Below are 288,358 nucleotides of genomic sequence, written 5' to 3'. Positions count from 1 at the left end.
TGTCGCCCTCTCGCCGGATAGAAGAAATACTGGACATTTTTATTCCATGTGCGATATTGAATTGAGGATGCCCCGTGGTGTATGTTACGAATCCCAGCATTAAGGAGATCAAGCTGCCACAAGGTACACATCTTGGGGATGCTGAAGATTTTGAGGAGGACCCTGAGGAGATGAGTTTTTCGTCGGTAGAAGAAATCGTATAGTCCCAAGAGAAGATGGAGCTGTCCAGGCGGCTTTGTGATCCTAGTCGTGTCGATGTCAATCCCGAGCTATCTTCAGAAGACAAAAAAAAAAAAAAAAAAAAAATTACAGACTCATACGAGAATTTCCTGGTGTTTGGAGTTGGTCTGAGGAGGAAATAGGACTCGCATGAGGCTACCTTCATGAAATTCGTCTATCCGATCCTACACCCGTCAATAAGACTCCCTACTCAGTGCATTATCATCTCCGTGGGGTACTCAAGCAGCAGTTAGACACGATGCTTCGTCAAGGGGTTCTGAGGGAAAAAATCTCGCGGGGGAACAACCCCGTCCTGCTGATTAGGAAGCGTAATAATCAGTTTCGATTTGTAAGTGATTTACGGGGATTAAATCTGCAATTATATCCTTCGAATTTTGCAACACCGTCGGTGGACGAATTAATCTATCGTATGGCAGGACATCTCCTTCATACCTCGAGCGATTTGACCAAAGGGTTCATCCAAATTCCGATTACAGAGGAGTCGAAAGAGTGTACAGGCTTCTCGATACCAGGCATGTCAAGTTATCAATATTGTCCTATTTATGGGACATATCTCTTCCGCAGCAGCGCTTAATACACTGGTCAAATTGACGTTAGCAGGTGTTCCGAGTACAAATATTATGCATTATGTGGACGACTTCTACATTATCGCGTCATCTGTAGACGAGATAGTGCATTGGTGCAAGGTCCTTTTTAAAAAACTTGGAGAACGTGGACTAAAATTGTCTCCCGAGAAGACAAAGATCGCACATTATTCTTTGATAGTGTTGGGATATCGTTTATCAAAATTTGGAGTGCAAGTGTCGGATCGAATTTTAGCCACGATTCAGAATTTCCAACATCCACTCACGAAGACGAATTTAAAAAAGTATTTTTAGGGATGTGCTTCTTTTTGCGAAGGTATGTTAAGAATTTCTCGGAAATCGCTTATTCTCTTCAAACTCTGCTTCGAAAAGACCAATACTTTAAGTGGGGAACCCAGCAACAAGAATCTTTTGAAGCTCCGAAGAATGCAATTTGGAAGCTCCAACATTGATGGTATACAAACCAGAGAGGGATCTACATATCTACACCGATGCGTGGAAGAAGGCCTTCGCAGCTGTAGTAAACCAATCTATTTCAGACGACCCTGAAGCTGAATTAGTGCCGATCGCATATGCCAGTCGAGCAGTTGGACTTTCAGAAAAAAATTGTCTGTGTACCACTTGGAACTCTTGGCTCTGCTGTATGCCCTGCGATCTTTCAGATATTTCGTGGTGGGTCGACATTTCTATCTCCATGCGGACTTCGAAGTTATTACGTTCCTTCGCCACAGTAATAACCTAACAGGTAAATTAGCGCGCTGTATGTGAGATGGATACGTACGATTTTACCATCGCTTACGTGAATGGTACTGACAACATAGAAGGTCACAGTTTGAGTCGCTTTGTTAAACATAGTCGCGACAAGGAAGATGAAAAAGAGAGTGCCTTGACCCGAGAATTTCATTAATCGAAGACATGGATCTCATTGATATCGCAAAAGAACAGCAAGAAGTCAGTACTGAAGAAAATTATTGATCACTTGGAGGATCTAGCAGAAAAGGATCCAGCCTATGAAAGAGGCATCGTATTTTGTTTTGAAGAATAATGTAGCATACAAAGCGAATAAGACACCATTCGGTAAAGTTTATTTGTTAGCAGTACCATCGAAATTGCGAGACATTGTATTTTAGAAACTGCATTGCGGGAAACTGGGTGCGTGCCATGGTGGATTTTCAAAAACATACAACCTCTTAGTAAAGTCTGTCTATTTCACTTATATGAAAAAAAAATGTGTATGATAAGTGCCAATCTAACGTGTAACGTGTAACCAATCGCGAGTGACGTGTGCTATGTTGCTCTGGAAGAATATATCGAAAAAAGAGGTTGTAGGGGAAGCAGGCTATTGTCCGCTGATCTACATGCTCGTGGACATCAAGTGACCATTTACGTGTAGTGAAATCTAGAGAAAAAACATTGTTTTTAAAATATTAACAAGAACAATAACAATTTCTAAAAGTTACAGTGCAATATTGAAGACATTTTCTGTCGATAAGTTGTCAGGAAATTCCTTCCTCTAGAAAGTAAAAACTGCAATCTTGCTGAAAAGAAGAGCAAAGACTATTATCGTTCAAGAAACGCAGAATCATCTTTCTTCAAGAAAACTTTTTTCTTTTTTAGTTTGTGTATGAAGTGTAAATGGAAGAAAATACTACGTGTGCAGTTTATAGTACTACATAGTATCTTGTGAATGAGTGAGTAAAAACACGTGCTTTTGTATACATGCCAAAGCACGAGGTGTAATCAGTAGTTCCTGAGAAACAATAGTGAGTGTTTGTGTGAGTTGAAGTTTTAGTTTTGGTGCAGCGTGGTGCAATAGTGCGTAATACCTTTAACCGTATAACCCCTTTTGCTTTTATTGGGGGGGGGGAATTGGCAGGAAAACTAGTACACATACAGGAGATGCGGCCACTACGTTCTTAAGGACATAATAGTAAGGTGTTATTTTCCACACTAACTAAACTAAATATAAACATAGAGAAACAAAGATACAATCTAAAATTCCAATGGATAGGAGACCAAAATTTTCGGGCATTTCTTATGAGCATATGCTAGATAAGTACTAACAGGAACAAAGACAAACAACCAACTCTAACGCACAAGTGAACAGAACCAGATCAAACACAACTCAAAGAGATAATCCAGAAGACAAAGGAAAGACATTTAGTGAAAAACCAAAGGTGGATTCACCAGCTGAGAAGGAAAAGAGTGGAAAAGGGAAAAAAGAAGTTTCACCAACCAAACTCAATGTCAGCATGAGTTTAAATGAGCAAGAAGGAAATATCTCTGGAGATGAGGTCGAAGGAGAAAAGGATCAAGAAGAAGACAACGATATTGAAATTAGTAAGGACTACGAAACGGCCATGGATTTTGTTGACCAAGCAGTCAGAAGAAGCAAAGCCAGTTCAACGATAGCTAAAAGCATCAAGAAGCATTTAGCCAAATGGTTAATGAAACAATCAAAAACAGAAGGTGTCAACCAATACCTAAGGACCGAAATAAATAAGCTCAGAGAGGAAAATGAAAAATTAAAGATCGAAATCACCAAATTACAAATCGACAAGGGAAAAACCGCGGAAGAGAGGCCACTGTATTCCGCAATCCATACAAGATCAAAGGAAAAAGTACAAACAAATAAAAGAACTCAGGAAATTGAACAAGGACGAACGAAACAAAAGCCAACCATATTTCTAAAAGCGAATGGAAATGAGGAAATAAAGGAGGTAAAGAGAAAATTGTTTCAAGCTGTCAATCCAGCTAAAGAGAAAATCAAAATTTCATCTTTAAAACAGTGAAAAAAACAATCATTGTAGAAACAGGCACTGAAAAAGACATGAGAAGCTTAGTAAATAACAAGAAACTAAACTAACCGTTGTAGTAGAAAAACCGAAGAAGAAGAAACTCTTATTGATTATATACAATATTCCAGCTGATTTCAAAGATGAAGAAATCGTCGAAACTTTAGTGGAGCAAAACTTTGACGACCAAGAAATAACAGAAGCAATCAAAGAAATTAAACCTAGATTTAGAACCGGACAAAAAAAAAAAAAAATAAATGTCATTTAGCTATTGAAGCAACTTCCCAAATTAGAAGAAAACTTTTGAAAGAAGGACGAGTATATCTAATGTTCGAAGCTCATGGAATAAAAGACTTTATTACTGTCTCAAAATGCAATATTTGTCTTGATTATGGTCACATTAGTAAACACTGCAAAGAAGAGAAAGTCTGCTTTTTCTGTGGACAGGGATGGGTGCACGATAAGTCGGGATGTGTGAATAAAGACAAAACCAAGGTTTGTATCCCATGCACTAAGAGAAAGAAAACGTGCAATGCTAAAACCGAACAAGAGTGTGCAACATATAAAATGCTATACGAACGCACAATCGCAAAAATCGACTTTTAAATACAGAAAAAAACAATTTTAAGATAAATTACGAGAAACTCAAAAGCATTTTATGACAAATTTCTTAAAGGAAGAAAAATTAATAATCATTCAAATCAACGCTATGGGAGCAAAGACGGCTATGGATGAAATTAAAGAACTTGCAAATAAAGTAGAAGCAGACATGATAGTTGTACAAGAGCCTTACACAAGAAATGACAAGTTGATTAACATGGAAGACTGTGAAACAATTATTGCGAAAAACCACACAAAAGAGATCCAGATTCCTCAAAACGTAGGTGAGAAACCGAAAGCTGCAATCATAAACAGAAATAAAAACATCAAAAGATTAAATATAATACAACTTGGAAATAATTGGACGGTATGTGTGGAATTGAGAATGAATCTAGGAAACATTAAATTAATCAACTGTTATTGTCAATATTGCATGCACATGCAACCTTTTTTGGATAATATAAAAGATTTTGTCAAATGTATAAAGAAGAAAGCATCTTAATATGCATGGATTCAAATGCCAGATCAACACTATGGCACGGCAACAAAACGGACAATAGAGGGGAAAGGGTTGAAAAATTGGTCATGAATAATAACCTAATAATAATAAATGAGGAAGGGAATCCATCAATATTTAAGAACAGTCAGGGGGAATCAAACATTGATCAGACAATAGCTTCTACAAGATTGAGTAATAAAATAAAAAATTGGAAAGTACTCGATTCAGCAACAATAAGCGATCATAATATAATAATATTTGATATCATAAAACCAACCAAACAAGGAGAAACAAATTGTTTTCAATCTTCAGACGAAACATTAACATATAACCCAGAGAAGATAAATTGGACAAAGTTCTAGCAAACGATAAATCTATCACAGATAGAAGAAGAGAGCAACTTAGATTAATTAGCCCAGAAAATAGAAGATACAATAAAATTAGCAATTAAAAACTCAAAAAAGACAACTAAAGGATTACGCAATAAAACAAATACCTTCTGGACCAATCAACTACAAGACCTGAAAAGAAAAACACGTAAAGCTAGGAGACTTTATCAACATACAACAGAAAATAATCTAAGACAAAACATTAAACAAATATAAAGAGTTAAAACAAAAAATATGAAAACAAAATAATAGAATCAAAGAAAAATAGCTGGAAAACATACATTGAAACTAATTTAAATCTAGATCCCTAGGGTGAACCCTACAAAATTATAAGTAATAAAGTTAAAACACCTACCACCCTCTCAACTCTAAAAAGAAAAAAATGGTACATATACAAATAATTGGGAAGAAACAATAGACTATCTAATAAAACCTCTATTACCACAGGATATACCTGAAGAAGATAATAACTCACAAAGTTTCATAAGAAGAGAAATGCAATTACCACCTTTAGAAGACAGAATAGAAGTAGTAGAAAACCTAGAAATAATAAATCCCATAAAACAACTTAAAAACAAAAAAGCTCCTGGACCGGATGGAATAAAGTCGGAAATTTTTAAACATAATGTTGACAGATGGACACCATACCTAGCAAAACTTTTCAACTTGGGTTTTGAAAACGGACGAATTCCAAAAAGATGGAAACAAGCAAATTTAATCATATTCAAAAAGTCAGATGACAAGAAAAATTACGATCCAAAATCTTATCGACCTATCTGCTTATTAAATGTGATAAGTAAACTTTTCGAACGAACCATTGTGGAAAGAATAAACAAAAACAGAATTTTAAATATTGACAAACTGCAATATGGTTTCAGGAAAGGAAAAAGAACCGAAACAGCTGTAAAAAGACTAATTGACCTCATAGAAGAAGGTAAACTGGAAAAGTAACAAGTTGTTATCTATGCTGACATTAGTGGTGCTTTTGACAATCTATGGTGGGCCGCACTTTTTAAAGAACTCAAAAAACTAAAAATTAGTAAAGCTCTTTACAACATCATGCTGGATTACTGTACCGACAGAACGATTTTAACGCAGTTTGTACAGTTTCTACAAATTTTTAAATATGATCTGACAATTCAGATGTGTACAGATGCAAGGCTGAACCTTAATATAATTTCTTATAAAGTGTTGCACGCACATTTGTCTGAATTTGAGAATATCATTTTGAAAAATAGATATAAGTTAGCCATAGATAAGTCGTTATTGGAGATGTATTATTCAATTAATGTTTTGAGTTGTTCAATCACCGACACGTACATTTACCTACAGATGAAAATTCCGATCGTTGAAATACAGCCTTCGTTTGAGTTATATGATGTGCAGCCACTTCCGTTTGTTGTATATAACCAAACTTGTACCGTGGATGGGGTCCCGGGTTCGATCCCAGCCCCCGCCAAGTGAACTTTGTGGTAGACAAACACCGTGCTCGTGGGTTTTCTCGGGGTACTCCCGTTTCCTCCCACTTTCTTCATTCCCCCGTTTCACTCATCTCTCATCATCACCGTCTCCTTTAGCCTAACCGGCATAACTGTGGGACGTAAAACTTAAAGATTTCATTTCATTTCATTTTTGTACCGTGGATATCCAGCCTTTAGTTTTGGTAGTTCAAGATAAAAAAGATCTTATACCAATAACAGGAACAAGCCTACTTGCTTGTCATTATAGCCAATCAAAGTTATGTAGGATACCTACACACACTGTGACACGATCTCGTTAAATAAATTGTGCTCACGCAGCTTTCGTTGCCAGTACAGTCAGGGAAATATTACACAATTGTGACCATACATGCTATGATTCGAAAGAGGCACAGTTTATAGACATTGGATTGCATGAGTTTGTTTTAACACACCCGCCAGATTTTCTAACTTTGAAGACTAGAGAAAATGTGTCTACTATTCGAGTTCCAGAAGAAGCCAGATTATGCGTAGCCCTTAAAATTCGAATACCATGCAATACTAAGTTAATTGTGGCGAGAAATCTTTTCGTCAGATCGGATTTTCCGTGTCTTGACAATGATCTTACAGAACCTGTATTTTTACATCTTTTTTCGTGCCAGCTAGTCTCTAATGATCTGATGCTATTACGATTTATGTACAAAGGGAATGAATTTTTTAATGGTTCGTCTTTACTTAACGATATTTGGAGTTCTTCGATCCGACATATGAATATATCAGCATTTGCTATAATTGACCAGACGCCCATTAAAATGACTATCTATAAGCAGGAATATTTTATACCAGGAATTATTATTATTTGGAATATCATCATCACCCTTCTACTTATTTATTTGCTAAGAGAATATGGAATTTTCAATTTTATATGGTTTTGTAGAAAATGTAGTGCGTCTACGAAATTTTCATTGCAAAAATTGAGGTACTTCTTAGACATAGTGCAAACCGTTATTGCAATTGTAAGTTTAATTTTGCTCTATAGAGTAATGAAAAGTTTATTGAAAAAAATTGATGATGATACGCCACTGCAGATGAAGAGTTTTGAGAATAAATGTAACGAGAGGATTGAAGAAAGAGATCAAGAACCTGAAGTGACCCCAGAAAAGTTCACTACTTCAAACAGAAATGAGGATGCACATTCAGTGTCAGAATTGAGTTTACCTCCTCCTCCAGCAGAATTGATAGTTAGTGACGGAAGTGTTGGTACAGATATTATAGTGCCGATTCTATCGTCTTGGAATAAAGGAATTCTAACGTAAAATCTTCGTACATTTCCAACTATATAGTGTATTCATAAAAGTGGATACGGAAACAGAGATGTCGAGCAATTCACGCATTTTGTGAAACAGCATCTAGAAGAAGATATTAGAACGTATATACGCACGACCATATAAAATTGAGAATCATTACCGGACATACCTATTTTTATGAATTTAAAGACCTTTTTTTCTTCCCCTCCACTATTTTATTTCCAACATAATTTTACTAACACAATCGAGTATTGGGCGATAAAACCCAATCCAAGCTCTGGTTACCTTAAATTCCCAACCTAATCAGAAAATAGATTAGGTTTATGTTGGAAATAATGAGCCCCCGGCCCCTTTAGATTATGATATTAAGGAAATTGTATTTAAGATATTAATAGGAAATTGTTTAGACATTTTGGGCATTTGGTCAGATCATGACTATGAAGTACTTATAATATTACTAATTCTTTCTTTTTCTTCTTTCTTTATGTTTTTCTATTGGCCCAATTTTACTGATGCCTCCTACCCACATCTACTTAAATGTATGATCACCCTCACACTTTCATAGAAACCACCCTCCCAAACCACAAATAACGACACTTCCTTTATTTATCTTCCCTGAGTTTTTTTACGATACCTTGATATTCTTACCTGATTTGCCAACCCTGTTTCTCATCGGAAGTAAGTATTCGCATAATAACTTTACAGCATTTCACTCTAATTTTCCTTATTTTCAAATCTTCTCCACAATTTCACTATTTTGTAAAACCAACCCCCCGAGACGCCATTGGATCCATGCTTAGGTACCTTGACTTTGAAATCGCCTTTCAAAAGCCTAATAATAGTTATTTTAATCAAATGTTACTTTCCCCATATATTTATCTTTGTTTTTGAACTCTTCTGCCCCCCCAAAAAAACTGCTATTATAACTTGTCATTCGTTTTGCTCCTATCCTTCTGTTTATAAACAAACATCGGCCATTACTATACCGACAGTTTTTGCGAAAACTCCCATCACTCCCTCATAGGGTCATGGCAGCCATCTTGGAAATTTTCATGTTTATATTTTCCTACGGCTCAGAAACTGTGTTCCTTTACCAAATTTTCGTTACAATTCCTATTTGTTTATATTATAACATCTATATTTTTCACTTTTTGCCCCTTCTGATACATACCCTTTCTTAATATTCATCCTAGATACACATGTTTGTGATAACTTCAACCATTATTCCTTTTTTCCCTTTATTATTTTTTTTTAATTTTATCTCCCCACAACACCCTTCCGTACCTCAATGCAGCATAACACAACTAAGAAAAAGAGGATCTATGAACATCAAGAGATATCAGCGCTCAGATTTGAACATCACAATTTGCGCACCAACCAACGCAAGGAATGATACGTTGCTGAACGTTATTTCTTCCTTGTTCACACTTTTTTATATGCACGTAATACTCACCTTATCACACGTCAAATAAGTTTTTCTTCACATAAAATATCTACTATAAATATATTAATTCAAGAACTTCAAACATCTTCCAGCTCTTTTACAGTTGATGTATTTCGTCACGCCCAGCGACATCCATGCAGCCTAGCCGATAACATCTGCCATCTGGTGACAGCTATTTCAACTTCACTACGTCCTTTGCATATGGTCAACGACCAAGTTGGCCTAGATTATCTCGCAGCTGAGGCTCTGCTGATTCAGCATTCTACAGTTTCAAGTTCAATGTTATAAACAAGACAATATGCTTCAGTTTATTTTGGTATGTATCTTAACGATTACGTCAATAATTTATACGGGAGAAAAGACAGGAACTATTAAAGACATTGAAAGATGATGGTTTCAAGATATATATTGACATATTGACAAATTAACTCTTCCTTGAGTGTTTATTCTTCGTCTATTGGTGAAATATTGATTAATAGATTGGTATAGTGCTACATTTTATTATCTGTTAACGCTAGTGATTTAAGTGTTTTTTAGTGATGTGTGATTAATTATTTTTTATATATATAACATACATAAAGTTGATATAGTACAAAATATACAGTGCGTTCAATAAGTAATTGGACCTGAAAGGACAGCGTTCCTCTTCTCGTCGTTCAGTAAGATTTATTGGCGGGAATGTAGAGATATTAGATTTCCCTCATATTCTTAGTATTCAGTATATAAACAAATCCAGATATAATTACGATCTTTTATAATTTTTTTCTCTCTTTATTTTCTGTAGATGATGAGAATCAGTCATAACTTGGAATAATAAGACAGTCAGCGAACATTTCAAAATTCTCTTTACCAGACGATTCCTCATTCTTCATTCTTGGTAAATTTATATAACTTACGTAACCTGATGTAACGGTGTTCTGTAGCTGTTGACAAATTATTAAATAAGTCGAGAATTCCATTTACCTTGCACTTTCCTGAATCCTTACACGTGCGTACTTTGGAATTTTTTCCGTAATTTTGACGACCATCTTCCTACTTTGGTTGATATAAAAACGTCCCAGGACCCGGAAGATGGAAGTAGCACACGAGAAGCGGTGAAGTACACGAAGAGCGAGTGTGAGCAATGGCAGGAGAGATTTATACCAAACCCCACGCCAATTCGATACATAGAGCGAGACATGGAGATGATCAGTCCACGCCCAGGAATTGAGGTACGGAATACTCATCCAAGATCCTAAACGCCCTAACAACCTTCATTTCCTTTCTTCCTAAACAGACTCTCGACTCTCTCTCTCTCTCTTTTTTAAATATTTGTTCTTATTTATTTCTACCCGCATGCCCTACAAACTAAAAAGGCTCGTCGTCTTCTCAGATACCTCTCAATTCTACCAGTGAGCTATATTTCCCAAATTAACGATTGTAGTTTCTTTTCTTTCTTCAAAACGACGACGAAAGTATTCCAACCGAATGCACAAGCGTAAGAATAGGTACAATAAGAATGTTTCGTAAAAGGTCAAGCGTTTATCGCCCCTCTCAGTAACTACTATGTAATGTTGTATGTCAATTGGTCTAAATACGTTTCGGTGAATAGACTATATTTTCTTAGCCTTGTTAAAAGCCTCTTACCAGCCACAGAGTATTCACTGGGAGAATAACTACTGATACTAAATCCGGGAACACAGTGTTCAATGTGAACGAGCTGTTCTTGACTGCTTGGTTGTGTTGTGTCGTCAAGTTCCAGCACCCAACAGTAAACAAAAACACCTTTGTTTCTGTGGCGTATATATTACAAGAATATTTTGCACTAAATATGTTCGCTAAAGGTACACTGAAAGCTTATATTAAAGTTTGTATGTAAGCCTAAGTAAGTACATCATGCACGAAAAAAGATGAAGCTTTTGACCAGGCGTAAATTTTGCCGGTCTTACTTTAGCAGTATAACCGGGACACTTATTGCCAGAGAAAATATCAGAGCTATCACATTTCGTACAGGATGTATATTATTTATGAATACCAGATACTGTTTTAACAAGAAACCTATTTCGTGTTACACTTCTTAGTTACTTTTGTGCTTTCTAGTATGCGATAATAAGCCAAGATTGTGCCTAGGGTGAATACCAAAACCATGTAGTACCACTGCAAAAAGAAATCTGGGTTTGCAAAATAACAGTTTTCACGTCTTAAGGAAACAAAGTAACTTTTAGGATTGATCTAGAAGAAATAAGTTAGATTTTGAGAACTTTAATTCGATCAGCAAAATTCTTACAAGTGAACATTTATTTATCTGTTTTTGTTATTTATGACACAGAAATATAATTAAATGCATTTTTCAGTTACACGACAAAAAAAAAAAAAAAAAAAAAAAATGGTATGGAGTAGCAGCCGTACTGATTGAAAAGAAGTTTCTTTCCTACAGAAAGAACATTGCATTACTCGAAATCAATTTGGATTTTATTTGTGTTAACACCACATACACGCACACGAGAAAAGGAGATATGTGACCGGTTCCATTTCAAATCGTCCAGGCAAACGAAAATTGGTCCCCATCATAGTCTCAGATTTCATTTATTTTTTTTATATGGGATCTACATGCAATATTATTAGACCCATATTTTTTCTTTTTGCTGAAAAAAATTTTTTCTTCGATATACAGCCTTCCAAAATGGCTGCCCTCCTCTCAGATTGCTCTAAAAACTGAAAAACATGTCAAATTAAAAGTTTTGTTGTAAAGAAACGAGTGTACTTAATAACATAATCGCAATAGCAGGAAGAGTATAAAGTTGTATGTTTCGGTGGAGGGCCAAAATTCGTCTATTGGTCCAATAGGAATCACGCAATTCACTCGCAATGTTGCCAACTTTGGTGAAATTTTTGCTAACTTCAAACATATTTTTTTCTGTCCTCACGAGCAATATCAACCATCTGCTTCTAGCATCGAAATCTACTCCATAAGGTCTCTTGAAAATGTAAAGGACTTACGTTTCTTATTATTACATCCCACGTTATAGCATGATGAAAAGCTGAAAATTTCATTAAGACGCCATGTTTGGACGCCATTTTCTCAAAAAACCCACCTTTTAAAAATCTGAATTTTTTACATGTATTGGAGAAGTACCTAAGTATTTAATATCCGTTAACCGTTCATGCGGCTGAAGCCCCTAATATTCGCAATTAATTATTGAAATTTCGATTTTTGTACTTGGAATGTAAATATTTCCTATAGGCATTTAGGTCCTATACACAAGGCGATTTGAAAGGGATTTGAAAATTTTGAGAGATGAATCCTGACATCAAATCCAGTAGAAAAGTTCCTATAAACATGAGTCGAATTCCGCTTTGTTTTCGAGTTACAGGGTTTCCAACTCGGGACCCAAAATCGGCTTGGGACAATGGAAAATAAAATATATATTTCGCGTTAAATCAGAAACTGTGTGTTAAAGCTTTGATGGAGTTCAGAAAGTTGATTTGTATCAATATGATGATTTTTACGTGCGTTGCGATTCGGTTGGCAGTGTTGCCAACTTGGTAGAAGTTTGTTTCCAAATGACACTCCGTGGATTTTATTTGATATTTGGTATTCATTAATGATTGTAAACATCACGTGAAGCACAATTTCCCATCGCAACAGTTTTCGAAAACTTACATGTATTTCAGTGAAAGGTTTTATCTTGTGCGTTATTGATAGTTTGTGTGATTCGGTGTCGTGACCATCGTCCTAGTGTTCTCTGGAACCATGAAAATTGTTTTCACTGGTAGCATGATATTATAGTGCACTATTTAAGTGTTTGTGTGAATAACAATGGGGAAGTCCTATTACAGTAAGGACCGTATTAAATGTGTTGATTATGCTAAAAGCTTTAAGAGGATTGTACACAGAAAGAATTCTGGACAAAATTTTTTATCTTGCGGTAAAATATATGGATTGCGTACAGCGTGTCTGCCCAAACGTACTATTAGGGGAGGATGATTATTTGTGTCCTGTGCACAAGTTGATTTGAAAGGCAGTATGAAAAATTTTGAGAGGTGAATCCTTCACCGTAGTCTAGGTTTCACCGATAACGGCCGTTTTAATGGCGACACATCCATGTTTAGCATGTTAACTGTCTGGTTAATGGTTTCCAAAACTACATTCAGAAGAACAAATTTTTTATCTTGCTGATGCATAATTTCATATTTACACCTTTCGTGGTCACCAATATCTCACACACAGTCACGTTATTCACGGTAAATATTCAAAGCATCCTTTACAGAAATAATCATCCTCTCCTAATACTACGTTTTGGCAGACGCGATGTACGCAATCCATATATTTTACCGCAAGATAAAAAATTTTGTCTAGAATTCTTTCTGTGCACAATCCTCTTAAAGCTTTTAGCATAATCAACACATTTAATACGGTCCTTACTGTAATAGGACTTCTCCATTGTTATTCACACAAACACTTAAATAGTGCACTATAATGTCATGCTACCAGTGAAAACAATTTTCATGGTTCCAGAGAACACTAGGACGATGGTCACGACACCGAATCACACAAACTATCAATAACGCACAAGATAAAACCTTTCACTGAAATACATGTAAGTTTTCGAAAACTGTTGCGATGGGAAATTGTGCTTCACGTGATGTTTACAATCATTAATGAATACCAAATATCAAATAAAATCCACGGAGTGTCATTTGGAAACAAACTTCTACCAAGTTGGCAACACTGCCAACCGAATCGCAACGCACGTAAAAATCATCATATTGATACAAATCAACTTTCTGAACTCCATCAAAGCTTTAACACACAGTTTCTGATTTAACGCGAAATATATATTTTATTTTCCATTGTCCCAAGCCGATTTTGGGTCCCGAGTTGGAAACCCTGTAACTCGAAAACAAAGCGGAATTCGACTCATGTTTATAGGAACTTTTCTACTGGATTTGATGTCAGGATTCATCTCTCAAAATTTTCAAATCCCTTTCAAATCGCCTTGTGTATAGGACCTAAATGCCTATAGGAAATATTTACATTCCAAGTACAAAAATCGAAATTTCAATAATTAATTGCGAATGTTAGGGGCTTCAGCCGCATGAACGGTTAACGGATATTAAATACTTAGGTACTTCTCCAATACATGTAAAAAATTCAGATTTTTAAAAGATGGGTTTTTTGAGAAAATGGCGTCCAAACATGGCGTCTTAATGAAATTTTCAGCTTTTCATCATGCTATAACGTGGGATGTAATAATAAGAAACGTAAGTCCTTTACATTTTCAAGAGACCTTATGGAGTAGATTTCGATGCTAGAAGCAGATGGTTGATATTGCTCGTGAGGACAGAAAAAAATATGTTTGAAGTTAGCAAAAATTTCACCAAAGTTGGCAACATTGCGAGTGAATTGCGTGATTCCTATTGGACCAATAGACGAATTTTGGCCCTCCACCGAAACATACAACTTTATACTCTTCCTGCTATTGCGATTATGTTATTAAGTACACTCGTTTCTTTACAACAAAACTTTTAATTTGACATGTTTTTCAGTTTTTAGAGCAATCCGAGAGGAGGGCAGCCATTTTGGAAGGCTGTATATCGAAGAAAAAATTTTTTCAGCAAAAAGAAAAAATATGGGTCTAATAATTTTGTATGTAGTTTCTTATTTTAAAAAATAAACTAAATCTGAGACAGTCGTCTAGACCACCCTGGACGATTTGAAATGGAATCACTCATGTATAAAAATTAAATGGATATGCAATAAAATTAAATGGATTGAGGCATCACTCACACTATTGTCGTCACGTATGCCAACATAACACACCTATCTAATACAATCTGTTGATTATTCATGTTATAGCTAATCCTTCTTATGTTATGACAAATCTTAGCTCCATATATTTTCTACTTTTCGTATATCTGTCGAACACGCTATCTGTAGCATACCTATGGACAAACACACAATTATATATTTTTGTTCCGAATTCCGACTTGATTCTCTACGCTAAGGTAAATATGTACTACAGGTTATTACTGACACAGTTGCTAGAATCGTAACTTTTTACAAAATTACTCCTACACAAGTAAACAAGTGATGGGTGAGTTACTGACTTTAAAAATATATAACAAGGCCTTTTAAAAAAAATCCTCACTTAAGAATAGAGATATGCTACTTAGGAGGTACATAGTTTTTTTTTACTTCATTCACTATTTATAATGTAGTTTATGATGTTATTTATTTAATTTCATTATACCTTTTTTTGTATAAATTTCGTTCCATTTTCGTCATTCTTATTTTGGTTAAATGTGGCTAATATTTAATAAACTTCAAATCCAATTAATCTCTACTTCTTATGTCCCTTTATATAAGCTCTAACGAGTAGAGATCAATTATTTTTTCTTTGAATCATTTACAGTCGAATAAAAAAGTCTGACTCACAAAAATCGTAGGATTGTTCGGAGCGTGAATATATGTGAATATTTGATTCTCGTCTTCTGACTGATGAAGTATCGCAGGCCCGTGCTGGGATACTAACAAGGGCGGTGGACAGGTTATCAAAAGGGCGCCCTTACAAACGTGAATAAGTATTATATATAATATATATATATATATATATATATATATATATATATATATATATATATATATATATATATATATATATATAGATAGATAGATAGATAGATAGATAGATAGATAGATAGATAGATAGATAGGGCGTCTATAAAGTCGGAAACGGTTGGGTAGATGGAAAAATCAGCGACACGTATCCCATTATTTTTTAGGTTCACACGACTTGAGTGAAAAATTGTTGCTCCAGGGCCCCCTGGGGGGTCCCAGTGGGGCCCAACCCAAAATTTTCAAATGACAAGGGGGTCAGGTAGTATATCGTTTGAAAGAGATTGTTAAAAGAAAGAAGATTATACCAGTCAAGAGTCCCTACACGAATCCTGTGCAAAATGGCAGCGGTCAAAATGTCAACACATTTTCCATTGAAATGTCTGTAGCCACCTATAGAAATCTACAACATGAAATCAGATGTGAAACGAGACAAACACATTTCTCATCGTTTCGAAAGTACAATTCTTATCGTGGTAAAGAAAATCAGCCTTATCGTGCCTTAGAGTCCCAAATCGTGTTCAACTCAATTTATTTTTAAATAGAAAGGTATGTGAAATGGTGTGTCGTTCGAAATATCTGAATCAGGTACGTAAAATCTTCGTCTGTGTTTGTATCGTTTGAGCACGTGTAGATGCAGAGGCCATTCTACACATCTTCCTAGCAACACTATGATCAAATTCCGAATACAATATTACATGGTGTAATACTGGATTGAACTTTAGCTTAATAAATGCTGAAATTGCGCACCTTCACCTCCTGACAATAATATAAACGATCTTCAAATTTCTGACGTTCGTCCTGAAAAGTAAGTGGTGGTATCTCCCGACAAGCTGTAGTAATTCGGGTCTCTAATTCCAGTAATGAAGTTGGTTGCGTTCTGTAGATTACAGTTTTCATGTGTCCCCATGATCTAGATACTGACGCACAGTGCGATCAAAATGTGCAGAACAACCATCCTGTTGAAATATAATTCCTTCTGCATCAAATTCTGGCTCGAGTTCTTCAGTCGTAGCAGATTGAATAACCATTGTAATGAAAGGGTCTACTAGATTTACGAGCAGATCTAAATATCTTTCCCCGATTAAAGTGCCAACAATGAACAGAGGCCCTATGATATGGTTTCCTAAAATTCCTGCTCAAACATTTACTTTTAGTGGTTCTTGAATTTGACCTTCTCTGAAAACATTGGGATTTGCATAACTCCAGTAACGCACATTTTGGGTGTTAACACGTCCATTAAGAAAGAATGTGCTTTCGTCGCTGAAACAAATGTGTACAAACTGATTTTTTGCAGCGATTCGTGTAGTCATTACTTCACAAAACTCAAGAAGACGATCAAAATCATTCTCGCTGAGCTCGTGAGTAATGTGTATTTTATATGGATGAAACGAATGTTTTCTCGGGATTTTGTCGATTGTGAGTTTGGGAATGCCCAAGGAGGCACTTATTTCACTCAAGGATTGTTGGGGTGATATAACAGCGCCCCCTACAACTTCCAGCACTGTGCTCTCATCCATTTGAGGTCGACCAGAGTGGCCCGATGTTTTACACTTTGTGTTTCGCGAAATTTCTGTATTAAATCGGATACGTACTTGTGATCTATTGGTCAGTCAGGATATAATTCATTAAACCTTGTATAGGTTGTTCTGCAGTTTCGACCACATTCCAATAAAGGAAAATTATTTCCAATTTGTCTTCCGCTGAGCGTACCATCGTATGGCCGGTACTCCATCGGCCTCCAGTTTCTTTTGGAGTCTCCGTTGCGCCGCCACTGCACTATATCCGATTGTACACTATTGAAATATACAACTAAAAATAATGGGCATTCTCTTTTAGCCGTCCAACTTTGATCCGACGTTTTCCCCTTGAGTTATGGCTGTTTTATCATTTTCTTCTACAAATTTTCGGGTGATCAAGGCGAAGAAAGGAGGCATTTTTATATTCAGATTGGTGGTTACTTTTCGTTTTATCTCGGTGTCAGGAATCACATCCCGACGTTTGTTATATTAATTAAGTTACACCCTGTATATATACGAGAGCCATTTTATGTATTAAAACCACGAAATTTGTCTAGTAATGTAAATAGCTAAACTGTCTTTACTAGCCCCTCAATCAATATAGCTACAAAAAACAATAAATCACTATAGCTATATTTTAGAAACACAATAGGCACTGATTATAAAAAATGTTCTGAAACACACAGGAACAATCAGATTTGTAAATAAAGAACTTTAAAAAAAAACTTGAATTGTTTAAACTGTGCTGAAGCAATTGCACTTAGCTTCTGAAAGCTTTTTGGCAATAAATGAGTAGCAGCATGAAAAACTCCTATATTATCGTATCAACAAGACCTACATGATAATTGCCTTACTGGCTTTATACATATCTTTTGAAAAGCGCTTGTACCCTGTACCTGTTCTCTGCCAATAGCAACTGTATGTATGTATGGTACAAAACTGGTATACAGAAGAATTTAAAGATTATTTGCAATGCCATATTTCGTAGGGCGCCTTTTATAAGGGCGCACTGTACCCTTCACGAGTTCTTTACCAACAGCCACCATATGAATTTAGTATACAGAACTGGTACGGTATACAGAAGAACAACTAAAAGCACTTAATAATAATAATATCTATAACACTACTATACAAAATTTTGCTTATTATGATTTCTTGATGAATTTTTATGTATTTTGACCCCCTGAGCACGAATCCGGCACTTATTTTTATGTAGTGTCAATATTTTCAATGATATAAGCATGTTTAATTTTTCTACCTATATTCGGAGTAGCAGACAGAATATAGATTCTAAAGATTGCAAGAATTGTAAATTGATTAAATAGAGTCTAAGCAATAACTAAGCTGTAGCCAATTCTGGTAGTAATGAAATGGTGTAATGAAATGCACATTTTACACAGTTACTTTATATTATCGTACAAGTCTATCTGAGTGTACGTGCGTGTAGTTAAATGTCAGCGTGTAAGTGTCAGTGTGTAGCTAACGTATTTGAGCAACATGTCGTCGGGTCGGAAGTGCAAATTACGTGCAGATTCTTTTTGTGATATGTGTTGACATATATTGGTCCGAAGCAGGTGAAGCATAGGATTGTGCCTGGGACAAAATTTTGTGCAGCCTATAAAGCTTACTTCGAAATGGTGGTTGGGGATCTTGACAAGCCATGGGCCCCACATGTGTCTTGTGGTAATAGCAGGTCGACGTTGGAACATTGATTGTGTGGGAATAGGAAAAGCATGCCGTTTCCCATTCCGCGAGTGTGGAAAGAACCTACCAACCATCATGATGATTGTTATTTTTCCATGATCGACTTGACGCACTACAAGAAAGGCAAGAACAGACGTCAGCTACAATACCCAAACATACCATCCTCCCGAGCACCTGTTCCGCATAGTGAAGAACTCCCTATTCCCTCACCTTCGCCCCAAACGGTTTTCAGTGAAGAAGCAGCTCATTCCGACAGTTCAGATAGTTCTTTTGTTTTGGAAGATAGTGAGAAACCTCATTTGCTGAAACAAAAAGAGCTAGATGATCTGATTAGAGATCTACAATTACCGAAAACTAAGTCCGAATTGCTAGCATCACGACTCAAACAGTGGAACTTTCTACTTCCTTCCTGCAAAATATCTAAGTACAGAAGCAAACACCAACATTTTTCCGTTTATTTTGCTGTTGATGATTCATTGTGCTACTGTACAGAAATCGGTGGTCTTTTTAAAGGCAATTGACTTTCAATGTGAACCAAAGCAATAATGACTGTTCATGGACAGTTCGAGTACTAGTCTGGAGGCTTTTATTTTGCACAACGGAAACCAGTATCCTTCAACCCCTGTTGCATATTCCATCCACATGAAGGGAAGTTATTCAAGTGTAAAGGTGATGTTGGAGAAAATTAAATATGAGGAACATCAATGGGACGTGTGTGGGGATTTCAAAATTATTGGTTTTCTTCTTGGTTTGCAAAGTTGTTATACTAAATATTCCTGCTTTCTATGTCTGTGGAACAGTTGGGCAACTAACCAGCATTATGATCAAACCGTGTGGCCTGAAAGAACGGAGCTTATTCCTGGAACACATAATGTGATAAATGAAGCATTAGTGCCCAGGGAATAGATTTTCATACCAACATTACATATTAAGCTGGGATATGCAAAACAATTTGTGAAAGCTCTGAATCGCAATCCACCTGCCCTACAATGTATCAAACAAATGTTTCCAGCTTTATCAGAGACAAAAGTTCTGGCTGGCATTTTCACTGGGCCTCAGAGTCGTGTCATGCTTAATAGTGCTCCACTTAAACAAAAAATGGCGGAGTTGGAAAGAAACGCTTGGGAGGCCTTTCATAAGTTGGTGACGGAATTTCTTGTGCATAACCAAAGTGAAGCGTTTGATCACCAAGTTAAGACACTCATATATCAATATCGAGCATTGGGAAGTAGAATGTCTTTAAAATTGCTTATGCTTCAATTCACACTTGGATTTCTTAAGGGAGAATTTAGGAGATGTTAGCGAAGAGCACGGGGAACGTTTCCGTAAGGACATTTAGGTAATGGAAAGCAGATACCAAGAAAGATGGGATTGTGCAATGATGGGTAATTATATTTGGGGGTTAGTTCGTGACGAAGTGAAAGTTTCCCACAAAAGAAAGAGAACCACTAACCTTCACTTTTGACACTTGATGAACACTTTTTCCTCCAATCTCAAGTACTTTTGTATATTTTTTATAAGAAATGTAATATTCATATATTTTAGTATTTATGTATTGTTATGTACATTTTTGTTACCCAGAAAGTTGATGTCCAAAATGTGTGTGTTATGTTTGTAGTTCAATGTTCCTATAAGATACAATTGTATAATATATTACTGTTCATAAAATCTGATATGCTTATATCATCATAAATTTTGACATTACGGGAAAATAACTGCCATACTCGTGTTCAACGGGTGCAAATCATTAAGTAACCGAAGAAAAAACAACATAAGCACGACCTTGATCAAAATTTGTATACCAGTGTAATGTGATGTTTCACACGGCGCACTGTACTCTTCAAGAGTTCTTTGTCAATAGTAACAGTATGTATTTATCGTACAGAACTGTGCTATACAGAAGAATAAATAAAACTGTTTATCTTTGATGTGGTTTCGCAAGAACGCACTGTATTCTTCACGTGTTCTTTAGCAATAACAGCCTTAAGAATTTATTATTAAAAAAACTTGTACTTTATTTATAACGTGATGTTTCGGAGGGCGGTGGGCCAGCACGGGCCTGAAGTATCGATTTACTTTTGCCAGTAATCACTACTTGGTGCACTATTATGAGAAAAGTGCTTATTTCTTTTTTTTTTGATTTGCGTATGCATATATATCGTCATATAAGAAAAGGAGAAACGTAACTCCATTTTCGTAGCTTCACAGAAGAGAGGAAAAAGTTTCTTTTTTCAAACAAATGCTATTTTAATAAGATAGTAAACACATTATTTCACATCAGGCAAGGTATGACAAATTCAGGTTCAATAACAGGCAAAAGACATCAAGTTGGGCTTTCAGAATTATGTTCATATTTCAAGCAAACAAAAATTACATTCTTGGGGTTATGTTCCTTTGGTTCTCTTATGACGTTATGGATTATGGTTAATCTTAAATGAATATTTCCTTTCTGGTCAAAGGTTATAATTTAAATACATATTTGTGTAAAACTTGTCTTTATTATACCAGATACCAAAAACCTCAGTTCGTTTCAGAGATATAATGATTCAAACAATGCAAAAATGAGCAGGTTACATAAAGCAACAAAACAAGTGTTTTGAAGTGACGTAATTTTTAGGCATAATTTTAGTCATTGAAAGCCGCAGAGAATACGTTCATATTACAGTTTTGTACTGGGAACTACATATAAAGTTTCCAGTGGAATAGTGAAAGAAAGAGTAACAAAATAAGTAATGTACTTACTGTATATAAAAATAACGTGTTATTAACCCTTAAGTACTTTGGACGAAAATAATCACATAACTACTATGGAGTGGTCTGTCAGACCGCATTGTTGTTTTACATTTTCTGAGAAGTAGTTTTATTGTATAAATTTTAAAAATGCTATCCTACATATTTTAGTAGTTTATAGAAAAATAAAACATAATAATTTCACTATGTAAAAAAGTTTTATATTTTTAAAACAATGAGAAAGAAAAGACAGTCAAAAGTTGCAAGAATGCTTTCACCGTTATTGTAAAATTTTAATTGTTGAAATATTCAGTTTATTTCTCTGTTTCTATATGATCAAAATAACACTAATCCAAAATATATTGTTCTTATAGATGCACTGAGAATAAAAAATACAGTAAAAATGGAGAAAAGAACATAGAATTCTAGCTCTTTCAAAGCTACATGAAAATATTTATATATTTTCGTTTAGTGAAAAGGTATTGAATGAAACTAATTTTTCGTTCTTATACGATGGCGAAAGTGAAGAACATGCATTTTACCGGTAAAGAAATCCCTGTACTAACTTTTCTGACTTCATGCACTTTCTACGGTTAGTCACTTGGAACTTTTTTTGTTACACTGAAAGTACATCTGCACCCCATACCGCTGACATAATTATCTTGCTTCCGCTTAGGACACAGTGGACAGAAGACCACGATTTCCTCTTCTCGAACTCCTCAATTTGCAGTCTGCTCTTGATTGAAAAATTCAGCCTCTCTGGCAGATGTCCGATGAACAAACTACATACCATGTGATGCCTAAGAAGTGCTTTTGCCAACATTTTCATGAAATCAAGTTTTGTCGTTACTGTGGACTTAGCGTAGGCTTGTAGCAAGACACACGCTTTGAAATCATACGCAACATCCAGCATACGCAGAATAAAGAAAATTGTGAAAGGCCATCGTCTTTTGCGAAGACTTGACGTGTAATTTGTACATTTTTAGTCTATAGTATCCACTCCGACTTTAATCATATTATAAGATATGATTATTTCAGGTTTTCGAGTCTGTAGCTCATTATTTGACGTGTGGTGCCACACGAGCCACACGGAAAGACACAACCTGCTAATAATTGGCAAATAACAAAAGACTGTCAAACCGTAAAATACTCACGTAACTACTATAGTACGTGGTGTCCCCTCCAGAGCCGCGCACAGGGGATCAACTATAACACAAACTTCACAATATGTAACTATTTGCTAGACAGGAAGGTAGACGGGAAGATCCACTTGTAGTGGTACGGGTGTAGAAAATACAATGATACAAAAAGTCGTAGCGGTCTGAGAGACGGTCCATAGTACTTACGGGTTAAGACGTATTCTATTAGTTTCAAATACATTAAAGGTCATTTCAAATGTTTTATCGTTACAAATACTTGAGATACATATACGCAAGATTACTTTATTATTGTATTACACCAAATATTAAGTGTCTTTGTACTATATCATTTCAAATTAAATCACGCGCAGTATGAGAATATCTAAGCAACCATATTATAGCTTTTATTTATTTTAAAAAATTGTCGTGATCCTTATGATATTATAGTACGGCTACAAATAATAACTTTTTGCACCAAAAAGCTTTTAATGCCTTTTAAAAAAATACGTATCGCACTACATCCTTACATTGTTTCTATTATTTACTCTACATATTAACAATTAGTCACCCCACACTATTGCTATAATTATTATCTTAATACTGTAAGAATCGTATTATAAATATATAGGCTTTACTTTCTTACTATATTTCTACAAGGGACACGCTCTTGTGGTCACCGCAACGGTTCGGAACTGAAGAAATCTGTGGCGAAGAGGCAGACATACCGAAAGGCTATCGAAAGAGCATCATAACAAGAGAAGTGTTAGGAAACTTTTATTCTGATCCAGGTGCCAACACTGTACGCTAGGCATCATAAAGATATAATGTCATTCATGGTCCTACATAAATTTATTTTGGACTTAAATTATTTAGCGAGCAGACTCATAGTTACAATCGCCACGACTAAGTGACGACGGAAGATTTTCGAGTCTTAACAAGAGGACTATTGACAGAAATTCACTATGTATTATGTGTGTTGTTACTTTCAAACTTCGACTTTTTCTTTTCAATAACCCCACATGAACTATTGTTAAAACGCGTACGAGCTAAATTCTCTCGTTAACTCTGAGGTGAATAATGTTTGGTATATGAGTTTTGTGTTTTGTATGTTTTCCGTAGGTCCATAAAGGAAAATGTCATGAAAGCAAACCTTTGAAGATTTCAGCCTTTTGTGAATCAATCACGGTGTAGATAGACTTCTTTTGTATTGATTCACTCGCTGGAACAGAATATTGTGTTTATTCATCGTCATGACACACTACAAACATTAATTTCAAAGGATATTGTGGGTAAATAGTAGAATGCTCTCTCTAGTGCGAGGGTCCCTGGTTCGAACGCAGATCATATAAATTTGTGGTGGTCAGCATAGTATTAGTGGGTGTTCTCCCGTTCCAACCTTTTTCTCCCACATGGTCATCATCCCCGATTCTTTTATAATAATTTACTTCCTTTCATGATCCGTCTCCCTTTCCCTGCAGGCATATTCGTGTAAAATAAAGTAGAAATTTCATTTCATTTTATTCAGTAATCATTCGATTGTAACTAGTTTTTTAAATCACTACTGGGTACCATATCTTTTACTTCCTTAATTTAAGTCTTAACTCGTATGTTAGAAACACATCAGTCGATCTGTAAATGTTCACATGGACTATTATAGACAATTTAAGAGTATGTTCAATGGGCTAAAGAGAATGACGGTAAGCGCGAAGATATTATGGTGTAATATTATTAACGTGTACGGTACTTCGATAATACCACTGTTGAATTCTCAGAGGTCATAGACATGATTATCATCTTAAGTTTGTGCGTCCTTGAGTTGAACTCAGTAATGATTCAGTATAATTTTCCAATTCATTTTCTTCACTTAGTGCTTCAGAAATGACTACCTTTTGAAATTTAGAAAGAAGGGACACACTTTCTAGAGTACTCAATACAATCATTAAGCCTAAACCATTATATATATTTCATTAATGGAGTATATTAATAGATTCCTTTTGAGATGTGAAAAGTTTGCTGGCAAAAATGGGTGAACTGATACAATACGGAAATAAATCTCAACTTGGGTTCTTAGGGAGTAATGCCAATTTAGCATATTTTTGGCTAAATTTAGCCTATTTGGACAGACATGTAGGCAGACAAATCTAGAAAATGCTTATAGTGTTAAATATAGCTTATTTTATGAAACTATTTTGCCATTTTTGGCTTCCATAATTAGCCGCTAAATTACTTCTAAAAATAATTTTTCTTTGGAAATAAAGTGTATTTTTTTAAAAAATAGCCTATTTGTTATTATACATTATCGTATTAATTGATTTCTCTAGACAGGGGGTGTTTTATTACGAAAGAAACACTTGTTTCTCATTCTTCGTCTCTCTCTCCATCCACAGATTTACTACTACTTAATAATACTTATCGACTCAGAAAGAATTTTAATGTCGTTTTCGTAACAGCCCCGTTTGCTACTTTTTTTTTTTTTTTTAGCTATTTGAATTTTCACATTTCGTTGCAAGAGTAAAAGTTATCTAATAAAAATTTATTAAACTGTTTGGTTCTTTAAGCCACAGAGATTGTTTATTAAAGAAAACAAAGAGGAAATCTTATTTGCTTGAAAACTTTCAATACAATCATGATTATTCATATGGATGTACGTTGAAATAAGAAGTGTTTATAAGGACTATTACCTGCCGAAAGAATACTACTGAAAATTGGGACAATGGCAACCTACACAAACAACCAATCTACAATTCAACAATAGTGCATCTAGCTCCAGCGTCTCGGCTAGCTGCGACATAATCGATGATGACTTATTTCATTTCAACAGATAATATAGCTGTTAACTTTCACTGACCAGATGAGTTGCTAATGGACTTTATTGAAATTTAAAGCCGCGTACGTTTCGTGCTAGTGTTCAGCGAATAACATTCAACAGAAAAATCAGATCAGGAAAATTTTCAAGAATAACATGGTTTCATAATCAACCAAACCATAAGTGAGGTTTGGAGAACAAGGTCCTAACTAAAATATAGCTTTTTTTATCTTTATGCGAAATAAAATTTAATGTTGAGTTCAATCGCTGACATCCCTAAACAGAAACAGGTTCAGTTCATTATAGACAGTCTTCTACCAGATTATTTCCTTGTGGTTGGTAAGAAGAATTATACTTTAGTACTTCTACAGACGATCACTCTCGAACACGACCTACTACAGTATCCTCAAAAATTACTCTAAATGGTCTTATTACGTGTTTTCGATGTTAAAATACAACCCATATGTTACGTTGATATAAAGTTAAGATGAACATCAAGTACTCACGAGGGACAGTGTTAGTCTTTGTTGGTTGGTTAACATACCTTCTTTTCCAACAAAGAGTTAACTAACATAATAGTCTTTATTGGAGAGAGAGTCAACAATGATATTTGAATCTGGCAGTACGACTAATTATTTCCTTGCTAATTTGGTCAATAATAATTGATAAAGTATCGCATCAATGTACGACTGGAAAAGGTGATTGGGAATTGCATACACATTTCTGAGATAGAGGGAATGAAGACTAATAAACCTTAAATCCATTTATCAGAGTTCCAGATTAACAAAGTTGCTAGAATATTTTTCGATTATTATAGAGAATGTAGTGGTACCATCTCGTTCCGATACATTGGTGCACTTACTACCATGTTGAGACACTATCGGAAATAAGCTTTTGCTATCACCGTCTCCGCATTTTGATGATTTATTGAGAATTTTGATCACACAAACATCATTGCAATGTAGTCTCCAGTGCTGTACGTTACAAACTCTAATAGCTGCATTGTGATGCGGCAAATTTATACTGTACTAAGGAAAACTGAAGATTTAGCAAAAAATGTTATTTAACGGCCAGAAGAAGTACAGGATAGTACATTTGACGGTACCTCAGCACAAGAAGAGTTGGAAGAGTTCCGAAATAAGAGAGTACCCATTAGAGTAGGAATTAACCCCGAGCTTGCTGCAGAAGATAACTACGGGTTCTATGAGCTCCTTCGTACGTTCCGAGTTGTATTCTCGTGGACCGGTTCTCATCTCGCTAGAGGATATGAGCATGAAATTAGGTTGATCGACAATACCCCAAGGAACAAATCCCTATTCGTTCCTATACCATATCTGGGATGATATCAAAGAGCAATTAGATCGGTTTAAATATTGGTAGATATCTCGATGAGATAATACCATTCTATTGTTGAAAAAGGCACTTGGGAGTTTATATATTCGTTTTAGATATAAGAGGTCTGAACACCTAACCGATGTCCTTGAAATTTCCTACTCGCCTCAACGAATTACAGTTTCCCTCGGATGGCACGGAAGTTTCATTTCTCTTCATATTTATGACATGTTTTGTTTCAACTTCACATTAAATAAAGCTGTAAGGAGTGCAAAGGACTTTCAGTTCTAGACATTGAAGGTAGTCTTTACATCACGCTTAATATGGCAAGCACTTCATTGACTGCCGCGCTAACAGTCTCGTGAAACTTAGGCTACCAGGCTTCCCGTTTTCTAGCATCATGTATAACGTTGATATTTTTTACATCTTATGTTCATGTGTGGGTGAAATGCTAGAACTGTGCAAGCTCTTTATCAAAAGACTCCGTTGTAGTGGATTCCATATGCGAAGGAGACTCGTTATTTGAAGGAATTCGCTCAAATCTTGGAACCCTCGCAATCGTGGTTACAAAAGGTGACAACTTCGCCTGCAATAAAGAACAACAACATTCAGAGCTCTGTTAATCGCTACCTCGGAGCCTAATTATGAGCATCATACCTTTACGTGTGCTTATCAAGAAAAGGGTTGGCTGCAGTTATAAAAAAATGTTACAGATGACTCCGAATCCAATCTCGTCAGTTGTTACTGAGTTGTTCGTCGTGATGTTCGTTAGCTCTTCAATAAACATTTTGGTATTTCCGGTATTTTACGTCGAATCAAGATTTCTACCGCCATACGGACTCCAAACTTCCTGAAACATTGCTAAAATCTTATGCAGAAGCTGTCAATATTCTGCCTGAGATAGAATCGAATCACTTTACTATCTTATACGTTTCAGCAGTACAGAACACAGTAGGAGATGCTTTGAGTTAATATATGAATCACAAGTCTGATATTGCGCTCGAAGCTTCCAGTGGATCTGATTCTAAAAACTTATCACTTGAAGGTTACCGAACTATTGCCTCGGAAATCTCATCGCAAGATTAATTATCTTAGTCACATCATCATTTATTTGAAAGATAAACAAAAAAGGATACAGTTTATAAAAAAATAACCTCACATCTTGCAATTCGAAAATCTATTTTCCACAAATTAAGTACTGCTGAGTATTGCTAAGTAATAAGATTACAGTCATGGAAATGAAGTTGCCTTGAGTAGCAATTGAAATATCATCGTAATTCTATGGATAATATCTTCCATTTCTGCTCGGTACTAGCTCGATATGCTGAAACCCGTCTGGACAAAAGTCTCGGTCGATAAGCTTACAATAAATACCAACTCATATGAACTAATTAAGCAAGACACAGTTGTAAGTATACATAAGAAAGGAGCGTTATACTTTCAAATGAAGTCAGATTAGTATTAAGTCACATAGGGCAAATAAATATCATGATCATTTCGTGAAAAAGATTAGTTGTATTTAATATATCTATCTATCTATCTATCTATCTATACAACAACATAAACAATTGCAGTTCTATCAGGGAGGTATGTGGATCCATAAATTAACCGTTTTCAATTTTATTATAAAAGGAGTAGATGACAAAGCAGACAATAATTTCGACATTCTTGGAGCATCAAGACAGGTCCATGACGACGAAGAATCAGGAAGTGATTCATCTTTTGAATGAGACGCCAGAGAGAAATATTTTTTTTGAATGAGGCAGACTATTTACAGAAATTGGTTAGAAATTACAATTATGTAGTAGGCCCTACTAGTATTATTGGTTTTAGAATAACATTTGGAGTACTGCTTGTAGAGCAGACTAGTGCTTGTAGAATAGTATTATTTATATTTATATTTTTCAAGTCTACAATAACGATTGAAATATGATCATCAGCTTCTGCTTGGCAAATCTTCACATTAGATTTCAAACAACAAGCTACCAAGGCATTAATTAAGGCAACTTTATTATTGAGATTACCCAAAAAATTCAGCTTGAGTACAGGTCGTAACTGAGTTCTCTTGAAAGTAAATTGTTGTCGACGCTGTTCTCTGTTGCTCGATTCCTTTAGTTGTTGGCTGTTCAGGATCTTCATCAAACACAACGATGCAATTTTTACCGTACTGGGGAAATATGTACAACATGTAACACTCAAGAATATCACCGTATGTCACTGGTCTTGGCCATACAACAGAATGTAGAATATGTCAATCTAAAACATGAATAGCATTCATTGGTACTTTGAAGCTGTTTTCTTCACATTTAAACCAGAAATTAAAGATAACGTAATGACCTTTTTCATTAAGATGTTAAATTTTATAAAGGTGATTTTGGTGAAAGCTCATATTGGAAGCTACCTCTCAACTGGTCAGTAACCTTTCTTTGACACATAAGTCTATGGAATAATTTTTGGTTCTTAATAACTACATTGCTGACCCGGATTTTATCCCTGCATTCGTTGAAGCCAGAGGTGTAATTTTGTTCTTTCTTTTCGGTATTGAGTATTGAAAGTATACGTCTCCAGTAGTTCAAAAGATCATCAGTATTTGTTGGCACTTATTTATGGACTATCCTCTCAAGCGTATCTTACAAGAGCTCGATGGGTAACAATTCGTTGACTGTGGTGACTATTCCAATTGCTGCTGATATAAGCGTCTTTGCGTTACAGATAAATATTCATACCTTGAAAGAGTGTTTTGGATAGAAGTGCTGTTTTAGCACAAATTTACTTTTCCAAATACACTTTCCTAATAGAATTCCATGACACATTTAGACGTTGTGCAACACGTTTTTATCCATTATTCCATTAATTCGAACTAACTTAACATGGTATTCTGTAGTGCATCCCCGAACCGTGCCTTGCTGTAGGTATTACACGGTTGAGAGAAAATCGCTGTACGGGACGATGAAGCACAAACTTTTAGCATTGGAATTTAGTTGGAGACTAAAAGTTGGAATTTAGATCCGTCGGTCCAAAGTACAATCTTCCGTTGTTCATAGTTTAAGTCGTTATTATTCTTATTCTTATTCTTATTCTTATTCTTATTCTTATTCTTATTCTTATTATTATACTTGAATAAGAGTATTGAAATAATTTCAATGCAAGATTTGTAATGAAATCTTTGAGCGATTATGCGGGCTAGGCTAGAGGAGACAGTGATGATAAGAAATGAATAAAATAGTGGAATGAAGAAAATGGGAGGAAACGAGTGAATCCCGAGGAAACCCACGCGCACGGTGTTTGTACACCACAAAGTTTACTAGGCGTGAACTGGGATCGAACCAGGGACCACAAGCACCAAGTTCTACCACTGAGCCACTGCGGCCACTCATGTACGATTTGAGTAAGTATACAATGTATAGTGATCGAATTTAGCCTCGGAAAACGTACTATTCTGCACAGGATAACAAAGTTCCCATAACTTAAATCTCCATATTTTCTTAACGAATAAAGCTAGAGAGAAGTATTATACACCAAAATGTTTCTTCATTTTCGAAATATAATGTCAGTTTATAGGTTACGTTATATCTGCTAGTTTTAGAATTTATCGGCGAAAAACTAAAATTTGGCGGCTATTTTCCAATATGGCGGTCGAAGCTCAAGGTCAATCTTATGGGAGTTTTAGTATGTTGATAAGGAGGTTAAGTAATACAACAGTGCAAAGTTTCTTCGTTGAATGTTTTTTATACAAAATTCCTGCATTATTTTGGAAGCAAAAATTTCGAAACCGCTAGGGCACTTGTTAAGATAACCTATGTTCTGTGTTTTATCTTCCAAATTTAATGCATTAATAAGATTTTCAATTTTCCTTTGCTTTTTATACTTTTTTCTCTCCCTAAGAATATTGAGTTTAATAATAGTAAAATTATAAAATGGCGAATTGAGAATTTGCTATGTTAATAAAATTATTTGAATTGGTGTGGCCGTTTCCCATGACGATATGAACAATGCTCATTTAAATGTGTAGGGAAGGTTATTTCACAGCACTTCTTTCCCCCGTAGTAATGTCTCCTGTAGTAATTTTACGGATGGAAAATCATTTAATATAAGCATTTGATCGATGTTATTTAAACTTTTAAACCTATGATTTTTAAAAGAATATTAACATAGGCTATATATAACGTCTGCAAATATAGTTTACGCAATACATAATACCACAGTATAACAAACACGACAAACAGAAAAATTACATATCAAGTTTCACACAGTAATAATATAAAATCATTTAAATATATAAAGTTTATGAGAGGAGTGCAGCATTTGAATATTTGGCATAGTGAGTATCGCTTTTACCTACAAATACTTTGTTTCATGTTCAATTCTTAACGAAGAACATTTTTTTTTTATTTTGATAGAAAGAATAGCTATAAGGTGTAATATCACGGTTTTGGGTCTGGATCTACTTAGTTAGTTTTTTCTTACGTCTTGCTAAAATAATAATACAAAGCTGCAAATATAATCCTAGATCAAAAATATTCTGGTATAAACATTCTCATTAATAAGCAATAGAAATACGTTCACATCAGAAATCAAATTTACACGTAATTGGAAAGAACGTAATGCATTATCTACAATTCGACTCAACAAGCATTCGTATCTGTCAGTCAGTCTGTCCGGCTGTAATTCTCGTAAACCTCATTCCATTTTAATGAATTTTGGTAGAAGTTTTCGAAAACATCCATATTGTTTAATGTTACAAGAATCTATCAAAAAAGAGAGTAAAAAGAATAAAAATCAATTTTTGGTAGAAATGCACAAATCAATTTTTGGTAGAAACTTTATAAAAGTTATTTGGTATTCTATAAAATGTAGCGCACACTTTCTTCGGGCTATCCCAATCATTCCAGTCCTTCCTGTTGAAATCAGACAGGGATAAGTTGGAAAAAAGCAGTACATTCACCACAATTTTATTATGGTAATAATATGATAAAAATATTTTTCTTTCATAACCTTCAAAATATATAAGTTGTATTCAATATGGTCTATCCTTTCATTAAGTCTTCTAAACTAACCCCTGGGAAGGGATTGAAGTCTGTACGTAATTTAAGATTGAATCCGAATAAAAAATAAATGAGTTAAAGTATATTTTTCGGCAAATATATAGTTTCATTCTTAGCGACCTAAAGTGTATATTCTTTGGGGTTTTCCTGATTGTCAATGGTTGCAGTTAAAGTCCGTAAAGGATGTTGTTGGACTTATGTTACTGGCAAAAACGTATCCTACGCTATGTTCCATAAACAAGTACTCGGTTTTGCGGAAAATAGGATATATGTATCCGAAGATTTTGTGTTACCTCCAAAGCCTGGATATTAAATAGGGGGTTTCGAAAAACGTTTTTTTTCGAAATCTTGTTACCCTTAGTGGCCATTCTTTCCAAATGTGGTTAATATAATTCAGATCGATACCTCATTGTTTTGAGGTGCCGCCATCGCCTCGATGTTTTAAAACAATAACGACGTCGTAGATTTTTAAAAGACAATAAGTGAGTTATAACTTTACAGTAGGTTCCATTTACGTAGCAATAATTGTTCTCCAGACAGTTCCAATATAATGTAAAAGACTTCAAGATTCTACTTCAATTTTGGGGGTTGCCGGCATTCCTTTGAACTTTGTTTGCGGGGTTTAAGAGAGTCAATGATCTTGTATATTAATATATATTTGTAAACATTCCGTAAAATATTTAAACGTTTTGGTGATTTTTCTCTTAGGTATCAGACACAATGGAGTCAAAAATCAATAAAATGAAATGTATTTAGGTTTTTATACATTTGAAAAACGTACGACATTTTGAACGTTGCAGAAAACTTACTGAGATACAGAATTATAGTTTCTGCAGCTCTTAGCTTGTTTCCAAGTAAATTTCTGACATTTTTAATAACCGAAAACTCACCACGAGGAGGTGGATGCAGTTCGAGTTCCGACCTCCGTCCTACTCCTGGATTTATTTCAATTTTGTATTTGCATATTACTTGTTCTCAAATGTTCTCTAATATTTATGTTACTTATTTTTAATTTGTATTCAGATTTCTTTGTAACCTGTGGTATCAGCTCCCAAGATTGTAAAGTTGCCAAAATAAGTCAATAGCGAGCGTCTGCACCACACACAGAACTTGACCGCTTCTGTCACTAATTTTACACGTGCTCTACTGCTTGAGTGTTGAGAAACTTGTTATTTCTTCTTCATTGCAATTGCGGCAATGTTTATGTTCTGTTGCAGCTCATCTTTGCTTAGGTATTGTGTTAGTGGTGGCTCCGTCAAGAAACACTCACACCAGTTTATCATGTCAATGTAGGTTCTTGCGGCTTATTTGACCTCAGGACTTTGAACTGTCTCACACAGTATTTGACAGATAGGGATAGTGTTCTTGTTTTCAACATTCTTCTCCAACCGAGCTTTCTTATGTTCGCATCGTGCCCGATAACATTGCCAGAAGTAAATTCTCTGGATCACTGAACCATGCATTTATTTCGCATTGCCACTGGATCTATGATTGCTATAGTATTTGAATCCATAGGTCTAGAAAATGACCTAAATTTCCATAAAAGTTCAGCTCCTTGTGTGCACGATGGTTCGCTTTTAAGGTGGATCACTACCCGTAAGTCAGTATAAGCATTAGTTTATTGCCTTAACCAACACGTAAAGAAATGGCACATATTATAAGTATTACACGATAAAATAGAGTTATGCGTCAGCTACAACATGAGATACTATTTTCTGTGCTTATGTATTCTGTTAGCTAAAAAAGTAAAATATAACAGGAAAACTTGATCAGTTTTAAGGTGAGTACTCAAGATGGCGCTTGCTGTTAGATTTTGCTACTCCTGTGCTCAGTTTTACGAAATTTTTACTTATAAGCATAAATTATTTTACAAGTAGTTGTCTCATTACGGAACATGAATATTATATTACCGTTTTTCGTGTTATGTTTTACATTTTATCCAAATATTATTTTGTGTTTACGGAAACAGTTTTAGCGGCTGAATCTCATGCTTACGCAGGACGCCATAATGCTTCGTTGCCAAACTTACATGTGTACTGTTGCAGTCACAGTAGTATGGCAATTCCTTGTTAGCGTTTGAAGTCCAGAGGTGGAACCTGTGAACTGTGACAAAACTATTACAAATAATGAAAGTGGAAAATGGGGAAACGGAAGGAATCATACACAGAAAAGAAGAATCCAACTCAAAGTAAAAGATCGAAGAGCCAAGGGAAGCGAAGAGAAATTGAGAATAATTCGAAGAAACAGCTTAGCGCTTTTCAATTTTTAACTGTTTGTTTCCACGTAAATATTATACACACGTGTAATACGAAGATACGACGATCATTTTGAACGTTAAATATGTAATATGTGTTCTTTCTTTTCTTCTTTTCTTTTCTCTCTTTTTTTCTTTCTTTATTTTTTCTGAAACTCATTTTCGTTAGGTAAAATATTATATCTTGTTGAAAATAATTTATATATATTTTTTTTTGAGCTTTCATACATACCCGTTAGTGTCTGAACCCGTTAGTGGAAAATAGTAATTAATTCCACTTACTAGGGAAGGTCGTGGGGTGTTACTCTGACTTCATTTTGATACTATGCTCAGTCGACTCCTTTTTACATATGAAACAATTAGGCAACCGGAGAAATCCTCGATCGCAAGTTTGTTCGAATTATGGACATTAAAATTTCAAAATTGAACAGATTTTGAAAAAAAGTTTGAATAAACCATTTTTTAAGATACACGCTTCATTTTTGGTACTGGGGTGTTTTCTTGGGTATTCGACGGAATGGTGAGGTCAAAACGTACACATTTTGCAAGATAAGGGAACTTATTGGGAAAGGGATGGAGGGTAATGGCGTCTTACAACTTGCAAATTGCATCCTATTTGGCACACCGGAAAATAGGAATAAAATTTATTTGAAACCAACTGTATTGTCATTCAGATGTCACTTTCTGTGTAGCCATCTAAACATTAAACAATGACATGTGTCTCCGAAACGCTTTGCCGTGGGACTAACTTCAACGCGACACTCAACTCAGCCGGCCTCTGTGCATTGTGGAAAAAATGAAACATTTCAGTTTAAATCCGATGATTATACCCTTTAAGCTAAGGAAGACGATGATTAAGGCAAGGGAATGATGATGGAAGATTTAATGGAATGAGAAGAAGGGAGGAAACAGGAATACCCCGAGAAAACCCATGGACATGATGGTATTCATTGTGGAAGACGGTGTTTTAATATTTCATCGCTAGCCAGTTTTTAAAATTTTCAACGGATTTCAATGGCGATTATTTGAAAATAGTGGCCAAACTTCAGACAATATTTTACGGTATTTCGCAAGAAATGTGACCAAAAAACAAACAATCGGCTAGAGGTGATGTATTGAAACAGCGGTTTTCTCGAGAATATTTCCTTTAGTTTGACCAATATTTCCCCATAATCTACATTCCAATTGCTGAAAACTAAGCACATGGCTAGCGATGATGTATTAGAACACCGTATTCTGCGATGCATAAGCATAGGCCGACATGATTCGGAGTACCGCGACAGGGCAAGCTGTCTGGCGCTGCTCGAGCTGTTTGGACATAGCTACAGAAGGGGAAGAACTAGGCCAGTAGTCAGTCCAAAAATGCGGGGGAGCGGTAGAAGTTAGGGGGGCCGATCCAACCATATTATAGTTCATCACCATATTATTGTTCATTTGCAAGCTTATCGTGAAAATTTTAGGGGAGCAGTAAGAATGTAGGGGAAGCCCGGCCCCCTAGACCCCTAGGGATACGGGCCTGGGAAGAACAACAATATAGATCATCACAAGTTTAATTATGAATATCATGTCGTTCTTCATTGAATTTTGCACGCCTGGCAAACCGTTCCCAAGACAAATGTGATTGTTCAATTTGAAGGTGGCCACACAGGAAAGTGATATTTGAATAATAATATAGTCGAATAGGAGTATCAAATACATTTTATTAGCCTATTGGCCCCAGGGGTAAAAGTGAAGAAGAATGCACGGACGCCCTACCCCCACCTCGAAAAAAGTTAAGGCGTTCCCCAGTTCCGTGAAAAAAACTATAATGGGTATAGATAGGCAGGGGAATGGCGTGGCGTCATGCGGCCGCTACCTACCGTCCTCCCATCCTTTCAGATCCACTTTTACCACTGGTTGGCCCAGTATGTCAAATGGGAGGCAATTTGCATGGTGGAAGACGCCATTACCCTTCACACCATTCCAAATAATTGCCCTTACCTTGCAAAATACATACGTTTTGAACTTACTACTGTGTTGGGTATCCAGGGGAACTCCCTGATATCAAAACTGAAGAGTCTATCTCAAGAAATGATTCTTCAAACTTTCTGCAAAATATGTTTAATTTTGAACTTTTAACGCTCATAATTCGAACACGCTTGCGTTCGAGGATTTCTCCGGTTGCCTAACTGTTTCATATGTAAAAAGGCGTCGACTGAGCATAATATCGAAACGAAGTGAGAGTAATATCCCGCGACCTTCTCTACTTAGTACTTAAAAATTCATAAAACCGTAAAGCTTGATTTTTTTTCTATAATGAAAAGAAAGTATTCACACCCTATAGCTTCACTTGAGAAACGCAACCACTCATGTAGAAATCCTTTTTCTACTTCGGAGCTGCAGTGACTCCGTGGTAGAGCATTGACATCTTGTATGCGGGGTCACTGGTTCGATCCCAGCTTATCCAGGTGACCTTTCAGGTGGACACACACCATGCGGGTGTGTGAATTTTCTCAGTTTCTCTTTGTGCTCCTACTTTCTCATTCTACCATTTAATTCATTCTTATCATCACCGTCTCGTTTAACCTATATGGCATAATCGAGAGACATGAATGTTTTTTCTGTAACGTCCTATCATTGTGCTTCGAAGGAAAGGTAGAAGATGATGATGACAACGAATGAAATGGTTGAATGAAAGAAAGGTAGGGACTCGGAAGAAACTCCCCTCATGGTCTGTTCAGCACAAAGCTCACTTGGCGCGAGCTGGGATCCAGCCAAAAACCTGACCCACCAGAAGTGAGTGATCTATGTCTAGCTCTTATTGATCCAATATTCTGACGAATATTGTCCGTGAATTCCGATTTGTAAGTGATACGTTTACCGCTTGCGGTTTCAACATAAGAATAAGGAGCCGAGATGGAACCCATCCTTGGGACGCTGAATCTATATCAACAAATAATTTCTTTTTATCGCTTACCGTTTTGCTCTATGTAAATTGGAAGTGTGAGAAGGAGCAATGCAGAATGACTGGATGAAGTAGCTACAATCATTGGCATAAGTCACTGTTCAATCTCTAATATTATCCACGCTGTACTCAGATTTCGGAATGTGTGTGCCAGGAGGGTATCACGCCAGTTGATAGACGAACTGAAGCAGCGATGTGTTGATGTGTCACGAGATTTTGCTACGCCGTAAACGAGAAGGTAGTGACGTTCAGAAGAGATTCGTTACTGGGTATGAAACATGGGTGCACTACTACATTCCGGAAGTAAGAAAGCGAGCATGCAATGGCAGTATCCATTATCGGACACAACCATCTACAGGAAAGTTATTACTTTCTTCTGGGACCAAAAGGGTGACATTTTGGAGTGTTACAGCATAGGGAACGCATAGTCAATAATATCTTGTATTCCGAACTCCAAAAAGGTCCTAAACTCACTATACGAAGTAATACGGACTTCTGAAAACAAATTTCCTCTATAACATAACAATACTCGCCCTTATACTACTGCCTGTGCAATGGCTGCGATCATTGAAAATCTTCATTTCATCCTCCTTTCGTACCGAATCTCGCGTCACTGGTGAAAGGCACTAAAGATAAAGAAGTAGCAATCTGATGAAGAGGTGCAGCGAATAGTGTACAACTGATTGCGTATCCAATCAAAAAAAATCTTTAGAGGCATTGCGACACTTTGGAAGTAATGGGAAACTTATATTGAGCATAGAGTGGATTATGTAGAAAAATGAAATTCATTTGTTCCATGGTCTCTCAATATTTTCCTACTTATATGGAAGTGGAGATACGATTTTAACAACCGGTTTCAAGAATTTGAGGAATTTTACTAACCGGTTCGGGCGAACTAGTTGAATGACACCATTGAGTAAAACAATAGACCTCAACGATCAAGCCATGAGCTTCCGCAGCGGAGGCAAGCGGACAATCGCTTTACCCTGTATTTTCGAAAGATGTTTGGTTGTTTCAAAACGCTTTTATCCAGAAATACACATGAAGGAACATTATATTTGGTTACACTTATTAGAATATTTATTATAGACCTATTTAATGTAGTCCACAAAGATATGCAATATGCCTGAATAATAACTGTTTTGCATCATGCGTTATGCGCATCAATGTATGTCGGGCTTTTCCCCTTCCCCGGCCTTGGGAAAATCCTGCGGGTGTTTCTGGATAAAAGTGTTCTTATTCGGAACTGTTATTATCTTCAGATGTGCGTAGTATCAAGTATGAACCAGTACTAAAAGATAGCGTGAAATTATTTTGAATATATGCCACTATAAACAAGAATCACAGAATTCATAATTGAGCTTATTATTGTTGAAGATCATGTGATATATGAAGTACAGCAATCAAGGTGCAAAAGCAAATACTTGCAAAACACGTGGAGAAATAAAGTAGGTTAAATATACTAGTAGATTTTAATAAAATTAGCTGTAAATAGCTTGGTAGGTAGATCACCTTTGGCACACGAGATCGCTGGTTCGATTCCATTTTTCGCCAGGAAGACTTTCTGTAGGATCCATAGTGTGCGTGGATTTTCTCGGTGTTTTCACATTTCCTTCAGTCCACCATTTCGATAATCATCATCACTGCTCCTTTTAGATTCAGACTATAATCGTGGAATATTAAACTAGAAAATTTCAAATAGCACCTTCGGCACCCTAACACCCGTGCTAATAACGTAGTTTTACTTGCTCTGGGAACTTATGCAGAGTCATTCTGACGCGTGATTACTAAAGAGTTCGACTAACATATGTTTCCTGTAGTAGTCAGGCTTTAGTATGACGCTAATCATACGTAAAAACGGTTCTGCATAAAGCCCTATCTCAGTTTCCTCGTTCCACCTGGATTGTGGAACAAATCTGTATGTAAGTAAGCAACCTAGTAAAAGTTGGTGATAGTTTCATTTAACGTAGCCCTGTTTGGTCCAGAAAACTCTGGAATTTTAGCCATGATGATTATCATCCCGGTAGCCACTCCAAAATTGTAGGCGGGCTCGGCTGAAGTTAGAGCGGGCTCGATCCAACAATATTATAGTTCATTTGCAAGCCTACGGTGAAAATTTTAAGGGGGCCCGGCCCACCTAGACCTCTCCGGATACGGGCTTGATGATTATGCCATCTAAAGTAAAGTTACACTAAAGCATTCAACTTACAAAATATATACACTGGGGAACACAACTTACAAAATACCTGCACGGGAATACAACTGACAAAACACCACGCTTGAAGGAACTTAGTCTGTTTTGTTGAAAAGATCGGATTTGTTTAATGGTTTTGTATTTGGATACTTATTATTGTATTTGGACATCTAGTTATAGATAAACGTATATCTTTGTAATTTGCAAAGAAAATTTTACCATGCAAGCAGTTTTCGTTACCTCTAAATGCAGTTTGAGTCGAATTTCCCCCCCCCCCCAAAAAAAAAACCACTGGAATGTTAGCCATGATATATAAGCCCCTAAAGTAAAGCTGCTCCAAGAATTGCAACTTCACCTATAAAATAACATTTTTGAATCTACTATGAATATGTTTTTTTCCTATCTACCTAGGTAATGATTTTGTATTTGTACACGTATCCTTAATCTGCACCGTAGTGGCATCTAATTATAAATAAATGTATATCGTTTAACTGCCGTTTTCTAAGAAACTATTACTATAGAAATGATATGATTTCCCCCTAAATGCAAATTGAGTTGCTCTTTGACCAAAAAACAAGAGGATATATTAAATCTCTAAAGTAGAGATAATTTTTGCACCAAGGATTACAACTAGGCTTATAAAACACCATTTTTGAGCGTACTGAGGGTCTGTTTTGTCCAAAAGATGAAATTTATGTAATGATTTTGTATTAGTATAGGCATTCTTAATCTGCACCGTAAAGTCATCTAGTTTGAGAGATCCACATAACGTTTCATAAGTTAAAAAACACTTTTGATCAAAGAATATAATTAATTCAAATTTTAAAGCAAGCAGTATTGAGTCAAATGGAAATAAAAGCTCTCATTTCTGTTTGTTGTAAATCATGTATAAAATGCGGCCGTGTCTAAACACTTTTCTATCCGTAACTCATGTGGCAACATCGCATATATCGCAATGAGCTCTGCCATCTAGTGAGAGTTTTACCCTAAAAGTGACTAACGATCCAGCTTAATACAGAACTTTACAAGAGCTAACATTCATTGTGTGGGGAATCATAATATTGAGCTCTGTTGATGGATTTTCCGTTCCGATGTAAAGGCGCAAAATTTTATTAGCAGTTGTTACCCATCTAGCCTGATGTAGCTTCCAGGATTTTGACTACCCAAACTTGCAGAACAATTGCCCAACGAAACAGGTTGACAAATATTAAGAAGTTATTTTTGATCCTTGCTTAAATTCAACGCACTGAAGTTCTGAATCCAGTGAACAGCTACAGGTTCAAAGTCAGCAGGTGGTAAGGACTCTCAATTTTGTAAATAACCAAGCCAACATCTAAAAGTGAAGATGTTAGGAGTGTAGCATGACGGACAGATACTTTTGATCTGCAAACCGCAGAAACGAATGTTTGTAATTTAACTCTCATTTGCTTGCATGGTGGACTCGTATCTTTTCCAATTCTTGGAGATGAATGAAATTCTTTTTCTGAACTGGAACATTCTAAATCGTGGTCACTATTGGAGAGATTTGCGACCCTGTTTAAAGTTCATTCAGCTTGTTTCAAATGTTCATTTCCATGTTTCTGGATCTTTTATACCGCTTCATAAGCCGTTTTAATTCACTTTTGTCTATTCTTTCTACAATCATATCCCTTTTTATTCTTTGGTCAAGAAGAAATGGGACTTCTAACTTTGACACTCGTCTTCCTTTTTCATTTTTACAATTCATTTGTGGATCAGCACATTTTCACCAAACAATATCAAGTAAGGTTTCACTGGCAAATTTTTGAAATTGTACTATTTTAGCATCACATATAGCATTTGATTTTTGCACTGACTTTAGGAGCTGACGAACGTTTTCGTGATATTGAAAAAATTAAGACAATTCGTTGTTGACTTAAAGTAGCTTTTCCACCTACAGATGACTTCTTCCAAACTTGAATTATTTTAGAAAGAACCATGTGAGCAATGCCTTTGGCGGATGTTTTCTATAATCTATTTTTTGTTTTCCTTTCCCACAGGAATTGTCCCAGCATACTTTCTATTGTAGGCCGGTGAACACAACTGAACATTTTGGAGACACAATAACATTGTCTATAATGTTTTCATGTCATCTGATCCTAATTGAGCCTTATTCTACAATTCCATGCTGATACAAGCAAAACAATAAATGTGTATATTGCTATCTCTCGTACTAACAGTCATTTGGAATCTTAACACTTGAAAATCATCCTCATTTCTTTACTGATCAGCGTGTGTGTCTGTAGTGCACATGATCCCGTATTCAATACCCGGGGAGAGCACAAAAGTTAATTTTACAATTAACTCACTTTCCGCATTCATCACTTTCCTTTAGCGTAAATGTTATAACCATGGGAAATTAAAATAAATGGTTTCATTTTATATCGTTTTAGGGAACTTATGAAATTTAAGATATTTTCTAGTTTTTGGAAGTTTTGAGAATATTTTATAACTTCTATAAGTGTTTAGTTGAAACTATTTCTTGCGCCCAATGGAATATAGGCATCAGAGATTGACAGGCCATCCCGATTCATATTCGTCCTGTTGTCGCATGTTAGCATTAAAACACATAAATTTTATTGGTATTTTTGTTGACACTAATTAAACCATGGACAAAGTATTGCACTAAATAAATAATTGAATTTGGATTCGTGTGAGCACAAAAGAATCGGATTAACGTTATATGTTGATTTGTTTTGTGACTCATATTGTGGGTGCTATGAATTTTATTTTTGTATCAAAGAAAATTACTGCTCTCACGTACAAATGCAATTATATTAATATTTTTTTCATTTTTAAGTTATGATAAGTCATAAAAGTTAGGATTTTTTTAGGTCTGATTCCACAGACTCAATGATCACTCTTTTACTTATTGTTCAGTGACTAACTACTTAACAGTGTTGCGCAAGGTAGCAAAATAATATTACCTAAGGCATTCTTTAAAGTGCGTTAAATTTGTTTTAACTACGAAGTGAATAAATTTTCAAATAAAATTATTATACGGATTACGGCAGTTGAATACTTGTGTGTGTTTTAAACGATAAAGAAAAGAGAAGAAAAATATTTGATATATTCTTTTTGTGTGTGACCAGACTATTGAGACCTCTAGCATGTTGGAAAAATAAACCCTGTCTACTATTTAATCAGAATATGATTAAAAAAGTCTAACGCTATTACTGACATGAAGACGATATGATTTGTGGACCTTTATATTCTATTTTGAAATATTAATATATGGTGCTAAGAAAAACAACGGGAAACATTTAATGAACCAAAATGATAGCTACAAAGATTATATGGAAAATATCGTAGTATATCTGTTTATCTTAAACGTCGTTGCAAGATAACTGGATTCAATTCCGGGTTTAAACTAATTTGGGTCGAGATCCTACGTTAATCTATAGATTTATATTTTATGTGAAGGGTAGAAGATGAAAACGATCCAGGTGCATTACTAGACTTTTATAGAAAAAGCGATTTAAATGTGTTAGGGCCATTTTCAGCTTGTTCTCGGCAATTATTACATCATGTTATTCTGTCCTTAAGTAATACACAGTGTTACTGAATTCTACCGTCATTTAAATACAATGATTTACAAGTGCAGTTACAAATAAAAAATTTAGTTACAGAAAAAATACAGTATCTTTCGTTAATAAACAATACATGCATAGAGAAAATATTTCACCCTTTGACTTTTGTCTTACAGAATGCGTTTTCATATCTTATTGAATTCTAGTGTCATGTAGGTTACAATGATTAACAGTTAAAAATAAAAAAATACAGTTGAGAAACAAAAATACAATTGCAGAACCTTATTGAATAAACAGTACATGCAGAGATAAACAGTGATTTAAATTTTCCGATTCATAAAAAAACATACTACACTTATACCTACATTGTTGTTTAGTCCTAACATTTATTTGCAATTAATATTATCTGAAAAAAGTTTCAAGAAGTGAAAATCTAAAGATGCTTCATTTCAGCAAAAATGATTGAAAAACGTCAATGTATATTTACATCAAAATTCACCTTTTACCTCAGAAAATCACATTTCGTTAATTTAATACGCGTTAAGGCTAGGTTTTCTCATGGCTTTAAACACAATTAAAAATCAAAGTATTTCTTTTTATTTTCTGTTACAAAAATAATCTTGATAAGGAACTGGAACTTCTATGTAGTTATTTCATTAGAAAGGCAGGCTTATATATGAAGAAATAGTGGAATTTTCTGTTTTTGAAATAATTGATGAATTCACAAAGGTTTGTCTTCGTCTTCTTGCATTTTAAACAATCGAAAATAAGTACTCTACGAACTCGATTTATGTTCCCTGCATTCTACACGCACAGTCAAGCACACACAAACAGCACACTCACTCAGCCCCATCACACACAGAGAAACAGTATGTAAGTTTTTACTTGCCAACTTCAAATATTACAAAATCTTCCGGTTAACCGAAAGCTAATTGAAAAATTATAATTTGTTGCCGTCTAACTTTCCTCTACAGGAACTCCATTTTATAGCTCAATGTGTTTTGAAATATAGTGGGAAAATTTTCCACCTAATATCACCTTATATGGTACTAGCTGAAAATATCAATTCTTTGCATGGTGGCTGTATTTGGAAGCAAACGCCTGTAAGAATATCTCCATTCATCTCAGCGACCGCGAAAACTATGGATTTGACACTAATATCGCTCATGTTGAATTATTTTTAAATGTTTCGCTAACCTCCTCCGGTGAACCCCAGCTCGCATACAATGATGGCTGAAGTTGAAAATCATCGCTAATGAAAGTGTCACCATTGATCTCTGCCACCGAGAAGACTATGGATTTACCACTAATATCGGTCATTTTGGATTATTTTTACATGTCTTGGTATACTCCCCGGTAACCCGCGGTCCACAACCTCATGGGGTGAATTTGGAAGTTAATGCGATCGGGGTTTTACTTTTGATTTTAGCGACCGCAAAAACTATAAAATTTGACACTAATATCGGTCATTTTCTACTACTTTACATGTCACGGCAAACGACCCTCCTGAGACCCCCTAGGTCGAATTAAAACAAGCGTTTCTTTGTGGTCTGGGGCCTGAATCAAGGTACCCGTGACCAAAAGGTGGTAGCTCTCGGTCAAGTCATCTGGTCCCCAGGCCGCACACACACACACACACACACACACACACACACACACACACACACATTTATTTTATTTATATTAGATTCAAAATTGTACGGGTTATGAAATGTTCTTTCACTTGTTTCCATATCATAATGAAAATTTTCCGATTCATAAAAATTCCTTTCAGTTGTTTCTGCAGAGAAATTAAACTTTCCAATTTTCAAAAAAGTTATTTTACTTTTTGCTTCAAAATTATGAAAGTTTTCAAACTTATAAAAAGTTTTTCAATTTTTCCATACACGAGAGAAAAATTTTCGATCCATGAAGAATTGTAATACTTGTTTACCGGAAATATAATACCGGAAAAGTAATACCACAAATTTTCTAAGCCATGAAAATTATCAGATACTGTAAATGATAATCCACTTTTTTAACATTTCTCTACATGAAATCAATCAATTTTGTGGTTAATTAAGAATTTTTACTTGATCACTGATATTTGTTTAGAACGGAAAAATTTCCGGAAAAATATAGGGGCAAAGTTTGCGGATTTTTTTTTTTAAATGGAAAAGTTTCCACTTCACATCACTAGAGGTAATATTCCACTTTGTCTCTAGTTTGTGTGAGATGTCCTTACTGAAACTTACTCCTTGTCTTTCTCCATCTAATTTTCGCGTATTCTCAATGAACTGAGTACTCTAGAGCATATGGTCCACAAAATTGCTTCAAGAGTTGCTAGTCATCAAATTTGTATGTTTCGTATGAATTAAAGTATGACTTTCAAAGGAGAATCTGCGTATCCATCTCCTTACAAGGAATTGTGAGGTTGTCATTTGTGCGAAACGACATTGTTTGTATCTCTTGCGAATAAATGTCCATTGCTGGAAAATTTCCGGCTTACAGTATTTTACAATGAAAAGTTCGGTATCTTTCCGTGCATGTTCAATAACCTCATGCGAGTCACTGGGTGTTTCATATTTTGATCGGTGTTTATTATGCCCATGATTGTGTCATATTCTAAGTATGAATTTCCCCTTACTGGAAATGTAATCAGAATGATCTGAAACTTTTCCTTTGTGTGGACCAGAAAGTAAAAGAAAATATGAATATTGCATAGTTTTTATTCTGTCCTGGGAAGGAATTGCAGAATATGTGCCCGTCACTATCAGTGTTTGATACACCTTGCGTGCTTTAATGCCACAATATGAAGGAAACTCATTCCGGACTTTTTTCGATATTGTTTCGTTATATGTGTTGAAAGCAGTCTTTTCGGTTGCAAGGTTGTGAAGATTTAATGAATAAAATGACGGCTGACGTCGGTAATATACTGCGCTTTTGGAAATACTGCGAAGAGTGTAAGGTCCCTAGTTGGCGTTACATACTTCCCCAAAGAGAATGTTTTTTTTCTGGTTCTTATCCACTTTTAAGGACTCAAAACGGATGACAGTCGGGCAAGCTTCGCTCAGATGTCTGTGTAAGCATTTCTTTCTTCTCCTGTGCGATGTTGTTCTTGTCGTTTATATTACAAACAATAATGTACATTTCTTATGTACTTTTAAAAATCATTTTTATTTACGGGAAAAATGAACAATTTAAAAGGCACAAGCTTTCGAGAAGAAGAAGAAGAAATTATATAAAGAAATAATTTAAATATTTTGTATTATATTAAGAATTTTCTTGTGGTCGTTGCTATGACGATTTGTGTATTTGTTTAATGTCGTTGGTATGGTAACTAAAAGAAATATAGATGTAACGAAGAGCCATCTTGTGTAATCGGATTGTAGAATATTTTAATGTGGCGAACGAGATATATGTTGAAGGATAATAATATATATTTGAAGTACATAATTGTGTTGAGTTATTCTAGATAATTTTGTGCATTGCATAAACATTTATAATCAGGGAATATGTAACGTAGATGACGAAGGAGTTACCGTTACATATTTTATGGTACTGAAACCATGGGCCTTGGAGATCAGTTTGAAGTATTAGTAAACTATCCTTGAAATTCACGGATTATCCGTTGCTTCGTAATAAATAAAAAAATACAGAAGACCTACAATGAATGTGAATACCAGAGTTGAAGAAGTTGATATTTCTGGAAGTGAGACTTCAACAGATGTAATTAAACTTTTACAACACCTAAGACAACAAATGAATTCCATGTCACAACAGATGGATACTAAGTTGGAACAAGCGATACGCAACTTTGATACTAGATTGAACAAGTTGCTCAAGAAATAGGACAACAAATGGATTCCAAATTGGACACCAGATTGGAAGAAATGGATTCCAAATTGGACACCAGATTGGAACAAATGGATTCCAAATTCGACACCAGATTGGAACCAGTGGCTCAACAAAAAGGACTACAAATGGATTCCAAATTGGCCACCAGATTGGAACAAGTAACACAACAAATAGGACACCAGTTGGATTCCAGATTTGAACAGATAAATACCAACTTGGAAGTAACTGACAATACAATGGAACAGATCATTCATAGCTTTGCGTTGGTGGAAAGAACTGTTGACGTAGGCGAAACCCAAGCCAAGTAACATGCCACTCAAATTCGAAGACTGCAGGAAGAGAACCATATTATTAAAAGAGGAAATTAATGCGGTCAACTGTAATCCTGATCCTGCCCTCAATGCTGTGCAAGATGAATATAGGAGACCTGAGTTAAGACACTGCGAAGAAGACAACAATTCATTAGAAATCTATTCTGAGGGGAAGACACTATCTCAAATACTGAGAATAAGGAAAGCAGGTATGACCAATTTCCTTAAACTCTTACCGTATATTTTGTTACCACCCTATTCTTTATGGACAAGGCAATTAGAGGTAGTTTGCGTAACTATTCGGATTTTAAAAATGTATTGTTAGCTAATATCGAGAATGACTTTATATTAGCAGACAGGGATGCTCAGATAAGGAATAAACGTTTTGATTCAAAAGTCGATAAAAGCCTTACTGATTTTGGAATTGCAGCATATAACGACTTGAAACAAATCAATCATTACCAGCAGGAGTCACGTATTATCGCATCAGTAAGAATATTACTACTGATATTAATAAGCTTCAGCAGGTATTAATTTCGTCGCAATGTATAAATTTCAATTATTTAATAATGATTGTTCAAAATTATGAAAACCAGATTAGATTGCAAAGTAAAAATAATAGAAATCAAACTAACCATATTCCTGTTCGAAATATATATGTTAGAGGGGATTGCAATCATAGTACGAGGGGTAATGTTAGATTTACTCGTCACTACAATACGACAGAACCTAATTTCAGAAGAAATATAAATAATAATAGTATCGTTTCTAGGAACAATGTAAACAATCGATCTAATTTTCCACGTACTCCCAGATTTCGTAGTAATTACATAGGTGGCAGAAATTTTCAAAATAGGAACCAATGATCTGGTGAAATAAATAACATACCGGACTGTAATCAAGATTGTGCTATTCAATGCAACCTAATCGAATCTCTTGATAATGTAACTTAACCTAAGGTTATGGCGTCCGTCAAAGCATATCAAAAATGGATGCAACTAGTTGAAAACTTAGTCCCTTAAGAAGTGTTATCCAATATTATTATTGATAATATCGTAGTTTCAAATTAATCATTAGCGTAACCAATTCTTTATTGTGTGATTTTTCTTTTTGTGATATTAATTGGTTTTTGTTTTGTTTCACTTTGAATATTGTTCTAATTTCATTGTAATTCTTACTTCGTTTGAATTCTATAAAATCATAGCTATGTATTAAATACAAATATTGTATATCAAGTTTATATTAAATATGTGCGAATAAATGAACATGTTATATCCCGACTTACATAAACTTTCGTGTTCACGAGTATAAATGGCATCGAATGAAAGAATCTATTTAGGACCTAAAATAATCAACAAATGTACCACATTTTGAATATCTCCTTATCGTCGATAATTTTATAAACTAAAAATAAAGTTGATTGTGGGATAAATATAAAAATGATATTGAGATAAAATGAAAATGGTACGTCATTTTATGAATTGTAACTTTTGTATATACGAGGGTTATACAAAAGCTAAGGTAACTATTCTTTACGAAATGTGCAACTTTTCAGGATTCCTACTTTAATTATGATCAATGTAAAGAAGTCTCATACTTCGGGAGAGATTATACAACGATAATGTATATTTCTTATGTACTTTTAAATATCATTTTTATTTACGAGAAAAATGAGCTATTTAAAGGGCACAAGCTATCAAGAAGAAGAAGAAGAAATTACATAAATAAATAATTTAAATATTTTGTATTATATTGAGATTTTTCTTGCAGTTGTTGCTATGACGATTTGTTTATCTGCTTAATGTCGTTGCTATGGTTAAGTAAAAAGAATATAGAGGTAACGAAGAACCGTCTTGTGTAATCTGAATGTATAATATTTGAATGTGGTGAACGAGATATAAGTTGAAGGATAATAATATATATTTGAAGTGCATAACTGTGTTGGGTTATTCTAGATAATCTTGTGCACTGCATAAACATTTAGAATCAGTAAATATGTAACGTAGCTCATGAACGAATTAACGTTACAATAATGTAATGGTCTTTCATAAATATTTCGTTTTCTTATGTACATAAAGAATAGTATATTAGCATCTTTAAATGATAATAGTTATTTTGTATTATATTGTCTACGAATGAATAGTATTTAGCTCATTTCCTTTGTTTATAGGTAATTGTTTCGAACCTGCCAATCAGAGAAGTAGAAAGGTAAGCCGTCCCAAAAGCATACTTCCAACACATGCTGGAAAGTATGGCGACTAATTATCTCATCTCTGTATTATGTAGTCTGTTCAAATTTCGACCTAACCCGTTTGGATAGTAATTTTAAAGCGACCTATTTGGACAGTTACCATTTGATGGAAGGTTGTGTTAGTTATAAAGACTATTTTTAACGTTTCAAGCACGTTAAGATAATAAAAATAATTTGGACGTGTACGGATATACAGCTATGCATTGTAGAGAAGAATGGAATCTGTAAGTCTTAGAATTAACGGACAATGTGAGTTAGTATCATTTACTCTAATTTCCTAGTTGAAATAGGATTCCCTTCATCGGTGGGAGTTATCTATGTCTGCGGAATCATAAACATTGGTTAAGAGACTAGTTAGTCCGGCGATACAAAGAAGTCATGGCTGCGTATTTGGTATTAGTGGGTATTAGTGGAATAGTTAGAAAAATTTAATTTGTATGTAATGAATCACTAACTGAGTGAAAGTGGATAATTATAGCAAAGGATTAATGACAAAGTACAGGCCAAGTAAGTATCTTAATTAGTAATTCGTGTATTAATAACTGGAACTTTGTCTCGTAATAATTGTTCTTTCTGTAGGTACTCCATATTCATAATGATGTTCTAAAGTTAACTAGCTCCGCTCTGCACCAGCATAGCAATTATGCATCCTATTGTTTTCCCCCCTGTTTATATAAACAGTCTCTAGTATAACTTTAAGTAACTATAACATCCGAAGGCACCCGATGCTTCGGTATTCATGTTGTCCAGGAGATGACACCTTTTCCCACTCTTTTCCTTCCAGACACTAATTCTTCCAAAGTATCTCTTATAAGGCAAATCATTCTTAAACAGGGTCCAAAAGAATTTATTTTCCTTTTTCCCATCAACTTTAGTATGCTTATTTGTAATGGAAAAGAATGTAATATTGAGGTCTTATTTGCTGGGTTAACTTTTAAAAAAATAGTAATATGTTCCGTTAGTTAGTCAATCTTTACTACTATTAAAGAGCTCTCTAATATTGGTCTTTTTCTATGATTTTTATATTTCTCTCCCTTCCTCTCCAGCACGTGACATGGTGGAATTTACATGTAAACGACATAAAAAATGGCACGTTTCTCCACAGCGATCTCACAAGCTATTTATTCGACACTGATATTGGTGATTTCTATCATTCATATATATATATATATAATTTCCCCTCCTATGTTGTGAGCCATTACATCGGAAGTGTCACTGTTCATCTCAGCAACCACGAAAAGTATGAATTCGACACTGATATTGGTCATTTTCGATCATTTTTATATATCTTGTTCCTCTCCCTCCTCAAGTTGCGGTGCTGAATTTCGATTTAATTGGCATCAGAAGAGCCACTTTGCATCTGTGCGACCCGAAAAAGCTATATATTTGACACTAATTACGGTCATTTTCGATTATGCATAAATGATCGTCTCGCTCCCCAAAATTGCACAGTCAATGTGAAACGACAAAACCACCTCAGGTCTAAACTTCACCTATGATGAAAATTTCATCGAGATTGGTTGGGTGGTTAAAGAGATATGAAGTCAGAAAGCTCCTCCCTCCTCTAAAATGCACAGTCAAAGTAAAATAATAAAAATCATCACATACATCTACATAGGTATAAGAAACATGACATTTTCCTTTTGAACATTTGTAACTTTTCATTATGATGAAGTTTGGACTTTAAATAGGGAGTGTTTGTAACAGAAATTCAGCAGTAAAATAGCATTCATTCATTTTTCTTTTTTTTTTTTTGTTTCGATTCTTTCTCTATTTTAGTTTGCTTTAGTAGTCCGTTATGGAAGGTATGACGTACACTACCTTCTGGGTTTATTAGAATGTATTTTGGATCATTATATCCAATGAACACTACCGAATTTGCAACCGAACTGTACGTAAACAAAATATGTGTTAAACTTTTGACATTATACTCGACGTGTCTCGGGGATCTACAGTTCTTCTGGAAGTTAAGTAATTTATTTGACTACCAAGTTTGGTATTTATTTTGAACGTGACTTAATGAACGTTTTTAGCATCCTTTATATTATTATTATTATTGATATAATTGCAGTGCAGTAGACAATAAAATCCTCTATGATCCTTCGTATTTTTGTGCCTGACGTCCTCATGTCTTCTTTCCAGAAAATTTATAATTGCATACAGAATTTGCTTCCTTTTGTGTGGACTCGACTACAGTAGGAGACTATTTGGTGAATCAAGTCAAGTTCCAAATAAAACGCTCGAAGTTGCCTATGTCCATCCCTAGGAAGCAGGATCAGTAATCACATGAACCACATATCTTCAAATTCTGCCACAAAAGAGTATTGGAGTATAAACACTTATGATTATCATTCAGCTTGTACGTCTCTACAAATAAGCAATATTTTCATTCCTTTCTTATTTTGATGTAACCACTACTGCATTCTACTGAACTATAGTGAACTTTTACGTTAAAAAATATTTATTCATTTTTAATAATTGTAAATAAATACGTTCAGTAATTCACCATGAAAAGAGTCAACCAGGAATGTTTTTGTGATAAATGATATGTGAAATTTTTGTTAACAAACTGAGATTTGATGGTCGACAAACTTTACAGTTTCGGTTACCGATTACCTCGAAACAAAGTGGACAGAAGTAGCCCCCAAAGGAAAGTTATATTTCAAACATGACAATCATCAAAATGCAGAAGTCTTTTAGTCTGAGAAAAAAAAAAAAGGAATGAAATCTCTAATTTCTAGTTCTATTGGTCTTTGTAGCTCTGAGTGTGTAGCAAAAGTACTAATAGAAATAAATACAATGAATTATGGTTATTCTGTAGAACTTCTAATTTATATCTCAGGAATCTTATGTTCCGGTTTGCCTTGTTTTGGACAATAATAGAGTATATTCCTACATTAAACCTTTGCTCTACCACTGAGCCACCGCGGTCCTTACTCTACTATGTAAAATATGTGTACTGTCGCTGATTTGTGATGACAAACAGAAGTTAAAGGAAAATTACAGTAATAGTTTTCTACTAAGGGGAAAATATAACTACTTTTGTTTTAACATTTCTTTGTTTTACAATTTTTTTCGGGTTCACCACTTGCCCATCAACCTTGGATACGAAAATGAAAAAACATATTTTGATTGTTGATTCCAGCATTTCAAGCTTCATTTCTACGATTTAGGCCTGTGAGATACGTCGATATATCGAAATCGTCGAGATCAATATTGAAATACATCAACATTCGATATCGCAAATATAACAACATCGATACATTAACAACCTAAATTTTCCATGTTGATATTTGAGGGGAAAAGAGTGATGTGTAAGGGGTCGCTAACACTTGCGATGGACGAAGAAATAAAACTTTAATTTTTACAACAATGTCTTATAACGACAATTTCTTTATTGCAACAAACTGCAATGTAAATAAATCTACTTGCACATTTGCAATATTATATACTGCAATTTCTTAGGCGCCAGAATTTTTCTGTTCCCGAAACAAAGAAACAAAATAGCACCTGTTAAAGGCAAGTGCTTCGGACTTTTATCCTAGAATTTATCGTACGAAAGTTTATTTTGTTAATCTCTCGGAGATTTCCATACCTTTTGCCCTTGGAAGCGCTCATTGGCAAAATGTGCCCACATGATCGCTATATGCAAACATGCTCTTAGGCAGAAATTTTGAAAAGGAAACGAGTTATTATTATTTTAACAATTGGTTTTACAACTAGGGCCCCATCTCTTTGCCTTGCATGGGGGACCCGCAAGTCTGCTACGCCACTGGTGTCCCTTTTGTGTGTCTTCTGTTTCGTATGGATGTTTCTTTCTGTGCTTTTAAGCTTTTATATTAAACGTTTACAGTATGTAACATTTATTTTTTTTTGCAAGATTTTTTTGAAAAAGGAAAAACTGCTTTCCTCTGATATCTATTTCTCACCATTTATGTTCTTGAACTGCTTAAATTGGATCATTTTGTAACTTTTTATGTCATTCATTGCTCTCACGATAATAAAATCGTCATTCTTAACAATTTATTTTATTCTCTTAATTACAGTTTGCCACACTATCATATTTGTAACAAAAGTGAAGTTTGGACCAACGCCTTTCTAATTCTCAACCACCCAAACGAACCTTTTGGGGGTTGCCTTATATTGTAGGAGAGACAGAATTGCAGATGGGAATGAACTTTGGAGTCGTGCATACGTAGGTAAAAGTTTTTTTGTGTGTGTTTTTAGACCAGAGATCCTGAATGAAATTTCCCTGATCTCTCCTTGTTCACACCAAGCAGATGCTAGGATAGTGTCAGATGGTATGAACCAGAAAAAGGCCGAAACTATTAGCAACGGCAGAGGTTACGGTTCGGAAGAGAGAATAAGCGGCCGCATTGCTGAACTTTCTAGCTATCTTGAATCTGAGAGATTAAGTGCAATTGTGGTAGACTCAGGAAGAATCTTCAAAGCAGATGAACCAAAATTCCTGTTCTACAGGGTTTCAGAAAAGTACCTTGGTGTGAGAGGAGAACAGCTTCAAATTACAGCAACATCTAAAGAAAAAGAGGAGATAACAGTACTCAGCAAATTCTGTGCTGACTTTTGTTGTGCCTGAACCATAATCGTCTAAAGCAACATACGACTTCACCAAATTGTCAAGAATAATATACTTTTGTCATGGATCTACGGACCAAATGGAGACTGGCAGGATGAGGGCATTTTTGAGGGCATTTTTGAGTTTCCTTCAACAGTTTAGGCCTTGGCTAGAACTCTCTATGGCCTATGGAACCCGGAGGTTCATTGCCGCGTTCACAAAAGCTCTCCACTGACTTCTATCCTTAGCTAATTGCATCCAGTTTCTACTTTGTATTCCTATCTCTGCGAGATCCATCTTAATATTATCCTCCCATCTGCGCCTAGGTCTTCCTAATGGTCGTTTTCCTATGGGTCTACCAGTTAAGACTTTGAAAGCGTTTCTACTTTCTTCCATTCTAGCTACATGACCTGCCCACCTAAGCCTCCTAGACTTGACGACCCTAACAATGTTGGGTAAACCGTATAAACTATGTAGTTCCTCGTTATGAAGCTTCCGCCATTCCCCATTCTCGTTCCTCTTGGGTCCGAATATTCTTCTCAGGATCCTGTTCTCAAATACTTTCAGTCTATGTTCTTCCCTCAGAGTAAGCGACCATGTTTCGCAACCATACAGAACAACAGGCATGATTATCGTTTTATATATTTTAAGCTTCAAATTCCTCGACAGAATTCGCGACGACAAGAGATTTTGAACCGAGTAGTAACACGAGTTCCCTGCTTTTAGTCGACATTTAATTTCTTCGTGAATATGATTTTCGTCTGTTAATATTGATCCTAAATATTTGAAAGTATCCACTTTATCAAAAGTATTATTTAATATTTTAACGCCTCCACAATTTGCCGTATTACGGTCCCGACGCACTTCCATGTATTTAGTTTTCTCTGCATTTACTTCTAAACCCATGTCCCTGCAAGCGTTTAATAAGATCTCTGCATTTATTTCTACTGTTCTTCTATCATCCCCTATTAAATTTACATCATCAGCATATGCCATAACCTGGTGAATACCGTTCAACTCTAGGCCCTGGTTGCTATCTTTGATTTTCCTTATGGCGTATTCCAGCACGAAGTTAAATAATAATGGCGACAACGCATCTCCTTGTTTCAGGCCATTTTCGACGTGAAAGCTCGTGGACAAAAATTTTCCTACCCGGACTTTACTTTGGGATTCACTTAAACATATCTTAATTAATCTAATTAACTTACTCGGTATTCCAAGTTCTGTAAGAACGTTGTATAATGTTTCTCTCCTAACCGAGTCGTAAGCCTTTCTAAAATCAATAAATAGTTGATGTACCGGGGTATTGTATTCCCACTTCTTTTCGAGTATTTGGCGAATGGTAAATATTTGGTCGATAGTTGATCGATTTCGTCTAAATCCGCACTGATAATCTCCAATAATTTCATCTGCGTATGGGGTCAATCTTGCTAACAGAATATTTGAAAGGATTTTATAGGATGTTGACAGAAGAGAAATGCCTCGATAATTATTACAGTCAGTTTTGTCACCTTTCTTGTGAATTGGAACAATGATTGACTCTTTCCACTCTTGTGGCAATTCTTCCTTGTTCCAGATAAGGAGAATGAGTTTGTGTATCTTGTTCCACAATTTTTCGCCTCCAGCTAAAATTAACTCAGCCGGAATTTCATCTACACCCGGAGATTTGTGTTTCTTTAATTTCTTTATAGCGGCTTCCACTTCTATTCGATTAGGTTCTGGAATATACGGTTCTGCGGTGTGTATCTCCTTTTCTCCACGCACATTAGTTTTTGGCTGCGTGTTCAGCAAATCGTTAAAGAAATCTTTCCATCTATTTAAGAGGCTATCCGTATCAGTGAGAACTGTTCCGTCAGATTTCTTTAATATATAAGCACGAGGTTGATAGCCTTTCTTAAATTCGCTGATCCCCTTATACATGTCCCGAATATTTTTATTTTTACTATTATCTTCAAGTTCCTTAATTTTAGCTTTCAAAAAATCCCGTTTCTTTGTTCTAAAAGTTTTGGAAGTTTCCCGCCTGATATCTGCGAAATTTTGTGTAGTTATTTCATTCGGATTTTGTAGCCACCGTAATTTTGCCTGTTTTCTCTTCTCTGCTAGTTTAATGCATTCTTGGTCGAACCATGGTTTGTTCCTACGTATTTCCGCGTGTCCCAATTTTTCTATTGCTGAACTTTTAATGCTATCTCTAATTTCAATCCAAGCATCCTCGACACTAGTGCACTCCGAGTCTTCTAAGACCGAGAATCTATTCGAAACCTCAATTTGGTATTCCTCTCTTACCTGGCTCTCTTCTAATTTCTTTAAATTAAATCTCTCCGTTTTCGGACATTGAATATTACCTTTATTCAACGATAATCTCTCCCGTATTATCGCTACTACCAGGTAGTGATCAGTGTCACAATCAGCCCCTCTAAACGACCGGACATCAATTATGCTAGATTGTCTTCTTCTATCTACTAAAACGTGATCAATTTGATTATGTGTTTTTCCGTCTGGTGATGTCCAAGTGTATTTATGAACGTCGCGATGTGGGAATTTTGTACTCTTCACGATTAGGTTTTTGGATGTTGCAAAGTTCACGAGTCTAACACCGTTGTCATTACTTTCCTTATGCAAACTTTCGTTCCCTATAATCGGTTTGAAAATATCCTCTCGTCCTACCTTCGCATTGAAATCCCCTAATAGAATCTTCATATGGTATCGCGGGAGTTGGTCAAATATCCGTTCCACTTCTTCGTAAAAACTATCTTTTATATCGTCACCCTTATCTTCAGTTGGAGCATGTACATTTAAAACAATAATATCACACCACCGTCCCTTAAGAGTAATAAAAGAAAGTCTGTCAGTAACAAATTCAACCCGTTTAATTGCTGGTAATATTCGTTTGTGAACGAAAAACCCTGTTCCTAACTGGTGATTTTTATTTCCTTCCCCGTAAAAGAACGTAAAATTTCCGGAATTCTCAGATCCATTTCCTTCCCACCTAACTTCCTGAACTCCTACTAAGTCCATCCTGTATTTCTCTAACTCACTCGTTACCGATTTTAACGCGCCTGCCCTATAGAGACTTCTAATATTCCATGTTCCAAATCTCATGTCCATTTTCTTTTGCTGATGTCGTGCCAAGTTATCAGTCCTTGTCCGAATCTTTTGTGAATGTTTCTGAACAAGTACCTTTTTTTACAGGATGAGGGTGTTAGCCTTACCCAAACCCCCAAGCTGGAGGACCACTCCTAGTCGTCTGTCCGCGACTGCTTATTCAGTATATTCGCAGCTAACCTCTATATCTAGAGGCCTTCTCCTCGATCCGCAACCTGAGGACGCGCCATGCCGTGGTGACAGGAACCCACGTTACACGGAGGCCTTGGCTAGAGACTGACAAAATCACACTTCCTCTTATTCTCTTCCTTGATGTCCACGTGTCAATTCAGGTCAGTGAATATTGTCACGATCAAGAACTGTCGTTTTTCCAACGTCACTCGTCTTCTTCAACCAGCCCGCAGCATAGAAGTATTTTCACAGTTGGAACGACCATGTGATAATGCTTTTCAGAACGAGAAAATTCGAACTCTTGGATCACCGTTAACGAAAGTAAATTTTGCACCAATATTGAAGAAAGTTTGGGATGATGCCGTCAAACAAGAAATTGTGAAAAGCACATTTCGTACGTGTGGTTTTTATCCATTGAATCATGCTGTGGACTACAGCAAGTGTGTTGGCGATAATCCGAAAACCCCATAGGGTTACCCACAACAAGAGAGTGACCAGAGTACCCCTTCATCTTCTTAACAACTGTTCCCTACTTCTCATCAGAAACTGAAGTTCGTGCTTGATGATATGTAAGAATTCCTGTCTCCTCGTGTTCTTAATATGTTCCGTGACACACTATGTGATGAAGATGAACAGAGTAGATGTGACCAAGAATTGTATGCTTATCGAAAAAGTGTTAAAACCGGGTACAGTGCGACACATAAAACGAAATTTGCTGATGAAAACGAAAGAAGTGGTTCAAGCTCAGCTAAAGAAAACGAAGAAGAAGAAGACGACGACGAAATTCACTAGGAATAATGAACATTTAGAATTGTACGCACATTCACCCAAGAAGGATTTTCTAGGGCCCGGCATTTTTCGAAAAGTGGGGTAAAAATTCATAAGCCAATATTACTGCATCAAAATGAGATCACTTCGGAATTTGCATGCTCGCCTTCCTGAAGTAGTAGTGATGATTCTTTCAAACAGTTTGTCAAATTTCTTGAAGATCCGGCGAAACCTCATCAATTTAGGATGAAGGGAACGTATCCAATATCTTTCGAAGAATACCAGGAAGAACTGAAGGAAGAAAGGAAACAAAAAGGACTAACGTAAGACGTGCTCCTCTCTGTGCTGAAGAGTGGCAATGGCAATCCGAAAACTAAAATCAAAGTGTTCGATAGATATCGATGATGTACCATCATATGTAATAAAAGGTTGTGAAGGGAGCTTCTTATTACCTTTACACATGCTATTTAACCTAATACTCCAAACCAGCAAGTTTCCAGTGAAATGGAAACTTACAAAACTTTGTCCTATTCCTAAAAATAATGACAGTAAAGAAACTCAAAATTATAGGCCGGTTTGTATTCTAAACTCATTTGCAAATATATTTGAAAGCATAATTTATAAGCGCATTGAAAATCACATTAAGCAAGTAATATCGGATTATCAACATGGATTCGTTCCTGGCAGATCAACCGTAACAAATCTCGCTGTCTTCACTGACCATCTAGTTGATACATTGGAGAGTAATAATCAAATAGATGCAGTTTATACAGATATTGCGAAAGCTTTTGATTAGGTAAACCACACGTTGTTAGTGAATAAACTTAAATTTCTCAACTTTTCTGATCAGTTAATTGCTTTTATGAAGTCATATTTGATGGACAAAAAAAAATATGTGGTTTATAAATCGTGTAGATCATTTGAATACATTCAATTTTCTGGAGTTCCACAAGGATCTAATTTAGGGCCGTTACTTTTTATAATATTCATTAATGACAGGCCCGTAGCCAGCCTGATTGCTTAGGGCGGGCAATGATGAATACTGAGGGGGCAGTGGCAGGAACCTCAAGAAACACAAATATATATATATATATATATATATATATATATATATATATATATATATATATATATATAGAGAGAGAGAGAGAGAGAGAGAGAGAGAGAGTTTTGGTTCCTTGAGGCGCTTGTCGTTTCAATGTGTATGTTCATTTATATATTTATTTATTTATGGAATCTATAAGAAAGTTGAAACACTTTATTATGCTGATAAATATTGCAGTGGCAAATCCACAACTATCAAATATCATCATTAACTTCTTTCTGTTAAAATGATGGTATATAATTCAATATATATTTTAATACACTAAGTAGTACTAAAAGTAAAAAAAAATAATTTATTTTAGGAACATTTATTAACTGTTATCTAAATTATAGTATTTTGGAACTACAATACTTTTATTACAAGTAGATTATGGAATGTTTTTATGTATAAAAATTAAGAAACAACCCTGACATAAGTAAAATAAATATTTTTTACAGTCCTTATGTTCAAAAGGAGTTTACGTGAACACTTTGAAAATTCAATTACAAGCTGGTCTAGATTTAGTGCACGCAGAATATCTTTGTTGTAAGCCAGAAGAACGAGGTTCGATTTTCTTTCATGTCCCATAGACAGACGTTGAGGTCGAAGGAGAGCTGTCAGGTGTGAGAAGCAGTTTTTGACCGTGGACTTAGAAGACGGAATAATTAGAGCAGCTTCTGTAAGCATCTTTAGGCCCGGGAAAGCATCGCCATATTTTCCAACTTGTGAGCTCTTCCAGAGATGATGTTTTGATCAGTCGATTTGTTAGATCTATTTCCTGCTTCAAATTCTGAAGCACTTTGCAATGTAGATATTTGTACTTTACAACATCACACAGAGGTTTCAAATTTTCTTCACTTCTTTTCTCGCTCAGTAAGTGGTGAATGGCACCAATCACAGCTGTCCTTGTCTCACTGAATCTGCTCCGAATTTCTTCGACGGAGATATCGAGAACTTCGCAGAATAATCTTTTCAGCTCCTTCTCGCCTTCCTTTCCCTTCTCCACATTTATGCCTCCCAAATCAACAACCGAATCAGCTAAGCGACTGGGGAGTGTGCATTTGCGTTTCAATGGTTGCTGAATCGAAGTGTTTAAGGCGTATGCCTTCATTGCATCGTGAAGGAAAAAAAAAATTTCAAATATTCCTTCGTCTTGCCGGCAAGACCTGAGCTGTACCGTTACCGATCCTATTAACTTCACAGCGACATCAATGTCCAAATCTCTTCTTTATAGCAGTGCGTTTTTCGGTTTTAGATATCCAAGAACCCTGAACATGAGCTCAGTAAGGAAACAGAAAGTCTTAGTGGAGATCTGATGTAGTAAACCGGTAGCTTCAACTTTCATTGAGGCGTGTTCTTCACGGGAAATTTGAATTGCCATCAGTACACTTAATATGTGAAACCTATGAATTACAGTCACTGTATCAAGATGTCCCAGTCCAACGTTCTTCCAACAATCGCTTTAAACTCCTTCCTGCGTAATCTGCTGCAACGCGTCCTTTTCTGAAAAAGTAATATAGTTGTTGACAAATATCAAAGAACTCTTTCAGTACAGGAATTGTGTCAATGGCTCTACAAATAACTAAATGTAATTGGTGATTCAAACAGTGAACAAACAAAATGTTCCTCTTCAAATCCTCAGACAAAAGAGCTTGCACTCCATTTTTCTGTCCAGTCATGACAGGTGCTCCATTGTAGCACTGTGGTATTATCGTGTCGGTTTTGAATTGTACTTTTCTTAAACAATCTAAAATGGCTTTCTTAATGCTAGCAGCGTCTTGTTTGTTCAACTTCAGTATAGCTACGCATCTTTCTTGCACTTTAAAATTCGCAAGGTACCTAATTCCGACAGACAAATCTTCGATTCGTTGCTTGTCTGCGATTGGTTTCATCTGCAAGTAATGAACAAAATGTACTTTCGTTTGCTTATTTACTATTTTCCTCTTAACAGATTCTGCCATGAAATGAATTATCTCATTCTGAATATCCGGACTAGTATATGTTGCATTGGCAGGGATAGTTTTGACAATTTCTGCTAATTTCGGATCTTTACGAATACTAAATTCAAACAAATTTAAGAGCAAACCACTTGATTGTTTTCCGAGTTGCTCACACCCAGAATCTCCCTTAAAGGACAACTGATTCACAGCCAAGAATTGAATAACTTCCATCACACTTTTCACATAGTACTTATTATTCATAATTACATCACTACACACCTTCTTCACGACCGTTTCGCCCGAGTCCTCACGTTTCCGTTGCTCCAAGTAGCAAGCCACAGCGTGCCTATGAGTTTCAGAATCGGCATGACGAGAAAATCCCTTATTTTTGTCGGTTTCATGCTTCCAGTCTCTGAAACCATTCTGCACAAATGAGGGATTACTTTCTTGACGGATATTTCCGGCATGGGAAGCAAAAGGCAGCATCTAACATAACAGAATACTCGAGCCAATCCCACGTTTTGTACCATATTGGAGGAAATCGACGAATTGAACCAGAAATGCTGGAACCTGAAACATTTGCAAGATGCGACTGAGCGGGATTTGTATCGTCAAGATCTGATACATGGTGGAAATCAACACCAACATGGTGGAAATCAGATGTTTGACGTTTAGTTTCTTCTTGACCTTCTACACATGTTGATACAGATTACCCTGCTTCTGAATTAGTTTCATTTTCGATAACTTTTGCACCAAAAAATGACTTGATGGATGCCTGTTTCATATTTATGGAGTTATAATAGTCAGTAGAGTAATTGGAAACGTCTGGCGAGGTACATTTGCCTGTAGTTCATTTTCTACTGTTTTTGTTTCCTTCTGGAAATTCGCTAAGCACCCTGCTACTTATTATTGCGCGCATTTATAATGGTGTGTGACAAAATCTTTTTAAAATAATAGGTTCGTGTTCTGCTGCCGTCTTGATTTTTTTTCTCTGAGTGCATATAAGGAATTAAAGTTCTCTTCATTCCGTATATTTGTAAACAAATCGTGAAACAAATGGTTCGGGGCCACTCAGAAAACACAAAGTGAGCCTATGCAAACTACTATTTAGAAACATTTTACAATCATTGATTTATTCTCGTGGGTGCTCCCCGTAAAGACTCAAATCACGTGAAAAACAGCACAATAAACAAAACTTCCGAATTCCCCACTGATTTTTTGTACCTGAATATTCTAGAGGCGTATGTACGTTTTCTCCAGACATCACAGTTTCGGTACCAGTTTCATATATGAGACATGCGTTTACTTTGCACTGTAAGGAACATGGACATGTTGCATGTTTTACACGTTAATTACTGGCACACGTGGGACATGTACTGTCAAGTCGGCAAAACAAATGTTTTTTTTAACCTGCAATGTTACACATGCACAAGCCAAGCACTAACATTCATGTAACATAGCCTGTTTTCGGGTCAATTTTTATATGGGTATTCTTTAAAAGGACATCTTGTCCAACGCCTTGAATGCTTGTCGTGGTTGTGATTCTTCAAACTCTTGGAATGAGAAAAAGTAATACATGGGGGATTATTGTGTATATCTAGCAATAAGAATAACTGTTGTTTTTCGTAGATATATACGCCACGTTCAATTTCATTTGTTAGTAGTAGTAAATGCGCGCTAAGTACAATTTTATTTAGTAAATAAAATCACAAGATTTTCCTATTTGGGATTTGCTGAAACAATTTGAAACTCTGTTTTTTTAGAGCGGGCAAAAAATATTTTAGAGCGGGCATTGCCCGCTCTAGCCCCTCCCTGGCCACGGGCCTGATTAATGACCTTCCTAATTGTATTAAAACATCACATAAACTACTCTATGCAGACGATCTAAAATTATATAGGAGAATTACAACAGCACAGGACTGTGTCAGTTTTCAGGGCGATCTAGACAGAGTAAATGAATGGTGCAAGAGCAACTTGTTAAACATAAATTCAGATAAATGCAAAACCGTGTCCCTCGCTAAGAAACGGAATGTTATTAAATTTCAATATAAGATAGATGGTAAACAATTAAAGGGGGAACAAACTGTCAATGATTTGGGTGTAATATATGATAACAAACTATCGTTTGAGCATCATGTAAATCAAATTGTAAATGACACAAACAGAAATCTTCGATTCATTTTGAGAATGGGAAGGGAATTTTTACTGAAATTATATTTTTCATTTGTTAGAACAAAATTAGAATATGCGTCTATTATATGGAACCCCTACGGGAAGAGAGACTCTATTAGAATAGAAAGAATTCAAAATAAATTTCTGCGGTTTCTGGTGTACAAGAGAACAGGCATCTTCCCCACGTATGAAAATAGTACTTCTCTTAATGAAAATTTTAACACGTCTCTCAATCACAGAAGAGTGTTAAATGACATGATATTCTTGTAGAAAATATTAAATAACAAATTAAATAGTAAAGATTTGGTCTCTGCCTTTCATCTCAGGGTACCCAATGGCAACATACGTGTGGGCAACGTAACTTTCTTTTATTGTAAGAAATCTCGAACAAATGCAACAAAACAGTCACCAACGTAGAGGATGGGTGCAGTGTACAACAAACTGAGTAAATGTAAAAACGTTCTGGATATATACAGTATGAGTCAGAATAAATTTCGCAAATATATTACAGATATTCTATGTAACTCTGATATGAACACTGTAATTGGGTGGGATAACTTGTTGTGTTCTTCTTCTTAAATAAATAAATAAATAAATAAAGTTTTTGTGTAGACCACCACTGACACACGGCAACTTTTCCGCAAACCGGCCAATTGAAATGAAAAAAAGAATTCGGCTCACCCTACTCTTCACTATATAAAACATCCTGTTCGATAATTAAAATCTCATTGATCGGTATATAGCACAACGCGTTCGGTACAGGAAGTAATACAACTTTGCTGTTTAAATGTGACTCGAACTTCAAAACTGTTAATTGTAATTGTCAGAATAAGCTGATTTCAAGCCATAAATAAAACTCTTAAAGTCTTATCGCTCAAAGAGGTGCCCGTTCCTCACTGATAGAAATTATTGATTAAATATTGATACGAATGCCCTTAAATGTTCGATATATCGTGTCATAACTTTATCTATTTATATCTACCCTATTCATATCTGTATCTATATATAGTTATATCAGGGATGCATACAAGCAACAAAATTTTACTAGCATAGGAAGAAAACTACTAGCCCACATCCAACAATAGAAATAATTTAGTTAGCTTCAATATGATATTAATCGCCGGCACCGATGGAGTGGTGATTTGCATACCTGATTTATACCGGAGAAACCTCATCAATTTAGGTTGAAGGAAACTTATCCAATATTTTTCGAAGAATACCGGGAAGAACTAAAGGAAGAAAGAAAACAAAGGGACTAACGTAAGACGTGCTCCTCTCTGTGCTGAAGAGTGGCAATATGAAACATATTTTGTAGCTTAGAACAATTTAATATATCTCTTCGTATCTGCTATCTTAGTTTATACTATTTATGATTATTGTAATATATTTACAATGTTACTATATCCATTTAAGCATTAATTTGAACTTAAATGTGAAATATTCTGTTCGATATTTAAACATTCCTATTCACTTAGGTGGGCCATTTTTTAAATTTCGATTTTCCGGGTTGCGGAAAAGTTGCCCCGTGTTAATGGTAGTCTACACACAAAATTTGGATTCTTTTGGTCAACCCCTTGCCTCATGGAACTTTAATATTTTTATATCTGCAGCGAAGGAACCCGCACGACACCAGAAGTTTATGCTGCACAGCTATATCCTTTAGTTTTTTCTCACACGGAACCATACTGAGGCTGAAAATAAGACGCAAGACAAAAGTCAGATGCAATATTGTTAAAAATCATGATCAGACGAAGAAATTTTGGAGTGGTTATTGGCACACCTGATTTACATATATATATATATATATATATATATATATATATATATATATATATATATATATATATATATATATATTTCAAATTGCAACATACTTTTATACATTTTTTACTGATAATGAAAATTGCTTCATTATTATAAAAATTGCAACATAGGCTACACAAATATATTTTATATATTATTAATTGGAAGAAATTGCGTGAGTTTGGTAAGAGGATGGTGGTTATAGAAGGAAGATTTCTTCCAGTGCCTTTCCCGGTGCAAGCGTTCCTAGCATCGCTGCTACGTTCCTTCTTTGCACAGCCATACTTAATCTCTGTATAAGAAAAGCGGGGGCTCGAATGTCCCCTGTTTTGAGAGTTGTTCGGCGCCCAACTTCTTTAATAAAGTTTAGTCCTTTATGACTCCAGGACCCACAAGTTTCGATGGCGATGGTGATGAATTGGTATTTGTCGAAGAGGTTGTTATATTTTCAACTCTTTTCAGATTCTCTACGAAGAAGTAGCAAGATTAGAGGGAGCTAGAGTACCGGCACAAGTGAAATCCCATATTAAAGCCTTCCCTCGTTTCCATGGCACCAAAAACATTCCATCAGGTCTCTTGCCGTGAGAACGACTACACCCCATTGGCTCTCTCACGGAAGGCGTTCCAGAAGAGATTAGGTCTCTCATGATGAGGTCATTAAGATCGGAGTGGCGAGTGTATCTTCCAGCACTGTGGAGACATGATAGGCCATGTATAACTTTCTCATCCACTAAACTTCCGCAAGCAAGGCAACGGTGTTGTTCGCAGACATCTTCTCCCAAACGTAACGCACAAGCGATTCGAAAACTTTCGTCGGGAAGATGCACCCCTAAGGATGGAGATGGAATAGCCTGTACCCAGGCACATGCTTGAGGGGATGAAGTAGCTAGAAGACGTGCCTTATCCTCAGGATTGGTGGAGGACTGAAGAAGAGAAGAAAATCTGGAGTTTATAAGAGAAGCGTCCCATGAAGTTGTAAACTTCTCTTATCAAGATCAGTTAGAGGAAGTCCACCGCACGATGTTCACTGGGAGATACAATCATTAATCTCAGCTTCAGAATTATGATGAATGTCCTGGCGAAGAAGAGAAGTAATCAATGGCATACAGCTATGAATTGAAGAAAGGAAAAATGGAGTGGCCAAATCAAGGGCTCGACGAATACCTAGACTTCCGTGATCCACTAGTAGAGATGCCTTTAGGCATGACCTATCCGTAAGAGAGCAGTTGAGAAGAGATTCTAGGCCAAGTTGGATGGAATTATCGTATTGATTCAGAAGATCTGTATAGCGCCATAATATAGAACTGTGAAGAAAATATAACAGTCTAGGTATTGCTAATGAGGCCCGTAAGAGATTGACAGCTGAGTGTGCAGAAATCTTAGATAGGCGAGTGAAAAAGAAATCTAATTTGGATATTTTGCCCAGTAACACGATGCGTCGAGTGTCAGTGTTTAGTGCTGCACCTAAAAGGGAGGATGTCTGGTGATATAAGTTGAATTCCAGGTGCGACTTCGTTGAGAAGGGTGTACAGTAGGGTGGAGTGAAATAGTGGTCAATTTTTTTAGGGGTATCAATTTTTCTAATAGGGCGGAAAAGTTGCCTTACCATTAGAGTACTGTGTCACAAAAATATTAGTCTCGTTAATTAATTCCTTTGGGTGCCACACGGAACTTGAAATTTGACTGAAATCCAATATTTTAAACCCTTTTGGTAAAAGGGATAAAATTATTTTTTTCTGTATTAATTTTTCTAATAGAGCGGAAAGTTGCCTTACCATTAGAGTACTGTACCACAGAAATATTAGTCTCCTGAGTCATTTCCTTTGGGTGCTATACAGACTTGAAATTTGGCTGAAATATGTATTCTTAACAGTATTGTGAAATCCGTACAGTACAGGCATCTTTTCTGTACGCAAAAGTTGTTATACAACAGTGTTGTATCAGAGAACCTCACTCCGCTGAGTCAGTTCCTTTTAGTGCTATAGATATAGAGGGCTCGAAAAGTTAGTTGTGACGTACTTACACTTTTACATTATATTTGAATGGAAAAATGAAACTAAAGTATCTTACATATATGCTATATTCGAATACAGCATCATTATAATTATTACAAATACTACAGAAGTTTCGTAACATCAACTTTTTTTGTTTCTTATCTTAGTTTGAAAATCAGATGGAAAATTTTTATAAGCATATATGAACAAACAAAAAAAGAACACTACTTTGTACATAAAATTGGACTAGATTTATGTGTAGTCTGTATTATCCTACGTATCTATTCGACAACGGGCATCATTGATAAATATATTAATAATACTAGAGAAGTTAATGAGGCGATTTTTCATTCTTGTCTGTTTGAATATAAGCTCAGAAAGCTTTATGATATGATATGTGAAAAAAAGATGACGAAAATACATCGCTCAGTACAAACATATGATTTAGGTTTGTGTGTAGTGTATGTTGCAATAGACATCTACAAACAATTTCTAGATGAATTACAAGTATAATAAAAGTTCTGTAATGACATGAACATTTCTGATCTCAGTTTGAAAATAACCTAGGAAATTTTAATATACAAATAATGTGAAAACATGACAAAACACACTACTTTCCATTCTTGAAAATGAGCTAGGAAAACTTCATATCAAAATCATATGTGGAGATACATGTCAGCATACATTACTCTGTAGGAAACTCTGACTTTGTGTTGAAGACAGGCATACGGCTTCTGGACTCGAGTCTTGCCCGTATGTATCCATCTCGTGCACTTACACCACAAACAGAAGACGATACTTCTGTCACCAATTTTACACATCGTTCTACACCTTGGCTATGGCTTGGAAGATTCGGAATATCAATATTTGTGGTATCACCTTGAATGACTCTATAAATATCCGCAGCAGTGACATCCATAATAAATCGGAGGAAAGTTATAACCAAATCTGTCCAGTTTATCAGTTCTGTGTAGTCTTCAGCTTCCAAATTGAGTAATGGAATGTCGTAATTTCTGATTCCTGGCATTTGCGAGGTTTTTGCCTTAAGGACTCGTCTTAAGTCCAGTTCACTGATATATTTCTTTTCATCTGTCATCATAGAGAGGAGAATGTTTTCAGGATGGGCAAAGTATCCATTTCTTTGAAGTACAGGATCAATGGTAGCCGTGTACTTTTCAGGAAGGAAGCGCGATAACTGAATCATTTTGAAGAAATGTCTTGATCCATCTGTGCAAAAAGGTTTCTGTTTTATGTTGAACCAGACTGGCGCATACACTTTTACAACATGCTAAGAGAACACTTTTAATTCTTCTGAAGGGTTTGGTGTGGCTACATATAACGAAGAATTGTTTGCTGTAGTAAACCACCTGGCGTGCGAAATGTTTCCTAGATAGCGTTTTGCCAAAAAATCAGGAAAATGTCCATTTGAAACACCCCTGCAAATCTCATACAAATACTTGTGATCCGCACTGAGATCATTATAATTCTCGAATTCTGAAAGGTGGCTCTCAATTACATCATATTCCACAACTGGTTGGTTTTCACAATTTGATAATGATTTTCCAATCTGTCCAGAAAATGCATGAGGACCTGTTGTCTTACCATCAAATGATTCCAGTGAATGTCTTAAAGGGAGCTCATTTACGTGTATCAGACAAACCAACCATTGCAAAGGTCTCTGAACAGACTCTTCTAAAATTCGTATTATTCCACCCTTTTTGCCACTATTTGTAGCAATCCCATCACATCCTGCAGCTCGAAGCCTTTCCAGACTAACATCTTTCTTTTGAAAATATTGTACAATTCTCTCAGTTTATGTAAGGTATGCAATTATTGTACACGGGAATTTGGACTTTCCCATCACCTTTTATTATAAAAGATCTTCTTAATACAGAAATATATTACAATAAGTAGTTCCTCTAATAATTTTAGGTAAGAAAGTGGAAGGAACCCAATGACCAGGCGTCGAAGGCCTTTGTAGGTGAGGTTCCTCTCTTTGACCGGGCGTCGTGAGAGGGGATAAGTTTTGTGTGATTAGGTGTCTCTCTCGGTGACCGGGCGTAGTGAGAGAGAAAGGCAACCCAATGGTCGGGCACCTTAGGGCTTTAGGTGGTTTGATCAACCTGGGTAGATTGATGCTTGTTGAGGTGTGCTCCTGCATTTTATCCTAAAATGTCGGCTACCTTCAGTGTTTTCCGTCCTGCCGACTGCTGGCGATTGTGGGCGACTCCTCTTCGGTACTTTCGTCTGCGTTGTATTTGTTTACTGTCAACATGTGTAGTACACACATGGTTATCGCATGATATGAAGACATGCGGAATCTTACAATATTCAGTCATTTCATTATGTCAGAGTAAACTGATTATATGCACTATAACTAGTTTATGGCTTTGTTGAAATTCCAGTTTAGAAAATGTAGTGAAATTGTTCACTTTCAACGAAAATTTTCATTCAACGTATTGTAAAGTGCTTTGGCAGAATAAAAACACATACTCTCCATTTTAATGCTTTTTAGTTCAAGTTTATAAGACAATTATTTGGCAGGTTATCAACCATTCATCTATCCTCCTTACTCGCCAACCTAAAATTCGGAAAATTTTGCGGAAAGAAAGGGTCAACCATTTTGGTGGCACCCAAAGATAATAGATTTCAACAAAAATAAATATTGATTTTTAAAATACTTACTAAGGAGCAACAATCCCGCACTATTAGAATACCGATGTGCAAACTTCAATTTTTCACTCCACCCTAGTGTGCAGGGTGTTAGCCTGTTCATTTGAGACTCCCAGGAAACCAACTTCACACTTGCTGAAATTGAGATTTAATCCAATCTCACGAGATTGATTATGAATCTTTGTCAAAGCTTCCAGGACATCTTCCTTGTCTCCAGCTATAGTTCCGTCGTCGAGATACCAAATGTTTAACTCAGTATTGATGTTGCTGACAATAGATTGAAGTGTCAACGCAAATAAAGCAGGTCCTAGGGGGTCGCCTTGTTGAACACCTCGCTGGGAGAGGATGATGTCTTTACTAAAGAATATGTGACTTGGCTGTGAATAGCACTGATGTATGAAAACGTATATATAAGGGAAGTGCGTTTTTACAGCTGTAAGCATAAAGTCTCTGTTGCTTTCGTTGAATGCATTCCGGAAGTCAAGTTTCAACGAAAATTTTTCTTGGTTGTGGGGATGAGAATAATATAATCGGGCTACATGCGCTGCAACCTCTGAGCCATGTGGAATGCACACTCCCAACTGATGTGGTGACAAAAAGTTAGATAACGGTTCCCTAATTCTTTGACATATTATTTTAGCTGATAACCGTCTCCAAACGTTACCGACAGAGATGGGGCGTATATCACCACATTTCTTCCTCAATGCTATAAGCGACGCTCCGAAAAATATTGGCCGATTTCTTTAGGTACGTTTCCAGTGGCGATTATTTGAAGAAAAGTGTTCAACAGAACTGATAGTGTTCAACAGACGGTCTCTAGAGTCAGTGTTCTGGTATAATATAAGATCCTTGATATTAGTGTTGTAAAAAACGTATTTTTTTCTGTGAAGTTTTTTTTTCAATAAAAAACATCGTTCTTTTTCATGTTTTTTTTTCAAATGTCTGTTTTTTTGGCAACTATTATTTATTGATTTATGTTGCAGATTATTGAAACAATCAACAGAACTTGAGTCGAAGCCCTCGTAACTTACAAATCGTTTGTTTCTTTGTACCTATACGAGCAAAATTGTGTCATTATTCCCTTCGGCCCCAGGTCATTTTTGGCGTTATCCTACATTTCCAGTTAGTGACTTATTGTTCAAAAACTATTCATTCGATTGATATGGTTAAGGCCTTGTTTTCTAGAAAATGAATGTGGCTATTTTTTGGTGTAAGTTGCATTGCAGTGTTGTCAACGGGTGGGAAATTATTGAGGGAAATGTAGGGGTGAAAATTCACAAAAAAATCCCTAACCGAATTTCAATTTTTTTTTATGTAGCACCACTGCTGCTATATGGGTTGAAGTAACCTAAACAAATCTTTGGTGTGTTGACAAGGCACAGTGAAATCCTGAAGTCGCTGGCTTCCATTCAAAGAGGGAAAGAAAAAATCCTGTAATACACATGAAATTTTGACACTTTTTACGCCTCAGAAGCAAAAATCAAATATGCCGAGGCTACAGCTTCTCTAATTATCCTATTAAAAATTTTTATGGTGCGTTCTATAGGGCAAATAGGAAGCTTCCAGGTACTGGTACGTTTGTTTCAATGTAGCCAGTAAGAGGGTAATAATAGAGGGGAAAAGGGATTTTTTTCGAATTTATCACCTAATAGCGGGAATTAATTGTTTTGGCTGAAAACGCTGCCATCAGACAGACGAAAACTATCTGAAAAGAAACCGTGGTACTCCAAGAATATATCCTACAATTATCATGGCGATATATAACAAAGTAAGCATGACATTAAAAAAATTTCATTCTACCTCAGAAATTCACCATTTTCTTACCATTTCCAGAACATGGTTTATTGTAAACCTCAACTGTACTTCTCCTAATTATTCTAGTGAAACATTTTATGGTGCGCTGTGTAGGATAAGGATGAGGCTGTTAGACACTGATACATTTCTTCGAATTTAGCCAACAAGAAGCAAATAATAGAAATAAAAAAGGGAATTTTTTTTCCAAAATTTGGCCCTAAAATCTGGAATTAAAATTTTCTGTAGCTAGCAACACTACTATCAGACACCCACAAACTATCTTAAAATAAACTTTGGTATCCCTCTAATATATCCTACAAGTATTGTGACAATATCTAATAAAGTAAGCATGTCAATAAAAAATATTTCATTCTACCTTTAAAAAAATCAGTTATCTTTCCAATTAGAGAACAAGGTCTACTGTAAACCTCAACTGTACTTCCCCTAATTATCCTACTGAAACTTTCCATAGTGCGTTGTGTAGAGCAAAGACGAGACTTCCAGATACTGGTACGTTTGTTTCGATATAGCCAACAAAAGGGAAATAATAGAGACAAAACATATAATTTTTCCAAAATTCTCCCCTAAAATCTCGAATTAAAATTTTCTGTAGCTGGCAACACTGCTACCAGACAGACACAAACTATCTTAAATTAAACATTGGTGCACCACTAATATATCCTACAAGTATTATGGCGATATTTAAGGAACAAAGCTTCTAATTACCAAAAATATATTCCGGTAAACAGAAAAGTAAGGAAAAACTAGAAACATGAAGGGTTAGAACCTAAATACGAATTTTACGTGCGCCCCCTAATTGCCCCATTGTAACGATCTGTACTTGCGTTTGTTAAGTAAGGACAAATGCTTGATTGGCATAAGTTGATTTGCACTCAGACACAGACTTGCACTCGGTACGGATTTATAAACAAAAATTTCTAATTTTTGCCCAAATATAGGAGAATTTTAATTTCCCTAATTGGCAACACTGCGCGCAGGCCCGTCCAGTTGATGTCAAAAGTTAGGTATCCATCCGAGGTATCCACCTGGCAAGTCTTCAGGATGTCTTTCTACAACGAAGGAAGCTACAGGGAAAAAATAAGTAAAGGAAATTCGAAATTAGAAAATTCTCGAATTTTTGACTGGGGTGAAATTTGAGAAGGAAATTCGACATCAGAAGAAAAAGAAATTAATATGATAAACTATAGTTCAACCATATTTTGCAGGAATAATATCCCTATATCATATTTCGTGTCCACACAGGAGCGGATTAAACAAGTAACACACCCTGTGTGTGCCAGTTTGACCACCTGGGCCACCGAGTATACATTTAATTACATTTGTTTGACTACTAACTCGTGATGTTGTTGTTGTTATAGTCTCGACTAATAATAATATCGTTGTAAACAATAACTTTATAAAGAAAATTTTCTCTCCTTTTTACATCTTAGTTCCAACACTGTTGGTGAGAAATGCAGGGTGTTTCAAAATAAATTTTGGGGTTTTAAGTCTTCGTAGTATTTATTACATTTTACGTACAATTATAAGCAACGCATCAAGTAAAAGAGCACCTCAAACAGTCTTTTCTACAAGTGTTCAATGTGAGATTCATTCGTCACACGGCACACATCTAGGCGATAGGCGAGTAAGGCCCATAAACTTTCCGCCATATGGCACAAAACACATTCAATTTAGGGGAGTCTCATTTCAACTATACCCTCTCCTGTGGATTTGCTGACGACCAGATGCAAACATTATGAGTGTTCACATTAGCTCTAAGGTAAAAGGTCGATTTATTACTGAAGACGACACGATCCAGAAAATCTTCATTGTTATGCGGGAATATTTCATTTGCGAAATTGGCACGTAAACTGTAGTCTGTAGGATTTAGATCTGTAACAACTGCAAACGATAAAGACGAAGTTGCAAGCGTCTCGTTAATATTCTTCACACAGAGGTTGCACTGTATAAATTCAGTCTTCATTAAAACACAAAAAGCTTTCTGCTCTCTAGTCTCCATCTTTGCTACTTGCTCTTTCTAATGGCAGACAGAAGAAACAATGCATGTACACGCGTGCATACAAAACTGTTTGAGTTGCTCTTTCATTTGATATAATATTTATAATTGTAAGTTAATTGTAATAGATACTATAGTTTCAAAACCCTAATATTAATTTTGAAACACCCTGCATTACTTCAAATTGAGTCATCTTATATTCATGTCTTTTATATACATATCATCAGGGCCGGTCCTAGTCAATTTGTCGCCTCGTGCAATGGCATAATTTGCCACCTCCCCCTTTCTCCAGAAAGAACAAATATTAAATGTTAATCATGATTTTAAGTGTGCTAATTCAGCATGAACAACAAAGGTGAGGATAAGTGCAGTCGCACTCAGAAAGGCTTAAATACTTATTAGAAATGCAATCCCGTTGTGTTTGTTTTTTTTCTTTAAATATTAATCTATTATGTTAGTGAAAGATAAAGCAAACACACCTGCAGAGGAAAGATGGTAATCCTTTTTATAGAATTCACTATCGAGCTTCAATCTCAATGTATCAGTTTTCAATTCCAGTGCAACTAGCTCTTTTATCTTTATTTCTTGATTTTTCTTCTACATCTTCTAACATTTAAAAAAAAAACTTGTTTCTATCTTCAATGATAAGGAACTTGTTTCTGACAGAAACAAGACTAGTTTCATATCAAAACTGTGATAACTTACTGAATGGAACAGATATACACTACTATTCGAGAATTGAATTCTTGCATTTGAAAGCAATCAAGCAATTTGTGCTCGGATTTATTCGACCATTTGCTTTGGCATTGCCCATGTGACCTTAAACTAATGCAACCTAAACATAATTTATGAATGTAGTATTCAAATAGGTCAGCTTATTAAATTTAACTACCATCATCATGAAGTCTGTTTCCAACAAGAAACGACAGATTTTGCCGGACTATCCAAGTTTGCCGCTCCACGCAAATGCACGTGTTGCATATATGGCAGAGCCGGCTCTGCATATCATATATATCTAGTCGACAAATTATTTATATATGACATTTAGAAAAATACTATTAGGCAAATTAGTATTAGTTTTTATCTTTAGACAAGTTATTGGAATTTTATACTGTTCGTGACATTATTTTCGTACTTATTAAAGGCCTGCTTTCACGAAGAAACAAAATTTCATTTCTACTTTTATTTCTTAGTTGATAATGATGAAGGCTGCTGTAACCCGAATTATTAATAGGTATGGTATTCATGTAAATTGTCAAATATTTGTAGCGTATCAGTATCTAGCGTTTAATTTATGTTGCATTTTACGGTGATTACACCTACATAAAAATATTTCATACTTAAATAGACGTTAGATGCATTATAATTGACTATCTAAAAAAACGAAATTTAGAAAAAAAAACCGAGAGGCAATGTTTTTTTAAAAAAACGTACATTTCTGAAAAAATACGAACCGTTTTTGTTCTATTTACAACAATATTTGATATATATACAGAGGGAGAGAGATGCGTGTCTGTGTGTGTGTGTGTGTGTGTGTGTGTGTGTATGGTTAAGCGTTACGAAAAACTTAGAGGATATTTGTAGGTTCATGAGTTGGGTTTTTGTACAGACACTGTGAAATTATTAAAATAATTCTTAGTCGCATTATCTGAAGGTGTGTATAGATTCATATATCATTGAGTGCTCTCATGGAAATGGTGTCCTTCAAGGAGATTTGCACAGTGAAGCTCTTTATATTGTTATCGTCAAAGACTTTATGTATCTTGTCGAGGTTCCTCTTCATAGCCAACGACGCTGGCTGTAATCCTACAAATTAAAATTTAAGTAATCTTGCTGTTGATGAAGCGAGACGTATCGTTGGTTTTCTAATGAAAAGGATTGAATGTGTGTTCTTATACCGAAAACGAAGTTATTTTCTTGATCCTCAGCTCTATATTAGTGTTACTTGTTTTTCATTGTTTTGACTTTCCCTATTTCATGGTTTTAGATTTGGTCATTTACACTAAATATTCGATATCTTACGTACTCTTGCCATTTTCGTTGCTTATTTTCTCACTACAAGTGTGTTATTATTATTATTTTAAATTATTCCATAATCTAATTTGCATTATTTAAATAATGAATATATGGTTAAATATTCGGTACTGTCTTCTCTGCTGAATCATCGTCACACCTTCTGTCACCTACGTATTCGATTAGCTATTTATTTTTGCTCAGTAACATTACCACTGTAATCTATGTAAATACAAACTACGCGTCTTATGACTATCTTCGCGAGAGTATTGTCATGGGTATACAATCTACTTGTCTTCCATTTCCGGCCGGTCATTTTGCAATCCTTCCTGTGGTGGGAGTATTTATGACCAGTATGATGTACAAATTTGCATTTCACGTCAATGGTACCTTCCTGCTTAAAAGTGTTTCCGTATAGAAGAATTTGTTTCGTCAGCTTTGTGCTTTCTACTGTTTCTAATTTTTTTATCATTGGTGTTGACTTCGCCAAAGCACGACTTTCGATTGTCGTCACGCTCAAAATGGTATACATACGAAGTTCCATAGCTCCAGCAAAAATTCAGAGCATTGTTAGAAGAGAATCCGGATTTCAATTTCGCGAGTTGAAAAATGTCGCATTGTATTATCACCAGACGTACACAATCCTCACTTGGATACGCTTCAGCAGATACCAGTTCAAGCATTTTCCCTTACTACTTGGATCTAAAATTCCCCATTCAGATGATTGCATCGCCTCACTGAGCGTTATATTTACTGTTGTAAAACAATCTAGATATTTAAACTCTTGAGAATATTTAGGGTTATTTTAATTTATTACATATTGGAACATAAGGTCGTTAAGGTGAGGTCATTCTGACTTCTACTCGTGAAATTGAAATATTTATAGTTTTTAAACGTTTCCCGAGTTACATGTTACGACTAAAACCAGGTTTTGATATATATTAACATTCTATACTGTTATCGATCGAAGTTTTAATTCGTAAGGATTACTTTCGTGCCTTGTTTAGATAGAGTAATAACCCTTTCGTGGGCAATGGAAAGAAGAGTTCCTGCCAAGGGAACATAGGTATGCTCTTATTTGCTCCATTGGGAAATGATATTCGCATTGGTTATGAGTCGTTTTCACCACGGAAATGGGAATAGCACTAGAAGAATCATTTCTTTTATTGCTTGGTTGTTTTGAGTGCGTGTTTGGTAACATGGAAGAGGTATCGTTGTATCACTTGCAGAAAAAATTGGCCCACGAAAGGGTATAATGATATGTCGTATATATGTTACATCGAATTTTTAATTGGCAAATTATTTAAAATATGTATTTTATACCGACACGAACAATTACATCGAAGCTGCCACTTCCATTAAGGTATAGCAATTCACTTACTTAATCATTTTTTTTATCTTTAAGAATTTCAAGGTAATCCGTAGGTTATTTATAACGACGCGATTTTTTAATCAATGGTAAATTGGTAGCTTTACTGAAATAAACATTATGGTGTAGAGAACGAAAACAACCAACACAGATATGTTCATTGTCTTTTCTGTAAGTTTTAGAAGAAAACTAATGTTATTTGTGTTTCAACTTCGTATAGTACTTCATCATTATGCGTATGACACGATTTGTTTACAACAGTTAGACATTTCGAAAACCCAAGTAAAAGTAGATAATACTTATGTATTAAATTTTTACAGTATGAATGTTCGCATTATTGAAAGAAGAAAATTTGTTATGACTAACGAGTGGTGATGACTTGAAGAACTATTATATTATTTGAACAACTTATTGATTAATTTTAACACTGAAATCTATTGGACTAAATTACCATTAGCCGTAGTATATATTTATCATTAGCAAAACAGATCTTACCTTTAACCCTCGACAGGGGTCTTATTGTGTCTCGATACACTCCGATAAAATAATATAGGTTTGGGTTAGTTGGCAGACCAGGAAGTTCCATATTCATGACTTTCTTGTTAGACCAATGTACTCTCATACCTTTGGAGTCGTGGACAATAACCACAGTTTGTTGAGTTTCTGTATTCCAACGAGCTGAAGTCTTAAAATAGAAGATTGTACGGTGAGTTTATGTGTGTGTTTTGACATAAGATGCTAAGTAATAAAACAAAAGAGAGTAATCAAGATTAAACTTATTATTTCCATTATTATTGGTAATAGTAATATAGTAGTAGCAGTAATAATAGCTTTGAATATAGTAATTGTGTCCCCTCTTAAGACTCTCATCTAGGCTTATCCTCATTTAAAAAATAATAGGAACAACTTGAAAAAAAAAGGATATGAAAATGTAGAAAGGAAGCCAGGTACCACCTGCTAAACGCTTTTGACATGAACGAATAATTGCTTTAAAATCTCCGTAAAGTGAATAAATTTGTGGGCCTAATAATTATGACTTTAGAAACTACGGACATTAATTTCTGGGCTACAATAATGTTTGCACACTGAACGTTCTACATTTTAAACATATTTCATTGTCTTTAAGTTATTCATTTTTTTCTTAAATGTTGATAAGCTTAACTTTGAGCTTAATGTTGAAACTGATATCGTTTTAATGACCGTTTGAATTGTTTGTATATTTATGGAAAGCTCGACTTTATAGCTAGTAGATAACTACTGGTTCTTAAGTAATAAACGAGACCAAAATATTTACAGATCTTAAAAATATTTTTTCATCTCTTGTCCCACAGTTGTTCAAACCAATAGCATTATCAAGAAGGATTGCATTATAATTCTTAGAAAATGACTTGTTACGAAATATATTTCTTGTGGAAACTGGAAATTGGAATGTTGTTCTGTGGGAAAAGAGACAAATCACAGTTGGTAGAGTTGCACCCTGTCTCGTACACTTATTTAGAATTAAAAGTAGAATATGGAAGCGCATGTATAGAAATCTACGTAACTGAAGACAGAACTCCGCTCGTAATATGTGTCGCAAACGACACAATCGCTGTTAGACCCTCTTCTTCAACCAGGAATAACAATGCACGTTGATCTCCCAAGTGTAGTGTAACGAAAAAAATGAAATGAAATCTTTAAGTTTTATGTCCCACGATTATGCCGGTTAGGCTAAAGGAGACGGTGATAATGAGTAATGAATGAAATGGTGGAATGAAGAAAGTGGGAGCAAACGGGAGAACCCCGAGAAAACTCACGCACACGGTGTTTGTCCACCACAAAGTTAACTTGGCGGGGGCTGGGATCGAACCCGGGACCCCAAGCACCAGAGGTGAACGCTCTACCACTGAGCCCCCGCGGCCCAACTGTAGTGTAACGAGTTATCATTTTTGAGCTGCCTGTACCTACGAAAAATGGACTCGTCCAAGGATTACATTAAAAAGAAAAAATAATAAGTGTCAATTATATTTGGTTATAGTTACTGTGAATGTTGTTATATTTAAAAATGATTAGTCATTAATTAATTTCATTGGGCGGTATTCAGAGAGAATTCGTTAACCGAGTGTTAGTCACAGACTAGTTAGTAGTATTCTAACACTTTACTAAGGAAGGTACACTTTTTGGTATTCAGAGTCTACTTTGAGTACAACTAAAAGATGATTTGGGTGTGATTAACTTATATAACCGCAATGCATTGGGATAGAAAAACAAATGTGGCAACTACGGAAAAGTAAATCAGCGCACGCGTAGTCTGTATAAATGAAAACACATGAAATACGAAATACGTAATGTGTCGGACGCTAAACCGTGGAGAAAAGATTAGCCTCTGCTCTAGATTAATTAGTCACACGTTATTGACTTCGTCAAATACTACGTCCTAATCAGAGACTCTAAACACAATTTTGATAACCATCCTTTAGTCAACCCCGTAGTATGACGTTAATCAGACGTCAAAATGACTCTGAATAAGTCCCATTATATTTATACTGGCCATTGTTTAGGACTGTTACTTTAAAAAAAACTTAAATGAAATGAATGAAAAAGAAAGATTTGGTTCGTAGAGTATTGCTGAGAGAGAGAGAAAAAGGTATGAAATTGCGTAGGAGGGGGCGTGGCTTGGTTACGCGATTTGGTCTTCGAGTCACCGTAACACTCCGTGTTACCTGACTTGTTCCCTAATTTTCCTTGCTCTTTACGTTCGTTTGGCTAGTTGTTGGAAGTGCTTCGTTATTCTATGTCAAAGTGGTTAGCATGGGGCAACTTGGAACATAGTGCCAAAGAAATGAAAGACATAGTTATTACTAAGTGTGCTATATTACTAGAAGTGAGATTTCAACATAAATGCCCAACTGTGGGTTTTATGATATTTTGTTAAAACGGCAATCTCTAAGAAAGAGATTGGAGCCAAGCCGAGGTGGCCTATTTCGGGGAAATTTAAATGCCCGCAGTAAAGTGATACTTTACTTATACAGTGCTGTTTAATATTGAGTTTAATTTATTTTGTGAATTTGTAATCACGGAAGTCTGTGGAATAGTGAATACTTCAAGTTTTTATGGTAACCTTGTGGAGAATCGTAGTTGTGTGGTGGAAAAATGTTGAAAGTTTAATTTGTGGCTGGATGATCGGTCTTGACTTTTACCAGCTAAAACCTGTATTTAATTCGATATGACTATTTCATTTTGAAAATGTTGTTGCCTTAGTAGCTTTGAAAACTCGGGTGAATGGCGACGGTAATTCATTCACTGGCACTCAATCTACCAAATTGTCGAATGCTAAGGTTCACGAAAATTTAGTCTGACAGGAGCCGGAGGTTACAACTTTGATTGCATTGAATGGAGGTAAAATATAGAACATCGAATAAGGTGAGTGTGAATTGCTTGTTAATAAAAGAAAAGTAGTTGTGTCACGTTTCATGTTTTTGTATTGTCAGGTTGTGACTCGAATATCCGCCTTGTTTAGGATAGAAATTTGGTATATATTCCCTAATAGTACTCTTTTCTTGGTAATCAATACCCCAGATTTGGCGAGAGAATTTTGAGCTGGATTTTGTAGAGGAAAATTACATGTATTATTGAATAGTGTTCCATTATTTCTTCCATTCTTGTTTTCCAGTTATTTAATGGTTATCTATTTCGATTTAGACGCATTTAAGCCTGAATAATCGATGAGAATTGATAATATTTCTTTTTCTCCAAAAACTAAATGTTTAAATGGAGAATAAATTTGGTAAATTAAGCTTTGATTTAATAAATGAATTGAGGAATTGAGTCAGTAGTAGTAAAAGATTTTTCAGGTTGAAATATTATTCATGCGCCGGCAATACATTTATATACAAAAGTTCATAGATAATTAAGAAAATTTGTTGTCAGATTAAATACTTAAAACGACCAAGTTTTTGAGAGAATTTATTGTTACTCAGAGTAAATACTAATTATATTATTCAATTAGTTGGTTGTTTAGCAAATATTTGTTCAGAATTAAGACTGGAGTTTTTCTTAAATAATTCGCAAGAATTGTCGTATAGGATAATATTTTTGCTGATTCGTGAATTTGACTAAATTAATTGAAAAGAATTTGATACATTTTTGAGAATTCGCTATTTCTCTGGATTGGAAATTATTAACTTTGAAACAACACGTTATATGAAACGACCAATTTTTATCAAAATTAAATAGCCAAAATTCATGTACTCCCATGCGCAAAAAAAAATTGCGCGTATACTGTAAATCACGATTTTTCTCAATTATTTCATTTTCCTTATGTTTATGGGTAAAATTCAGTTATTAGTATGTGGAGATAATAGAAAGCAATCCATCTAAGGAGATATTTCCAAAAAATATAATAAAATAATAAAAATATAAGCAAAAAACAAAATTATCTTCGGTTTTGTGTATACTGGCAATAATGTTTTTGAGGGAATTTTTGGAGCAGCACAGCACGATTGTAGAGGGAGTTACAGAATTGATAACAGAACAGGGGGACAGTTGAATCAAGGAACAGGAAAGTGGAATAAAATATTGCATTTATTGGCTTAAATCTAGGGTGTAAATTATCTGCCAAATATAAATTAGCTTCTGTAACCAAGATGTTGGACGGAAATATATAAACAAAGAAAAAAACTGTTGTCTTAAGTTTGGAAGTGACATGCTCTATAGCCATGAGCATTTATTTCTTAAGAAAAAGATAAACAACAAAAGAAAGTCTGTGTGGTCAAGTGGGTAGAGTGACGGACTAGTAATTCTTATACTGTTTTGACCCCAGGTCGAATCTCATCCGATCCTGTTCATTTTTTTTACGAAACATTATAGAAGTGTATAATTTGTATGTTAATAAAAACTGAAACAATACAATAAAGTAATAACTTTTTGTTTTCTCTGATGACGTATTTATTTAGAATTAGTGTACTATTAGTAATAGCCATTGCCTTCAGTTTATGCTGTTATATAGCTTCTTTTATCATCCTCCTTTCTTGAAAAAAAGCAAACAAAAAAACAAATTTGTCTCCAATAAAGTATGAAAAATATATATAGACAGAAACAGACATCCTAGTATCAAACGTGATTTATTCTGATGAAATAAACAAGTTTCCCGTTATTAAAAAAGAAAACTATAGAAAATCATTGAATTTGGTCTTTAGGTTTTTAGCATGCTATATATATTCTTTATAAGACTATACTTTATAAGGCAAGATGTGCGATAATACCCACAAATTTAGCTAGTGGGTGAAAGATGTTTTCGGCAGGCACACATATTTTACAGGTCTAGGTGCATGAAACACCAATACGCCATGGACTTGACCTCCGTTTATTTCACATTATTATCCGACATATCATAGCAGGTAAAAAGCAGCATCAATCGGCAAGAAAAACTGCAAGTTGTGGTCTTAGTCTGTTTTTGATGCTCCGGACTCGATCGCCTAGCACGCCCGTCCATACCTTGACTCATACGTCTATCATTCAGTGCAGGCACATATCCAGCTTTACTTTTCGGAGGGGGTCCGACACGAAAGCTCGTAAGCACGTAATTCTAATGTTTCAAAAACATCAATAATAATAATAATAATAATAATAATAATAATAATAATAATAATAATAATGCAACAATTCTGTATTTCTCTTAAACATTTCTTACTTTTCATTTATGAACCGGTCAAACTGCATTCTAACACAAACGAAATCAAAAAAAATATTTTCTAGGGACATGAAAGGAAAACTGTCTGCTACGTATATTCTATCACATAACAAAAATAGCAAATGGCAATGAGTGTATCGTTCTAATACAGTAATGTTATAAACAGAACGGAAACGAAATTGTAATCCCATTTAAAAGTGTTCTTTAGTTCCACCTGGTATCAATGGCATTACGGTATATTCTTAATGTAACAAGTGTAACACTCCGATTTTGATAAAATTTGACAGGCAGATACTACACATAAAATAAACGAATACATGTTTTTTTTAATTTTCTGCGGAAAAACGGTTTTAGGGGGCAAAAGCCCTCACCCAAAATTTTGAAAGTTGACGCCCGAAAGGTAAGAAGAAGTGAACCGAAATGAATGAAATTGTGCAAAGATATTGCAGACGAAAAATGAGGGAATACGGGTTCCGAATTTTCCTTAAAAAAAAAAAAAAAAGTTTGGGTGGGACACAGACCCCTCCAAAACTTTGATCGTGAAATATCAAAAGTGCTAATAATAGTATGTCAAAAGTGCTTAAAGGACATGAAGAATCTGAACGACACATTGTGTAGGGACAACACGCAAAAAACAAACGAAGACGGGTTTATTTTCTGCGAAAAAATGGTTTTAGGGGGCAGAATTCCCCACCCAAAATTTTGAAATCGTGCATAGATATTCTAGACGTAAATTGAGGTAATTGTGTTTCGAATTTTCCTGGAAAAAAAGCGGTTGAGTGGGGAACGGACCTTCTAAGCTGTTGATTACGAAATATTAAAAGTGCAAATAAGTATACGTCAGAAGTTCCTAAAGAGTATGGAGAATTGCAACTTAACTTCGTATAGGGACGATTTGCAAAACAATAAATGAAATGTGTTTTAATTTGTACGACAAAACAGTGTTGGGACCTAGAGCCCCTCCCCCCAAAAAAAAGTAAATATTACCTAATGGACCGAAGCAAATGAAAATGTGTGTAGATATTGTATAGACTATATGTAAAATAAGGACTTTCGTGTTTTTAAGATGTCCCTATCAATTTTGGCACATCAACAACAAACAGGAAATTAATCGGCACGTGTTTTTGTTTATGCGGAAAAACATTATAAGGGTTAAAGTTGCCTCGTGATATACTACAAAATACGCTAACTGTTTGTGCTTGTTGTTGATCTGAAGAAATCTGATGGAGACGCTTGTGAAACACGAGAGGCTTTATTTTTCATATCCAATATCTACAGACAATTTCATTCTCTTCGGTCCCCTCCTTCCGACACTCAACGCCTCGGTCCATTCAACAGTTTTTTTTTCTTTTCAGGAAAATACGAAGCACGTATTCCTCCATCTTACCTCTACAACATTTGTGAACAATTTCATTCAGTTCGGTCCATTTCTTCTTGCCTTTCTTGCGTCCAATTTCAAAATTCTGGGTTGGACCTTTTCCCCCTAAAACCGTTTTTTCGCAGGAAATAAAAAAGCTGTATTTGTTTATTTTTTGCTTATTGTACTAACTCAAAGATTTGTTCCAATTCTTCGTGTAAATTTAGGCACTTCTGGCATACTGTTATTAGCACTTTTGATATTTCATGATCAAAAGTTTGGAGGGGTCAGTGCCCCACCTAACCGTTTTTTCCAGGAAAATACAAAACACGTCTTTCCTAATTTTATGTCCGCAATATCTGTTCACAATTTCGTTCACTTTGGTCCACTTGTTTTTGCCTTTCGGGCGTCAACTTTCAAAATTTTGGGTGAGGGCTTTTGCCCCCTAAAACCGTTTTTCAGCAAAAAATAAAGAAGCACTTATTTGTTTATTTTATGTGTAGTATCTACCTGCCAAATTTTATCAAAATCGGAGTGTTACACTTGGAAATTGTTACTTGTTAGAATTATAACAACGCATTGTCCACAGTTTGGACACTGACTCAAAGTAATCTGACATAAAAGAACCTCAAAAGGGAAAAAGTAGGTTTATTAAAAAGTGCTTGAGGTTTGGTAAGGGACAGCTTCCAGGACCTCACGCTGGATACGTCACTGAGTCAATGCATTGTATTTGTTTCTTGCAAAACATGATAATTAGATGCGTAATATGTAAAATTATATCATAGTTTGACTTTTAATAGGTCTTTCCTTAATACATCCATATTATCCGGCGTTCTGCCTGCCTGTTTCATGTCGGATAAGCGAAACTCTACTGTATTTTCAAAGATAGCAAATACACAGGGGCTAGAGGTCTGCAAGGGCCGGAATTTTTAGAACGGACCCGGCCCGTCCCCTTTAATTTATAATCTATAGGCATTAGTGGATTTAGGGCGGAGCCAATGGAGCCCAGGCTTCGGGGCCCCAAGCTCAGGGAGCCCTTTAAAATCCTTCTGTTTAATACTAAAATATAGTAATCAACTTATTATATTATAGGCTTCAGACCGATGCTATTTTTTTCCCGCTCGTTACGCTCGCGGTATCGCTAGATTTAAGTCTTTCCATCAGCAGCATTTACTTGTTAATAATGAATGCAATTATTTAATTGTTAATAATGAATTTAACTAAACTAATTATTCTAAACTTGGAGCACATTCAAATATTACAGCATAGTTCTCGGTAGTTCCATAGGCCTATGAGGCTGTGGAAGGCAGAAAAGAAAATTTATGCACTGGAACTATTCTTAACATAGGGCCCCCTTAAAACAGTCGGTTCTAGGTCCCCAAAAGCCTTAATCCGCCCCTGTCTATAAGCAATATTTCACCCAAAGTTGGTATTTTTTAACAAATGTGTTCGTCATCAAGTTTTCATAAAGTAGTCCCTTTCTCCTTTAAGTAATTTCAGAGCCCACGGTGTTTCAGTGGTAGAGCGTTCACCTCTGGTGCATGGAGTCCTTGGTTCGATCTATGCTCGCGCCAAGTGAACCTTGTGCTGGACAAACACTGTGCGTGGGTTTTCTCGAGGTTCTCCCGTTTTATCCCACTTCTTCACTCGATCATTTCATTCATTTCTTATCATCACTGTCTCCTTTAGCCTATCCGGCATAATCGAGGGACGTAAAACTTAAAGATTTCATTTCAAATCATTTCAATCAAAAAACAGTTGCAGGAAGTATGTAATTTCGAATAAAACAAACTACTATATACAATTCTGAGTATATTATTCTTTTATGAAATTCTCGCGAACCTTATTTCTAAATCGAAGGGTAAGAAGACTAAATTCGCTCTCTTATTATTATAGATCCATTTCAATTGAAGCAGTTGGAATAGTTGAAAAAACAATAACATATATTCCAGTGTGCCACAATCGGTATAACGCGGCACACTGGTGTGTCCAGCAAAGTGAACTGTGTGACGCAAACTTTTTCCTATTATTTGCAAGACTATTTGTCGAGCTTGTGTTATTTATTATTATTATTATTATTATTATTATTATTATTATTATTATTATTATTATTATTATTATTATTATTATTATCAACGATTCTTCCATGGATCAGCTGTCTGTATACGGTTAAGCAATCACAAGTATCACATTGAGGGAATGAGTATAATTATTTACTTTAATAGTAATACAAAATCTATTTGCTTGTATATTCTACGTCACATCTCTTGGACGAATAACTGCATCCGTCTAGAAAGCTAGGACTAACAACAAAGGGATCCGAAGTTGTGACCACACACCGCCCCAAATCGTGAGTGCCACAAGTTCCCTTCTACGCCTTAACACAATAAGGGCTGTTGCGTTCAGGGAGAGAGAGAAACAAGTTAATTCCATTGCAGTTATATGCTTATTAAATGTTAACTTATAAATTATGTAAGTGATCGTATTGTTTTCTGTTTATTATTATTATTATTATTATTATTATTCTTAATTCTTATTATTATACATTTCTTATTACGTTGATTGCCATGTGTATGGAATTCCATACACACGGCTCTCCTGTGCAGTAGAGCGTGATTATTTTCCATACGCAAACAATGTAGATATTCCAAGTTCGTTGTGTTCGTTCTATAGCTGTGTATGTAATTAGATACATATGGCGTAGAAATCAAAATTTAATGTCCATGCCACGTATATGCAAAACCATACACAAAGACATTTATGAACAAAGACATTGAGTTTGAGTTTAACGTCTCGCTCAGCAACGAAGCTATATGAGACGTCGGCCTACTGATTAACGTGGACTTCGAAGCACGTGAGCTCTCGCCGGGAATCGAAGCCGGGTCTTCCACGCCAAAGGCGCGTTCGCTAACCGCTTAGCCACTAAGGAGCTCATGAACAGAGACATTTAAAACAAAGGCGAAAACAAAGATGTGTGATGTGATTTTGAGTTTAACGTCCCTTTCAGCAGCGAGGCTATATGAGACGTGGACCTACTGATTAACGTAGAATCCGAACCACATGAGCTCCCGCCGGACGAAAACAAAGGCCTTTGGAATTGACAATAATCGTTTGGACATTTCAGTCGCATCTACCTAATATTAACAACGTTTCTACGATAATTTCGTAACATTGTATTATTTCTTTTGTTGATTAGATTGGTTAGGCTTATTTAAACACTTTTTTCTTTGCACCAACGTGTCACATCTCTTGGATGAAAATACACTAGCTCTCACTGGAAATCAAATCCAGAACCAATGCACTTGAACCATTTGACCACAACAAGGCACATTTAAAAAGAAGTTTCGATTTTGTTCCGAAAATTGTGATTAGGTGTAACATTAAAAAATATATTTAAGAAAGGATACGGAGCAAACGCACTGTATTTTCTCACTCGAATTTTTTACACTGACTTATGCTAGGCTGTAACTATTATTGAAACATTTATTTGGGAAATTGCGAATAAAATAATGTTTTGGAAAACTTTGCTAGAAGAAACTTCAGGCCCAAAACTAAAGTACCCATTGGTCATATTTTCGTTAGAAATAACTCGATCCATATATTAGAATTATTAAGGATATAATTGTATGTGAACTATAAGCAAAAGCGTCTGAGTAATTTCTGAGACAATCATGAAAAAAGTCACCCCCAAGAATAAATTATCCCTTGTGGATCTTTTCAGGACAAACGAGCTATGCTATATTGTTAGTGTTTTCGTAAAACATTTATTTATGAAATACGAACACAATCGCCTGAGTCGTTCTTGAGAAAATCGCAGGGTAAAACTTACTGTCAAAAGTAATATACCATTTCTAGTTTTTCCGGATGAGGGAATTATACCATATAGCTAGGTTATTTATGTCACATGTATTTATAAAATATGAACAACAAACATCTCCTGAGTGTTTTTTAGGAAGGTCATCGGGAAAAGCTTACCCCCAAAGGTAAACTTTTCTATCTGTAATTTTGACAGTATATCGAATAATTTTTTAAGCAAATCGTCGGGAAAAAATCACTGTCAAAGTATCTCTTTTGGATTTTTCTTTTCGGAACAAGCGAGTTATACCATATTGTAAGATTGATTACAGAAAATATTTTACTGAAATTAGAACAAATTTGTCTCAGTTATTACTGAGAAAATTGTCCAAAAAAATTCAACCCTTGAGAAAACCACTTCTTCTGTATGTTATCGGAATAAACGATTTATGCTGTATGTTAGTTTATTAATGAAACATTTCTTTACGAATTATGAACAAAATTGCCTGAGGGGTAAAGCTCACCCTAAGATTAAGCTACTCCTTCGAACGAGTTGTTTGTTAGGTTATTAATGATACGTTTATTTATGAAATGTGGTTGAGAAAATTCTGCAAAAAGAACGCATACCATACAGTAAATTACACCATATATATTTTTTCAGAAAAATTATTCATATGCGGTGGAGATTCGTTAATAAAATATATATTTATAAAAAGTAAATAAAATCGTCACAGTTTTTTTACTTGAGAAAATTGAATTGTTTTAAATTTTAATTCTACAGTAAATTACCCTTACTTTTAGATGTCGAAGGACATAAAATTCGAAAGATAGTATGTTATTAAAACGTTATGTCTAGAATTCGGTCCAGATACGTTGAACAGTATGGCCTCTATTTGAGTGCGTGTAAAAGCGTGACAAACTGAGAGACGAATAGATGGACTGACATCGAAAAATAATTTTTTCGATATGTAGGAGCCATGTAACTTGAATTCATTGAAATATGGTATTCGGTTTTTATAACTATAACCACACTTTCTTCTTTCGTCGCTCGAATGTGAAAACGAATAGGCCTACACCGACACGTAATGTGATAATTTGTAATCCCAAAAATTTAATTTATCTTTAATGTGTTGTCATGCTAGAAAAAGAAGCTTATGCACGTTAGATAATTTTATTATCAGTTTTTCATGCTACTGTATAATTTGTCGGAAGCATTCGTGTTATTTACAAAGAGAGCTGTAAAATTTAGTTTTATTTAAAGAAAGCATTCTTGATATTTTTTTACACAGACTTGCATTTGTTGCACTTGTTGATATGAAACAAAAGGAGAGAGAGAGAGAGAGAGTCAATACTCTAAAAAGGAACACACATACACAGAAACACTAGAACAGACAACGAGCTATGGCTGTGATTGTGTTCGTCACGCTGTGTGTAAAGCTGCAGGTCGCGCTTGTTTTGTTTTTTACAGACACACTCGCAGTGAGTTGAAGTTTGAAGTTACTTCTGCTGTGTTAAAAAAAACACGGAGAGGGAATGATTAAGCATACCATACCATAAACTAAAAACAATCGCTATTAGTAATAAATAGTAATCTAATTCTGAATAAATACGTCATCAGAAAAACAAAAAGTTATTTCATTATTATATTGTTCCGGTTCTTATTAACATAAAAATTATACACTTTCTACAATGTTTTGTAAAGAAAAAAAATTGAACAGGATCGGATGGGATTCGATCTGGGGTCAAAACAGTACAAGAATTACTAATCCGTCACTCTACCCACTTGACCACACAGACTTTCTTTTGTTGTTTATCTTTTTCTTAAGAAATAAATGCTCATGGCTATAGAGCATGTCACTTCCAAACTTAAGACAACAGTTTTTCTCTTTGTTTATATATTTCCGTCCAACATCTTGGTTACAGAAGCTAATTTATATTTGGCAGACAATTTACACCATAGATTTAAGCCAATAAATGCAATATTTTATTCCACTTTCCTGTTCCTTGATTCAACTGTCCCCCTGTTCTGTTACCAATTCTGTAATTCCCTCTACAATCGTGCTGTGCTACTCCAAAAATTCCCTCGAAAACATTATTGCCAGTATACACAAAACCGAAGATAATTTTGTTTTTTGCTTATATTTTTATTATTTTATTATATTTTTTGGAAATATCTCCTTAGATGGATTGCTTTCTATTATCTCCACATACTAATAACTGAATTTTACCCATAAACATAAGGAAAATGAAATAATTGCGAAAAATCGTGAGTTACAGTATACGCGCAATTTTTTTTTTTTTTTTTTTGCGCATGGGAGTACATTCCATATTTTGGAATTTTATATTTTGTTATTCGTTTTGTGTTTATGGATTATTCTAACGGAATAACACATATACACAACCACTTTCTCTGGTTGAATAAAATTGTTATTGATAATTGAATCCTTGTGTTCATTTAGCTTATAAGTATATATGTCTATCCTGATTTGTTTCGAATTGCACTAGGAATATTGGAGTATGTTGTTAGCTTTACATTGATTTGGGATGAGGAGGAACCTATCCGCAAGCCCCATCGCCAAGGCTTTTTCTAAAATACTTCAAATCTACAGTTTTTGTTATTGTTATTATTTTTGAAACAGTCTCGATTTGGGTTCGAGCTGAAGAGGTTAGGTGCAGGTGGACGTTACAGTAGTGGGCTAAAGAGAGATCGAGAGAAAATTCGGAATGTTCAGTTTATTTCATTGAAACTATGAGCTTGGTTATGCATTTTATGGTATTGGGATATCTATTAGATACCTTTTTAAGGATGTTAAATTGATTTTATTTTAAGTTTCAACTTTTAAAGTCTGACACTCAGGCTGAAGAGGTACTGTAAATTGCATGAATCGAAAGAGAATGCATGCTTTAGAGAGAATATTTTGATAACATTTTGATTTTATTTGATTTTTCATGTAGTCCTCAGCTTAATTATCAGACTAATTTGCAGTTAACGTTGAAGTCATGCAAGATGATATCTTACATCAAATTTATGTTCAAAGTTTAATAGTATGGAAACAAGTGTCACTATTTTAACATTATATTATTTAATCTGGAACTAATGGAAGGAGGGGCCATTGACTACAATATCCCGGTACACAACATACTTGTATTTATTCCAGTAATACTAAAACAGGCTAACATTTAAATGTTATTACCTCAAGTTGGACAGTTTGTAGCTAACTTCTTGCCAGTTTCTCAATTCCGTGCATCTACCTGGTCTTGTCCTTAGTAGCAAAGAAATCAGACACTGCTGTTTCCACCACCTATTAGTTGGTGCAGTATCATGATTTGAGGAAGTACACCAAGGACTGATACAGGTACTAATACGAAGGAACATTTGAGAGAACTAAATGCGAACATGGCATAAGTTCAATCCCATCAAAGTCTTGAATATTTAGTTGCGTCTTTAGCGCCAAATGTGATTTTCCGTTATTCTGTTCCAACAAAGCGAGCTTTTGGTTTACCAATGTAAGATTAGTTTTGGCAGAGTGAAGCATATATCTGGTCCAACTGAACGGAATAAAGGTCGTAATTGATGATATGATATTTAGGCATGAATTCAAAGTGAATTATTACTCGTAGTTTAATCACTCACGGAGCAGAACTTTATGCTTGGAATGACCCTGTTTGACAATTAGTTCTGTAAGTTGGCCGTTGCTGTAATATTTATTTTCCACATTCAAATCTAGAAAAGAAACAACTTTTATGCGTATTTGACAATCTGCTTAAGATCTGCACATACAAGCGTTTTGCAGAAGTTCTTGACAAACAAACGTTCTTTTTAGACTTGAGCTGAAGTCAGATCATTTGACACAGTGTGGTTGCCTTGATAACTTGACCGGAAAATGACACACTACAGTGAAGTGGACATGCTGAATTGTTTCGACAAAAGTTGTGTACTGATTGATGGATTTTCCGCAATGACGTGTCATATGTCATACAAATATGTTAACCTGAGCCTGACCTTATAGCATCTTCGACATTTTTACAACCTACACGGAATTTCCAGAACCAACGAGTTGATGTGCTATGATTTGCTTCATCTTTCCATCTCGCAAATGTTTCCATCTTGTTACAACAGCATTATGTCTGAGTTAGAATTCACATAGTACCACTTCATGTATCAGACGTCATTCAGCACTCATCCTCACTAGTTAAAATTACAGGTGGAAAGGTGGCTTCCGTATTAAATGGTCAACTTGCCACACTACCACTTTAGCCAGTTTGAACTTTTGTAGTTAAGATTGATTATGGAGTATGCCACTCAGCCGTTTTAGTTGGAAGAATGTTGCAAGATGTATGACTATCCTTGTATTTATTTGGTTAAATATCTACCGTTGATACTATTGTGGTGGGGTAGACTAGGTTTGATTTTAGGTAGAAACTTTTTAGTACAAAATTGTTGCTATGATGTGTCTGAATCTGATGTAATTCTCGATCAAGTAAGATTGTAATGAACAACATCATGTTAGTGGGTTTCTTTCATTTTCTCCCACATTCTCATTCGATCATCATTCAGTTGCTTTCGTCTGTCTTCCTTAGCCTTGAGGGCATACTAGTGGGATGTTAAAATCATAATTTGCTCTAATTTCATTTTTTGTGTCTGACGTAGTCTTTGTATTGAATAAAGATTCTAAGAAAATCTCTATCGCATAGCAAGTGTCACTATTTTTGGGTGTGAAAAAACAAAGCGAAAGGAAAACACTTTAACCCTCGAGAAGTCGCGCTGAAAAAGTAACGCGAGTAGTCGCGCGCGGTCAAAAGGACCGCACGAACGTAATGTGTTGCAAATATCGTTTTAAACATTTTTCTTGTATTAGAAACTTAATTTTGTATATTTTCTGATTAAGAGGGAATAACATTTTTATTATTATAATAATTTTTACAGTAATAACTATTAGAGGAACCTACAATTAGACATGTACTGCTTTTTTATTTCTTATTTTTGACTAAAATGATTTTTTTCGTTACATATTTCTTTAGATAGATAGTTACGCACTGTTTTTTTTTTTTTGAAAATTCTAAATTTCTTTTCGTCAACTCTTTGGTTTGTCTAAAATTAGAAATGCAATAGTAAATTAGTAAAATAAATACTATATAAACATAACACTAAAACAAAGCTTCACAGCGCATTTTACATTCAATTAGATCTCACTCGTAGCTAAGCGGTTAGCATACACACCTTTGCATGGGACCTCCGATTTCGATTCCCGGTGTTAGCTCATGTGGGTCGGATCCCACGTTAAGCAGTACATCCACGACTTACATAGATCGCAGTAGATCCTTGATGCTGAAATGGGCGCTAAATTGAAATCAAATCAAATTTACATTGAATTATTTTACGTCCTGTTATTTTGAAACTTCACCTATATAGCACTACATTGAATTATTTTAGGTTATCATCAAATTTACACTGTTATACACTTCGTGGTCGCTTATTTCGTCCTCTCCTGCTCTGACCATATTCGGGGAACCGCTGGCCATTTCTGAGTCTAAGATCTTCAGATTCACTCGCAGACTCATCACTTCACCTTTCGTGTTCACTCACTTATTATATATATATATATATATATATATATATATATATATATATATATATATATATATATATATATATATATATATTTGTTATGATCTTCCTCAGACAAAGCTTTCACGAGATCATCTCGGCTGATTTATCCAAATAGATCATTCCTAACATTTCCCTCAGTTGTTTTAAGCTGTTCATTTCTAATTTTCTCTTTTTTCACACTTGGTATCAGTTTGTTAACTCTGTCGACCTCTCTTCCGTCCATTAAAATAATATTTATGTTTATAAAGCTTAAAACACCTCCAAAGGAAAGGTCATATGCTGAGCGAAACATTGACAAAAAACATTACACGGTTAGTCGCGCGCGGTGGAAAGCACCGCACAATCACTAAACAATCACTAGTATTTAAACTAAACAACGGATAACGGTGTGATTGAGCAGAAATGTTCGGGAAGGTGAGGGGGAAGATTAGCTAGACGAAGGAGTCTGTAGGACAAACAGAATGGACACACGATCAAAAATAATTTACCTGCGGTGCTTTTGACCGCGGCGCGACTAACCGAGGGTTAAGGAAACAGAAAATACATGAAACATCTTACAGTTGATTAGTTTTCTGATACACCTTTCATATACGCATGGTATATGGTGATCATCTACCTATTACATTAATGTCTATATTATAATATAATAAAATTAATTCAACATTGAGCTCAAAAAGTGGTCTAGGAGACCTCAGGCTCAATTTGCAACATCTTATCGGAACTAAACGAAACGTACCCGCCACTACATTAAATTTTATCACGATAATTCCCTAAATCAAATCATGCTATGTTAAGGTTATTTTCAAAAATAACGGTTTTACTCTCCTTGCGCCCACAGCTGTGAACCACTGATTATCAGAAATTGACGACCAACTACAGCAACAGCCTCTTGTTCCTACATTTGTAACAAACACTTTGTTACAATCTTTCCTTCTAGGTTTTCGTCCCTGCCTTTTTTTTAAATGCTTTTCTTTCCACTGAAAATCTATTATAAATTTTCGATCTAATGAACACTTCGCCGTAAGATACCGTTTACATTTTTACTCCTCATTCAGTATTGATATTGAAATTATAACCGTGGAAATCGCCGCTGTAATAAACGAGAGAAAATATATTTCTTACAATATTGAAGAAGTGAAAAGTAACAGATATAATGAAGAAAGTGTTCTGTTGTGTTTGAAAAAAAAAGTATAGCAGTTCACCAATAACAGAAGACACGTAATTAAATCTCCAATTTTTTCCTTGTGGAAACTTCAGAATGGAACACTTGGATAAAGAGAATTTCAGCCAAGTGTTCCGAATGCGCTGTGATTGGTTAAGGAAAAAAGAAGTTAAGCGGAGTGGCGCGAAAAAATCACACTTTGTTCTCGACCTGCCAACAATGTAGATGTAAAGTTCAATGACTACCAGACTAAAAATGTGAGTTTTGTACAGGGCCGGACTGACTACTAGTTGGCCCCGGCGGTTAACATATTCTGTTGCCCCGAGTTCTCTATCCCCAACCACCATTACCTCAACTGTCCATTGTTTCCCACGATAAAAGCACATTGTTATCTTAGATAAAGCACACTATTCTTTAATAGCCACGTCGTACATTATACCATAAAGATCATAATATAAAATCTAGGTGTATGGTAGGTAACAATATTTATGAGAATAACACAGGCAGTAATTAATAGCAAACATTTTCATCTCTCCTTCGGATGGTTGAAATTTGTAATTTGTTAATAAAGAACTACGAACAAATTAAATTAACTTTAGCACCGGCGGTTTCATTATTCGTGAACAAGTGATACGATAAGGAACACCCACTTCACGTAGCCCGAAATATTTTTGGGGGGAAAGATATACTTTCCGGAACAAGCACGAGAAAATGTTCTCGTATGAACATTAATATCAGTAAGCACTTGTGATCCATGAACTACGTCAAGTACCCAGACTGTGAGTACTTATGTAAATCGTGTGCACATATAGGCCTACAAGGTGGTCGTGATGGAATTATATACTATGCGACGTGATAAAAGATCAGGAAAAGAAATTATCAATAGTAAATTTTAATATTGCTACTAGAAACTGGTGTAATGAATTTTCATTTCGATTTACGTAATTTTATTCCAAATGTATGTATATAACCAGTTTTTACTGTAATATCAATTTTAGTACATAAATACCCAACGACAACCGTGAAACCGGATTCAACAGCAGCCATTGTTTTATTTAAAAGAAACATCTCTATTATATGCAAAGAATAACTTTTCACTCGTCCCTCCTGTAGATTCAAGAAGTCCGAATTTATAATCTACTAGTTACAATAGTACTAACCTCCGTTTCCACGGTAATTTTCTACACGACACCATAAGGACATAGGACATACATTACCTTACAGTAACAGACTTTGAATAACTGACCGCAGCTCGAATTCTTGGCTGATAAAATTGGCTACTATTGAAGGATGAAAGCAAATGTTCATGAGTGACTCAACAAGGGCGAAACCAAAGGATCATGTTATAGAGAAACGATTCGACGCCATCATATTATAAATCTTAAAAGTGATCTCAGATCTATTTCTGTTATATTTCAAATTGTTACTTTTCCCGGCCCAAGAAACTAACCTTTAAAGAATTGTATTATCAGGCCGGTATACTTTTGGCTCCCTTTTATACTCCGGGATAGGAAGCGTGTTGGATTGCACTATTGTTTTTGCTTGAACCGACATGGGTCTGAAGCCCGGTTGCCCATTCTTACTTTACAAGGGGCGTGTGTCGCAACAAAATTATAATTAAGAGCTCAATGATCTTGATGTATGCAGATTGCCGACGTGACTGTTCACAAGACTTTTGTTGTCGCACACGTTTTCCACATTTTTTCTCTTCCTTCTGACTTCCTTCCTTTATTAAAATTTTCTTTTGGCCATTTGATTTAGTCCCTGTCTTGGCGGCAATCGGCGCGTAGCCACCTCGGCCAGTCCGGGCCTGGTTTTGGACGTTTTTATTGCTGGATGGGCAATGATTGCAAACAGCGTAAGTTAATACACTAAGCGGCGAAAGGCAATAATTAATTAGGCCTAAAACCTACAAGATTAAATATAGTAAATTAAAACAAAAAATCAAGGATAGTGAGGCTTACACCTCGGTTCTTTGGAGTAAACCATTTTGAATACATTTGTGAAAGAAAATTCTCAATACGAATAGTCTAATTTATCGCTATCTCATTTTTTTAAGAATTTTAAAATATGTCTTCTTTATTTCTTCATTGTGGCATTGAAGTTAATATGACAAATGGTTGGTAAATTTTTGTATAGTTACCTACTCTAACGGGATGGATATGACATAGGAAAATAGTATTCGTATAGCATACCCTCTTCCTCTCTGTGAAAGATTTAATTTTATAAATATTAAAATTTTCACCTTTTTTTTAAAAAAAATCCTGGTTTGTTGTGGAAGGTGGTAACAATGAAAGTTTTGTCCTCAAAAATATTCATTTTAAATGGATTGTCTACACAGGCCCATATCCAGAGAGTCTAGGGGGGGCCGGGTCCCCCTAAATTTTGGGTGCCCCCTAAAATTACGCGGTAGGCTTGCAAAGTAACTATAATATGGTGATAAACTATAATATGGTTGGGTAGTCCCCCCTAACTTTAGCCGGGCCCCCTACATTTTTGGACTGGCTACAGGCCTGTGTCTACATCTATTATGTGCATGTTTTATGTTTTAGGTTAAGTTAGTTTTAAGTATAGGAACCTTGTTCAAGACATAAAATATTGCAAATAACCGTGCGTTCTGTTTTCTGGTGTTTCCATGCATATATTCTGTTCATTCAGTATGTGGGTGTCCAGTGAATGATTCGGTATAGAACGACATTTTTTCTTTTATCATGCTAGGACATGCACCTTCACAAGAAATGTATCTAGTATTCCAGTTTTTCGGTCAGATCGTGAATAAACACAGTAGTAGGTACTGGACAGTCAGTATTCTCTATTTTGGGTGTTATACTTTCTTTTATATTTTGCTTCTTTACGTTAAAATTTGAGTACCGATATACAGGGTGCACAAAAAGGAACGGCAACATTTCAGGGGTGGATTCCTTATGGGTAGACAAGCAAAAAATTTTATATGACCACATGTCAGTAAGTGCATCGTTACAGTGTTGTGCATAATGAGCACCAAGAATGCAAGCTGGCATCACCAAGCCACACTCTCGGGGGTACCGTATAATGGACTGCTTTATTGCTTCACATACTAATTTTTATGAGTTTATTCCCAAACGGGAAGGAACGCCATCCCCAAAATCCTGATGCAAATCAACAGTTAGTTTCTCTCCCCCGCCTTGGATCCCTCACATACATGAAATACATATCGGCTGAAAGCTTCAGCCTTAAGGAACACATTGATACCAAAGTTATCTTAATGCCTTTGTACTTGCTGTCCAAGTTTTTGTTAACCCAAAACCACAAAAGTCATCCAAGTTCCCTTTTTGGTTTGATGCTGAGATTTGGTCTTGTCTTAGAAACAAGAAGCTCGCGTGGCCACTCTGGAGACTACATCCAAACCAATTTACTTTCAATAGTTTCTCGCAAAGTTGTCCATACGACAAGTCCCTACTTAGAAAAAAATACAATAATTACATCTACAACATTGCAACTTCGTTTTGTTTGAGACCTAAGAACTTTTGGTCTCTCATTAATTCAAGGAGAAATAATACTAGTATGTCCAAGAACGTCAACTATGTTGGGAACACTGTTACTGGAGAACACAGCTGAATCATACGATGACTATTTTTACAGAAATTTGTTCACCCAGATGGTACCAAATCATCTTTCTTTTCTTGAAGCTGTATGCTCACATTCCTTATCTTCGATTTCTATTACGCCTCCTGAAGTCAAGTCACCTTTGTCAGCTCTCCCTGACTATCGTGCTCTTGGACATTACCATATTTATATAATCTTCCTTCGCAATATTACCGCGCCAATTGCTTATCCCGTGGTATTTTTATTTAATAGATGTTTTACAGAAAGTACTTTTCCTCAACTTTGGAAACAGACTAACATTTTTCCAATCTAAAATTCTGACACTAAGACTGATGTTTGTTCCTATAGACCTATTTCTCTTCTCTTTCCGTTGGCAATCCTTTCCGAGAAAATCATTAAGGATAGACGTTACAAGTTCACAGCCCCTCGTTTGAATATGATATATATTTGAATATTATATTTCTGTTGTTATAACTTATTATGCATAAAGTTTTGAGACCTGACATTTTCATCTGCATTATTACATTTTTTGTCATTAGTGGTAACTCTGAACCTTTCACTTGTTTGACAGGAATTAATTTGACAACTTCTTTGAATGTTCCAAAAGCAGAACTGATTAGGAATGCAACAACACTATTTGCTAAATTTTCGGAATTATTAGACGAAAAACCAAGTATATGTCCACCTTTATAATCCAACCTGTGTTTAACATGAATTTCGTCAACTAATAGGTTCACAATTTTGTCATTTTCTGTAAGACTCTTAGTAGCATGTTTTAAAAAACCGATATTCTCCTTTCCACAAGCAGGATTTACAGCAAAAGAAGCAGACAGTTTTTGCAAATATCTTAGGTGTGGTAAAGATAAAATATTATTAACCATAATTACATCATAACATTTGACAGACTGCATGTTTATCAAGAATGAATTTAAAACTGTATTTACATTGTATTTAGGTTTCTTTGAAAATAAAAGACAGACCTGATCATACAAAAATGCTAATTTCTGTAGTGTAGCCTCCGAGCTTTTACTGTCATCATTCTGAATAGTAGATTTTAATTGTTCAAATGAAGCACTAATTTGGGCAATTAACAGTTCTTTGTTGTTATCTGGAACTTGATAACTGTCACAAAATTCGACGAGTTGAAAGAATAGACTCCACTGTCGAAGTATACCATTTCTACAAATAGGTATTTTGTTGTTGTTACACACTAACATGTCATTAGGCAAGATCCCTCCGTTCATGTGCACTTTAGTATGAAACTTTTGATCTATTCTAATACTGCAACTAAGTTTTGGAGCATTAGCAAGATCTAATTTATACAACAAACAACATGCATTGTTTTGAAAGATAGACCAATTGCTTTTGTTTATCTTATTCCTAATGGATACAGAAAAAAACATGAAAATCTTTAATAAGTCATCCTCCTTATGGCGTTTTTCTTCAGCGTTCTTTTGCACATTAGTAAACTCTTCTCTTCTTTGCTCCAGATCTCTCCGTTTCTTTGAAGCTTCGTTGACACTCAAATAAAATGGAAGATTTGGAAAAAAATTCGAAACGGCATCTTCACACAAAATGGGTTGTTCCCGTTTATATTCACGAAAATTTCCACTCCCATCTTTGTATTTCTTCACATAACTTAAATCACACTCTTTAAAATGTTTTATACACACCACTGACCTGTTTGATTGAGTCCAGTTGGCTCGTGGGATACCCCAAAGCCATCATTCAAGTAAGTTCTTGTTTTTCGGAAATCGGAAACACTTTACATATCCTTCCTCCTTAATTGTTTTGGCGTAATTACTGTGACACCCGGGCACAACACATTTATCGGGCATCCTGTTCCCTAATTTCCATAAATTTGACACTTCACAACACCAAAATAACAACACGTTTTACTGACAGCGTGCGATTTTCACCATTTACTGAAAGGCAAATGTCACAGCCGATAGGACGTTCGCGCTGCGTTGCCAAGTTTATATGCCGGGGCCTTCCTAGAGATAACTATGGTATTATTTGATGAGAAACTTACATTTGCTAATTACATCACCTTTACTATTGAAAGTGCGATTATAATACTGGATATTCTTACAGATTTACTTAAACTCGTGATCTTAATTCACTGAGTATTTTCTTCAAAGCTTTTGTATCTCTTAAATTGAATATTTCGCACCGATATGGAATATTGCCTGTACTTCAAACTTATTCGGTTTTGATGCTGTCCTTATTTTTTTTCTTGCAATCGTCAAACAAAGAGTTTCTTCAGTGCGTAGTCTTAATAAAACACAGCTCCTGAACAAACCCAATGTTTAGACTTAAATTACTCGACGTATGGTGGCGAACTTGTTGTTGTTTCATAAAATCAACATTTCTAGTCTCCTACAATTTGAGGACTAACATAATATTGATTTTAAATGGTATTTTCCTCCTATGAAGTCAGTCATGTGCCTACCAAAATTATGTGTATATAATGGAATTGCTTTAATGAAACAACATCAATACAGATTTTGTACTATATTATTATATGGTGCCGTTCTTATATTATTTTGCTATTTTAACATAATTTTGTCTTGCTGGCCTTAGTTTAACTTTTATGTCGTTGAAAAATACTAACGTCGACGTTTATTGTGTTAAACAACACCTGGTTTTCAGCATGTCAACTATGACTTATGCTTACATCAGGTTAGTTTTACATATGCTACTTTAGGGTAGTTTAGGATAGGTTATGTTAGTTAAGGTTCACTTAGGTTAGTTTGGGTTAGGTTATATTAGGGTATGTTAGGTTTACTTCAGATACCTTAGTATATGGTTTGGCACGGCAAGGTTTACCTAAATATAAACCTTAAACTTTTCTTTTACATCATGACTTCATAATCTTTGCGTATTTTGTGTGTGAAATAAGAAATTATTTCATTCTGTAATAACATATTTTACGTGATCATCTTAGCATCTATCAGTAAGCAACTTTACCTCAGAGTTAGGTAAATTACTTTCTCGCAACTGAAAACAGAATCTCCTATTTCATGAATATTATAACTCGAAAACTTTATGCGAACTCAGAAATCTGGTAAATTTCGATAGTTAACCGTTTCGGATGTGATAAGAAGTTAATAAATGATTCATTCAGTTTCTAAGTTATAATTTACAATACAGTGATATACACTAATGGTTCTAAGTCAGTAAGTAAATATAAACGAAAATTATCGGTTTGCATACCATTCTCAGAATCGAAATTAGGCACTATGTATCGGAGGTATAGGACTGGAGTTGCCTAATTCACGTAGCGATTAATCATTTAACCCCTGTTATTAGCCATGCCGGTAATGTGATAAAAACGACCATGGTCAGTCATGTGCTAAGAATCAGCATATTGAGTGCAGCGATCTAGTAGGTTTTGGTCGCCATATACCCTTGCATTCACTTTTATCTTTATAGAAAATTCTCCCTCTTTCCTTGGAACATATTTTTTTTTTAATGGAACATATTCTCTCTTACTTTTAATTACAATTTTATGCGTCGAGCTTTATTTGTCTAATTTGATAGTCATTGCATTTCTCCGTACACCATTTGAGCCTACTCTAATCTGGAGGATAAGCCATCATGGAAACGAATGCAAAAGAAACCTAAACGAGATAATACAACAAGATGTATTGAGCATATTTAAAATCGGCGCAGCCATTTATGAGGAGTCTCAGATTCTTTTGGTAACTCTTAGTTCTCCTAATCATTTTAAAAATAAGCACATTACTTTAAACCCCAGGTATATTTTAGTGTACTAGTAGCATATTTGATTCTTTTGTTAACGGTATCTCTTGTGACGCGAGGACTAGAGTAAAAGCAGCGAAATCAGAAGCAGTGAAAATATATCTTGGTAAATTGTAATAACCACTGAGTCAAATCCATTATTGTATAGTACCAGGATGAGAGGAGAATTGAATTACGCTACCTTGAATTAATATTTAGCATTTTAATTTGTTAGCGTGGTCATATGGCACGTTGCTTAGGGTTAACTTTCTCTCCAGAAACAGTCAGTTGATAAAATGTCCAACTTTCTTCTAATTTTTGTTCATTAACTTATTATTTTAGAATTCGCATGCATATTTCAAGAAGTTATAAATAACTGTTTGTTTGTTAGAATGCAATTATCCAAGAGTATTGATATAAAATGAAGACAAAATATTACTCGTAGTTAGAAATATTAGCTATGAGGGAAAAATAAACATATTTTAATACATCTTAATGAACCATATAATAATGTGAAGTTGCAAGTTAAAAGATAACTACACTTAAGAAACAGCAAAACCGGTTTACTACGCTATGTAATGCAAATTGCAAAATAACATATGTTCTTTTTGTCGAGAAACTTTTGGTGACAGATGCTTTGTATAAGTTGTTTAAATGGTATTGCATTCTCGAATTAAAGATTCATTGTTAAGGAATAACATTTGTTAAATATTATTTAGAAATGAAAACTTAGTTAAATTATGCATTTATGTTAGCCTATTCGTCTAGGTCTCTCTGTAAGTAGGAACATCAAATCTACAAATGTGCAATGGTTTAGATGTTACAAAATGTCTAACTTCTTTCAATATCATATTCCTAATATACACTCATCTAACATCAGTTTCCTTGTAGCAGTAGGATACGCTGGTTTTTGTATGTGATCTTATTGTTTTACATTTAATTTTTAAGTCCTTGGAATCAAGTTGATGACAAAGTACAATATCTCCTAATTTAGAAGAAACCAAACATGACCATAAAATTTTCTGGAAACATGATTTGTAATATCAGAATGTTAATATTCAAGCAAGTTCCTTTTTTTCTAGCGTAAGAAATCAGTAACTGATGCTGGATAGTTCTAACGGTGCTTTATCACAAACTCTACCACTTGAAACATACTTGTCTTTAAGAGCTTCTCTTGTAAACTTGAAGGTGAAACGAGTTTTGTCAAAAATATTTTGAGGCAATATGAAACCTGGGAAACCTGGGAAAAATAACAATCCTTCCCACATAGAGCTTAGGAAATAGGCTTAACAAGTACATATCAAGAGACGGGCAAAATTTGTTATCTTAGGTGCCAATACCTTGAGCGTAACATCCCTGGTCGGAAAACTTTAATCTAACATTCGTCATTTTACTCCTTCGTCATTTTGCCACTTTTGCTTGTCTCCAGATGATTGTTCAGTGAAGATGTTGCTCAAGATTCTTTAAAACATTTCGGACAAAAGTGCTTCGTTACTCTAGAGAACAGATATGAAGCTTGTTAACTAATTGCAACTCATTGATTGAAGACTTATTAACTGTATAGGTGTGTACAAATGTGCAAAGACCGCAACACACCAGATGTAGTTTCCTTGGCTCTGTGAGCTGGTATTGAGAAAGAGCATCTTTTGCAATTAACTTGACTTTTTCACTTTTCCAAACATTTTCTTTGTCCATTCGCCCATTTCTTAGATACTTGCGTATTTTTTCTTAAACCCCTGTATCTACTGACGCATACTGCGATCATTATGTGTGTCCTTACGTTTGACGAACAAAGAAAGATTCATCAAAGAAATCACATAATTGAATTGAATTTTATTCCGTACAGGGACCATTTACATTGGCTGATTGCCACATAGTATAGAACATGTCAATGATGTAATTATACAAATATACTCGTACATTCATATTATACTAGAAGAGTAATTACTTTTACACTATTTCATCTATGATAGAAAACATGATAAAATGTGTAATTAAGGATAGAATAATTAAGAAGCTACATAACTCATCCATACAGCATTTCGTACAAAATGAAAAAAATAATATTCACAAAAATTACATTTACGACTTAGCAGATCCTACATAAGTTTGTAGGTATTTCTACACATTGCAAAAGTAGCAGTTTAGCCGCAGGGTATATACTGACTTTTTGAAACTTTCATGTTTGGAAAGAGACTTAATTTGATTAGTCAAAGAGTTAAACAGTTGTACACCAGTGTATATAATTGCCTTCAATTCAAAGTGGTACTGTGAAGATGAATTTGGAGATGTGTTTCGCTCTCAATAATTATATGCTTATCTGAGTTCTTTTTATACAGTTCTTGTTTCTTGTGGTTAAAAACTAATGTTACGTATATACGTATACAATGTACGAAGCGGAAGAATATTTAGGTCTTTGAATAGCTTTCTGAAAGAAGTATAAAGGTAACCAAGAAATTTCTGTCGTTTTTGTGTTCAATTCATTCTCACACCGTGAATTGAATGCGAATGGAGAAAAGGCGAAGGTCAGTTCTTGGTGGATATAACAAAAAATACTACCATTGTGGCAGTTCAGTTACACCGTGAACTTACGTAAGGACAGAGTGAACATGAGACCTCCACAGAATGTCAAAAGGGAATGTATGCTGTACGAGTTTAAACTGGGAACAAACGCCGCTGCAACGGGGCGGAAGACATGCCACGCCTTTGGTGAGGGTGTCGTGACTATGCTGACAGTGCAGCAGTGATTTAATAGGTTTATAGATGGTGAGAAAACAGTCGGAGACGCATCACGTGACGGAAAACCAAAACACAAAATGACGATCGTCAGGCAAAAATTGAGAACAGTGGCCTGACAAAAAACGTAAGGAAGTGGGACTATAAATGAGTGTGAGTGCAGAAACCATTCGGCAGCACCTAATCAAAATACATAAAACTTTGCAAGATACTTTGGAGGAACACACTCTTGGATATACAACAGTAGCAAAGTATATAAGGCATTTTAAGACTGGTCATCATGAGACTGAAGATTAACCTCTTTCAGACAGGCCTTCAAGTGCAGTGACCACGGAAAACATGCACAAGGTGCATGACAGATGATATGATCATGAAGGATAGGCGCATACCGATCGAAAACATTGCTGCGTGTGTGGTGATATCGCGTGAGCGTGTGAGTGTCATAATAGCAGAATATTTGGATATGCGGAAGGTCAGTCCCAAATGGATCCCAAACCGTTTGAGTTCTGATAAGAATAGAACACGGGTCCAGATGTCACGGGAAATTTTGCAAAAGTTTCGAAACCCTGGTGAGTTCTTACGCAGTCTGGTGACAGAAGATGAAACATGTCTGTACTACTACGATTCAGAGAATAAACAACAATCCATGGAGTGGTGCCACAGTCTATCTCCTCGAACGAAGCACTTCCGAAGCCAAAGATCAGCTGTGAAGGTGCTTGCATCGGAGTTAGGGATAAGTAATGTGTCATTTTTATCAAATATCTCAAAAAGGGTGAAACCATCAATGCTGGGGTTTATTCCAACTGTTTGATTGAGCTGAAGAAGGCTCTGAAGAAAAAACGCCGGGGAAAAGTGAGTAGTGGTTCTGTTTCTCCAGGACAATGCACCCTCCCACAAGGCTCATAAATGCCTTGGTGCAATTGCTGGTGGATCTGAATTTCACGTGTGTACCTCATTCACCCTACTCACCTGATCTGGCCTCCACTGAGTATAACCTCTTCCCACATTTAATAAAACTTCTCAAAGGCAAAATTTTCCATCCGATGAGTCACTCATTGCGGAGGTGGAGGGCTAGTTTGCACAACAGGACAAGACCTTCTATTTGCAAGGGTTAGAAATGTTGCAGCATCGTTGTGAAAAGTGTATTGAGCTTCGAGGAGAATATGTTGAATAGTGTATTAAAATGGTTCTTCCAGGTAGATATCTTCTTGGTGTTTTCATGAACTTTCCAGCCTCCCCTCGTAAAGGTCCTAAAATTGATCTTTGTTGAACATCTACGTTGACATATTCAGGTTTTGATTTGTGCTTACTTATGTATTTCGACTGTTCTTTAAGTGGAATATTTCTATAATTTGTATTCTGTCCGAGAGATAGGATTCTATCCAGGATAATGATACTGTATCTCTACAACTAATTTAATAAAATCTTGTGGTCCATGCAATTTTCTGGTTTATTCAAGTCACAGAAAACAAAGAAAGGATAACATTTTGTATCCATGGCGTGTTTGACTAACAATGAAATCATAGATAGCAGTTTGAGTTGATTTCTTTATAAAAGCCGTTTTGAGATGAGTATATAATATTACATTTAAAAGGTTGATGTAACGAAGAAAGGAAAATATTTTCAAATATCTTAGGGAACATTGAAATAAGGGAAATTGATCTGTAGTTTTCCACTTTACCCCTGCTCCTATTTTGTGTAATGGTTTTACGATTGATGGTTTTGATTTCGTTAGAAATGTAAGATTTTTAAAAGATGCATTGATGACACAGCAAGCTGGAAGCTACTATTTTCGCTGTCTTTTTAAATACAAGTGTAGGGTTTTGTCAATATCAGGGGAAATATTATTGTTTAATTTTAAATAACAGATTCTACTTCCTTTGAAGTAACTGGTGTCAGTAGCATAGAATTTAAGGTCATATTTTTGTGGGCTATGTTTTGAGAAAGATGTCTGATTCGGAAGTTTTTCGTTTTTTTTTTTTCAGCCGAACTGAAATGCTATTGAAATGATCCGCAATCCTAATTTATTTAAAATTTCGTTTGAATTATCTTTGTGTAATTTTGTTTTCCTGATTTTGTTCATGTCTGTTAGTCTCCTGATTTAATATTTTTCATGTCGCTTAATTTTTATTTTGTGACTTTATTATCAGTGAATCTTAGTAGTTTTGTTTGCTTTGGCGTATTACCCTTCTGTATGTCTTCTTACACTTTTTGTAAATATCTTTATAATTTGTCTTTCTACACTTGACGTGTATTTCCTTTATGGTTCTGCTACTTATGATAATACCATTGGTAATCTACGGCTTTTTTCTGTCTTGTTTAACATTTTTAATTTTGTTATGGAATGAATAAGATTCATATCTCTATTTAGGGGGGCGCGTTGGGTCTGTGGTGGAGCGTTCACGTCAGGTACTTGGGGTCCGTGCTTCGATCCTCGCTCGCGCCGTGTGGACTTTGTGGTGGACAAATACCGTGCTCGTGGGTTTTCTCAGGGTTCTCCCGTTTCCTCCCACCTTCTTCATTCCACCATTTCATTCATTTACGTTAATCACTGTCTCCTTTAGCCTAACCGACATAACCTTGGGATGTAAAACTCAAAGATTTCATTTCATTTTCATATCCCAATTCAAACTTTGAAATGAAAATATTATATTTTGCATCTACTGTACAAATTATAAATTCAGTAAGGACCAGGCTTTTTCACATAACAATTGAAGAAAATTATTTAGATTGTTGTCACTGAAATGCCGTTTGTTGATTAAAGTATACGATTCGTTTGATGGTTTTCCGATCTCTTCCATATCAATATAGAAGGATATTGCGTCATAGTCTTAATAACCGAGTCTTGAAACTTGGGTTGCATATTTCCAATTTTCTACGTTTCTTGGCGCGTGGGAGTATTTATGATTGCAGTTAGGTTAAAAGTGATTAAAATCAATTCAAGCTCAGTTTTGGATCTAAAGTTCCAATATATTTAAAGGAAAATTTTTCTTGTAGGCCTTATATCTGGAGAACTACACATAGTGTAGCCTAACCCAAAGTATCACTGAAATCAATGTGATGTACTTATTCCATAAAAAATTATGAAAACTCGATTTAGTGTCCGTTCAATACTTTTGTGGTCCCTTGCCCCCGCCAAGTGAACTTTGTGGTGGACAAACACCGTGTGCGTGGGTTTTCTCGGGGTTCTCCCGTTTCCTCCCACTTTCTTCATTCCACCATTTCATTCATCACTCATCATCACCGTCTCCTTTAGCCTAACCGGCATATTCGTGGGACGTAAAACTCAAAATAAAATTTTGTGGTCCCTTATCCACAAATTCATCAAAAAGTCGAATACATTTCAATCAAAAATTTTCTTGTACATCTTTTAACTGGAGAACTGCATATAGCATAGCCAAATCTAAGCTGTCACTTAATATGATGTACTTATTTCGTAAAACATACGAAAATATAATTTAGGGGCCGGTCAAAAATTGTGTGGCCCCTGATCCAAAAACTAATTATTGGCCAAGATCGTTTGATGCGTTATTTGCATTATTCCTAAAATTCTTGACAAACGTCGCATTCTTTTGATCCACTTCTATGGATCATTCCTAAAATTCTTGTTCTTTTGAATCTGTTAGCCAGTCTACATTTATATCACCACATAATTACGCTTTCTTTAGGTATGTAAGTAATGTGTCTAATTTGGTGTAGAAAATGTTTACATCTTCAGACGTCGATCCATATAACTCCAAAACGCAAATTCTAAATGCATGTAAATATACTGTTACCGCTTCTATATATATTTCCGGGACAAAATTTGTTATGTTTATTTCCTTAACCTGGGCGTCTTTGCATGTTACTATACAAACACCGTCACACTTTGCAAATGAACGCTAAAAGTTAATCACTATTCTATAGTCTTCTACATCGACATAATTTATGGCTCTAGTATCTAGACAGTGCTCTGTTAGACACAATAGTTTAACTGACTGGAGTTCTCCAACAAAAAGGACTCTAAGAAAATCTATTTTATTTCCTAAACCTCGTACGTGATGATGAAGTACAGTTAATTCGTTATTGTTGCTTTTCTAGTAGCGCTTTGGGAGGTATCATCAAGATTAGAACCGAAAGAAAATCGTAAGTTTCTAATTGACGTTTTACTCTCATCAATTGGACTCGCTACAGTTAATTTACTCTCGACACATTCGCTCCTTGCAGTAAAAATCATCATTGTTTTCTGCAAGGTTGGAAATTAGTAACTTTTCTCCTTCTAACTGCATGTTTCCTAAATTTTGTACTGGACTAGGGATTGATACAGATTTGCCGCAAAATAAATCAAGCTATATGTTACAACAAATAATTTTTACTTCTTACATTAAAATCAAGGCTTACCTAGTATGATATTTGCGACGGATGGCACAGATGGCTAACACCTTAACATTGTTAAGAGGTTTAGACATCTTCATTATTTTACTACTGATTTTGCGCTTTTCTTCATTCACAGCTGAAAAGTGCGTTAAGACATAACAGTGGGGAACAGTACTCACTATAATATTTGTAAGTTTTGTATGAAGTAAAGTATTGTGCAATGTATTGAAACTTATTTTCAGCTTCGTTTTACACCACATCATTTGTACCTTCGAAAATAACAACAGTATCCTTCAACGTCAAGTTTTTCAAAGTTGTGGATAAATGTTGCAGTATGTTATTTTGAGCTGCATCTGGCTTTACAATGCCCATGACATAAGATTCCAACCCTTTATCAATAAGTGTCTTTGTAATTAAGTGACTATGGCTATGTACCACCACAAAAGTCTTACTTTGTACATTTCCTTTAGATCTATTATTTACACCATTTAGACCCTTGTACCATTCGATACAATCATTATTTTTATGGCTGTGCTTTTTCAATGGTTGAGTGATTCTTTGTACTCTCGATTCACATACATTATTACGAAATTCAGACATAGTATTCTCATGGGAATCACTGAGATTTAAGGGTTCATATGGATTTTTCTATTACTAAATTTGCACTCACACACATATTTGTTTCGTTCCTAACCGCCGTTTTCTTCGCTAGGTGTTTATTACATCACTCCACAAACTACACAGATTGTGAGGCTTCCAAAACATTAATTTCATTCTTAGCACTGTCTTCTGTTAACAATTTTATAATCTCGTCCTTTGTACTCAAGATCTGCTGAAACTTAGAGCAGGATTTTCATTTCATCCTTGTATTAGTCGAACCGAATGATAAATAAAGCATTTAAGTGTTACCAACGGTTTATTTCTTGATAAACTCTGTAAACTACAGTGCATGACGCTACTGAGGCATCAGCAAAGATTGTCCAAACACGGAAGATGGCAACGACCACTTCGCACTATAATATAGCAGTTCAAAAGTTATATGGTTCCCAGAGTTGCAAAAATTCTTAAATTGAAGATTAACGCAAATTTTCTGCCATCAAATAGAAACACAAGCCCTACATCGCTATTGCGCAATTAATTATATCTCAAAACATAACTAATATATAGAACTAGTTCTGCCGGATGGATATCCCTGTCGGCGCTATAAACGGAAGATCAAACACTAGATTCACATCACAATTTTAACGTCTATATATCCTCTCTTATTGTTTCAAATTTTCACCTAAAGTTCCTTAACCTTGCCAAAGTTGATCTCGATATTCAGTGACATGATATCAAGAAACTACATGACAATCACTAACTTTGCTATCCACTCGTTGATATAAACGACGTTTAATTTCCATGTTGAGTTTTGTTAGTTGTTAGCTTAAAAACGTCTAAATTAATAAAATATGAAGTGACACCACGGTTTCTTCCTTCTGTTAATTTAAATCATTACACTACATTCACATAGCTTACATCAGTCACAATTCATTCCATAAATACACCATAATGGAAGTATGCAATCGATCGAATTGGTGATATGGCCATTTTGCTAGCTATCGCTTGAATACTAAATTATGGTATTTGATATTATGTATTTTTATTTACATACAGTTCTAAGTAATAATGAGATAGTAAGTATTTCTTGTTTGATCATTTTAGCTGCTATAACAAAAAGTGCCCAAATTCCGTGATAGTTTTATGGGGGCAACGACTACATCTTCCTTTTCCCACTTACTCGCATGATTAACATTACGTTCGTTGATAAAAGTAATCGAGTCTATTAAATTGTCCTTGCCAACCTCTTTTGACGCATCTGGTGTCCATATTTGCAGATATCAATAGTGAGGAGAGGTTCCATATGCTCTTACCCTACCAAATTTTAATATTACATATTCTTTTATAGTTTTTTCTAAATTCTGCCAGCCTGTTTCCATTGCAGTGAGATCCATCTTCCTTTTGCTAGTCATAAAATCTAATATTACCCTGTAGTTTTATTTACTTCGAGAGATTTATCACGCCACTTATTTGCTATAGGTGTTTAACCCATGATGGTAATAACCTTCATAAATGTCTCTAGTATATAGTCATCAATATATTGTATAATACTCGTCCTCGACATTTTAGCTTACACGCCTTCGGCGTGGGAGATCCGGGTTCAATTCCCGGTGGGAACTCATGTAGTTCAGATTCCATGTTAATCACTAGGTCATGTCTTATATAGCCTCGCTGCTGAAAGGGAAGTTAATAAAAAATCAACTCAATATATTCATATCGAGAACTTTTGATCAGGTAAGTTTTATTAATTGAAGCGTCCTTGCATTTTGATTGCCATAACGAATCCGCCACAACTTTGAAATAATTTTGAGAAGCAAGAACTTTTTCAACTTTTATTATTCTTCAGTTGTAAATTGAGTAATTACACTTTTCCCTTTCATGCTCAAGAATATAAGCCAATCGTAAATTGTCAAAGCAAAGTAAATTAACCACGCGTGAGTTTATGCTAATCATATAATCTGTTATATAATTTAATCGCGAATATAAGGAATATTTCCTTTTCTGATGTAAAATTCTCTATATGAAATAATGTCGAAGTAAGATGAACATTTCTGTTCACGGATCTTCTTTTACACTTTCAAAGGCATGTCCATATAATGCATGTTGGTGCATCCTACCCAGAAACTATTTTTTTGTTGTTTGCTTGTAAATTTATTTTATGTCCAAATATTTCTTCTACAAAATGAATACGTTATTGTAGGCACCTCAAACACCGAACTAATTGGGTTTCTTACAATTTTCTGCTTCATATTGCGCATTTCTACTTTTTGCCCAGGATTCGGTGCTTTCGCTCCACTGTGCGCTGGAAGCTACACTTTTCTCTCCTTGTAAATCATATTTCTCCTAATACATAGTAGGACTGAAAGTGGGTTATTTTGTTCTTCCTGTAATATGTAATCGCCCTGTAACACGCTTAAAATAAGTATAATGTCGCGCTGCAATTTGTACTTACATTTTCGAATCTAAAAGTTAAAAAAATATAGTTTCTAATTTAATGGGTTATAGCTACTTGTAGTGCATACTATTATTAGTTAGACTTTTTTTTTAAACACACACACAACAAATTTAAACTATTATTTTAAAACTGGAATCAAATTTAAATAGAAATATAAATACGATTCCAACTTGCGTGGACCTTGAATTAATACATTTAAATGTAAAAGAATACTCACTTGTTTCTATATAAAATTGCGCTCGAATAGCTCGTCATTGTGTTACGTTATAAATCAGTAAAATATATATAAGAAAGTTAATTCACATGGGAAATCAATTAATTTTAATTCTTAGTAAAGTTATCAAATGATGCATTTCATATGTTAGCAAAAGCTTCATAATTACTTACTGTAGCACTTTTAAGTTTTCTGCACTTTCTTTTCTTTCCATCGTGTAACAATGCGTCATAACCCTTGCTATCCTTCGTACACTCAGCGATGAAACTTTCTTGAAGGTAGTTCGTCCATTGACAGTGGACTTTACCATGCCTGAGAACAATAAGATACATATCGGAGGTAGTAATATCCTGAGTCTTTGATATATATATTGCAATGAATCCATCATTATCCATAACGGTTTGATACGTGAATGACAGGTCACCATTAAATATTCTAGCTGGTGTTCGCGTTCCGCCAATAATTAACGGAACCCGTTGTTCTTGATTAGGTATCCCTGTGAATTAAATATAGATGTAATATTCAATATAGTGTACATAAGGATAAGAACTAGTTTATGACATGAAGTGGTATTAACTTACATCCCATATGAAGTGTGTTTAAAAAGAAACCGAACTTATGATATACCATATTTATTTTTCATTGTACATTTTAAGCACTGTCCCCTCGAACTGTTCCCTTCCACTGAAAAAACACAATTCAAAACGTTTCTTCCATTTTTGAAAAGCCTTCAGAAATGCAATTCCTGGGATGGCACGAAGTCTCTTGTCAGATTGGCCAGAATGCCTTCTATGTTTTCAAAACGACGCCCCTTTAACATGGTTTCAAGTTTCAGGAAAAAGGATAAAGTCGCCTAGGGCTAGGGGTCAAGGTCACAACAGGAGAGTGAGTTTTGCTAGTTTACTACCGACAAGAAACTACGCCTTAGCCGGCTCATTGTCATGAGTCAACATCCAAGTCTGATTTTTCCACAATTCAGGACCCTACCTGTACAGATCATTCCCCAAACGCGTTAGAATTCCCTGGTAGACTACCTTGTTTACCATCAGACCTTGCTGTACAACTTCCTGATATAAAATGTTTTTCCATTCAAAAACACAACCAACATCACCTCGATCTTTGACCTATACATGTGTGCTTTTTTGGTAAATGTGATCCTTTGTCCACCATCTGCAACAACTGCACCTTCGTTTCAAAATCATAGCCATAAATTTGTCTCATAGCTTGTTATGACTGTCTTAACCCATTTGAACCAGTTGTTCCAAAATTGGAACATTTTTTACTTTACTTTTATTTTTCATATAACGTGAATAAATATAACAATTTTTGTATGGACCTCTTCATTTGGTACCAATGGTTTAGCAAATGACGTATCTTTGTCTTGAATTGGCGCGAACGATGTGTGCTGTCGATATTAGTTGCGTTGATTAAGAGCAAATTATGGCGTATCAAAGGAGGTAATTAAATTTTATGTTCGTTTATGAATTTTCTATCTATATAATACTATTTGGGTAGGAGAAGTATTAAGTTTTCAGTGCATGTGAAATGCAACAATTGATTATAATTTTTATTAATAAAATAGGGTTATAATTTTGAATGTTCCAATATTGGAACAACGGGCTCGAACGGGTACATGAAATTTGCATTTTGTTTGTTCCATTATTGGAACAACGGGCGTAAATGTGCCCATAAAACTATATAATATGGTAATTTTATTAGATGCATTAGTAATTGTTTCGTACATTTTATGAGCGTATTTTTATTTGATGCTATTTGTGTCTCTTTTGAGGGCGCTTGCATTGAGAATTTATTGGTCTTATGAAGGAGGAGAAATTTATACACAAAAAATTGATTTAATTGTTACACCCACGCGGTACACTTTTCATTTGAGTTGAGTTGATTGTGAATTTAACGTTCTTTCAGCAGAGAGGCTATATGAGACGTGACCTACTCATTAAAGTGGAATCCGAACCACATGAGCTCCCGCCGGGAAGCGAAGGCGGTCTCCCATGCCAAAGGCGTGTACGCTAACTGCTTAGCCACGTAGGAGCTCTTTTCAGTTGAGAGACGACAGCCAAATAGAGTTGCAGGTGTCTTGATCGCTCATTCACTGGATCGTACATTTATTTACCTATATAGAGGAGTTGTTAGGAATGCCTGATCACATTTTGTAGCATTTATTATTGAGTTCACTTTACTGCAGTGAGATAAAAACAGTAAATTTTGGACATAGATAAAGGCATAGTATATAGTTATATTTTATAGGTACTGTAGGGGAATCATTAGCAGCCTACACAATTTTACAGGCCCTGGCCGCCTTCCTTTCAGTTTCTTCCCCAGTATTATCATTATGTTGATTGCTCCAGTGTAAAATTGCCTCTGAGCTGTATCTGGTAGCTTCCAAATAAATAAATATTTTATGTTGTTTTATATTTTAAATGTGTATTTCACAACTTCATCTGGATTTTATTTATTTCAAGAAATACTGTTTTACTTCAGATTGAGTGCAAGCGGTCCCGGGTTCGATTCTCGGTGCGTGCTCTCGGTCGAAAAAGTGTAAGAAGCTTTTTAGGCTTCCATTCTGAATGAGGATTTCCTGGGTTTTCCTCATTCACACCAAGCAAATACCGGGGTGGTACCTAACATATATGTCCCAGGTCGCTTCCTTCCTTCCCCAACACTTGCTTCCTTCCCTTTCCCTGGAGAGTGTTCTCGCCGAGGGAGGTCATCCATCAAACGTGACGGGCTAACATGGCCAGAGATGCCGAAAGTCCAGAAATCTAAATCCTCCCTCCCTATTTCAGATTGACTGTTGACGAAATTATCAGTATACTTGCTAACGGAGAAGATATTCTTGCTGCAGATGTTGTCATTACACCACCAGCAAATGAAGAGTTCTCGGAAGAAAATGAAGCAGATATAGAGAGGCTATCTAGAAATCAGTTGCTCGCTAAGGGAGGAGCTTCTTTTACATTAACGCAAAGCGGCCAGCTGAGAAATGAATTTATAGGTAAGAGTTTGTTGGATGATGAAGCTCCGAAACCTAGGACATCTAATGAAAGTCAGCCTTCTGCAAAGTCACATAAGAAATATAATCCCAACAACGTGCAATTCTTGGAAGACCTATTTCGAACCAATTGCGACCGGTCAACAAACGAGCAACAAATGAAGTGGGATATGATAAAGAATTACATTTCATTGTAAAATCAGAAAGACAATCAAGATCTGGATAGGCCCTAGTGAATATAACACAACATGAAAGTGCTTCATTTACTTCCATTAGTAGTAAGAATGTGATGTATTGGAAAACAAGTATAATGTAAAAAATCTGTTATTATGTGAATATGCATAATATTAACATGTTTCAATATTTGTATACTTTGTATCTAATGAATATTGCAAATTATTGTAAAATATGTATCTCAAAACATTAACGAAATAATACTTTAGCCTGTCTAAATTGAAATATTTTCTTCCAGAAACCTGTACCCTTTCAGGCCCGTTGTTCCAAAAATGGAACATTACCAAATTAGGGGTCCATGACATTTTCGTAAACCATAATGTATTTAAATATGTTCTTTACATTTATTTTTACCAATCTGATAGGAACCAAGATTAAATTTGACAAAAAATAATTTGGGTTTAAATGGGTTAAGAAAGTTCTCATGTTCATTGGCTGTTGTTGGCTGAATTCTACACGCGTCTCTTTTTGATTTTAGTCAACAAACGCAGAACGAATTTTGCACTAAACTACACATCTGAAATTTTCAAATAAAATTTTATAGCATGATCTTCCGTTCATTCCCACTTCGTGAGCAACTTTTCTCGAACAGTTAACGACGATTCGCACGAATCAGAGCACGAACTCTCCTCACATGGTCATCATCTTTTAATCTGTAGGGTCATTCAGTCTTGAGATCGTCACCGACCCATATTATGCCATGTTAAAAATGCCTAAATCATTCATAGTACTGTGTTCGACTCATACAATCCTCTCCTTACGCTTGGCAAAGCAAATAAAATGTCTCTGTAAAAGGTTTGCACAGTTTGTGGCAAAATTTCATACACAAACGTTCTTCTTCAAGCTCCTTCGTACTTATTTCTTCACTAATCCCTGAACAGCTTGAGCACCTGTTCACTTCAGGGGCTTTATCTCGGCAACTAATGGTCAGAGCGAAACACAGTAAACAGTAGTTTCTTGTCTAAACCTGCCGCTAGGTGTGCTTAGTAGTCGAGCTGCGCTCGCTTAAACAGTTGACGCACTATTACGAAAGTTCAGTTTCTTTCTGAACAAAACTCATATTTCATCACTTATTAGAAATAAAATGGAAACATGAAATTATGAAGTTATTAGTAAATCGAATAACCAGTCTCCACTTATATTTATAATATTTTTATTTATATGATTTAATTATTTATCGTATACATTTCATCGTTATTATTATACTTTATTTAGTACTCAATATTTTATAATTATCATCAAAGAAATGATAACGTTTATGAGAAAAGAAAACAATATACTTTTAACTGAATACTTACACATTAAAAAAGGCTATATTTACCTCTGGTTAATAATTTCTAAATTTGGTGGGCCCCTATTAAAATACATATGTTTACTATTTGAGTTTACAAAAGATTCCAAACTGAAGTAAATGAACATTAAAGAAAAAATGTATTTAAGTAAATATTGGAGAATCGGCTGGTTACATTTTAGAGCTAGTAGCAATCCTAGATATTTGAAAATAGTTGAGACCTCTTTGTATCCTCTGTTGTTCATTGTTTAGAACTGGAAAAGATTAAGTAGTTTTGCACATCAGCGTCGTTTGATTTGTCTATCCTTAGTGTTATAGTATTTTCGGACAAATCATTGATAAAATAAAGGCTTTTTTTTTTTTTTAGATATATACGTTGCTGTAAGGGAATAATATTAGATTTAGCTATTGATATTAGATATAGCTTAAACAGCACTGAGCCTGCCACAAGTTGAACGACACATGCATGTGCACTAAAAGTGGATTTCTGATATTTACGAAATGTCTTATAAGCCGCAGATATTATTTAGACCATCAGGGGATTTTTGATCATCCGAAATCATGGTATATTGGGAAGATTGTAAATCATGAATTGAAGAGCTAATATATGAGGAGTCTTCTTAACTCGAAATAGTTTATAATTCGAACAAAAATGCATTTTTTAAAAATACTATACTGATGACAATAGCAAAAAGGTAGTGTGTGATATGACTTTATGGACCGTTTCATTGGATACTATAAAATAAGATAGCAATAATTTTTAAGGTTGGAAAGATTGCAAATAGAGGAATGCCTTTTCCATTGTTTTACACTAGTCTAGACGCAGGCGTAACGAAGGATGAGACGAAAACGTAGTTCTTGTGATGATGGTAGAGCAAATGAAGACATATAGACAATGAGTAAAGCAGCGTCTGTCAACCTCTCTGATTTCTTCAATATGGTGGAAAATTTAAGAAAAATTACTGAAAGTCAACCACATACTATTAATGATGTATTTCATTCAATGAATGAAATGAAAGTCTTTGTTAACCAAATAAAGGTATCAAATCGAAACAAACAATACTCACGCACGCGGTGTACTGTATAGACTGAGATTCTTCTTCTTTCTCACGGCAAACGTTTTTACCTGTACATTCACAACTGCTTATGCGCAGTTTGTTAGCATAAGGAGGGTCAATTAACACACAAAGTTGAGAAACCAGGAAAAGACTTGGAAAGAATTGGGCAATAAAATCAAAATTTATGATGTATGTTATGCTGATAAAAATTTGTGACATATTTTCAAGAAGTTACATGAATATATGTTTCCAATGGAGACCATTATTGTGAGAGAGAAAAGTACGTTATTATGAATGAATGCTTTATGCTGAAATACTGGGAATATATTTACATATACTATTTTGTAAGCTAACAAATCATGTAATAGGCCTATAGAGATATCTCCAATCATGACCACATTTTTGTTAATATGCCGATCTGTTATAAATATTGTTTTAAAGGACGGTATAAGAAAATAACCTCAGCCAGAATTGTAACTCTGTGAAGGTACATTGTGGTTAACGAAAGTGTATTTAAACATAGATATGTGTTGCCGTAGTCTCTTTCAAAAACAATTTCGCAGAAAATAGGAATATTGGTCGTAGCTAATAAGATCTAGTTAAGCCTTCGGGATAAAGACAAAACAATCTTCAATATTTCGAGATATGCTTCTTTCTCGCTAAATTAGTTGCAAAGAGGGTTAGGATTGTATGGCCGCACCCTCAGTTGTGGCATTGATACCAGAACGACGTGAAAGCAGCAGAAACCACATTTATATTATTTTGTTTAATTTATTATCATTAAATAAAATACTAAATCATGTAAAATATTACAAATACTCACGAGGCCATGCACAACGTTCTATTTGGTTCAATATCCGTGAAATGCCTGATATTTAACATGCAATACCTTCAAACGGTACAAGCTATGGTAAAGCTCACTACACCAATGAATTTCTGAGAAACTTGTACATGAATTTGATGTAACATTTGCATCTATTTTCATTCAAAAACCAATGACGGATCCAAGACGGCGGTCTGGTGGATAACATGTGTCAGAGAAGCAGTGCTTGATTGAATTTGTTTTACATATGCCCACATTCATGTCCAGTTACATCTAAACAAACTAAAAGCAATTTTGTGTCCGAGCTTTGTAGTACTGTATGATTGAAAGTCGGATATATGGACTCCCATCAAAGTGCAATTAGCGATATGGGCTGCCAAATTAGTACCATACTTATTAGGCCGCGGAGAATTTTGCATTTGAATCAATTTTACATGAATCCCGAGGGGACACTTCGCGAATGTACCATGTAAGTGACATCACCTATGTACGAGTTATATATTCTTGCGTCTTATTAACTGTCCAGTTAACCTATATCAATTAGCCTCTTTTCAGATCTGCACCTCTTAGTGTGCATCCGTATACTAAATTTTGGTTCGATTTGGTGGGTGTTTCTAGCTACAGAGAAGCTACATTATTCATTCCATGGCATAGATGTTCTAGAATCAATAATTTTCTTTCGAAATAAAAAAAATAAAAAAAACTTTGACGTAAGAAAACTCAGCCCAAAATTAAACAACTGCTTGTGAGTTTTTTTTTAAAAAAGAAATTACTTGTGTCATATATTTAAATTATTACTGGAGATATTCGTTTAGGAAATATGAACAAAATCGCTCGAGGCATTTAAAGAAAATAGTTGAAAGAAACTTACCTCTAAAATATACAAGTAGTAGATTTGTTTAGAATACATTAGCTATGTTATATTGACAGGTTATTAAAACAACTCTTATTATGAGATAAGTTATTATTGACAAACTCGCCCAACAGAAACGTACTACCAAGAATAAATTACCGAACCTCTCGCAGAGGTTTCTAGGACTATTTATGAAACACTAAGAAAACCTGCAGAATCATCTTTAAGAAAATCGTCAGAAAGGACCTCACAATCAAGAATAAGCTAGGTATTCTCTTCATTGTATAGATCAACTTAGGTTAATATATACTAAACTGCTATATATTTGAAATCAGTGAAAAATGTATAACAATTTGGTATATCATACATGTAGGTGACACAACCTATTTACTGCCGGAAGTGTGAGATATTACTGTTTCTAGTTGAGGCACTAGCGACCCCACCAACGCAGATTGCCTCGAAAATAGCCACAATCGTTATTGAAACTGGTGCATGTCTCTGCAACAAAAATCTCGTTTTTATACAATACGAAGCTTGAAATTTTGGTGTACCGCTTCTGGACACTACCTTCCGATTGGTGCCTATCGGTTTTGGTGAGAATTTCGGCTATTTAGACTAGATTAGAAGGACTTGAGCCAAGCGTGCAGTATACATAGTATTTTGAATTACGATTAAAATGTATAAAAATAAACTTATCTATTTACCTATACAAAAGGGGACAGGGGCCATACTTCATAAAATTTGTCAGAATGAAACAAAACTTACAGAATTTACTTTGTATGAAGCTCTAAAGAATAACATACCTTTTTAAGGTTTGTGTTACTTATTTAGGGAGGGCAAAGAATTATCTAAGTCTGGTCTTAATTCTATCATAGAAGGACAGGGAGGTTTGGAATCAAAGTTGGAAGACCAGTTTTTCTTCTGCCTACACCTTAAAGCAAACTAATGCTAATAATACACGTATTTATTTACATAAACAAGGTTACAGTGCGCATATCGCATAAAATACTTGTACAAAGAGAACAAAATTTGTAAAATTTACTCTCGTTGACGCCTGAAAATTAAATAATTTGCATATGTATGTTTAACAATTAAAATTTTAAATTAACAATTATAAAAGTTTAAACTTAACACTACTTAAAAATATATAAATTGATAGTATGACGTCTTACGAGGGGTGACTCAAAAGTTTTGAGCCTTGAGGGAAATATTAGAAATACAGATTTGGAAATGCCTTTATTTTTCAACATAATCCCCTTGGACAGCAGCACATTTGCTCTAACGGTGCTGCAGTGTTCCGACCCCAATAGAAAAAAGTATCTTAGATTGTGACTACAGAGACTTCTCCATTGATGTCATTACGTCATTACCGCCTGCAAATATACTCCTGCTAGAGCCGATTTTAGATTGGGGCACAAGTGGAAGTCTGAGGGGTGGGATCTGGAGAATAGAGTGGATGAGAAACGAGTTCAAATTCTCATTTGTAAATAGTAGCCATGTCAACTGCTGACGTGTGGCTGGGAGCATTATCGTGATGGTAGAGAACGTCTTTGGGCTTAATTTGTGGCCTTTTTATTTCTTGAATTTGCGCTCGAAGTTTTTTCAAAAGGTCACTATAGTACTGTCCTGTGATAATATGATCCCTTTGCAGGTAATCAATGAATATCAGACCTTGAGAATCAAAAAAACAGAGGCCATCACTTGGCCAGCGGAGAGGTTACCTTTGCCTTCTTTGGGGTAGAGGAGGAATGGTTCTTGAATTGTTTGGATTCCTGTTTTGTTTCTGGCTTTTAATGGTGTACCCAAACTCGTCTATAGTGATGAAGAGACAGAGAAGATCGTCCACATCACGTTTCAAATTGTCCACGGATAGGTTATACCGAGTGCGTTTTTGTTCGGAATGAGAAGGCGTGGGACCCATCGAGCAGAAAGATAAACTAAGCTCATTCTTCAGAATATAATCTGCTCTCTCCTGTGATATGCCCAGCCTGTCTACTATCTGTACAGGTAGAGTTGACAATCGGAGATCTTTCATGATCATATCAAGTACCAGGCCAATGTTTCTCGTGGTGGTTGCAACTGATGATCTCCAAGATCTCGACTCATTTTCAACACTCTGCCTACCACGTTTGGGTTGCTGCACCTATATTTTGATGGTGGCATATGTAGAGGCAGATTCATCTACGGTATTGACCATATCCCGGTGGATCTCAGACGCCGACGTTACTTTTAATTGGAGATACTTGATGACTGATCTGTACTAGATTTCGAAACTTCTGCTATCTCACCCCACTTCAAAAGCCTCTGAAAGATAAAAGAAATTACTTAGAACCGAGAGTTTGATACACATTAATACCAAAGTTGTGCTATTCAACAGATATAATTATTCCATTTTAGATTCTCATTTTCTATGTTAGGGTTAAACCTTTTCAGTCATCCCTCGCAAACTACGTAAGTCAAGTATTTTCTGTAGTTTCTAAAAATTTCACTCGTGCAAAAGAAGGTAGCCACATCTATATAGTATATTATTTCTGTATGTTCACTGTTTTCCATTTTGTTTTTGTTAACATTTCATAATATATACACTCAATATCTACAAAAGGTAATTAGTAAAATTCTTATATCTTTCTTCTTCTAATAAATATTTTCTTTTCCTATTAGGCGAAAACAGGGAAACCCATGTAATACTATTGTTGCTTGTAATGGAATCGGACAAAATTTATGGATTTTGTCCCTGTCCACCCTTGTACAGTAAGAGACTCTCCTGGATGGTACAGCCATATGAAAATTTACGTCTAAGGTGCTCCACCAACTGATTCCGAAGCATTTGCCGGGAAGTATGTAAATAAATTAGCTGTAAAGGAAGGTGGGTGGAATCGCAAGGAGCGGAAGAATTCCCGTACACTTGGGCGAAATTCCCACTACTGTCTACAGCATCATTTCTCCGAAATGAAATAAATCTTAGACGTGTTGTTCTTATGGTAAACATATTACTTGATATTTGTCCTATTTGTGAACATAAATTGAAACAAAAAATTAAAGTCCAATCCTGTTGCTCTTGGAATGAACACTCTTTCAGTGGTTTGATCTGAAATTACTTTGCAGAGTCTGAATAAATATTGTCAATTTAGGATGGTAGGAAGAGCGGATTCCCCCCTTTTTCAGTGTGAAAATACATACATTTAATCAAATGCTTAGTGAGAGTGAGCCCATTGGTATAGCATATTATGATTTCAATTTTTGCTTCCAAGCCATCTTATGTCATAGCTGATGACCTTGGAGAACGAGAGATGCAAATATGATGAAAGAGAGATACAGTCACATGCGCAAATTTAGAATTTGAGACAAAATGATCGGATAGCATCCATATTTTGTGGCAAATTTTGATTTTATAAGTAGACATGTAAAAGCTCACCCAAACCTAAGAGCATCCCACTACCAATTGTTGAATTCAAGTGAAGAACTCAGTTGAGAGCATCAGATGATTACGGAGAGGTAGAAACATCTTCAGATATGGGAAACAAACAATGAAAGAATTGAAGTGCCCTGAACAGGACTCGGACGATGAAACTTATGATTACCAAACAACAACTCTACTCACTCATCCACACTGAACGATAGGCAGTCATACGTCAGACACGGTACGTATGTTACTAACAATACGTTTATTTGTTAGGGGTAAAGTTAAGGAAATTTCCCGTCTCCAGTTTTTCTTTCCCTGGCACTTACTTAATTACTGTTGTCCCATCCTGGGAAGAATAATTTCCAAACCTCCATAAACTTTCCTCACAATTTATATATAGCAGCACAAAACATTTATCCATGCCTGTTCTGCACAATTATACTTACACAAAACCATTACTTCCAATTCTATTTATTCCAGTACCAAGTGAACAGAAATACTGGATATGAAATTCTAAGTGTCGGCGAAAGTCTTGCAGAAAATATCCAAATTCAATTTTTCCATTTGGAACAGAGGAACCATACACGCAAGTTGCCCTTATGAGATTTATTTTGCTAAGGAAGGACATAAATTTACATTGAAAATGGCAAAATTGCAAGTTTAATTATAACATAATTTTATTTTTAAGAACGCCAAATACGAAGGAGAACGGATGTATTCTCTTTGGCTTGAAAGAATAAAATTACGGATGAAGGTGGAAGTGAACAGAGACTGTTGATGTTTAGGAAGAATGCATGCTACCAAGCAGGGGCGTAGCCAGGAGGTCTGGAACCTCCGGACATTTGCACAAGTTGTTAAAATAAGGCCCAAGAGTAGAAACATACCGAAGGGACTTTGCGATTGAGGTCGAGGTGTCACTCGATAGTGGCACAAACACATGGCTTCAAATGGGTATGCACATGCGGAATATGTACGCTACAGTGCGACCTAGAGGTCGACCGCGAGGGTGAATCAGTGGTCTCGTTGATAAACAACCGAGTTTGTTTTTACATCGATGTTCAGCGGAAGCATCGCTGTGGCTCATGTTCTCTTTGGTTTTCCTAGAAGCGCTGCAAGGAATAAAGTCTTCATTTGTTTAAAAGTTCGTCTGGAGATGATTCTGTATGTCTATACTCCAGAGGTTTTGCTGCACTATTAAACGTGATTATGAAAGACATATTAATAGAACTAGTGAGGAATGTTCCAGCAATATGGGATACGAAACACAAAAACATCATAATAGACACGTTTTAAATATAGAATGGAAGAAAATAGCAACTGAAATGTGAATGTCGGGTAAGTTATTCATATTTATTTGAGAACTATACTGTAGCTTATTAGAAAAAAGAAGCTACTGTTAATTATTTATATGCTTAAAAACTCCACCCCTTTCCCCCAATTCCGAGATTAATATATAAGGGTTTCTTGTAAATTCGTTACTGATATAAGGTAAAGAAATACCTGTAAAGACAGGCACATCCATAGGGAGAAAGTGTCGTATAATGGAATTGCAGTGGCGAAACTTCATTTGCTACAGTTAATACCGCCTCCAAACCGAAACCTGAAGATATATCTGTCTTTTTCAAGCAGCTGGAGGAATGGCCACCCCTGGCCCAGGAGGGGAGCCGCAATTTTTAAGTTGCCAAGAGCTAGCCAAGAGTCTAAGTTCTTTCCACTCGAGAAAATCAGTAAACAAATCATTGGTTACTACTGTGTTAGTTAAGATTTATTTGGAAAAACCGTCTGCTAAAAACTACTACCAAATAGACATAAAGCATAGCTAATATTCAAAAATATCCGAAATATGTAATATTTGTGAAACACAAGAGAGGGAGAGAAAGAGAGAGAATTAGTCCCGTACTTAATAGTACCCTTCGGTTATAAATTGAAACAAATGAACACTTTCCATGCCATCTTTCTGATCTTCCAGAAACAGCAAGTGGCACTACGAACTTATCTGTTTCTCTTTGTGTCTGTGACTGTCGGTCCCTGACATACGTAGTTGATGCTCGATTGTTTGAATTCTGAGAAATTCACTTAAAGGAAAGAAACATTAGTTTCTAAAAATATACATATATTGTAGTTACTCATGCGAAATGTAACGCGAAAAAAGCAACGCAAACTAGGTACGTTACCTAAAAATTTGTAACGCGTTACCCTTACAGTTACTTTGGAAAAATGTAACGCGTTACTAGGAAACGTTACTTAAAAAGTAACGACTTATAAGTAACGCGTTACTTGCGTTACGTTACTTCCCAAGACCAGTCTCAAGCTTACTTGCTTAGGGAAGGAACCAGGAAACCCACCCATCAGATAGTTCAGTAGGTGGGGTCTCAGTTTCGATCCCCGGTGGAGAGCCTTTCAAATATTAAACGTCCTCGATGTATCTGTGTTCGTGTCCCTGTCGTTCAAGGTTACTGGAAATAACTGTACACACCTGTTCACAAAAAGCTGGAAACCCGTTCGTAAACTAAGTCCGAAAAAGTGAGCCTAGATCCGTCACAATTCCCGCAGATCTACACACAGGGAATTGCATGTTCCACCGTTCTTTATATAGACACTTGCTATACATCGTGCTGTCATCCGAGCGATGTGAAAATGTAAAACCAAAATCATACTACTTATTTTTGAGATTAATATTGATTGCACACCTCATGCTCAGTTCCAATATGCAAAATCAACCATTATCTTAAGTAGAAATTGCTGAAAACGACAGAAAATGGATATTTAAACCTCCAAGTAGGAATCTGTGCTGGAGCGATTCTATTATCAATATTATAACACAATCTCTGTTAGGTTGCGTCTGTGGTCAAGCTGGTTTAATATAGCTACTTACATTTCTGAAACGAAGGGCGACGGTTCGAGCCTCCGTTCGGAAAGTTAAAGTTTTCCTTTCTTTTTTCTAGATATATCAGAACTTTTTTATAAATATAAATTTCTACTGTGAAATGATTGCTAACACATTATCCGACAAACTGTCACTTTCAAATCCCTGTCCCATTTACTAGCCCGCCATGTCCATAATTCATATACGAAAACGCTCAAAATGAGAAATGTGAACACAGTTGAATACCTAAAACCACACGTCCAAAATGAAAATTATCCATATATATATTTCGGGGTGCTTTGCTAACTTCATTCTTGGAAATGTGAACATTCTACAAGATATTTCATTCACTTTACAATATTTTATTTGAATAAACATAAAATTTCGGTGGGGGCATCAAGCCCGGAAGTCCTCTAAAATACACACACATATATATATACATATGCTTGTATTTTTTTGCATTACAAAAACTTAGGGTACCTCATACTCTGAATTCTTATAAAGCAATTTGAACAATTATTTAGAAAATATCTACTGCTTAAAATCGGATTAAATCGCAATGCCAGTAATCTGTAATATCTTAAATTTTTATTTATTTACATTGAATGTGTACTTGTTCTATACTGTATGGCATGAATAGCAGCTGCTACATAAGAAATAATTATCTATTTAATATAATTGAATTTAAATAGGGAATGAAGTGTATAATAATGGTTGTATGTGAAACAGATGTTGCGTAGTGGTGTAGCTGGTTACCCCGCGAGCTTTGGAATACTGGGCTCTTCAAACTGTCCATCATTAGGGATGCGCAGAGTCAAGTCGAAAGAAAACTTTCGTGACAAAATTTGACTCGAGACACAGCTCTCCCAACAGAAAAATATACATTTTTCGAGTCGAGACATCACTTTTACAGCATATTGTCGAGATGAGACGGCCCCAAATCTTGTCTCTTGCGCATCCCTATCCATCCAACCTAGATAAAATCAATTTTGAATACGAATATTCGATTTCTTTTAACGATAATTTTAATCTACGTTGATTGAAGTAAGATATTGACTTGAACTGCTTTATTACACACTTAACCTTCGCATACTGCAATTATATCTAAGTTTGGCATAAATATTTATTATTAGAATGTAAACACTGAAGAATATATATTAACACACAATGAGGAAGAACTCAATGCTCGTAGTAATTAACAAATTGATTGGATGTTTATTTAAAATTAACTCTCTTGAAATCTAAATAATCATTATTAGAAAGAAAGCAAGGTAACCGTTTTGTTAATTTGGACATACTATAAGAGATTGAGGAATGTTTATTTAGTCGAACAGAATATATGAAACTAAATGGAATGACATGTGGAACTGAACTTGAAAGAGGATAGGATGTGCAAGTGAAAAATTAAAAAAAAAAACAATGGTTAACAGCAGTAGTCACTACTTACAGCAGATGAGTGAAATCTACCCCTTCCCCCCAAAAGTTCAACAATTCTGCAACATAAGGGTGTCACATTTTCTTTGTTTCCTGACAACATTGAAAAATGGAGTTTGCATATTTTTTGTCTATATCCCTTCAATATAGTTAGCTAACAAACCAAGTACGATCAAGTGACTAGACATCACCTGAGTGAAATTTATATAGTTAGTTTCGATACAGCGTTCACCGAAGTGACGCAGACGTGATGTTAAAGCTTCTGGTAGGACCTATTTCGTTATGGATTTTAGGTCAGTGAGATTTCTTTACACGTATCAGAAAGATCTTTAACTACATACTAAAGGCGTGTCGTATGATTTGTTCAAACCGTCAGGTATTTGGACAACCATGAGCCCCATTCGTTTTGCTTCACTGCTCAGAAGTTTAACTTGAAATATATTCTTACTTTTCCACGGAAACACAAACTGTTTGAATGCTCATTTTATCATAGGTGAAATGTATAATTCTGCAAGTAATAAAATTTGTCATGTCTTTCGATCCCTCGTCCTTTGGGTCAGCAGTTCGACACGTAGACAACTAGGCTAATTGTTGTTGTGTAACAGCTTGGAGGAAAATCGGTTTGAACTGCACGAAGGAAATTGAGGGCATTGGTTATAGCTGGATGGAGGCAAATACCATGTGCTCCCAACTTCGTAGTGCCACTTGCTGGTTTGGGGAGATGAGGATAGCCTTAGGGAAATCACGTGTACTGATTGCAAGCACCTGGAAGATTTTGTCGGAGATTTTGACAGCTCCAAACCAATACATTCTGTGAGTGAACTACGAGTGCAATGATACTGGTAGTCTATTTTACTTTGATTGGTGTTGTTTTTATAAAGGTGGAGAACGAAAATATTTTACCGTTCGAATCTTTGAAAAATACTTTTTTAAGAGCTGAGGATGATGGTGGACAGAATTAAAAAGTAAACAGTCTGAACTGCCGAGCGAAAAATATTTATCAACAACTAGGGTGCCATAATTAACGATTTATAGTAAGGGGTTAATATGAATGAACTGTGTTCTGATGAGCAGACCTACTTTATTACTAGAAAATAGTTTGCTGATGGTATGAAATATTGGAGTTCTTTCAGATCAGTTTGCTTATCCTAGAGTCCCGTTGATTATAGAGTTTGAAACTAGCTTTAAAAAGCATGTATCGATTTTAGAGTTACTTTTAAGTTTTGATTCACTCCCAATTCATGTGTTCTCATTTTATTAGTTTTAGTGTAATGTTTCTCTATATTCTGTATTTTTAATTTTACATAACAATATTGTTATTATTATATAATTAGTTTAGCAGAATGATAATAAGAAACCATTTGTTCTAACGTATAGGGATAAACACGAGTCAAGCTAAAACTCTACTCTACTCGAATTCAAATTGAGTTTCGAGTCAAGTAAAGGTAATAACCTCGAATCGAGTTCCTAGTCGATTCAGTTTTTCGCGTCGAGTTTCGAGTTCAGTCGAGTTTGACAAATAATTCGTTCGTTTTAACTCGTCTTAAAATCATGGCCTGATTACGCTGGAAAACGAAAGCCATGAGAAATGTAAGCTAAACAGTAATATGGAATACTTTTAGTGTTGCTGACGAGAGGGGACACTGCCCGCATCTCGTACCGTCTGGATAGCGAAACCACAATAAATGTTTCATAACAAGCTCAGCTTGGCTCGGCTCGGCTCAACTGAGAAGATGGCTCGAGCCGGCTCACTTGGGGTGAACCATCGCCTCGAGCTGGCTTGGCAGGGATGAGCCATCTGCTCGGATCGGCTCAACTGAGCCGAGTCGTTGGGTGAGCTGTTGGCTCAGCTTGCTTCTAAGTTTGGGTCGATAGTAAATGAGCTGTAAGCCGAGCTGCCCAAGTCGTTGACAATTCTAAACCCGTACCGAGCAGTTTTGAGGATATTTGGCCAGTGCCCTATAACTTTTAACATTGTTTGGATCGAACCCGAATACTCAACCTAGACCCTCAACCCAAATTCAGAAGCTAGTGAACAATGTCCTTGACTCCTAGACTTCACGACTACCGAGGTTCTCATTCAACTAGTTTTTTAGTATTCAAATACAAACCGCCTATCTTTCATGTTTACATACAGAGCTGTCGTTATAATAATAATAATAATAATAATAATAATAATAATAATAATAATAATAATAATAATAATAAAAGTTGTAGTAGTAGTAGTGTCATTGATAATAATTATACTTTCTATGTAATATACTTGAAGAATGTACTCGAAACTACACACCGGATTTCGGTCGACTCGACACGAAACTCGACCCCAATTCGAGTCGAATTGAAGGAAATTTTTCGAGCCTAGTTCTCGGTTCGAGCTCAAAGATGTCTGTTTCTAGTCGAATCGAGTTTCAAAGAAAACTCGCTCAAACTCACTTGTGTCCCCCCCCTACGAGTAACAACACAGTATGGCATTTTATCAATGTTACATTATATGAAAATGGTCATATGTCAAGTAAAAATTTGTCCTTGTATTTACAGAAAGCAATTCAGAACATGCAATAATAATAATAAAAATAATAGCGGTAGTAATAGTAGTACGGAAAATTGAAGTCATATTTTTTTCACATTTTCAAAGTTCCGGACTTAAAAGTAACGCGTTACTAACGCGTTACTTTCGAAGTAAAGTAACAGTTACTTTTTGTTGCAAGTAATGCGTTACTAACGCGTTACATTTTAAGAGAAAGTAAAGCAACTTGTAACGCGTTACATTTTTACAAGTAACTTACGTAACACTGCTTGAGACCGACAACATTGTGCTCATGGGTTTTCTCGCGACACTCCCACTTTCTCATTCCACCAGCTCGTCCATTATAATTCACTTGTCTCCACCATAGTCTTCCTGAACCAAACAGGTATTATCGTTGGACATTAAACGTCAAGATTTCTTTTTGAAGCTGTTAGCCCAAACCAATACGAATCGAAAAACAATTGTATTTTCTATTGCTCATTAACGTGTTTTCACAAAAAAATATGGAGAGAAAACACATGTTGAAACTTAATTCCATTCAAAAGTGAAACAGCAGACTCAGAATACATTAATCTAAAACGAAACCATCATAAATCGTTAATTATATTAATCTTTTACGAGATAATTATTATTAATCGGAGTATTCAAATATCTGAATATAATAAAACGTGTGTCATCGCTGATCAATCACCATTAAAATTCCTTAAGTAAATAAAAATTGCCCGACGTGGATTCGATACAAGAACCTGCAGATTACTCCAAGCGCCTTGACCACAGAACCACGATCATTACAGTGTAAATGATTGGTCGTTAGTCTGTTTACGTTAGGTTTCTTTGCCTCCGCTTGTAAAGTTGTATGTTATTTTCTTCGGTTCAAAAAGTCACTCATATTTCTTTTATGATGATATACGTTAATAATCTCCGGGAAAGTTTATATTAATAACATTAGTTGTTCTTAAACCTTTCGTTCACAAGTTTGTTTCTTCTCCACACAAAACTACAGATATAACAGATTAAACTCTCACACTCTGCATTTGTTTCAAGGCAATCGCCATTACCTGGTCAAAGACTTATGTCCGCGACGACACATTTGCATTTTTTCACTATGAGGTACACTTGCAAACAAAATGGAAACAATATTACGTAGTTAGGGACTCTCTCAAGACAAAACTGGCAAAAAATGTGTGTGTTCCGTTAGTCTTGCATTATTTTTTTCGAAAATTTGAAAAAATCGATTTTCAACCCCAAAAAAATTCAAAAAAATATTTTCCGACTTTTCTCTTGTTGAGTACACCTAACATATTTTTTTTTTATGAAAATCGGTAGAGCCGTTCAGGAGAAAAAAATAATTTCAATTTTCATTCTCCCTCCAAAAGCGATTGGGGGGCTTAAAATTTTGGAAACTGAGTTTCTGATAAATGTTAATCGATACTGTAAAGTTGGTGCAGATATACTTGGGGGCAGTTTTCACATACTTATTCCGCTAGGCCCTTTACTATAATGATGGACTGATCAAATTATTTCAAACTATGTTGGTGATATTACAACCAACTGTCCAACATTACGTTGCGATTTCTACATTACGTTGCGTTGCAGCTATTTTCAAGAATGATGTATTTTTGTTGATGAAAAATTCAAGCTACACTACTGTGGATTCGAAGCCGAGTGCGCCGAACAGGAGTTACGTGGTTTAACCACTACACTACATACATGTTGTGTTATGTTGCAAGAAGCTTCGTTGCTATATTGTGAACTTACAAAGCTTCTTCATCGTGATTTGTATATTGTGATAGATGATAATTCTGTTTTTTTACTACTGTTTCGAATTTTTCTCTCGCAGCAGAATTGGGGTGTTCTAGCAGAACGCGTGTATAGTATGTTAAAATAGCTAACAAGGTGATTGTAAAATGATACCTCGCTGTTTGTTATGTCTAATAGATAATTTTGTGCTTGGAAATAATTTAATAAGGACGCTAGGAAGTAGTTGTTTCGTAGTCGTGTGGTTAGAGTGGCTGTCTTAAGTTGCAAAAGTACTAGGTTCAATTCCGGATGTGAGCCTTTCTTTGTTTTCTAATCATTTCTGACATTGTTCATGTTCGTGAGAAAAAATATTATACGTTTCCACGTGAATTGCAAGGCAATAAGTCATATGATTATGATTGTGGGAAAATAGTACGATATTTTTTTAACAAATTATAACGATTATAAATTAAATGTGTTGCGAAGTGTCGTAATGGTGTATTGGAAAACTCCTCTCTTTGCACGCAGCAGTCTCACGTTCGAGTTTCTATTATTTTATCCTTTTTGCAATTGAGTGGTGATATATCACTTGGTTTTAGTGTGATGCACATTTCTCTCTCATGAAATTCAATTGAGACATGAATTAGGAAGTACGGTCACTGAAAGTGTTTTTCTGAGAAACGTGACGTAACCTAAGTTGCGAATACACAGACCTTGAATCACATAAGACTTAATGTAAAATGAAATCTTGCAGGTTTACGTCTCACGATTATCCCGTGTAGGCTAAGGGAGACAGTGTTGATGAAGATAATGAAATGATGGAATCAAAGGAGAGAGAGGAAACGGAAGAACCCAAGAAAACCCACCACACCGTGTTTGTCTCCTACAGAGACCACTTGGCGCGAGATGGGATCCAACTAAAAACCTCACTTACAAGGGGTGATTGCTCTATCATTGTGCCATACTTAATGTAAAACAGCTATTATTTAAGCACGTTGTTTAACTACAGTGAATACGTTCAATACTATAGTATGTAAGTAAATCTAATGTGTTTTGACACGTATCTAGAAAGAATCGAAATTGTTTTGCAAATCCAGAGTGGGGGCATCTTCGACCCCCGAAGTGGGAACCCATGGTCCCACTTTTCCCCTTTATTTATGCTAATCCCGTAAACAGGCCTAAGCTATTCAAGTTTTGTTATCTCACGGATTCTTATTTTTGATTATCATATTAACTAAAAACCAATTTGAGGCACTTTGTGGTATTTGTTATAAACGTGCCCCCTTGGAACTTGTGGATTTTTAATCCATTTGTCTCAGAACTATTCTCAAGACAGAAAGTAGAACAACACCTTTCCTCAATTCTTATAAATATTTTTAGAAAGTTTGAGGTCCATGCACACCGAACCCTTCCCCTGGTTATCCTGTAATGCCCTTTGCCGTACGGACTACACAGTATGGTAACTTATATAAAGATGTTATTATAAAAAACTTTCTGAAACTGTTCTGCTGTCGTATGCATTTTACAAACAGACGTCTGGTGATGTTACGTTGGACCCAGTTTCTTTGCAGTACAACAACACACAACACAGCTGTTAGGTTTTATAGTTTTCACAATTTGGTTAAGTTATTCTAATTGTGGGCTCGGTTCTACAACGGATCACGTTGAACGTTTCCTAGCATGAACTGAGCCGAAGTTTGGCCCATAGCAACGGTCGCTATCCCACTTGCGGGAAATTCCTAAAGGTCAAAGTGATGAGAAGAGCTATTTCTTTGAGAAGTAAAATTTGAACAGAGCAATTATGTTATGCAAGACTCGAGAGAAAATGAAATCTACGAATTAAATTGGCATATGTAAAGTAAGTATCATTTAGATTAAATACACATACCAGGTAAGTACAATTTTCCTTATTTATTGCCTGTTTCCAAATTATTACATTCAGCACATTATTATAGCCGATGAATTCATAGATTACTGAAAATGTTGACATATATATATGTATATTAATGAATCTCTCCTCTTTATTTATGTATACCACGGTCTACATCCCTTCCCATCGGATCTAATGTAATATGAGGTGGTAAGTATATCATTTCTTTTCTCTCTTTCTTCTTTATAATATTTATATATCTTTCTTACCGTATTTTATTTATTTTATTTATTTCTTTATTGATATTCATTCTTACTTATTTTACTTTCATCTATATTATTATTATTATTATTACCGTTATCTATATATATTTCTTTTCCCATTCGTCGATTAATCTAATATATATATATATATATATATATATATATATTTCAGATCCATAGCTTCCACCTTGACATATTTATATTCCGACCATAAACAAGAGATGCATATATATACCTACATTATTCAATTGGCGAAAATTCCCAAAATAAATTGTTAACTGATGTTCCATGTCCGTAGTTTAACTTAGATTATTAATCATTATAAATATATATCCATAGGTTAGCACTTCTCATGAAATCTATGTATAAGAATTACGAAACAGCCACTGAATTTTATTTATACTTAAAATTTAGAATAATTTGTTTTCAAGTTTATAATATTGTTTACCTCATTGTTTACATGATGATTGATATTGAGGGAGAATAAAGTCTCCCCGAATCTGCTTTATTTATCGTTGCACATTATTATTGTCTTCAAAACTCACTTTTACGTATATCATTATAACACCATTTTTCTATTTATTTATTTATCGCTTCGAAAAGGTTTATATATTTTAAAAAGTTTATATCTTTAGATGCGTACCAAAGTCCTTATTGCAAATTTACATATCGTGTAATGCGCTATGGTAAAAGTCTAGAATAGCGGCGCATTACAACCCCCTGCTCCCAAAGATTCTTTTAGTGTCTTACCACTTCAGTAAATTTCTCCTTGGTAATATATACCAATGAAATTCCTCCAGGGGTCTGTGGTGTATCGTGCGAGCTAACAAACCTTTTTCTTAGTTACGTTTCCGCACTATATTTAAGCGTGTAACAGTAAGAATCAAATATTATACGCATAGTACCACCCGGCTGCCGTCGCTGTGCAAATATTCATCATAATCTGAAGTAGGACAATGAGTGGAATTAACGTTGTAAGATTTGAAATCAAATTTGCAATATTGCAAGTAAAAAACATATAATGAGAAGTCTCATATTTGAAAATAACTTCGGCTCAAACTGTCTGAGACTACATACAGTGGGTCAAATAAGTTTCCGTACACCAGAAATTAGTAATTTCAAAATGTTATAGTAACTTAAAATAAATAAATTATAAAGGGCAATTACATTTGCTAAATTTGTTCGTGTCTACTTGTAATGTGTACACATTATAGTGATGGTATTGAATATACCAATAGTATAACTGACGGTTTAAGTTAAGTTGCTGAAAATAGAGGTCAAAAAAGTTTCCGTACACGGCACAAATATGCAAAAGAAGGAAGCAAAACACACATCAAACAGCGTTTGCAGTGGTTACAGATGGTAGTAGCATGCTCGACTAATGATAAGGTACTACTGCAGTTAAATTTGGGCAAGGGAGACCTACAGAGGCAGTAAAACGTCTCGTTAAGATGAAAGTGCCAATTCCAATACGTGAACTAATAGTAAAATTAAGACAAGAAGGTAAATCTCTTAGAAACATAGCAGAGACAGTTAAGAAATCACATTCTATAGTACAATACATTCTAAATGGGTATATTGTAACAAATAGTTGCAAAGCTCGACCGCGCAGTGGCCGTCAAAATAACTAAAGGATAATCATAACCGTGATATTTTAAAAACTATCCTTAATGAACCCTAAACAAGTGCTCCAAAACTAGCTAATATGCTTGAAACTAACTATGGTGTACAAATAGTTCCTGAAAGAGTTCGCAGTATCATCAGAAAAGCGGGCTACAACTGTCGCATAGCCAGAAAGAAACCATATGTTAGTAAAGCAAATGCCAAGAAATGTGTAGAGTTCCCAAAAGATCATGTGGACAAGCCAATTAGCTTCTGCAACTTTGTTTTATTTAGTGATGAGAGCAAATTCAACATTCATGGATCCGACGTAAGAGTTATTGTGTGGAGGAAACCAAATACGTACATGGAACTGGAGCATCTGTGTCCTACTGTCAAGCATGGAGGTGGTGGTGTGCTCTTCTGGGGGTGTATGAGTGCAGTTGGAGTAGGACATTTGGATTTTATCGAAGGTACAATGGACCAACATGTTTGCCTAAGCATTCTGAGACAGGATCTCCACAACAGTGCAAAGAAACTGAATATGGGAGCATCTTTTATATTCCAGCAAGATAACGACCCTAAACATACTGCGTGAAAAGTGGAAGAGTGGTTGTCTTTAATGTGCCGAAACAACTTCATACTCCTCCATAATACCCTGACTGCAATTCTATTGAGCATCTGAGGGATGAATTAGGGATGTGCATTAGGAAACACAATATTAGAAACAATGACTAGTTGAAAATGTATTACGTGAAGAATGGAGGAACATCTCCCCTGTAACTACATAAAAATTGGTCACTGCAATGCAGAAACGAATGCGAAAAGTACTTAAGGCCAAAGGAGGCCAAACAGATCACTAACTACGGTCGAAATGCAAAGTGGTGCAATTATTTATGTGCATTTCTTTATGTGTACGGAAACTTTTTTGACTTGTAATATGGTCAGTATTTCGTGTATATTTGATTTTCTTCTAAATTATAGATTCCATGTGTTTTATTTTCTTATGTATATGCTTATTATGGAGTTACTTATAGAAAACTCATAGAAATTGTCCTTTTCTTTCTGTACTTTGTAAGATATATTAAAATACATAACCGGAAAACATCTGTACGGAAACTTTTTTGACCCACTGTATGTCTTAACAGAACTTGTGGAATGCTCAGAATAAATGTTGCAAAAAAAAAAAAAAAAAAACAGTGTCCTTTGCGTGGACCCGGACCCGTCATCACCTATGTAGAAGTCCAGTACGCTAACTACTCATCTAAGAAACCTAACGGGAAGTGATCGTTTGTTTAAAATACTAACTGAAGGGCACTTATATGTGTCGGACTAATTCTTTCTCTTTCCCTCTCTCAATTATGTTTCACAAATATTACGTTTCGAACATTTTTGAATATTAGCTATGTTTTATGTCTGATTATTTGGTAGTTTTTCTTAGCAGACGGTTTTTCCAAATAAATCTTAACTAACACAGTAGTAACCAATCATTTGTTTACTGATTTTCTCGAGCGAAAAGAACTTAGACTTTTGGCTAGGTCTTGGCAACTTAAAAATTACGGCTCCCTTCCTGGGCCAGGGGTGGCCATTCCTCCAGCTGCATACAAAAGCAGGTGTCTTCAGGTTTCGGTTTGGAGGCGGTATTAACTGTAGCAAATGAAGTTTCATCACTGCTATTCCATTATACAACATTTTCTCCTTATGGATATGTGTTTTTACAGGCATTTCTTTACCTTATATCAGTAACGAATTTACTAGAAACCCTTTTATATTAGTCTCGGAATTGGGGGAAAGGAGTGGAGTTTCTAAGCATATATATATAATTAACAGTAGCTTCTTTCTTTCTAATAAGCTACAGTATAATTCTCAAATAAATATGAATATTTTACCCGACATTCACATTTCAGTTGCTAGTTTCTTCCATTCTCTATTTAAAACGTCTATTATGAGTTTTTTGTTACTTATTCCATATTGCTGGAACTTTCCTCACTAGTTCTATTAATATGTCTTTCATAATCACGTTTAATAGTGCAGCAAAACCTCTGGAGTATAGACATACAGAATCACCCTCAGGCGAAATTTTAAACAAATGAAGACTTTATTCCTTGCAGCGCTTCAAGGAGAACCAAAGAGAACATGAGCCACAGCGATGTTTCCGCTGAACATCGATGTTAAAACAAACTCGGTTGTTTATCATCGCGACCACTGATTCACCCTCGCGGTCGACCTCTAGGTCGCACTGTAGCGTACATATTCCGCATGTGCATACCCATTTGAATCCACGTGTTTGTGCCACTATCGAGAGTGACACCTCGACCTCGATCGCGAGGTCTTTTCGGTACGTTTCAACTCTTGGGTCTTATTTTAACAACTTGTGCAAATGTCCGGAGGTTCCAGACCCCCTAACTACGCCATTGCTTGCTAGTATGCATTCTTCCTAAACATCTTCAGTCTGTTTGCTTCCACCTTCATCCGTAATTTTATTCTTTTAAGCCAAAGAGAATACATCCGTTCTCCTTCGCATTTAGCGTTCTTAAAAATAAAATTATGTTATAATTAAACTTGCAATTTTGCCATTTTCAAAATAAATTTCTGCCCCCTCCTCCACAAAACAAATCTCATGGGGGCAACTTGCGTGTCTGGTTCCCCTGTTCCAAATAGAAAAATTGAATTTGGATATTTTCTGCAAGACTATTCTGAGATATAGAATTTCATATCCAGTATTTCTGTTTACTTGGTACTGGAATTAATAGAATTGGAAGTAAATGTTTCGTGTATGTATAATTGTGAGGAAAAGCCATGGATAAATGTTTTGTGCTGCTATATATAAATATATGAAAATTGTTAGGAAAGTTTATGGAGGCGTGCAAAATATTCTTCCCAGGCTGGGACAACAGTAATTACGTAACTGCCAGGGAAAGAAAACTAGAGACGGAAAATTTCCTTAGCTTTCCACCTTACAAAAACGTTTTATAAGTAAAAAAAGTACCGTGTCTGACGTATGACTACCTATCGTTGAGTGTGGCTCCGTGGATAAGTGAGTAGAGTCGTTGCTTGTTTGCCACTGGGTCCAAAAATATGGTTACATTGCGCTTTATTGAAGGACCTGAAAAGGTTATTTTGGATTAATGTGCATTTTACAAGACATTTTTCTGTCTTGGCTTGCCACAAGCTAGCAACAGAGAAAGAAAATACGCAAAACTTTTGAAGGTGACTGATGCTGCTTTTACTGCGCAAATTTCGTAGGATTTTTACCTGTTGAAGATTATACTTACTCACCAACAGGATACACCATCACGATTTTGACAACGTGACCCCGCATTAATGTGCGGAAATTGGTTTAATACTTAAGGATCTATGGATAAGTCTAGAAAGCATGTCACTGTATTCTTCCGGTGGTGACTGTTCACACCGTACACGTTTGTACATCTGTATCATACCATGTATCCTGGGTGCGGCCCTTGATAAGAGCGAATCAGAACTCGAAAGATCAATAAGTTTCCATATTTGTGGATCTGACGCAAAAGGATGAACTGGCTGATACGAGGTTTAAGTGTGTCCCTCGAAAAATAATAAAAAGGAACCTCAAGGTCTCAAATTATTCATTCGGAGATTCAAGATTCGAGATTCGAGACGCAGGTTGTGAGCTGACAGAATGATCGTCAAAGTTTGTAAGAGTTACAAGACTACTCCTATAAGGTATGTATGAGCACTTGTTGCATCAGTAATTTCAAGTTCAGAGATGTCATGCTGTACTATAAAATGTTCTGTCTATCCAGAGTAAAACTTTCAAGACTAAGAACTGTTGTCGCATACTTGCATTTCATCATTCATCTCCAATAACGTAACTATCTGAGTATTTTGCCTGTTAATCGATCTATGTTAAGGTATCTATCTATAAAGTGAACCATCAGATATCAAATAACTCTAGTTGAATCTCTCAAATAATCTGTTATTGCATGTTACAATTTTAGATATTGTGGCAGTATCCGTTTTTAAATTAAAATATCATGTATAATAATTTTATTTTATCGATCAATGTTTATTTATTTTGCGAATATCGCGTTTTTATAAAATAATGAGGTGAAGGTAAATAACAGTCAAGAGTTGAGATTAATGCAAGCTGAGGCAAATGTATTAATTAATGGTCAGCAAAATTATGTAAATAAAATGTTCTATTGAGAGTCTGCGAATGCAGGAATACAATGCATGTAATGCGTCAATTCCTACATAGACTAAATTCTGTAAATTATGAAAAGAAATTGTAAGCTTTTGTGAACATTTCACACATTCACGGATATGAGGAAATTGCTTAGAGTCGGGAAATCGGAGTGTGTCGAGAGTTGCAGTTTTTGAGTCTTGACACAAGGGAAGAATTTGTTTTTCCAAGTGAAAGGAGGTCACACGTTCCAACCAGCAGACGACAGGAGAAAATTCCAGAAGGAACAAGTTGAACAAAACCAAGAGACGGGAGGTCTTCAGGATCAGTCGGACAGATCAGTCGAAGATCAGTGGAATAGATCAGTATAAGGGATCAGTCAAAGTGATCAGTTAGAGCGACAAAGAGAGCGAGACAGTCAACGGACAGTCAACCGACAGTGAACCTAGTATTCGATCGTGTGAGAACATTTTTAGTGATCTGAATGGAAGCTTCAGGTTTTGAGAAGTTCTAATATTCTATCTACGGAGATCGTCGATTCGTCTATAGCATTTGGGAGTGAGCCAGACTCAATGCTTATCAACAGCACCCGTCCATAAAGAAGTATCAACTTGGCGATACTGGATTCATCACCTAGGTCATCAGCGAGCGTCAACTGGAAGATATAAGGTATGTGTTACTCCTATTCAGGACTCAAAGGCTCAATGCTCGATAGGCGATACTCGACTGGCAAAGTTTCCGAATATCCGTAATCATATCACAACACTTACATTCATCACCTTTTATCAAAGAGAAATCCAACTGTTATTTAATTATTGAAGTCAATGTTTTATTACTACAGTTCAATCCCCGAGTGGTATGTGTCGAATTAGTAAACCTCTCGCATATGTATATGAGAACTTGCCCACTCATTCTAGATGGTGAGTGGAAGGCGCTCAGCATCACTCAATTTGCATCCCCAAATTAGGCACGTAGTGTGCTGGGTTGTCATGGTGGAGATACTTAGGGTTCGAGTCCCGCTGCAACTAGTTTGTTATTATTAACTGCCACTGTATCATGGTAAGAAATGCTGTGTTTCGATTGCAGTATATAGAATTAATTAAGTCCCTCCCAACCCACCCTTTCATGAAGTATGCTATGTTATGTTATATTAATGCATGTTTCATGCTCAGACTTACCCATCTTATGCTTCATTTCAATCAGTCGTAATGGATGAGGTCGGACCATTTAAGTTATCCCGTAATAACCGAAATAATTATATTTTAGTATTCGTAGACAATGCTACAAGATTCGTTATCGCTAGAGCGGTACCAGCAGTAACGGCGGAGATTGTTGCTCAAGTAATTTTTGAGGATCTTTTTACAAAACATGGGGTCCCATCTCAGCTCCATCTGGATAGATTGTCATCTCACCGCAGCAAGATATTAGAGGAAATGTCTGAAAAATTTGGTATGGAGTTACATTTCGCAAATACAAGTGCCCATTATTCGATTGGAAGCGCAGAGGGCCATAGGCTCATTACAACAAGTAATGAAGCATTATATTGATAAAGATTTTTCAAACTGGGATGAAATACTACCGAGTTTAATATTTACGATCAATACGCAAGTGCATGATGGTACTGGCTTTTCTCCGTACTATTTATTGCATGGAGTCGAACCGAGAACATTTCTCGAGCAGGATTTAGATATTCCTTGCGAGTTTGTAGACAACGAGGTGAGACTTCAGGGCATAGAGGAGGCACGTCAATTAGCGTATAAAAATTTGCAAAGGAAATTCAGATCCCAGAAAAAGCAAATTGAAAAGAAATTTGACCAACCAAGTTTTGAGATCGGTCAAAAAGTTTTGATTAGAGAAATGCCACGAGCAGGTTTGCCGGCATCTTTCGGTAATCGGTATAATACAAAAGGGGTAATTGTTGACTTAGTTAATAACAATTCATACAAAGTTCAGTATGAAACCAAAAAGGGCGAAACGAAAATTGACACTATAGACATAAGACGGTGAAAATTGTTTGTAGCTAGTAAAAACGATGAAAAGTTTGGTGATATAGATCAAATATCAGATGGCGAAGAGTAAATTTAAATTTGAAAAAAAAAATTTTGGAAACACTTAAGTTAGGGTTTACTGTAACTATGGTACAAATTGGGTCTACCGATGAAGTGTCAGTTAGGGGGCACTTTCTCAACCAAACCCTCAGCCCGAGATTGGAGGAAATGCTAATCTCCATCAGAAAATTTCCCGAATCGATAGACACTTCTTGGATTATAGTTACTAGAGTCTCAATAAATAAATAAATATATGTAATATGCAAGTAATTTTAAAGTTAAATTGAGTTTGTGCCTAGAACATAAAATGAAATACGAAATAAATATAAATTAATAAATTGTTAAAAGTAATCTAAAAATAAATAAATAAATGAATAACAACAAGAGAAAAGAATTAATATTAGGTTTTACTAATTGCAGACTTCTTATACGAGACTGAAAGGAAATCATTATAAAATGGAGTCAAGAATATTGTTCATCATTATAAATTGGGTAGTTATGGTTCATTATGGAAACACAGACGATCATCATCAACTGACAATGAAGGATGTAAGAATAGCGTTAACGCAAGATGCTTTGGCGGTTCATGCGTCTAACATGGTTTATACGACAATTAGAATGCACGTGAATTTTCACGAAGCTGTGCCTATGCACACAATATGTAGTGAGTCTTACGATATTCTAGAAGACTACGCAGAGAGAGAAAAACAATTTAGAAATAACATCATTAATTCTATTAGATGTCAGTTTGTATTTGTTAATGGTAGTTCTAAGTGTATAGATTCAACGAGAACTAAACGATCAATTTGGTCATTCTTATTAGGATTTGGGTCCATAGGATTGTCAGCCTATAACCTAATACACACGCAGCAATTGTCATCATCAGTTTAGAAACTGTCTGAACATGAAAATTTGTTAGCGCAGGAAATTCATAAGTTGAAAGTGTCACATAACGAAGAATATCTATAATGCATGGTGTTGTAGTAAAAGTTCATCATGTACTCCAAAATGTAAGGAGCAAACTGCAAGAAATGTACTGTTACTTGCAGCAAGCCCAGAGGAAAATTTTAACGAATTTATTTTCGCACATGGCTAGAGAGAGAGTAAATAAAATATTCAATGATATGTTAAATAACCAATTATCCTATCATATTGTATCGAATTTAGATGTAAACAAATTCATAAGTACACATGATATTCTAAAACACTCTATTTATCGATTTGACATAGGAATGTTTTATCGAGTCTCATCAACTACTTGATGAAATATCATTATAACGAAAATAATATTGATTTATTACTAAAAACGCCTATTGTTTATGAAAATACAGTATCGAGGATGTTTAATGTGATTTCAATGGGTTAACTAACGAAAAATTTTCGAACCTGTTACAAATTACCGGAAGTGGTATACTTAGCAAATGGTATGTATCATACGTTGGATCGATCAAAATGCGAATTTAAGAGCTTTTTGTATTTTTTGTGAACAGATAACATTAGATGACGAAGCAAAGTGCCTGAATAATATTGTTTTTAACGGATCACTAAGTGGTTGTCAACAACAAACAGAGAAATACCTAGGGAATGTAGTATATAAATATACTCATGCTGGAGTATTATATTCGTCATTAATAGAAGGATACATAACCAAACTAGGCAAACATCACGAAGTCACATCAACGAAAGTAAATTTTGGAAATAATTGTTCTTATTTTATTAAGTACAGTCTATTTGATAATTTAATTTTTGGAGAATTGGCAATTCCAACGAAAAAAGTAATAAATGTAAACAATAAACATCTAAATTTGATAGGAAATTGGACGGAAAAACAATTAAATTTCAGTTTACATCACGAAGAACTCAATAGTCTAGCCGAAAATTTGTTAAAACTAAAAGTGGATACTACTGTACCACTGTTAATAATCAAAACAAACTATATAATGTATGTCGTTGCAGCCATTATACTAGTTTTAGTTGTTTCAGTTGTTGCTTTAATAATATTGTATTGTAGATTGTATGAGTCAATAAGGAAGTATAAATTGGAAAGCAATGAACCATAATAATAATAACAATAATATCATTTAATGGTACACAGTATAAAATTTATTCATGTTCTAGTGCACGAAAACTCACGAAAAAGTTTGTAAACAATGGAGTTATGGATCGGTAAATTGTGAAAAAAGTGATGAAAACGAATGTAAACAAACAAGTAGGAAGTGTCAATAGTGTATACGAATCATGCATTGGATACTCACCGAACAGCCATCACCAACAGCAAAGACCATCACCAAATGTAATAATGAATTGAAGTAAAGAAAGTCTATAGTTCATAATAGTTCATAGTACCCAACCGAATAGATTGTATTGTAATACCGTACCGAACGATGTCCCATTTATGTTTTAGGTGTAAAAGAAAAAGAATAATAATAGAAATAGATGAGAATAGATAACCTAGATAAATCTAGGATAGTAACATCAAAGAAGGATAGATAAAGTCAAGAATGTCCAAGAAGGATGAGAAAAATAAGAGTAGAAAATAATATCATTAATAATAATAATAGAAATAGTTAATAATAGATAAAAATAGACAAAATAAAAGTAGATTACTATTATGGTATTAATAATTAAAATATATACATAAATACTACGATTATTTATAGAAAATAGAGAATAATTAAGTTTGTTTAGTATTTACAGTGTGAATTAAAGGGTTAAAATCTATGAATAAGCATAGATACAGCAAGAAATAGTTCACAAAGAATATAGAAGAATGATTAATTAAAGTAGGAATAATATATTTAATAGTTATTTTTAAATGTAAGAAACTTTTTTGGAAATTTTAGAAAAGAAAAGAAAAAAAAAGAATATAATATACTATAATTGGTAATAATCAATCGGTATTGATTAAAAATAATGATTGGAATTATTTATTTCATTGTTGTATTTACTTTGCAAGCGCTATAAGCAATGATCATATGGAAGTCAGTAATCATTTGCGTCAGAATTTCAGTGCGCTCTGAACGCCAAGAGGTGAAAAAATGAACAGAGACCCTGTGAGAGACTAGAATTACTCTCCACTCCAGGCCTCAGAGAAGACTGCAGACGAAAAACGAACAGTTCCGAGCGAGCACGAATGATTACAAACGTTACCTAAAGCTATCTCGCCAAGCATCTAATTTTCCATCCGAAACGAACAACCAAGTCCGAGCGTAAAGCAATGAAATATGATTTTAAATTACAGAAAATAATAATGTTAAATATAATTAACGATATTTAATTATGTAGATTGTTAAAATAAGGTTTAAATGATAGAAATACGTACGTTAGAAGAAATATAAGTCTAAATATATGGAAATATAGTGGATATAATTTAGTACTATATTTAATGTAGAAAACGACGGAAAATACGAGCTTTTAAGTGTGAAACAGAGTCTACAACTCATAGTTAGCTAAGTTTTACACATAGTTATAGTTTTAACGGTCTTGCACTAGAATTACTTTGAAAGTAGCAAGTGTGTTAGACACAGTAGAGAACAAAATGAGACTGCTTCAAAAACACGCGAATTATTGTCGCAAAAAGTGTAAGCAGACACAAGCTAGGAATATTAAATATTCAAATAATTATAGTAAATGTAATTTTCTACAAATTTTAAGTAGGCCTATCCCGACTTTATCTATTTCTCGTCTATTTCAGACAATATCCAAAACGAGGAAAATGGACATCGAAACCATTTTATTATTAACATCTACGATAGTTTTAGGAAGTATATTAGTTATAATAGTGATTATTACGTGTTATATTTTGGTAAGATTAAGTAAGCTAGAGAGAAAATACGAAAATAGTGTAAGAGATAGTAAGAATAATGTAAGATCGAATATAGAATTAGATGTAAGTGGTAGAGATGAGTCTGAAACTTACGTACTTTCACAAATTTCTCCCCTCTATGCCACAATATGAAATAAGAATAAACCTCCACTTAAAAACATATCACAAAGCACTGATAACACAATTTGTAGTAATTTGCCAGATCGTAGTAAAGCATATCGTAGTACTAGCACTGAAACTGAATAGAAGAACACACAAATAAACCACACCACTAAAGAAGAAGATGCACACACCAATACACAAATGGGACACAGTGAAACCTCAAAAACTAACGTTTTTGTTGGAAATTTCGGTGCCCGACAGACATCAACAAGGAGTTTTTCTTTCCATGTGATGTCATTGTTTTGTAGAAACACGAAATTTTTGCGAAATTATTAAAATTTCGTAGTGCGTTTCGACATCCAGTGTTCATGAAACCAAACCGACGCGCAAATGGAAGTGCTGGCGTGGAAGTAGTCTTAACCTTGGTTAAATTTTGCTGAACTTGCAGTTCCTGCCAGAAACTTTCTCAGTGTAGCAAATGCCCTAGAGCGGAATTTTATTTCCCCCACATCTAAAATTTAGTGTTCAGTTTTATTAAAGAAAATAAAAGTGATGATATTTTGCAATTTATTTTAGTGCCACGATTCTACTATGAGTGAATATGTTTTAATCATTTGTAAAATGGTTTTATCTTCTAGATTTCGAAGTGTGTGAAAACTGGAATAAACTATTGACATATGTTACTGATACTGTCAACAAATGCTTGAGTTGACAAGTATGGACAACCGAGTAATGGAAAGTTCCAGAAATTTGACACTTAAAGCTTAATTGCGAGGAGGATTCGCAATGCAGAGTACTTTTGAATGTACATACATATATCTTTCGCACAGAGTACTTGTGCTCATCTCATGCTCATCTAATAATTCTGTTACATCTCACAAGATGTCGTGAGTGTACACTTTTGAGTATAGAGATATTGAAGTATTTGTTTCATGTAAATTTTTCTTCATCAATTAATGAAAATGATTAAAAGTTAAAATATATATAATGATAATGTTTTGGTGCAGGGAAAACAGTTATTGTTTTATAATATTGATTTATGTAGTTACACATGTCTCACTCATTTTCAAGTTTATGTTTATTTTCAGTATTATTTATTTTTCATATATTGTATATATCTACAGGGAGTTTAGTAATATAACGCCCTCTTACGAGGTCTAACTCGGATAGCGAAGCAACCAAGATTTTAAGGGGGGACATGCGGAAGTATCCGTTTTTAAATTAAAATATCATGTATAATAATTTTATTTTATCTATCAATGTTTATTTATTTTGCGAATATCGCGTTTTTATAAAATAATGAGGTGAAGGTAAATAACAGTCAAGAGTTGAGATTAATGCAAGCTGAGGCAAATGTATTAATTAATGGTCAGCAAAATTATGTAAATAAAATGTTCTATTGAGTCTGTGAATGCAGGAAGACAATGCATGTAATGCGTCAATTCCTACATAGACTAAATTCTGTAAATTATGAAAAGAAATTGTAAGCTTTTGTGAACATTTCACACATTCACGGATATGAGGAAATTGCTTAGAATCGGGAAATCGGAGTGTGTCGAGAGTTGCAGTTTTTGAGTCTTGACACAAGGGAAGAATTTGTTTTTCCAAGTAAAAGGAGGTCACACGTTCCAACCAGCAAACGACAGGAGAAAATTCCAGAAGGAACAAGTTGAACAAAACCAAGAGACGGGAGGTCTTCAGGATCAGTCGGACAGATCAGTCGAAGATCAGTGGAATAGATCAGTATAAGGGATCAGTCAAAGTGATCAGTTAGAGCGACAAAGAGAGCGAGACAGTCAACGAACAGTCAACCGACAGTCAACCTAGTATTCGATCGTGTGAGAACATTTTAAGTGATCTGAATGGAAGCTTCAGGTTTTGAGAAGTTCTAATATTCTATCTACGGAGATCGTCGATTCGTCTATAGCATTTGGGAATGAGCCAGACTCAATGCTTATCAACAGCACCCGTCCATAAAGAAGTATCAACTTGGCGATACTGGATTCAACACCTAGGTCATCAGCGAGCGTCAACTGGAAGAGATAAGGTATATGTTAAACCTATTCAAGACTCAAAGGCTCAATGCTCGATAGGCGATACTCGACTGGCAAAGTTTCCGAATATCCGTAATCATATCACAACACTTACATTCATCACATTTTATCAAAGAGAAATCCAACTGTTATTTAATTATTGAAGTCAATGTTTTATTACTACAGTTCAATCCCCGAGTGGTATGTGTCGAATTAGTAAACCTCTCGCATATGTATATGAGAACTTGCCCACTCATTCTAGATGGTGAGTGGAAGGCGCTCAGCATCACTCAATTTGCATCCCCAAATTAGGCACGAAGTGAGCTGGGTTGTCAATATGTAATAAACTTAAATATTTTAGAAATTATCTTGTCATTCCCCTAGATAAATCCACCTTTCCCATGAAAATCATGGTGTAATTTAATTACATTTCTTTTGTTACAACCGCTAAATTATAGCGTGAGCAGTTCTCCACGAATGTGGAAATTTAACGAGCTAAGCAAATAGAAAGAGACCTGCACATCGTCACACTTGGTAATCGTAAGTTTCGTGGTTCGGGTCCTGTTCAGGGCACTTCAATTTTTTCATTATTTGTTTCCCATATCTGAAGATGTTTCTCCCCTTCCATAGTCATTTGATGCTCTCAACTGAGTTCTTCACTTAAATTTAACAATTGGTAGTGGGATGCTCTCAGGTTTGGGTGAGCTTTTACATGTCTATTTACAAAATCAAAATTTGTGACAAAATATGGATGCTATCCGATCATATTGTCTCTAATTCCAAGTTTGCGCATGTGACTGTATCTCTCTTTCATCATATTTGCATCTCTCGTTCTCCAAGGTCATCAGCTATGGCATGATATGGCTTGGGAGCAAAACTTGAATTTATAAAAGTGCCATACCAATGGGCTCACTCTCACTAAGCATTTGATTAAGTGTATGTGTTTTCACACTGAAGGAGGGGGGAATCCACTCTTCCTACCCTCCTGAAGTGACAGAATATTTCTTCAGACTCTGTAAAGTCATTTCAGATCAAACGACTAAAAGAGTGTTCATTCCAACAGCAACAGGATTGGACTTCAATTTTTTGTTTCAATTTATCTCCCAAATAGGACAAATATCAAGTAATATGTTTGACATAAGAAGTACACGTCTAAGATTTATCTCATTTGGAGTAAAGGTGCTGTAGACGATAGTGGGAATTTCGCGCAAGTGTACGGGAATTTTCAGTGCCTGGCGATTATGAGACACGCCTGCTTTTATAGTTAATTCGGTTGCAATACTTCCCGTCAAATGCTTCGGAATCAACTGGTGGAGCACTTTAGCCGTAAACCTCCATATGGCTGTACCATCCAGGAGTGTCCCTTACTGTACATGTAAATGGATGTTTCTTTTAATAATTATTACTACGTTTAATATTAGAACTACTGGCACTACAAGTTGGTTCTAGTCATCCTATCTACTATACGCCGCACTTAAGTGCCGAACATTGGCATTATATGGAGAGGGAGAGAACGATGGGTAATAGGAAGAGAAAAATTGAAAAATTCAGTAATTTTTTCAGAGATACATTGAGAGTAAATTCTATCCTTTTTCTGTTCTTTGTATGTGTAAATAGAAAGTTTGATTCTTGGTTTCTAATCCTGAGCCAGAGACCTATGGATACTGCAAGCTTAGCACCCATTGTCCCAATCTTTGTAGGCTAGGCTCGAAAGCCGAAAACCTAACCGAAACCAGTTTGGTGTCAATCAGTAGGTTCTGGATAGCTGGTTTCCAAATTGAGAAATGCCAAAATTTTACAGTCTCTTTCGTACACAAACGAAGAGTTTTGAGTACACAAATGTACTTAAACGACGAGTGGGCTGTTTTCTAAAGTAGGCACGGTATATCTCACACTTCCGTTTATGCAGAAACAAAACTTTTGCGTGCACAAACGATACAATAATGGTTGAGACAATATTGATAGCAAGTGCAGTTGTTGAGGAGAGGCTGGCGCCCAAACTAGATACGTCAATATCTCACATTTTCGTTGGTACATAAGAGGAAAGTTTGCGTAATCAAAGTGGGCAAAGAATGCACTTACAATTGAGGACCTTGATTTAATAAGCGCGTATAGCAAGATTATGTCCTTTTTGCATCAAAGGCATAAGTGGCTTTTACCATGCTTGTTTTACCTCCTGTCAATATTTCAACTCAATATCTAGATTCTAGAGGTCAGGCAGACTGTTCAAATTCAGAGCAATATCAGCCAGAGTAGCGTGAAAACAATTACACTGCTTCTACCCCGCGAAAAGCTGTTCATTTCCCTCCAAACACCACACTGTAGTTGCGTACCTTACTAATTCCGCCTAAATGACTTAAGCAGTGAATCTACAAATGAAAGGCGAAAAGGAAGAAGAGAAGACATAGTGTTAAAGAATATAAGAGATCTATCGAAATGCACTGATGGAAATGCAGTTTTAAGAGACTGGAAGAATCATTTCATGGACTATCTATACTGTAACGTACCGTTACACTTTTCAAAAAAAAATACGTACGTTACAATACCCAAAATTTAAGAGCAAAATTCTGTTCAAACTTCAATCATATGTAAGGGTGCAGTGGTCTACTAACGGTACATATATAGCATCAAGTAGATAAATGCCATTATATAAGCCATTCCAGTACATCACGAAACTGTGTACTGAAAATATAGTGCTATTATTGACACCAGTAACGAAATCAAGAGTAAGAGTCTCCAAGTTTTCTGATGTTAGAAGTATCTGTCGATTTGTGCGAGATCCTGTTAAAGCATGATATGAGCATGTTTTGTCCGAGATTGTTCTGAAAAACAACGAAAGAAAATCCAAAAAATGATTATGTTCCGCATGACAGTGAGAGTGACAAAAGCACAGGGTACTTACAACCGTTTCATGTAGTTTTCTTATTATATATTCTCATAACATTTTACTTTGTCTTTCTAAGAGTTACTAAAGAGCAGCAGTTTATTAATATCTAATCAATTAACTTTTAATTTTAGAGAAAAGTTTTGATGCTAGTGGTTTGATGCAAAATGAACGTATAACACTAGTTGCTTTCTTCACAAATACATTTAAATAGGAAGCTATGTACAATGTTAAAAACGTATACTATCTTCATTAACATGTTATTTACCAATAACGGAAATAAAATGCTGCATATTATGTTGTTTTATGTACGAGAAACACCACTTAAATTTTCAACATCGTTTTTCTCAAAATGCATATTTCGGGCTTACGCCCTTATTGTATTGAAGTCCTCAATTGTGAGCATTTTGGTGTCAATTAACGTTTCATGAGGCAATGTCAATATATCAAACTTCGGATTGTGTACAAGCGTGCATAAACGATGCAATAATGATTGCGACCAATCTGAACCAATTTGGTGGGGTAAAGGGATGAAGTTTAGACAGCCTCTCAAATTAATTTTCGAATAAATAAAATTGATTTGTGCACCAACGCCAGTTTTCCATCCAGAAACTATTTCGATGAAATTTTAAAGAAGTGAGTGAGGAGGTTGTTTAAACATCAAAGTTTGGACAATTTGAACCTGTTTCCTCTCCGCTTGCAATTAGATTTTAAAACGTTCACTGTTTATATACTACCTTTCTTTACTTATTCCATGGAATCACAGAGAATGTTCAATAGTGGAGCGTAACATAATGAATACTCATTCGTAACATAATTCGTACTCGTCTCATTCTAACATAATGAATACTTGAAAAAGTTGTATTTCCATACTTTTGCCTGGTATATATTCAATCAAAGGGACATTAAATGAATATAGTAGAATATATTGAACCACTTTTATTGCTTAATGCTATACTAGTAGAATTGTTTCTTAAAATTTATGAAATAGCGATACATTACTTCTCAGAGATAAGCATATTTCCCTGATATTTTATCTACGCAAATATATATCATGGTATTAACATATAATATCTGTATTTTGTGACTTTCTATTAGCATGTTTTCTGCATGAAATACTTATTCCATTAATTTGTTTAAATTGCAATTAGTTAGTATTGAAACATTTCTAAAGATGCTTAAAATAACTTGTTTTTTCCTTACTAAGTGAGAGGTGAAGTCGAAAAACTTCGTAATCTTATTTGCAAGTTTGTATACAATTGATCTGCGTTTCTCGAATTAATTTAATCATCGTAGTGACTACTAACAGTTGAAACAGAGAAAATTATTTATTAAATATTAACTCAAAAAGTAAATTTTATAATGTTATGGGACGAATTTTGATGTCATGTGTTTTCAGTGTACGACCCTGTCCATAACTACTGTATATACTGTATAACTACTGTCCATGACTACTGTATAGTTTATGCTGTATAAACTACTGTATAAAACTGATTGAACATTTAGATCCTGAATGAGTAAAGTTAGAAGAACATGAACGAGAAACAATAACATTTATATAAACGAAAATCGTGGATGAGTTATAACGCAGGAAGTTGCAGCCAGATTACAAATTCACTTCTGCAAACTTCAAATGATGACTTTCTAATAAAAGAAAATTATTAATAATATTTAAAAAAATGAGGTAATAACAGGTAAAGAGTCGCTCAAGGCAATATCGGAGTGACACAACGATAAAAAACAGCATTTTTCTACTGTACTGGAATAAAAATCAAAAGTGTCCGGGCTTGACCCTCAGCCGAGTTCCGTGCCCAGTAGAAAGAGTTATGAAAGAGGATAGTAGATTGCTAATGTAGGACATAGCTTGGGTGTATTTCGTTGACTGAACGCAGAAGTAACCCTGACCAAATGTATACATGACTTGTAACTAATGTGTAATTATTGGCGGGTCGCTGAAAACCCGGGTCTGTAATAACCAGAGGTCCTGTGTTGAGTGACTGGCGGGGCATAAATAGCCCTAAAATGAGTCAGGACCGATGACCTGAGATTTATAGATTTTACGTCGGATATGTAATGAAAGGCACAAAGCAAGAAATGTGTTGGACAAATAGATATGGATATTTAAGTGTTGGTCATAAGAATTGCTGACTGTCTTGTGGAGATAGGAAGAAACATGCTGTAATAAACGCTAATTACAGTACATGGATAAGATGGCTTTACATTAAATTTGCTAAGCTGCAAATTGTTACAAGCGGTTTACTTTTTATGATTAATTCCTATAATACAATGCTGATACAAAATTGGAATACGAAAGTAGAATTTTCTCTATCCTTCGTTGTGTTCTTTACCTCTACGGAGACATGTTCAATGTCGAAACGAAGCCGTCTCCCTCCACAAGAGTAGAGCGAAAAGACAAAATACTTTATTTCCTGAGTACCTAAGCGTTTGTTCGCCGTCCGGTGCGAGTTGTGGAAGTGAGAAAGACTTCGAGAACGTTACTGAGAGGAATTCGAAAGTGCTTCTGCGTCAGTAGTCACACAGGGAGTTGAATAATGTAAACTAACAGAAGTTCGCGGGCGATTACTAAAAAGACAATAAGTCAAGTAAAATAGAACCATGTTTTACAGTTTAGAGACGACGAAATAGGTGCTGAAAACACATACCTTCCTCTACACCCAGAAAGAAAATTCTTGGCTAATTACTGGCCAAAGTATGGAGTTTTCAAATTCAAACGTTTCTGTGAAAAAAAAACTTTGGGCGTCAGATGGTTGACTAGAAGAGCCTGCTGTTTTCCGATTCCGACTACGACATTTTCCGATGATGTTATAATAAACGATATATTCACTCTGGCTGAAATCTAGCTAATCTGGGCGAAATGTAAAATTCTCTGTACACTCGAATATTGTGGTCTAGAATTAGTCTAACGTAGTTCGTAAGTGTTGAGGCCACGACCTGGAAAAAATAGGAAGCTAACTAAATTGCACTTTCCAACATCAATTAAGCATAATATATGGTTTTAGTTGAGTTTGTCGAAACCAGAAGTCTAACGATAATTTTACCATTTCTTTATACTTTTCATGAATTATAGGATGTAGTCTTGGAGCGAGGTGAGACTTAAGTGATCTCTTTCGGAACTTTTAACTATATCTATTTGCATCTATAATAATATTATTCAAGGAGTATTTAAATTTTCCAGTTTTCTCGGTCAATTTTGCGATTTATTTTAATTTTTCCCTCACCTGCAGCTCCCAATATCTTCCTATGGTAATTAACTTGAATTGTTATATGCGGAACACAATTCACAGTGATTATGAATGAAATTGTATTTTCATTGAAATCCCAAGTGGCTTACGACAATTCTGATTTTTTTTTAAATCTTGTTTCTTCCAAACCTTGATATTAGTTGTAAAGAAAGCCCTAGAACAGCTTGGTTCTGTAAACATATATCATTCTTCAAAGGAACTCATGATCAGAATTAAATTTATATGAGTCGTACAAAATCGCTGGTACTTAGATTAATTTGATTTCGTGTAAAATTCTTATTTTTCGACATCAGTAACCGAACTCACAGTAAAAATTAGATTTTGGTGCCCTCTAGCTGACGATGATAGAATGATATCTAAGGGACTAAAAGTGCCTGATGGGAACGAATTTACTGTAATAAAATTATAAACTTAGAAATGAATTATTCTCGGCTGTAGTTGAGTGGTCTGTAGTTATTCCGCTCTTATGTTTCGCTAATAAATCGATCTAATCGTTCAGTTGAATTTAATTCCGAGAAAGACCTCTGGAAACTTCGTAAGAGGAGACAATTTTCTTTTCTAGGTTTTGGTACATCTGTATGAAGATAAAATAATTAAATACCAGAGTAGCGATCTACCAATCCTTCTGCCGCAATCTATAATTGTTCCACCACTTCTGGTTTCCTGACGGTGCATGATGGAAGCCCGTTCTGTTAAATAATCCCATAAGCTCGTGTTTCCTCGAAGTAAGGTGCTATTGCTTACAATAGAACAATCTATCGACTAAAATCGAGATGTACCAGATCTTTCCTGATCCAATAATCATTCAACCTACGGCAATATTTTAATCCATGTTGTACGAAAACACAAAAACACGTAACAGTAATAGTTTCAAGATGCGATTTTGCATATTGATTTTTAATTTTAATCGCTTTTATACAAAACAGCAATTGAGCATTGAAATTTTTGGGCCACATTTCTCAATTATTATAAAGAAAATTTCGAGAAAGCACGATCGTTTTAGCAACTTTATTTCACTAGAATGAAGTACATAAGACTGTAGTAGTTTTGACTCAATAAAAGTGTCGGGGTATTGAACATCATACAAATGTAGTCACATAAGCAAAACAACGGCACCAAACTTACAAGGTCCAACACTTTTTGTGGACAACTAACAATTGCATTAATTTTAATTAAAATATAAATTATCTAAGGATCACAGCTGTTGTAGCTAGATGGTTTTGTAATCGTTGATACATTTTCATGATGCTTGGAAGTTATTGCTTCAAAATGAGTCGTAAATTCACATCAGTTTAAAATAACATTAGATGCAAAGCAATATTCTCCCCTAAAATTGCAAGATTTGAGTTGGTTACTATAACTATATATGTTATATAAAGTTGCAACCGAAATTGTGTATCCACCTATGTATAATTATATTGTAAAGATGTGTGTATTCAGACACATAATGATACATTTTTAAGTTCATTTACTTTTCTTACAAGGAAGTTTTCTTGATGTTTGCTAATTCCTTCAACACATCTAACTTCTTAATCAATAAAAATGACAGATTGTTTCCCTGTCAGCACTCCTATCATCACCTCACCTTTGGTTAATCTATGACCACGCACTTTTCATCGAGACTGAACAAATAGTCAACGACCAAGGTATTAACCCGGAAGGGACATCGAACAAAACCATTAGTGACTTTTGGGAAGAGGTAGTCCGAATCGTATGAGAGACGAGTCAACATGTAGGAGCACGAGCTACAATTCCGAGTTTACGAGAAGTTTACCGTGCTCTAGCCTAGAGAGCACTGTCTTAGCTAACTTTGCCTTTGGCTTAGCTAATATCAATTTCGTACCAAAGTTACCTATTTAATGATCAATTGTGAACGGTAAAAATGTGTTATATGAACGATTATCAAGTTCATATCACTTGTTCTGGACGTGATCAACTAGATGAAAAACTGGACTTTACCTATGAATTCTGTATGCACATTCATGTCCTTATTTAAGTACAAAGAATGCTATCTCATCTTAGTATTAAGAACAAACAACAATTTATTCTTTATCTGAGTACAAGCAATATTTCATAAATATTGCGACGTTAGATGGAGAGCTTGAAACAGCAAACTGCATGGAATTTGTAATAAAAAGTCAAGGCTATCTCACTTCGGGAGGTTTTGGAGTTATAGGAAAATCCTCCGATATGGGTTTGATGCCTCTGTGCTAGAAGTCTGTTATAGCGATCTTTCTTCACTTACTCTTCCATTCCCTCTCAGCTGACGTGCTTGAATAAAACTCGTATCTAGCTTAATTCGTGAATGCTATCATTAGATCCTTAAGTACTTAACTCGAATCGAAATAACTGGTACTTCATGTGTGGAAAGAATCTCAATTAGCTTTTTAGGGACGGTTTGTGTCAGACGTGTGCCACACTTGGAATCACTAGATGTATAGCATTTCAGTCTCAGACAATTTTGCCTTAGATCGCATAGGGTATACATTGAAGGAAAGTGACGAGAAACCTTTAGTAATAAAGTGAGTTTATCATAATAACAAGAAATGGGACCCGATGATAGAGAAAAGGCTACAAAAGTTACAGAGAAATGTCTAAAATACAAATTAGGCCACAGACTTCAGAATATAGGAGAAATTCATAATAGGTGGAATATGAAAACACTGAATTAACCGTGTTGTTTGACTAGCTGAAACGCAAGTTTGCAATTTCCAGTACCTAAATAGCAGGAATCAGTTTCGCCAATACCAAGGGTAATAAGGAAATTTGGAAGGAAAGCATACAGAAGTAATAAGATCGAGCGGTCCTAATCTCAAGCCCGGTACGGTAGAATGGCTAAGTTCAAAGTCTTTAAATGATGTTAAAAAGTCCTATGCTAGATCACTAACCTCCTACATGTTCTAAGTCTCATGCTGCCACAGCGTTTAATTTAGAAAATTACCATCTCTGGATCTTTGATGCTGCACAGGGTACAATTGGCTGGTAAACTCAGAAAGTTACCCTCAATGGATTTTTGTTGCTGCACATGGTGCAATTGGTAAAATTGTGCCGGTGTGTTGGAACCATTTTAGGCAAATCAGACCTGCATCAGAACCTGCTGATTCCTCACACATGCAGATTTCTCCTGAAGGTTAAGCAACATATTTTGTAGACACTGGGTTCCTCTTTACTGTGGCGGACAGAAAGGAGTGGGAGAGAGCATTAATCTTCTGTTCTTTTTCTTCTTTTTATCTTTCCACTTCTCCCAGATTGCTACCACGTCACCCGGAAGACATTCTTACTGGTCCAGCATCTTCAGAATCGGAGATGGATACGTCACCTGTAACCGCAGTAAGTACTCCACCGTTAGCAATTACTGATTACTCCTACAAGGAAGTGATATGGATTCGATATGGGATATGAAACAGATCTCCATCACAGTGAAACAAGTGCTAAGGAAAATGATAGTGCTGCCTCTCAAACAAGTTATCGTATCATCCAATTTTAAATGGGAATATGTTCGTGTGTTTACACCCGTCTTTGTTCTTTCAAGTGCAGTGTGTCATTTCCTTGTGTAGTGTTTCTTTGGCGTCTTTTTATCTTTCTGTGACCATTAACTATGTTTGCAAAACGTATAGCCACTTTTAATATCAATACTAAACGGTATTTCTAGTTTTACCAAGCAAAAAGCACTAGCTGATTACACCAATAAATCACTCTGGATATAATTTTTCTTCAAGAATACAATACGGACATTTCCTCCTTTCTCTCTAATCACTTGTGGGAAATCAATCCTTCCGAAACTGGTTCTGGAAAGCTACTTAATATTGCAAAGACATCTCACTAACCGACTTCTCAAAATTTCCGTCAGGTTAAATTCTTAAACCCTATTCTGAACATATACAGTTTTGAAACATATTCGCCGTCCGGGAATAACAAACGTTCTGAGCACAACTCCTTCTATCTCACCGACGTTAAAAGCTTAGTTACACTCTGGTGATAGAGATTTGATCTGTGTAGGAGATTAGGGTGCAGTGTTAGACTCAATACATACAAGTTTTGGTTACAACAATTCTCCAGCATTGTGCAAATTGGTTCAAGATTTAAATTTACTTGGCGTTCGGCGCCATTATAAAGGAAATGCCCCAGGGCATACGCTCTTTAGGTGCGATAGATCCAGTCGCTTGGTCGAATCTATGTCAGTCCTATTTTAATAGATTATGTGAACTCTATAGAAGTTCTCCATGTATACATTTCTGACCACTGTGCTGTAGTTTGCACTTATTGATTTGCCTCTCCATAAGTATTTAAAATCTTTCTTTGTTTACTCACTTAATAACAGCATTTTATCTGACGAAGTTGTACAGTTATTCAGTGCCAATAGATGGAACTATTTAATGCGCTTTAAATTTCAAAAGAGAATTTTTTTTCCTTGTGGTTATCTCACATTGAACTGTGTTTTCGGTCTATCTGTAAGCAGCACAGATAAGTTAGGTCCTCTCTTCCCAACGAACAATATGATTATTACCCTAATTTATTGTGTGTCTACTACAAAGAACTCGCGTAAGGAGCTGATGTATTACCTAACAGTAAGGAAATTAAAGCAGTTCTACTTACATTGGATCGTAGAAAAAGTCACATTTCTTTTTACGAGAGGCATGACAACGATGGTTCAACATAAAGTTCCTCCTTTACATACTGTTATCCGTGAAAGACCTAAAGGTAAACAAAATTTTATTTCCAAGTTCATCTTTCCTAGCGGTGAGGTTCAGAGGATGATCTTGTCTTTAAGCTCTGTACGATGTATACTAGCACCTCTATTCTTCAGGTCCAGTCTACTCTTCTGTCTCTTACTTGGAACATGAGACTCTTCTTTCTCACCGGAAGCCCGTAACATCTCCAATACCCCTTTACAGAATGAGAAGTCAACCAAGCTAGTTTAGCGGGAAAGTTAAATAAATCTCCGGGACCCGATGGTCTTACGCTCGAATTTTACTGCCAATTTCGCAACATTCTTACGCCTCTCCTTACAGAAAAGTATAACGAACTCATACTTCCCCCAACGTGTAACTCTATATTTACTGCTGTTATTATGGTACTTGTACCTAAACATGCAAGCGCGCATGATTTTGATAATTTTAAACCAATTACCCTCCTTAATTTTGACCAGAAAATTTTGTCTAGTTGCCTTGGATCTCTTTTAGAACCATTTTTAAATCAGATCTTACACAATAATCAGTACTGATTAAAATATATCATATCTATCTTTTTAACATTAAGTAATATACGAGAAGGTATAAAATGGTATCCGAAAAGTAGTTCTCCACATGTCACTCTACTAGCTCCTGATTTCTATAAGACATTTCACAGGTTGTCACATCATTATATATTTAAGGTACTTGTAAGTATGGTTTCTGAGACAGTTTCCTTAATTTGATTAAATTTTTGTAATTCAACGATATGCAAAATTAAAATTTAATGGAGCACTAATAAATCCTATCAATGTACGTCGAGATATTCCACAAGATTGACCCTGTTTTCTGTTATGTACAGCCAGGTTCTCGTTATTTTTTTCACATGGGAACAATACATTCAAGGTATCCAGATTGGTGCAACAACCTTAAAATTAGAAGCATTTATTGACGATATACATTGCTTTATTAACAGTTCACAAGAACTGTCACGTGTTGAAACTCATATCGAATTATGTGTCAATTTCGGGTGCTGTTCTAGACAAACAAAGGTCAAGCCTGATGTGTATAAACACAGCTGACCAACACGTGCATTTGTCTGCGATTCATTTTACTGATCGCATCAAATCTTTGGCATCACTTGGTAATGTCGCATAGCGGACACTATTGACTACAACTTTCATACCAAAACATGTAATTTGGCTGCCCTTATCATTAAAGTAAATCACGGCATGTACGTCTTACATCCGAGTTTACCATTTAAATGTTTTTTAAATTTAGTGATCTTAAGTTCCTTACACAACTCTTTTATTTGCCAAAAGTATATCTCAGTATCATACGCAAACACACAGGGCAACTGCTGTGGCATGGTCACTGCCTAAGGATGAATGACGTGACTGTGTGCTTATCAAAACGTGACGGTGGCCTTGGTCTAAAACACAATGAACTTCAGAGCTTCTGGCTGTTGTTACATCGTGTGTAACAGACACTCTGAGTCCCTTCCCATCATGGCTTTGTGTATACCACTACGTTATATTGACTTACAAGCTCCCTTCATATACAACCTTAGAGTTTCATTTTGCCATAGCTCAAGGACGTGTTTATTGATATTAGCTCAGGGGTGCATATGATCACTCGCCCAGGGTTTGTAGTTCATCGGTACGGGCGAATTTTTAAACAGTAAAGATTATTAAAACCATTGGGATATGGGATGTGGGCTAGTAGCTTTTTCCTTGGGCTATAACATTTTTTTGCTTATTTGCATCCCTGTATTAGCTACTCGCTTATTGCACGGTGTCACCTTCAAGATCTTTCTGCAAAGCAATTATATAATCGCTTCCACTCCACCAGAGCTTCGGTTCTGCATTTTGTAGGACATAACCATTGGCAAACTGAAATAAAATCTGAGCGAACATTCATGCTCCAGTATTGCCCCTGCCATGGTACAGTGTTGTTCATAATATATATCCTACTAACGGGAGATTTTATGAATTGGTTATCAGTAATATTTCTTTGTGTGGTAATTGTTACACTCTAGACACTCTCGAACACCGGCTCGAAAATTGCTCAAAGAACATAGCGATATTGTTCCATTATGAAAAAACTATTGCTTGTATCTCCAGAACAACTCCTTCTAATATTAATTGTACGTCACTCATGTTGCTTCCTAATTATCAATTTTAAATCTGCACTAAACGTAATGCAATTCTGTGGAAAACGTCCCAAACTATCTATATTCTTTTACGTAATGATTTTAATGGTATTGTCATTTTGTACTTCAGCCTTCTGTTGTTACGCAAGCAAACTATACCACTTTCAAGCCAGAAACAAAAGTTTGCTAATTTTCTAGCAGCAATATACTAATAACTATACTAATAACTATATACTATACTAATAAGTTATTAGTGTCTATTGTAATTTTTGTTTCTTTGTTGGTTTATTCTTTCTAATGTAATTGGCTGCAAATAGTACAAATTTTGTTTGTTATTCTTTCTGATGTAATTGGCTTAGAAGAGTATTTAAAACCAAAAATGGATAAAGTCATGCTTTGATAGCTATAAGGTTCGTGGTTCAAAACCCGTCTCGAAAGCTGGAGATTCTTTAAATTCTTAATTCACCAGATCTTTCTCTCCTATCTCAATCATCTGAAGTTCTAAAAAAAGTTCTTTACCGAAGAGTTCGAAACCTTTCCTTCTGTTTCACAAAGTCACAATTTTCGTCATAATACAAAGGCTGTCCGATCATTTTTTCTTCAATTCTAACTTGTATATATAACTTATCGTTTTGTGTCTCCGTATTTGAATCTCACTCTCTCTCTTCATGTTGTCCACGAATTCATATGGCCTGGGATAAAACTTTCGACCCTTGAACCAAATGCAAGCGGTTTAGCAATTTGCTATTTGACTATATAGGTTTGTTGTTAAATGCAGCATTATTTGAGATTATGGCCCGGGGGCGGGAGGATTCAGAGATTCACTTTTTCCATTAGTGAAAAATGAAATGAAATCTTTAAGTTTCACGTAACACTATTATGGCGGGTAGACTAAAGAAGACGCTTATGATGAGCAATGAAGGTAATGATGACGAAGAAAGTGGGAGGAAACGGCAGAACTAACATGCACTCATTGTCCACAACAAAATTTGCTTGGCACGAAGTGGGATCGAACTTTTTTTACTACTTTGAGATTTTGCACCCTGATATATATATATACATATATATATATATATATATATATATATATATATATATATATATATATATATATATATATATATATTCTTTGTTATCTTGTCTGCAGAGAGTATGTAGTTATTAATTATATTCTAACGTGTATAAAAAGATTATTATTGTACTTAAATTTCTGTAAAAAATAAAATTTTTCTCTTAATTCAACTTGCTTTTTTATACAAAAAGAGCGCTCTTAGATTTTTTATTTCAGTTTTCGGGTTTAGAAGGTTAGATTTAGTTGAAATGACCTGCTTTCGTTCATATAGAAGATTACATGTTACATTTATGGAGTGGTGTAATTCTATCAATTAATATTCTTTATTATTATTACTGTTTGTCACAATGCTCGTATACATATATCATTTATGTACAAATAAATTTAATGAGCCAATATTTCTAATATCGGAAGTGTCAATATTATTAGATTTAAACAGTGGGAATTTAATGCACAGGTTGTTCTAGTAAATTGAATATAAAATCAGAGTTAACTAAATATTTTACTCTGTTGACTAAAATAATGAAGATATACTTATGGACAGAACAGTACATAAGTTATTAGTATTGTTTTATGCTTCATTTCTACAGCAAAAAAGTTCTGAAGTGAAAAAAAAGAAAACATATACATACCTTTTCGTTCTATAACATACCATTTATCCATGTATGTTGCCACTGAATAATAGAAAATTTTACTTCCGCCAGTAAGTTTAACTTCCATTTGGTTTAATTCCTTGGTATACCATTTTACGAGCATAGTATGGTTATCGTGAATTTCAATGTGTATAAAATTGTAATCAGCATTATTTCTAATACTCGGTACCTGAAATGAAATAAGAATATATATGAGGGATGCAAATAAGCAACAAAATTTTACTAGCCCAAGAAAAAAGCTACTAGCCCACATCCGATAGTAGAAATCATTTACTTAACTTCGTTATTTTAATACTGATATTAAAAACTCGCCCGCACCAATGAGCCACTCGCCCCTAGCGTGAGGTTATTTGCATCCCTAATATATATATACAGAGGGTTGATTAATTCGTGTGTCAATTTCATTTGTTCACTGTGCAAAAGTGGTAGGACTTAAAGTCGTGCAATTTGGTGTAACTTTAGACGAAGGACATAAGTTTTGTTTCCCAGTAGAAGATTGAAGAGATATAGGTTCAAAGGGCAAATTTCGATTTTTTCCTTATGGACTGCAATGGTAAATTATGAAAGAGCCTGAAAAATGTAAATCGAAGTGATAACAAAGAGAAAGCTTCATTGTATGATTCTACGTCGCAAGCCGACAAAATATGGGTCAATCGTCAAGGTCAGAGGACACGGTCAGATCAAGGTCACAGGTCACCTTGAGAACCCATTTGAAAACAATGTAATGGCCATATCTCATTATGTCAAATAGGTTCTCAAGGGGACCTGTGACCTTAATCTGACCGTGGACTCTGACCTTGAAACATGACTGATGCATATTTGATCGGCTTGCGACGTAAAATCATACAATACAGCTTTTTCTTTGTTATCACTTCGATTTACGTTTTTTCAGACTGTTTCATAATTTACATTTGCTGTCCTATAAGAAAAATTCGAAAGTTGACCTTTAACCCTATGTTTCTTCAATCTTTAGTACAAATGACATGCTTCTACGGCGAAACAAAACTTACGTCTTTCGTCTAAAGTTAGACCAAGTTGCATGACTTTACCTCCTACCACTTTTGCACAGTGAACAAGTGAAATTGACACCCAAATTAATCAACCCTCTGTATATATATATTATGGTGGTCCATCGTAACATGGTAGAAAATTAATTTCAGATTATCTTTTCTCTCATCTCCACGTTTTGTTCCATATACAGTAATTTCTCTATGTAAGAAAAAAATACAATTAAATAATATTAACTGGCGCCCCAAGCAATTCAAAGTTTGATCTATTTTGTTCATCAACTGATAAACATGATTCCAGAACTTAGAGAAAATAACGTATTATCCGTCGACATTCGAACTTAAATGTGCTCTGTCCACATGGGAGGGCAAGAACATGCATTTGATTCATCGCACATGAGCAAAATTATGTCTAATTTTAGACGGTGATGATCAGCCGCACGGGACTGTCTGGTGACACAGCACTGCTCTGTGAGGTGTGTGTTATCAAGCCGATCGAATTGTTGTTTGTTGTCGCTTGTTGTGCGTGGTGAAGTAACTGGAATGACGTCATCGTGTCGAAGTAATTTCCAGCTCTGATCACAGAATAATATATACTTGGTTGGCAACTTATCAAACGAAATTCTTAGAAGCAAACTATCTTCAAACAGATAAGTTATCTCTGTGTTATTGTACAATCTACGAAATGTTAACCTGAAATTAAGTGAAAGTGCTAAGCTGGTTATTCAAAAAATTACTATGTTTTGGCGCAAAGCCCGTATTTTCATTCGTGATGAACAGCGTTGCATTTCAAAATTAGAAAAGCTATACCAAGTGTGGTCAAACAATCAAAACCACCAAAAACGTGAATCACAGACACAACAAGACCATGTCACAAAGTTTGTAGATGCGCTTGACGATCTACTTGCTATTACGCATGTGGAAGCGTTATCTTTGATTCCACTTGAAGAAGACGGATTATTTTTACAATTGCAAAAACAGAAAGGAAGAACTGGATGCATGATGGGAACGAATAGAAAAGTGGCGCAAAAGGAGAAAAGTGCAGTAGAGAGACTTCAGATGTTTGATGAATGCAGAACACCGGTTTGTACGGAATTGGAGCAAGATAATATATTCTTCATTCGTCTTGCTACATAAGCTACTTGCTATGAAAAGCCTTTTGTATTTGATTCATTTAAACACAGATAACACACATTCAACTCTGTGTTTACGTCATTAACAATTGGTTGGAGGATCAGAGCAAACAGTGCTGGACCTACGGGGTCGCCCTATTGAATGCCTCGTTGAGAAAAGATGATATTGTCTCATACAGAAAGGTTGCTAGTTTCAGAATAGCACTGAAACACGTAAAGATAGAAATTTTGAAAAAAAAATATATTTTTTTACTGCAACTAGCATGAAATGTCGATTGATTTCATTGAATGCCTTTCAGAAATCGATTTTCAAAAACGCCTTCACTTGTGAGGGTAGAAAGAGTAAAACATTCTAGCAGCATGTACGGTAGCTTCAGCTCCACAAGGTATGCATACACCAACTTGGTGTGGGGACAACATATCTATTAATGATTCACGCATTCGGAAAGGAATAATCTTAGCCGCCAAACATCTCCAAACGTTTCCAACCGCTACTGGGCATATCCCCCCACTTTTCTTTCTGAGCGCTATCAATGATGCGCCGAAGTAAATAGGTCTTTAAAAGAATGGTACATTCCAGATATTATTATGTGTAATAAATCACAAACAGAAGTGACTAGATAATCATTTGATTCACATTTCTGACCAAGAATAAGATTTTTCAATATCTATGTCCTGAGATTATCCATTCCTACAGCTAATCAGGAAGAGTAAGGTTTTAGTTCCTTAATGCATTCATCAGCGGAGACTCTGGTTACTGGAGTACTGTATTTATCTGGTGGCTCCGGTGTAGCTAATGAGTATGAATGAGCAGGATGCTTCTCTCTGAGAGCTTCCAACACTGGTGAATCTGGAATTGTCATGACGTCTTCCAAAGTTAACAGCCTCACTACCGCACGTATATCTCCATAGGATAATTGGTGCTCAACACTCTTGAAGTTGAAAGACTTATTTGTCGGTAATTGGCGAGGTTTGTATGTTTTTGTGTGAAAGTCTAATAGAGCTTCTCGGCGATATTCCGACCAATTCCTAACCCTTTGCTTAACCAATGTTGTAAAATTAGTAACGTTCTCGGAATATGGAGGGACACACAGAACTCCGTAAGGAAATAGCGAAAGGTCTATCAGAAATTCAAGTCAGTACTGACTGTTATCTTTTGAACCAGTTCATATAATGAATCTGCCACCGACAATCTTGCTCCTCTCGGAACTCGACGAAGGGTTGGAATTTTGGCGTTTAAATGTAGCAGTAGGTTACATATTTTAGTCTGACATTCTTTGGAATTGATGTCATTTAATTATGTGTTAATAAGTAATTAACAGCATTGTGCTGCAATTTAACGGCCGATGGTTTGTTCTTGGATACTTCATGGTGACTTCTTCTACTATGAATGGCTAAACCTTTTTGGTTGAGGAAGTATTTATTGCAGTGGAGGCATTGTATGTCCTTGTAATAATTGGTAACAGCAGATCTGGTATCTTGAGTTTTATTGCATTTTGAGACATCCGTCTTACTAGCAGCAACGTTATAGCCGTCATTCATATTTCTCTCAATCATATGAGGTGTGGCTTCAACTGACAACACTGCCGTGTCGCGACAAAACACTGTAACTTGAGTTACATTGTTTTGTCGCTATAAGCATTTTTTAATTTCCCGCCAACGATATTTATGTTCACCAGGCCCAGCATTGAGCTGAGTCAAATACTTTTGAAAATATACCAAAGAGAATTTCGATGTAAGTAGGAAATTACCCGGCCTGTGGCGACTTTACTGCTCTTTTCTCAAAACTGCTCCGCCAAAGTTACAGCGTTTTGTCGCGACAGAGCAGAACAGAACGTTGGGTTTGTCTGTATTCATATTCATTTGTTTAATTATATTGATCATTTTTAATCTTTTGAAATTGTTTAGGGGTTAATTCCTACATTACTTACTGGAAAGCATCGCATGAAGAATTTTTAAACACTCCGCTGATTGAATATAAATTTTATATTACTTATGTTACAGTAATATTTTTATATTTTTATTATATAAAATAGAGTCCTTTGCAATATTTAAAATTATGTAACTTATTGAAATGAAAATACTGTAACAGCACACATTACATGAAAACTTTCTATACTATATTAAATGTAGTTCATAATATTTCATTACTTCTAAATTGTTTGCCAAACTTTCAAGCGAAATAAACAGTTACTTAGAAATTTTTAATTTCACGGCCCTAGAAGTGAACTTTATAAAACTATTTATTATTATTATTAAGCTATTTATTATTATTAATCCTTATTAATAAAATAAAGAGTTTATGTGTCGGTATGTCTGTGTGTTTGTCTGTCTGTGTTTTGTTTGGGAGCAGACGAATGGACCTAGAGAGGTACCTCTGTACGACATTTTGGTCATAGGTACATTGGCTCAGAATCGAATGCAAGACGAAGCGTTATATCTTTCAAATTTCTAATTAGGGGCGTCGCAAGGGAGGTTCAGAGGCTTATCTAAAAAGCCGAAAATGACGAACATTAGTATGTAATCTACGTATAGTTTTCGAGGTCACTGAGACGAATTGTGCAATTATCAATGGCGCTTACATTTAGGGACGTCATAGGTAGTTCACAGCCATGTGTAAAAATGTTTTCCACAAACCTTTTTTCCTTATTTTGCAGGTATATCTTTGGTAGAGAAATTTATTATTATTCTTCTGTAGGTACATCTTCCACAGCTGCATGGACCTCTAACACAGATTAACTACTTGCCTTATTAATCCGAGTATACTCGGAATCCTGTTATGTTTATCATTAACCCGAATTTACTCGTAGGATCTGTAAGAAAAGTTTGCATATTGCTGCGAACCCAAGTATAATTGCTACGGAGTTAACTCGGGATAATAATGTTAAGGTTTTTTTAAAGTATTTATGACGTCATAGCACCGTCAATTATATATTTCGTTTCAACCGTTGTTAGTGGCATCAAGTGTACATTCCAAAAAGCAAATAAACAAATGTGTAAAATAGGTAAAATCTTTGTGCCTAAAATATGTAAGGCAAGTGGTTAAGATGGAACACACTGGAGATGGCAGAAAATGATGCTTATTTTGTTGAATCATCACCTTCGAGAAGCAAAAGGGGAACAATACAATTTCATTACAGATAAGTTATTGGCAGCCCTCGATAAGTGCAGAATTAGTAATAGCGGTCCGCGAACACTGATTTTAAGTAGGTCATCCATAAGACGCTTAAATCAAAAATTTAGGAAAAGAAAGGCAAGGGCAATGAGGATCAAATTCATTTGGCAATATGACCTCTCTCTTTGTGCACTAGGATTTTAAACTTCTTTCTGAAGCAAGTGCACACGCGGAAAATTTCCCAGAAAATTTTCCGATTCATAAAAACATACTCCACTTATTCCTACATCGTTGTATAGCCGTGATGTGAGATGGAAAATTTTCTTCTATATTTTCCGGAAAATTTTCCGTTAACAAATATCAGTGATCAAGTAACAATTCCTCAGTATTCAAAAATTGATTAAAATGATGTATAGAAATGTTAAAAATTGAAAGATTGTTTAAAGAATCTGAACATTTTCATGGCTCAGACAATGTTCAGTACTATGTAGGAAAAAGTGAAACACTTTTTCATGAATCGAAGAATTGTCTCTCCTGTACAGTGATGAAAATTTTCCGGAAAATTTTGAAACGGATAATTTTCCGATTCATAGAAAGATAGTCCACGTATTCGTATATCGTTGTATAGCCGTGATGTGAGGTGGAAAATTTTCTTCTATATTTTTTCGGAAAATTTTCCGTTCTTAACAAATATCAGTGATCAAGTAACAATTCCTCAGTGTTCATAAAATTGATTGAAATCATGTATAAAAATGTACAAAAGTGAAAGATCGTTTAAAGAATCTGAAAATTTTCATGGCTCACAATTTTCATTACTATGTAGGAACAAGTGAAACAATGTTTCATAAATCGAAATATTTCGTGCCTTGTATGGAAAAATTGAAGAACGTTTTATGAGTCGGAAAATTTTCATCATTTTGAAGCAAAAAGTAAAACAACTTTTTGTGACTCGAAAAGTTTTATTGCTCTGTAAAAACAAATGTAAGGAATTTTCATGAATCGGAAAATTTTCATCACGATGTAGAAAGAAGTGAAAACGCTTTTCATAATCCGGACGGTTTTGGATATTATGTATAGTGATATTAGGTGGATTTTCCACTATATTTAACTGCACATTGAGATATACAATTCCTGTAGAGGAAAATTAGACAGCAAGAAATTATAATTTTCCAATTAGATTTCGGGAACCAGAAAATTTTCTAATATTTCAACTTGGGAAGTACAAATTTACATAGTGTTTTTTTTCTCTCTCTATTATATCTGCTTATTTATAAATGTTGCAGAATGTAAATCTATAGAAGTAGTAAAGCTATGAGAAAATCGTCTTATGCATATTAAACTGACGAAATCTAATATTGTAAGATCAAAGGTGGATTCTGAGGGAAGAACGCACTGAAGTTTTTGAAAAATTCTTCAAATGAAGAATTCTTAGATTTTCACTTCATGAAACTTTTTAAGATAATATTTATTACCAATAAATTTTACGACTAAACAGCGATGTAGGAATAAGTGGAGTATGTTTTTATGAATCGAAAAATATTCATGACTTTTAATAAATTGAAATTTTAAATAATAAAATGGGATATTTGTACTCTCCGAGCTCATGTTCTCTGCACTTTGCATACACACACACACACACACACACACACACACACACACACACACACACACACACACACACACACACACACACACAGAGAGAGAGAGAGAGAGAGAGAGAGAGAGAGAGAGAGAGAGAGGAGTGGAATTGAGTTGATTTTGAGTTTAATGTCCCCTTCAGGAGCGAGACTGTATAAGACGGGACCAGCTGATTAACGTGAAATCCGAACTACATTAGCTCCCGCTGGGAATCGAATCCAGGTCTTTCATGCCAAAGGCGCGTATACTAACTGCTTCGCAACGAAGGAGCTCGCAGATGAAGAGAGAGAGAGAGAGAAACACTGTGTAAAATTTACTTCCCAACTTGAAATATTAGAAAATTTTCCGGTTCCCGAAAGCTAATAGGAAAATTATAATTTGTTGTTGACTAACTTTCCTCTACTGAAATTCAATTTTGTGGCTGAATGTGCGGTTAAATATAGTGGAAAATTTTCCACCTAACATCACTATACATAATATCCAAAACTTTCCGGCTTATGTAAAGTTTTTTCCACTTGTTTTTACATCGTGATGAAAATTTTCCGATCTATGAAAATTCCTTTCACTTGTTTCTACAGAGCAATAAAACTTTCCGGTGCACAAAAACTTGTTTTAGTTTTTGCCTGAAAATGATGAAAATTTTCCGACTCATAAAAAGTTCTTCAATTTTTCCATATAAGAGAGAAAATATTTCGATTCATGAAAAATGGTGTAACTTGTTCCTACATAGTAGTGAAAATTGTGAGAGCCATGAAAATTTTCAGATTCTTTAAACGATCTTTCACATTTTTACATTTCTGTACACGAATTCAACCAATTTTATGATTGCTGAGGAATTGTTACTTGATTACTGATATTTTTTATAACGGTAAATTATCCGGAAAAATATAGCGGAAAATTTTGGACCTCACATCACTATGGACACGTAAATGTAGACAGATTACCAATCGCAGTGTCATTTCGTGGGGAGACACAACTGCTTGGTGTTACGAAACTGGACAGTTGTACTGGTAAACATCAAGCGGAGGCATTGTTTGACACATTAAATGAATGCGGCGTCACAGAGAAAGAGAAAGGGTTATGTTGCCTGATAACACCCTCCACCAGAAGACGCGTTAAAGACACCTGTGTTCGGCTGGAAAACTTATCAGACAAGAGATGATTTACTTACCTTACAGAAGGCAGGCATATTTACGAATTTGTATTAAGAAGTTTGTTTGATACGAAGTTTCAATTGTCAACATCATGTCCACACGAGCATTTATTCAAGAAATTCAATGAATAATGGGCAATTTTTGATTTGACAAAACATGAGCCTCGAGTGAAGGACAGTTTTGTGCAGTCGTATGTTCAGATTATTATGACAAAATGCTTCACTTTACCTTCACTACTCTCAAACAGCAACAGTGTAGCGATAATTGTAAAGAATTCTTGGAGCTCATCATATTTCTAGGATATACATTAACGTAACAAACTAATTTCCACTATCCAGGTATCTTACATCATGAGAGATGGATGTCAAAGGCCATTTACTGTTTGAGGATGTTTGTGTTCCGAAAGCAGATCCTTCTTTCAACTGTTGAAGAGAAATTCGTAAAAGCCAATTGTGAATTCCTTGATAACCTGTACGTCGAAGCTTGATTCACTTGCATAAATTTTATTGCTCCATCACACAATAATTTCCAATTTTTAAAGAAATTAAGTTAATATCCGAAGCAAGCCACCTCAGATTACAAAAGATTTAAGCCAATTTGTTACTCCCCAGGCAGTGAATTTCTTGACAAATTTGAAACTTTCAACTGACTTCTTGGAAATAGAGAATAATATCTGGAAACAAAGTAAGGCTATAAGAAATTATTTGATCTGATTTCAAACCTTTTCGTGATCATGATGCTGTAGAGCGTGGTATCAAATTAATTCAATAATATAATAATATTGTGACGAAAGATGAAAGCCAGAAGCACTACTTGTTACAAGTGGTGAATGTTCAGCGTGCACAATACCCAGACAGCAACAAACCAAGTGCAATAAATATTTGAGCTGAGCAAATCCATTATTCCTATTTCTGCTGACATTACTTGTCTATTGTTTGTACTGTTTTCAATGCACAAACTTGATGTACTCGGATTCATGTGCCCCAAAATTAATATTTACAAGTAAATGCAATACGACCAATACAGTCTAAACTAAGTAAAATAAATTCGCCTTGGGGCACCATTTATTACTATCCAATTTGGCTTAAAATTTGAACACAACAGTACATCATAAAAGAAACAATTCCAGGGTATGAGACCAGCGCGATCTGAAAACTGATTTTTATGGACAACCCAATATATATATATATATATACAAACATAGTTCCAGATACCCCTGAACGCCAATTTACACTGGAATATCTAACAAATCTAAAAGATGAGTCTCTCTCTCTCTCTCTCTCTTTATATATATATATATATATATATATATATATATATATATATATATATATATATATAAAAACGATAAAGTAATTGCTCTTCAACTGAGTCAGTGCCTGGAAACCAACGGTCGTTCATTTAATACTGAGAAAATGAAACAGGTATGTGAATTCATTACTATTATAATCATCACCATTAGTAATAATATGGTAGAATTTTTTGAAGTAAAACTTAATAAACATTTCAATAATTAATTAATTTAAAGCTGTTAGTTTTTTTTTATCATACTTTAAAACTTCTATAATACTAATAATGAAATCAAATTCATTTTTCCATATAATGTAAAATAGTAGTGAAGTAATGAATGATACGTTTTTAGAAATCATATTTAAGTGACAGCCAAGAAAACAATTTTCTAAATAAAATATATCACTTTCATTATATTATTTTATTGAATGCACTAAATTAACTACACTGTTCACTATAACGGACACATCATTGTGTTCTTCTTTCCTTCTTGTTTGTAGTTTTTTTTTTTAGCTATACATATCCATCTTATTAATACCTTCCAATGGTTGAGTATCGGTCCCCGGCCAGCATAATTGTGTTTGGACTCTGTCAAAATAATTCATCCCCAATTGTTTCTATGAAATTTGTTTACGAAATATTTTCTCTTTGCTCTAAGAATTCACAAGACATCTGTCTTACATGCCTGAGTGCATGAGGAAGTGATCTCCAACGTCAGACACAAGAATTTAACAAAATCACACAGGATTGAAATGAATATCAAGCTCATCAGTTCTCCTGAGTGTAGTGTGAGAACATCCTGCAGAAACTTCAAGGTGATGTCTTAACAAAAGGCATTACCAAGCGTGTGTTCACAAATTACATGAACAGAGTCCATTTCTTTTGATCACTTAGAAATTAAACGTAAACGAAATCGTAGAATAATAATAGGCTCAATGGCGTTATAATTAAAACGTAAACGAACCGAAGAATAACAATAATAAGCTGAATTGCATAAAAATTAACTTTGCAATTAAGTAAACTAATGGTGAATATAATGAGAAAGAGAGAGAGAATTTGCTCATCAAAGTTATTAGAATTTATTACAACTAAACTCAGCAAATTAATCTCATACGTGTGACGATTGCATTTCCAGTGTTGTTCACGTAATGCACTTAATGTATCAATCATATTCGTTTTTTGTAGAATTATTTACAAGTAATAAATACGTATATTAATGTTAACGCCGTGCAGAGCAAAACAGATAACGCATGTGCCTCTGGCGTAAAAGACTCTTGTTTGATTGCGATAAAGTATAAATTTCTCAATAAGTTGTAGGCTCGACCCTTCGGTTCAGGTTTCGATTCCAGATAGGGTTGCACGAACGACAAATGTAAAAACTTTTTTCGGACCAGTCATTCTATATGAGGTTTTACTAGATTCTTCATCATACCCACCAGCCTAATTTCTGAATGCTACCTAGATTATACACCTAGACCGCTTCCTTCATTCTTTACATTCCCAGGACAGTGTGGTTTCAGCAGCGATGGTATAAGAAATGTGAGCTATTTATTCATGTTGAATCCGAAACACATTAACTTTTGATGTTTTCCTAGATTTTTCTTCATACCCATCAGCCAACTGTCTAAAGGGTACCTAGCATATACATTCAGTCCGCTTCCTTCCTTCACATTCCCAGGATAGTGTGGTTTCAGCAGCGATGTTATAAGAGGTGACCTCGCCTTTGTAATCATCATTTTGTTGAAACCGGAGGGTATTTATTTCAATTTCCGGTATTTTCCTCATCCGTCTTAGTTATTAGCTCTGACTTCCTTTCATAAAGAGATGTCAATTTTGATTTCAATTTTGATTTCGATATTGGATTATCATAGTTTGATAGTTTACCATTGTCTCATAATGTGAAGCAACATTGACTTGTTTAAGTTACCATAACTTTCAAATAAAATGTGTGTATACATGTATAATGCTTATTGACACAATTTCGTGGCGTTTCGTTCACACTACACACAGTGTGATTTCTCATAATCTCATACTGTCTCCTATAATCGTATATTTTCCTTTCAAAATAGCTTTCCGTACACTATTTTTAAATCTTATATCACTTCCTTATATTTGTGTCTTTCTCTGGGGAGTTTGTATGTATTTGTATAATACTAAACGATTTTACATTTTAGTAAGAGATATTTGATGGCGGATAGATGCATGGTTTTGGAAAATAAAATCTAGATGATTCAAAAAGGAACAAACTTGTAAAAACATTATTGTTAGTTTCCTAAGGATTATACTGCAGAACATATATGAGCCGTGGATTTACAGTTTAAAAGGAAATTTCGAACCACAGTCATGCGTTTAAATTTCAATGGTTTCCTACCGAGAATTTAGCCTGACACCACGTACGTAACTGATCAAAAGAGAAAGATCCGTAACACTGAATTCTATAATCAAAGTGAAAAGGAATATTTTACTGCAGCGGAGTTTGTATTTAACTGAAGTGGGGAAATACGTTTGCCGATATATGATGCGGGGCGATTGCCAGTTTCCACTTTTAGTGAATGGTGTCACCTCTGTTTCCTCAGTTGGAGAAAGTTGTTTAACTTGGTCAGACACATTAAAGATTCCTCGAGATCATCGAACGTTTGCATATGCTGATCAGACTTTATGCAATATACAATCTTCCCCCACAAGACAATGTCGAAATGGTACCTATCATATACGTTCCAGAACGTTTTCACTTACGCAGATATAAAATATCAAGACATTGCTCGTTATACTTTTTTCCGATTGAGTGCCACCACCGGAAATCGAACCCTGGACCTCCGCATTGGGTTAATATGACGGGGATGCTCAGGACAATCTCATTTATCCAAGAGGGCGATAGGCTGGAAAAGGTTAAGAACCACTGATTTAACTATCAAAACATATATCTTGCTAATGAATTTTTACTCACTGCGTAATTCTGTTTCTCAATGTCTGGTGGAGGTGATGTAGAGTTTTAGGAGACAGCCTATAGTGTGAGGTTTGATTTTGCATGAAGTACTGTGCATTCGTCGGCTGCACCAGATTTAAGCCCCTGATTGTAATTTGGAGCTAATATAACAGTATTATCTGCCATTCAGAAATTCGGTGTTACACAAAAACTCAAAATACAAAACTTTAAAACTCTATGACTTAGCAGAAATTATATTGTATCAGAAAAAACAAAATGGCTGTTGAATCATAATATGTGCAAAAGCTTATCTATTGTGAATTTTTATTGCCAACTTTCATAACATTTTGCTTTTTATTACTGTATGTTCTTACCTTCTACGTGAGCATCAACAACTTTCGTTCTCGGAATTTCGCAATTAGAACTGTAGGTATCATGTACGTTATCGCATGGGAGTAACGTGTCTTCCTTGATGCTCATTAGAAGTGACGATCATAGTTGAATTCGTATTATGTGAAGTCCAGTATTGTGTGGCTTTGTTCACTCTTCTGCTTGTTTGTCTCTTTTTATCTCAAGTATTTGATTATTCAAAAAGGTAGATAAAAGTTACGAAGCAATTGCAGCATTATACCTGCATCCAAATAAGATCATGAATCCAGTTTCCGTCCGATTCTATGTAATAATTATTTTAGGCTTAAGCAAATACAGCGATGCTGAAATTGATATTTTAGTAATTATAATAATGTAGTTTAACGTCTTAAAATTATGCAGCAGGCTGAGGGAGACGATGTTGATGAATGACGAAAGTGGGAGTGGATTGAACCAGGACTTCACACGCAAAAGAGAGCGCTATCTACCAGTAAGCCACCGCTGCCTAATATTATTTTTTGTTAATTAAACTTCATACTAATGATTTGTGGCAAGGATATGCGTCATACGATAGAATGAACTGTGTAAATTTTCCGTCTTAGTTTGTTGCTTCTCTTATACATTAGGCAGCGTTTGCGAAATGAAGAAAATTAATATTTCTTTGCGAGTTAAATAAAAGTAAAAGTGATTTAAAAGGAATGCTTTTAGTTCTTAGAATATGACACGATTAACAAAATCGATAATAAAATTAGAATAGGATAATGTTTTATATGTAGAATATTGAAAACGGAACAAGAGAGAAAAAATCGATCGTTCTAACCGATAGACAATATAAAATAATTAACTTTTTCATATTTTGTGGTGCGTTACGCTAAGCAATTTCTGAAAATGCTGGTAGAAAATAAGGACCCGAATCAATTTACCCCAAAGTTGGTTCACGAATCAAAATAATACATTCTGTGCCCCGCCATGAACACAAGCTGGCTTCGTGAAAATAACACATTCTGATCAATGGACTACTCGGAACGAGACAGACATTTTGGAGAATAAAATAATATTTAAAAGACATTTCTTTTTGGAATAGTAATTGAAGTTATACGAAATCTATCTATCTACATATATATCTATATCTATATCTATATCTATATATATATATATATATATATATATATATATATATATATATATATATATATATATATAATGTATGTATCTATCTGTCTGTCTATCTATCTATCTATCCATATATATACTGTATATATACATTAGAAATAACATCTGACGCGTGACCTTTCTTCACCAAAAATAGAATATATTAAAATGTACTTAATCTGATTCTGTGAAATGTTTTGTTTATTCACATCAGTTTAAAATTGTAGTATCAATGTATATCACATCAATTCACTTTTTATCAAAAAAAATGTAAAACTCCAACTAGCCTACAAGATCATTCGAGATCTCCGCAGTCGTTTTCTGAAGTATAGCATTTGAACAGCTCCTCCCTCTCACATAATCAAGTGTAAAGAATGAAACTGTATCAAAGTTGACGAGTTTAAAATATTGTTTTCTTTTCCTCTTCTGATCTTCTCAGAAATTGTTTCGTTTATTAACTCTTCACATCTAGTTTCTATTACTTTCGTTTGATATCTACGTGCTTCAAGCAATTTGATGTCACGTAGTTCGTGCCTGATTTGATTATGACAAAGTTTTCGTGCAATTAGTGCTTATTTTTCCTTACTTTCATGAACTGATTTAGTTTCGTAGTGGAATTTACGATTAGGCAGGTCATAAATCCCTTTTCAGTCATATAACTCTAAATTATATTTTGCTTAATTATAGTGATACTATTTTTGCAGTTCTTCCTTGTGTCGCGCTTTGGTAACTTAAGGAAAGCTATTGGTGCCGCAGTAATACAATGAATGGTACAAAATATGAGCCATACCTGTGGGTAATTTTCCTCTCTTTTCAGAAATGATGGTTCACTAGACGTGCTTAAACCATGCATTTTCTGTATCTTCGATCTGTTCTGGGTAAGCTACGAACATTTTTTTCCTAAATATCACTTAGGTACAACCAACGTCTACCGACGGTCTTAAATTGCAGAATTATCTTTGGTAACCAAATGTTATTTATTATAAATCACAATTTAAAGTCAGATCTCGATTCGGACATAATTTGAGACCAGCTACACTCTTCTTGTTACATAGAAAAAAGGAGTGAATGCATACACGTTTTTTATTTATATTGGCTATTTGACCACTCGGCTATTACTGTACTACCATATACGGTTTGAATCAAAATTTATATTAAAATTTGAATATTTAAAATAGATTCTTCGAATAACATCTGTTATTCGAATATTCAAATAAAATTCGTTTTTCGAGGAATTGAGTTGAGGTGATTTTGAGATTAACATCCCTATCAACAGCGAGGGTATTTGAGACGGGACCTACTGATTAACGTGGGATCCGAACCACATGAGCACCCTCTGAGAATCGAACCAGGTCTACCACGCCAAAGGCGAATATGCAAACCGCTTAGCTTTTAAGGAGATCTGTACGAGGAATTCATCGAATAACTTTTCAGAGCCAATATTCGGAAAGAAAAAAAAACTCAAATAATCGTAATAGCACTATTTTCAATCCAACCAGTGTGTGTCTTACCAAACATTACCAAGCATATATTGGTAATGATATTGTTGGTAACATCTTTTAAGTTACGCACTGGTTGGGTAAAGATTAGTACTGTTATAATTATTCGAATATTGAGTGCAATTTAGTTAATAATCTCTATTCTAAAGAACTTTGTTAAAAATATTTTGGTTAGTAATTTTATCTGATTGCATTTTTTAAAGAAAGATATTGTCTTTGTCTTTGAATATTGTTATTCGAATTACCTGTTATGACATTATCCAGAGTAGTCGCAGGATGTATACAGCACGAGAAACACTTTATTTTTGAGTATGGTTGAGAGTACCATCTAATTTTCCCTTCCCTAGTATCTTTGTTGAGTCGAGCTGGGTACTTGCCTCGTATGCGAACTTAAGAAGTGCTTTAGATTTCCTTTTAAACGGTAGGATCTGTCTCAGTAGTCTAGGTGCTGAAAAGGGTCATTGAACTTCTTGTTGCACAACCAAGAACCTTTTGTGTCACTAGGAGTCTCACTTACTTCGATTTCTATTCAGCTTTCATACATTAGAGATGTAGCTCGATTGACTGTACCTAAAGTCTTTATGCAATATCGAGGTTCGTGAAAATGGGGCTTACTGTTTAGGTTGAATCAGAACAACGACGGGATTTGAACCCAGTGTGGTTGGTGAGCGCAGAAGCTATTATACACTATTACTTTATACGGAACATTTCCTTGGTCAAATTGTTACATAAATTTCTTCTTCAAACTGATTAGACAATAATCATAACATATCAAGAGGTGCTTTCATCATGCACTAGATTCAGCTATGTTCGATTTAACATGTGCCACTTTTAAAGGCAATATTTCATTTTACCATTATAACCTGATTATCAAAGATCACTCTACAGCAAACACTATGGATGTGACAATAATATTGGTCATTTTGAATTATTTTTACATGTCTTGGTATTCCTATCCCGGTGACCACCCGTGGCTCGCGGGTGAATGCGATCGGAGTTTCATTGCTGATCTCAGCGACAGCTTTATCTTTGTCTGAGATCTGGACCAAGGTATCCGTGACCAAATTTGGTAACTCTCAGTCCACTCGTATGGTCCCCAGGCCTCTCAAAAACAGAAATACTATTTAGTTTCTTTATGATACGTAGGTTAAGGAGCACGGCAAGGACATCATTCACGAGGTTCAGGATTCGATTTCCGGAGGAGCAAGCATTCGGGTTCGAACCAAAAGTTCATCTGACCCGGTTGACATCACTATACGTGTTGGTTTTCTGCTTGTGCTCAAAAATTCGATTCGATATTAGACTTGATGGTAAGAACTACGGTATATGCTTATATTGATGATTACAGCATTTGAGGTTGTCTCGTTATAAAAATCAATTGTCGTCTCGTTATCGAGATGAGATGCGAGTAATGTCCTCTATCCTGAGCAACACAGAAGTATTCCACGTTATTGCTTATATTTCTCATGGCTTATGCTTTACAGTGTAATCAGGCCATGATTTCAAAACGAGTTAAAACGAGCTGAACAAACGAACCATTTATGAAACTCGATCTCAAAACAGTGGCTCGACTCGGAATTGAAACTCGAATTGAATTCGAGTCGAATCGAGTTTCAGCTCGACTTATGCCTATCCCTATTCTTCATTTGTTGTGGACAAAAGGTAGGTCAAAGGGTTTGAACCCCATTTCTCGACATCCCGTCTTTTCCGTAAATTTCGTCTAATTTAGGAAAGATATCAAAAATTTAATACAATTTGTCCTCATTTTAAATTTGGACAACTCCACAAAATAAGTTTCTGCTCACGTACCTTACTATAAATATGAAACATGTTTAGTAAGCGAATATTTAAGAATTATGTAATATGGGATACGAAACTTAATTTTTGGTCCTTTTCTCCGGCTGCAAACATTACATAAATTGCTAGCATTTAACACATATCTAGCACCACAAACTTACTTAACCAGGGATCAAACCAAAGACCACGAATGTAGAATATTCAGAATTTGAAAAGAAAAATTGAAATATTTTTTTATTAAATGTTCCACTTGTAATGAAGTGTCTACGTCGGAAATAAGATTTCCTTACGTCTGTGATAGTTGGTTAACAACAGTCACATTTGTAAATAATATATGATTATGGATTTAGGAATGTCTCAAAATCTTGGCCCCGGGCTCACGAAGCACTCTCCAATCTGAGAAACGCAACTTTTCCGGAAATTCCAAAAACCGGATTTTTTTTTAGCTTAACACTTCTACAGGACATATTTTCAAAACATCCTGTACATCTTTGAAGAGGTGTCCTAATAAAAGACATTACGAAGCATGAGTTCACGAATTACACGAACAAAGAAAAACATCAATCATAACATATAAAGTAAAACGTAAACGAAATCGAAGAACAAATACACTCAATTACGAAAGAAATTAAAACGTAAAAGAAATCAAAAGTAACGAGATGTTACTTTATATGTGAATTTTCAAACAAGCTTAAAAAGTGTTAAGCAAAATACGATATCCATAGAAACACATAAGCAATAACTCGTCGATCACATACACATTGGAAAGTAAACGAAATCGAAGGTAAAGGAAATTACTATGAAGAAGATTCTAGGAAACGCATGAGCTTTCATAGTGATTGGAACCCTACTTTCCACATCATGTAGTTCCACAGCCGTTGAATTTATAACACTGAGTCATTTACTTGTTCACACATAATTCGATAAGCGTATCTTCAGCGATTCTCATCTAACGAAACAAACTTGACCTTCATCACACTCAGCTTAGCGCTGTGACGTTCACATTGTCTATCAATTTCATAGTTAGTGATTGCAACAACTTATTATTATTTTTATTATTATTATTATTATTATTATTATTATTATTATTATTATTATTATTATTATTATTATTATTATTATTATTATTATTATGAAGTATTCCGTATTTCTGTATATCATGGGTCAAGTGTTTTCTTGAGGGCTTCAGCTTGGATTCCCGTTGGGGTACTTAGTCGCAAATGTAAAAAGCTTTCTTTTAGAGCATTTATCCTGAATGAGTTTTCCCAATTTCAACCAGACAAATGCCGGAATGATCCCTAATATATACTCATTTGAGTTTTTCATGTCAGAGACACGTACGCAAACAACTTAACAACGAGGGAGCTCAGTGTGGTTTATAACAACAATTTCTGCAGAAATTAGCAAAACGTGTTGCACTGGTTTAAAGGATGCAATCATTAACACTACATACTGTTCTATGGTCCGGCTCCAAAACATTGCACCCCGATTTAACAGATATAATTTACTCGATTGTCAATCCATTCGAATGACTGTATCATCGTTAACGTTCGCTTAATCAAATATAGTACAGTGCTATGCTATATATCGTTATATTGAAGTTTCTCCAGAACAGCAAATAGTTTTAGAAGACTAAATAAGTTTTGTCAAACCAAGTGTCAATTAGGCTGATAGTATCAGATATAGTTGTAAGTCAGCATCTTATTATTTAAACATAATCAAATGCATTATAGCATGGAGAGTTTTAGTCGTCCGGAGACTTATATATACCAAGCTTAAAAGGTGTTGAGCAAAATTTCTTCTTCTTCTTCTTGTTATTATTATTAAATATTGTGCCTTTCGGCATGTCATGGGTCTAGTGTTTTTTGAAGGCTTCCACTTGGATTCGGGCACCCGAAGAATAATTTCTTTCAGAACTCTTTATGCATGACTTTGATTTAAAAAGAACTATAACAAAACTTTTTCCTCCGACCAGATTTGAACCAGTGACCAATGAACATCACGGTCGTGAGTTCGATACTGATGGGGCCTCCTCTCTCTCTTTTTTCACGCATATTATTTCCGTGTGGACACTCGATCGAACAATTATGCATGCTACGTTAAAGGTCCGCTTCGGTTCTGGCACCCACATGAATACTTTCTTTCAGAACTCTTCATGCTTGATTTTCATCTCCAAAGAATGATAGCAAAACACTTTCCTCCGTGCCGGATTTGAACCATCAACCTATGAACATCACACATGAGTTCGATTCCAGTGGGGCCTCTCTCTCTCTCTCTCTGTGTGTGTCTTTACAGTTACAAATTTCCTTGTAGGTCTTAACTCTCTCTCTCTAAGGCTTAACTTAACGGGGAGGATCGGAACCATATATGTTGCCTCAATGCATCATGTTCTTTATTCGATCTCAGGCAGGGCTAAGCCAACAATTTGCGTCTTAAATTACATCGATAACGAATAAAATATATAAATAACCCTACTCAAATAAAGATGCGAACATGGTCCCGCTCTCTCTCTCTACAATATCATACCTTCACCAAAGTAAAACATAAGGGGTACGTCCACTTAACCTCAATACATCCATCAGAATAGGCAAAAATCCAAAATTTCGGAGATCATTACCTCAGGTGTATTGTATACTAAGAGTAAATATTTATTTCACGCAAAACAAAAAGAAAAGGGTGAATTCTAAAACCGATCCTTAGCGACTAACGAAAAGTAGTCTCACACACTCTTCACTCAAGACCAAATTCGACGGAATCTGGCAACAAATGTAGTTCCCATAGGAACTTGCGGGTTTCGACAGTGGGCGGAGTTTATCACTGAGTCCTATACACATCATACACTGTCTAGCCCTTCGCAATTAGCTAGTAAAAGGAGGTTCTGAAGGTCAAACCGGTCAAAAGGTCAAATTTGATGCTGTCTTCAACATAATCATACAATTCTATATAACATAGCAACTAAATAGCCAGCGCCAAGGAACTTTGCCAGGAACAAACTTTTTCCACAGGAATGAAGATGGGAACATCTACTATGCCATGAGACACATCAAATAGTAGTGTTGCGGTGCCGCCCTTCATTGGAGCCCAGCACCCAACTTTAAATTCTAAATCGAAATATAGGGTTACTGATACCTCATTCAATAGATGTTTAAGAACTGAAAAGAGATGTGGAAAAAGATTTTTCATGTCGGTCACTGTTTCAAACTGATCGCCAAGATATAGCACCTCTATCAAACAAAACGTCCAGTGCCACTAATATAAAAACGGTTGAAGATGAGAGCGAAAAGTGATTCACGAAAATGGCATGGGGAACGTCGATAATGTTACTGCGGTTACCGCCAGGGCGAATTTTAATGAAATCCCAGCGACTTACTTCGAAATTTAACCCTTATCCGGCCAACCCGAGGCCTCGCAGGCCCAGTAGCTTCATTTTTCTAAAATTTCTCAATAACCATACATATTTCGAAGACATAAAATACTGAATTCTTCTATCTTTCGTCGAAATTAAAATCATGAACATATCGAGTTGGTAAAGCTAGTGTTTTTTTTTAATTTGAAAATCTTTTCCTGACGTAACGGGGCAACCGGGGCCTAGGAGGCCCCGTATAACTTTAGTGAAATTTCTGTTAAATATAAGATCAAATTGTCACATAATTATATATTGAACACGTGACTATTGAAACCTTTAGTCGGAACAGTATACGACAACAGACATTGAATTTTGAGTGTTCTGCATTTAAAATATATACTGGGCCTGACAGGGCCCGGTTGCCCGTTTACGTTACAAAAATGTCTGGACCGGATTTGCTATTCTGCTTGGCTTACAAAAGCGTGACACGAAGTTTCGCTACTTGACAAAAATATATACCGGTACATTCTAGACTAGTCTAAACCATAAGTGACAATAGGCATTGATTTTTTGTATTCTGCACTTAAAATATATACTGGGCCTCACAGGCCCCGGTTGCCCGTTTACGTTACAAAAATGTCTTGCCCGGATAAGGGTAGAAAAATTGTTCAATAGATATTTAAAAACTAAAAATGTTGTTGGAAAAAATTCTTTACATCGGTCACTATATTCATAATAGTCGTCATGATATGGTGGCTACCTGTATTAGATAAAACGTCTAGTACCACCAATATGAAACAGGTTGGAGATTAATGCACAGAACAAAAAGTGAAACAGGAAAATGGTATGGGGCACGTCGAATGATGTTACGGTAATTCCCAGGGCCGTATTTCATAAGGGCACAGGTCGCAACTTTGAAATATGTAGGCGAGGGGACTCACGCAGGAAATCTACCCTGGAAAAGAGATGCAAGAGGACTCATGAACAAAAAAAAGGTGTTTCGCTCGTGAGAGGCGAGAAGACTCACAAAGGAATAGCCCTGGACGTGATATGCAAAATGACACAAAAGGAAAAGAATTGAACTAATATCGTGTAGACGAAGGTTTTAAAAAAACTACGTTTGTACACATTGTTTTAAAAACTGCATTCCTCGGCAATTCTATTTCGCATTCCAGTTGATTCCATTTTGCATCAAATAATCGCCTGCAATAAAAATTGAAGGCACCATTTAATACTAATTTTACCTAATTTTTCTAATAGGAGGGGAGCTTATGGGAAGTAACCTGCACTTTGTGTTTAAAAGGTGCCACTCGGATATGTTGTTCCCCTGATTAAACTAAGCAGGAATCGAAGTGGCCCCACTCCGACAGGTGGCCAGAATCCAATATGGCGGATATCAAAGATGGCCGCCTCTGCGAATTCATAGTGTTGGTTTTAGAGGCCTATATCTCCTTACCTAATAGTCCAATCTTCACGATTCAAAACCTAACGACGTAAATGATAACTAGGTATAATGAATTATCAAAAGTTGTTACCTAACACTGAAATTAACCCCTACAAAAAAATATTTAATTTGGAACTTTACATTTATTATGATGGAGCTTATTCATATTTTTTAAAATAACAAGTACACGGCTGGGATTATCGAAAACGATGTCCTACAACCTTTTAAAGAGTGTTAAATTATCTTTCGTTTGGTTTATAGTTCCTTCAAATTGGTTGATAAACAACGAAGTTATGATAATTTAAAGATTCATGTTGAGTTGATTGATTTCCGAAATTTCGAACGAGAGTTCATTTACCGTAATAAAACACCACTGATTGATGATACATTTTACGAAACAAATCATTCTCTTGTGATGTGTTCTTCATAAGTCCCACTTTCACCAGAAGCACAAAGTAGCCAGACCAAGTCCGGTTATCAATCCAATATGGCGGCCATTATTATGATCCATAAAAGTTAGTTTCTTTCGAAATATTGACCCGAGTATCTAGGTTTGTAAACGAATACGGACAAAGGAATATCACCTATTCTGTTAATATTCACTTTTACATATGAATTAAGTTTAAGATTATCTTAAGAAATTACGTGCTTAGCGTTACGATAGAAAAGTTTTATGATTTTATCTGAATTAAAAGAGAACTGCACGGGAAGACTAAGAAGTAAGTTCATGTCTGTATACCATAGACATTGGCTTTATATCCTTTACAATATTATAAGGAAATTACGTAAAGCAATATATTGTTATAAATTAGAAAGTAAATAGTTTCCTTCGTATTGTAAGAACAGAAACGCAAGACAAACATTTTGTTCGATAATTTGAAATTCACAATATATCTTTTGGATTTTTTACGTGTACAAACAGTTTTATGATTTCGACGAACAGTTAATATTACTTTGTGTATAAGCTATTCTACAAAGAATCATACATTTAAGTCTATCTATTTATTGGTACGTTCCCGAAGTGGTGTAAATTTACTGTGGATCAACTGAATTTTCAAAAAAAAAAAAAAAAAAAATAGTACTACTTACATGAAAGTTTTATTGGTCTAGATCTTTCTTTTCAGTTTTCATCACCTTTCCACATGTTCTCCTACACACAAAACACAAAAAGCAGCAGGAACGCTGGCATTTCTACAACAACATCTTGTGATACATGTCGTGAAGGCACATTTCAAAAAGAATTTTCTACAGCTTTGTATACAACTGAAATGAAAGTCCATATTGGAGAAAGTTCACTTCCATTGTCAGTCCATCCCCAGTTTACTGGTGAAGTAACATATGCTGTCTTCATTATTGCCTGGCCCCAGATTTATCTAGTTTGGTATGCTGCACGCTTGGTGTGAAGAAGCAATGCATCACAAGTTGGAGGAGGTGCTGTAAGAGCCCTTTTCCAGAAAGATTTCTCGCCGGGCTTCATTAACTTTGAATGTTTCATTTGTTTTTTAATATAATAATATAACATATCGTTCCAGTGAATTAAAACAATCTTCGCTTATGTTGATTACAGGGCGTGGAATTGTTAGGAAAGCTGTGGTCACCTCTGGATACAAAAGCCATGTTTTCCATGCTGATATTTTTCCATGTCCGAGAAAGTTTGAAACTGTATCACATCCTGTAAAAGCGTGGAAGCCTTGTAACACAGTTGACTTTTCTTTTCCTAATGGTTTTGAAATATGATGAACTCAGAGAAATCGATGATGTTTCTTGGTGGCGAAAGATATCCATAATTCTTCTAGACTGCCTCGCTCAAAGTTGTAGAAAAACGGTACAGTAAATATTACAACATCTGTGTCTTCTTGTGTCCATTTAATATTGCATTAAAGCAATGTAACATGATCCTACTATCAGCTTCTTCTAAATTATTTCCTGGTGACTTGTTTAAAAATGTTGGAAGATTTATTGAAGTTTCTATGTGACATCCATTGTTCGTTGTTACCTCAAAGTTACTTCCTCCCTTTTCACACATAGATATTCCAAGAAAAATGAACAGTTCTTTATTTTCGTCATTACGAAGGATATCGTTCCACTTCCTAGGAATTGGTGTAACTTTTGTCCTTATTCCTACACCCCTGGTTTCTCTTGTGGAAGATTTTATGCTCTTTGAAGAGTATCTATCACATATCAAATCCACTCGCTTTGCATGGAATGTGTCTTCTTCTCTTTGGACATATTTGTAGAAATTACACTGGATATAATCGCAAAATTATTTTCCTGATGCCGGTTGCAAAATATGAACCAAAACTGCTCCATCAAATAATGAAACGTCACAAGAATTAGGAAGGTATTGTTCTTTGATGTTGGCTTCACTCTCTAGAAGCATAACTAAATCGGACTTTGAGGATCGAATTATGACAGAGAGACTGTGGAATTGGTTGATTCTCGTGCTGAAAGATTTCATCCAAGTCAAGTTGTCTTGTTTGACTGACGTGTAGTAAGCGAGAGAATAGCTCAACGTTCATCTTAAGTAATTTTATTTCATTTATGTTTGTTTTATTCTTTTGAAGGGAAGAATGAAGCACTAGAGAAGATGTTTTCATGGGCGAAAAGAATGGCTTGCTCCATTCTACTAATCTTTCTTTACAAATTCTTTGTACGTATAGGACCCTTTTTCTTCTGCTGAATATAGGGATTCAATTATATCACCGCTATAGATGATTCTGGAAACAACTTTAACAATTCCACTACTTTTTTCAAACGGATTCCCCAATTCGACGAAAACTTCTTTCATCTTTCCAACAGACGATTTAAATCTTTCTTGCATCGACGAGTAATCTAAATGGTGCTTATTATCAGGATCATATTCATTATATGACATATTGAATTCATTAATTAATCTACTAATTTCTGGTCCCGCTGTTATTCATTTGACAAGAGCATTGTCGTCGTTTAAAAGACCAATCGCCCCGCCATACACTTTTATAATTTTGTTATTCTGTTCGTGAGCCTGGTCTATAGCTATAGCAGACACAGGTCTTGATGTCTTTCAAATCACAAAGTAACCCATTTCGGAAGCATTCATAATCTCAGGATATGTTTCTTCCAACTTTTCCAAATGTAAAATGCGAATGGGAAGCCAACGAGCATAGTTCAGGTAGTCCATTGCGAAAAACCATTCTGTTATTAGATTTACTGTTTCAACGTAGAGCTTAAAATTTCCTTGACGTATGGCTCTGATGTAAATTAAGAGTAAAATCACGAGACGGTAATATATTATCCAAAACTTAAACGTTGGACACAAGGATGCCTTTTCAGTGCACCAGTTATTGAAAGATTGTCTTGATGAAGAATTCTGATATGCACCACACAGCAAATGATCTAAAACTGTCAGAGTAATCTGATGAGCAAAACAAGCTTTTCTAATGTGAGTTACTTTCAATAAACTGTCAGCGCTTCCTGGTGTTGCTACATCTAACTTGCATAAAATTTCTACACAACCACTTCCACCTAACCATGTGCCTATAAGACGCAGGAAGGCTTGTTCGATGTGTAACCCTCCCAGCATCAGAATTTGATGATCATCGCCATATAACTCGTTCGTTTCCCCAAGGCAAATAGTGGTTGATTCATTACAAGACCGGAGCTTGTCCTTTGTCGAGTTTGTCTGTAAGTTCTCATACAACATTCATTCCGTGCCGTATCATAGCAACAGATTTAGAGACTTCCTTAAACAACGGAAGCAGGCAGCATGTACTTGGCATTTGCAGGGTTTTCAGTTTTCGAGGTATGGTGTACAAAGCAAGTGCAAGTAGTGTCATTTTTATCATGTTTCAAGCCAACACTCCTCGTTTTTTTCTTCTGCAAAAAATGCACTTCGCGGAAGAACTTTCCCTACAAACTACGGGTTCTGTTGAGGTAAAACTGATTCCTCATTAATCAGAAGGTAATAGAGCATAATTATCGGGGAGAACAGGAGCAGTTCTAATTTTTATATTCACATTATCTAGTGAGACATGGTCACGTCGAATGCCAGGGTCATTCTTAGAAGGATGCTGGAAAATAGAAATGTTAGTACGATGAAAAAAAATCATTTGATGTTGTGCTTGAAGGATTTTAGTCAATAGTCAATATTATGTAATATTGCAACGGTTAAAATACCTCGACGAAGAGTGGAAGGACACAGCATTTCGTCACTTTGATTTATCAAGCATTGAGAAAGACTTGAAGATATTCCTGAACACATGTAGACGATATACAAATGCCTAGTGAATGCAATTTATTTATGAAAGATTTTTACGAGTTTTAGCATAAACGCTCAGTCCAACATAGAGAGGAAGAGGTGGCTCGCGATTGCGTTTATGCCTTGCTGCTTCTGTTTCAATATCACCTGCTTTCTGATGGAAGTTATAAAATACAAGTTGATTAATAGTTGAAGTTGGCTGACTTGCGTTGCTATCAGATGAACCATAATGTAACATATTAACAGCAGCAAATAGTGAAGGAGTAACAGAATCTTCCTGGCAGTGATTCTCAAATTTTCCTGCAAAATGACTCTTGTGGTTTACTATATCCTTTCGAGGCATCTTAACAACACGACTTAGTGCCATAGCATCTTCATCAATGTTTTTCTCCAGCTCACGTATTATGTCAGATCCTTCTGAAAGTAAAACATTCTCTGCCAGACAGATGAGCTGTTAGCTCTGACCTGTGACTTAGAATCCTTTCACGAAATTATGTACTATGAACTTCTATTTCTTCTGATTCAGGTTTCTTGATAATCGTCATTAACTGTGTGTTGTACGGTTTAAGAAGATCGCTCATTTTGAATCGGCGACTTCTTCGTAACACAAGAATTGCGTAGGTGCCTCAAACTTCGCCTTTTTTTGTGATTCCGAATTATTCCCGCCGAAACATTACACGGTATTTAGTCATTGTTACTTTCAATAGAAATACTTCGAGAATAGTGCAGTTGTTATTACTTAAGTCTTTTAAACACTCAGTTCTATCCGATTCCTTTAATGTATTTCGAAACATGTTATTACTTTGTCGTACTTGTTTATAAATCTAGATACTTCATTCAATATTTCGAAAAAGACTTATATTTATGGATCATAATTAATGGTCGCCATATTGGATTCATATAAACGGGCTGGGTCAGGCTGTCTTGTGCTCTGCTGAAAATGGGACTTATGAAGAACACATCGCAAGAGAATAACTTATTTCGTACATTGCAGCATCCATCAGTGATGTTTTATTACGGTAAATGAACTCTCGTTCGATTTTTGGGAAAATCAGTCGACTCAACGTAAACCTTTAAATTATCATAATTTCGTTGTTTGTTAACCAATCTGAATGAACTATACACCAAACGAAAAATAATCTAACACTCTTTAACACGTTATACGACATCTTTTTCGATAATCCCAGCAGTACTTGTTATTTAAAAAATATGAATAAACTCTATCATAAGAAATGTAAAGTTCCAAATTAAATAATAGTCGAGTCAAAATACGGTTTGACCTGGGCAAAATTGCAACCTTTAGTTTTACACCTGTATTTTGTTTAGGTACCTCACCTGATGAAAATATCCAAAATCCGACAAAATCGGACCACGGGAACACCCCCAAAAACGGTTTCAAAATGGCGGACCATGTTTTTTTTTTTTAAAAAAATCGTAGACCTTTACGTTGGAGGCTCTAGTAGCCCTCTTAATTGACACAGAGACATGAATGATACCTCGTTGGAACGCTCATAGACCACAAATTGCAACGAAGTGACTTTTGTACCCATCATGCCCAACCCGTAGAAGAAGAAGAAGAAGAAAGTTGATTTTTGTTTTTTTAATTAATATTTCTTGGAACCTGGCAACACTGTACTTCCTCATACTCTGGCAGAAAAATTCCTACGCGTAGAGCAGACATTGGTGACAATAATATAAAAAAATGAAAGACGTAGGTTCAGCAGTAAGGGAGATAAAAATTCGGAACCGCGGACAAAGGAGGGTCACCGTATATTTTTTACTGTGGTCTAATTTCTGTTTCTTAGATCTAGCATCTTCCCTAATTGACATAGAGACATGAAGCATACCGCGTTGGAAAGCTTATGGAACCCCCTTGCCAACAACGTATCGTTTGTGCCCTCTGTGCCCAACCTGTAGAAAAAGAAGAAGAAGAAACCTTGAAAAAATTGCGAAAATCTACACTTTTACCTTTCTTGGGCTCTGGCAACCCTGATAATCGTTCTATGCATGAAAATTGTTTCTTTCTTTAAATCAAAGGTCGCTTTAATATAAGTACTATACATAAAACAAAAATATTCTTAAGCAAAAGAATGGGAATAACGAAAGACTTTGGGAGGCAAATTACACATCTATATCGCCATTGCCTACGCTAACACTGTCCTCACCATATTCATTTAAACAGTTAAAACATTCAGTTTCTTGGCATACACCACAAGCAATAGCAAATAGAAGGTCATACCATAATACAGTGTACAAGACAATTCGTTTTATAGAAACATAACATCTATATATAAAGCAAAGATATTCTAAAGCAAAAGAATGGGAAGACGAAATATTTTGGGAGTCTTCGAAGGGCATGCTTTCTGCAAGTACAATACGTTCTTGCACACACGGTAGCACAGTTGCAATGAACAATGGTGAGCAAATTCCATACCCATCAAACACGATGGTTGATGTGCCATATTTACGAACCGTATACTCAGCAAATGATGCAGCGATATTGTCGTACAAACTGCCTTTACACCATGGTAGTCTATGTAACAAAGATCCTCCGTCTAAGACATACAGAATATTGTTTGGCTCCGTTTCTTCAAACTGTGCGGTTTGCTGCTTGCTGAACTCTAGTATCGCATGGGCCAGTGGGGCTTTGTCTGCCTTATGCATCATGCTGGGTGACTCAAATAAAGCTGGTGGGTAGGCACATAATTCATGCGCTAAGGTCTCCTCTAAAGATGTGCTGCCTGCATTAGTGACAACTAACAGTCTTTGAAACAAAAGATTCGAATCGACGGAGATATCGCTGCTGATTTTAACACTACTCGTGGATGCTAGAGTTTTGACTTTATCTGCACGTTTCCACTTCACAGTGAACAGGTCTTTGCCAAATAGTTTCTTCGCAAGCTCTTCTCCAACTAAAATAAATTATGGAAGTTGACCGAGGAATCCGCTGTGACGCCAGTGGCAATGTTTCTCAACGATTTGTCTCCGTCAAATGGTGAAATGGGCTGCACTTCTGCAAGAATGCGATGTGTGTCACTGATATCACATGACATTCTTGACGTTTCGGCTTCTTTATGTTGTTCGCTAGTGACATATGCTGTGTGAGTAAGAGTTTGCATCTCCAGATTGTACTCGGAGCATGCTGGCATTGAGAGCACCCACAAAGATCGTTGTATCTCCGGCATTCCACTCCCATGGGTTAGATCTCCAGTGGACTTTAGCGATCTCATCAGAACCTGCTCTATGACTAGATCAGAGGACAACCCAGCCCAATATCAGTTGCTTCTTCTAATAACTCCGAACGCATTTTTGAAAGCTTTCGTGAACTGTTGGATTAACCGATGGCAGCGTTAACATTGTTTGCAGGTACAAGCACGTCGACTTCAAATAATTCAAGTGTCCTGCTGCAGCGAATATGGGAATGCACTCTGCTATAGCATCAAGGTGATCCTCCCAGCTTCCTGTTCGGTCTGCTGCCACAAGTTTCCTTGCTGTAGTCAACATGCGCTGGTATGCAAGCCACAACTGACTTGTTTTTGATGTGTTAATAAGTTCTGACTTTCGTGCTTCTATTTTTTCTCGGGCTTCTTGAAGAAGAGGTGAAGAACTAGCTCCAGTTACAGTAATCTCACCCGACATCAGACTCTGGTAGAGAGAGTAAGCATCGTTGATAGTTCTGTGTGTTCCGTTATCGGTCTGCAGAAAAACATTTTCCACAAGCAATGCACTTAATGCGAGGTCAACCATCATGTGCGCACGGAAGGCTCTTGCTACGGACTTGCCACTTAACATATGTACAACCGAATTTTCTCCATAAAGCTCATGCAAGATTTTACGTAAGCCTGAATCATCCATCAGGGAACCAATTTCTCCTAGAAGGTTCATCAGTGTATGAAATGAGCCCAACAGGAGAATCGTGTCCTTAATACTGGTGTTTTGTGCTCTGTCATGCAGGATACGTGAAGCTTTCCAAAACAGCTGTGGGTCTAAGGTGATGATTGGTGTAACTTTATATTTTCTCGCAAGATTATTCAGATACACTGAAGTGGAATAGATGCATGACATATCAGATAGATGGAGGTTAATAATCGGAGTGGATTTCCCTGAATGATGAAGAGATGGATCTGCGTGAATGGCCTGCATCATTCCTGACCAGTTAGGTGTGCGTGACGGAAAGTGCCAGGAAAGTTTCCGCAAAATATCCAGGGAGCTTTCTTCGGTGATGGTGCTGCTACCAGTTCACAGTTGATCTTTTCAAGAATAGCCCTGGCTTCAGTGTATGCGTGAATGGGAACACTGGCAAGGGACTTCACATCAGCATCAGAGACGGGCTTCCGAAGGATGGTTAGACTGGTAGTAGTGGATGGAGTAATGGCCACCCACATTTCCATACTATGGAATGTGCCTAAACCACTCAGCGTTTGGAGATTATGGTCTACATTATCCGCTGCAAAGAGGAGAGTCTGGTCTGCTGACATTTCGATCACACGATTACCAAATGTACTTGCAGCACAGCGTTCAAACCGCTGCACTTCCGTGTATGAAGAGCAAAATCCCAGATGATGCAGCGTGTCAATCAGGTGTTTCGATCGATAGTGATGGTGCAGCTGCACAGCAACACCTAACTGCAGAGGAGCTAACATATCTCTTGGTCTGGCTGCTTGCATCAAACACTGGCCAATCGATGCTATTTTGGTTTCATTGTCCTTTCCGGCAAAAAGTATGGCATAGAATAGTTTAAGGCTAGGTGCAATGTACTGAAGGAATTGCTGAATGGTCAAGTCGCTTGGTGAAGGATATGTATCACTTCCAGTTTGTAGATTGGATTTTATGTCGCTTTTGATCAGTCGAGCTACTGTTTCTATTATTCTATTTTTTATCCTTTTCTTCATCATACTCTCGTCGTAAATCACGATATGCCCGTAGAATGTGATTGGCAGTTTCTCGAAGTGAAGTCGTTTCTTCCACTGTCACTAGAAATTATAATTTTTTCACCGAAGTACTCCATTAGTTGACGTTTCATGTGCAGTCTGTCATATGCAATGTGATCAGTCCCTACAAGAAATGTGCCCATTTTTGTAACAAGTTCTCCCAGAGTAAGTTGCTTCCAAATAACTACAGATGCGCTGAAATGCTCGGATTCTCTCATCATTTGTAGGTCGGCCAGCCCGGAACTTTTTTGACGCTGACTGATTATCGGTGCAGTATTGTTGAGGAATTGCTTTACCTGTTCGAAAGTTGATACTACATGATCTGTGATAGACACAATCTCCTGCAGGAAGATCAGATGAGAAGTACTCAATTCGACCTCGGACAGTTTGTGACCAGGTATCGTTTCGTTCATTGCAACACTTTAAAATGCTGTGTGGCAATGCTTGTGTTTTCACTCGCACATTTTCTGATTTCAACACGTGACGGTCACAAATAAGACAGGCGTTCCGCAAAACAGGCAGTCACTGTTGCTGTTGAAGGACCCATCCGACGAGAGAGTAACTCGTTCTTGAATCGGCGATGACGTTTTTCTTTTTAGGGTAATCGCAATCTTTTTTATCAATGTAACGTTTGCGACAAGAGACATGAACCACCATACTTGTAGCGGCGAGAATGTTACTACCGCGAGCCTTACTGGCATTGTTCACTCCTTCAGCTCCCTTTTCTTGAAGTGTAATGAGGTTGTCAGGATCTAGGCTTCTGCAGATGATACACAAACGTGTAAGAGAATCAGCCATGGTTCTTCAATGCCTAGGTTCATGCAAGACTATGATATGTAGAAAACCTTATGGAACCCCATTTCCAACGACGTATCGTTTGTGCCCCCTATACCCACGATTATCAGGGTTGCCAGAGCCCAAGAAAGGTAAAAGTGTAGATTTTCGCAATTTTTTCAAGGTTTCTTCTTCTTCTTTTTCTACAGGTTGGGCACAGAGGGCACAAACGATACGTCGTTGGCAAGGGGGTTCCATAAGCTTTCCAACGCGGTATGCTTCATGTCTCTATGTCAATTAGGGAAGATGCTAGATCTAAGAAACAGAAATTAGACCACAGTAATAAATATACAGTGACCCTCCTTTGTCCGCGGTTCCGAATTTTTATCTCCCTTACTGTTGAACCTACGTCTTTCATTTCTTTATATTATTGTCACCAATGTCTAGTCTACGCGTAGGAATTTTTCTGGCGGAGTATGAGGAAGTACAGTGTTGCCAGGTTCCAAGAAATATTAATTAAAAAAACAAAAATCATCTTTCTTCTTCTTCTTCTTCTACGGGTTGGGCATGATGGGTACAAAAGTCACTTCGTTGCAATTTGTGGTCTATGAGCGTTCCAACGAGGTATCATTCATGTCTCTGTGTCAATTAAGAGGGCTACTAGGGCCTCCAACGTAAAGGTCTACGATTTTTTCAAAAAAACATGGTCCGCCATTTTGAAACCGTTTTTGGGGGTGTTCCCGTGGTCCGATTTTGTCGGATTTTGGATATTTTCATCAGGTGAGGTACCTAAACAAAATACAGGTGTAAAACTAAAGGTTGCAATTTTGCCCAGGTTGAGGGTAAAATTGCTTTAGATTTCCTGGACTATAATTTCTGTAGAGATTAATTTCAGTGTTAGGTAAAAAACTTTTGATAATTTATTAGACCCTGTTATCTTGTACGTCGTTTAGTTTTTGAATCGTGAAGATTGGACTACTAGTTAAGGAGATATAGGACTCTAAAACCAACACTATGAATTCGCAGGGGCGGACATCTTTGATAGCCGTCATATTGGATTCTGTCCACCTGTCGGAGTGGGGCCACTTCGATTCCTGCTTAGTTGAATCAGGGGAACAACATATCCAAGTGGCACCTTTTTAACACAAAGTGCAGGGTTTGGCCATTTTTTCCCCTTAAGCTCCCCTACTATAATTAGAGAGACTTCTATCTGTTATAAAAATACATTTCAAAGATTCAATTTGCTAAAACTAAGCTCTCATTTGAAATTTCAGCGTTCCGTCCTGCTTCACTCACTTACAGAGGGAGACTCGAGAGCAAACGTATCCATGTTATGGTTTCCAGGAGGGGGCAAGCATACGCAATATTTCAAATGTAGTCTCAAATTCAGCGGTAACTATTCTTTAAAAATTCTATTGGGTTTTCGACCTTCTGAAGTACAATTTCCCCTACTTTGCACCCCCCATGGGCGCCCTTGTTGAAGAGATATTCTTTTGCATTATAGTACTTTTATCTTAATCATCTATCCCTCTATTACAACATTCTCTAGCCGTAGAATGATAAATATCCTCTCTACTTTCCTATTCACATTTTTGTTATATTCATTTGTCTTTAACTGTTTTTATCCTATAGGCATTGGACGTTTAATGTCATACTGGTACCATATCTTGCTGCTCATTTTGAACACAGTGACCCATCTGAACAATCTTTTGCCACAATGCTGTTTAGTTTATGCAGGTTTATCGAACGAAGTTTCACTCGGGTTTACATTTAATATTTTGAAGTTGTCCCTGGGCCGCCATCAGGTATGGACCTGGAGCTACCACATCATTCGATGTGTTCCAGGGCATTTTTCCGTTTCATTTATTGTTCTGTTAATTTATCTCCAATCGTTTTCATATTAGTGGTACTGGACGTTTTAAGTGATATAAACACAATGTTTTGGCGGCCACTTTGAAAACGATGACCAATATGAAAAATATTTTACCACACTCTCATTAGTTTTTAAAGATCTATCGATCGAGGAAGAACTCGCCCCATATTTCCATTTAAACTTTTGAAGCTGGATCTTTGGCTCCCTACTACCAGGGCTGGACTACCAGGGACGGAGCTAGTAGTTTCGCCACTCTAGGCGCCTGGACGGTACTTTCACATGCCACCCCTGTAATCTGCAAACCTTATTTTGATAGAAGACGATAAAGTGTCACGAAAAAGTAAGGTGTTCTATTTAAAAACATTTATGAAATATTATAAAAGTAAATAAAAAAGTATCTACCTCTCTCTAATGCTTACGTAACATTTAAACGACTCCATACATAACACAATATTCAGTATGCTCGATTTCGCTGTATATTTGTGATATACAGCAGTTCACACAGAAAATTAAAAAAATGCTTTAGTCACGACTAAGAATTTTAATATTTTTTTGTATCAAAAGGTGTTTCCAATAGAGAATGGAGCATGAAGATAATATAGTGAATAAGATATTACAGCAAAACTAAGTGATTAGCCTAAGCCTTAAAATGTACTAAAACAATATACACAAACTTAACATCTCTTAATTGAAAAAAACTTATCTTGATTTGAGGTCAGAAAATTATTTTATCACATTTACGTAGTCAAATATTTCAGCCAGTTCTTGTTCTATTGATATCATCGCTAGACCACTCAAGCGTGTTCCGTTCATGGAAGAAGATAGATACGTGATTTTTGATAAGCTTAAGTTTCGAGAAACTTCTTTCTCCACTTGCTACTGTTACTGGTAAGGTAAGTGCAACACTGACATTGGGAGGAAAGTCATGTACCCTAATTAATTTTAAAGTCGTTCCGGTGAGCTTTTAGGCTTAATTATAGCGGATAATACTGAGAGTTCGTGTTTCAAATCAGTGGGGTTAATATCTTTCGATTCTTATGCTCAGTTGCACCAACCGAGAATTAATCCGTGGATAGGGATTAAAGTTAATAATGAAAGTGAGGATAATGTGTTGCACCAACAGTGATCTGAAGATTATCTCGCCAAATCGTCAGGTAAAGATTAACCATCCAAAACGGGAGATTAATTCTTGTTAACGTCGTAATCAGCTGCGAGTAGAGTGAATATGCTTGCAAACGATTTGGCTATATTAGATGAGTTTGAAGTACTGGAAGAGATAGAATATGCTATCCGACCTTGAGGAATAATGAGACACAGGCAAAATCCTTTTGAGTACTTCAACGATAATAAATTATGTATTCGTTTTCGCTTGTAGGACTGTTTTGGATATTTTACAACGTTTTGAGGCAGGATTGCTTACAGAAGATTACATCAATAATTTGCATGTTTATGTGGATATAAATGGAGTTACTGTGTTTATTTCAATTGTTCCTAAAGCAAGAAAGAGTGAATGATATTTGTGTCAATAAAAATCTGTCGTTACTACAATGGACCGATTAAAGTAGCATATTTGCACTAATTCAATATATTATTTATTTTATTATTGACTTATTTATTAACTACAGTTTGTGAATTGAAGGAATTTAGTTTCTAGTCGTCACCTAGTAGAGATGGTGTGATTTATCTTCAAAGATTCTACCTTGCTGCAAGACACCCTCTTAGGCTAGCTATATTATACCAGAGATGTGCGTCTACGCGTAAAAAATGATAGTTTACGTTTACATGTCAACTATGCGTAGACAATGTAAACAACGTAGACTATGTAGAATATATCAACAACACGTAATTTAATATAGCGTGGACAATAAACGAGCTTTCTTTTGTCGTTACCTTGAGAAATTGCGCACAAAATGAAATGCCTAGACCAGCGAATAGTAACTTTCGAATACTTAGTTTCGTTTTGATGAAGGAAAATGAAAAATATTATGCATTTTGTAAAATATGGCAAATACAGCAGATTCAAAACTGAAAGCCCACAGGTGAGAATTAGTTTTGTAAGTTTCATTATAAAAGCAGTGCTCGAAGTGGAAAATCTAACGAAGTGGTATGTGCAGAGCAGAGTAAACATACAGATTAGATAATTCCCTCTACTTTTTATATATTAGTCGTTTCCCTAATCTTTCGTTGCACCGAAGCAAAACAACTGAATGAGGAAATATGAACAAACGAGCAACGAAATTCGTTCCTTACATTTGATAGTGGTTGTCTACATAGTCTACACGGGAAAAGGTGTAATGTAGATTACGTATAGATTACAGTAGACAATCGAATAAACGTAAAATTATAGTTTACGGCACTTTACTGTATTATACTGCATACACTACTCCATTCGTTAATTTAACAGGCCTACAGGTATATTAAATCTTTGCAATTTTGCTTTATTTGGGTTGAATATTCCTTTGTGTATTAAATACTGCATCAATAAGCGCGAAATGAAAAATAATAAATCGAAGAAGAAAATCAGACTTATGTAATCAGAATCAACTTTGTATGTCATAAACTAGAATTGTTCCTACTCTTACATTAAATTTGTTAGGTTACTCTGCAAATTTTACAATAAAAACTATTGATTGCTGCTATCGTGTAGCGAGAGTGTTGCAAACAATTGGGTTTGTGGTGATGATACGAGTTTCAATTGCACTTGGCATTGTTTTCATACTAAAAGTTCCTCACGTGTAAACATAAAATACACTTTCTGCACTGTTTGTTGTAATACACTACTGTAGTGGCCACCTAGCAAGCCAGGTTGGTTAAGTTACATTAGGTTAGGTTATAATTTGATAAAATTCAAGCACGAGTGTCAGAACCTTGACATGTATGCGATATTCCCATAGTGCTTTCCCGCCACAAAATCATAACAAGTGTACATCTCCGCCAAGTAGACCCTTCCGCCCCCATATGTAATGCCGCTTACATAAAAACATAAAACAACAACAGACACTTTCTGAACTTCAACTATTATCATCACATGACTTTCACTCATTTTTCATTAGATATTAAAATAAATTAACCAATTCACCCGTAAAATTGCTAAATCTGATTCGTCGATACAAAACTTCATTTGGTACATCGTCGAGATATTACCTACAACGTCTTTAGTAATGTACAAATACATTATTCAACATGCAAAGAAATTTGATGTCATATATTGCTTGCAATATCCTTGTTTATATGTATACCCACCTTCGCTATCAGTCGGTCGCTCTGCGCTCCTGCCCTAACTCGGTTAGCATTCATGTTCATGCGCGCCGACTAAGTTTGCGGCTGCGGTACCCACACAAATAATATTTTGGGTGCGGCGCACCCGTAAGATCTTAAATTTGGACTTCCATTTGCACCCGTTTTTCTTCGTTTAAGTCCGACGTGTTACCGAGTTATCCGCCAAATGCGCAATGGCAGCACCAACTTATCTTTATAGTACCGGTATACCATCTAGCACAAGCTGGTTAGTGACTTTTGCGCAATAGTTCGTATCGTATGTACTCACTCAAGTTTACACCCCAACAATGATTATTTAAGATCCAAAAGTCTATTTGCTGGTAAAGAAATATAAATGCAAGAAACTTGTTGTTGGGCTAATAAATAAAGCTGCCTGCGGGGTAGCATAAAAGAACGCCGGTATGCCGGCATCCCCTCTTAATAAGAAAAAGTACGTATTTAATTATATATAAGTTGTTTGCTTGTATTTATCACAACTATTTCCAGTGCTATCTTCTGCATGTGGTCTCTCGCCTTGTTTTGACAAGCGGAACCTGCGCACGTGCGTCACTCAGATCCACATTTTGTGTCCTTCCTCTTGTCGTATGCTATGTTCTTTGGGCATCCAGGCCTACTGCAAGCATCTGTTTTCTTCTGCTTTCTGTCGAATGTGCATGCCCAACTACTTGTTTCTTACCCCTTTTCATCCCTTTCAACCCAACATTTGCTTTAGATATAAGCTGGCGTATTCGCAAGTATTACCAACTCTTATCTATTTAGAACCAAGCTATGGTTTCTGTATAGAACGTACGAGAACTAACGTCAAGGAAATAGAATAAAACAGAAATGGTTAGTTCAACGAGCTTTTAAAGTATGCCGCTTATGTAAATGATAGTATAAAAATAGTTATGCTTTAATAGTAATTAAATACGTACATCGTAATTGTGATTGTAATTAAAGCTAAACTATCGATCTTCATCATAAATACATAGTATGCCCAGTGGCGTAGCCAGAAACTCTTTGAGAGGACTCATAGACACAAGCATACCGGTAATATAAAGCCAAGAAAAGTCAAGGTCACCGATCTGGTAGGTCAAGAAAGCCAGCACGCTCCTCCCCTCGCAAAGATTGCTTGGGCCCTTCAGTATCTCGATATCTGACAAAGAAATATGCATACAGATATAGGCCCCCAGAGTTGTCTTAACTGCTTTTATTTGCATCTTCAAATGATATGCACATTCAGCCCCATATTCACAAACGGGCATCTGAAGTCCGGACCTAAGATGACAAATTTCTAGGCGCATTTTTTTAAAGAACGAGATTGAAGTATGATATGCAGAGAAAGAAGCTGCCCACGAGAGAGAAGTAGTGGAAATTATACTGCAAACAGTGTTTCCACAACAGTAGGGCCGAGTTTTCTCGTCACAACGGTAGTGACAAGAAGGAGCTGAGAGAATTGCTTATTGGCTTATAACGTATGCCCACCAGGCCAGCAATTAAGGGGGCCTGCCCCCTAATTTTTTATAATCCTATATTTCCCCTCGAAATAGCTATGTATTGCTGATGGCAGTAGTATTGTATCGCACAAGTGACTAACTTTGGCATCCTCATTTCGGAATATCACGCTACGCTACTGAAAGCTGCACCGCATCGCCAGTTGGTAACATTATGCAAAACCGATGGAGAATTACTAAAATAAACTTTGTTTAATTAAGACGATCATATTTACGTACATCAGTGCTAGTTTCTGGAATGAAGCATGATGAACTGGCGAACCAAATTCAAACCTAAATTTTTGGTATTTTACTAAGTGGAATTGGAGCGACAATGTAAATGTATGTCTAAATTTAAGTTTTGAAGGACTTGTCCGGGCAGGGTCGTGGGGAGAGGTTATTTGCTGACGTAATTGTTACATAAAGTGTCATGGTGAGACGTGGCAGTACGGTGAGCTAACCTAATGAGGTCGGCGGATAACTTAATGAGGTCGGCAGATAATTGTTACACAGTTAAGCGTCGAAGTCCAAAGCCGGACTCAAATTATGGGGTGAGACGCTCGCGCTTTTCTAATTGTGTGTCGAAGAGAAAGAGAGAAAGGGAGAACGGAGTCAAGTGAGGCTTTGATTTTATTAGCAATCTGATGGCTCATTGACGTCAACCCACACGCATGTAATAGTGTTATAACCCTGGCTTTGATTTGCCCAAATCACAGTGCTTGGTCGCGGCTGTAAACTTATTGAACATCACGCAAGCAATAAGTACATATAAACATTATGTATTTGGAGCTGAACGTGAAATTAAGATGTAACAGTAAATGTAAAATAGGTACTTCCGCCCCGGCCTGATGAAGAAAATCATATAAAACTCGAAGTCTTGGCCACTATTGGGCATGCGCGTGAAAAGCTTCTCCAAACTCGTCAAGGCTCGTGACGCAGCTCTCGAGCTACGTCAGAAACTAGCAGAAAATGCGTGGGACGAGGTCGCTTTATAGGCGAGGCCCGTAGCCGAGCTTAGGTTGTTCGTTTCCGGCTTTCGTCTAGTGTAATTGGATCTTCGCTCCGGACGGTCGTTATAAGATCAGGTATGCGATTGTTTTTTCTAAGCTCCCTTGATAGGGGACGAGCATTCGAGACTTGTTAGAAATTGACATTAAGTTGCGACTTAAAAATGAGACCAAATATCCACTTTGGATTTTACCACTCCCCCTTTTGCCCAATGCAAGTTGCAAGTACAAATCATCAAAATTATTATTTTCAATAAATTGCGGCTAAACGTGGTAACCTTTAGCACCCAGTTTGTAATGTAGGGGCTGTGCCCATACATGTCATTTGATAATACTTTAAGCTTGTATTTTCAAATTTCCGAATTGTAAAATTCTTTGTATTTTCATTTTTCTCTTTATTTTTTTATAAATAAAATTTATGATGGAAATGGTCTCTTTAATTTAGTCATGCTATCCCTCCGTATCTGGATTCAGTTCACAGTCTTCATGAGTTACCTGGGTTTCGATTTCTAGAACATGTTCTACCTCTGAGATACAAGTCTTCCCCCCATTATTGAGACATTTTAGTGCACTTTCTCATCATCTTCGAACCAGTAAAGGCTAAGACGTTCCGCTACTGAGGCTTAAAAGAGTTGGGCTCAGCACCAACTCGACATACTGGGTGGAGAATACAGAAGTGATCTCAAATACAATTTCACGAAAGAAAGTGTACACAAAACACAACGACAATCTCTCAAAACACATAACAATATATATATATCGAGAGAGAGAGAGAGAGAGAGAGAGAGAAAGTGTAGATGGATAGATAGCTCAGGAAACAAAGAAACAATAGAAAATAGACAAAACGAAATTTTTTACTGGGTACCACAAGGGAGAATTAGGGACCTAAGTATTCTAATACAAAGTGTTCTGACGAAATTACGTAGCACTACGAATATCTTGGAAATGAATTATCCAAGATACAAGATAGACGGTTAGCAAATTCAGCAATGGATCGACAATTGTTCATAATGATATGTACTCCTTTCAAATATATCTAACCCTCCCCATAATACTCTCGAGATCCTACTTCTTATTCTTGATATCTGAACATTTGAGATTAAACAATAATTGCTTACATCTTGTTCTGATAGATCATTTACTTTTAACCCTATATCTGTATGAATGTGCAGAGTAAAAACAAAGATAAATTACAATTTAATGTTCCTGGCTATAACTGTAAAATACGTTGTAATGTCAGAGTATAAGAAACGGTTCTGCGAACTCGAAATATTTTAACAACCGGTTCTAGCGAACCGGTGAGAACTGGCTGAATAGCACCACTGTATATACTTCATAATATACACACGTATAGCTTTACACGTGTATAACTTCATAGTTAACCACGAATTTTCAATGGATCGCGAAGGTGAGTGGTATAGCCTTTACATCTGGTGCACCCTGTCTCTGATTCGATCCCAGCTCGAACCAAGTAGGCTTGGTAGTGTGCAAACACCACAATCGTTGTTTCTCTCGGAGCTCTCCGTTTGTTCATACTTTCTACATTTCATTCATTTGGTATCATCATTGTCATCTTTATTCCACGCTGCATAACCGTGAGACGTAAAACTCAATGATTTAATTTAATTTCATTTTCCATGATTTAAGTATTAAATAACGTTTCTTATAAAGATAACCAAGAAAGTTCTGTCGCTTTTCCACCCATCACCTTCGAACATCGATATGTGACTTAAGACGCGCCTGCAAGTACATCAAAAAGTAGTCCCCATCAGTATCGACGACCTTCTGCCAAAGTTTTGGAAGGCCGATGGATACATTGCGGAAGAACTTGGTGGGACATGAAGCGAAGAGAGTATCAAGTTCCTGTTGCACCTCTGGTGGGGTTTGAACCGCTGTCCTCTAAGTTGATTGTCGAAGGAATGCAACATGTGATAATCGGACGGTACAATGTTCGGGGAGTGTGGCGCATGCAATAGTGTTTCCCATCCAAGGCGTAGAATGGTGTTCCAGGTCATCCTAGCCACGTGGAATTTAGCGTTCTCTAAATGGAGAATCCCTTTCGGATTCAGAAATGCTGGTTCCAGAGTTTTGAGTTTTTCTTAAACACTCCTCAACTGCTCACAATACACAGTTGCATTGATGCTTTGACCAGCTGGTAGGAGTTCCGAATGCACGATATCGCGAGCACTCCAGCAACCCTCGAGCAGTTCATCATAGGAGGACCTTGTTATCAGCTGTTTTGAAACCGGTTCATGGATGTTGACCAATGATGCGTCACCGCGGAGCTTCGTACAGGATTCACTTCTCATCACATTTCAATACCCTGTCCATAAATGGCTCCTTCCTCAGACGAGACAGCAAAGAAACACAGGTGTCTGCTAGTGTTTCCACCTGGCCCGGTGTCAGAGCATGTAGGGCCGACCGACTCAACTTGTCGTACTTCCCAAGTTGATGGAGGTGCTGCCGAATGGTTTCTCTACTCACACTGAATTGTAGGTCCAGTTCTTCACATGTCTAGCCACTGTTCGCCTCAATTACTGCCTGAAGATCTTCATTTTTTTTACATGTGTTGGTCTTCCGGCACGTGGTGCATCTTCGAGTGTTTCGCTACCTTCCTTGAACTTGTTAAATCACTGCAGCACTGTTCGCGTAGTTACGACATTTTCGACAACTGGCCTGGTATATCTTCCGGCCGCTGCAGGGGCGTTTGACTCCAGTTTGAACTCGTACAGATTTCACGCCCTTACCATGCTCTGTGGAGGCCCCATGATCACACTGCCCTTAATCAAGGTCACGATGTAACTGAACTGACACAACCAGGTATTAGGTTGATATACTCGCACCAACAACTGACCTTCGTCTTATCTTCATTCGCATTCAACTCGCGGGTTGAGGGCTAATTGAACACAGACCTCTATAAAAAGTGACATAACTTTCTTGGTTAACTTTATATTTTAACCCGAACAACACAGGTTCCATATCACACTGTCCTTAAGCAAGGTCACGGTGTAACTGAACTGACACAACCAGGTATTAAGATGGATATACCCGCACCAACAACTGACCTTCGTCTTATCTTCATTCGCATTCAACTCGCGGTAACAACACACGCCTGTAACAGCACAGGTCTACTGATCACACTGTCCTTAATCAAGGTTGCGGTGTAACTGAACTGTCACAACCAGGTATTAAATTGGATATACCCGCACCAACAACTGACCTTCATCTTATCTTCATTCGCATTCATCTCGCGGGTTGAGGGCTAATTGAATATAGACCTCTATAAAAAGCGACATAATTTTCTTGGTTAACTTTATATTTTAACCCGTAACAACACACGCCCGTCTCCGAGACTGATTAAAGTACCACTCACATGCTTTTTTCTTTTCTTCAGTTGTATAATTATATGGCGCTATCACCTAATCGCTCCTTTTGCTGCTGCCGTTGCAACCTCATTGTAGTGTGTTTGTAGCTCTTATAGGGGTCACATGATTAATTGTTCATTTTGGCTTGCCGTCTGAGAGACGGGCCTGTGTTGAAACGTAATGGATGTTATTTCTGGTCCTTCGCTTTCTGTGAGCTTAAATGGTCCATCTTTTTGGACTCTTGTAATCCAGTGGTTGGAAAAAGAAGAAGGAAGTGGTGAAAATTTGACAGTTGATGAAAACTTTGCTTTCGAATCGGACCATGATGCAAATACCATGATCGGACCGTGATCGGGCCATGAGTGTTCTGTTAAGATTTGCCCCCATTGTACAAAGTAAAAAGTACAAAACAAACAAATCACCTTGGTATTTTTGTTTTAAGAACATTAACTAATCTTGATCACAATGAAAATGGAAAATCTATTGGTCATTGGTACAGTTTCTAGTAACTCAAATATTGAAATTTATAGCACAGTTTAATTTTCCTTTTGAAAACATGACTTTCTAGAAACAATGTATTTTTCTTAAAATTTTTGCCTTTTTATACTTTGTGTATTTTTCATAAAAAGGATCATTTATTTCATTGGATGTGGATCATGTAGTTTCTGTGGACTATAGTAAAAGTGTTTTTTCAATAGTAATATATTACTATCAAAATAGGAAAAAGTTTTCGTTATTGTATTTGGTATTTGTAATAGTTATCATGTAATGAATTTTGTAACGGTTATTTGCATTTATTTGGTAAGTAAGCTTTGACAGAGCATAAAAATACACAATTTTTATTGTTCAGTACAAATATCGGTTAATAATGACTGTAAATTCCAGAGAGACCCTCAGAGACGGACCTGTGTTGTTGTATCAAAAATTCTGACGTGTTTTGTTACGGGTTAATCTCTAATTTTGTTCATCCAAAGGACCCCGCACAATTCTTATCGAATTTGGATTTTCTTTGAATTAATCGAAATCGTAATATGTTGTAGATATTGTGATCTTGAGATAAAGTCTCAATAGCACCAGCATCAATCACTGACCGTTTGCTCACTTCAGTGCATTTTTCTTTAAAATATATCCGAGTATAAAGTTGTTCTCTATTTCGGTGAAAATGAATGAAATTGTGATGTGTTGTAGATCTTGTCAGTGTTAGAAAATGTCTTAATGAACATAATCATCATTCATTTACCGTTTGGCCACTACAGGTTGACATTTTTTAAAACAGCCGGGTATAACGATATTTTACATTCCTCTGAAAATGAATGAAACTGATACGTTTTGGATGTAATGCTGAAAAATCTGTTAATTTGTGGCTACTGAGCAACTTTAGGTCAGTTGATACAGTATTTGTTCACATTCGGGAGGCTCGGATTAAGCCGGTCATTTTCTGTAGGACTTCGGGGTCTTTCCTTTGTCCGCTTGATGAATATCGGGATGTTACCTATGCTTAAATGATGTTAGCTGCTACTCACCACCTTCCTTTACCAGGTTGTAGTATACGATGATAAAAGCTAAGTATTTTTACTGTTTTATACATAATCACCATAAATCCAGATTGTCATCAGGTTCTGGTGTGTTTTTTTTAAATGACCGCGTAGTGGCCAAACAGCCAGTTATTGGTGGTTATGTCCATTGAGTTTTTCTTTTCTCAGGATCACAATATCTACAACATATCACGGTTTCAAGCGATTCCACCGAAATCCAATTTCCATAAGGATTTTGCGGAGTCCTATAATGAACACAGTAGTCTATTAACAAATCTTAATATGTCTTTTATAAGTAAAAAGTTAATTGTCAGAAATCAGATATTTAATTTTGAATTCAATTAAAAAAATCAGATATTCTCAAACTCTGACTTCTGTCATAAAGTGTTTAAGATAAGCAACTGTATCTTATATCAATTACCTTGGAATAGAAATATCAATGTACAGTTTTAGATAAAAGTTAATAGGTTGAAATCAAACATAAATATGAATATTGATTTCAAAAATTCATTATATTTTTCCTTTCTACATATAAATATATATATGAAACTGTGGTAATTTCGTAAATTTTAAGATAACATGAGAGACATATGCGATTGATTCGTAGGTTGAAACTTTAGAACGGAAAACAGTATCAAGTAAATTATATCGGGTGTTGCAAAATAAGTGTTACAACTCTTGGGAGGTGAATCCTGACACTGAGACAAGAAAAAAAGTTCTCTTGAACTTTCGGCTATCGGACATAGTTTCAGATCTACAAGGTGCCGAAAGCGTGGGAAAATGACTTTCGGACGCCAATAGTTCGGAAACTATCCAACATAAAGAGGGCGGGTAAAAAATTCACTGAAGAAGTCATACCTGCTCTATTGAATTTTGCATGTTTCACAATCCTACCATGCACGCGCAAAGGACTCCCCAAAGGAACGTAGGGAGTCCCGGATAATCTGCCAAGTGAAACTTGGTCTAAATGGATATGAATTGATAGGCTTTCTACCAGGTAACAATAATTCGTTTGTATTAAGTCGATATCTAGAACAAATACAAAATGGCGGACACCTTCTTGCCCGTTGTGTGTGGTTGCATAATCGCCAGATACGGATGCAGGCCAACATTGACGTTTTGAGTATTAAGTGTAGCGAATTTGTACTCAAATACTCTAGAAAGACATCTGGAGTGTCGGTAGAGCATAACAGATGAAGCAGGGTGATTCACATGTGTGGAAACACTTAACGAAAAATGCCCAGAAATGCACTCATACTAAGTAAACGTGAGTTCAAATCGTCGGAAATGTAAGGATTAGCGTCAAGAACATGAAAGCCATTGCCAATTCACCAATAATATTCCCTCAAACCGATGCTATATGATGTGCATGGTTGCATAGCAATAAGGATGCAACAACTAATGCCAAGTTGAAATTGTACAATTGGACTCACTAAGAAACTGGGTAAACTAAATGAATGTCACTTGTGGGATCGCATGATCGATATTGAGATGTGGCCAATGTGTGTGTTGATATCAACATGTAGCTAATGGACAAATATCAACATGTCCCACTACTGCTGGGACACCGTCTCACGTGCGAAAACTAGGAAAATAACATTGTACATTCTGCTATTACATCTGGTGCACCTTTTGGTAGAACATAACTAGAACACGATTGTATCAATGTCCCTCTTTGTTTGGGACATTGTTCTACAGTCGACACATATGAAAAGAAATCATGGTTCAAATTCTGATAGAGCATAAAAATAACAAACTTATATGATGTCCCACGTCTTGTAGGACATATGACGTACTCGAAATATAGGAAAATAATTCCAGAAATTGTATCTTACACACGTGCACATGCCAAGACAAAGACGAAAATGAACCGATTTGGCAGATTTAACACTACAGCTGAAACACCATACATATGGAAAGTAAAACGGCATGAGAAATAGGAAGAAACGTCTTAAAGCTCTGATTGTTTACAACTGTGCAGTAGGAGTAACAAAATCAAACACACAAGCATGTCGGGAGGTTGTACAAGAGCGCTTGCCAAACAAAGTGGGTACTCCTCAAAGAAATTAATACAGTGAAACCTGTCTTTAGCGGAATCGAGCGGGACTTGCAAAAATTTCCGTTAAAGTCAGGTTTCCGCTTAGTGGAGGTAGACTTTTCCTTTCTTTAAAAAAATGCTTATAAAGGGCATACTGAGAAAATATATTGCTATACGTACATTGTTCGATTACAGTACTTCTTTCTTCTACGAATAAATACACACAGAAAAAAAATTAAAATGAATACAAAATATGCTATGCACACGTTTTCTTTATTTTTCTAATAGCCAAGCAGGGTTTTCTGTGTTTATTGCTGCTTGGCTGCTTGACTTTCCGCATAAACTTTAGCCTGAGAAATTATACTAAGTGAATCAGAATCATTATTTCGTAAGGCAAATTTTTGCAGTTCCTTTAAACTTCTGAGAGAATCTTGATATGTATTTATTCTACACTCTTCTTGCAACTCGGTATCGTATTCCTCTTCTTCCTCTATCTCGTTTTCTTCTTTCCGACATTCCGTATGATTCTTGATTAAGTTGCGGGGATTAAGGATAATTTGTCGGGTTGAATATGAGTAGTGGTTGGGGAAAGTCAACACTGTCCAGAAATATTTAAGAAAAGAACGAACATTTTATCGCAGACAGTGTAATGTATATGTCTCACAGAATGTCTAAAGATCTTCTAAACGCTGTAGTCCGGAACTTAGAATTTTCCGTTAGATATTTACTTTTTTTCCGTTGTCCGCGTAACACAGTTTCCGCGTAATGAAGGGAGTTTTACACGTTTTGTTCTCCAAAATTCATGGGACCGTGAAATATTTCCGTTTAAGGCAGTTTTCCGTCTAATAAAGGGTCCGTTTAAGACAGGTTTTACTGTACATAGAAAGTGAGGCTCCTTCGAACCTCACGGCTAGAGCGCTCGCTTTTGCTCGCGTGGTCGCAGTTTCCTACTGGCAGCCCACGGCCTCAGATTCAAGACCCGAGTAGTTATTTTCCTATTTTTCGCACGTGGAAAGCTGTCCCAGTAGTAGTGGGACATGTTGACATTTGTCCATTAGCTACATGTTGCTATCAACACACACATTGGCCACATTTCAATATCGATCATGTGATCCCATTAGTGACATTCATTTAGTTTACCCAGTTTCTTAGTGAGTCCAATTGTACAATTTCAACTTGGCTTTAGTTGTTGCATCCTTATTGATATGCAACCGTGCACATCATATAGCATCGGTTTGAGGGAATATTATTGGTGAATTGGCAATGGCTTTCATGTTCTTGACGCTAATCCTTACATTTCCGACGATTTGAACTCACGTTTACTGAGTATGTGTGCATTTCTGGCATTTTTCGTTAAGTGTTTCCACACATGTGAATCACCTGCTTCATCTGTTATGCTCTACCAACACTCCAGATGTCTTTCTAGAACATTTGAGTACAAATTCGTTACACTTAATACTCAAAACGTCAATGTTGGCCGGCATCCGTATCTGGCGATTATGCAACCACACACAACGGGCAAGAAGGTGTCCGCCATTTTGTATTTGTTCTAGATATCGACTTAATACAAACGAATTATTGTTACCTGGTAGAAAGCCTATCAATTCATATCCATTTAGACCAAGTTTCACTTGGCAGATTATCCGGGACTCCCTACGTTCCTTTGTGGAATCCCTTGCGCGTGCATGGTAGGATTGTGAAACATGCAAAATTCAATAGAGCAGGTATGACTTCTTCAGTGAATTTTTTACCCGCCCTCTTTATGTTGGATAGTTTCCGAACTATTGGCGTCCGAAAGTCATTTTCCCACGCTTTCGGCACCTTGTAGATCTGAAACTATGTCCGATAGCCGAAAGTTCAAGAGAACTTTTTTCCTTGTCTCAGTGTCAGGAGTCACCTCCCAAGAGTTGTAACACTTATTTTGCAACACCCGATATTCCCAGAATGCATTCCCCCCGAGTTTCTACTTATGCAATCAAAACTTATGAGATTTATTAGGTTATGGTGTGCAATTCAGAATTCTTTTCGATATAATTTAGACTTTTCATCATTTTGAACAATTTAATAGTACAAACTAGATTAGGTGAAATTGATCAATTGATGCATGACAGCAAATGTACAATGATTTCTATTACATACTAATGAACTCTAAATAATATATTTACTTACCCTCGTCTCTTTCATTATATTACAACTTCTTGTCTCCCCAGTATGAATGTGTAAGTTAGTATTACCCAAACTACCACAATGAGCAATTGAAATACTCGTTATTTGTTGTTTGCATTTTTCGTTCATAAGGCCGAGTCTGATAAAATACAAACTATCTGTACTGACGTTTGTACCCTGTGATAAGTAAATTGCAATATATCCATTTTTATGGTTAAGCATTTTCGTTTTAAGGTATAAAGAAACGTTAAACTCTCCGAAAAGTGTCATGTAGTCTTCTAATACGATCCCTGTTCCAGGTACTCCTAGAAAAGGAAAACATAAAATGAGTTACACTTTACACACAAGCATACGCACACGCACACGTTAATTTCTGCTTAAACTTTAGGCGGATAAACGGAACATTAGTTAGATGCCTAGTACATGCATCCAGTAGAGTCTTTGGTTCGATACTTGAATTAGTTCCGGAAATAACTAGTTAATGCACCACTCCGGCAGTGTCCTCTTTAGAGGTTTATAAGTTATAACATGATTGAAGAACGTATACAAAAATAGCAAATAATTCGACTGTTATGGAAAAAAAATAGCATTGTTACCATACGGAAACACCTCTACACCTTTACATACATGTACAGTGAACGGAATCACCGCGGTGACGAGAGGTTAACAGTAATTTGTGAGACTAGTATGTGTGGTTAACTGTACGAGACTTGTAAGCAGAAAGGATGTGACAGTGGATTCTATATTGTAACCACAACATTTGAAGGAGTTCCTCATCAATAGTAGGACCGAGAATGTGTCATTATTATTAGTAAACTTTTATTGTAATGAAATTATCAAATAGGAAATACGCTGTAGAAACATCTTCTGAAACTTTTTTTCTTGACTATTCATTAAGTGAAAATGGACCTCCTCGCTCATTACCAGATTCTGAAGAAAGTCCTGTTGTTCCGTTACCAACTCCCGGAAGCGAAAATCATACTTGAGACGGCTGGTGTGTCTCCGAGGGTTAACTTCTGCATCAGTTGCAATATTTACGGGAACAATTTGAAGTTTGTCTTTACAATACTTTGGAATGACCTTCGCGTCATCCCCAGCTGAGTGCCACGAAGTGGTTTATATTGTCAGATTACTAATGGTTGGGTTGTCATTAATGATATTCCTCTGTCGTTGAACGTTTCCGAGAGTCCGAGCCGAACGTAATCTAGGTTAACTTTGATAGTTTGAAGACTGAATAATATTGGCGAAACCGTTCTACCAGACGGATAATTGTAGTGTGGTGAGGGCAGTTGCTCACATTGAAATAGCGATTGCAAGCCATCTGATTGTGGATAATGTATCTTTGTTCTACAAAATACAGTTCTACTACATTCGTGGGCTCTATCAATTTTTAGGTGCTAACCTTAAACAAAAAAAATAATTCCGCCACTTTTGCTGACATATTTTTATACATACCATCAAAAATACAACATTTGTTTAAGGAAGGATGAGCACTCCTACTAAGATTTCAAAGATGTTTGATACTTTCCCCATCTAAACCTATGTGATTGCATATCATCAGTAAAACTTTTCAAGCAGAAATAAGCAGTATAGCTGACAGTTCCGTAACACTATCAGTACCAGTAAATAAATTATATGATCATTAATGGAGGGATCACTTTGACTCTTGCGTTAACACAGCCCACATTTCGAAACTAAAATGAAATATTGTGTTTATTTGGCCGTAGGAGTATTTGTAATATTTTTTAAAAAAAGTGTTTATTGACCTATACACATAACCAAAGCAATTGATAACAATTTTGAGAATATGTTTAAGATATGAATAAAGTCAATATCAAACGTTTTTCGTTACACCTCTAACAGTAATGTTTTCATAAGTTGTTGAATAACTTCTTAAGAAAGAGATGTTTATTGTCCTCTATTGATTTTTCCTCGTATGGAATACTATTTACACTATTTATAAACTGAAAAAGTGAACAAACGGCTAGGATAGTTAAGTTTGGATAAAATAAATCCTTTATTAGTTGTAGGTAAACGGACATAATTTCAAAAGTAATATTTACAGAGTAAACTCTATTACTACACTAAATAAAGTTCCATCCGATTAACGCTTTATAGTTTATGTTTATACCAAATAGTTTTGATTGTTTCTGAGAGTAACAGTTCACTTATTTAGCAGTTCTTAAGAATTCTTTTTAAACAAATATGCAGTGGGCTTTTTCCTAGACCAATAGCATAGGACGTAGAGATTGTTTTCCCAGAACGAACAGATTCCAATAGTGATTCTCCAATGTTATAAGTCTATGTAGTTTTGAAATTGAGAAATTAAGCTTGATATGCAACTACTACGATGGAATCTCAGAGTTTCCAACAGTCATATGATATGTTATACAGGGTATTTCAAAATAAATACCGACAACGTTTGCGAGGTGATTCCCGACATCAAAATAAGGCAAAAGGCACAGACCAACCTAGGTGCAGAAATCCGACATTTCGGAGTTATAGGCTGCCGAAAACATACAGAAATCAAATCATTTTCCTGTATGCTAAAATGTGAAGACTTTTGCAATACTTCACCAGGAAAGCTTCAATGGACATTTCATGAAAAAAATAATTTTAAAGGACCATACCTCCAATACGATGGGACTCCCTGTAGTCGGGTCAAGGCTTCACTTAGGAACTGGTATCTGCCCTATCCAAATATCCGTGTTCCAGAATCCTGTAGTACTTCCGCAACAATTTTTATACACGTAGTCGGTGGGTACTTCAAATTATATGCCCGTAGCCAAACTCCCTCCATAAAAATTGTTGTGGGAGTACCGCAGGATTCTGAAACGTATTTTTGGGAAGGGAAAACCGGGGTATTGGCGAACACTGAGGTAATGCCGAACATCCAAGTTTACGTCCAACAAAGCTTGTTAGCAAACACACGATTTTGCTACATACGAGCGGAGAGAGCGGAAAAAGTGTAGCATAAATTTGGTGACCGTCAGTTGAATGAATTACCAGGAAGAAAAGTTTTCTTCTTTTTGTCAATTCACTTATAACGTTGATTCAACAATGTGGGAAGGTAAGTTGGCTCATATTTATATTGTTACAGATAAAGCTATATATTCCCCTATATTTGAACACTAGTTCTTTGTAATCTTACTAGCCTCTATACAGTCAACAATTAGTTTCAACTATAATAATAAAATAGCGTCTCATGGGGAAATGCCAGACAGAATGTTTGTCTTTATCCTGGAGGTTCGGTTTACCCCATCGTGCGAAAAAAATTCTCAACAATTTTTAAATGGTTTTCTTTATTGAAAAGAAAGTAATAAGTTAATGAAATTGGTTTAGGAAATAGACCATGTCTTGGTAATAAGCGTTATTAGCTTTATTAATTAGAATAGTTTGCTATATTTATTATTTACTAAATTTATTGACTATGTCTATAATTATAATTCTTACTAAAGATTTAAATATTAAATTACGGTGTAATTTTCATGTATTTTAATGCATTTCATTTCTTTCGTAAAGGAAAGTTTAAAGTAAACACTATGTTTGGCATTACCCCGACCACTCGGGCAATATCGAACATAGACACATTTTTAAAACATCTCACTGATTTGTTTAAAAAATGTTACTTTTGACTTTCCTCTGCACTTTAGTAAACTTCAAGCTTTCTATACATAAGAAATCTTAACTTTATCTCCACAAACAAAACAGTTATTTATAATCAAAGCTTAAGTGTTCTTGAACACTCTGGTTTCCCCTAGTGCACTTATTAATTCCTAAGTGAAGTTTTGACCCGACAACCTTAGGTCCCATAGTTCTGGGGCTATGGACCTTTAAATTTCATTTTTGCTTGTTTTCGAAAGCTTAAACTCGTTAAGAAAGCATTTGTGCACCCAGGTTTGTCTATATTTTTCGTCTTATCTTAGTCTCAGGAATCACCTCCCGAACGTTGTCGGTGTTGTTTTGAAACACGCTCTAGATTTATGGAGCAAACCACGTACTTCGACTTTTACAATGTAAGTTACATGGGGTCTGAAATATTTCACCATAGTATATATATCGGGTGTGGAAAATTAGTGTTACAACTCTTGGGAGGTGACTCCTGCCGCTGAGACAAGAAAAAAAGTTCTCTTGAACTTTCGCCTATCGGACATAGCTTCGGATCTACAAGGTGCCGGAAGCGTGGGAAAATGACTTTCGGACGCCAATAGTTCGGAAACTATCCAACGTAAAGAGGGCGGGTAAAAAATTCACTGAAGAAGTCATACCTGTTTTATTGAATTTTACATGCTTCATAATCCTACAATGCACGCGCAAGGGATTCTCCAAAGGAACGTAGGGAGTCCCGGATAATCTGGCAAATGAAATTGGTCTAAATGTTTATGAATTGATACGGTTTCTATCAGCTAACAATAATTATTTTGTATTAAGTCGATATCTGGAACAAGTGCAAAGTATCGGACACCTTCATGTCCGTTGTGTGTGGTTACATAATCGCCAAGTACGGATGCTGGCCAACGGTGACGTTCTGAGTATTAAGTGTTGCGAATTTGTACCCAAATGCTCTAGAAAGACTTCGGGAGTGTCGGTAGAGCACAACAGATGAAGCAGGGTGATTCACATGTTTGAAAACACTTAAAGAAAAATGCCCAAAAATGCACTTATACTCAGTAAGCGTGACTTGAAAGCGTCAAAAATGTAAGGAATAGCACCAAGAACATGAAAGCCATTGCCAATTCACCAATAATATTCCCTCAATCCGATGCAATATGATGTGCACTGTTGCATACCAATAAGAATGCAACAACTGATGCCAAGTTGAATTTTGTGCAAGGGGACACACTGAGAAACTGGGTAAACTAAATGAATGTTCCATGATCGATATTGAAATGTGGCCGATGTGTGTGTTGATATCAACATGTACCTTATGAATAAATGTCAATATGTCCCACTACTGTTGGGACACCGTCCGAAGTGCAAAAAATAGGAAAATAACTACTCGGGTCTTGAATCTGAGGCCGTGGGCTCCCAGTAGGATTGGAAATTGCGACCACGAGAGCAAAGGCGAGCGCTCTAGCCCTCACTTTCTCTGTATTTATTTCTTTGAGGAGTACTCACTTTATTTGGCAAGCGCTCTTGTACAGCTTCCCGACAAGCTCGTGTGTTTCATTTTGTTATCCTACTGCACACTTGTAAACAATCAGAGCTTTAAGACGTTTATTCCTATTTCTTATGTCGTTTAATTTTCCATATGTAAGTGTTCCAGCAGTAGTGTTACATGTACCAAATTAGTTCATTTTCGTCTTTGTCTTGGCATGTACACTGTGTAAGATACGAATTTCTGAAGGTATTTTCCTGTATTTCGAGAATGATCATATGTCCCAAAAGACGTGGGACATGATACAAGTTTGTTATTTTCGCGCTCTATCAGAATTGGAACCATGGATTAACAGATTTCTTTTCATGTGTGTCGACGGTGGGACAATGTCCCAAACAAAGAGGGACATTCGTGTTCTAGTTACGTTCTACCAAAAACGTACATCAGATATAATAGCAGAATGTGCAAGGTTATTTTCCTAGTTTTTGCACGTGGGACAGTGTCCGAGCAGTAGTGGGTCATGTTGACATTTGCCCATTAGCTACATGTTGATATCAACACACACATTGGCCACATTTAAAAATCGATCATGGGACATTCATTTAATTTACCTAGTTTCTTAGTGAGTCCCTTCCACAATTTCAACTTGGCCTCAGTTGTTGCATTCTTATTGGTATGCAACCGTGCACATCATATTGCATCAGTTTGAGGGAATATTATTGGTGAATTGGCAATGGCTTTCATGGTCTTGATGCTATTCCTTACATTTTCGAAGCTTTCAACTCACGTTTACTGAGTATAAGTGCATTTCTGAGCATTTTTCTTTAAGTGTTTCCACACATGTGAATCACCCTGCTTCATCTGTTGTGCTCTACCGACACTACAGAAGTCTTTTTAGAGCATTTGAGTACAAATTCGCAACACGTAATACTCAGAATGTCACCGTTGACCATCATTCGTACCTGGCGATTATGCAACCATAGACAACGGTCATGACTAAATACAAAATAATTATCGTTAGCTGATAGAAACCCTGTCAATTCATAAACATTTAGACCAATTTAATTTGGCAGATTATCCCCTACGTTCCTTTGGAGAATCACTTGCGCGTGCATTGTAGGATTATGAAACATGTAAAATTCAATACAGCAGCTATGACTTCTTCAGTGAATTTTTTACCCGCCCTCTTTACGTTGGGTAGTTTCCGAACTATTGGCGTCCGAAAGTCATTTTCCCACGCTTTCGGCACCTTGTAGATCCGAAACTATGTCCGATAGGCGAAAGTTCAAGAGAACTTTTTTCTTGTCTCAGCGGCAGGAGTCACCTCCCAAGAGTTGTAACACTTATTTTGCAAAACCCGATATATGTTAACAATATCAACATGTATGTATAGTAGTTATGTTATCTTCCTCAATCATTGTTGGGAACCAAGTCCCTTTCTAGTTTCATAAGTTTGTTGAGTCACAGTGTCTTTTTGACAAAGGCTGTCTAGCAATGTCTGTTGCAGAAAGGTTAGTATACAGAAATGTTTGACCAAGGATACATATAGTTTCTTTCATTGAATGATATAAGTGCTAAACACATTCTTTTTAAACTTTCAAAGTGACATGACATATGCAACTGGTTCTCAAAAGCAGTTGCCTTTTGCAGCTAGTCGAATGGGAATACAATTATTTTTCAAGCATATACAGGGTATATGCCAAGACAAGGACTAAATATCAAATTAAGAATATTGCTGAGAGTTTTAAATAATTTCTAATTATTTCAGTGTAATAATAATAATAAACAAAAAGTTAGATCGATTCGATTGCTGACTGTTCAGAGTGATTTGCTATATGGTGGAAAAACTCTGAATTATTTTGGCTCTACTAAATTTCTGTACGAGGCGTTAGCTTCCTAACTAAGTCATCGATTACAAGAGTCTGAAGAATACCGAGATATTTTTGTGTCATATAGTTTATCGTTGAATGGAGTCCGTTACCAATGCTTGAATATGAGATACAATCCTGGATTTTCACGTATTTCTTCCAATATATTTAGGGGGTTCATGAATACTTATGTAATTGAAAAGTTATTTAAATTCTGAAAACTATATTGGGAATGTTTGAGAAAAGTAATTCATTGCCCTATATGGTTATGAAATTATTGCCTGTGTGAGAAATAAGTTCATTGTCATTTGGAAGAGATTATTATAAAGTGTTGTTATTAAATTTAAGAGCTCAATCCCAAAAGAGGCTAAGTCTAAAAGTAAGTTTTTTTTCAGGAGACGAATATTTCGTGTGTGTTACCATCATTTTATTTCTGTAAAACAAAACTAATCTACATAAAACAAACTTGTAATTGCCTACTTTTCGTAAAATAACTGTGCAATAGTCATCTATAGCAAGAGTTTTACAAGTGTTTTTAGCCATGAGTCAGAAAATAAACTTCAGAGAGTACCGCAGACTAAGGACATTTTGGTAAACAACGTTGTTCTCTTTTGCCTACAACTAATTTGACATATCGAGTTTTGGCATGAAAACCTGTCCAATTCGCAGATGTTGAGATATAACTTAATGGAACCAATATTTCAAAATTGACAAAAATTGACTTAGGCTCTTTTGGAATCCACCCCTGCAATTATTGCTTCGTTTTTTTCCTGTTATAGTTCATAGCTTGATGGGTTGTAATAATTCTCTTAAAATGAATATCTGGTAGAATGTCTGTCGTAAACTTTATCTTATTAGTATAAATCTGTTAAATTGATCTTGAAGTTTCGGTTATGACAACCAATGATGGAGATAGTTACATTTAAATTGTTAAGGAGATTGTATTATTGATATTTGACGATACCTATAAAAGTGTTTGCGTGAGTTCACTGTTTTTGTTTCCATATCACGTCAACAGATATTTTTGTGATGAAACTAGGATATAGAGTAGGTACAATATAATTTATTTTACTTTGGTATAGGATTTTATAAAATCAGATCCTGTTGTTAAGAATTAATGGACTCGACATGAAGCTCTTACCTTGGTGAATCTGGAAGCAGTGTACTTACCACCACTGCATATCAAATTGACTCGTATGAAAAATTTTGTAGAAGCTCTTATAAAAAATATTCTGCATTCATGTATTTAAACTTTCAAGTTCTCAATGTTAGCGATAAAAAGAAACTGAAAGCAGGATTATTTATTAGGCCGGAAATCATCATTCTTGAATGACTACCATTTCGCAGAACTGTAGAATCCCCTTGACAACAAAGCATGGAAAGCTTTTATAGTCATCTGTCTTGGTTTTCTTCCGAAACATAAATCAGGCAACTATCATGAAACGAATGATGTTGTGAATTGGTACCAAGCTATTGCATGTCATGTTATTAAAAATGCAAGTCTTAGATTTTCATATAGATTTTTTCCCTTGAAAATCTTTACAGAGTAAGCGGTGAAAGTGGCTAGCGATTCTATCAGCAAATTTCTAGAAGGAAAAGGTACGTCTTGGGAAATGTTGTCCCAGGATGCTAAACATTGAAGAGAAACATCGCAGAGACTAAATAGAGCCGAAAATCATCATTTATAACTTCATAGGCAAGTAACAATGAAGTTTACTCTTTTTATTTTTTCTTCATTGTACAGCATCTTCCTCATACGACATGTGTGCCCCATAAACTGTCTAAATTTGTATAATTATTTCGTCCGCTGTTAAAGCGCGTCAAGGGGAGGAGGATTGTCCAATTTAAATATACAATTTCACAATATTTATTAAATTTCAATGACCCCTCCACTTTCGTATAGAGTCAGTGACAACAAAGATAATAACCAATGAGATGTAAAGTTTATTCTATCATAATAATCTGACATCTAAGTCATTCTACATTAATAAAGAGCTAATGTCATATTTGATGTTATATTTTTCGCGTTCGGTGCACAAATAAATCAAGTGTTGGTTTTTATTACTGATACATTTTATATTAAGATTTCTGTCTAAAATTTCATTCAGAGCTTGGAACATTCAGGTGCAGGTATTGCAAATAAGTTTAAAGCTATAAGAAAAGAGGGTATTTGTTCATGAACTGTAGCTAACAGTATAAATTGTATGTCTCTTTCGTTAAAACGTTAGTGTTTTGACATAATTCCAATGTGCTTTGAATGTTCTTTTTATTCGATGGTGTTGTAAACTAGTAACGACAGTATCACAACATTAATATGTTCGATGCCTCTAAGGAATAATCATAAGAAAAGATAGATTAACTAAGCCAGAGCAACACCACATAATATATACAAGTTTGATCATTTGTATTGTTACATTTTTGTAACTTTTCAAGTAATAGATACAAAAATTAAATTTTGTACCATGAGACTCTGGTTTATATACTACACAACACCACCAAGCTGACAGTGTTGCCAACCAAATATAAAAGTTATATTTTCTCTAATGTCATTGCTTCACTTTATTACATACTTCAAATTTGAGTATCAATTGGAAAGGTACAATGCGACACTCATTATTCTTTCTGAAGTCAAAGAACGTTATTGCAATAACAACGTCCAAATTTTGGTGACCTCTACAAAAGTAAAAATACAAGTGAAACTCACAGGCTGATACATATTCCAAACGAGTTAGTGACTAAACTATGATCATGATATGAAGAATTTTGAACGAAGAGGAGGAAAGTTTCAAGGGACGAAACATTAGATATTTTCAAAAAAGTCTTTATTTCAAAAAATAGCTTAGGTAAATAGATCATTTAATCGCATAGATAAATGATGTAATCGATATAATAATGTAATAATCGTAATATTGTTTACGGAAATTAAACATCTGAAACCGGTATGGAAATGTGGTAAACGCTTATGAAGTTTGCAACACTGCTTTAAATATGCAATTCCAGGAACTCACCTATCAAAAGTTTTACTGAAATGCTGTATAAACAAATGAAATTAATAATTGCTTTAAAATGCTGTAACAAATACATTGTAAACATTGTAAGATATTATACCATTTTCCTCAGCATCTCCGGAATGGTTTAATATCTTTGTGTTTTGCGTCTCACGGTTATGCCGGTTAGGCTAAAGGAGACGGTGATGATGAGTAATGAATGAAATGGTGGAATGAATAAAGTGGGAGGAAACCGGAGAACCCCGAGAAAACCCACGCACATGGTGTTTGTCCACCACAAAGTTCACTTGGCGGGGGCTGGGATCGAACCCGGGACCCAAGCACCAGAGGTGAATGCTCTACGACTAAGCCACCGCGGCCCCAAGGGTTTAATGTATAGAAGATTAATGTATATAGCTTTATGATGCTTACGTTTATAAAAATCATCTATGTAACGACGTAACAACTAAGTAAGTGCTTTTTGAAATAAAGCTCTTTGATACAAATCAATATTCAATTCTTTATAACTTTATTTCTGTTCGACCTAAATACGTCACATAATGACTGTAGTATCCCACGCTTCTGTACCTTAGACATACATTACTTTATCCGTCTCACTTGTGTTATTTTTCTTGCATAAGAAAAAAATTGCTGAAAACAGCATTAAAAGTAGATCTGAAAAGGTAGGTGACATCACTAAGTCCCATGTCCCTATTTTTGCCAATTCTAATATTTTGTAGGAAGTGGAGGGATGCCATGGGTAATATCTGGAAGTGGGGTAAGGGCGTCCTCCCACGTTGCTCTCACGCTTACCCCTAGCTAAAAGGAAGTAATCATTGTTGGTAATAATTATGGTAATTTGTAAATACTCGAAATTTTTACTCGATTGAATTGCTACTTAAAGATTTGTTCAAATTCGTGCCCCGAAAGTTCATGAATGATGTAACCTGTAAATAATTCATGTAGTCATGTAACGTTTTGGGTGCGTTTATAATGAAATTCCGTCGTGGCTAAAAGATTGCCATTAATGGGTTGATTAGTAATGTTACATAAGAATCAGCCATAGAAAAATGTTCATCATATTCATAGATGCGCTCTTCTGACGTCTTGGGATCTTGATAGTACCCATTAACTCTGAATCCTGCAATAAAGTACATATTTGACGAGCTGCATGTAAGATTTGTTTGCCTTCTCTTTTCTCAATGTAGGCCAACCATGGAATTTCGGCAATCGATTGGGAACTCATCCATCGGTAACAATTTGCACGTAGAATTCCAATCGTGTTCGGGTTGAGAAAATTACTATGCAATTCCAAGGCTTCCAAGTGTTAGTCTCAAGAGTGGACTTATTTTTGTTACTGCTTCAAAAATTGTCATAAAGGAAACACGTGCTTGACGAAGTACATTGACATCTTCAATACAATTGTTGGAATTTCCTTTCGGAAATAAATTTGTATCGTTATAATGTGTGTTGTACCACAGCATGAATTTGCTTTTGTCTTCGGTGGATATTTTATTTGCGTCATGAAACCTCCTTTTAGGAAGTTGTCCAATATACGTTTGATTTTCCATGGTGTTAAAGAAATGTTGAAATAGCATTTGGTTGCAGATATATTAATTGCTTTTCACAATTTGTGCGATACTAGAACAATATTCTTACACACATTACAATCCGTTTCATTATAATCATGAATTCGTTGCTCAGTATATACAAATAGAGTATACTCTGAAACATTTGGTACACTGCTTCACCATTTTACAGACAGGTTCTCCTTTATAATATGGTGCATTCTGCTAACGGTGAAAACATTTTGCTGTAAAATTGATGATTACAGGCATTAAATAACACCAAAGTTTGACTCTTGTGACAAAAGGTCTTTATAAGTATTTAGAACATGTTAAAGGGCACGCTCAGTGTACTTTCTGTGCACGCTTCACAGTAGAAACTTGAGACAAAGCAAGTAGTCAAACTATGAACAATATGAAAATGCCCAGCTAAATTAATTAGAAGGGAGTGCGATTCCTTCATTGGGTCCCTCGTAAATGACTCTTGTCTGGAAAAACTGGCATAAATGGTAATTTTGTACTGCTTGAGATGAGTCTGGAGCTGAGGAATTTCATTCGCACTGACACCGTGGTACAAATTGATTTCAGCATTAGTATATAAAGCATCACTTCTTTGTCCACAATATGTTTTGTTTGATGTTGATACTGCGTATATCGTTTTATGTCTACACTCTTGTATTTCTTTAATGCAATAGAAATTACAATAGACTAAGATAGACATCTTGAATCCAGATACTTTTACACGTACAATCGCTCACTTGCTTTTCAGCAGTTCCTCATTCTGAAATATTCCTTGGCGTATACCACCGTCTTAGCCACGCGGTATATCTAATCGATGAAAATGAATAGTAAATGGTTCGTAAAGAAGAAATGAGTCGTTACTCTGGAATACTCTTTCAAACGTGGCCACATCATCTCCAATGTCAAGTTCTGACCATGACGAAAGCTTCCACGGAACGGTTTATTCGTATTACGTGGAGAAATCACTGAGAAGTCTACCATAGCCTCATCACTGACATATTCCAGTAAGTGATCCATCATAACTTGAAAACTATTATGTAACCAGTTAATGATATTGTTTCCTGTTGATGGTGTGTTAAACTGGATATTGATAATATTGGGCAACGAACTCATGATTATAATGAAACGTATTGTAGTGTGTGTAAGAAGATTGTTCCAGCATCGCATCAATTGTGAAAAGCATTTAATATATCTGCAACCAAATGTAATTTCAGCATTTCTTTAACACCATTGAAAATCAAACGTATATTGGACAACTCTCTGAAAGGAGGTTTCATGACGCAAATAAAATGTCCACCGAAGACAAGAACAAATTCATGCTGTGGTACAACACATTATAACGATACGAATTCATTTCCAAAAGGAAATTCCCAGCAATTATATTGAAGGTGTCAATGTACTTCGTCAAGTATGTGTATCCTTTATGACGACATTTGAAGAAGTTACAAAAATAGCCTTAGAATCGCGTCGTAATTTTCTCAACCCGATCACACGATTGGAATTCTACAAGCAAATTATTACCGATGGAGGAAAATGAAATCTTTAAGTTTTACGTCCCACGGTTATGCCGGTTAGGCTAAAGGAGACGGTGATGATGAGAGATGAGTGAAATGGTGGAATGAAGAAAGTGGGAGGAAACGGGAGAACCCCGAGAAAACCCACGAGCACGGTGTTTGTCCACCACAAAGTTCACTTGGCGGGGGCTGGGATCGAACCCGGGGCCCCAAGCACCAGAGGTGAACGCTCTACCACTGAGCCACCGCGCCCCCCTATTACCGATGGAGGAGTACCCAATCGATTGGCGCAATTCGAAGGTTGGTCTACATTGAGAAAACGGAAGGCAAACAATTTTACATGCAGCTTGACAAAAACGTTCTTTATTGCAGGGTTCTATCAACATCCCAATACGTCAGGAGAGCGCATCTATTAACATGATGAATATTTTTCTACGGCTGTTTCTTATGTAACATTACTAATCAACCCACCAATGGCAATCCTGAAGACACGACGGAATTCCGTTATGAACGCACCCAAAGAAAAATTGCGATACTACATGAATTATTTATAGGGTATATCATTCGTGAAATTTCGGAGTACGAATTTGAACAAGTCTTTAAGTTGGACCGAGCAATGGTGACGTACCTCAAGAGACAATCCTACAAGAATCGCACATTTTTAATCCGAGTTGTACCTTTTTAGGAGGGAGGAAAGGAGAAAAATGAGATATCTGAATATTTTAACGGAAGAAACACTGGCCAAAGCTTAAAACACATTTTATTTTAAATTATAACAGTTTCGGATATGTAACATATCCTCCTTCAGACAATATGGAAAATAAATGAAAATACAGTCATATATATATATATATATATATATATATATATAATATATATAGTCATTGTTATCAAGAAGTTTAAATTCTTTTAACAGACATATTCATAGTTATTGTATTAGTTCTTTTTTTTTTTTTTTTTTTTGCCTTTTATTTGCTGAGGCCTTTAGCCAATCCCGTAAGTCTTCTTGTTCACTTTCCAACTAATTACGTTCCACCACGTTCCAAAAGGGAGTCTTTGCATACTTGTACTCACAGAAACAGCACAAAAAATACCAGAAAAATATATATACACCAGAGGCACCGATGAGAAGATAAGTCAGAGGACTTAAATAGTCTTATAATTAACTCAAGTGAGGGATTATATAAACAGTTAACTTACTTCAAATGACTATACATATATGCGTATCAAATAATATACGGATAGATTATGCGGTATATGTATTAGTTTATTTTTCTAAAGTAAACACAAAGCCTTACGCTGATTTTTAAAACTATTAACAGTAGTCCTATCTGCAAATCAATTAAAGTATGGATTGATCACTCAGGAGAAGAACCCAGCCCCTAATGAAAATTTTGATTATCTAACAGGGCCTGAGCTCCTAGGTTTCAACGACACTCATTGATACGTAATGTTACTTCAAAAGAAGAACTTGTCTAATTTCATTATTCATTAAATTACTATTGAAAATCGTAAATATTGTTATGCAGTAATTTATTTGTAAATATTAAAAATGCAAAATTCGTTAACACTTAAACGAGTTGGAGAAGTTACCAGTATTAAGCGTGTTTCTCCTTAGGTTGCAAGTATAACTTAAGGTTCGCGATTTTTTAATATTTGCGCAAATTTACACCTTGAGATACAAGAACAAAAGAGGAGAATACATTCTCAATAAACAAAATTTAAAAATGCACAAAATTATCGGTTAACATCAAATATAGAATCATTGAAAGAATTAACTCTGTAGCTCGTTTTCTTCATTCATTTTCCTCCCTTTATTTTCAGCATTACATCATCAACGAATTTATCCACTGGAGATTATCTTTCGTTTAGCAGCATCCAACTGGAACTCAGCCTTGTAAATGATACATTTTAAAAAGTGTAAACTGCGAAGGGAGAAATCAAACCCGGGTTGCTGTATTAGGAAACTACACCGCTAACCACTCATCTAATGCGTTTCTTCTTCCGGCTCGCCTAAATAAAGAGCCTTTTCTGTTTGTAGATTATTAACAGTCAGATTGATTGGCAAAACACAGGAATATGTAATTGAGGACTCGGAGTGCATTATATCATTGTATTCACCACAGTATCAACATTACAGATTGTATAAAAACAAAATACAAAACTCCTTTATTTTGAATCAAATACGGTGCGTTTATTATACTCGTAAACAAACTAAAGATAAATCAATTGCTGTTCAATACTCGTGGTTAAGTGATCAAGGTGCTCGAAAGTAATGTGAAAGTAGTCGAATCGAATCGGATCGATTAACGACTAGTACTTTTTTATTTTCAAATTTTCGATGGCAATTGATCGGCGATGACACACGTTTTATTTTCTTCTGATATTTGAATACAGGGATGTTTCAACACTCGAACTATCAAATCTTCAGGAATAATAATAATAAACTAATAATAATTATTATTATCTTATGGTAGATTAAAAGTTAGGAGCTTATTATCGCTCAGGTCATAACATTACCACCAGAAATGAACATTTGGCAAGAATATTTCGGTTTTGTTTATTGTTGCTCACGAGAATAAGAATTTCGCATCTCGTTTTTGAAACAAGACAAACAAAATTGAGACGAGAGTTAACATTCTCATTCAGGACGGGACAAGGCTAACTCAAATTTTCGTCTCGCTTTGGAGATGGAATTCGAGACGAGACGTAAAGTATCTTAAACATTTCTCGTTTTATCTCGATTCTCGAAATAGTGTATGTCCATTGTTAACCCCTTTTAAATTATGGCTTATTTGAGGTATTTTGTAGACTTTCACACAATCATCTATTGCGTCAAGACTCTCGTAGGATTATCGTTCATACCCCGTTTTGTTTCTAGTAAAGCAGTGTTTCCAACTGCGTCCGTAAAATGTCCCTTAATAGTATCAAATGCGGGAAATTTCCGCTCAAATTTGGAAAAAGGGATTTTCTTTAAAAAACCTTTTTATCGCGAATATCTCCCCCTTTGGTATAGGATACGATCCTGCGAATCCTCCAAAAAATCTTTGCTTTATGGTGAAGAGAATAAGATGCAAAGAGTAGCCCTGGCATTAATAGCTTTGTTGCTACAGCCGATTTAAATATTTTCCCTTGATAATACCTTTTTAGTGAATTTCTATACTATCATAAAGACTGTTCATTGTGTGAACATGTATTGCACCTCGTTTTCTTTGCCATGAACTAGTCTTTCAAACGGTACCACTCGCATGTCCCTAGCGTGTACAATAGTGGAAATAATTTGCGGAAAAGGCAATGTTTATCAAAAAACCCTTTTCCCCGATTTTGGGCCCTTCTGGCCGACCCCTGTGTCAACCCACAGAGCCCCAAAAATCACAAAAATACTATATACTATGTGTAATAACTTCGTTTCAATGTTATATCTTGAAAAATAAGAGAGAAAAAAATATTGCCATATATGCAAACAGTACCAGCTTTCCCCCATGTGAGCAATGGATAACCCACTTTTATATAAAAATTTCCAGACTCATCCCTAATTATCGTGGAGACATGAATGATACACCGATTTGTTTTGCCAGAACCAGTCTTTTAAACGGTACAAGTCTCATGTCTCTAGCATGTACCATAGTGGAGAAAACTCGCGAAAAAGGGAACTTTTGTCAAAAAATACCTTTTTCCCCGATTTTAGGCACCTCTGGTTGGTCACTATGTCAACACACAGAGATGCAAAAAATCTCAAACATACTACTTACTATGTGCAATAACGGTACAAAGTTTCAATGTTATATCTTGAAAAATAATAGAGGAAAAAATGTTGCCCCATGTGCAAAATGGGTTATTCATTGCTCACATAGGGAAAACTGGTACTGTTTGCACATGGAGCAATATTTTCCCTCCCTTATTTTTCAATATATAACATTTTAACTTCGCACAATTGTTACACTTAGTATGTAGTATGTTTGAGATCTTTCGGGGCTCTGTGGGTTGACACAGGGTCCGGCCAGCGGGGCCCAAAATCAGAGAAAAAGAGATTTTTTGACAAACATTTCCCTTTTTTGCAAATTTTCTCCACTCTGGTACACGCTAGAGACATGCAAGTGGTTCCGTTTCAAAGACTGGTTCATGCCAAACTAAACGAGGTACGTATCATAACTTTAGAATAAATAGTGATAATACTGTAGATACTTTACTAAACTAATTACTAAAAATGTGTAAAAAATGAAAAAAATAAAGAAATCGAGACTTTTTTGACACACGTGTGGTGACTCTAGCAACATGAGTCATACCTAATTTTCTTCAGCGTAAGGAAGCCTTTCAAATGATAGCACTCAAATTTCGCTATCGTGCACCTGTGAAGATAAAAATGGGGAAAGTAAAAGTTTTTCTTTAAAAATCTCCTTTTTTTCCATTTTGGACAAGATTTTTCCACTTGTGTTACGTGATAGGGAAATTGGAGTGTCAGAGATTTTCTTGAAAACACTTCTCAAATATATCCTTCTTTTAGACCCACCGTCCATGTTTGTGATGTCCCAGCCCCCATACAGAGCACTCGAAACTGCAAACTGCCCATAACATATATTTTATGATGCTTTCATCTTTGAATGAATGCAAAAAAACCTGGTCTAAAGAGCTTTACTAGAGACTTATAAAGCAAATTCCGAAGGTCGACGCCATGGCACAGGTGTTGTGCCATCATAATTTAAAAGGGTTATGTAATAATTGCTTTGTAGAGTGAATCTTACACGCAATTTTGTTACTTTCTATTTCGGATCTCATTGAATTTATTATGGTATTTGTAGGTATTTTTGTGGGAAGCCTTTTATAATTACTTCTGCATATCCTAAAGTAAGTTTATTATATGCCTTACTGTTCAGTGATATTAACCCTAACAGCACAATTACATAGCAGGCATATGCCTATCATGTTCCCTTAGGTCCATGGAAATGTGCCTAGTATGTGCCTTATGTCCTTGTGAGAGAGAAATCTCATGGACAACAAGAGATAGTCACAGTCTATGTCCGCCCCTAGGCACAAGCCTGACATGTACTTGAGGAACTTACCTAGTCTGTTTTAGGTATGTTGTTCTCCATACCGTAAGCTAAAATACTCCCCCAAAATATGTTAAATCGCCTTTATGCGTAATTTCTTTACATTAAGGTGAGTCTAAAAAGCACTTTAAAAAGAAAAAAAATACACAATTGGGGTGGGGCGCGAGTCACCAACCCTTTCATTACTAGGCACGTGCTCTTCCGACTTGGACACGGAGGCGATGAAGAAAACTTCGCTTGTAGAGGGATAAATCCTTTGGGTTTTCTAGCTTGGTTAATCAGAGTGCTCTTGTAACTTTGTATATTCGACGATAACCGTTTGGAATCAGATAAAATCGGTTGTCTATGTAATATTATAGCAAAATGACGCGCGTCTCTTTACTTTATTTGATGGTTCTTCCATATTCAATTCAAATGAACGGCGACAGTCAGCATCTAAGAGTACAATTCTTTATCGCTAACTTCTTAAATAAATAACTGTTCATATATAAATGAAAGATTCATCTTAAGTTTTATTCATCAGTTATATCATTTCTTGCTTCTAAATTCATCTTCCAAATTTGATGCATTTGTTTCTTCTTTTTTCTAAGCGATTGTGTACTAGAAGTAGTGACGTGAGGTGGAAAATTTTCCGAAAAATTTTCTGTTCTAAAAAAAAAATATCAGTAATCAAGTAACAATTCCTCAGTAATCATAAAATTGATTGAATTCATGTATAGAAATGATAAAAAGGAAAAGATCGTTTAAAGAATCTGAACATTTTCATGGCTCATACAATTTTCAGTACTAGTAGGAACAAGTGAAACAATTTTTCATGAAGCGAAATGTTTTCTGTCGTCTATGGAAAAATTGAAGAACTATTTATGAGCGAAAAATTTTCGTCATTTTAAAGCAAAAAGTAAAACAACTTTTTGTGAATCGGAAAGTTTAATTGCTCTGTAGAAACAAGTGAAAGGAAAGTAGTGAAGTGAAACAAGTAGATCAGAAAATTTTCATTTCGAAGTAGAAACACGTGGAGAAAATTTTTCATAAGCCGGACAATTTTAGATATTATATATAGTGATGTTAAGTGGAAAAATTTCCACTATATTTAACTACACATTGAGCTAGAAAATTGAGTTTCTGTAGAGAAAAGTAAATCAGCAACCAAGTATTATTTTTCAATTAGCTTTCGGGAGTCGAAATTTTTTTTAATATTTCAAGTTGGGTAGTAAAAATTTACATAGTCTTTCTCTCTCTCTCTCTCTCTCTCTGTATATATATATATATATATATATATATATATATATATATATCAAGTGCCGAGAACAGACACCGAGTTTGAAATTTGTAGAGCACAAATATCTCATTCTATTATTTAACATTTTAATTTATTAAAAGTCATGAATGTTTGCCGATTCATAAAAACATACTTCACTTATTCGTACATCGTCGCACATAAAACAAGTATATGTATGTACTTATTCTATAGAATTGTCATTATTTCCAATTCATTTTTATACATAATGATGCTAGTTTTGCAATACAGATATGTGCTCTAGGATGATGATTATACAAAATTACAATATTGAAATTATGATTTACGAGTGTTAAACACAATAAAATCAAAGCATTTCTTCTTATTTTCTGTTACAAAAATAATCTTCATAAGGAACTTTTATGTAGTTATTTCATTACATAGGCAGGCCTATATGTTAAGAAATAGTGGAATTTTCTGTTTTTCAAATAATTGATAAATTTACAAAGGTTTGTTTTCGATTTATTGTTAAATTGTAAATATTGAAATGGGATATTTGTTTTCCACGAACTCGATGTACGTTACCTGCACTTTACACACATACACACACACACACACACACACATATATATATATATATATATATATATATATATATATATATATATATATATATATATATATATATACGAGGGCTAGTCAAGAAAGACTTGGACTGATTTTTTTTCTAGGCAATTTATTATTACTCAGCAACAGGCACATGATCCTTTTCAAAGTAGTCCCCGCCCATTTGAATGCACTTTTTCATTCGAGTCTTCCAGTCCTCAAACACGTGTCGCAGGCCATTCTTTGAGAGGTCCTTCAAAACCGCCTCCGATGCCTTCAGAACATCGGAATTATCGGAGAAGCGGCGTCCACGCAGTCTGGATTTTAGGGCAGAGAATAGAAAAAAGTCGCACGGTGCGGTAGGCGTCTCCACCATCCTCAAACCTTTGCAACAGCACCCTGCAAGTCTCCACTCGAACGGCCTTCTGCTCTGGTGTCAGGAGTCGCGGAATCCATCGCGCACACACTCGGCTCATGTGGAGGTGGTCATGCAAAATTTTGAAGGCATTGCCATGAGATATACGTAGTGCGGCTGCCAGATCGTCGCTACTGATGCGGCAATCTTCTCTAACAATGACTGCTGCCGTGTTAATGTTCACCTCAGTAACAGCTGACGCTGATACACCTGGTCCACCAGCTTTCGTGATGGTCATTCTGCCCTCTTTAAACTCTTTGAACCACCAGAACACGGTACTTCGTGGCAGAGCGTCATCTTTGTAGGCTGCTCTCAACATTCCTAGAGTTTCTGTTGCACTTTTCCCCAGGCGATAGCAGAACATTATAGCTGCAAATTGTTCATTTCGTAATGACTCCATTTCTTCTACAGGCGACTTCTAGAGGCGGCGCAGAACATCACCTGCAATAAAAAGTCGTGGTTACCAAACATGCAATGATTCCTTAACAACATTTTATATATATGCACAGCAAGACCCACCCTACTTGTATGCCAAACTATGAAGCTCCAGTGTTAACAGAACTGCCGGGAAAAAAATCAGTCCAAGTCTTTCTTGACTTGCCCTCGTATATATAATAGTGTAAACAGAGAGAGAGAGAGAGAGAGAGAGACGGAGAGAGACACTGTCTAAATTTTTACTTCCCAACTTGAAATATTAGAAAATGTGTTGGTTTGTTGGTTCCCGAAAGTTAATTGGAAAATTATAATTTCTTGCTGTCTAATTATCCTCTACAGGAAATGAATTGTATATCTCAATGTGCAGTTAATATAGTGGAAAATGTTCCACCTAACATCTAACTAACTAACTCTATAGGCTATGGAACCCGGAGGTTCAATGCCGCGTTCACAAAAGCTCTCCACTGACTTCTATCCTTAGCCAAATGGGTCCAGTTTCTACTTTGTATTCCTATCTCTGTTAGATAAAGCTTAATATTGTCCTCCCATCTGCGCCTAGGTCTTCCTAATGGTCGTTTTCCGATTGGTCTTCCAGTCAAGTCTTTGAAAGCGTTTCTACTTTCTTCCATTCTAGCTACATGACCTGCCTACCTAAGTCTCCTAGACTTGACGACCCTAACAATGTTGGGTAAACCGTATAAATTATGTAGTTCCTCGTTATGAAGTTTCCGCCATTCCCCATTCCCGTTTCTCTTGGGTCCGAATATTCTTAATATCTAAAAATGTCCGGTTTATGAAAGTTTGTTTCTACATTGCAATGAAAATTTTCCGATCCATGAAAATTCCTTCACTTGTTTCTACAAAGCAATAAAATTGCTTCGAAATGAATGTTTTTCGACTAATAAAAAGTTTTTCAATTTTTCCATAGAAGACAGAAATATTTCGATTCATGAAAAATTGTTTCACTTGTTCCTACATAGTACTGAAAATTGTCTGAGCCATGAAAATTTTCAGATTCCTTAAACGATCTTTCACTTTTTAAGAATTTGTTTAGAACGGAAAATTTTCCGGAGAAATGTAGAAGAAACTTTTCCACTTCACATCACGGCTAAACAATGAAGTAGGAATAACTGGAGTATGTTTTTATGAATCGGAAAATTTCCATCACTGACTGGGACAGAAAGCGCGAGAAACCGTATCATGTTACTGCGCATGAGGAAATTCAAACATAATGTCATTCGTACGTTGCTGCAGATATCAATTATGTGTCATAAGTATCTGAAAAAGTATGCACATAAAGGAAGTGCCTCGAACATGAAAGAAATACGTCCCAAGTGACAACATAAAAACAAATGACCAACACAGTGCGAAACTGAGCGAAGTATACAAATGCTACATTTGTGGTACATAGTCGCAAATATCAATTAGGTGTACAAAGCAGCTAAAACTTTTGGAAGCTGAAGTAAACACTTAGCACATGAACACCATATGCACCAAGTGCTGAGTACCTAAAAAGTAGCTTGGATACCTAAGTGGAACGTGCCAAGCACATTTTGTGCTATTATGGAAGTTATTTTTATTAGAGTTATCTTCCTCAAAACGTACAATAGAATACTTTCTACATGAAACTTTAGTACAACGCTTTGGTTTAAAGCTTTGGTAGTTGCAGAGGTGTATCCTACAGGTCCAGACACCCTCCCGAAATCCCGATTTATCTGCAAGTTTTGCCTAATTTTAGGGCAACTAAAAAACTTTAATGCCCTTATTATTATTATTATTGTTGTTGTTATTATTATTACTATTACTAAAAGTTTAAGACCTGAATATTACATCCTAGTGCAATGTAAATAAGCATTATGCAGTTGATAGGAAAAGAAAAAGAAAAAAAGGATATTTTCGAGGGATTAGTAAATATAATCCCTGAGTTTTACATCCTACGGTTATGCCGGATAGGCTACAGGAGACGGCCTAGGGATTAGCGTCCGAAAGAAAACGAGAGGGGAGAAAGAAGTTGTCAGCTCCTGTACAATATTAATATCGAAACTTCGGGAACCTAAACAGAAATTAAGTAGGATTTGTCTTCACCACGATACGCTTTTTTGGATAAAAGACTTTGAATTATGTATGCGTTATATTGATATTTGAACAAAATATACATACCAATATAAAACAGAATAGTTCCTATTTGCAAATGTTGTTTGAACGGATATATGGAATATGTAGGAAGTGGCGAAAGAAAATATTATTATTTCTAGCAGTAGGAGTAATAGTGGAAGACGTTCGGAATAATTGCTCGGAAAAAATATCCTTTCGTACTCATTTATGACTCATACTAGAACCTAAAAATGACCCTTATGGGTCGTATTTATGAATTTTTCCCTCAACACCTTACGTTTTCACATAATACGAATTAAGTTTATAGACAGACATGTGACGTTATTTTGTTAATATTTCCCCTGTGAAGAAAGCCGTCTCCACTCTAATTTGTAAGATCGAAAGAAATTGAGTACTTTTCATTGAATTACACATCAAAAGTATGGGTATTGTAGTTGATAAAAACAAGTTACCGCATAGAGAATCGAACCCAGGACCCCTCAATTATGAAGCGAATGCTCACTATACTACGCTAAGACTGCTTAGGTAAGTAAGAGTCAAAACACACTCGTTTATGAAGCAAATTGCACACGTTTACGTTAACGCCGAAACACACTGATGTCTGTCATGATAAAATACTATAGTCAAGATACTTCAAATTTAAGTTAAAAAAAATATACATATAATGCCTCAGACCACTTTCATATTTGAACCACCGAAAGTATCTCCGTAACTTGTCTTTATTATACTTACACGTGTTAGTAATACTCCTTTTACAGTTATTTTCAGTAATCTTGAACGACCGGGACACGAACACAGATAAATCGAGGACATATACAATTTCAAAGCATCTCCCACCGGGAATTGAACACGGACCGTTAGCACTGAACTATGTGAGGCACTGATGGCGTGGGTCAATGAAAATTTCATCCACCACAAACCATGAGTCACCATGATGTCCATGAAGTTAGCAGGCCACCTATGGCAGGCCAAAACTTCAACTTCACAGATCGTTAGTGCTTCGTTAGTGCTCATTAGTGCCGCAAACCCCATCGTTAGTGCTACAAAAATAACGCCGCAATTTTCACCAGTCACTATTGGCCTGCTAACTTCATGCCAATGAACTTTGCAGTCGACATATGGCAGGAAACAACTGGAATTTTACACATCGTTAGTGCTCCGTTAGTGCTCGTTAGTGCCGCAAACCCCATCGTTAGTGCCACAAAAATAACGCCGCAATTTTAATAGTTACTATTGGCTTGCTAACTTTATGCCAGCAGGCTAACATATCAGAATCACACCATAAGTGAAATAGCCGGTTTCAGCATCGTTAGTGCTCGTTAGTGCTGTAAACAATAACGGTAGTGCTTCTATATATACAGTTTTTAGGGTAACAAAATGGGTCAATTTTATGAAGCTAGTATGAATTTAGCAGGCCACCTATGGGAGGCCAGAATTTCAACTTCACAGATCGTTAGTGCTTCGTTAGTGCTCGTTAGTGCCGCAAACCCCATCGTTAGTGCTACAAAAATAACGCCGCAATTTTCAGCAGTCACTATTGGCCTGCTAACTTCATGCCAATGAACTTTGCAGGCCACATATGGCAGGACACAACTGGGATTTTACACATCGTTAGTGCTTTGTTAGTGCTCGTTAGTGCCTCAAACCCAATCGTTACTGCCACAAAAATAACGTCTGCATTTTAATAGTTACTATTGGCCTGCTAACTTTATGCCAGCAGGCTAACATATCAGAATCACACCATAAGTGAAATAGCCGGTTTCAGCATCGTTAGTGCTCGTTAGTGCTGTAAACAATAACGTTAGTGCTTCTATATATACAGTTTTTAGGGTAACAAAATGGGTCAGTTTTATGAAGCTAGTATGAACTTAGCAGGCCACCTATGGCAGGCCAGAATTTCAACTTCACAGATCGTTAGTGCTTCGTTAGTGCCGCAAACCCAATCGTTAGTGCTACAAAAATAACGTATGAATTTTAATAGTTACTATTGGCCTGCTAACTTTATGCCAGCAGGTCAACATATCAAAATAACACCATAAATGAAATTGCCGGTTCGAGCTTCGTTAGTGCTCGTTAGTGCTAGAAATATTAATGTTAGTGCTTCTATATATATAGTTTTAGGGTAACAAAATGGGTCAGTTTTATGAAGCTAGTATGAACTTAGCAGGCCACCTATGGCAGGCCAGAATTTCAACTTCACAGACTGTTAGTGCTTCGTTAGTGCTCGCTAGTGCCGCAAACCCCATCGTTAGTGCTACAAAAATAACGCCGCAATTTTCAGCAGTCACTATTGGCCTGCTAACGTCATGCCAATGAACTTTGCAGGCCACATATGGCAGGACACAACTGGGATTTTACACATCGTTAGTGCTTTGTTAGTGCTCGTTAGTGCCGCAAACTCAATCGTTAGTGCTACAAAAATAACGTATGAATTTTAATAGTTACTATTGGCCTGCTAACTTTATGCCAGCAGGCTAACATATCAGAATCACACCATAAGTGAAATAGCCGGTTTCAGCATCGTTAGTGCTCGTTAGTGCTGTAAACAATAACGTTAGTGCTTCTATATATACAGTTTTTAGGGTAACAAAATGGGTCAGTTTTATGAAGCTAGTATGAACTTAGCAGGCCACCTATGGCAGGCCAGAATTTCAACTTCACAGATCGTTAGTGCTTCGTTAGTGCTCGTTAGTGCCGCAAACCCCATCGTTAGTGCTACAAAAATAACGCCGCAATTTTCAGCAGTCACTATTGGCCTGCTAACGTCATGCCAATGAACTTTGCAGGCCACATATGGCAGGACACAACTGGGATTTTACACATCGTTAGTGCTTTGTTAGTGCTCGTTAGTGCCGCAAACTCAATCGTTAGTGCTACAAAAATAACGTATGAATTTTAATAGTTACTATTGGCCTGCTAACTTTATGCCAGCAGGCTAACATATCAGAATCACACCATAAGTGAAATAGCCGGTTTCAGCATCGTTAGTGCTCGTTAGTGCTGTAAACAATAACGTTAGTGCTTCTATATATACAGTTTTTAGGGTAACAAAATGGGTCAGTTTTATGAAGCTAGTATGAACTTAGCAGGCCACCTATGGCAGGCCAGAATTTCAACTTCACAGATCGTTAGTGCTTCGTTAGTGCTCGTTAGTGCCGCAAACCCAATCGTTAGTGCTACAAAAATAACGTATGAATTTTAATAGTTACTATTGGCCTGCTAACTTTATGCCAGCAGGACAACATATCAAAATAACACCATAAATGAAATTGCCGGTTCGAGCTTCGTTAGTGCTCGTTAGTGCTAAAAATATTAATGTTAGTGCTTCTATATATATAGTTTTAGGGTAACAAAATTGGTCCGTTTTATGAAGCTAGCGTGAACTTAGCAGGTCACTTATGGCAGGACAGAATTACAATTTCACAGATCGTTAGTGCTTCGTTAATGCTCGTTAGTGCCGCAAACAATATCGTTAGTGCTACAAAAATAACGCCTGAATTTTCAGCAGTCACTATTGAGCTGCTAATTTTAAGCCAATGAAGTTGGCAGGCCACATATGGCAGGGGACTACTAGGATTTTACACATCGTTAGTGCTTCGTTAGTGCACGTTAGTGCTCCAAACCCCATCGTTAGTGCTACAAAAATAACGCCTGAATTTTCAACAGTTACTATTGGCGTGCTAACGTCATGTCAATGAAGTTGGCAGGCCACATATGGCAGGCTACATCTGTGATTTCACATATCGTAAATGCTTCGTTAGTGCCCGTTAGTGCCGCAAAACTCATCGTGAGTGCTTGAAAAATAACGTCTCATTTTTTAGTCACTATTGGCCTGCTAACATCAGCCTAATGAGTTTGCCAGGCCTTCTATTGCAGCCCACAATTTCGATTGCACACATTGTTAGTGCTTCGTTAGAACAGCAAATCCCATCGTTAGTGCTACAAAAATAACGCCGCAATTTTTAAGTCACTATTGGCCTGCTAACTTTATGCCAATGAACTTGGCAGGCCACATATGTCAGACCACAATTTCGGTTTCACATATTGTTTGTGATTCATTTGTGCTCGTTAGTGCCGCAAAACCCATCGTTAGTGCTACAAAATAACGTCTCAATTTTCAACAATCACTATTGGCCTGCTAACTTCATGCCAGTGAACTTGGCAGACCACATATGGCAGACCAAAATTTTGATTTCACAGATCGCTAGTGCTTCGTTAGTGCTCGTTAGTGCCGCAAACCCTATCGTTAGTGCTACAAAAATAAAGTATCAATTTTTAACAATCACTATTAGCCTGCTAACTTCATGGCAGTGAACTTGGCAGACCACATATGGCAGACCAAAATTTTGACTTCACAGATCGCTAGTGCTTTGTTAGTGCTCGTTAGTGCCGCAAACTCCATCGTTAGTGCTACAAAAATAACGTATCAATTTTTAACAATCACTATTAGCCTGCTAACTTTATGCCAGTGAACTTGGCAGACCACATATGGCAGACCAGAATTTCGTCCTCACATATCGTTAGTGCTTCGTTAGTGCTCGTTAGTGCCGCAAACCCCATCGTTAGGGCTACAAAAATAACGTCTCAATTTGAATAGTCACTATTGGGCTGCTAACTGCATGCCAATGATCTCGTCAATCCACCTACGATAGGACAGAATCTCGACTTTACACATCGTCAGTGCTTCGTTAGTGCTCGTTAGTGCCACAAACCACGTCGTTAAAGCTACGAAAATAACGTCTCAAACTTAATAGTTACTATTGGCCTGCTAACTTAATGGCAATGAACTATGAGGACCTCCTATGGCAGGCCAGAATTTCGACTTCGCACATCGTTAGTGCTACATTAGTGCTCGTTAGTGCCAGAAACCACATCGTTAGTGCTACGAAAATAACGTGTCAATTCCTAACAGTCACTATTGGCCTGCTAACTTCATGGCAATGAACTTTGCAGGCCACCTATGGCAGGCCAGAATTTCGACTTCACATGTCGTTAGTGCTTCGTTAGTGTTCGTTACTGCCACAAATCCCATCGTTAGTGCTACAAAAATAAGGTCTCAATTTTTGACAGTCACTATGGGCCTGCTAACTTCATGCCAATGAACTTGACAGGCCTGCTATGGGAGGCCAGAATTTCGACTTCACACGTCGTTAGTGCTTCGTTAGTGTTCGTTACTGCCACAAACCCCATAGTTAGTGCTAGGAAAATAATGTCTCAATTTTAATAGTTAGTATTGGCTTGATTGGCCTGCTAACTTCATGCCAGCAGGCGAACATATCGAAATCACACCACAAATGAAACTGCCGGTTCGAGCAGCGTTAGTGCTCGTTATTGCGATAAACATTAATGTTACTGTTTCTATATATACAGATTTTTGCGTAACAAAATGGTCCAGTTTCATGAAGCTGACAAGCCACGTATCGCAGATCACGATGTCAATCTCACATATCGTTTGTGCTTCGTTCGTGCTCGTTAGTGCTATACATCCCTTCGTTAGTGCTTCAAAGACAACGGATATATACAGTGTAATATTTAAGAAATCGATTTTCCTCACCTAACTGCATGTCAACACGTCCCACAGAGCTTACCCCAGAGCACAATCTCGATTGCACCTATTAGTGGTCGTTAGTGGCGCATGCCCCATCGTTACTGCTCTATAAATATTGCCTACAAATTTGTACAAACTGTTATTGGTCTGCTAACTTGTGGCAGCACGCAAGGACGAAACCTACGACAGATGGCACCCGTCATTAGTGCTTCGTTAGTACTTGTTACTGAAGATTATTATATCGTTATTGCTTCATAGTTAATAACTACATTTAAAAAAACATTAATGGCTGCAACATAATGGCAGCAGACAATGGACGAAATGTACGACAGACCACAATTTCGATCGCATCCGTCATTAGTGCGTCGTTAGTAGTCGTTAGTGCCCCATATCCCACCGCTAGTGCTTCACAGAAGACGAATATAATTTTAAGGAAATACATTTTTGCCTACTAATTTCATGCCAGCAGATCAAGACCAAATCTACGCAGACCACAATTTTGATTACACCCATTATTAGTGACTTGTTAGTGTTAGCTAGTGCTGCGTATTCCATCGTTAGTGTTCCACAGGTAAGGTCTAAAATTCTACAAACTTGATTTTCCTCTCATAATTTCATGCCAAAAAGCCACCCACTAAACCTACAACAGACCACAATTTTGATTACACCCGTCATTAGTTCCTCGTTAGTGCTTGTTAGTGCACCATATCCAATCGTTTGTGCTTCACAAATAACGGGTACATTCTTGAAGAAAACCATTATTGGCCCGGTAACTTCATGCCAGTAGTCTAGGGACGAAATAGACGGTAACCCACAAGTTTGATTACATCTGTCACTAGTTCTTCGTTAGTGCCGCACATCTCATCGTTAGTGTTCGCTAGTCCTGCATATCCCATCGTTAGTATTGCATATATAACGGCTACATTTTTTAAAGAAATCCATTATTGCTATGCTAACCTCAACCTAGGAAACGAGGAACAAGATCAACTGGAGGGTACAATTTTGATTACATATGCAATTAGTGCTTCATCAGCACGCGTCAGGCGCGCATATTCCACCGTTAGTGATCCACTGATAAAGGCTACACTTTTTAAGAAAGCCAATATTGATCTGATAATAGTATGGTAGCAGACCAGTGACGAAATCTATGGGAGACTACAGTTTTGATTACGCCCGTCATTAGGCTTCATTAGTGCTCTTTTGTGCCTCATATGAAACCGTTAGTGCATCTGTCATTACTTCTTCGTTAGTGCCGTACATCCCATCGTTAATGTTCGTTAGTGCTGCATATCCCATCGTTAATATTCCATGTATATGGGCTACGTTTTTAATAAAGTCTTTACTAGCCTTTTAACTTCATTCCAGCATACTAGGGACCAGAGGAGACCACAATTTATATTACATCCTTCATTAGTGCTTAACCAGTGCTCGTTAGTGCCGCATATTCCATCGTTAATGCTTTACGAATAACAGCTACATTTTTTAAGAAGCAAGTATTGGCCAGCTAACTTGATACCATCAGAACAGAGACGAAATCTAAAGCAGGTTACAATTTAGATTACACTCCTCATTAGTGCTTCATGAGTTCTCGTTAGTGTCGCATGTCAGACCGTTGGTTCCTCAAAGCTAACGGCTACATCTTTCAAGAAAAACATTTTTTGCCTGCTAAATTTATGGCAGCAGAGCAGGGATGAAATCTATGCAGACAACAATTTTGATTACATCTGTCATTAGTGTTTCTTTAGTGCTCTCTAGTGCCACACATCCCATCGTTAGTGTTCGTTAGTGCTCCATATCTTATAATAAGTACTGAGCATATGTCGGCTATATTTTTTAAGAAAGGCAGTATTGGCCTGCTAATTTTATGGTAGGAGACATAGACCAAATCCGCACAAGAACACAATTTTGATTACACCTGTCACTAGTGCTTCTTAAGTATTTCCAGTGCCGCTATCCCACCATCAGTGATCCACCGATTACGGCTACATTTTTTAAGGCCATTACTGAACTGTTAACTTCATGCCAGCAGACCAGAGGCGAAATCTACGGTAGACCACAATTTTTATTATACCCGTCATTATTGCTCATTAGTGCTGCATATCTCATCGTTAATGCCCTACAGATAACGCCTATACTTTTAAAAATCCATTTTTTCCTTCTAATTTCATGCAAACACGTCACGCACGAAACCTACAGCAGACCACAATTTTGATTTTATCTATCATTAGTGCTTCGTTAGTACTCGTTAATGTTGTATATCATATCGTTAGTGCACGACATTACAATTAGTATCAAGTTGGAACCACCACTTTTTGACTGGGAAAAATAAATAATGCCATTCGTTTGTGCTGTATTAGTGTTGGTCAGTGCAGAAATTTCAGCGTTTGTGCTATCAAAATAACAAAGTTATGAACAATTTAAATTTCGGGGCCAACTTGACGTCAAGCTAGCCCCGCTTTTTTCCTTAATTAAGATAGAATTGACTTCCTAATGGCAAACTTTGTGCTACGTTAGTGCGGGTTAGTGCCCAAATATGAACGTTTGTGCTGTTCAAATAACGCCAGTATAACGAAATAAATTAGCGTCAAGTTGGCCTCGCTCTTTTTCCTAATTGAGATAGAATTGATTTTGTAATGCCAGACCTTTGTGCTACGTTATTGCAGGTTAGTGCGCAAATTTGAGCGTTAGTGCTGTTCTAACAACATCGTTATAACGAAATCAATTTCCGTCAGGTTGACCCCGCTTTTTTCCCTAATTGAGATAGAATTCATTTTCTAATGCCAACTATTTGTCCTACGTTAGTGCTTGGTCGTGACTCAATTTGTCCGTTAGTGATGTTGAAATTACACGTTCGTGAACTTTGCGCCAACACTTAACGCATTATCGATAAAATTAGTGTCAATCATTGTTGCATCGTTAGTACTTCTTAGTGCACAAACCCTAACGTTAGTGCTTCACTAGTGTACATGCTACAAGTAAAACACCTCTCGGGTTCCAAATTGACGCTGGTCCACACTTTGAGGACTAACGAAATAATTAGTGTCATTCGTTAGTGTATCGTTAGTGCTTCTTACTTCACCAACCGCTAATGTTAGTGTTTCATTAGTGTAGGCTCTAGAGCCAAAGCAATGGTCCACGCTAGTCTCCCCACAGTGTCCAGTAGTGAAAAAAATCGTGCCATTGGTTTTTGTGTCGTTAGTGCTTTCAGAAAATACTCATAGTTTTGTTAATGCTTTACTATTAGTGTAGATATAGGCAATTATCTATCATGAAACTCCCGTAAGAAATGCATGGCTAATTCTGCATTGCGTGACATTCCCGGCAAATTGAAAAGCACGAATGACCTCTTCTAGTGCAATCATTAGTTCATCGTTAGTGCTTCCTTCTGCAACAACCCCTAGCGTTTGTTCTTAGTGTCGATGCAACAAATGAAAAAGCTTTGGGGGTCAGCGTGATCTTGATCTAACGATGCACTAACGATGCACTAACGAAAAGCATTAATTCCTTTGTTAGTGCTTAAAGTAGGGATCAAGATCACGCTGACCCCCAAAGCTTTTTCATTTGTTGCATCGACACTAAGAACAAACGCTAGGGGTTGTTGCAGAAAGAAGCACTAACGATGAACTAACGATTGCACTAGAAGAGGTCATTCGTGCTTTTCAATTTGCCGGGAATGTCACGCAATGCAGAATTAGCCATGCATTTCTTACGGGAGTTTCATGATAGATAATTGCCTATATCTACACTAATAGTAAAGCATTAACAAAACTATGAGTATTTTCTGAAAGCACTAACGACACAAAAACCAATGGCACGATTTTTTTCACTACTGGACACTGTGGGGAGACTAGCGTGGACCATTGCTTTGGCTCTAGAGCCTACACTAATGAAACACTAACATTAGCGGTTGGTGAAGTAAGAAGCACTAACGATACACTAACGAATGACACTAATTATTTCGTTAGTCCTCAAAGTGTGGACCAGCGTCAATTTGGAACCCGAGAGGTGTTTTACTTGTAGCATGTACACTAGTGAAGCACTAACGTTAGGGTTTGTGCACTAAGAAGTACTAACGATGCAACAATGATTGACACTAATTTTATCGATAATGCGTTAAGTGTTGGCGCAAAGTTCACGAACGTGTAATTTCAACATCACTAACGGACAAATTGAGTCACGACCAAGCACTAACGTAGGACAAATAGTTGGCATTAGAAAATGAATTCTATCTCAATTAGGGAAAAAAGCGGGGTCAACCTGACGGAAATTGATTTCGTTATAACGATGTTGTTAGAACAGCACTAACGCTCAAATTTGCGCACTAACCTGCAATAACGTAGCACAAAGGTCTGGCATTACAAAATCAATTCTATCTCAATTAGGAAAAAGAGCGAGGCCAACTTGACGCTAATTTATTTCGTTATACTGGCGTTATTTGAACAGCACAAACGTTCATATTTGGGCACTAACCCGCACTAACGTAGCACAAAGTTTGCCATTAGGAAGTCAATTCTATCTTAATTAAGGAAAAAAGCGGGGCTAGCTTGACGTCAAGTTGGCCCCGAAATTTAAATTGTTCATAACTTTGTTATTTTGATAGCACAAACGCTGAAATTTCTGCACTGACCAACACTAATACAGCACAAACGAATGGCATTATTTATTTTTCCCAGTCAAAAAGTGGTGGTTCCAACTTGATACTAATTTTAATGTCGTGCACTAACGATATGATATACAACATTAACGAGTACTAACGAAGCACTAATGATAGATAAAATCAAAATTGTGGTCTGCTGTAGGTTTCGTGCGTGACGTGTTTGCATGAAATTAGAAGGAAAAAATGGATTTTTAAAAGTATAGGCGTTATCTGTAGGGCATTAACGATGAGATATGCAGCACTAATGAGCAATAATGACGGGTATAATAAAAATTGTGGTCTACCGTAGATTTCGCCTCTGGTCTGCTGGCATGAAGTTAACAGTTCACTAATGGCCTTTAAAAATGTAGCCGTAATCGGTGGATCACTGATGGTGGGATAGCGGCACTGGAAATACTTAAGAAGCACTAGTGACAGGTGTAATCAAAATTGTGTTCTTGTGCGGATTTGGTCTATGTCTCCTACCATAAAATTAGCAGGCCAATACTGCCTTTCTTAAAAAATATAGCCGACATATGCTCAGTACTTATTATAAGATATGGAGCACTAACGAACACTAACGATGGGATGTGTGGCACTAGAGAGCACTAAAGAAACACTAATGACAGATGTAATCAAAATTGTTGTCTGCATAGATTTCATCCCTGCTCTGCTGCCATAAATTTAGCAGGCAAAAAATGTTTTTCTTGAAAGATGTAGCCGTTAGCTTTGAGGAACCAACGGTCTGACATGAGACACTAACGAGAACTCATGAAGCACTAATGAGGAGTGTAATCTAAATTGTAACCTGCTTTAGATTTCGTCTCTGTTCTGATGGTATCAAGTTAGCTGGCCAATACTTGCTTCTTAAAAAATGTAGCTGTTATTCGTAAAGCATTAACGATGGAATATGCGGCACTAACGAGCACTGGTTAAGCACTAATGAAGGATGTAATATAAATTGTGGTCTCCTCTGGTCCCTAGTATGCTGGAATGAAGTTAAAAGGCTAGTAAAGACTTTATTAAAAACGTAGCCCATATACATGGAATATTAACGATGGGATATGCAGCACTAACGAACATTAACGATGGGATGTACGGCACTAACGAAGAAGTAATGACAGATGCACTAACGGTTTCATATGAGGCACAAAAGAGCACTAATGAAGCCTAATGACGGGCGTAATCAAAACTGTAGTCTCCCATAGATTTCGTCACTGGTCTGCTACCATACTATTATCAGATCAATATTGGCTTTCTTAAAAAGTGTAGCCTTTATCAGTGGATCACTAACGGTGGAATATGCGCGCCTGACGCGTGCTGATGAAGCACTAATTGCATATGTAATCAAAATTGTACCCTCCAGTTGATCTTGTTCCTCGTTTCCTGGGTTGAGGTTAGCATAGCAATAATGGATTTCTTTAAAAAATGTAGCCGTTATATATGCAATACTAACGATGGGATATGCAGGACTAGCGAACACTAACGATGAGATGTGCGGCACTAACGAAGAACTAGTGACAGATGTAACCTTACTTGTGGGTTACCGTCTATTTCGTCCTTCGACTACTGGCATGAAGTTACCGGGCCAATAATGGTTTTCTTCAAGAATGTACCCGTTATCTGTGAAGCACAAACGATTGGATATGGTGCACTAACAAGCACTAACGAGGAACTAATGACGGGTGTAATCAAAATTGTGGTCTGTTGTAGGTTTAGTGGGTGGCTTTTTGGCATGAAATTATGAGAGGAAAATCAAGTTTGTAGAATTTTAGACCTTACCTGTGGAACACTAACGATGGAATACGCAGCACTAGCTAACACTAACAAGTCACTAATAACGGGTGTAATCAAAATTGTGGTCTGTGTAGATTTGGTCTTGATCATCTGGGATGAAATTAGTAGGCAAAAATGTATTTCCTTAAAATTATATTCGTCTTCTGTGAAGCACTAGCGGTGGGATATGGGGCACTAACGACTACTAACGACGCACTAATGACGGATGCGATCGAAATTGTGGTCTGTCGTACATTTCGTCCATTGTCTGCTGCCATTATGTTGCAGCCATTAATGTTTTTTTAAATGTAGTTATTAACTATGAAGCAATAACGATATAATAATCTTCAGTAACAAGTACTAACGAAGCACTAATGACGGGTGCCATCTGTCGTAGGTTTCGTCCTTGCGTGCTGCCACAAGTTAGCAGGCCAATAACAGTTTGTACAAATTTGTAGGCAATATTTATAGAGCAGTAACGATGGGGCATGCGCCACTAACGACCACTAATAGGTGCAATCGAGATTGTGCTCTGGGGTAAGCTCTGTGGGACGTGTTGACATGCAGTTAGGTGAGGAAAATCGATTTCTTAAATATTACACTGTATATATCCGTTGTCTTTGAAGCACTAACGAAGGGATGTATAGCACTAACGAGCACGAACGAAGCACAAACGATATGTGAGATTGACATCGTGATCTGCGATACGTGGCTTGTCAGCTTCATGAAACTGGACCATTTTGTTACGCAAAAATCTGTATATATAGAAACAGTAACATTAATGTTTATCGCAATAACGAGCACTAACGCTGCTCGAACCGGCAGTTTCATTTGTGGTGTGATTTCGATATGTTCGCCTGCTGGCATGAAGTTAGCAGGCCAATCAAGCCAATACTAACTATTAAAATTGAGACATTATTTTCCTAGCACTAACTATGGGGTTTGTGGCAGTAACGAACACTAACGAAGCACTAACGACGTGTGAAGTCGAAATTCTGGCCTCCCATAGCAGGCCTGTCAAGTTCATTGGCATGAAGTTAGCAGGCCCATAGTGACTGTCAAAAATTGAGACCTTATTTTTGTAGCACTAACGATGGGATTTGTGGCAGTAACGAACACTAACGAAGCACTAACGACATGTGAAGTCGAAATTCTGGCCTGCCATAGGTGGCCTGCAAAGTTCATTGCCATGAAGTTAGCAGGCCAATAGTGACTGTTAGGAATTGACACGTTATTTTCGTAGCACTAACGATGTGGTTTCTGGCACTAACGAGCACTAATGTAGCACTAACGATGTGCGAAGTCTAAATTCTGGCCTGCCATAGGAGGTCCTCCAAGTTCATTGCCATTAAGTTAGCAGGCCAATAGTGTTTGTTAAAAATTGAGACGTTAGTTTTGTAGCACTAACGATGGGGTTTGCGGCACTAACGAGCACTAACGATCTGTGAAGTCGAAATTCTGGTCTGCCATCTGTGGTCTGCCAAATTCACTGGCATGAAGTTAGCAGGGCAATAGTAACTATTAAGTGTGATACGTTATTTTTGTAGCACTAACGATGGGGTTTGCGGCACTAACGAGCACTAACGAAGCACTAAGGATCAAGTTTTAATTCTGGTCTGCCATAGGTGACCTGCTAAGTTCATACTTCGTTCATAATACTGACCCATTTTATTGCCCTAAAAACTGTATATATAGAAGCACTAACGTTAATGTTTACAGCACTAACGAGCACTAACGTTGCTCGAACCGGTAATTTCACTCTTGGTGTGATTTGATATGGTGGCCTGCTGGCATGAATTTAGCAGGCCAATAGTAACTATTAAAATTGAGACGTTATTTTTGTAGCACTAACGATGGGGTTTGCGGCACTAACGAGCACTGACAAAGCACTAACGATGTGTGAAGTCAAAGTTCTGGCCTGCCATAGGTGGCCTGCTAACTTCATGGACATGGCATGAAGTTAGCACGCCAATAGTAACTATTAAAATTGAGGCGTTATTTTTGTAGCACTAACGATGGGGTTTGCGGCACTAACGAGCACTAACGGAGCACTAACGATGTGTAAAATCCCAGTTGTTTCCTGCCATATGTGGACTGCAAAGTTCATTGGCATGAAGTTAGCAGGCCAATAGTGACTGGTGAAAATTGCGGCGTTATTTTTGTAGCACTAACGATGGGGTTTGCGGCACTAACGAGCACTAACGAAGCAATAACGATCTGTGAAGTTGAAATTCTGGCCTGCCATAGGTGGCCTGCTAAATTCATGCTAGCTTCATAAAACTGATCCATTTTGTTACCCTAAAAACTGTATATATAGCAGCACTAACGTTATTGTTTACAGCACTAACGAGCACTAACGATGCTGAAACCGGCTATTTCACTTATGGTGTGATTCTGATATGTTGGCCTGCTGGCATGAAGTTAGCAGGCCAATAGTAACTATTAAAATTGCGGCGTTATTTTTATAGCACTAACGATGGGGTTTGCGGCACTAACGAGCACTAACGAAGCACTAACGAACTGTGAAGTTGAAGTTCTGGCCTGCCGTAGGTGGCCTGCTAACTTCATGGACATGTCACCATGACACTCCACCAACCGTGACCTGCTCTGACCCACAACTTACCACCACCACACGGACCCACCTCCCACCATGACCCACTAGGACCCACCATCCACAATGACCCACGAAAACACGTCGTTATAACTTTGACGCATGATACACAGCCTTTTTTCTATGACTACATAGTTTATACTTGTAATGATAAAACCAGGTTGTTTAATTCCAACTAATCGGAGTTTGAACTTTTACAGTCATTCGCTCAAGCACCGGTCTGTTACAATAACGGTATATCTGACCATTAAGATAAAATGGTAAAGTGTTTGTCATAGACCAAATTTCAACGAATTTCAATTAAATTATCATGGTATAACTATTTCCTTGATGAAACGCATGAACTTTGAAAGTCCCAAAATCAAGGTAAGTAGACGAATGTACAGTCCAAACTTAAAATTTCCTTATAATTCCGCGTAAAATACAATTTTTATGTCAATTGTTCTCACAAAGTTTTTGCTAGATTGCCCTGTACACTATGTAATAAACATAAGCTTCAGCAATTATTATAGTAGAAAGCGTATGGTTTCTATTTCTCAATTTGTTTGTGAATTTGTTAGTCAACTAATATCAATCGTTTTCGATTATTTTTACAAACCAACCCACTACCAATTTTTCATATATAGAAAGTGCAGTAGAGGCACTTTCCATAAAAAAAGAATTTTAAAAAAATGCTATGAGACGTTGTGTTCATTTATAATAAAAAGTTAATATACTGAATTTCAGCTCCATAAACGTAACGACTTGTGAGATATTCATTTGTTTTCGCAAAAATTCTTATCCCCACTACACCCTCAAGATATTATTATAATGAAAGTGATATGATAACATCCCAATCCTAACTATATACCAAAGTCATTTCATTTGACTTGGCAATTTGGTCGTGATGATCAGGCACACATAGTTACATTCATTTTTATATAATAATTTATATGGTATAGTGATTCAAAAATGTATTGTTTCTAGCAGTTAGCTCATCTAAAAACTTAAAGGCTGTGTGTCCCGACAGCCAAGTTGTAGTAAGTCCTGTTGTTATTATTGTAATTCAAAAATACCTGAAGTTCTTTTTTCACTTAGAGATACTCATCTCAGATATGTAAACAGAAACAAATGAAAAACGAAGCGTAATGGAGGCCTTGAAAATAAAACGCAGAAAATCCACCTTTGTTCAGAAGCATATTTTTTATGGAGGCTCGACCCTAGCAATAGGAGCTAAATACGCGGTTGTGATTAGTTAAAATTATGCCTTTCTCGCCATCTACCACAAATATTGCAGAAATGAACCACATACTACTGTCAATCTTTGTGGCCGAGACTGCTAGTACAATTGGTTAGTAATTAAAATTACTTTTGGTGTGGGTTGTAACTCGGCTCAGAGAAACATTTTTAATTCTTATATTTTATTTTTTATTAACTTTCCATAACACTTTTTCCATTAAAATATGAAAAATAATACTCAAAAAAGTGATTTACTTACGTTAGGTTTGCAATATTGCTACACGACTCCATAGTATAGGTAGTAGTAGTTCTAGTAGTAACAACGGATCAGAAGCCCGGCAGGGGTTGTTTTGTTCCAGCTTGTCTGCCCTGATGTTAATTTAACCTCAGCTGCTTCTTCAATTTTTTTCTTCTTTAATTCCAGCAAAGTGACAATTTCCTTCTCTTACTATAATACACAATATATACAATTTGGACAATCGCAGATTTGGACAATCGCAAACTGCAACCAATCAGAAACGTGTATTTAGTTACTATGGCTAGGGTCGAGGGTGAAAAAATATACTGTTCAGAAGATACTGTCCACAATGCAGTAAGTAGAGTGGGTCGATAGATCAGAGTCGGTCGGTGGGTCGCAGTGGGTCACAGTTGTTGACCCTCTACCCACTGACCCAGACAGAAATCTCAACCTAGTTGACCCACCGACCCACTCCAACTCTGATTTGAAGGTAGGGTACTTGGTTCGTTCCCAAGGCAAGTAAGCTTGAAGTGGTAAACGTCGTGCTCGTGGGTTTCCTCTCAACGCTCTAATTTCCTCCCATTTTCTCCTTCCACTAATTTGCCCATCATAATTAACATGCTTTAATCATGGCCTTCCTTAGGCTAACAGGCAAAATCGTGAGACATTAAACGCTAAGATCACGAAATATCAAAAGTGCTAATAACAGTATGTCAGAAGTGGCTAAAGAACATAAAGAGTTGCAACGAAATTTTGTGTAGGGACAATACGCAAAAATAAACGAATAGGTGTTTTTAATTTATGCGGAAAAACGGTTTTACTGGATAAAAGCCCAAACCCAAAATTATTAAATTTGACGCCCAAAAATCAAAACGTGGACCGAAGCGAACGCAATTGTGCACAGATATTCTACACCCGAAATGTGGGAATATGTGTTTCATATTTTTCTGAAAAGAAAAGGTTGGATGGGCACGGATTCCGGGAAACCTATGATCATGAAATATCAAAATTGCTAATAGCAATATATCAGAAGTACCAAAAGGTCATGAAGAGTTGCAACGAAATTTGGTGTAGGGCCAATACACAAAAATGAACATTTTTTTCATTTTTTGCGGAAAAACTGTTTTAGATTGCAGAAGACCCTACCCAAAATTGCAAAAGTTCACGCCATAAATGCAAGAAGTAATGTGAATATGAATGTAATTGTGCACCGATACTGTATACGTAAAATGAGGTAATATGTGTTTCGTATTTTTCTTTAAGAAATGAGTTGAGTGGGGCAAAGACCCTTCCAAATCTTTGATTACGAATTTTCAAAAGTGCTTATAAGTATGCGTCGGAAGTGCCTAAATGATATGGAGAATTACAACAAAACTTGTAGGGACAATATGCAAAAAAATAAGCAAACGTGTGTTTTTAGCTTGTGCGAAGAAACAGTGTTGGGGCCAAGGGCTTTCCTAAAAAATTAAATATTATCGTAGAAGTACGGGAAGGAGTGGATACAAGCGATTGAAATTGAGTGTAGATATTGTATATGTAAAATAAGACAATTCGTGTTTCCCAACTGTCCCCATCTGATTTGCTTCAAATTTGGCACAACAAGAGTAAACAGAAATCGAAACGTGTTTTTATTTATGTGGAAAAATATTGTAAGGGTCAAAGGCGCTCCCTGAAATACTATAAAATACATCATAGGTAGGAAACACCTAGTGTTAAAATAGTGAAATGTTATCAATAGATAGATGACCTAAAAGTTAGAATCAATGAAGTGAATTTCGAGTGTGCCCTGTTTCGATCCTCAAATGTTCAAGCTCAAAGAGTGAACATTGCGCACTCTAGCGTGGTACAAAGAGACAGACAAACGAGCAATTGCCATATAAACCAAACACGTGTCGATTTATTTTCTCTTACTTCTGATATGCCAAATGTGAAGCAAATCGGATGGGGACAATTGGGAAACACGAATTCCTTTATTTCGCATATACAATATCTAAATACAATTTCATTTGCTTCGATCACTCCTTCCTGCACTTCTACGATAATATTCCCTTTCTTCGTAGGAGGCGTTGGCCTCAACACTGCTTCTCCACACAAACTAAAAACACATGTTTGCTTACTATTTGCATATTGTCCCTACACAAAATTTCGTTGCAAATCTAAATATCCTTTAGGCACTTTTGTCGTATACTTATTAGCACTTTTGATAATTCATAATCAAAGGTTTGGAAGGGTCTGTGCCCCACCTAACTCTGTTTTCCATGAAAATACGAAACACATTTTGTCTTATTTTACATATACAATATCTGTGCACAAATACATTCACTTCAGTCCACTTCTTCTTGCCTTTAGACGTCAACTTTCAAAATTTTGGGTGGAGTTTTTTGACTTCTAATAGTGTTTTTTCCGTAGAAAATAGAAAACTTATTCGTTTATTTTTGCGTATTGTCCCTAAACAAAATTTCGTTGCAACTCTTCATGTCCCTTAAGCATTTCTGACATACTGTTATTAACACTTTTGATATTTCCTGATCTTTGCGTTTAATGTTCCACGATTTTCACTGTTATATTTACAGAGACCATCATTAAAGAAAATGAATTATGATGGACGAATTAGTGGAAGGAGAAAGTGGCAGGAAATCGGAGTGTCCGGAGAAAACCCACGAGCACGATGTTGTCCACTTCAAGCTTACTTGCCTTGGGAACGAACCAAGTACCCCACCCTCAGATCAGAATTGGAGTTGGTCGGTGGGTCAAGTGGGTCGAGTTTTCTGAGTGGATCAGTGGGTCGAAGGTCAATAGCATGTGAGCTACTGCGACCCACCACCCACCATGACCTAATGCGACTCACCGACAGACTCTGACCTACCGACCCACTCTACTTGCTGCATTGTAGACAGTATCCTCTGAACAGTATATTTTTATTTCACTCCCGACCCTAGCTATAGGAACTAAATATATGTTTTTGATTGTTTGCAGTTTGCGATTGTCCAAACCTTCTGGTGTATGTATTATGTATTATAGTAATAGAAGGAAATTGCCACTTTGTTGGAATTAAAGTAGAAGAAAAATGAAATTTTTAAATTTTACGTCCCACATTTATGCCGGCTAGGCTAAAGGAGACGGTGATTATGAGAAATGAATTAAATGGTGGAATTAACAAAGTGGGAAGAAACGGAAGAACCCCGAGGAAACACACACACACGGTGTTAGTCCGCGACAAATTTCACTTGGCGGGGGCACGGATAGAACCCGGGACGCCAAGCACCAGAGTTCAACGCTCTACTGAGCCACCGCTTCACCCAATGGCAGTGAAGCTGGAACAAAACGAGCCCTGCGGAGCTTCTGATCCGTTGTTATTACTACTACTACTACTACCTATACTATGGAGTCGTGTAGTAAAACTGCACGCGGAACGTAGGAAAATCACTTTTTTGAATATTATTTATCATATTTTAATGGAAAAAGTGTTACGGAAGCTTAATAAAAAATAATATCTAACAATTTAAAAAAGTTTATCTGAGCAGAGTTTGAACCCACGCCAAAAGTAATTATAATTACTAACCAGTTGTACTAGTAGTCTCAGCCACAAAGACCGACAATAGCAGGTTTTCTTTATTTCTGCTATATTTATTGTAGGCGGCGAGAAACTCATAGCTTCAACTAATCACAACCGCGTGTTAAGTCGTATTGCTAGTGTCGAGCGTCCTTTAAAAATATGCTTTTGAACACTGGTGGATTTGTCTACGGTTTACTTTCAGGGTCTCCATTAAGCTTCTTTTTTCATTTGTTTCTGTTTACTTACCTGAGATGAATATCTCTAAATGAAAAAACAAGATATTTTTGGACATTGATATTTGTAATTACAATAATAACAATAGGACTTATACTACTACCTGGCTTTCAAGACACACAGCCTGTAAGTTTTTAGAGAAGTTATCCACTGGAAACTATACATGTTTCAATCACTATACTATATAAATTATTATATAAAAATGGATGTAATTATGTGTAGCTGATTATCACGGCCAAATTGCAAAGTCAAATGAAATTACTTTTCGTATATAATTAGGCCTTAAGCAAAACTGGGATGTTATCATGTCACTTTCATTATAATAATATCTTGAGGGGATAGTGAGAATCCGAATTTTTGCGAACAAATGAGTATCTCACAAAGCCATTAAACTTACGGAGATGAAATTCAGTATATTAACACCTTATTGAAAATGAACAAGTCTCATAGCATTTTTTTAAACTTCTTCTTTATGAGGGGGGCGGTACTTGTATATATGCAAAATTGGTAGTGGGTTGGTTTGTAAAAATAATAGAAAACAATCGATATTAGTTGAGAAACAAATTCACAAATTGAGGAACAGAAACCATGCGCTTTCTACTATAATAATTGCTGAAGCTTATGTTTATTATATAGGGTACAGGGCAATCAAGCAAAAAAGTTGAGAAAAATAGACATAACAATTGTAAACGGAGGATGGCTTCAAGCCCTACCTTCTCACACACTTGGCCTACACCTTTCTAATGAGAGCTTTCGTATTGCTACAGCTCTGCGCTTAGGTGCTAATATTTGTGAGCCTCACTTTTGTCCTGCTTGCAACGCATATGTTGATAATAAAGGATTACATGGTCTTTCATGTAAAAAAAGAAAGTGCCGGAAGACAATCTCGACATCATGTTGTAAACGATTTTTTTGTAGAGCCCTTGTTTCAGCGGGAGTTCCTTCAATAAAAGAACCAAATGGTTGTTGCCGCTCTGATGGTACAAGGCCTGATGGCATGACCTTGGTACTGTGGAAAAATGGAAAAGCACAAGTCTGGGATTTCACATGTTCCGATATGTTTGCTCCTTCCAACTTAGCCCATTCTTCCATTCAGGCAGGTCTCGTCGCCGCTCACAGAGAATCAGACAAAAGACTAAAATACTCAAACCTATTGGACAAATATTGGTTTGTAACAGTAGCAATAGAAACCAGTGGGTCTTGGGGTCACGAAGGATCTAATTTCATTAATGAAGTTGGTCATCGAATAGCAATCAAAACTGGTGACCCCGAGCTACTGCATTCCTTTTCCAACGTATCAGCATCGCCATCCAGCGCGGGAATGTGTCATCGATCTTAGGCACATTACCTCCTGGTAAAGAACTGGATGAGATTTTTCTTCTATAACACACAATAAGACGGAAGTAGAGACATCCTAGGAGGCTGACAACCACTTTGACTATGTTCATGAAGATTTTTTTGAATCCAGTTTGCATAAATATAAATTCTTGGAAGTCATGGCTAATACCGGTAAATTTGGGAGTGGTAGCAACATTATCTACAGATTTTACTTTGTTGCTCTAAATCGTTAAAGACCCGAAAGATGTTGTCAAGCTCTCCGATGTTTATTTTGGAACAAATATGCTATAATTAATGTTTAAAAAAACACTTCGTCATATTATTTAAAAATATGTTGGTATGCATATACAACTGAAATAGTTTTCCTGGAATGACATGTTAAGAAATGTATAAAAATATTTTTCTGACTATTTCCTAGAAACTAAATATGATTTTTTATTTTGTAAATAAAAATTGTAATATACGCTTAATTACACGGAAATTTTAAGTTTGGACTGTACGTTGGTCTAGCATTTTTGCGCTGAAAATATTGATAATTCATCAAGGAAATAATTATACCATAATAAGTTAATTGAAATTTTGCCCATGACAAACACTTTACTATTTTATATCTTAAAGGTCAGATCCACCATTACTATAACCAACCGATGCTTGACCGTAAAAGTTCAATCTCCGGTTAGTTACAATTTTTATCACAGTATATTATTACAGTTGTCTCCAGAGTATTCTTTAAAATGTATATTCTGAACGGAACTATGTTACTTTATTATATTTTTTTTATATTTAGAGGCTTAGCTGGGCAGATCATGTAGCTAGAATGGAAGAAAGTAGAAACGCTTTCAAAGTCATGACTGGAAGACCCATCGGAAAACGACCATTAGGAAGTCCCAGGCGCAGATGGGAGCACAAAATTAAGATGGATCTCGCAGAGATAGGAAAAGAAAGTAGAAACTGGATGCAATTAGCGAAGGATAGAAGTCAGTGGAGAGATTTTGCGAACGAGGCATTGAACCTTTGGGTCCCATAGGCTATAGAGTTAGTTAGTTAGTTATTATATTTAGAGAGTACGCATAAACGTATATTTACTTACAATATGTTCTATGAAACTTAATATGTGGAAAAAATTGTATAGTTAAGTTCACATATTTTTACATCGCTAAACAGTTTAAATGTATAAGTAAGTGGAATTTCTAATCTTCACTCTACTACTGATGTTGTAACCATATTAAATTTTTAAATGTTATAAACAAATTAGATTGGGTAACTGCCAGAATATACATGTCTCATCAATTTATCAACATTTGAGCATACATATTTATGTTCACAAATTTTGCAAGAAACTGACTTATCTTTATAATTTAGCACGTAACATTGCCACACACGACCTTTCTTCCTATCTATTTCTCGAAAATTTCATGCGTTAATTCACATGTAAGAGAAGTTCGAGTACCGCTTCAGAAATTCGAGTCAGAGACAGGAGATAGATCAACGTCTATTATTAACGTGGTTCGGGATGTATTAATTGTACTTCATCTCTATTTCTACTTAATTTTTACATTACTTTACAAACTGTTTCCTTTTCATCATTTGTATATTACTACCTTGCTACTTTTAGTGCAAATGCAAATTGAACTAATAAATCATATGATTATTTATATAAAGTACAGTCAACGAATTTGATTGTTTTAACCTGCAAATTGTTTAAAGCCCAGAAGTAAATCATAATAAATGAAAATAAAGTAATTAGTCATACAGTTCTTATAATTTGGAAGATAAAATAAAGAAATGGAAATAAATTCTTCCCGGGAATTTATATGCCAGGGTAGAAACCTGGGAATATTTCCATTTTTTATTTTCCTTCCCACCGGGAATATTCCCATCACTAGTTCGTGTCCTTGTCATTCAAACTTATAGAAACAACTGTAAAACGAGTATTACTAACAAGTAACACTTCCAAGTGTAACACTCAGATTTTGATAAAATTTGGTAGGTAGATACTACACATGAAATAAACGAATACGTGTTGTTTTTTCTGCAGCGAAAAGGTTTTAGGGGGCAAAACCACCACCAAACATTTTGAAAGTTTCCGCCCGAAACATAGTTACTTAATATGTTGCCGATTTTGTCCGTATCCCCCAAAAACAATTGGACTAAAGTGAACGAAATTGTGTCCCGATATTATAGGCGTAAAATGAGGGAATACGTGTTTCGTATTTTCCTGCAAAGAACGGATTGGTGGGGCACGTACACCTCCAAACCATTGATCATGAAATATCAGAAGTGCTAATAACAGTGTATCGAAAATGCCTAAAGAACATGAAGAATTGAAACAAAACTTTGTGTTGTCAGAATACGCAAAAAATAAACAAACACGAGTTTTTTATATTCTGCGGGAAATCGAATGCCCCCACTCATAAGTTAAAAATTTGACGAGCGAAAGGCAAGAAGAAGTCGACCGAACTGAACGAAATTATGCACAGATATTGTAGACGTAAAATGAGGTAATACGCATTTCGTAGTTTCTTGGAAAAAAGCGTTTAGGTAGGACACGGACCTTCCAAACAGTTGAATACGATATATCTAAAGTGCAAATAACTTTAAAATCCGACGGAACAAAACTTTTATTAAGATTGTACATTTCCACACAGTTTCTGTAATCACTTAAACGAGACTAGTTTCCTTCTTACCCTTCCGCGTTCCTTTCCGCCCATCTTGACATATTCAAGTTCTCTGAACGTCAGAATAATCATTTTGCAACCAAACAAAACCACGAAGGACATATCGACAGGGGTTATTCGCCACGAAGTTCAGGAAGGTACAGGATCATCAGAAGCAAGCGGATCGCACCATTGGAAGACGACCGACTCTATTTTCCGAGAATACCATTCCGTTGGTTCATTCCAGACAAATTTGAGTTCGACATCTTAGTAGTGGCATAAAGATGTAGAAAAACAACATCGTAAAACACGCAATGTCAGGAGAGAACACGACGCCGCTGGCAGTCCAGCAGGATTAAGATCCAATTTTTGACTGACTCCTGTACATCCAGTCTCCTCCAGGAAAAAGCATTCATCATCCAGATGACCAGGACGACACCAGTCTATTTGGATTTGTAAGGCTAGTGCTCATCCTTTATCTTATAATCATAATCACACCGAGCGAATTAGCTCAAGTGGTAAACCGTTGGCTTCTCATTCGGGAGGTCGCGGGGTCGATTCCCGCTGCCGACCATCCTGATTGGGGTTTTACAGGGTTTCCCTCAATTCTACCAGGCAAATGCCGGGATGGTACCTACTAAAACAGGCCCTGGCCGATACCTTCCCAAATCCTTTCCATTGTTGTTGTTATTGTTATTGTTATATATCCAGTATAAAATGGCCTCAGAGCTGAATCTGGGAATTGTTAAATAAATAAATAAATATATAAATAAATAAAATAACCTCTCTCTCTCTCTCACACACACACACACACACATTTCCCCATCTAGTCATTTTTCAAAATTAAAACGTTTGAATTTTATTTAAATTCAAATATAATTTTACAGTTAAGTACCGTGTTGTGCATCAGTTAAATTCCCAATTGTTGCATTCATTTGATGAGTATTTTCGAGATTATTCTGAGATACAACTGATGGCACAGCACCGCCAAATTGTGGTAGATGCTGTACGATTCCAAATCTCTAAATATTTTACATGTGTCCACCGGCACATGGTGTTAGATGGTTTAAAGAAAACTATACCTTATAGTTTCGATAAATAAGTCAGGCATTTTTAAAATATAAATTCTATTGAGTTGAATATAATATGATGTATTTTGAGTAACGAGTACAGTTTAATTTATAGTTTTTTTCTGAGAGAAATTAAGTAGAGTTACTTCTAGCCCACTCACCCACCCTCCCTGCTTTTGTGCATTTGTTCGGTTACAGTAATTCTTGTTTTATTGTTTCTTAGTAGAAAGATTAAGTGGGTGAGAAGAGAAGATTTTGACAAGTTGCTATATTTTATTTTTCTTTGTGATAGTATATAAGAAGTGTCATTTAGATTTCGGCGTTGGATATATACATATGTGGACAAAAAAACTAAACACTCTTCATACAGGACACATAAGTTTAATCCTCCACTGTACAACACGTTTTGGGGTTGCCGATTGTTTTTTGTTTTCAATGTGTCATGTCGACCTCTCTCTTCCGTCAGCAGTAATCAGTTCACCTGTGAGTGTCGTGGTGTGAAAGTGGTGCGGTAAATTGGGCGACCTGACAGACTTCCAAAGAGGCATGATCGTTGGTGCCCGTCTGGTTGGAGCTTCAATGGCAACAGTGGCGAACATTGTAATTGTATCGAAAGGCACTGTGTCCAGTGTCACGAGGGCATACACAAACGACGTCACGAGGGCAAATTCATGGGCAAACTAAGTCTGCAAAGCACAACAGTTGTCGAAAGATAATCCTGTCAGATAGGGACCGGAGGGCATTAAAACGGACTGTAGCAGCTAAAATGACCACTGAAATGAAAATTACGTCTGAACTCAATTCCGGCCTACAGAACCCGGTTCCATCGAAAACAGTGTGACGGGAACTTCATAAAATGAAAATTCATGGCAGGGCTGCTATTCTCAAACCTCTGGTCACAGCTGTAAATGCGAAGAGGCGTATCCAGTGGTGCAAGGACCAGAAGTCGTGTGCTCATGAGAAGCGGAAACACGTAATGTGGTCCGATGAATCGACCTTCACCCTCTTTCCAACAACCGGTCATGTTTACGTATGTTGAACACCGTCATAGGCCTATGATACATACTGTCTGCTCCCAACTAGAAAGCATGGGGTGGTTTTGTTACAGTATGGGTGGTAATATCGTGATTTTCTGCAGATCCCGTCATAGCGCTGCGTGGAATGATGAATGCTAAGGCGTATGAGGCCATTTTGGAGGACCCGGCTCTACCCATGGCCCAAATTTTGTTCCCTGATTGTGATGGCATCTACCAAGATGATTTGACACCCTGTCGCACTGCAAAAACGGTTAAATCATGGTTTGAGGAACATGACCCGGAGCTATCACACCTTTCCTGGTTCCCACAATCACCAGATCTGAATATCATTGAGCCATTGTGGTCTGAGTTAGATGGGCGTGTTCAGTATCATTACCCTCCATTAGCATCCCTTAAGGAACTGGAGCATGTTTTGGAGGAACAATGGTACAAAATTGTACACACCACGATTCAGGTGCTGTATATGTCCACTCCACGCCGGATTCAAGCTATTTTGCACGCAAAAGAAGGTCCCACACCATACTAGGTATAATTTTCACACCTTTGCAAAAGTTTTAGTTTTTTGTGTAGCCCCTGTATATACATAGTAGTGTAAGATATTTAATTATTACTGTGATTAGGAATATTGATTTAGAAAAATAGCTATAATGGAGAAAACTACAGTTATTTCATCTGCCTTAGATCGTGTACTAAAACCTCCCAAATATTCTGGCAAATTGAGCGAGTCAGTTCAGTCATTCTTTAATCATTTGAGGATTTTTCTATCCTTCAGAAACTTCGTGACGTACAGAAACGTCATTTGTTGCCATTTTGTTTTGAAAATGGGGCTCGCGCCTTTTTTGTTAGCTTTGCAATCGACCGCAGAATATGATAATCTTAAGTATGTTCATATTAAGAAGAAATTAATAGAGGCCTATCAAGATAATAGAATTTCGCAAATTTTAGATCAACAAATGAGAAATAGCTAACAGATTTTGAATCTGTTTTAGATTTAATTTTTCATAAGTGGAAATTAATACTAGAGTACGATTCGAAAATGCCGTTGATCGAACAAATTAACTTTATAATTGACGGGCTATCTCCTTCATTCTATTCTGTAGTAGCAAGAAAATCACTGAAGACTGTCATTGAATTAGCAAATTTCTCAGGTTGAGAGGAAAAAAATTAATTTTCTTGTGAGCATGCGTCGTCAGCGATGGAAGTCCTTGGTAATAATAGACGAACATAATATACACCTGCTGGTAATAATGCTATACAGCAAAAATAAAACATTTTAGATTTTCATACTCAGAACGTGAATGAAATTGTCACTCAGTCTGAATTAAAAAATAGCTTGATAGGTCAGTTAGATGATATCAAAGTTCAACTTGAAAACCTGGTGCAACAAACTGCGCTTGCAAAAGTTTCTCACGCACACAAAGGAAAACCTGTCTCTATAAATCTCATGAGCGTTGGCATTTGAAGCGTAGAAATCCTCTATTTGCATCTTCGTCTGATACACAGCCTATTGCTTCTGTTAATACAGTCAATGTAAATCACAACGTTAGGTCGAATAATATTGATAAAGCAGACAGTAATATGTGTAATAATATTAGAAATAGTAAGCGATATTATATGCCTATTCAATATGAAGCTAATTTTCCAAATGTTAAAGTATATATTGATATTTCTATTGGATTCAGGCAGCACTATCAGTGTAATTTCTGGTAACATATTAAATAACTAGCTTAAAATACTGAAAGAATTACTTTTATTCGTGGCGTTACTGGAAATTCTCAAGAAAGAGATCAAATCGCGTAAGTGAAATTTAAATTAGGAGGCCAGTATTTTACGCATTCTCTTTGAGTGTATAAAAATTTTCCGTATAACATTGTAATTGGCCAAGATTAAAAAAAAATCATTTCGCAATGGTTGATCACAATAAGAATTCTCTCAGTTTTGTTAAATTTGGGATCCCTCCAAGACTTGAACTGCCGCCATACGTATCTTTTGATGAAGTTTTTAACTATAAAGTGAAATTATATAAACCTCAATTTTTAGTAGCTCGTTCTGTAGTTTTGCCTCCAAATTCAAGTGTTCAAGTTACATTAAAGAATGTAAATGATCTTACAGGTACTCGTAATTTACTCTTTCCTAATGAGTTAATAGATAAGCAGGCGGCATTTTTTCCCGTAAATCAGTTGTAGACGAAATTCATCCAGTAGTTTCTGTAAATAATCCTCCCAAAAGTAAACTTTATTTTAAAAAAAGATGTTGTTTTGGGTTGTGCCGAACATGATATCAGTGATACCAACTTCAAGAAACAAAATTGCGCTAACAGTAAGGTCCATCAAGTCAATGCAGTAGATACAAAATCTTTTCCTGAAGGTTATGATAAATATCGTTTGAATGTTAATGTTGCCACATCAACAACAGCAACTATATGACTTAGTAAGAGAATTTTATTTTAGTTTTTCTTGGAATGAATTTGATTATGGTTGTACTAAATGATATAAGCGTAAAATTGAATTGGTAGAAAATAATCCTGTCAGTCGTCTGCAATTTGTCAGCCCATATCATCTACGGGATGAGATTAATAGACAAATAGATATTTTATTGAATAGTAAGATCATTGAGCCTAGTATCAGTCAATATAATTCTCCGGTAATGCATGTTGAAAAGAGTAATGGACAATATAGCTTTATTGACGATGCGGCATACATCAATAAAAAATGGTTCCTAATTCCTTTCCGGTTCCTCCTATCAAGGAAATTTTGGCTAATTTAGCAGGACGCAAATATGCTCTACTGATATGTTCTACTGATGTTTTGCGAGCATTTCTTAAATATTCCCCTCACTGAAGAGTCAAAACCTATCACAGCCTCTTCGATTCCTGGCGATCGCTCATACCATTTTAATTGTCTGCCCCAGGGTGTTAAGACATCTACTAGTGGTATGAATAGATTAGCGAAACTGACCTTAGAAAGTCTTCCACAAGATAAAGTATTTGCATATATTGACGATTATTTTTCGTCTAGTGAAAGTTTTGATGAAATTGTGCAGTTAACTCGTATGTTGTTTCAAAGAATAAAGGAAATTGGTTTAAAACCTTCCCCAGAAAAACAAAATTGCATAGTTTCATTAGATGTTCTTAGTCGCACTGTTAGTAAAGATGGTTTGTCTATTTCAAAACGAATAATTAACTCAATTTCTAACCATCAACATCCAAAAACAAGGAAACAAGTCATTTTTTTCAGGATTGGCTTCATTTGTTCTTTCATACTTAACTACTTTCAGTCAATTGGCAGAAGCGTTACTTTCTTTGTTAAAAGAAGATGCTCTTTTTCGCTGGAAACAACCACAAGAGACAGCATTCAATATCAAGCAAGCCATCCATTCAGCTCCTTGTTTAATGTAATATAAACCTGATTATCCTCTTTATCTCTATTTTGATGTCAGCAAAGTTGCGCTTAATGGAGTAAGTAAGCAACCTCAAATTTCACCTGATGATACAAATCTGGATCACATTAGTTACTGTAGTTGTGCAATATTTCCTAGTGAGTAAAATTACACACATACACTCTTGAATTACTAGCGTTGCTGTATTCTTTTCGTTCATTTAGATATTTTCTTTTAAAACCTCATTTTTATTTCAAGACAGATTGTCACAGTTTGTTGTATTTGAAGTAAACAAAGAATGCAAGTAAAATTTCCAAATGTTTGAGTGAAATTGAATTTTATAAGTTTACTATTTCACATATCAGTGGCTCGAGCAACGTAGAGACAGATGTCATTTCACGTTTTTCTAACCTCCCTAGGGACTTGTAAGATGAGAAAAAGAATCAAGAAGATTTTGTTTATTCAGGACATAAGTTCATTTTCAATTTTAGATGCACCAATTTGGCAATAGAGCAGCGTAAAGATCCGTTTTAAAAAAGAAATGTTTTCTTGGTCGGAACAAAACGAAAACAAAAATTCCAAAATTGAACGCCAAGTTTTATATTTTACTATTAAGGATGGAATTTTATACACGAAACAGAAAACTTCTCAACGCACAAAAGTTTAAGTTGCAGTCAATACTTCTTTCCGTTAGAAAGTTTTTAATGCTCGTCATACGTCTGAATTGGGATTATTCTGTTTATTCTAAAAACCTATGATATTTTAGTCAAAACAGTGTACTTTACCAATATAAAGAAATATATATATGAGAAATGTCGCGAGTGTACAACCTGTCAGATATCGAAATCGCAAATTGGTTCTCCATATAATATATTCCTTACTTATCCCTCAGTTCCGCCCTTCAATTGCGTCCACACAGATGTAGGTGGGAATTATTCCCCCCAAAATATGTTGAATCATAAATTTGGTACAACTGTCAACTAGAACCACAAATATTTAACACAAGTAAATCCTCATGCTTAGCGGGTCTGCATATCCAGGCTCCTAGCTATGAAAATATTTACGTACTCCAACCCCAATCATTTCACAAATTCAACCTGTTGTATGTAAGTTATTAGGACGAAAAATTGAATGTAATTTACATGAAAAACCCTTTTATGCATTGCAAGACCTGTATCGTCCAAATATTCACTACAAACGTATAGTCGTATCGACATAAACAAAGCAAAAGTGTGGAGCAGGAAACCACTTTACACAAAAGTCAAAAGAGGGCTATTGAAGACATACGAACTGGTCGAGCGGTTTGGGTCACTAATCTATCAATCAGAAGCTTTTGTGTTCAAACCCTAAAGGAAATATTCTTTTTATTTTTTCTTAAAAGTGTGTTCCTATTTTCATCAGAGAACTGAGAACATTTCTTTGAATAAATCTTTGGAAACTACTTCTCTCTGAAATTCGATTAGAAGCGAACATTATATGAATTGCAAATCTAAAATCCACAGCTGAGAACAAAATATTAAGTATGTTCAATATTTCATTATTATCCTTTGATTTGTAATGGAAAAACTAATTATAAGCATTGACGATTTCAGAAGATTATCCCCCGGTAACGGTCAATATATGAATGAGAGAAAACTGATAAAACATTATTAGTCCACTTTGAGCATGATCGAAATTAGCTTATGGCCACGAAGGGGAAATTTATGTCGACAGGGTTTCAAATTCTCCCACGAGTCATGCCCTGAAATCATCATTATTTGAAATGTTTCCTTAAAAAATCTAATATTATATTTATTTCTCGTTCTACATTTTGAAATGGAAAAATCATAATTTTAAAGAGAATTATAATACAATAAACATAAAGATTTGTAGAACTAATGAAGTAAATATCCATGTGTAAGTTATCGATTTCTAATCGGATTAAAACTCGAATATTCGGTTGCATCACACTTTAAAGTAAATCCTGTCTCTATATAGTTCTTACTGGAAAGCATGTTTAACTACAATTACTTAATCAATATTTTTAATAATATATTTTTATTGTAATACTCTTACTCTTCAATGTCGTATGCACTTCATTTCTTAAAGCAAAACCTCGCAAATATATAATTGACTAGTAAATATTATCAAATAAATTATCATTTAGTTTACGTCAATACAGCATCGCCCGATTCGTTCTTTAAATAATAATAATAATAATAATAATAATAATAATAATAAAAATGATAGCCATATCTTTATCAGAATTTCAGGCTTAGTCAATAAATGAATTCAACGTGGTCTCTATTCGAAGCTCTATTTAATCAAATCCGATAGAAGTACGAAGAGGAACTTCGAGAACAGGTAAAAGAAAAATGCTACTTTGCTTGAACTGGAACTAACTTTTAAGAGTTCTTTACAATTTACAAACAAATGCCTTAGACACTTTTTTCTTTTATTTAAGTTAACTGATTCACCGAACGTATCTGAGTAACTTGTCTCTATTTTCTACCCGGTTATACACGTTTTACGATCATTTCCATTAATCTTGAACGACAGGAACACGAATACAAAAATGTCTAGGACAAATAAAATTCCAAACTTTGCCACCGGGAATACAACCCGATACTCCATATACCTGAGGCACACGTGCTAGCCACTAGACCAGTGCGGAGAATGAGTGAAAAGTATTTTGTATAGTCTGAAATTTATGCCTATTTCGCCCTGATATAATATGTCTATTAATGTTTTATTTTTACCGTAATCATTACTTTGAGGAATGATATATGTTATTCATATAGGTTCTATTACGTATTCGTCCTTAAATGTATAAATTATCAGAATTGTTCATGATCTTCCATGGAAATTCATTGGTGCATACACAGTAGACAGACAGTGTAATTGGAAGGTGAGTTCAACAGAGATTATATATTCCGCCGATTATATTTTATTTAGTAGTTACTTCGAAGAGATAGCGAAAACGAAATCTACATAATGAAGATGGAATTTCGGTAGAAGATGGTAGAATGGTGAGGTGTATACGGTTTTGGGTTGATATGGTTGTTTTTGCAGAATCTAAAAATAAAATTGTAGAAAACTCAAGAAAGGCTTCTGAAGAATATGGGATGAAAATAAATGTTAGAAAGACAAAATCCATGATGATTGAAGCGTAGCGATCGGTGTCAAATATAGAAGTAGGAGCGGTTAAAAACAGCAAGTGAATAGTTTTCGATATCTGAGTACTATTATTAGTGATGATATGACATGGGAACGTGAAATAAAAGCAAGGATAGAAATGGCGGGAAAAGCCTTTAGGATGGAGAAAATAGTATTTTGTAGGACCACGAATAGAGTTGAAAAGGAAAAGACTCATAAAATGCTTCTGAAAAAATGTATACTGTATTTTACTGTATTTATAGTACATAAACATGTACATTACGAAAACATGATGAGAAACGCTTGAAGGCTTTCGAAATATGTGCGTGGAGAAGAATGGGGAGAAATAGCTGGGTTGAGAGGAAAACGAATGAGAGGGTGTTAGAAATGGAAGGAGAAAGATATTATTAAGAAGAGGAAGAGAAACTGGTTGGGATATTTGTTAAAAAGGAACTGTATCATGAGGTATGTGGTAGAGGGTATGGTGGCAGGAAAGAGAGAAAGGGGACGAATTGGACTATATAGGAACAGAATTATACTATTGGCGATATCAAAACAGAAAAATCGTATGTGAAGATGGAGAGGTTAACAGAAGATCGTGAAGCATGGCAGCTTCTCAGCTGCGGTAAGTGACCCGCTGGTAATGGCGGAATACTTCTGATATAATGATGCTGATGATGCACAGTAGAAGCAGAAATATCCACTTTACTGTCATTGCTAATACGAATCGCAATGTAAATTTCTACAGGCTTCCAATATGCCTCGCTCTAAAAGCAGTAGAAAACTATCTGTTACTATGCGAGGGGAAATCATAGGTCGAGCAACAATGAGACAAACTGCCATTCAGATAGAACAGAATTAGACTATTGGCGAGAATTAGACTAGGGGTATGAGCTGTGACGAGAAAACAGTGAAGAAATTGATTTAGCGGTATGAAGAAGGTAGTGAATATTTCACATCTTGGCCAAGAAACAGGAGACCAATAATAATAATAATAATAATAATAATAATCTCAGAAATTTATATTTATTTCCAGCAAAACTTTTGCACACCCTCCTAGTGCAATATTATGTTTTTATAAAACGGCCATTATAAAATTGTCAACCTAATATGAAAGTCATTATAAGTGGTGCTTTATTTATTTATTTATTGCACAATTCATTTCTGCCAGTAGCTTTCGGCACCTTACTCCCTCTTCATGCTTACTCAGGAGTAAGCTGCGCGTCCCCAAGTTGGGAACCACTACTTTCCTTTAAGAAATTCTGACAGCCTGTTATAAATTTGCATTCTGACTAATATCAGTAAACTTCATTCTTCTGTTTCTACTACGCATGCAACAGTGAATTTCCATGGAAGATCATGAATAATTCTGATAATTTATATAATATTTATGGACGAATATGTAATAGAACCTATATCAATAATATATATCATTCCTCAAAGTTACGAATACGGTAAAGATAAAAAAATCAATAGACATATTACAACAAAGTGAAATAGGTATAAACTTCAGACACTACAAAATACATTTAATTCACTCTCGCCGCTCTTCTAGTGGCTAGAGCGTGTGCCTCCGGTGTATAGGGTCCCGGATTCGATTCCCCGTGGTGGAAGTTAGGAATTTTAGCTGTCATACCTAGGTGGATGTTTTTGTGTTCGTGTTCTTGTCGGTTAATGTTAATGGAAAAGATTGCAAAACGTGTATAACCAAGTAGAAAATAGAGACAAGTTACTCAGATACGTTCGATGAATCAGTTAGCTTAAAGAAAAGGAAAAAGTGTTTAAATCATTTGCCTGTAAATTGTAAAGAACTCTTAAAGGTTACTTCCAATGCCACAAAACCAACATTTTTCTTTTACCTGTTCTCGAAGTTTCTCTTTGTATTTGTACCGGATTCGATTAAATAGAAATTCAAATAAAGACTACGTTGAATTCATTTATTGACTAAGCCTAAAATTCTCATAAAGATATGGCTATGATTTTATTATTATTGTTATTATTTGAAGTACGAAGTTTCAAATCAGGCGATGCAGTGTTTACGTAAACTAAATGATAATTTATTTGATAATATCCACTAGTCAACTATACATTTGCGAGGTTTTGCTTTAGGAAATGAAGTGTATACAACATTGAATAGTAAAAGTATTACAATAAAAATATATTATTAAAAATATTGATTACGTAATTGGAGTGAAACTTACTTTCCAATAAGAATTATATATAGAGAGGTTTTACTTTAAAGTGTGATGGAAACGAATATTCGAGTTTTAATCCGGTTAGAAATCGATAGCTTCCACAAGAATATTTACTTCAGTAGTTGTATAAATCTTTATGTTTATCGTATTATAATTCTCTTTAAAATTATGATTTTTTCATTTCAAAACGTGGAACGAGAAATAAATGTAATATTCTATTTCTTAAGGATACCTTTCAAACAGTGATGATTTCAGGGCATGGCCTGTGGGAGAATTTGAGACCCTGTCCACATAAATTTTCCCTTCGTGACCATAAGTTATTTTCGATTATGCTCAAACTGGCTAATAATGTTTTATCAGTTTTATCTCATTCGTATATTGACCATTACCGGGAGAGAATCTTCTGAATTTGTCAATTCTTATAATTAGTTTTTCATTACAAATCAAAGGATAATAATGAAATATTGAACATAGTTAATATTTTGTTCTCAGCTGTGGATTTTAGATTTGCAATTCATATAATGTTCGCTTCTAATCGAATTTCAGAGAGAAGTAGTTTCCAAAGATTTATTCAAAGAAATGTTTTCAGTTCTCTGATGAAAATAGGAACACACTTTTAAAAAAAAACGAAACGAATATTTCCTTCAGGGTTTGAACACATAAGCTTCTGATTGATAGACTAGTGACCCAAACCGCTCGACCAGTTCTTATGTCTTCAATAGCCCTCGTTTGACTTTTGTGTAAAGCGCTTTCCTGCTCCACAGTTTTGTTTTGTTTATGTCGATACGACTATAAGTTTGTGGTGAATATTGGGACGTTACAGGTCTTTTTCATATAAATTACATTCAATTTTACGCCCTAATAACTTATATACAACAGGTTGAATCTGTGAAATGATTGGGGTTGGATTGATCGTAAATATTTTCGTAGTTAGGAGCCTGGATATGTAAACCCGCTTAGCGTGGGGATTTACTTGTGTGAAATTTGGTACTAAATACATAATTGCAGATTCCCTTCCTGACCTTACAGCAAGCACTTTGGCTTCATTTCTTTATCATAAGGTAATTTTAAAGTTGGAATTATCTAGGAAATTGTTTTAGACAAAGGTAATGCATTCACTAGTGGAGTATTTAAAGAATTATGTGCTATAATTGGTGCTAACATATGTACATGGACATTATATTAATGGTGTTTGTGAAATTAGTATTGAACATATTACCACGATTGAAATCAGCTTTATGTGACAAAGATTTAGGAGAAAAGATTAACTTATTACAACCCATAGTCTTTTCGTTTAACTTCACCAAGAATTTATCTTCTCAAATTTCACCATTCGAATGTCTTTTTGGCTTTAAACCTACGTTACTTCATCAGGTAAATTTAAATACCCCGTGTCAATACGAAGATAATGTCATTCGTTTACAGCAATTACAAGAGACTAGGGACAGAGCGCAAGATAATCTTTACAAACATCATAAAACGGTGAGAACATTTTTTGACAAGAGGCATACAAAAACTGCTTTTAAAGAAGGAGAAACTGTTTGGATATTGGATACTACAAGAAAGAATGGTCACGCGAAAGCTTTCAGTGGAAAGTTCATTGGTCCAGGCATAATGGAACGAGTGAGAAATCCAAATTCCTATTTCGTTAAGTACAAGACTGCCCGAGAATCTTATAAGATAGGCAGCATAGCAGTCCAGAGAATGATGAAGTTTTATGAGAAGAAAAACCCGGAAGAGGAAGACAATATTTAAGACTCTGACGAAGAGATGCCTATCAACGTCTGCATGAAAGACCATGCGATGAAAAAGAAGACAAGATCCGAAGATCATGAAGGACAACCAACTGAAGAAATTTTCAACTCCAGGAGACAGTGTATAGAAGAAGAATTTTCATCCCTTCTCTTCATATCAAAGATGTATTTGCCGAAAATCTACCAACGTGGGCAACTATAGGGAAGAATTCCGCAGAAGAAAATCCGAAAGTTGCTAGCAACACTTCCATCAATCAGAAGATAAGTATTTATAAAGGTAACTTAGTGGACGTAAAAGCAGATGCCTTAGTAAATCCGACGAAACATTAACTCCATTAGGTGGGGAATATAAAGCTATTCAAGACGCAGCTGGAACTGAATTTTTAGAAGAATGTTTGAGTATTTCATCATTGAAGCCAGGAGAAGCGAAGATTGACAATGGTTGTCGTTTACCAGCTAATTATGTAATTATGGCATGTGGATCACGGAATTGAGACAAGATTTTACGAGAGACATACAATTTTTTTAAGATAATGTTGGAAAATAATCTTTCTACAATTGTACTACCTAACATTTCGACTAGAACATTTAAATTTCCGAAGTTAGAAGCTGTCAAAATTGCCTTGACTACAACAAGAATGTTTTTAGAGAAATATCTAAATGTCGTAGACCGTGTCGTATTTCGTGTTTATGATAGGGAAAATTGGGATATTTGTCAGGGATTACTCCCAATATATTTTCCTATTGTTGAAGAATCTGTCCGTCTGTCCGCTTGTAACATCTATATGGATCACTTTTCTTAACTATTGGATTGTTTATAGGAATACCTTGTAGATGGATGATGAAGTTTTAGCACTGGACACCCTTAGAATTTAGTTGAGCTTGGTTTTGAATTGGACATCGAAAGTCAAGGGTGGAACACTTCGAAAGCTTGAATACCTTGAAACTTGAAGCAGTTCAAACAGTTGAAAAGACATGTTCGAATTACTGTGTTATTTACTATCAGCTAGCCTTGTTAACAAATTTGGAAGATGTTGATATTTCCAGCAATTGTAAAATTTCATTAGATTGGACAACGTATGACCACAAAAGTTTCTTAGTATTATTCATTTGAAATGTGAGTATGAGAAGAATGATGAAAATTAACGTCATATATGTGGTTAGATGTTCCGATATTACATGAAGAAGATGCAAGATCGATGTCAATTACTGCAAGAACCATGCTCCATCCCTTTAGATATCCAAGAATTGATGCCATGATTTGTCTAGGATTCGATACCCGAAGAGGACAAGACTTAAGAAAGAAAATGTAGATAAGAAGAATTTATATTTTGCTCACGGTTTTAGGTTACATGTAGTGAATAGTTCTATCGGGCTGATTTCATATAGTTAGATTAGAGCCAGTATGTGGGGCTATAACCATATTTTGGAATTCTCTTCCAGTCTACGGGCGCTTTAAGCAAATGACTTAAACCCCATTTTTCTCAAACTGAAATCAGTACACTTTTTGTGCAATCTAACTTTACTATCTTTGGTTATCTAGATTGTATTACAACGTGTTCTCTTCTTGCGTATTAGACACGTTTGATATTGAAATTATTTTTGCTTTAAAGGAACATATATATGTAATATATATAGAGAGAGACAGAGAGAGTTCTATATTAGATTTTACTACATTTACAAGATATTTATTTATTTGCTTACGATTTTTTTTATTATACGTATCTAAGTTTCCGATCATCTGTGTTAGTGATAACTGAATTTATCATTATCCCTACCTTTCATTTTCCATCCTAAAGAGCACTAACGCATTTCCACACTATCACCTTAAAACACGTCACTCCCAATGATATTATGCAAGTATTAGTGTTTATTTTTCTTTCTCTTACCTCTTACCTCTTACTTCTTCCATCTTCCCAGAGACGCTGTCCACACATTTTCAAGATTACCCAGTGACATGAACTGTTTTGGAAATACATACTCAGCAGTTTGGAATGGAAGCTTGATTCAAAACAAACAATATGTTTTATAAAGACATTCTTACAAACATTTTTTTGTTTGGAACATCTTCGATACTTCTTAGTACTACAGAAAATTGAAATTTTCGTCTATTTCCGATTTCGAGGAGGAGCTAAGAAGTATCTGTGTAATTACAGTGATGTGACAGTGAGATGACTGCGAACTATTGATTTAATTTTTTAAATTCTATTTTCTTATTTTTACGATTATCGAGGTCGAGGGTTCGATTCCCATCTGAGTCAATGTTTTTTTAAAGAAATTCTATTTTCCGCAATGCATGAAAAATTATATAAAATAATTACATTAAAATACGTCCGTTGTATATATATAAAACATATAATCATTGCAGAGCATAGTGATTATTATGTTTAAAATATAACAGGTGTTTACAGTACGTTGGTATTCTATGATATATGTGATGTTAAATACAAATTAAGAAAATAATATCATCGCAAGGAATAAACTATGTAGTGTATTTATTTGCAGCTATTTGTCATCGGAATTTACTTCTGAATTTTCTCATTACAGCAAGTGATTTACGCTTTCTGAAAGGTAAAGAGACTATTGGGGTATAAACAGAAATTATTATACAAACTCCAATCTTCGTTACAGACACAAAACTCCCGATCCCCAAAACTATGTAAACAGGAAATTTACGAACACGAAGTCATGTCTAAGAGACTTCTTTATACTCGAGAAAGAAGGCAGAATAGGATTTCTTTCCAAAGGATTTCAGTTCAATAATCTGCAAGGCGTTTGTATATGGATATGGTCCCTTTCTCTCCGCCAATATATATAAAGTAAAAGCGATCGATATTAGTGTCGAATCCATAGTTCTCGTTATTGCAGAAATTAATAATTACAACTCCGAAAGCGTTAAAGTTCAGATTTAACTCTCATCGTAAAGCTCCTTTGTGGTTAAGCGTATAGCGTACACGTTTTCGGCGTGGGAGACCCAGATTCGGCCCCCAGCGAGAGCTCATGTAGTTCGCAGTTAATTAGTAGGTCTACACCTCATATAACCTCACTGCTAACGGAACGTTAAACTCAAAATCAATTCAATCGATTCAAAATCCATTATTATGGCGGGCGATAAAGGATGAAAAATAAAATGTCACAAGTGACTGAGATTAGTGTCAAATCCATAGTTTGTGTTCGTGACACTATTACAAAAAAAAGCAGAGCTCCTCCGTGGCTAAGCGGTTAGCGTACGCGCCTTTGGCATGGGAGACCCGGGTTCGATTCCCGGCGGGAGCTCATGTTGTTCGGATTCCACGTTAATCAGTAGGTCCACGTCTCATATAGCCTCGCTGCTGAAAGGGACGCTAAACTAAAGTCAACTCAACTCAACTATTACAAAAACAATGTCATTTAATGCCACGTTTTGTTATGAGCGACTTGCCTCCTGGATTTTGAATTTACAGGAGCAACATCGAAAGCATTGCTCACACAGCTCTAAATGTTTTGATATATGTATACGTGTATACTCCAGCGAAACTCCGGAATGTCTGGAGCAACTTTTACCTAACATGGGAGACATATTACTTTCAATCTAAGGGAAAAAAATATTGTGGAATTCAGATACCTCAAGGGATGGAAGTTGGGAAGAGTGACATGTAAAAATAGTGTAAAATGACTGATTGTAGAGTGTTATCCATTGTTTTCTCGGTCGTTGAGATGAATAGTGAGGCACTGAATGGCATTATATCCAAATTCATCCCCATCTTTACAGGATGAGGGGCTTGGAGATATGATTAATAAAATGTAAGAACTTACTTAAATATTTGTCGAAGTAATAGTTTTCTGGGGTCGCGAAAGCGTTTCTAATAACTTTGGAATGTAGTTTGTAACCACTTCAAGATGGGCTCTTTAATCATAGCAATTTCTCACCTTAAGAAGAAATTACCATCTCAACTAGTATATGTATCAAGCTAGCCTTCGCAATCGAGAAAAAATTGTGTAGATGTATGTTTCGTCTTTTAAATTATATACTATATGTAAAATCAGAGATTGAGTTGGTCGGTGGGTCAAATGGGTCAATATTTATAAGTGGATCAGTGTATCGTAGGTCAGCAAGGCGTGACCCACTGCGAAACACCATCACTGTGACTCACACTGACCCATTGACCCACCAACCCATTCTGCTAAGTGCCTTCTAGATAGCATTTTCTGAACACTGGCAACTTTGTCTACGTTTTACTTTCAAGACCTCCATTTTTCTTCCTATTTTCATTTGGTTGTAATGAAGAAAGAAGTTCAGGGTCTTTTGGATTTTGATATTTCCAGTTGTAAAAATGGCAATAGGACTTACTGCTTGGCTCTTCAGATGCAGGCTATGAGTTTTTAGAGGAGCTAACTACTGGAAAAAAATGGTTTATTACAAATATAACCTCTTAAGTCAGTAGAGAGAATGGCGTGGATAATGGATCAAACTTAATGACGATGTATTTTAGTGGATCGGAGTTTGTCACAATGGTTCAGAGTTGTTTATAGTTGGTGGTGGGTCAGAGTGGGTCATGGTGGGTGAATGGGTCACGTTGGGTGTTGAGTCATTGTGGGTCACGATGTGTGGTGGGTCAGTATGTTGTGGATCAAGGTTTCATTGACCCACACCATCTCTTGTCAACATTGCACTAAAGAGGAGAGTTTCCGAAGGTGCGTGTCGGCGATTTTCACAAATTTTGCACATAGATAGTACCCCACCAGAAAGCAATAAATCTCGAAACGGTTCACAGTACCATCTCACAGAACTCGAGAAAGAGGGATTTGTTTGATTGGCTAAATTAAGACCTCAATAATTTATCCTTCTACAAGCGAGATTTTCTTCATCGTTTCCGTGGCGAAGTCAGAAGAATATGCGGCAAGTAAACTTAAGGTTGAAGGTTCGCGCCCACCTTGGGATACTTGCTTTTTTCCCCTAGTGTTTTTGCACTCACCTGAATATAAACAAATCAAGCATATGGGCGATTTAACATATTTTGGGGGAGGAATTTGGTAGTTCGTTGGCGTTTCGTTGAGTCTCTGTCGCTGGTGGTATAATTTTCAAAACCGAAGTGGGGCCACCACGGATCGTAGCTGCGGGATCACCAACTTTTGACGAAATGTCGCCAGTTGCGCATCGGTGGTCCACTGACGCTTACTACATGGGGGCTTGTATCTGAAAACTAAGAGAATAAAGAAGCATGGTATCCATGAAGCCCGTTGACAGTAATAAAAGTCTGAAACGATGAAACAGATGTCAACATCGGAAAACATGTATTTCATAATTTCAAAGGTACCCCGTGTCGAGGAAAAAGATTTGCCCCAAGGTTCCCCGGTGGGTCTCAGGAGGGGTTCAACTCAAAATTTGAAAATGGTAAGGGAATCAAGTAGTATGTCATTTAAAAGTATTACTAAAATTTTAAAAAAAATGGTAAGAGTCTCGAGTCTTTATGCTAACTTGTGCAAAATAGCGAGCGTTCAAGATGGTAATAAATCCTTTGTTGAAAACTCCTTGACCACCTCTACAAATATGAAACTGTGAAACTACCCAGAAGAGGTAAACACTTGTCTTACCATTGCAAAAGTATAATGCACAAAGATAAAACAAGAAGCGACCCATTATGGGTTTATTACATCACTAATATTAAATTCTACGTTCCACGATTGTGTCTTTAAGCTAAAGGACAGGGTGATTGCGAATTATGAAATTAATGGTAGAATACAGAAGTGACCCACAACCAACTATGAACCACTCTGAACCATTGTGACCAACTCCGACCCACCAACGTAATCAACTCTGACCCATGATCCACGTCCTTCTCTCCATTGACTAAAGAGGTTACACTTGAAATAAAACAAGACTGTGAAATTTTCACTTATCGGAGTTTGAATTCCTACCGTCAATCGCTCAAGCACCGCTCTGCTACAATACCGGTGGATCTGATCTTTACGATATACAATGGTAAAGTGTTTCTCATCTTCCAAATTAAGATGAATTTAAATTTATCATATATAATTATTTCTTTCTTGGCTTACATATACATTTCAGTAGAAAACAGGTTGAAATTTGAAAGTATCAAATCAAGATAAAGTAGACCAACGTAAGAAGAAACGAAAGAAAAACTAGTTTTCTATATAATTAAGCATGCCGTACTAATTTAAAATGTCTACGAAATTAAGCTAGGAAAACAAATGTTATGTCTATTTTTCTCACAACTTTATGGTTTGATTGCCTTATGCTCTGAACGATCCATATATTAAACACCAGCTTCAGCAATTATTATATTAGAACGCAGAGGGTATAAAATGCAAAGGACTGTAGTTTTCATTCCTTAATTAGTTTCTCAACTAATATCAATCGTTTTCGATAATTTTTGCAAATCAACCCACTACCAATTTCCAATATATAGAAAATCCCCCCGCTCATAAAACACATTTTTAAAAATGCCAGGACACGTTCTGTTTATTTTTAGTACAGAGTTATATACTGAATTTAAGCTCTCTAAGTTGAACGGCTTGTAAGATACTCAGTTTTTCGCAAAAATTCGGACACCTACTCCCCACTAAGGATATGTGTTACAATGAAAGTGATGCGTATGATAACTTCGCAGTTGGGATTGGGGCCTGATTATATACCAAATGTCATTTCATTTGACTTTGCAATTTGACCATGATAATTACGCAGACATAGTTACTTTCAGTTTTTTATACTAGGTATAATAATTCATATATTACAGGTGATTCAAAATTTTTTTCCATCAGTTAGCCCCTCTAAAAGCTCACAAGCTGTATCTCAAAATTGAACTCCTATTGCTATTGCCAATCTTACAATTGCAAATATCAAAATCCAAAAATGTCTGAGCTTTTTTCATTAGAAATAAATGAAAAAAGAAGAAAAATGGAGATATTGAAAGTAAAACGTAGACAAGCTCACCAGTGTTCAGATGATGCTGTCTACAATGTGCTGACCAGAATCGGGCGGTGGGTAGTTGGGGGTCGTTTCGTCCAAAGGATTTTCGTCCAGAGACATTTAGTCCAAACACATTTGGTCCAAAGGGCAATTTCTCCAAAGAACATTTTGTCCAAAAGACAATTGGTCCAAAGGACATTTCGTCCAAAAGACATTTGGTCCAAAGGACATTTCGTCCAAAACACTATTGGTTTAAAGAACATTTCGTCCAAAGGACATTTCGTCCAAAAACCAATTAGTCCAAAGGACATTTCGTCCAGAGACATTTAGTCCAAACACATTTGGTCCAGGGACATTTCGTTCAGAGGACATTTCGTCCAAAACACAATTGGTCCAAAGGACATTTCGTCCAAAACAAAATTGGTCCAAAAGATATTTGGTCCAAAGGACATTTCGTCCAAAAGTCAATTGGTCCAAGGGACATTTCGTCCAGAGATGTTTAGTTCAAAGCACATTTCGTCGAAAGAACATTTGGTCCGGTAACGCTTGGGGGTCAAGGGTTTGTTTCTATTAGAAGAGTAAAAGTGATGCATATAACATTATGACTCACAAGTAATATCTCCCAAGTGTAACACTCCGATTTTGAAAAAAAAATAGGCAGGTAGATACTACACACAAAATAAACGAATACATGTTTTTCTGCGGAAGAGTGGTTTTATGGGGGGGCAAAAGCCCCTACTCAAAATTTTGAATGTTGACGCCCGAAAGGCAAGAAGAGGTGGAACAAAGTGAACGAAATTGTGCACAGATATTGCAGACGTAAAATGAGGGAATACGTGTTTCGTATTTTGCTGGAAAAAATGGTTACGTAGGGCACAGACCCCTCCAAACCTTTGATCACGAAATATCAAAAGTACTAATAACAGTATGTCAGATGTGTGTAAAAAACATGAAGAATTGCAACGAAACTTTGAGTAGGGATAATACGCAAAAAATAAATAAATACGTTTTTTTTTATTTTCTGCGGAAGAACAATTTTAGGGGGCAAAAGCCCCCATCCAAAAGTTTGAAACTTGAGGCCCGAAAGGTCACAAGAAATGAACCAAAGTGAATGAAATTGTGCAGAGATATTGTAGACATAAAATGAGGGAATGCTGGTTTCGTATTTTCCTGAAAAAAAGAAAAAGGTTTGGGTCTGACACAGACCCCCTACAAAACTTTGATGGTGAAACATCAAAAGTGGAAATAACAGTATGTCAGAAGTGCTTAAAGGACATGAAGAATGGGAACGACACATTGTGTAGGGACAACATGCAACAAATAAACGAATGCGGGTTTATTTTCTGAGGAAAAACGGTTTTAAGGAACAAAATCCCCCACCCAAAATTTTGAAATTTGAGGCCTAAAGGGCAAGAAGAAGTGTACAGAATTGAATGAAACTGTGCACAAATATTGTAGACGTAAATTGAGGTAATTCGGTTTTCGTATTTTCCTTTAAAAAAAACGGTTGCGTATATCACGGACCTTAAACTGTTGATTACGAAATGTCAAAAGTGCAAATAATTATACGTCAGAGGTTCATAAAGAGTATGGAGAATTGCAACGAAACCTCGTATAGGGACAATTCACAAAACAATAAACGAAACGTGTTTTAATTTGTTCGGAAAACAGTGTTGGGGCCTAGGCCTCTTCCGAAAAAAAGTAAATATTACCTAATAGCGCAGGAAGTAGTGGACCAAAGCAAATGAAATTGTGGGTAGACATTTTAGAGACCCTATGTAAAATAAAGTCTTTCGTGTTTCTGAGGTATCCCTATCCATTTTGCTTCAAATTTGGCACATCAACAGCAAACAGGAAATTAATCGACACGTGTTTTTGTTTATGCGGAAAAACATTGTAAGGGTTAAAGGTGCCTCCTGAAATGCTATAAAATACACTATACTGTTTGTGCTTGTTGTTGATGTGCCAAATTTGAAGAAATCAGATGGAGACACTTGTGAAACACGAAAGGCCTTATTTTACGTATCCAATATCTACATACAATTTCATTCACTTCGGTCCATTTCTTCTTGGCTTTCGGGCTTCAACTTTCAAAAGTTTGGGTGGGAGTTTTTGCACCCTATAACCCTTTTTTCGCAGAAAATAAAAAAAGCCCGTGTTCATTTTTTTTTTTTGCATATTGTCCATACACAAAGTTTCGTTGCAATTCTTCATGTAAATTTAGGCCCTTCTGACATACTGTTACTAGCACTTTTGATATTTCATGAGCCAAGGTTTGGAGGGGTCCGCTCCCCACCCAACCATTCTTTCTAGAAAAACACGAAACCCGTATTCCCTTATTTTTCGTCTACAATATTTGACGATATGATTTCATTCATTTCGGTTCACTTCTTCTTGCCTTTCGGGCGACAACTTTCAAAATTTTGGGTGAAGGCTTTTGCCCCCTAAAACCGTTTTTCCGCAGAAAATAAAAAAAAACACGTATTTACTTATTTTATGTGTAGTATCTGCCTGCCAAATTTTTATCAAAATTGGAATGTTACACTTGGGACTTGTTACTTGTGTAGCTTCTTATTTCTAAAGGAAATTTTGAAATAGAGATTTATTCCGCAATTTTCTTTTCGATAAAACAAATATATGTTGAGATATTCAGAAAAAACGTAAACGCCTGAAAACTAAATGGCCACCTTTTTTTTGCTTTCATTAATAATTTAACAAAAATACAGTTTTAGCTTCGCAGAAATACAGTTGTAGCTTCGTTAGTTAAGGAATTCACCTCCCAAAATGATAAGCAACCCTTTGAAGAGCATACTCCCTCTTCATTTGCGGACAACATTGTCTCCGCATGGTCATGTGAATGTTGTATTTGGTTTGAGACTTTGCAATAGATATCTTAAATGTACTGTGCTGTACCGAGAAAATTATTATGAAAGCAAAAGTATATACTATATTTGCATAAGGATTAACACTGAAATAAAAATACAAGACAAGTTAACAATTCTGGTTTGTCATACAACTTACTAATTATGTAGAAACGTCTGCCGAAATTACACACTATCAATAGTCTACGAATAGAAACCAGACTTCCGGTTAACCTAAAAAGATACGTATATTCTACACGAAATGTTCCAACTTTCACCTTATATTTGTCAATCACTTTTCACAATGTTGCAGCCAAGAATGTGACTGTTTAAGAGTATTATCTTTGGACTTAAGAATATATTTCACACATGTGTATTTTTCTATTCTCACAAGGAAGGGTCACGCAGTGGCTCCGCTGAGATCCGAACGAGACAATTGCATTTGTTGAGTCATAACTAGATGAATCCCAAAGTTATACGTGCCACCGGGCGGAATATCGTGAGTTACAACATATTTTGTAATGTAAGATCTACAGAAAAATTACCTGGTATTATAGTTTGGACCGAGTCATTTCTTCGGAAATGGTTGGGTAAGTGGAAAACTCGGCCAACACGTATCCCATCATTTCCAACGGCAATCTTTTTGGGGTAAAACAATTTTGTACCAGGGTCCCCCGCAGGGTTCCAGAAGGGGTCCAACTCAAAATTTTCCAACGGCAAGGGGGGTTAAGTGGCACATCATTTGAAAGCTATTGTAAAATGAAAGAAAATGTAGCAAGTTTTGAATCTCTACAACAACCATGTGCAAAATGGCAACGGGTCAAAGTGTAAACAAAAACTTAATTGAAAATTCCATGATCACCCCTATAAATCGGAAACGGTGAGACAAATGTGAAAACAGGAAAGGAAGTGTGGCATTATTTTCAAAGTACAACGATTTAAGTGAAAACGTCTTGTTCCAGAGTCTCCACATGTGGATCCAACTAAAAAGTTTCAAATGACATAAGAGGTAGGACATCGTTTGAAAGTTCTTGTTAAGTGAAAGAAAATGGAGCAAGTCTCGACTTTCTAAGACAACGATGTCCAAAATTGCGGCGAGTCAAAATGTAAACAAAAGCTTAATTGAAAATCTATTGCCACCTTGAATTTAAGATGACAGCTTAAAACCTATATCGAAAGGATAAGGATACCAAACTGCTGAAGCTACGAAAACAAATTTGGCATTAATGTTGCTTAGTAAGTGACTAAAATATGCAAAATGTTCAAAAACGCGACATCTTGAGTTCAAAATGCCGCACTATGTATCGAACGCATATCCAGCTCACACCACTGGTATTGGAGAAGCGAACGTTTATGATTAATTGTAGATATCCACAAAATGTCAAAGAGTATAATCTGTAAACCAATATGGCCGCCAGCGCGAAAAAATGAGTTTGTATATAAATATGTTATTTCTTGGAATAAAGTGACCAAACCAACAAAGTTTGACGCAGCTTGATGTACTGAAATGACTTACACATGTTTGGTGCTACTCGCCAATCTTGCAAATGATTTTTTTTGTATATTTTGTATTACTTGAAGTAATGCGATCAAACCAACGAATGACATACAAATGTAACCATCACGATTACGTTACAATAGACCCCCAAAATACTGGTGCAGCATGTTCTTTCTGTATGAACTACGTATGACAAAATTAGAAAAATAACCGAAGGTATACAACTTCCATTTAGCAGTATGAGTAGGAAGTCAGAGTTGTGTGTTCATCGCATATTCGATATATTCAAGTAAATATTGTCGAGAGATCCGTGCCGAACGTGCCTTAAGAACAAAACATATATGTGTTGTTACCGAATGAAATAATAGTTGAAGTTAATCGAAATTCAATTGTTTTTTAGTCTTCCTATTATTTCTAGATACATAATAGAGAAAAATAGAGATTTAGATTTGTATTGTTATGAATGGCATAGGTTTTAAGCAGTCAACTTGGATTCAAGGTGGCCATAGTTTTTCAATTAAGCTTTTGTTTACATTTTGATCCGTCGCAATTCTGGACAGGGTTGTCGTAGAAAGTCAAAACTTGCTCAATCTACTTTCATTTAACGAGATCTTGCAAACGATGAGCTTTTTAACCTTTCTTTCCATTTGAAACTTTTTTGTTGGACCCCACCTGGGACCCTGTGGGCACCCTGGGACAAGACGCTTTAACTTAAATTGTTGTACTTTGAAAATAATGCCACACTCCCTTTCCTATTTTCATATTTGTCTCACCGTTTCCGATTTATAGGTGTGGCCATGGAATTTTCAATGAAGATTTTGTTTACATTTTGATCCTCCGCCATTTTGCACAGGGTTGTCGTAGAGAGTCGAAACTAGCTGCATTTTCTTTCATTTTACAACAGCTTTCAAGCGATGTGCTACTTAACCCCCCCTTACAATTTAAAAAAATTGAGTTGGATCCTGTCTGGGACCCTGCGAGGATCCTGGGGCAAACTTTTTTTTATCCGAAACAGTGTTTCCTTGAAAATGTTGGAATACGTATTGTCCAAGTTTTCCATTTACCCAACCGTTTCCGAACACATGACTCGGTTCAAACTATTTTGCCAGCTTTGTAGCTTTTATATTACAAGATATGTTGTAACTCACGACATTCCGCCCGGTGGCACGTATAACTTTGGGATTCGTCTAGTTATAACATATCAAATGGAAACACAATTGTCTCATTCGGATCTCAGCGGAGCCACTGCGTGACCCTTCCTTGTCAGTATTTCTTCAAAGATACTTGACACATAATTTTTCACTTTTATAACACAAGGGTTTGAATACCTAATATTTAACTTACTCAAATTTACTCCATTAATTTATTTATCAGTACTTATTTTAGAACTATTTCATTCACAACATGAAAATTTTAGATGTCATGTTAGCAGTTATTATAGCAACATTCTTCACACTGCAACCTTTCCCTCACTTCTGTTGTTCGGCCATATTGTTTTCAGGCGTTTACGTTTTTCTGAATATCTCAGCATTATTTGTTCTATCAAAATGAAAATTGGGGAATAAATCTCTATTTCAAATTTCCTTTAGGAATAAGATGCTACTAAGTTATAATGTTATATGAATCACTTTTACTCTTCTAATAGAAACAAACCCTTGACCCCCAAGCGTTACCGGACCAAATGTTCTTTGGACGAAATGTGCTTTGAACTAAACATCCCTGGACGAAATGTCCTTTGGACATATTGTATTTTGGACGAAATGTCATTTGAACCAATTCTCCTTTGGACGAAATGTCCTTTGAACCAATTGTCTTTCGGACGAAATGTCATTTGGACGAATTGTCCTTTGGACCAAATGTCTTTGGATTAAATGTCTCTGGACGAAATGTTCTTTGGACGAAATATCTTTGGACTAAAAGGGTGGCCACCGGGTGGGCCAGTGTGAGTCACGGTGAGTGGTGTTTCGCAGTAGGTCACGTCCTTTTGGCCCACGATCCACTGATCCACTCACAAATCTTGACCCATTTCACCCACTTACCAACCGACCCACTGACCCACTCTATCTTTGATTTTAGCATGTCTTGTTTCATTTAAAAGACGAAACATACATCCACATAATTTTTTCATCGATTGCGAAGGTTGGCTTAATATCATAATTGTAATGGTAATTTCTTCTTAAGGTGAGAAATTGATATTACTAAAAAGCCCATCTTGACGAGGGTACAAATTACCTTTCAAAGTTATTAGAAACGCTTTCTCACCCCGAAAACTATGAATTCTACAAATATTTAAGTAATTTTTGAGATTGTATTTTTAGCTCTCTCAGGCCATCATCCTGTGAAGATGGGGATGAATTTGGATGTAACCTCCATTGGAAGCATTACTATCTATCTCAACGACTGAGAAAATTATGGATAAAACACTAAGATCATTCGTTTTACATTATTTTTACATGTCACACCTCCCAACTTCCATAACTTCATACTACTACAATATTTTCTTCTTTGATTGAAAGTAATATGTCCCCGAAATTTGGTAAAGGTTGTCTCAGACATTCCAGAAATACGCTCTCCTTATTAGATGTGCTGGGGGATCTTACTCGTACTGGAAGTTGAATTTAAACTTAAAGGTCATCAGAACTGCTCCCAATGAACTTGGCGACCACGAAAGATATGGGTTGCATACTACCATTGGTTATTTTCAATTATTTCTACATGTCACAAATTTCACAAACTCCTTCATTGTGTTAATGAGGGTTTAACTTACATGGCATCTGAAGTTCCACTCTTTACCTAAGAGACTCCCAAAATTATAGATTCGACACTAATGTAGGTATTTTTTTATAATTTTGATATCTGCCCCTTTCATTCCTCCTAGGACAGCAAACGGATACTGCCACCGATAGGACTAAATTTGGTCTTAAATAGCATTAAAATTTCTACAAATTAATTTAGCGAACAGTGCTGCATTTAGAAGCTCGGCGTCCCTACGCACTTTTGCTCTCGGCGCCCCAATAACTACACATTTCTCCGTCCCTTGATCCCTAACTTACAAATAAAACTTAAATCGAATATGCTTAATTAGTGAATTTATTGCAGTTAAATACCACTCACTAGATGCTACAGCTACAATTACGTAACAAAAAATAAATGGGAAACATGTTCTGAATTATTTTCAAATTTCTTACGCTATCATTAAATATATTAGAATAGTAAAAGAGGATTGCTCATGAAATAGTATATTTGCGCTCGATTTTTTTAACTTTTTCATACGAAAAAAAAATTAAAATTTTAAACATTGCGCTCTTCAAATATGTTGCCCTCTAGGCACGGGCCTAGTTGGACTAATGGGAAAAGCGGCACTGAAAACTTACGCTTCGACCCTAATATTGGTTGATTTCGATATTTTTTTGTCGCTACGTAACCACCCTGGGTGCTAATGGGAGCTTAATTGGACTTGAATTGAAAGTAGAACTGTTTACTTAAGCGACCACGAAACTATTGATTCGATACTAATATCGATCCTTTTCTAGCATTTTTGATATGTATCCCGACAGTACTCTTTTCCAGATTGTAAGAAATATGGTTAAAATTGCTCTAGACATATCAGAATTATGTCGAAACACACACATAATCCACTTTCACATATATAAATACAGAGTGAGTGAGCGAGAAAGTGATAGAGAGCGACCAAAGGCATCACCACTTCCACATTGCAAAAGCATATATCAGGTATTGAATTGAAAATCTATGTAAAGACCTTCTGCTGTGTAAAGACCTTCATAAGGACAATTCCAGTCTGCTCACGTGACCTTTGGGGTTCATTAATTTCTTGCGAGCGTTCCGACTTTGGATTCTCTGTTTATACCCTCTTTTTATGCCTCAGATACTTTTTCAAGAATATCAATGACATGCTATAATACGAATGTTCAGAAGTAACCTCTATATGACAAATAGCTGCAAATAAATACACTACATAATTTATTTATTGCGATGATATTATTTTCTTAATTTGTATTAAACATTCACATATATCATAGAATACCAACGTACTGTGAACACCTGTTATATTTTAAACATAATAATCACTATGCTCTGCAATGATTGTATGTTATATATATAGAACGGACGTATTTTAATGTAGTTATTTTATATAATTTTTCATGCATTGTGGAAAATAGAATTTCTTTAAAAAACATTGACTCAGATGGGAATCGAACCCTCGACCTTACGATTTGAAATCCAACGGCGTACCACTGAGCTAACACAAGCGCTCCTCAAGTCATACTTCTAGCGATATATAGCGGTATTTAAGATAATAATTACATTCATATCTACTGACTGCAAACGCTGTTTTTGTTCTACTTTGACTTTTATTTTAGTACTCAGGAGAGAATAATGTTCTATGTCTTAACTTTCACCATTCTTTTGCATATGGAAAGATTCGTTTACGTATCTAAATATTCCATTAAGTATGGAGAGCAAAATGACAAACAAGCATGTGCTGGCATTAATACAGTTTCGAAATATTGTATCATTAAGTATTTCAATCAATGTTGCTTTTTTATATATAATTGGTAACAAATCTTATTATATTTAAAAGAAGAAAAACGCATCTGCAAGATTTTTCCCGATTGCAAAGGTTGGCTTCAAGGTTCGAACCTGGTTTACTTTTTCCCGAGTATACCCGAAGTTGAACTTAGAAAATTTTGCCTCGAAACAGCAATAAAGAATGCGCTCAACCTTTTTGAGACAAGGTGTACATGTGTGTCACGCCACGTATCATGGGTGCGACAGTCTCTAAGAGCCAATCAGAATGCAAAAGAGCAATAAGTTTCCATATTTGTGGAGATGATAGAACGGATGAAGTGACTGATACGAGGTTTGGGTGTGTCCCTCGAAAAATAATAAAAAGATACCTCAAGGTCTCAATTCATTCATTCGGAGCTTCGGAGATTTGAGAATCAGACCGAGACGCAAGTTGTTTGCTGACAATCATCGTCGAAGTTCTACGAGTTACAAGACCACTCTTACAAGGTATGTACGAGCACTTATAGCGTTATTAACTTCAAGTTAACAGATGTCATGCAGTGCTATAAAATGATTTGTCAACCTATAGTAAAACTTTCAAGGTTGAGAACCGAAGTCGCATATTCGTATTTCATTTTCCATATCCAATAACTTAAATATTTGAATATCTTGCCTGTTAATCGATCTATATTTAGGTATTTAACTATCAAATGAACTATCAGATATTCCATTACTTTTGTTGAATCACTGAATTAAATGTTGTTGTATAATACAATTTTAGTTATGTAATAAACTCAAATATTTTAGAATTTATGTTGTCATTCCTCTAGATTAAACCACTTTTCCCATGAAAGTCATGGTGTAATTTGATTATATTTTCTTTGTGACATCCGCTACAGAATTAGCGTGAGCAGATCTCTACATTATGGTGGAATAAAACGAGCTAAGTAAAAAAAAGAGACCTACACAATCGTAACAATCGCACCATTGGAGGACGACCGACTCCATGTCCCGAGAATACCATTCTGTCGGTTCATTGCCGCAGACACATTTGAGATTGACATGGAGTAGTGGCATGAAGGTGTTGAAGAACAACATCGTAAAACGCGCATCGTCAAGAGAGAACTCGACGCCCCTTGCAGTCCAGCAGGATTAAGATCCAGTTTTTGACTGACTCCTGTACATCCAGTCTCCTCCAGGGAAAAGCATTCATCATCCAGATGACCAAGATGACACCAGTCTATTTGGATTTGTCAGGCTAGTGCTTATCCTTTATCTTTTAATTATAACCTCTCTCTTCGTCGCACCTATTTCCACATCTAGTCATTAATCAAATTTTTTAAAAAATGAATTTTATTTGAATTCAAACATAATTTTACAGTTAAGTATCGTGTTTAACATCAGTTTATCCCGAAATTTTGCATTTATTTGATGAGTAGTTTAGAGATTATCCTCAGCTACAACTGATGGCACGGTACCGGCCGTAAGTATACGTCAGAAATTTCTAAAGAATGTGGAGAATTTTATGGAAGCTTCGTAAAGGAACAATTTGCAAAATCTAAATGAAACGCGTTTTAATTTGCGCGGAAAAATACTGTTGGGACCTAGACCCCTCCGAAAATAAGTAAATATTACCGTAATAGCGCACGAAGGGGGACCGAAGCAAATGAAATTATGTGTAGATATTGGATTTGGAAAATAAGGCCCTTCGTGTTTCTCAAGTGTCCTTATCCGATTTGCTTCAAATTTGGCACGTAAACAGTAAACACGAAATAAATCGACATTTTTATGTGGAAAAACATTGTAAGGGTTCACGACGCCTCCTGAAATACTATAAAATACGCTATACTGTTTGACCTTACAGTTAATCTGCCAAATTTGAAGGAATCGGATGAGACACTTGTGAAACAAGAAAAAGCATTATTTTACATATCCAATATCTCCACCCAGTTTCGCTCGCTTAAGTCCACTCCTTCCGCCACCCAACGATTTGGTTCAGCCAACAGTTTTTGCTTATTCAGGAAAATACGAAACACACATTCCCTCATCTTACATCTACAATATTTATGCACAATTTCATTCACTTCGGTCCACTTCTTGCCTTTCGGGCGACAACTTCCAATTTTTTTTCTGAACCGTTTTTTCTGCAGAAAATAGAAAGCCCGTAGTAGTTTGTTTAATGTATTGTCACTGCACAAAGTTTAGTTGAAATTCTTCATGTACTTTAGGCACTTCTGATATAAGGTTAATAGTACTTAAGAAATTTCATTATCAAAGGTTTGGAGGGTCCGTGCCCCACCCAAATGTTTTTTCTGCGAAAATACGAAACTTGTATTTCATCATTTTACGCCTACAAAAACTGTACACAACTTCATTGATTTTGGCCCACTTCTTCTTGCCTTTCGCGCGTCAAGTTTCAAAATTTTGGGTGGAGTTTTGCCCCTAACAGCTTTTCCGTAGAAAATATGAAAGCCCCATTGGATTCTTTTTGACTATTGTCTCTACGCAAAGTTTTGTTAGAATTCTTCAAGTCGTATATGCACTTCTGATATAGTGTTATTAGCTACTTCTGATATTTCATGATAAAGGGTTTTTAGGG

The 288,358-nt window shown here is 35.9% G+C and overlaps 1 protein-coding gene across 1 annotated transcript; it reads right to left on the bottom strand.

The window, feature by feature from the left end:
* Positions 1-68,429: 68,429 nt before the first annotated feature.
* Positions 68,430-210,791, bottom strand: LOC145669849 (uncharacterized). Its single transcript, XM_081738196.1, has 5 exons — positions 210,674-210,791; positions 162,103-162,292; positions 112,467-112,789; positions 77,503-77,692; positions 68,430-68,920 (listed from the first exon to the last, which is right to left on the bottom strand). The coding sequence occupies exons 1-5, from the start codon at positions 210,686-210,688 to the stop codon at positions 68,430-68,432; spliced, it is 1,209 nt and encodes a 402-aa protein (XP_081594322.1). The 5' UTR covers positions 210,689-210,791.
* Between the last annotated feature and the right edge of the window lie 77,567 nt (positions 210,792-288,358).

Source organism: Thermobia domestica, chromosome 14 (assembly GCF_964235325.1).
Source record: "Thermobia domestica chromosome 14, izTheDome1.hap1.1, whole genome shotgun sequence".
In the NCBI taxonomy this organism is placed as follows: Eukaryota; Metazoa; Arthropoda; class Insecta; order Zygentoma; family Lepismatidae; genus Thermobia; species Thermobia domestica.
Note: the sequence above shows the minus strand (reverse complement) of the source record. Positions and strands in the feature narration are given on the sequence as shown.

Coding starts and splice junctions, on each gene's coding strand:
- LOC145669849 (XM_081738196.1), bottom strand. Junction 112,790..162,102: donor GTATGTTATAGAACGAAAAG/GTATGTATATGT, acceptor TTTAATTCACAG/GGATACCTAATCAAGAACAA. Junction 68,921..77,502: donor ACCCCTGTCGAGGGTTAAAG/GTAAGATCTGTT, acceptor TTCAAAAGAAAG/ATGTTAGTCTGGAAAGGCTT.